At 40.2% G+C, this 202,093-nt stretch overlaps 20 protein-coding genes and 1 long non-coding RNA gene across 42 annotated transcripts in view; 14 read left to right on the top strand and 7 right to left on the bottom strand.

The window, feature by feature from the left end:
• prdx6 (peroxiredoxin 6) overlaps positions 1 to 1,015 on the bottom strand; it is a 6,842-nt gene extending 5,827 nt beyond the window's left edge. Inside the window, exon 1 of the mRNA XM_067512888.1 lies at positions 811 to 1,015. Within this exon, the coding sequence (XP_067368989.1) occupies positions 811 to 902 (92 nt within the window). The 5' untranslated portion in view covers positions 903 to 1,015. The remainder of the gene's footprint in view (positions 1 to 810) is intronic.
• A 154-nt stretch (positions 1,016 to 1,169) lies between these two features.
• On the top strand, positions 1,170 to 6,725 carry plpp6 (phospholipid phosphatase 6). Its single transcript, XM_067512887.1, has 2 exons — positions 1,170 to 2,209; positions 4,160 to 6,725. The coding sequence occupies exons 1-2, from the start codon at positions 1,726 to 1,728 to the stop codon at positions 4,525 to 4,527; spliced, it is 852 nt and encodes a 283-aa protein (XP_067368988.1). The 5' UTR covers positions 1,170 to 1,725; the 3' UTR covers positions 4,528 to 6,725.
• Positions 6,726 to 8,185: 1,460 nt separating this feature from the next.
• LOC137131512 (flavin-containing monooxygenase 5-like) lies at positions 8,186 to 13,319 on the top strand. Its single transcript, XM_067512886.1, has 11 exons — positions 8,186 to 8,336; positions 9,034 to 9,172; positions 9,303 to 9,491; positions 9,596 to 9,761; positions 10,216 to 10,358; positions 10,453 to 10,652; positions 10,762 to 10,897; positions 10,995 to 11,214; positions 11,299 to 11,371; positions 12,070 to 12,322; positions 12,420 to 13,319. Exons 2-11 carry the CDS (start codon positions 9,041 to 9,043, stop codon positions 12,567 to 12,569), a joined length of 1,662 nt encoding a protein of 553 aa, XP_067368987.1. The 5' UTR covers positions 8,186 to 8,336; positions 9,034 to 9,040; the 3' UTR covers positions 12,570 to 13,319.
• Positions 13,320 to 15,039: 1,720 nt separating this feature from the next.
• Positions 15,040 to 20,351, top strand: LOC137132142 (flavin-containing monooxygenase 5-like). 2 transcript variants are annotated; one of them, XM_067514289.1, is made up of 13 exons: positions 15,040 to 15,091; positions 15,210 to 15,266; positions 15,568 to 15,600; positions 16,502 to 16,640; positions 16,729 to 16,917; positions 17,012 to 17,177; positions 17,319 to 17,461; positions 18,091 to 18,287; positions 18,479 to 18,614; positions 18,718 to 18,937; positions 19,063 to 19,135; positions 19,330 to 19,582; positions 19,737 to 20,351. In XM_067514289.1, the coding sequence occupies exons 4-13, from the start codon at positions 16,509 to 16,511 to the stop codon at positions 19,884 to 19,886; spliced, it is 1,659 nt and encodes a 552-aa protein (XP_067370390.1). In that variant the 5' UTR covers positions 15,040 to 15,091; positions 15,210 to 15,266; positions 15,568 to 15,600; positions 16,502 to 16,508; the 3' UTR covers positions 19,887 to 20,351. The 2 variants fall into 2 exon arrangements, with proteins under 2 accessions (XP_067370390.1, XP_067370391.1); XM_067514290.1 differs by lacking the exon at positions 15,210 to 15,266 and having other exon boundaries at positions 15,073 to 15,091.
• Positions 20,352 to 22,158: 1,807 nt separating this feature from the next.
• On the top strand, positions 22,159 to 28,420 carry LOC137132140 (dimethylaniline monooxygenase [N-oxide-forming] 2-like). Of its 3 annotated transcripts, none has more exons than XM_067514287.1 (11): positions 22,159 to 22,292; positions 22,963 to 23,110; positions 23,299 to 23,487; positions 23,601 to 23,766; positions 23,870 to 24,012; positions 24,263 to 24,459; positions 25,659 to 25,892; positions 26,200 to 26,321; positions 26,402 to 26,474; positions 27,017 to 27,086; positions 27,167 to 28,419. In XM_067514287.1, exons 2-11 carry the CDS (start codon positions 22,979 to 22,981, stop codon positions 27,554 to 27,556), a joined length of 1,716 nt encoding a protein of 571 aa, XP_067370388.1. In that variant the 5' UTR covers positions 22,159 to 22,292; positions 22,963 to 22,978; the 3' UTR covers positions 27,557 to 28,419. The 3 variants fall into 3 exon arrangements, 2 of the variants coding, with proteins under 2 accessions (XP_067370388.1, XP_067370389.1); XM_067514288.1 differs by lacking the exon at positions 22,159 to 22,292 and adding an exon at positions 22,711 to 22,851 and having other exon boundaries at positions 27,167 to 28,420; XR_010915073.1 differs by lacking the exons at positions 26,402 to 26,474; positions 27,017 to 27,086; positions 27,167 to 28,419 and having other exon boundaries at positions 25,820 to 25,892; positions 26,200 to 26,260.
• Positions 28,421 to 30,413: 1,993 nt separating this feature from the next.
• LOC137131706 (flavin-containing monooxygenase 5-like) lies at positions 30,414 to 37,767 on the top strand. Its single transcript, XM_067513378.1, has 11 exons — positions 30,414 to 30,519; positions 31,829 to 31,871; positions 31,981 to 32,122; positions 32,249 to 32,437; positions 32,809 to 32,974; positions 33,116 to 33,258; positions 33,386 to 33,582; positions 33,687 to 33,822; positions 34,018 to 34,237; positions 35,292 to 35,364; positions 36,459 to 37,767. Exons 3-11 carry the CDS (start codon positions 31,991 to 31,993, stop codon positions 36,856 to 36,858), a joined length of 1,656 nt encoding a protein of 551 aa, XP_067369479.1. The 5' UTR covers positions 30,414 to 30,519; positions 31,829 to 31,871; positions 31,981 to 31,990; the 3' UTR covers positions 36,859 to 37,767.
• An 897-nt stretch (positions 37,768 to 38,664) lies between these two features.
• LOC137131341 (flavin-containing monooxygenase 5-like) lies at positions 38,665 to 43,213 on the top strand. The gene is made up of 10 exons (XM_067512454.1): positions 38,665 to 38,874; positions 39,254 to 39,417; positions 39,515 to 39,703; positions 39,911 to 40,076; positions 40,390 to 40,532; positions 40,798 to 40,994; positions 41,384 to 41,531; positions 41,651 to 41,858; positions 41,978 to 42,050; positions 42,153 to 43,213. The coding sequence occupies exons 2-10, from the start codon at positions 39,286 to 39,288 to the stop codon at positions 42,565 to 42,567; spliced, it is 1,671 nt and encodes a 556-aa protein (XP_067368555.1). The 5' UTR covers positions 38,665 to 38,874; positions 39,254 to 39,285; the 3' UTR covers positions 42,568 to 43,213.
• A 1,543-nt stretch (positions 43,214 to 44,756) lies between these two features.
• LOC137131338 (flavin-containing monooxygenase 5-like) lies at positions 44,757 to 49,929 on the top strand. Of its 2 annotated transcripts, none has more exons than XM_067512451.1 (10): positions 44,757 to 44,819; positions 45,524 to 45,664; positions 45,762 to 45,950; positions 46,195 to 46,360; positions 47,032 to 47,174; positions 47,284 to 47,480; positions 47,578 to 47,725; positions 47,850 to 48,057; positions 48,177 to 48,249; positions 48,352 to 49,929. In XM_067512451.1, the coding sequence occupies exons 2-10, from the start codon at positions 45,533 to 45,535 to the stop codon at positions 48,764 to 48,766; spliced, it is 1,671 nt and encodes a 556-aa protein (XP_067368552.1). In that variant the 5' UTR covers positions 44,757 to 44,819; positions 45,524 to 45,532; the 3' UTR covers positions 48,767 to 49,929. The 2 variants fall into 2 exon arrangements, with proteins under 2 accessions (XP_067368552.1, XP_067368553.1); XM_067512452.1 differs by lacking the exon at positions 44,757 to 44,819 and adding an exon at positions 45,383 to 45,419.
• A 196-nt stretch (positions 49,930 to 50,125) lies between these two features.
• prrc2c (proline-rich coiled-coil 2C) lies at positions 50,126 to 76,413 on the top strand. 2 transcript variants are annotated; one of them, XM_067512450.1, is made up of 34 exons: positions 50,126 to 50,526; positions 56,682 to 56,851; positions 57,482 to 57,656; positions 57,849 to 57,958; positions 58,179 to 58,298; positions 59,126 to 59,424; positions 59,526 to 59,605; positions 59,891 to 60,027; positions 60,351 to 60,438; positions 60,887 to 61,070; positions 61,166 to 61,799; positions 61,884 to 62,056; positions 62,225 to 62,480; positions 62,664 to 62,874; positions 62,959 to 65,397; positions 67,126 to 67,289; positions 67,417 to 67,571; positions 67,660 to 68,047; positions 68,133 to 68,218; positions 68,318 to 68,509; positions 68,616 to 68,870; positions 69,154 to 69,246; positions 69,380 to 69,481; positions 69,587 to 69,755; positions 70,990 to 71,211; positions 71,360 to 71,481; positions 71,574 to 71,728; positions 71,822 to 72,053; positions 72,173 to 72,283; positions 73,419 to 73,586; positions 73,676 to 73,776; positions 73,924 to 74,050; positions 74,158 to 74,400; positions 74,516 to 76,413. In XM_067512450.1, exons 2-34 carry the CDS (start codon positions 56,737 to 56,739, stop codon positions 74,774 to 74,776), a joined length of 8,367 nt encoding a protein of 2,788 aa, XP_067368551.1. In that variant the 5' UTR covers positions 50,126 to 50,526; positions 56,682 to 56,736; the 3' UTR covers positions 74,777 to 76,413. The 2 variants fall into 2 exon arrangements, with proteins under 2 accessions (XP_067368551.1, XP_067368550.1); XM_067512449.1 differs by having other exon boundaries at positions 68,592 to 68,870.
• A 1,751-nt stretch (positions 76,414 to 78,164) lies between these two features.
• myoc (myocilin) lies at positions 78,165 to 84,927 on the bottom strand. Its single transcript, XM_067512453.1, has 5 exons — positions 84,217 to 84,927; positions 81,844 to 81,909; positions 81,674 to 81,766; positions 79,315 to 79,526; positions 78,165 to 79,235 (listed from the first exon to the last, which is right to left on the bottom strand). The coding sequence occupies exons 1-5, from the start codon at positions 84,701 to 84,703 to the stop codon at positions 78,654 to 78,656; spliced, it is 1,440 nt and encodes a 479-aa protein (XP_067368554.1). The 5' UTR covers positions 84,704 to 84,927; the 3' UTR covers positions 78,165 to 78,653.
• Positions 84,928 to 87,226: 2,299 nt separating this feature from the next.
• On the bottom strand, positions 87,227 to 94,651 carry vamp4 (vesicle-associated membrane protein 4). 4 transcript variants are annotated; one of them, XM_067512447.1, is made up of 9 exons: positions 94,477 to 94,651; positions 93,744 to 93,799; positions 92,918 to 93,019; positions 91,373 to 91,419; positions 91,162 to 91,212; positions 90,024 to 90,124; positions 88,664 to 88,743; positions 88,503 to 88,554; positions 87,227 to 88,410 (listed from the first exon to the last, which is right to left on the bottom strand). In XM_067512447.1, exons 2-9 carry the CDS (start codon positions 93,744 to 93,746, stop codon positions 88,385 to 88,387), a joined length of 462 nt encoding a protein of 153 aa, XP_067368548.1. In that variant the 5' UTR covers positions 93,747 to 93,799; positions 94,477 to 94,651; the 3' UTR covers positions 87,227 to 88,384. The 4 variants fall into 4 exon arrangements, with proteins under 4 accessions (XP_067368548.1, XP_067368546.1, XP_067368547.1 ...); XM_067512445.1 differs by having other exon boundaries at positions 93,744 to 93,868; positions 94,477 to 94,650; XM_067512446.1 differs by having other exon boundaries at positions 93,744 to 93,829; positions 94,477 to 94,650.
• rangrf (RAN guanine nucleotide release factor) lies at positions 94,612 to 97,767 on the top strand. Its single transcript, XM_067512444.1, has 2 exons — positions 94,612 to 94,727; positions 95,171 to 97,767. The coding sequence occupies exon 2, from the start codon at positions 95,367 to 95,369 to the stop codon at positions 95,946 to 95,948; it is 582 nt and encodes a 193-aa protein (XP_067368545.1). The 5' UTR covers positions 94,612 to 94,727; positions 95,171 to 95,366; the 3' UTR covers positions 95,949 to 97,767.
• A 549-nt stretch (positions 97,768 to 98,316) lies between these two features.
• Positions 98,317 to 100,150, bottom strand: itpa (inosine triphosphatase (nucleoside triphosphate pyrophosphatase)). The gene is made up of 8 exons (XM_067512443.1): positions 100,014 to 100,150; positions 99,736 to 99,793; positions 99,484 to 99,548; positions 99,298 to 99,371; positions 99,156 to 99,187; positions 98,950 to 99,062; positions 98,800 to 98,876; positions 98,317 to 98,620 (listed from the first exon to the last, which is right to left on the bottom strand). Exons 1-8 carry the CDS (start codon positions 100,074 to 100,076, stop codon positions 98,488 to 98,490), a joined length of 615 nt encoding a protein of 204 aa, XP_067368544.1. The 5' UTR covers positions 100,077 to 100,150; the 3' UTR covers positions 98,317 to 98,487.
• Positions 100,151 to 100,170: 20 nt separating this feature from the next.
• Positions 100,171 to 103,842, top strand: mettl13 (methyltransferase 13, eEF1A lysine and N-terminal methyltransferase). Its single transcript, XM_067512442.1, has 9 exons — positions 100,171 to 100,493; positions 100,946 to 101,218; positions 101,309 to 101,774; positions 101,867 to 102,066; positions 102,172 to 102,361; positions 102,449 to 102,610; positions 102,788 to 103,000; positions 103,097 to 103,228; positions 103,381 to 103,842. Exons 1-9 carry the CDS (start codon positions 100,341 to 100,343, stop codon positions 103,671 to 103,673), a joined length of 2,082 nt encoding a protein of 693 aa, XP_067368543.1. The 5' UTR covers positions 100,171 to 100,340; the 3' UTR covers positions 103,674 to 103,842.
• A 122-nt stretch (positions 103,843 to 103,964) lies between these two features.
• On the top strand, positions 103,965 to 124,203 carry dnm3a (dynamin 3a). 9 transcript variants are annotated; one of them, XM_067512436.1, is made up of 22 exons: positions 103,970 to 104,449; positions 104,574 to 104,796; positions 106,528 to 106,601; positions 106,883 to 107,032; positions 107,127 to 107,330; positions 107,436 to 107,534; positions 108,398 to 108,558; positions 110,117 to 110,259; positions 110,358 to 110,493; positions 110,651 to 110,718; positions 110,811 to 110,949; positions 111,034 to 111,120; positions 111,234 to 111,304; positions 111,396 to 111,456; positions 112,140 to 112,166; positions 112,878 to 112,991; positions 117,692 to 117,801; positions 120,906 to 121,017; positions 121,679 to 121,837; positions 122,180 to 122,403; positions 122,491 to 122,652; positions 123,838 to 124,203. In XM_067512436.1, the coding sequence occupies exons 2-22, from the start codon at positions 104,636 to 104,638 to the stop codon at positions 123,869 to 123,871; spliced, it is 2,496 nt and encodes an 831-aa protein (XP_067368537.1). In that variant the 5' UTR covers positions 103,970 to 104,449; positions 104,574 to 104,635; the 3' UTR covers positions 123,872 to 124,203. The 9 variants fall into 9 exon arrangements, 7 of the variants coding, with proteins under 7 accessions (XP_067368540.1, XP_067368541.1, XP_067368542.1 ...); XM_067512437.1 differs by having other exon boundaries at positions 103,968 to 104,796; positions 120,906 to 121,011; XM_067512435.1 differs by having other exon boundaries at positions 103,971 to 104,796.
• On the bottom strand, positions 112,498 to 114,715 carry LOC137131336 (uncharacterized). Its single transcript, XR_010914984.1, has 2 exons — positions 114,588 to 114,715; positions 112,498 to 113,046 (listed from the first exon to the last, which is right to left on the bottom strand). It is a non-coding gene; the product is annotated as an uncharacterized lncRNA (long non-coding RNA).
• A 5,260-nt stretch (positions 124,204 to 129,463) lies between the features above and the next one.
• Positions 129,464 to 133,110, bottom strand: pigc (phosphatidylinositol glycan anchor biosynthesis, class C). Its single transcript, XM_067514093.1, has 3 exons — positions 132,975 to 133,110; positions 131,752 to 131,983; positions 129,464 to 131,660 (listed from the first exon to the last, which is right to left on the bottom strand). Exons 2-3 carry the CDS (start codon positions 131,977 to 131,979, stop codon positions 131,004 to 131,006), a joined length of 885 nt encoding a protein of 294 aa, XP_067370194.1. The 5' UTR covers positions 131,980 to 131,983; positions 132,975 to 133,110; the 3' UTR covers positions 129,464 to 131,003.
• A 606-nt stretch (positions 133,111 to 133,716) lies between these two features.
• On the bottom strand, positions 133,717 to 137,930 carry tmed5 (transmembrane p24 trafficking protein 5). Its single transcript, XM_067514091.1, has 4 exons — positions 137,603 to 137,930; positions 136,810 to 136,907; positions 136,551 to 136,731; positions 133,717 to 135,892 (listed from the first exon to the last, which is right to left on the bottom strand). The coding sequence occupies exons 1-4, from the start codon at positions 137,789 to 137,791 to the stop codon at positions 135,674 to 135,676; spliced, it is 687 nt and encodes a 228-aa protein (XP_067370192.1). The 5' UTR covers positions 137,792 to 137,930; the 3' UTR covers positions 133,717 to 135,673.
• An 831-nt stretch (positions 137,931 to 138,761) lies between these two features.
• Positions 138,762 to 178,920, top strand: suco (SUN domain containing ossification factor). Of its 5 annotated transcripts, none has more exons than XM_067512171.1 (24): positions 138,762 to 139,050; positions 154,554 to 154,662; positions 157,538 to 157,630; positions 157,963 to 158,285; positions 158,958 to 159,098; positions 159,430 to 159,613; positions 163,163 to 163,265; positions 163,713 to 163,840; positions 164,081 to 164,148; positions 165,696 to 165,803; positions 166,019 to 166,124; positions 167,201 to 167,221; positions 167,512 to 167,567; positions 168,460 to 168,551; positions 168,937 to 169,002; positions 169,646 to 169,729; positions 170,582 to 170,660; positions 170,861 to 172,216; positions 172,347 to 172,434; positions 172,539 to 172,643; positions 174,048 to 174,205; positions 174,479 to 174,570; positions 175,376 to 175,431; positions 175,882 to 178,920. In XM_067512171.1, the coding sequence occupies exons 1-24, from the start codon at positions 138,998 to 139,000 to the stop codon at positions 176,446 to 176,448; spliced, it is 4,236 nt and encodes a 1,411-aa protein (XP_067368272.1). In that variant the 5' UTR covers positions 138,762 to 138,997; the 3' UTR covers positions 176,449 to 178,920. The 5 variants fall into 5 exon arrangements, with proteins under 5 accessions (XP_067368272.1, XP_067368275.1, XP_067368276.1 ...); XM_067512174.1 differs by lacking the exon at positions 175,882 to 178,920 and adding an exon at positions 174,900 to 174,996; XM_067512175.1 differs by lacking the exon at positions 175,376 to 175,431 and having other exon boundaries at positions 175,882 to 176,065.
• Positions 178,921 to 179,766: 846 nt separating this feature from the next.
• On the top strand, positions 179,767 to 186,340 carry mysm1 (Myb-like, SWIRM and MPN domains 1). 2 transcript variants are annotated; one of them, XM_067512178.1, is made up of 20 exons: positions 179,767 to 180,082; positions 180,257 to 180,329; positions 180,479 to 180,549; positions 180,997 to 181,071; positions 181,169 to 181,247; positions 181,425 to 181,523; positions 181,742 to 182,291; positions 182,386 to 182,605; positions 182,702 to 182,832; positions 182,916 to 183,019; positions 183,108 to 183,185; positions 183,275 to 183,357; positions 183,452 to 183,506; positions 183,611 to 183,661; positions 184,027 to 184,092; positions 184,191 to 184,379; positions 184,464 to 184,596; positions 184,842 to 184,947; positions 185,076 to 185,133; positions 185,258 to 186,340. In XM_067512178.1, the coding sequence occupies exons 1-20, from the start codon at positions 179,916 to 179,918 to the stop codon at positions 185,573 to 185,575; spliced, it is 2,706 nt and encodes a 901-aa protein (XP_067368279.1). In that variant the 5' UTR covers positions 179,767 to 179,915; the 3' UTR covers positions 185,576 to 186,340. The 2 variants fall into 2 exon arrangements, with proteins under 2 accessions (XP_067368279.1, XP_067368277.1); XM_067512176.1 differs by having other exon boundaries at positions 179,768 to 180,082; positions 184,027 to 184,101.
• A 540-nt stretch (positions 186,341 to 186,880) lies between these two features.
• On the top strand, positions 186,881 to 196,326 carry oma1 (OMA1 zinc metallopeptidase). Its single transcript, XM_067512179.1, has 8 exons — positions 186,881 to 187,755; positions 189,097 to 189,325; positions 189,446 to 189,619; positions 189,746 to 189,853; positions 190,900 to 191,028; positions 191,147 to 191,221; positions 191,528 to 191,677; positions 193,820 to 196,326. The coding sequence occupies exons 1-8, from the start codon at positions 187,391 to 187,393 to the stop codon at positions 194,135 to 194,137; spliced, it is 1,548 nt and encodes a 515-aa protein (XP_067368280.1). The 5' UTR covers positions 186,881 to 187,390; the 3' UTR covers positions 194,138 to 196,326.
• Positions 196,327 to 202,093: the final 5,767 nt, after the last annotated feature.

Here is a 202,093-nt window from a genome sequence, read left to right as displayed (position 1 = left end):
CTAATAATAATAATAATAAAAACCTGCCACAGAATAAAAACACTACAGCACCTTTTTTTACACTAACCTACATCTATACAAAAGGATAAATATAAAAAACATGCAGACTGTTTATAAAGCCGCAGCTAAAACTGGTTCATGTTAAACCATTGCTATTGAAAACACAAAAATAAGTTTCCACGAATTGGGTAAGAGGAACTGTGGAAGGGTGGGTGTGTTTCATCACATTTCTTATCCTACGCTATCCTGATCTCTTGTGTAACCCTGTATGTGTCAGCCAGCCAGTGTTTAATGGCAGTCATGCTGTATTTAAATATTAAACTGTTTAGTTTGATAGTTGCTCTAAATTATTACTCCTGCTTGTAGAAATAGCAACTGAAACCATGAAAAGAGACAAACTAAGAGAGAATTTACTGCTGGCAAAGAACTCTGATAGTTATTATTTGAGCAATTAGTAGTTTCATTTTAAACAACTTGATCTTGTATGGTCTGATAACAAATAACAATAAAACAAACATGAACCATCATGTGGGATTTATTTAAGTTTTCACCGATGTAAAAGCTCAGTCATAGCTGGCAGGGCTCTGGTCACGTGACCGGTCCCTGTGCGTCGTAGCGGTCCTACGGTACGGACGTTAACTCTCCTCTCCTCTCTGAGCTAATGTGCTAAACAATGTGTCAGCTCTTCAGACAGTCGTCAGGCGTGTAAGCACGGAGCTCAGATGAAGCAATCACTGTGATCAAAGGGACATATGAAAGAGTGGGGGTAACACAAACGTGGTGTCTTGAACGGGAAGCATGCGCACTTACGAGCTGCCCAGGAAATCGTGGAATTTGATCCTGCCGATGGTGGTGTCGGCCTCGAAATTAGGAAACTCGTCTCCCAGTAAAAGTCCAGGCATCGTCAGTTCTTCTCTGGAACTCAGACACTGGAGAAAATGAGGATCAGGCTGTCAGAGACCAGTTGTGATCTATCCGTGGATTAGCTCCACATGGACTCTCATGTGGGCGGGCTTAAGTCAAGATCCAACCAACCATGGAGCAGATCAGTGACGAACAGTGAAGATTGTTTTTTTATTTTCCAGCTTTAGTTAGCAAAATACATTAAGAAAATGAAAACGTAAAATACATTATATAGGATTTAAAAATCAGGTCCTGTTATAATCTCTTTCACACTAGTATCTAAAATGTCTTCAAATTGTCCTTTTTTACTCATTTCAAACTGAAACCTCTCGAAAGTCGGAAGTTCAACAGGAAATGTTTAATGGAAATTGGAAATGTGACAAAAATAATGACGACAAAAATAAAAGAAACGAGAAAGGAGAAATGTTTGGACTAAAGGTGTATGAATTGTGACATAAATCCAGAGGCCCAATAAAAAGCTCATTTAAAGTTCCCCAAATTACACAAATTATAAAAAGTAAGAGTTTATGAAAAAAGTCGATTCATTTTTATTGGATTTTGTTTTATTTTTGAATACATGCGATCCGCAACACGTCGAGTGGTTTCGAGTTGTTGTCAGGGTCGCCATCTGTTTCATAAAACTCAATTTCCCAAGCGGCTTTGCGATAAGAACAACAAAGATGGCGCCTCAGCTCAGTGTAGTTGGACGTGATACGAATTGTCAAACGTACATCCGATGAGCCGCACAGCACTGCAGAAAATCCACCTTTGCGCTGCATCAACATCACGGTGAATTGTCTACGACGGTACATTTCAGACACAATGCCTTCTCCTAAAGTGAAAAACCCCGGTCGAAGCGGAGGAAGCCCGGTGCTTGGCAGCTCCAATGGCCGCTACGAGTTCCTGTCTCTAACGAAGCCGCTGAACCGGTCCTCATCACCACACCTCCAGCGCCAGGGCTCTGATCCGACCACCGCTCGGCTCCGAGTCTCGGAGAGCCCCACTCGACGCCGGGGCTCCAGCTCTTCCACTGGTTCGGCGAGCGGCCCGCCAGAAGAGGACACTTTACGGCTCAACCCCTCCTTCATCCGCGTCGCGCTCAGCTCCTTGCTCGCCATCGACCTGTGGACGTCCAAGCGGCTGGGGGTGTGCGCCTGCGAGGACTCGTCCTGGGGCAGCATGCGCCCCTTGATGAAGCTGGTAGAGATATCAGGACATGGCATCCCGTGGCTGGCTGGTACCGCATATTGTCTGTACAAGAGTGACAGTGCTGCCGGACAAGAAGTCATGCTCAACCTTCTCATGGGTAAAACCACACATCTGCTGTTTGTCTTTCTTGTGTTGTCACTTTGCGTTTTCCTCTAATGGCTTTCACACAGACAGGTTTCTACTGAGCAGCTCTATCTGTGTCACAGCCCCCGCTCTACCCCCCTGGACAGCTTTTTGCAGTGTCTCACGACTAGGCTGTCATCTGTTTGGTCTTGCTCTGATACGTTGTCTCACATCTACATTAGTTTTATCAAAAACACAAATGCTTCAGATTCAGTGTGTCGAAACTTACACAGTGTGTTGTTCACTATGTAGTAAAGATTGCACGCTCTTTAGCTTTACACCATGCAGACTCGTGTTACAGGTGGTAACTTGGGTGCACTTGGATGGAAGCTCACAGTGGTCTGCACTTTTTCTAATCAGGTTCAAAGCAAAGGCAGGTCTGTGGTCTGATTTATGAGCGACATTGCAGCTGTAAACCTACTGTATAAAGAGTTAAAACTAATAGTGCTTGCAAACAGGCTTCTGTCAGATACGTTTTCAAGGTCTGTTCTTTGCCCAGTGGTATGAGCCATCTGTGAAATCCCTCCCTTTTGTTTAATGTCATCATTATTCTTGAAGATATTTAAAATAAATTTATATCAAATTGGGCCCAAGAAGACTCTGAGAAATAGGTGTTTAGGTATTGTTTGATTTTTTCTATTTTGCAGGGTGTAGTGGGTGTAGGTTTACAAATTGTTAGAAAGCTGAGGACAGAAACGGAAATATTGTGATTTTCTTTAATGATTAGTCTTAAAAACCACGACAGCTTCTCAAAGGTCTTAAATTGTCATTGCTCATGTAGAATAGAGGCCTTACTGTTTTCTGGAAGTACTCTGCTGTTGTAGGGAGTGGGGTGCAGCATAGGTTACAGGTCATTTAATACAGAACTTATCCTCTGCATTAACAGCATTTATCTGCATTTTAATAGATGTGGCTTAATCTTTAGAAGGTTGAGGTGTTAAATTCTGCAAAGTAGGGAAGTATTGAGCATGTCCCACCTTGGTGTCCTGGAAAAAAAAGTCACTGTTACTGCAGGAACACAAACTAATGCAGTTTGATCATGATTCATCTCAGTGATATATTACATGTCTGTGTCATTATGGCCCATTTACCCTCTGTGGTTTCAAATTATGGCTTTTATTAACAAAACGTTTTTGACCATAGAGTGGTTATCAACGAAGATTAAATTGCACTGTTGCATCCTTTTGCTGAAAACCACCAAATCCATTGAACTCCCAGCAGCAGTTGGCTCAGTGCCACCAGCCATTAATTTTTCAGCACTGCAGCTTTGGAGAACATCAAGCAACTGTTAGTACAAAAGGGTTTATTGCAGTGACAAAACATAAAAAGGCGCACTGTGTCCTCAGTGAGGGACAGTATTATCCTACACGTACTGTTAGGGTTTTCTGTATCATTTATGTTTATCAGTTGTAATATCTTGCTCTTTGTGAGACAGTGACAATTATTCATGATATTTTTAGTCCCTTATTTAGCAAAGTTGTTGCTGCTACATAATTTCTTTCATTTATATAATATTGTGTAAAACTTCGTGTGTGTTGTAAAGGAAAGAAATACGGTTTTGGAAAAATAACCAGCAGATGGCGCCACAGCAAACGCATCCTGTTCTTCTCCTGATTGTTCAGGTTATAGTGCATGAAAATACAGCTGAAAACGTCAGGCAGTACCGACAGTAAAAGGATAAACTGCCACATTCACTTTTCGTAGGTGGGCATCTTCCTTTACAAAAACATCTGCTCAGAATGGATTTAAATAATCCCAAAGTCCTCTTATGTTCTTAGATTTGAATTGAAAAAAATCTATACCAGGAACAGAAGTAAACTGATATCGCTGTCCTAATATGTCCTCTGTCATTAAATTCCCTCATATGAGTTTGTTGTGTTAATGTGATCAAATCTCTCTCCTTCTGCTCCACCATTTTTTGCAGGCCTGGTGTTGGACCTGGTCCTAGTTGCCATTGTTAAGGCAGTAGTGCGTCGGCGTCGGCCGGCACACAACCGCATGGACATGTTTGCCACGTTTTCTGTTGACTGCTACTCCTTCCCGTCTGGCCATGCCACTCGTGCTGCCATGTGTGGCCGGTTCCTGCTGACTCACCTCGTGCTGGCTGCCCCACTGAGGGTCCTTGTCTTGCTTTGGAGCTGCCTTGTGGGGCTGAGCCGAGTGCTGCTGGGCAGGCACAATGTGACTGATGTGATGTTCGGGTTCTGGATGGGCTACTGTCAGTACAACCTGGTGGAGATGCTGTGGCTCTCACCTCAAACCCTGCAGACCCTGCTTGGACAATTAGCTTAACGTTAAGTACTGAAAGAGGAGAGGGCGCTGGCGGTTGCAATTGTAATTATAAGAGCCCCGGCAAACCTTTAGTCTTTTGAGTGAGAGAACTCTAAAAAACACGCTGTCTTCTTCATGACTACCTTGTCTGTAGTACAGGAATTTTATCAGAACAGTCAGAGAGGATTTATCAGCTCATTTCCTGAATCACCTCATTTACACCACAACTCACTTGATTCATATTGATATTATTAAGTCTTCCAAAGTGTGACGTTGTTTTGGACACTGGAAATTACAAACCCAATTCCCAAAAAGTTGGGAAAATGTGTAAAACTAAATAAAAACGGAATGCAATGATTTGCAAATCTCATTAACCCATATTTTATACACAACAGAACATAAACAAGATATCAGATGTTGAAACTGAGACATTTCATCATTTCATGGAAAATAGCGCATTTTGAATTTTATGGCAGCAACACACTTCCTCCCAACTTTTTTGGAATTGGAGTTGTACTTTAAAGTATATTTAAATATAGTATATATTTTGCTGCTGAATGAGTGATCTAATAGCAACTGCATTTTATAGACCTTGTCGATCGAGTGGTATTTGACACAGTTTGGATAATAAAAATTAGCCCCTCCTGTTGTTTAAGGATATTTTAGGTATTTTCTAAAGTAATCGTATTGTCCACCATCATCATACAAATGCTTAACCCAACATTGAATCTTCTCTACTCACGTTTTGTTAGTTGTCAGCCTGCAGCCTGGGGTCACTCGTTTGTTGATGCCATAGATCTCTGTTATTGTCCATAAACTATTAAAAACACAACAGCCAGACACACCACTCCACTGGGTGAAGTGTTATTTCATGTTACACTCTGCAAGCTGACAACTAACCAAACGTGAGTAGAGAAGCTTCAGTGTTGGCTTTAGGATCTGTATGGTGATTGTGGACAATGTGATTGATTTAGAAAATGACTGAAATTATCCTTTAACTTGAGGCCATTGGAACAGGGACCATATGAGCACCTGGTCCATGTGTTTTCTCCTGTTCTTTTATTCGTAATGATTTGTAGATACTGCTGCTCTGGTGTTCAAAGCTCCTCAGCTCAGCTCCATTACCTTTTGACCTTCTAAGGCACACATTCAACTTCCCCCTTCCCAGTTCTTTCCCTTGATATTTTACATTCTTCAATAATATCAGCCAAACCTTATTGCGTAATTCAGACAGATTATATACTCATAAACTTGGCGTTATCAGCTCTTCACTTGCAGAAAACTGTATCATGGACTATATATTCAGATATGTAGGCCCCCTTTAGATCTTTAATTGAATTGTAGTTTTCATCAAGGAGTTTGTATGAATGGTGGTGTAAGGACAGACATGTCATAATTTTCATTTTATTCCGAGTCAGAAGAAGAAAGTGTGTGTGGAGTCCTTTTCCCTAGGCACCAGAGTGAAATGATGCTGATGTCTTATTAAAGCTCGGACAATTGTCTGTTTGAGGAAAATAGGCTATATCGGAAGGGCTTAGGTAGTAAGTTTACCTGTTCTTTGTAAATTAATGAGCCACCCATTTGCTAATCATGACTGTATAAGCCAAAAAATAATAAGTTCAGTTGATGTAAAGCTAAAGGAGACATAGATTTGCTGTCTTATTAAAAAATTGTAACTTTACAATACACAGGTGTTTCAAGTCACTTTCACTTGCTATTAGATTTTGATTTGAGGTGTAAAAAATGGAGGTGGATGATCTAAGCATGTCCGTTCCTATCACAGCCATGGTAGATCACAGTATATGTATCCTGTGTTTCCAGTCTGAGTTGTGTCACATACAGTATTTGAGGATAGTTTGTTGTTTACTGACTATATCACATGTTGCTGTATGTTAGATAAGGTTTAAGTTTCTAGTCACAAATTTTTTGTAACATTTCTCTTTTTAATTGCCAGCTGAAGAATCACAAAGGCAATAATCTGTAAAGGAGATAAAGAGCCAATTGTTCAACTGTGGTAAATCTTACCACAGTTAATACTTGACCTACTTAACTGGTCTTGAATGTGTAGTTAGAAATGTGGGTCAGCATATACAGCACTTTCTATGTTTGGGTGTGTGTACACGTAGGGGTTAATCCTTGACCCACGGTAACCTACTGATTCTGTCTGGTACTCAAAGTGTGTTCAGGGCCACAGAGTGTTTGCCAGAAGCAGTCTGTTTGATGATTAATCCATGTCCATGCATTGACCCACTAACAAGGTTAGATGGAAGGATGAGGTCCAACATTAATATTAAGACTTTAAATGATGTTAGTGTTTACAGTGTTGTAACTTAAATGTGTGTTTGACATTAGCACTGTCACAGAGGCTGTTGACCTTTGTGTCATTTTAGTTGTTGGCTGCCACACTTTTTTGACAGATGATGTGTCCTTTAAGAAATGATTTTTTGCTTGTCTCCAGTTGTACACCAGAAGGCTGTTCTGCTGGGGGTTGGTGGGAAGATGTTACCTGATCTATTCACCCACACACCATTCTTTGTCTTTAATGGGTGACATTTGCTGTTTCTGTGTTTGGAGGGAGCAGATTATTTTAAAGGTTGTACGACAGCTGGCTTTATCTCACTCACTTTACACACACTGCCAGAATTTACGTCTTGTGGCAACTTCCATGATCTATTTTGATTTGCCTATAGTGAGGGTTTGATGTGTATTTCTCATGACTTTTTGACAGAAAGAATGTTTAACTTGCTTAGTTTTTATACATATTCTTCACTTTCTCAGACGTTTGTGACTGTGAGCCACATGTGGTTTTGCCAGTTGGGACAATACAGATTCAGATACAGTATCTGGTGAGAATCACAATTAATTGGGATGTTTTGGGGAACACTTGTAGACTTTTTCATTGCCCTCTCACATGTTGTACCCTGTTTCTATGGTAACTGACTAAGGATCTTTCCAGTGCGAGTGATAAAATGACCAGCGTGTGATTTTGCAGCTTCTAGACTTTTTTATTTCACTTATTCCTTACTGTAGCAAACCTAAATATGCTGGATCGTAACTTTGTGACCAAATAATTTTTATGATTAAGTTTTATGTTTTATATATCAATACTGAGAGGAGTTCTAGACCTAAGACAAAATGTTTATTATATATACGGGCCTGAAATTGTAGTGCCCAAAGAAATTATTTTGCATATTCTGCGTCACCTGTTTACTCCCAGGTTGAGGAACAGCACCGTGATGAAGAAAGAGTCATTTTGTTCATTTTATTCAGCAATGAAAGATTTAACAGCATATGCTACATTTTTTCTTCCACATTGTCAAACGTGAAGCTAGCTTCAATATGTTTCACTGTTCAGAGTTCGGCCCGATATATTCTATAAATGTTCTGTGTGTTTCCTGTATAGACCAATCAATGCCTGTGACTTCCTGTTATTACACTGTGTTATGTTTAATGGATTTGATTGTGCTCTTCACCATTCTGACAGGTTATTCTTGAATGATTTGATTGTAATTTAGATTTTTAAATAAACGGGTAAGAAATCTGAACCTCTTGTCTTATGTGTTTTATCAGAGATGGACGTAGTTACTCATCAACATTTTTCTACCCTCCGGCCACCTAATTTAACTTTAGGACTCAAACTGAACTTTAGTCAAAGTCATGCTCAGTGGATTTAGGTAAATACCACTCAGCTTGGTTGTCACCTTTTTTGGGCAGCATTTAAAAAAAAAAAAAAAAAATAGAAAAGAATACGTTTCTTCTGTCAGTATAAAAGTCTGTGATTTGTTGAAATGCCTTCAGTTAGAAGGCAAAACCAGCTCGCAAGTACCAAGGTAAGAAGAGTACATACATTTTTAGTTCTTGTAAATTCTTCATGTTAATAATCTTAGTGAGACATTGCCTTTCTGGGTGCGTATTATTAAACGCAGCATAGCAATTGTAACCTGAAAAAGTTTGGATTTTAAGGTTTGTGCAAAATAGTTTTTGAATGGTTACTTTGCACAGAAAGCTCAATTTAAAAGTTCTTTTCAGCCAGTAGGCCATAGTAAAGTTTCAATGCAAGATCCAGAAGATCACCTTTGTTCTTATTTTACCTTCTAAATACTAAGAGTCTTTTATGACAGAAGTAGAGATAAGAGGTCAATAACACTTGGAAAGATTAATCCATTAACAGCTTTATGCTGCATGCAATCAGAAATGTCTGCAAAGCAATTATATAAGCCACTGCAGAGGTGTTGTCATTTTTGATCTACCCTCCTTGTAGAAATTCTAAATGGAGGATTTTGAACAATATGAGCTGAAAAACAGACAGAGTTAATCATGATTGGGTTATTTATTACACTTAGTCTGATAATAGTGCAGGTCTAGCACACATTGAGACACCTTTGAGTACAGCACGACAGGACAGGCACTAAATTTATTATTAACAGTAGAATGCACACTATCCTGTAACTAAACTGTGTCATGCGTGACTCTGAAAGTTGCTTATCACCCACTGGTAACTGATTACACAAACTAATTTGATTGCAGCTGTATCATGGTGCACACAGTAGCAGTGATTGGGGCCGGTCCTGCTGGGCTGACCAGCATCAAAGCTTGTCTGGAAGAGGGTTTAGTGCCAACCTGCTTCGAAAGCAGCGATGACATGGGCGGACTGTGGAAGTTCAAAGTAGGACACCATTTTAGAAAAATTACATTTTGTGTTCATGCTACAAGCCTTTTGGTGAACGATAAGATCTAGACGGGATCAAAAAATAGTTTAAAGGTGTTTTCTGTCATTTGAAACCCTTTCTCTGCAGGAGGTGTCAGAGCCAAACAGGGCCAGTATCTACCGTTCCCTCACCATCAACATTTCTAAAGAGATGATGTGCTACAGTGACTTCCCCATTCCCGCTGATTATCCCAACTACATGCACCACTCTAAAATCCTGAAATACTTCAGGATGTACGCAGAACACTTCAAACTGCTGCAACACATTCGCTTCCAGGTAAAGCAATTCACATCAGCAGAGAGACATATTAGGAATGATGTTTAGAAGATACAACACCTGAAAGTAATTCCACTTTCTCTTCATCATGTAATATATTTCAGACTTCAGTGAAAAGTGTCCGACAGAGAAAAGACTTTTCCCACACTGGTCAGTGGCAGGTGGTGACTGAGAATAAAGACGGACAGGAGGAGAGGCATGTCTTCGATGCAGTTATCTGCTGCTCAGGTCACTACAACTACCCAAACCTGCCTCTCAAAGACTTCCCAGGTAAACATATGTTTAGCCCCAGCTAGTGATAAATGATATCAACAAGCTACGCTGAAACAATTACAGCATTGTGCAATCATGTTTTTCACAACACAATAGACAAAATAATATAATTGCAGAAGAGCAACAAGATTAATAGCATCTGGTGGTTTTAATGTTATGGTGGACAGTAGTCAACATGGGTGCTTTTACTGGTCTGTGCCTATGCAGCCCTGTGTGTTCTGACACCTGTCGATCACAGAGAGCATCAAACTTTAGTGTTGGTTGTGTTAATGTTGTAGTTGCATGGTCTACATGTAAACAGGCTACTACTGTGTTGCAGGAATAAAATACTTGTGCTATTTTCAAATGTTATAAAAATGGCACCTGGTGCATGACTCCAATATCTGTTGTCACATGCAAAAACATGGCAGAGCTAGAACACGTGCAATATAACAGTCACTCTGTGTTGCAGGAATTGAGACATTTCAGGGAAAATACTTCCACAGCTGGGACTACAAGGGCCCTGAGGACATGTACGGGAAGAGAGTGGTGGTCATTGGCATCGGTAACTCAGGAGGTGACATCGCTGTGGAGGGCAGCAGAGTGGCAGAGCAGGTCAGCAAGACAATTGATTGCATTTGTCTTTGTTTTCTGTACAGCTGCAGATTGTTTCATGCAGGTCGTGCGGTGTCTTTTCTTCTCATTGCAGGTGTATATGAGCACTCGACGTGGTGCCTGGGTCATCCGTCAGGTTTCTGTCAATGGCCTGCCAGTGGACATGAAATACAACACTCGTTTTGTCCATATCTTGTTCCAGTTGCTGCCGTTGCGCTTTCTTAACTCGCTTGGTGAGAAAAAACTCAACGCCATGTATGACCACACCATGTATGCTCTCAAACCTAAACACAGGTAGGTTTGTCGGAACCACATATCACGTCTTCCTTTCTTAGACTGTGGCATAGTTAAGAGAAGCATTTATTTGTGCGTAAATGTTCTCCATCTGTCACTCGCATCGTAGGTTATTCAGTCAGATCCCAGTCATCAACGATGACCTGCCTTTCAAGATTCTGTCTGGTGCGGTTATCGTCAAACCAAATGTGAAGGAAATCCAAGGCTCCACTGTGGTGTTTGATGATGACAGCATTGTGGAAAAAGTCAGAGCTATGTTTCCAAGTATACCCTTGAGAGTTTATCTTTGTTTTTAGAACATAACTTAGGCTTTTCCCTAATTTACTTTTTATTTTGTTACAGGTGGACCTGATTGTTTTCGCCACAGGATACAACTATGATTTTCCTTACTTGGCAAACAATGCTGTGTACAAATCTGGTCACCGTGTGGGTCTGTACAAGCACGTTTTTTCTCCCCACCTTGAGCATCCCACCCTGGCTGTCGTGGGTTTTATTCATGCCCTTGGAGCCATCATGCCTCAGGCTGAAATGCAGGCCCGCTGGGTATCACGTGTCTTTAAAGGTGAGGCTGCAGGACAAATGGCCATGATGCTAGATACTTACCAAGCATGTGACAGTTTATTTATCTTTGTCTTTTTTGCTTTAGGACATAAAAAGTTGCCTTCAAACCAGATCATGATTAAGGCTGTTGAGAATGACACCAAGGCCATTGAGAAAAAGTAAGTTTTTCAATAATCTTTTGCCTCTAATTAATTTAAAACCATTGGTGTTTGTTTTTTTCCTATAATGGCAAAGTAAATCAGTTGTCATACATTAGTAGATTTATGGGTTTGTTTAGTTTTTAGCTTGTTTTTTTTGCCTGATCTGGTGGAGCAGAATAAGCTGACATTATGTCACCATATAATGATGTTACCAAGCAATTACTAAGTCAGCAAAAACAGTCTATTGTTTAGAGCCACATGGAGAATGTAAATTATACTACCAAATGTGATTTATCCACAATTCTTTGTACTGGTTTATTGGTTTGATCTCAACTCCCAAGGGAAATATGTAACTCTTTAATTACCAAATGCACAAGTATGCTCATCATCTAGCTGCTAACTGTATATGTTTTGCAAAGGAAAAACGAAACAATGAGCATAAAAACACTAAAAGCTTTCTTGGAGCTGAGGGGAACTGCAAAATTGGGTAATAAATCTCTGTTACTCAGTCAGTCAGTCAGTACAAGCAACTTCCACAGTGCAGTACATATTTTTATAAAATTTGTCATATACCACTATAATTATTGCAGTTTTAAAGTTTCTGTATAGAATCCTCATCACCAAAACCCTTCAGTTAACATTTCTAGCAATAATTAAAAACTCAAATTACAATATTTTACACAATGCCTTTAACTTCTGATTATTCCTCTTCGTAGCTACGTTGTGTCTAAGTTGACACCTCTGCACGTGGACTTTGTTTCCTACATGGATGACATTGCTGGGGAGGTTGGTGTGCGACCAAGTCTTCTATGGCTGTTCTTCACAGACTACCCACTCTTTAAAAGGGTTTTCTGGGGACCTGTCACAGCCTACCAGTACCGTTTACTGGGACCGGGGAAATGGGAGGGAGCCCGCAAAGCAATCTTCACCCAGTTTGATCGCATGCACCGGCCCCTAAAAACCAGAGAGGTCTGAATTTTAAAGTCATGCATGTTATACTAAACAGTAAATCGCTAACATAACATGAAGTTCTCTGTACAAATGTAAACTAATTATTCTGTTCCAGATGGTGGACCAAGAAAGCTCTGCTGCCAGCCCCTTGATCAAGCTGAGCTTGACCATAATGGCTGGAGGAGCTGCCATGTACTACATCCATGTGCGCAACCCGAATGCCATCTCCATCCTCATGTCCAAAGTTTGTCCACAAACAGTGTGAACTGTAATCAGATGATAACAAGAGAACTCTGAAGCACACCAACCAAACACCATAGCTACTGTTTCTAGACCCACTAAGAAATTTTATTCAGTACACTCTTGTTTGGGCCATGAATCATTACTGGGGTCCCTGAATTTCTGATTAATGCCATGTTAATGCCAATGTATCTTTGTATTTAGTTTATCTGAACGTTTAAACATTAGAAATTCAACTAAAATGTTTTTAGGGGAAATCCTGGTTTTACCTATGATGTCAAATAACCTGTTCAGGTTGCTGCAATTGTGATGTAATGTTTAAAATTTTCTTTTCAGATCAGCAATGGTCTGTTCCAGTCATAACTGCACTATGCTAAAGATAAAGGTTCCCAAGCTCCATGTTTCTACCTGCACTTCATAAAAGTGGATTTGGTTAGCTGTTGCAGAATGGTTGCATAAGTATAGAATAAGAAGTGAGTGAACCTGTCTTTTTATTGGTCTCCAATTTCTTTTGTTTGTCTGACTTACTGGGTTGTTACAGATCAAGCAGAACCAGACTTATATCCATCAGACATATTTAACCATGTGAAATGTTAGTTGTGTGAATAAACCAGCATTTTAGAAATCTGATCTGAGCGTCTTCCTGTGTTCGGCTGTGTTGAGCCTTCAACAGAAACAAATGAAAACTCTAATGGCTGAGACCATCATATTTGAATAAATATGTATGTAACTGACCATGCCCAAAATAAAAGTTAATTTGAAGAATAACCATAAATCCAGCTATGTACAAGTGGCATCATTCATATATACTTTGTAGATTAGACAAATTGCAAGTCTTTTCTTATATTGGTGACATACAAACATTAGCTATTTTGGTTCTCAGTATAAGATCTTCTGTAAGGAAAGAGATCAACAGGTAATTGGTACAGCTAGAAATCTGGCACAGACATTTATTCAATCCTGGACACGTCACCCGTTTCACAGGATTGTGTTTTATATTGTGTTTATTCTTACTAGGAATTGTGAATGAGTAGGATAAAATTGGCACCAGTAAATGCTGTGTTAGAAGATGTGTCACCAGAAGATGTTAGCCTGAGAACACACCTTCATTCTGTCAGCTTATATTATACAGCTGGCAGACTGTTGTGGAGCAGAGGACAACACAGTCACAGGAATGACTAGTGTGGCAGAATGGGTTGTTCGAGTCTCATGCATTTCCTCATCCTCTAGATTAAGACATTGTTATCATTCCCAAAACACATTAACTTCTAACACGTGTTAACTGAGGACAGGGGGTTTTTGAACCAAATGTAAAACAATATAAATGTTTTTTCTGCATTTATTTATCTAAGGTAAAATATTATAAATCTACAGTAAAAGCTAACAATCTAACAAAAGTATGTATTAAACTTCACATTTGATTTTACTGACAGAGACAGTAGTGGACATTTCCATCAGGATGGGCAAAGTCTGCAGCACACAGTGCATGTTTTTTTCTTTTCATTACGCCCTTCCACATTCTCCCTAAATCCTCTAATGTATTTTTTGTTCTACTGCATTGACCATTCTGATGAAAAAAGCAACAATCAACCTATGCAGTGTTCACTGTGTGAACTCATTAAGAAGAGACAGCACAAAATCTGATCTAGGATCAGGGATGCTCCTTGGCACTTATATAAACAGCATCTCTGACATCCTGCACACTTTCTAGGGCATGTTTAGTGTTAACACTGTCATGCTGATACTGGGGACCTGGTGGCTCAATGGTAGGACATTGGGGACATTGGGGACATTGGGGATGCAGAAGGCCATGGGTTTCGAGCCTGGATAAAAATGGGTGGGTTCTGCCAAAAAGGGCATCCGGCATAAAAAAAAAACTCAACCAAACCAAATGAACTCATGCCAAATTCACGAGAGGAAAACATTCCACTGTGGCGGAGAAGCTGTAAGCGGTTGATCTAGCTGTCAGGCTGATACTAAGTTGTGCAGGTGCATCAGTGAACATGATGGACAGGAAATGGCATGTATGATGTATTGGAAACCGCCTTCTACCAGGGCTCTTTAAATAATTGTTAATTCATTGTTATTACACACACACAATCATGCATACAAGCATTCATCTTCATTGACTCATCTGACCCAGGGGCCACTAACTGAACTAACATCAAAGTTTAGCTCTTTGGGATTGGGTAAACACAGCTAATGCGATAACTGACGTTGGCTAGAAAGGTTCATACACATTGCATAGCACTGTGGACATGGTTTTGGAGGGTGTGTCTCCCAAATAGCTAAGGGGACTAAATCTAACCACAGAAAACCTGAAGTTAAGGCTGAAAACATTTACTGTATTATGTCTCTGCATAGCATGTTCATATCATGTAATATTGCCGCAGTCATACACCTTTACACATCTATACTGTATGTTTAAATAGGCACAGTCAGGGAGGCAATGCACTGTCAATCATTTATCTAAACAAACAGTTTCACTTACTGATAGCGGTGTACATGGAGACTCAAACTCTGAACAAAGACATTTTCTTCTGCTTGGTAAGATAAATGCTACTTCCTACATCTAGTTGCAATAATAACTGCATTTTGAACAGTATGTCAAAAGATAGGATTTGAAGTGAAACAATTGTCAAGATATCTTTACTTACATTTCAAGCTGTGACTGATGACAGCGGGGTTGAAGAGGTCACAGGCTACTGAGTGCACACAGCAGGTGATAACTGCACTTTGTTACATCATCAGAACAAACACTGACCCCACAAACAGTAATACGTGAAGCATTAGTAGTAGACTGTATTCTGTCTGTAATTCAGTCTATATATTCAATATTTAATGTTACACCAAGTTCTAACCACTAAAGTCAGTAGTATAGAGACGCAACAGATTGTTTTTGTATTGCCATGGAGAAAACATTTGATCTTCTTATCCCTGTGATGAAAAAACTGAAAGCGTGCCATCGGTCATTGTCTCAGTATAAAAGTCAGCAGTCTTGTAATTCCCGTCCCTCTCTCCAGACACATAGAGCCAACCCACACACAAGGATCAAGGTGAGAAAGAAACCTCAGTATCTTTCTTTTTCTGCATTAATTCATTATTTAACCTCATATATAAAATGTGTTATGGTGGGTTTTAAACTACCCCACTATATATTTAATTAAATGTAACATTTATTTGTTTATTTTGAAATGAGTGAGTGGTTAATTGTGTGATTCAGGCTGCCAGCAGATTGTTCGGAAGATAAACAATAAGACTGATTTCCACATATGCACAAATAATTACGACTTATTAGTAACAGTTAAAAAGAAAAGTACAGATCCATTAAGAAGAGCAGCAAGAAAATGTATATAACCCAAAAATTTAAAATATTTAAACTGATAAGAAGTGCAATGGAGAGATGCAAAACTCTAAAAGTAATGATTTAGTTTTAATGGCTGTGCACATTTGGCTGAGCAAATGTCACCTCGAAGGTTATGTCAAAGTTTCAATGTTCCTACAGCAAAAACACCTTTGGTCTTTAATCTGGTTCAAGGTTTATGACAGGAGCATGGATTAAGGGAGGACACATTAGAGTTCATTTATATAGGTGCAGTGTTCAGCAGATGCTTTGTAAAGCACCAGTGAAATGCCAAAATATTAAGCACTTCTGAAACTCTCCCTCAGTATTATCATTGTCTTTACTCTCCAGCACGATTCTTAATATTTGCCAATATTTAACACATATAAATGAGAATATAATACTCTTTATCTGATTAGACTCCTGTCATTTGTAGCTTAGATTGATGTAACTATGAGGGACCAATGTGCTGTCAGATCAGGATGTCCTCTTAAACCCAAAACGTTCTGATGTATGATATGACGGATATTAACTGATATAAAAACTCAAATAATCAGTGCAATATTTCTTTGTTAACCACTACATACTATTAACTTACTCATTTCCTGCTGCAGCTCCATCATGGTGCACACAGTAGCGGTGATTGGGGCTGGTCCCTCTGGTCTGACCAGCATCAAAGCTTGTTTAGATGAGGGCATGGTGCCAACCTGCTTCGAAAGCAGCGATGACATGGGTGGACTGTGGAAGTTCAAGGTAAGAACCTTCTCTGGATAAATAGCTGACAAAAGCGCTTTCCGTCCTATTTCTAAGCAAAAATTCTTTGAATCTTGCTCTTCTGCAGGAGGTATCAGAGCCGAACCGGGCTAGTATCTATCGTTCCCTCACCATCAACATCTGGAAGGAAATGATGTGCTACAGTGACTTCCCCATTCCCGCTGATTATCCCAACTACATGCACCACTCTAAAATCCTGAAATACTTCAGGATGTACGCAGAACACTTCAAACTGCTGCAACACATTCGCTTCCAGGTAACATGCTTCACATGAACAAGGAGAATGATTAATTTGTTGTTTTTATATTTACATTGTATGTACATTCAAAACTTTTCATTTATCAATTCAGACGTCAGTGAAACGTGTGAGACAGAGACCAGACTTCTCCCGCACTGGTCAGTGGGAAGTTGTGACTGAGAATAAAGATGGACAGGAGGAGAGGCATGTCTTTGATGCAGTTATCTGCTGCTCAGGTCACTTCAACTACCCAAACCTGCCGCTCAAAGACTTCCCGGGTAAAGATATGTTATAGTACACATGTGGTATTTTCTATTGTTATAAAAATGGCACCTGGTGCATGAGTCTAATCTGTTTTAACACACAAAAACATGGCAGACCTAGAACACGTACAATATAACCGTCACTCTGTGTTGCAGGAATTGAGACATTTGAGGGCAAATACTTCCACAGCTGGGACTACAAGGGCCCTGAGGACATGTACGGGAAGAGAGTGGTGGTCATTGGCATCGGTAACTCAGGAGGTGACATCGCAGTGGAAGGAAGCAGAGTGGCAGAGCAGGTTAGGAGTCAATCTGTCAATCTTTTTTAACAGTTCATGCTATCCATGCATTACAAAACACTCCCAAGCTGTCAATAAATTTAAAACCATCTGATGACAAGACAGTGCTGCTTTGCACTAAGACTAAGTAAAAAAAGTACAAATTAATTAATAAAGAAAATGACAAAAAACATATAAAAGACGATGAGAATCATCACCAGAAAGATCATAAAATACAAAGAGCCAGGTTTTAAGTTTTAAAAGCATTAAGTCTTTCAGCTGCTGCCATATTCTCAGGAGGATTGTCGCAAAGGTTCGGAGCAAAAGCCATTGGAAAAGAGAAAAGTAAATTGTGTGACAGGTTTCTCTCTCTGAGAAATCAAGTCATTGGGGATAACTGTACCTTGTATTATACAAACATATCCTGTGATAAAAGTCTCCTAATTTTCCTCACTTGCACCTTTTGTCATGTCCTAATATCTTGAACTAAAACAAAAGGCACAATGTGTGAGTCAGGAGGATCAAAATGAGAAATGATTCTTAATATTTACAGGTTTAAGCGTTGTGTCTCCCATAAATAAAGAAACAACGAGAACTGAAATTCTGACAATGACAATTATTCAAATGCGTTGTTCTCTCTTCTTCTGCAGGTCTACCTCAGCACACGTAGCGGTGCTTGGGTCATCCGCCAGGTGTCTGACAATGGGCTGCCAGTGGACAGGTTCAACACGCGCTTTTTCCACATCATGTTGAAACTGCTGCCAATGAGTTTTCTCAACTGGCTTGGTGAGAAAAAACTGAACTCCATGTATGATCATGCCATGTATGGCCTCAAACCCAAACACAGGTAAGAGATTTCTGTTTGTCCTAATACCAATAGTGTGGTTTGTTGAATGTAGTTTCTCACGTAGCATTTGATTTTCTTCCAGTAAGATATTACCTTTCATTTGTTCAACAATTTGTAGTAGAAGTTAAAAGGGTCAATAAAGCCACATGTGTGTCTCTCCCTTTGTCCTCTGCTGCCCTTCACTTCATCAGGTTCTTCAGTCAGATTCCAGTCATCAACGACGACCTGCCTTTCAAGATTCTGTCTGGTGCGGTCATCGTCAAACCGAATCTTAGGGAGATCCGAGGCTCCACTGTGGTGTTTGATGATGGCAGCACTGTGGAAAACGTATAAAAACCCGGCCTGCACTTATTTAAATCAACTTACATGCATTGCACACTTAACGCCTTATTGGCCTAAATGCAATTTAATCATCTTTTTTTTGTTACAGGTGGACATGATTGTTTTTGCCACAGGATATAACTATGATTTCCCTTACTTGACAAACAATGCAATATACAAGTCTGGGCACCGTGTGGGACTGTACAAGCTTGTTTTGCCCCCTAACCTGGAGCATCCAACTCTGGCTATTGTGGGTTTTATCCATTCTGATGGAGCTATCATGCCCCAGGCTGAAATGCAGGCCCGCTGGGTCGCACGTGTCTTCAAAGGTGCAACAACAATCATTGTTAAGCACTTGCAACAAATGGAGGCCTTTTCACTTGAGGACTGCAAAATGTTCCTGCTTCATAACTAAAAGTATCTATTTGTCTCAAATGTGCTCTTTGTTTTTTAGGACATAAGAAGCTTCCCTCAAACCAGGCTATGATTAAGGCTGTGGAGAAGGACACCAAGGCCATTGAGAAAAAGTAAATCTCTCAGTATTCATTTACCTCAATATTATTGTGGGTTGAGATCACTTTTTATTTTTTGTTATGTCATTTGGAGTAAATGAACAGATTTGTGTTTGTTTTTTGATTGATTGTTTGATTGATTGTTTTTGGAAGTGATGACTATATTAACTTTATCCATATGAGATTAAGTATTTTATTTTTTGCCACAGCTACGTTGTGTCAAAGTTGACACCAATTCAGGTGGACTTTGTTGAATACATGGACAGCTTGGCTAAGGACATTGGAGTGCAACCAAGTCTCCTGTGGCTCTTCCTCACTGACTTCCCATTGTTTTGGAGAGTTTTCTGGGGACCTGTCACAGCCTACCAGTACCGTTTAATGGGACCGGGGAAATGGAACGGAGCCCGCAGAGCAATCTTCACCCAGTTTGATCGCATGTTCCAGCCCCTAAAAACCAGACAGGTCTGAAATAACCGATTTTTCTTCTACATTATGTTATTCTGGCAATAAGTTATGGTAAATGTACAATACCACTGTCAGAAGCACAAATTATCTCAAGTAGGAATGAATTTTGAGCAAGAACATGCAGAGCGTGATGTTTTTTTGTTTTCTCTAGCTTGATGCACAACAGTCCTCAACCATTCGTCGCCTGATCAAGCTGAGCCTGACCATCACAGCTGGAGGAGCTGCAGTTTATTACATCCATGTTCGCAACCCAACCACCATCCCCACCCTCCTGTCCAAGCTTCATATACAAACAATCTGAACCTGCTGCACATGCTGAAGCACAAGTCCAATGTTTCATCTTCTACCTCTGTCCATACTATCTGTTTCTAGATCACTTGAGAAATGCCACTGAAATGAAAGCTTTGGACAGAGAAGAATCCTTCACATTTACAAATGTTAGATGGGGTTATCCTACGTGTGATCACACAGGGTAATTTGCTTTACAGTAACATGCTGCATGGAAAACTGTCACTGTGACTTGTGTCACAGTTACAGAGCTCTGTAATTAGTTTTACAGTTATATGCTGGTAACACTGTTTTCAATAAGCTATTGTGTTGACCTTTTCCGTGCACTTTTTTAATATATTTTGATGTTGTATACTGTTTATCAAATTACAGAAGTTTATTATATTTTCTGTTAACAGTCACTATAGTGTGATACAGATCATCTCATTAAATGATATGTTCACATTTTTAAAACGCTGCAATAAAATGGTATTTGTTCATTCTCAGACAATATTGACAGAGTTGCCATATCCATACGGGCTGTCATGGGATCCTTTCCTAATGGGAGAAATGGAGCAGAAAATACACAGACCGTTATTTGTGGGGCCCGAAGTTCAGCTGGAGATAATGTGGAGCTTTAAAAGACTGACATAGTGAAATCAAGAGAGTATTTCCCAGTACAGCCTTTGTGCTAAATTCCTGCTTTTCAATTCAAGAAGAAAGCAAAGTTCATCCACCACACTTTGATTCTTATCTGTGACATACACCAGCAGCCTGTCTATCCAACAGCTGACATATAGAGACAGACAACCTTTCACATTCACACTTACAGGCATTTTTAAATTCAAATATTATGTAATGAAACCCAGTGAAATAGATGAAGAATTTTAATGCAATATATGTGTACATACTGCAGGTCGGTGTAAACGAGTGCAATTGAAGTACGTTAGATTGCTTTGCCAAAGCTGTAACATGCAGTAGTTATCATTCCCAGGTCCATTTAGTGAAAAGCAGCCACATACAGACAGTAATCAGTGTCCACATGACATAAGTGTTTGCTGTAATGCTGTTGTGCAGGATACGGTCTCCTGAAGTAAATGATAAATGGTCTGTTTATATAGCACCGAGCAAAATTCTTCAGCACAATGATCCTGAGATGGTGGAACGAGCTACCAGACTCTGCACGCTCAGTAAAAACACTGCAAAAACTGCTGAAAACAGAACTCTTCCACACCTTCCTATGCACTTAAATCTAATTTAAAAATAAAAAATACTTTCTTTCTGCTCTTTCTTGCACTTGCATCTCATGATGCATCATGCATCAATTCTCACAGGACTTTTGTTTTGTTTTCTCCTTGACTTAGATTTTTGCTTGTACCTCATCGCCTTTGATAAAAGCGTCTGCTAAATGACTAAATATAAATCTAAATGTAGCACTTTTATCCAAAGCGCTGCACAACGTTGCTTCCCATTCACCCATTGACACACACAGCCCCCCACCAAGAACGTACACTGCCATGTAAGGTGCTCACCTGACCCACCTGGAACTTTAATAATTATAATTGATACTTTATTTATTGTCAATTTTTCTGGGGTCTCTTCTTCAACGACTGCCCAAACTTGAAAAAAGCATAAGCCAACCACAGGAGATGACGGAATGAATCAGGATCTTCTGCTTTTGCCCTGTTTACTGAAGCTTTCTTCAGTAACAAAACGGGCTCAAAACAGACTCGGAACAGGATCAAGCACGATAGAAACAGGATCGAAACAGATCAAACAGAAACGAAACAGGTTGCTAACATACCAGTGACATCCCCGTGGTTAACCACACTGATGAAGATTCAATTCAACCTACAACTCTTATCTTGCAGTCTGCACCTGCACTCTGCAGCAGCCAAATCACCTATGCTGCACATATGTTTGTTTTCAGTTTCCCCGGAAAGTAAATGAATAAATAAATAAATCATCTTTTCCAATTTTAGGTTAACATTACTTCCTTTCAAGTTCAGCCTCACATTGATTGCCATAGGGAAACTGGTGTTGGACAGCTGCAAGTGGGTAATGGTACTATTACAGGGGTTTCAGTGTCTTTTCTAAGGACACTTTGACATGTGGCCCCAAATAATTGGAGATTGAGCAACCAACCCTTGGCTTACCCACTGAAGCACAGCTGTCTTAAACAACATTTGAGTCCTCCAGCTTTTAATCACCATCTATTTCTCTGACAGACAGTATGAAGTGTACACATCTGGACTTTACTGCACTTTTGCTGTGTAGTGTGTTTGTTGCTCCTTCACATACAGCTTAACCACTCCACTCCACCTAACAGGGTCGAAGTCCTCTTTGCAGTAGCGGCGATCAGATGAAAATCAGTTCAGTTCGTGGGAACATACAGGGTGCTCACAGCTGCACAGGACCTGCAATCAGCTTCATCGATCAGGTGAGAGTGCTGGGAGTATATTTATTCAACAATAACAACAATTGCTTGTGATTCCTCTGCCAATATTGGGTCGATACACAGGGACAAGTAGACAGGTTTATTTCCTCAGAACTGAAGTAATTTAAAAAGTTTTAAAAATAGTTGATGATATGAGATACTTGACACTGCAGTTCCCAAGAAGTGACAAAGCTTTACTAAAAAAAATATATCCAGAGGTGAGATTCACTTCACTTGGATTATAACAATAAACCACAGTTGTGCTCTATCCGCTTTCTGTTTCTATTTAACCCTCCTTGGCCAACAGATGGCTTCATTCTCTCCTCAAAATGTCCCCCCTTGCCTTTCTTTCCGAGTTGCTAAGGGAGTGTGTTAGCCCCTCCCATTAGCTGTACATGTTCCTGATCTTTTCCTGGATCTTCAGCCTGCCTGCCGCTTGGATTGTTTGCTGCTCTGTTGTTTATGTCCTTTGATTACTTGCGAGCAACTGATTTTTGTGCTAATCAAAAGCTAAAACCTTCTTCTGGTCTGCTTGCTAAAGTAGTTGTGTATCCCTTTTTTGGTAATCGAAATAATGCAGGTTCCAGAAAATAAAAAATAAATAAAAATAAAAAACTAAATAAAATAACCACTACACACTAATTTCACACTAGATTTTTGGCTACTTTTTCAGATACACTAGTAACATAATGGTTCGACGTGTGGCAGTGGTTGGTGCAGGCAGTGCCGGTCTAGCCTGTATAAAGACCTGTGTCGATGAGGGCTTGGAGCCTGTTTGCTTTGAAAGCAGTGATGACATTGGCGGCCTGTGGAAATTTAAGGTGAGTGCAGGTACAGCTTGAAAGATCCTACAACGTACTCATCTCTGTGTCTGCGTCGTTCTTGCCAATATGAGACTTTATATGAACAAACAATATGTTTCTTGGGCACAAGGATTAATAACTCTTTAAATTACATTACATAAAATGTAATTTCCTTCTTACTGTCTTGTTTTCCATTGTGCCCACAGGAGACACCTGAGCCACAGCGATCCAGCATCTATCGCTCCTTGATGGCCAATACCTCCAAAGAAATGATGTGTTTCAGTGACTTTCCAATGCCTGCAGACTATCCAAACTACATGCACAATTCCCAACTCCTGCAGTACTTCAGGCTCTACGCTGAGTACTTTGATCTTCTCAGATACATTAACTTCCAGGTCTTTCCTGTTTTATCATGCTGAGTGTGTCACTGTCACAAGTTGTGTCACGACCTTCTGAAACATATGATGTAAAGTCAGACTTCTTTGTATGTGTTTGTGTGAATGCTCAGACCACAGTGAGGAGTATTACAAAAAGGCCAGATTTCCATTTGTCCGGTCAGTGGGCTATTGTCGCCATAAACAGGGATGGAGAAGAGGAGAGCCACATCTTTGATGCCGTTCTGGTGTGTTCAGGCCATTACACACAGCCGACCTTACCCCTGTCAGACTTTTCAGGTCTGTGAATGAGAATTTAAAACCACTTAAAGAAAAGCGGTCTGCTATACTCTGGGTCAGCACATTCTGTTGTTTTTTCATTGAAGCGTCTGTATCTCCCCAGGATATGAGACATTTTCTGGCAGGTGTTTCCACAGCTGGGAATATAAGGATGCAAATGCCTGCAGAGGAAAGAGAGTGGTGGTGGTTGGAATTGGCAACTCTGGAGGAGATATTGCAGTAGAGATTAGTAGATCTGCAGAAAAGGTAAGGCAAATCAAAAAAGAGCAGAAATTGTTTGTCCCTGGTTATGTGTAATTAGTTTTATCTCTGTTTGTATGCTTTCGTATTGTATATTGTGAGCTTTTTATTGTACTGCAACAGTATTAAATGTAAACTGTAAAAGTGAGACATTTTCTGTGGTTGAGTTCATCGGCACTGATTTTTATTTATGATGTGAAATATCACATTATATGCATGGATACGTTTAAATCTTATAATGACAATTCTCTGACAGACATTTCTCAGCACACGTCAGGGGGCCTGGGTGATGGGAAGGATGTCCAGCAATGGTCTTCCCCTGGACATGAAAATCACCAGGCTCAACAACCTCCTCATACAGCACCTTCCTAAGACTCTGGTCAACTGGGCAGCAGAGCGAGCCCTGAACTCCAAATATGACCACAAACTTTATGGGCTGAAGCCCAGACACAGGTGACATATTTGACGTTATGTTCTTCTTCTTCTTTTCCTTTGGGCTGTTCCCTTTCAGGGGTCGCCACAGCGAACCATCTGCCTCCATCTAACCCTGTCCTCTGCATCCTCTTCTCTCACACCAACTAACTTCATGTCCTCTCTCACTACATCCATAAATCTCCTCTTTGATCTTCCTCTAGACCCCCCATCTCTATCTCTTTGTCCGGCCAACCTGTACAAATCCACCTCTCCCTGCTTAGTGTCTAACCTAGCATACAAGTCCTCATATGCTTTTTGCTTTGCCACCTCTACCTTCACCTTACGCTGCATCTCCCTGTGCTCCTGTCTACTCTCTTCAGTCCTCTCAGTGTCCCACTACACAGAGTACCCTCCTACCGGTTTACGTGATCATATTAGCTGTAGTTGTCCAGTCATTTGAAAGCACCTCCTGACCACCCAGAGCCTGTTTCATCACCATTCTGAAAATTACACAACATTCTTCCTTTTTCAACTTCCACCACTTCTTCCTCTGCTCTGCCTTAGTCCCCTAGTCTTTCTCTCCACCAGAGTCATTTTACACACCACCATCCTGTGTTGTCTGGCAACACTCTCCCCTACCAATACTTTACAGTCACTGCTCTCTTTCAGATTACTATGTCTACACAAGATGTAGTCCAACTAAGTGTTTCTACCTCTTATTTCACTCTATGTTCCTGCCTCTTCTAGAAGAAAGTATTCACTACAGCCATTTCCATCCTCTTTGCAAAGTCTACCACCATCTGTCTTTCTGCGTTCCTGGCCTGAAGACCTAAAGACCAAACCTGCCCACATTCTCATCACCTCTGTTCCCTTCACCTGCATGTCCATTGAAATCTACACCAATCACCACTCTCTCGCCTCTGTGGATGCTCCACATCACTTCATCTAACTCACTCCAGATTTTCTCCTTCTTTTCTAACTCACATCGTACCTGTGAGTTATTAAATGCATGTCATGGGTATCATGGGGAGATCATGGGGAGAAATTAGAGTGTCTACTCAAGCGCAGGGGGAACAAGACGACACAGATACCTGGCATCGTTTATATTTCAAAGGTCAACTAATCTCTGTGCAGTTTGAAAAGATGTGTTGACAACCAGCACTGTGTCTTAATTGTCACACAATGTTCATCACAACTTAAGGCTGATTGACTTTCTCTTGACTACTCTTCTTTCCCAGACTTTTGGACAGAAAGCCTTTGATTAATGATGATCTTCCTGGTCGAATCCTTCACGGGGCACTAGTAATGAAGTCCAATCTGAAGGGATTCAAGGACTCTTGCGTTGTTTTTGATGATGGCACGGTGGAGGAGAACATTGACGTTGTGATCTTCTGTACAGGGTATAATGGACACTTCCCATTCCTGCACTCAGCTCTATCTGAGGGGCCTCATGGAGAGCTGATGTTGTATAAGTAAGTTCATAATGGATAGAGCGCTGTGTAGCGAGGGAAGGTAACTCTTAGCATTTAAAGGGGGAAAAAAGCTACATCTCTGTAAATTCTTAAAAATGTCACTGATTTACAAAAAAAATGACATTAAATTTATCACCACCAGTGACTGTTGCTCCCGTCAAAATTACAATGGTTGCTAGAGGTAGCCATATTACAAGGAATAAATAAACAATGCTTTTATGTTTTTTTGTTAATTGATTTTTCACTATCACTCGTAATATAATAATTTCAAAGGGAAACCATAGTTTTGTTCTATCCCAATTTTCAGGAGACTTTTTCCACCTTCTCTACAACGCTACACACTGGCCATCATGGGTCTTTTCCAAACAAGAGGACCAATCATGCCTATTGTGGAAATGCAGGCACGGTGGGCTGTTAAGGTCTTTTTAGGTAAAAGAATTTACATACAGCTTTACACACACATAGGAATAATGAGAAAAATGTGACTCTATTGTTGTTTCATCTTTAAGGTTTGTGTCATCTTCCATCTAAGGACAAAATGTTGGCTAACATTGAGTCTGAAAAGAAAAGGAACATGGAAAGGTACTCTATTATTTCTTATATACTTTATATAAGGTCCCACAATCTACACTGCATGTCAGGACATAAAACAAGTTCAGCACAAGTGTATAAAGCAGTTTCTAAAGCTTTGAGTGTTCCCGGGAGCACAGTGGCCTCAATGACTAAAAATGAATAAGCCTGGAACCACCAGGAAACTTCCTGGTGCTGCCTGAGCTGCCTGAACAGGTTTGCTGGTCTGGTAGGTGACCTGGAACCAGTGGCCACTCTAACAGAGCTGCAGAAGTTCTCTGCAGAGATGTGAGAACCTGAAAGAACGGTGACCATCTCAGTAAGACTTTATAATTGAGTGAATGGATGGAAGCCACAGCCTGTTTGGAATTTGACAAACAACATTTAATGGACACGTAGAGCATGAGGACAAAGATTTTCTTTGTGCAGGACTCTAAGCAGCCTCTAGAGGTAGCGTGTAGATTTCTGGAGAACACTTTATTTAAGAACAGTTAGAGTACAGTAAATGTGCAACAATTGAATGAGTGTGAATCTACTTTCTTTTATTTTCTCAGCTATCCTTGTCCACGTCAAGCTGCTCTCCAGGTAGCTTACATTCCATACCTGGATTTCATGGCTAAAGAGGTCAGTTCTGTTCTGCTTTATGTAACAAATTTCTTTCAGTGTACACATATACAAGACACAAATGTAACTTCGTAACACAGGTAGGAGTTCGACCAAACTTCCTGACACTACTTCTGAGAGATCCTGTTCTGTGGGCAAAGGTCTTCTTTGGTCCCTGCACTCCATATCAGTATCGTCTCACTGGGCCTGGACAGTGGGCTGGTGCCCGACATGCCATCCTCACTCAGTGGGAGCGGGTGGCTCAGCCTTTCAGAACTAGAGTGGTACCAGAAACAAAGACCGTGCCATCTGTCCTTTTTTCCTCTTGGCTTCTCACATTTGGGGGAACTCTGGCGATTGCTGGGATTGCTTTGCTTCTAACTAAAAGTGAGATCATCCCAGGACTCCAGGGTGTAGCTCAAATTGTGGACAAAAGCAAGGTTTGTCTAAGGGACACCTGGTTTTCTGGTCAACAAATGCTGTATATGTAATAACCTAGGTTATAATATTATACGATTGCACTTTTAGCTCAGTTCACTTCACCAAAGTGAATGCATTTCACTTTTAACTTCACTTTGCATTGATACAAATTGACAGGCTGCATTTGAAATGCCTGGGAAAATTCTGATTGTCTGTCACAGTGGCTACACTTTTCCAAAGCGGAATGTGAGTGATGAATGAATCTGTGCGCCAGTCATGTTGTATGTGCCCTATTTTGATTCTCTATGTGCTGATGGAAACACACTCTACCCCAGTGGGACCTTTAAGTTGAATTCCATCACTGCATGTTATCAACATAGTTGTTTTGAATGCTGTTTATCAGCACTATTCAAACTGTGTGCCTGTCTATCACACAAGATTATCTTCAGCTCATCTGTTTGTTTCAGTGGCTGCAACATAAATCACAACTATATTTTCACTGGTTTGTTTGTGCATGTTACAACTACAGTTTTAGTGTAATACAGTAATACTCATTTACCTCTCAGTCCTTTTATATAAAATATTTCACCAACTTTACCAAAGTTGGGACTTTTTCAATTTTAATAATTGTAGGACGTTTTTTACATTTTTACGTCATTTTACATGTCGTTTTTACCAAGAGATCAGTTTGTTTACTGATTACTTCCCCATGAAGTTGTAAATTGTAAAGATGGTTTTGTGGTGGGTTTTGTGAAAAGACAACTTTCTTTAAACAGTTTGTTACCAGAGCTTCTCTCATCAAGGCTCTGAAAACTGGTCTCAGTACTCTAAAGATCATTCATTTTCTATTTCATCTCAGATTGCTCTCTAATGTGTTTCTCAAATAAACGTACCATAGAAATCACTATTGCGTGTTTCATATCTTCTATTAGCTGGTTGTTATTTATTCCTCCTGTTCTAACAAGTTAATTAGGACAGATCTAGTTTAAGTTTATTTTAAAATCATCCCTTAATGTGGTCTTTTAATGTAAGGAAAAGCAAACTTAACCCTAAACCTAACATAATAATAAGGTACATTCATCTGGTGTACATATTCTTTCATCATTAAAAGTAAAATTAGTGCAAACATTTTTTTATTCCTCTTGATGAATTAATTTAAATTTAAATTGTATCATTCTAAGGAAACAAAATTTTTTGTCATTTCAAAGGGAGGCAAAGTCTTGCATCCAACTGTAAATGGCAGAAGTTCATTATTGTTGGTAACCATTATATTAGCTGGGTGATTTTCGCCTTTCACTCATTTCACTGATGGGTTCAGAGCCCTACAAGTTGAAACTATTCAGTACAAAAGATAAAGCAAAAAAAATTGTTCATCTCACAAAACAATTCCTTATGCACAAAATCCCCTTGGGACTCCTTGGGAGGGCTTTTGACTGCAGGATCAAAGTGGAAGTATATATAATAACACAAAGCTGTATCAACTTTATGGGGTACAGATTTTAGACAACAGTATTTAGTATTTATTTATTTATTTATGTGTGTGTGTTCAGGTAATGTAGACATCCTTTAGGAAGCTGATTCACAAAGTGATGCAGTGCCTTTTAGGAGCATCTGATGGGCAATGTGTTGCATTCCAGTCTCTGTTCCTCTTCAGGTGGAGGCCACGATGAGTCCTGTGAGAAACCACCATCCTCTGAGTTCTGTGAGTGGTTCAGAGAGAAGCAACAGCAAGGCTGCTGTCCTGCAGCTGGTCTCCTTTTGGCAGGGAAAGCGAATCCTTGTCTGTTCTCCTGAAAATGGAAATGAGTTGAAGTCATCAAATGTATTCTATAATGCATTGAAATCTTATTTTTCATTAAATTACATCAAGAGTTGGATAACAGAAGGAATTAAAGCAATTTAATCACCCACAATCCAGGGGAGATGGTGTTTTGGTGCTCTCATGCTGAAGCCAGTTTCAACCTTTAACAGAGAAGCACCTGAGGGTGAACAAACTTGCTTAAAATTGATAAAACTCAACAATAGTAATGAGATGTCTTTTCATTCAGTGTTGACTATGGATGACCCCAGGACACAGTGTGCCCCATTTGAAGCAAACAAAATTTCACAACCATTAAAAGTTTTATCTACTTTTGTTTGTGTGTTTGACCCCTATGACCCCTAATGATAAAAACTGCAGGTGAAATATGTCCAAGATGTAGACCGAGACAAAGAACAGCATCAAAAGGACAAGAAAGAACAGACCCAGGATGCGATGAGTTAAAATTTTGTCTATAAAATGTGTATTTATTTGGGTCCTGTGTTCAAGTCAGTGATACTTAAAGCTCAAGCCTTGTGTTGTTTAGTGGTTAGAAATAGAGATTTTAATTCATATGATATGAATAATGAGAGAGTTGCATGCACAAAAATGTGCACACATCAGGTAAATAGTGATTGGGACTTGATTTTGATTCTCTATTAATAAAATAAATAAATAGTAAAAATGCAGTTACACAGAAATATTGCTTCAAAGCTGTATATATCACTCTGGTGGCTTTTCAAAATGCCCCTGTGTCCTTAATAAGGTTTTAGATTTCCAAACTGTAAGATCCTGTACGTGGCTAAAAGTATTTTGTTCTGACAGTATTTTCCTTTTACCCTAAAATGGAAAGTCCCTTTTAGAGATGGACTGTTTGGAAAGAACCATTAGCATGTGGTCTTCTGTTTTGCAATTTTTGCATCATTTTAGTACTTATTCACACGAAGAAGTCATAACTTGTATCATCATGGGGAGATTTTCACAGGTCTTACTCCCAAGTGCTACAAACTACTCCCATGAGCAAATGATGATGACATTATGATTGCATTGCATTTCTTAGTAATGCTGACACTCTATGAATATATGTCTTAACTGTAAGAATGAGTCAATCATCAACCTTCTCTGTGAGTGTTTAAACCCTCCCTGAACAGATGAACACATGGAAGAGGCTTGAGGATCAGAGCAGAAAGAACAAAGAACAAAGTGCCATTATTCCTCTCTCACTTCAAAGAAAAGGTAAGGCTGGTGCATGATTTGGTTGATGAATTCCTAGAAGCACAGAAGTTTGGGAATCAATGAATGGAAGCGGTAATCGGATGAACCGTTGCCATTGTGTGACTCAGTGAAAAATGTGTTCATGCTTCTGTCTTTGTTTTTGCATACACTGAAACACAACAACTGTTTTTGTGTGTGTGTGGCTGTTTGGTGTTTCTTACATGACTTACTCTAGTAATTATGGCACCATGTATAAATAATTAGTTCAGGGGAAAACACTTTTTTGCAGTGGTTGTCTGTCCTGGTCCTCACAGACCACTGCTGTGCTTGTCTTTCAACCAACTCTGCACTAACCACTGTTGAGGACCTGGATCAGGTGTGTTCAGTCAATCAAAACCTGGAAGATACCAATTTACTTTGTGTTCTCCCACTCCACCCTTATGTGAGATGGTGTTTTCCAGCTCCGATTGCATAAAAATGCCTGCTGCAGTTAATTAGCAGTGGGTAGTTGGAAAACAAGCATATTAGGGGTCCTTGAGGACCAGGACTAAGAACCACTGGTCTACGGAACTGAATACAGGCCATTTGATATTAATTATCATGTCCTTTTAAACCCAGCAGATGGAGACACAAACAGAGAACTGATTTTGGTCAACTAGAAAAATACAAGCCCAGTCCAACAGTTGTACATTAAATTGATTTAATAATTTAACTAGACTTAACTAGAAACCACCATCTTTGATAACTAAGGCTATAGGGTTTTTTGGTCTCCATTAATAGTGTTAATCGGAGAAACTGCCGTGTTGCTGACACTGTGCTGCTTTTCCAGCGGAGGCTCTGTCTGCTTCAAGTTTTTGATACATTTACACAGTGCTGCCACTCACTAGAAGCAGCACGGAAAAGTCGAAACTGCATGCAATTGCAAAAGATAAGAAAAGCGCATGAAGTCCATCGTAACCTATGAAAGCATCCCTGTTGAACCGTGTAATGAATCATTAATATCTGCCAAGCTGGCAGGACAAATTGGGATAACATTAGCGCATTGTATTACGTCACACCTCCGTGTGCATGCGACTAATAGCCAACTATTAACCGTGTTGAGCTTCGCTTTGATTAATTTTAGCCTTTGTTGTGTGGTACAAATATAAAGAAATGTCCAAACCACCTTGTAAACCAAAGCAGAGATTGCAAAAAAAAAAAAAAAGACAAGAAAAGAAAAGAATAAAAAATTGGGGAAGTTAGTCCAGACACGGTTGATTTTGATTGCAACAGTCACGGTTGTACGTGAACCATTTTGGGTCTAATTTAGTTCTGTACTGTTTGAATTTAGGGCTCAGTTCATCTGTTTCCTAAGATGTACACATCTGGTTCAGGTAAAGACGAATGGTCTGGAAAACACTGCAAAAGGGCAGCTGTGCACATTTTATTATCAGTCAACAGAAATCTGCTTAACGTCACATTAAAAACGTACTCTGGTCCTAGCCTCTGCAGCATGGTTCACAAGGTGGCAGTGATCGGTGCCGGTCCAAGTGGTCTCACCAGCATCAAGGCCTGTTTGGATGAAGGTCTAGAGCCAACTTGCTTTGAGAGTGGCCATGACCTCGGAGGTCTATGGAGATTTAAGGTGAGGGACACAGCTTTGTAGAAGAGTAAAATGTAATGTTAATGTACTGTGTAATGTACATTTTTAGGATATATTTGTAATGATTTTGACGAGGCGTTAAAGTGGACTGATCACTGTCATTTCTAGGAGAAGCCAGAGCCTGGACGAGCCAATATTTATGAGTCTGTGGTCCTCAACAGCTCCAAAGAGATGATGGCGTTTAGTGACTTCCCTCCTCCAGCCGAGTTTCCCAACAACATGCATCACTCTGAAGTGCTGCAGTATCTGCGTCTATACTCTGAGGCTTTCAAACTGCTGCAGCACATACACTTTGAGGTTAGTGACCTTCAGCCAAAAGTTGATTCTATATTTAGCAAAAATAAGAAATATAGTCAATCAGGGAGCACAGACTTTTAGGAAGTTCGCTCAATCGTCATTACATGTGGTGATCCTATCTTTATTTTGTTGCATTTTAAAGACACAATCTAAAAGGAACACTGAGGTTTTAATGCTTTTTTTGTAATAGAATTTCATTTCCACCTGAAAATATGTCTATGTATAGGGCAATATTTTGTCAATTTTTTCTGTTATATGACAGATCAAATGTATTGGTAAGAATGTTTTACCAGACATATTTCTAAATGCTCTCACTTAAAATTTAGGCTATATGCATTGCAGGACTTTCAATGTGTCTCTGTATGTCCCAGACTAGTGTGGTCAGCGTGAGGCAAACATCAAATTTTGCAGCGACAGGCCAATGGGAGGTGGAAACTGAGAAGAGTGATGGGCAAAGGGAGATTTACATTTTTGATGCCGTTATGGTTTGTACCGGACACTACACCCAGCCTCACCTGCCCCTCAGAGACTTCCCAGGTACCAGGAACACAAAGCTACATTCATGAGAGTCACTGTTACTATTGGTCCCCCTTTTTCACATTATGTACCCAGTGCCTTTTAATTAGGATTTGCATCCAACTGCTGCCCTTTATTTCCATTTGCCTTACTTCATTTCAGGTATAGAAAGCTTTGAAGGCAGGTATTTTCACAGCTGGGACTACCGTAATGCTGAGGGTCTACAGGGGAAAAGAGTGGTGGTGATTGGGATTGGAAACTCTGGAGGTGATATTGCAGTGGATGTTAGCAGAGTTGCTGAGAGGGTACATTGTTACGCCATATTACTGTTTATAGACACTGTTTAAAACTAAATAACTGCTGCCTTCTCCTGTATGTACTGCAATGTCATGGACATGAATCTGAACCCTCTTTGTGTTTTCTGAGCTGCAGGTGTATCTCAGCACCAGGAGCGGCGCGTGGGTTGTTGGTCGTGTAGGACCGGGGGGGCTCCCAAATGATGTTGTAGGTTCTTCTCGAATGCATATGATGCTGCTGAATCTGTTCCCCTCATGGATCAACTGGACATTGGAGAAGATGGTGAACAAAGCATTTGACCACAGACTATATGGGCTGAGGCCAAAGCATGGGTAACAAGATGAAGAACACGCCAACGATTTTTGCTTTTCTACACACTTAACATTAGTGGAGTTGAAATGTAAAGTTTGTTCTGTGGCTGGGTTTCTTTTGGCAGCTTTTTTACACAGATTCCTTTAGTAAATGATGACCTGCCAGCTCGGATCATCTCAGGTCGTGTTCAGGTTAAACCAAACGTGAAGGAGTTTTGTGGATCCAGTGTGGTCTTTGTTGATGGCAGCAGAATAGACAAGGTGTGTGGTAAATATATCTCATCCATGTTGTAAAACATGGATGAGATATGGTGGCATCCATTTTTGGACTTTCTGTTTTGTTTCTTCAAGTAATGATCATGGATTGAATGCCTATATTTCATCACTAAAATTAAATAATTTGGAGAGTAATTTGGTGAACTCCTCCAACCATACGGTTTTGTCTGTGCCTTATAGGTGGATGTAGTGGTCTTTGCTACAGGATACAACTACAGCTTTCCCTTCCTGCCTGCAGCTCTGCAGGCTAAATGTGGTTACAGGCTGCGTCTCTACAACCATGCGTTTCCTCCTGCACTGACCCATCCCACACTGGGAGTAGTGGGCTTCATCCATGCATTTGGGGCCATTAACCCGCTAGCTGAGATGCAGGCTCGCTGGGTTACCAGAGTTTTTAAAGGTAAAACACCGAAAAAGAGTCTTCCACTTACCGAAGCTGACAATTCAAGTGCCTTTTTTTTGTGTTATACTAACATGACATTAAAGATTGGAAGACCTCCTTATAATGGCTGAAACAAAGCAATTTAACAAGCCCCCAAATCATGTTATGCCCCTGGTCTAGGGGAACCTAGGCACAACACAATGTGCTACCCCACTCTTCCCATTCCCAAGCAAAACCAGCAGAACCAGAAGTTTTCCAAAACCAAACGGTAGTAATTTATTTTCTCCAGATGTGAGCAGTGCCCAAAACAACAAACACAAAGCCCTAACAAAACCAAATACAAAATAAAAATAAAAGACAGATGTATAACCTAATCTCCTAATCGAAAACAGGAGAGAAATTCTGATTCTTACTGCTACCTGGTGCTCAATATTTACATTGAAATATATATGTTTATTTACAGCTATATCTACACAACAAATGATCACTCCGCTTTCTCGCAGAGTCCATAAAAAGAATGCTGGGTTGTTTGGGAGTAGCAAAGGTGTAGAGAGAGAGCTGCTGACATCTGGGGTATATGAAGAAAGTAGATCCATATTGTCCAATCAGCTGGCAATTAATTCATATGGACCAATCTGTAAACACTACCTGTGGCCCATCCCTGAGACACACCAACACAAAACACAAGCAGGAGAGAGAGAGACAAAAAAAAAAACTCCAAGCAATAATATTACAAATATTGACCCAGGTCATAACATATGACAGATAATAAATGAATGATATAGGAAGATTTTGGAATGAGCTGTGAATCCCCTTTTTGCCTTACTGTAGTAGCCCCAATATACAACATTTCATATAACATTTTATTCAATTCATTTCATACTGTTTCAGTAGTTATACGGTACATAAGGCTTAAAATTAATTGTAACATATAGTTTAACTTAAGAGAAGGTGCACATCACACACAACTGTGTCAAAATCCCCATAAATCCCAGCCAGCAGGAATGATGTTTAAGTCTATTTTCAGGTTTCCACTATATATTAAAATGTTACTATTTTTCCTCCTATACAGGTTTAATAACCCTCCCCTCAGAAGAGACCATGAAGAAGGAAATTGAGAAAGACACAGTGACAATGCATCAAAGGTAGGAAATAATGTTAAATTTAAAAGTTATTATACATTTTCACACTGCATATTAAACTGTCTTGTTGAATCACACACACGATTGGTTGCTGTTGACACACAGTATTAATATAAAACCCTTCTTCTAGTGTGCTAGGACGGACTAGACTGACAACTTTCAGAACATCTCATTAGGGAATGGAAATGAATTTAAAAAAATCTAATTAAGACATTGTAATCAAGTTTTGATAATTGTTACATTCATATAGCCCTGGATCATTATTTTTTGTTTTTTTTTGCCCAGGACAAAATTACTGGGGTTCTTGGGGTTTTAATGCTTGAAAATTTTAAATAAAGTAAAACTCCCAGCAACAGAAAAGTGCTGTAACGTAAGTGTAAGTGCTGTAAAACTGTGGCAGTGGAGCTATCGATACAAGCACAAAATAAAATAAAATGAATACACTTTTGGAATGTACTTCACTAACTCTGCACACTATTATCTGCTCTAAAATAGAATAAAATCAATTTAAGAATGCTACCACTTCTCCAGCAACAGAGTAACGTTGTATTTCTGATGCTATGCGCACTACAATTTCATAGCTGCGGAGCCTACCGTAATACTTTAACGAAATATGCTGCTTTATTCAATGAATGATCTCCACACAAATTATAGAGAAAATGCAATTGGGGTAAATCCCAACGGCGTTGTCCCCATGTGATCAATGTCAGAATGAACATATGAGACTGTGCCAAAAGGTTCTGGTGTGGCAACTAGACTTCTGCTTGTGGTTCCTGAAGACATTCAACTCTCATTCAAAAGGCTTCATCAATCATCAAGTTGCTCAGAGAGCAACATGCTTCATGTGCTGTTGAAGTTACGTACAATATGTTAGAGCTTGAATGACTATGGCACTGCAGGAGTGAACTGCATCGCTTCCATGTTGGCCCCAAACTCTAACTCTGGGCCAGTTGGTCAGAACTCAAGAAGTCCATTTGCCACTTAACAGCACCTGGGATAGCCAATACCTGGATGTCACTGACATGTGACACTTAAATGTAATTAAATTCACCAACCAGCTACCATGTTTGTTTATTTGCTTTTTCTGTCTCTGTCAGGTTTGCCTGCTCAGACCGTAACCCTCTCCAAGTGGACTACATGTTTTACCTAGACAATGTAGCAAAGCAGGTGGCGGTTAAACCGAACATACTGTGGCTCTTTTTGACAGACCCCAGACTGGCAATGCAGGTTTTTTTTGGTCCCTTTACTTCTTATCAGTACCGTCTGACTGGACCAGGCCAGTGGGCCGGAGCCCGCCAGGCCATTCTCACTCAGATGGACCGGGTGGTAGAGCCTTTCAGGACCAGAGCGGTACCAGAACCAGAGACCACAGCCTCTTGTAGATTCAGCACCATGTTGATTTTCTCCAGTGCTGCCCTGCTGTGCTGCTTCTGCTGGAATAAACAGCATTTGTCCTCTTTTTTCACTGCTCTCCCGTTCTTCAGCTCAGCTAAGTAAACTGCTTAATGTACATAAATGAATTTCTGTCTGTAATTTATTACAGTCTGTATTATTGTAGATAAAAGAAATGTATGTAGTTTAATGTGGTTTATAAATGTAAGGGTTACGTGCTAATGCAAGCTTTAAATATGCCCCACGTGGTTTGTTAGAAGACATGAGAACACAATGAGGTCAGAGTCACTTGCCTGGAACACAAGGATTTCTACGTTATAGAGAAGTCTGGTTTTTCAGTAATATTAAAACATTACTACATAACCCCATAACAATGATAAAGTAAGCAGCTCAAAAAAACATTTCTCAGTTACTGTAGAAAAAATATTAGAATTTGTTTAATTGTGTTTAAACTAATAGATTTATGATGGGTACTATAGACAATGAGGCTGTGGTATGGATAATGTAACCTTTAAGCATATACAACTTGCTAGAAAATAGTTTAATTAGAGCAGAATAATGAAAACAAAAGCAGGCAAATTAGCATGTGTGGAGAATTTTAGGCCCATGGCCCTGTCCAGCATTTCTTTTTGTGGTAGCCCTATATCTCTTTTTTTCCCCTCAGCCTGTCCACTGATGATCTGTCAGTACAGTTAAATAAATGTATTACAGGTTGTGGGGTTGGTAATTTTCTTATTAACCATCTTTATGTATGCAGATGATTTGGTGATTTGCTGTCCACATAGTGCTGGCCTTCAACAGTTACTGGGAGTTTTCTCACTACCTTTTTTTTTTTAAATCTGAACTAAAGTTTCTTTGTTTTTAAAAACATTCTTATACAATTTTTGCCAGGCTTAGTAATATACATTAACATTTTTAATAAAACCTGATGATTTAAGTCCTCTTTTTGAGGACTAAAGGCACCTTCTGTTGCATTTCAAATGAACCATTATTAATAATTGTGGTGGTACAAGGCAGATTGAGAAATAAAGTTATTTTCTACTTAAATATGTTATGTGTGTGTGTGTGTATGTGTGTGTACTGGCAAAAGTCAGTACAGTGTCATAAACATGCAGACCACTTTTCTTAAAGCCTTGTTCAAGCTAAAAATGTACAGATTTTGCAAATTACCTCAATATTTGAGTGTTATATGTGAGGAAATCAAATACATTTTACCACTTTTTACCACTTTGCAGTTTAATATGTAGTCCTGTTGACAAATTTTAGGGCTACATGATAAGTCAGAGAGCCAGACCTGCCACATTTGGCCTATAAAGAATATCTGCTGGGGTTTTGTGGAAAAACACACGGCTGGAAATTGTAGTTCTGTACCTTTTATTGTATACGTACACTGACAGTGTATTTCATAACTAACATGGAAAATAGGAGATCTAATATTTGACATCATGCCGAGTTTTTAACTTGTTATATGAAAAGATCCTGAAACCGACTTTTCATGAGCTGAAAAAATAACAAAGGGCTGATAAATGTTTTCCCTTTAAAACACACAGGGTTTTTTATAAAACACTGTTTACCCAGATCTTCATGTACTTGTCCGTTTGAAACCAGCAGATGGAGACACAGACAGAAAACTAATGTTTGCTCCTTTAAAAAAAAAAAAATTCTGGTCAAGTTATAAATGTTTAATAATTTTAATATTGAACATCATTATCTTTTAATAGAAAATGAGAACTGTATCTTTGTTGATTAATGACTAAGCCTACATAAATTTGAAACAGCAGACTTTGTGCACAGCATATGTATTTGTACAGGATAAAAAGGATAAAAACACACAGCACAAAGTTTGATGCATTGACATGTCAACCCTGGTTGCAAGTCTAAATATGATCTAAAATGGAGTAAAATAAAGGCAGATCGGTTGGGATCTGCTCATATCGTTGACATCTGGGTAAGTCGTTTTCGAGCAGGGGCGGTGTTTGTTTGTTTCACCACTAGATAAATAATAGCGCCGAGATTCAAGGGTCATTTTAAAGTTTCAGAAATATCCACAGTGTCCTCACTCCTCCCACTGTGGACTTCCGTGCAGGACGGAAAAGTCGAAACGTCTTCGGATCGCAGATGGTAAGAAAAATGCCGTAAAAACAAATGTGTTGAATCTTATAGCCTATCAAAGAGAAATGCATGGTTTACTCGGAGGTTGTTAACAACGCTCCTGCTAACTCGAGTTAACCGAACAATGTCGAAAAAGAACGTGTTTCGGCAGCAGGTTAGGTTGAGATAGAAAATTGTTTTCAAAGTAAACTCCCCGTGAAAAAAACGTGTAGCCAAACTCCTTGTCATTTTTCATTATGACATTGTTCTGGCTTCGTGGCACAAATCCAACATTTGAAGAAGTGTCCACACGAGGATGTAAACAAAGGACAAAAACATTTTCTCCTCTTTACTACTTCTCTGTACGTGGGTCCTTTTTTTAATTGAATCTATCCCCATATGTTTGCAGGTAAAGCACTTTCAATCTGATTCATCTGAAGTATGACTCGTCGTGTAGCGATCGTTGGAGCAGGCAGCTCAGGTCTGACCTGCATCAAGTCCTGTCTGGATGAAGGGCTGGAGCCTGTCTGCTTTGAAAGTAGTGATGACATTGGTGGTCTGTGGAGGTTTAAGGTGGGTCAAACTATGTGCAGGCTGGACTTCATCTCAATCGCAGCATATTTTCAAGTGAGTTTTTTTGTTTTTGTTTTTTTATTTTGGCTGATTGCAGGAGAATCCAGAGCCAGACAGGGCCAGTATCTACCACTCTGTCATCATCAACACCTCCAAGGAGATGATGTGTTTCAGTGACTTTCCCATCCCTGCACACTTCCCAAACTTTATGCACAACTCCCTCATCATGGACTACTTTCGAATGTATGCTGACCACTTCCAGCTCACCAAGCACATACGCTTCAATGTAAGGATTCCTAACTTAGTTCTTGCCTAGCATTACATTTCTTTGTGTCTGAGATGATGCAGAATTGTTACCTGAAATGACATAAAATACTGTTTAATTTAGCAAAACACTCATAAATGTATAGAAAATATGACTCCTTTAGTACCTTAAAAAAGCCTTTGTATTTTTATCAGTTGTTTTCTTTTTTTCTCTGTTTCTGCCGCCAAGACCATTGTTTTGCAGGTGAAGCAGAGATCAGATTTTTCTCACTCTGGTCAGTGGGATGTTGAAATAGAAAAGAAGAGTGGCAAAAAGGAGAAACACATTTTCGATGCTGTTATGATCTGTGTTGGACATCACTGCCACCCCAACCTGCCTCTGCATGACTTCCCAGGTACGACTTACAAACTATACAATTTAAATATGCCACAGTTTACTCGAATGCAAGCGATGCTGGTACATACATTTATGGCAGCATGAAGGGCTCAAAATGTATTTTATTAGTCAGCCTTTGACACAGTATCAACAATCTTGGGATCCTCTTTCTAATGGAAACTGTGTACAAGTGGTTACATAATTCTGTATCAGCAGAAAGAGAAAACTGTTGTCAGTATAATGTCCATGTTTTAGGTCGAAGCTGTAAAGCCTACTACAAAGAGATCAAAATCTTCTTGTCTAGTGCTTTAAGATCTGTATCTTTTTTTAAGGCATTGACACTTTCAAGGGGACGTATTTCCACAGCAGAGACTACAAGACACCTGAGGAGTGGAGAAATAAAAAAGCTGTAGTGATTGGAGTAGGAAACTCTGGAGGAGACATAGCAGTGGAGCTGAGCAGAGTCACCAAACAGGTTGGAGTGACATAGCTTAACGCTGATGCAAAATAATGTGCAAAATAAGACATATTATCATAGAATTGAATCCAGAAGGGTCAACAGCACATGTGATCAGACAAGTTGTAAACTAATGCAAGCTTGTTGTATTTTCAAGGAAGTGAAGGTAAATTGAAGATGAGCACAGACAAACTGCATCCACATATAACCACATTCAAGTTAAATGATGTTGAACCCATACAAAACTCTGGAAGATAATAACTACCCTGTCTACCCTGTGTAGGTTTACCTGAGCACTCGAAGGGGAACCTGGGTTCTGAACAGAGTGGGGGAGAATGGAATGCCCCTGGACTTGTTATATAATAGGGTGGTGAATTTTGTAAGGACCATCCTTCCCTTTGGTTTTTTCTGTAGTCTGGGAGAGAGACAACTCAACCAAAGATTTGATCACAGTCTGTACAATCTCAAGCCAAAGCACAGGTATTGTATTTACATCTGTTGTCTTTTTATAGGTTTAACCATTATAGCTGCATCATTACTTGGCCCAACAACGTTTATAGCTACAGCATGTTTCTGAATTGCTAATGGAAAATATTTTAACAATTCTTTCCAGAGTGGCTGTAAAATGTACTGTGAATATTCTCTAACCAGTTAATGATTCATAGAGGAATGTTGCCCCCTTCAACATTCACTGGGGCAAGAATTAGAACACAAATTCCTTTTGTACTGTAGAATATAAAACTAAGACTGCGATTACATTTATTTACTACATTCATGCTCACCAAATGCTGAAACCTTTTACTTTTGAACAATTAAATCAGTCATACTCTGGATGCAAAATAACTAATCCATAGTAATATCAATCTCAGACTGCTAAGCCAGCATCCCACAGTGAATGATGAACTGCCCAACCGCATCCTGTCTGGAACAATTCAGGTGAAACCCAACATCCGCAGATTTCAGGGGTCCAGTGTGGAGTTCGATGATGGAAGCGTAGTGGAAGATGTCGCCCTGGTTGTAGGTTTTTAACAGTATTTACACACCCACTGATGTCTGTTTTTCCACCCTGTTTACACTTTCTTAGACAGCAGGTCAGATGGTCAGTAGTTTGACTGACACAAGCTCCTCATTTGCAGGTATTTGCCACAGGTTATAGGTTTTCCTTTCCATTCCTGGCCTCACATGCAGTGTCAGTATCTGAGAACAAAGTATCTCTATACAAGTATGTGTTTCCTCCTGAGTTGGACCGGCCAACGCTGGCAATCATTGGTCTGGTGCAGCCCCTTGGAGCCATTATGCCCATTTCTGAGATGCAGGCTAGATGGGCAACACGTGTCTTTAAAGGTACTACTTTATACTTTATGTTAATAAATAAAATCTATTCCTCAGTATGTACTTTTCAGACAAAGTATACTGTGTTAGGGAAGCTAAATAACTTTGTAACAATATCTCGTTCCAAACAGGCTGCATCAAGCTTCCCTCAGTGCCTGCCATGCTAAAAGAAATCCAGTGTAAGCAGGAGACAATGGCTAAAAGGTACTGCAGTGGATTTAATGACCTTAGTGATAACATGTATATTTTGGATCAGTGAACGAATCTTGTTCTCTGTGAGCTATTCAGTCAGTGTTTTGTTTTCAGGTACGTCACCAGTCAGAGACACACCATCCAGGTTGACTACATCACCTACATGGATGAAGTAGCAGAACTGTTGGGGGTTAAACCCAGAATCCAAGGGATGCTGCTGACGGATCCCAGGCTGGCCCTGAATGTGATGTTTGGTCCCTGCACCCCATACCAGTATCGTCTCAGAGGTCCAGGAAAGTGGGCCGGGGCTCGTCAGGCCATCCTCACCCAGTGGGAGAGAGTGGCTCAACCCATGCAGACCAGGCCCTGCAATGAGCCCAAACCAAAGAGATCATCTAAGCTGCTTCTGGTTCTGTCAGCTGCTGCAGTGGGCTTGGCTGCATACATGTACAGGAACAACCTTCCAGCCTTCTTACAAGATCCCACTGCATTGTTGGAGAAGATCAAAGTCTACCTGCCTGCACAGTGATGTGCAAATCATACTGAATGAAATTCAGGTGTGATTAATAATTCAACGCACCATATATGTAATTTTTGCGCTACTGCTCAAACACTTAGAATGTAATGATATACTATATTTTATTATGATACTGACACATTGTGGCTTCAAATGCCAGCTGATGTTATACTTTACTAAAACCTATTGAATCAGAGTAGCTCATTGTGTTATTTGTAAAATCCTGATGTGACAATTAACACAAAATAGGTGGTAATCTATGGCTTTTGTTTTTTCATTAGTATTCATGCAGTTCAAACTTATGTATTGTCTTTGTTTCTTGCTGCAGTGTTGCAATTGTATGGTCACATCATTGCAAGGTTCCTTTCAGACAAGTCTCAAATTAATTTTGCACATTTATAATCTATACATTGTATTGAACTTACTGACCTAGAAAAAAACAAAAAAAATGGAAAGCCTTTACAATAACCACGTGAAGATAAGCATAACTGAGAACCCTGGCATAGTGTAAAGGTGAAGTGTGATCACATTGGGGTTAGATCATATGGAGCCAAATTTTTTTTTTGTTTTTGTTTTTTTGCTTTGCTATAGTAAATGGTCTAAACTATATCTATCTATCTATCTATCTATCTCTCTCTCTCTCTCTCTCTCTCTCTATATATATATATATATATATATATATATATATATATATATATATATATATATATACACACATATATGCATATGTTTAGACCAAATATATATATATATATATATATATATATATATATATATATATATATATATATATATATATATATATATATATATATATATATATACACATATATGCATATGTTTAGACCAAATATATATATATATATATATATATATATATATATTTTTTTTTTTTTTTTTTTTTTTTTTTTTTTTTCTACCTATTGCTACCCAAAGTACTTTACACTGCTTCTCATTTGCTTCTCATACACTGCACTCACAGTTACACACACACTCAAACACTAATGGGGGAGCTGCCCTACACTAACCGGGAGCAACTTATATGGGGTTCAGAGTCTTGCTAAGGACACTTTGACACATGACCGGAGGAGCTATGGATTGAACCAACTGTAGGATTTGTGGACCGCCGCTCTACCTTTTCCTCCTACCTCCACAGTCGCATTCATTATGTTGTTGTAATTGTTGAAATTTAACTTTTGTCATCATTTTATCTGTAACTTTCATCATTTCAGTGATTTTTACATTACCTAATAAAAATAGAGTGCTTCATGATCATATGGATTTTGAAAGGAGAGTGAAAAACAAATGCTGTCCCTTTATTACTTCTCTGGCAATTGAGTGGAGTAAGTAAAAACATAGTATATGATATTTCATAAAGTTAAGAGTTTTTAAATTAGTGAAAACTATTGCATTATAGCAAGAGACTGAAAGAAGTCCAGGTATTCACCTTTAAAAATCCTGTGTGTACAGTAACTGCTGTAGGTGTTTTCTAACCATTTACACTGATGGTGCTAAAGGTCATATTGCGTAACAAAGTAAATGACCATAATTTTTGTGGCCTAAATGGCAATACCTTTGTTTCATAACATCATGTAATAAATTTGCTTAGAATGATTGAAAACTTTGATTTGGTAATGGGTAATAGTCTATGGGTTAGATAATGCCCATAAACTTATTAGTTTTGCATCTCCTTAGTTTTTGGGTGAAACTGCTTTTTGTAAGCTCTTTTTCTGGTGCTATTCACTACATGCCATGAAACAGATTTGCTGGCTTCAATGAACCACCTGAATTGTTCTCTTTGGCCTACAATTTAAAAATTTGATTATGCATAATAATCTCCTTTACATGGAGATGGCAAAAAAAAAAAAAAAACATTCTTTAACCAACACTTACTTGAGTTTTTAAAAAGTCTGGTAAAACAACTAATACTGTTCATTATAAAATTCATTATTCAAGATGTACAGGCTCTGAAATATACTCCATGTCAAAGTAAGGTACATTTCTACCTTTCATTGTCTTATAATTAAGTTTATTTCGTTTTATATACATTTTTGGAGTTTCTTTGCCTTCATATTTGCCCAGAGCAACTCAGTTCAGCATGGAAATATCATTGCAACAGGCATACATTATTTTGAAGATTTATTTAATTTAAAATAATGTTCATGTAAATTTGTTACTTGGCCTCCCCCGTCCTTCCCTAGCACTGCCCCTGGTTGTAAGCAGACATCCAACTACAGGCTGAATCCGAGACACCAAGGGACCAAGTAAGTAAAGTTTACTAACGTTACACGTTTCTCTTATGAACAGAAAGAAAGCCGAGCCGTCTGTGACCGGCTTTCTGGTGGAGGTCAATCGGAAACCCAAGTCTCCAAAAACGTTAAGCAAGCATGTAAATAGCTTTTGTGGGTGTTGGCGATAGCTAAGCTAATATTGTGGGATGTGGAGAATCACATACTATAACTGCTCATCATCCTTAGCAACCGTCACTGCAAGTGCACATCAGCCACGCTCTAATGCAAAAATAAAAACTAAAATCTAAAATTACCCATAAATGTATTGAAACTAAAGTGTGTTTAGAAAATGTCAAGAGTACAAAGTAGAGATAATTGTGATCAAATGTAACGTTAGGGAGGAAAAACAAAAATGTGTCTAAAAATCAAACTTTACATAAGTACGTTAACAAAGTATTTGTACGGCATTAGTACAGACTTCTGCTCCTTAATAAACAAATACCGTTTACATAAGTTTTACTACACTAGATACATATTAACTCAGAGTCGATCTGTACGTTAGACACCGACGTAGCCAACACTGCAAAAACAGTAGACAACGGGTTGGCAGTCCAACACAGGAGACAACTAAATGTAAGCTATCTAAGTGCTGAGCACTGTCTTTAATATGTCCAGCTCCACTGAGGTTTATATTTATTTCCAGATAAAGCATTTTCAATCTGGTTCATCCTTCTCAGATCTGAAGTATGACTCGTCGTGTAGTAATCGTTGGAGCAGGCAGCTCAGGTCTGACCTGCATCAAGTCCTGTCTGGATGAAGGGCTGGAGCCTGTCTGCTTTGAAAGTAGTGATGACATTGGTGGTCTGTGGAGGTTTAAGGTGGGTCAAACTATGTGCAGGCTGGACTTTATCTCAACTACAGCTTAGTTTTAAAAAGTGAGATTGATTTATTTTTTTTTCCCCTGGTTGATTGCAGGAGAATCCAGAACCGGACAGGGCCAGTATCTACCACTCTGTCATCATCAACACCTCCAAGGAGATGATGTGTTTCAGTGACTTTCCCATCCCTGCACACTTCCCAAACTACATGCACAACTCCCTCATCGTGGACTACTTTCGAGTGTATGCTGACCACTTCCAGCTCACCAAGCACATACGTTTCAATGTAAGGATTCCTCATTAACTTTTTCTTGCAAGAATTTTACTGAAAGCTGCAAACATTTTCACACCACTCTACATTTTGCCCAATATATTGTGCTGTAGATTTAATTTTAAATGCACATAATTGCCATTTGTGCCCATTAGTCTATAGTGAACAATATAATGATAAAGTGGGCTAATACTATTTTTCGAACATCTTTACCAAATTCAATCTCTCGATGTCTGATATTGAACTTTCTGTTGCTCAGACCAAAGTCTTGCAGATGAAGCAGAGATCAGATTTTCCTCACTCAGGCCAGTGGGATGTTGAAATAGAAAACAAGAATGGCAAAAAGGAGAAACACATCTTCGATGCTGTGATGATCTGTGTTGGACATCACTGCCACCCCAACTTGCCTCTGCATGATTTCCCAGGTACGATACAGACTGTAAAAAAAACTTCATGGTGAGAACAGACAGAGAAATTAAATTGTCACAAATTATGTGAACTTATGAAAAAAACTTATTTAAAAAACACACCAATGCATATCAGCATGCGTCCTGGAAATTGGTTTATTTTTTTAAGGTTTTAGCCCATTTTATTTTTGTGTTGCACTCTACCCACAGATGAGGGTGTATTTTTTGCCTATGTGAGTAAGTTTTTACCCTCCAAGAATAACAGTGATTATGGGGGATGCCAGAAGCTCTCCTGTCTTGAATTCTTTGATCAATATAAATTATGGTCTGAAACATCACATGTTATTTGCACATATTTAAGGTGTCAGAACATTGTCCCCAACTCAGAGCAGAAATCTTATTTGACGCTGTGACATATAAAGTAGTTTAGTATACTTCTATGCTTTTTTTGTAAAGTACCGGTGATTGCTGTTGTTTGCATCTGCACAGTTGGGTCACTGGGAAAGTGAATTACTTAATTAAATTTTTTGATTGATTTTATATAAAATAACCAATGCCAAACTATAACAAAATATTATGCAATATTTTTTCATTTAATCCACGTATTTGGACAGAAAAGTGTTCTGAATCGAAATACCGTAATGTAAGAATGTGAAGCATGTTGTCTGATAGTCACACATCTGTTACAGGCATTGAAACCTTTAAAGGGAAATATTTCCATAGCCGAGACTATAAGACTCCTGAAGAATGGAGGAATAAAAAGGTTGTGGTGATTGGAATAGGAAACTCTGGAGGAGACATAGCAGTGGAGCTGAGCAGAGTCACCAAACAGGTCAAACAGCTAGATCTTGATTCACAGAGCCACACACAATGAAACATAGATCTCCTAACCCAATAAAGTGCTGACCTGATGATTTAATTATTGTATGTTATACTTGCAGGTATACTTAAGCACTAGAAGGGGAGCCTGGATCCGAAACAGAGTTTCTGACAACGGCTTTCCAAGTGATATCCTATATACCAGGGCACAGATTTCTTTGCGCCACATCCTTCCCTTTGGATTACTCTGCAGCATGATAGAGAGACGTCTCAACCAAAGATTTGATCACAGTCTGTACAACTTGAAGCCAAAGCACAGGTGTTGCACTAACATCAAAGTTTGTTCAAACACTAAGTCTGTGTGTCATGTTTGAAATTGTTGCAGTGTTACTGATCCGTCTGAATATGAATCTCAGGTTTCTAAGCCAGCATCCCACAGTGAATGATGACCTGCCCAACCGCATCCTGTCTGGAACAATTCAGGTGAAACCCAACATCCGCAGATTTCAGGGGTCCAGTGTGGAGTTTGATGATGGAAGCGTAGTGGAAGATGTCGCCCTGGTGGTAGGTTTAGTTTTTAACAGTATTTACACACCCACTGATGTCTGTTTTTCCACCCTGTTTACACTTTCTTAGACAGCATGTCAGATGGTCAGTAGTTTGACTGACACAACCTCCTCATTTGCAGGTATTTGCCACAGGTTATAGGTTTTCCTTTCCATTCCTGGCCTCACATGCAGTGTCAGTATCTGAGAACAAAGTATCTCTATACAAGTATGTGTTTCCTCCTGAGTTGGACCGGCCAACGCTGGCAATCATTGGTCTGGTGCAGCCCCTTGGAGCCATTATGCCCATTTCTGAGATGCAGGCTAGATGGGCAACACGTGTCTTTAAAGGTACTACTTAATACTTTATGTTAATAAATAAAATCTAGTCATCATTATGTCCTTTTCAGACACAGTATACTGTGTTAGGGAAGCTAAATAACTTTGTAACAATATCTCGTTCCAAACAGGCTGCATCAAGCTTCCCTCAGTGCCTGCCATGCTAAAAGAAATCCAGTGTAAGCAGGAGACAATGGCTAAAAGGTACTGCAGTGGATTTAATGACCTTAGTGATAACATGTATATTTTGGATCAGTGAACGAATCTTGTTCTCTGTGAGCTATTCAGTCAGTGTTTTGTTTTCAGGTACGTCACCAGTCAGAGACACACCATCCAGGTTGACTACATCACCTACATGGATGAAGTAGCAGAACTGTTGGGGGTTAAACCCAGAATCCAAAGGATGCTGCTGACGGATCCCAGGCTGGCCCTGAATGTGATGTTTGGTCCCTGCACCCCATACCAGTATCGTCTCAGAGGTCCAGGAAAGTGGGCCGGGGCTCGTCAGGCCATCCTCACCCAGTGGGAGAGAGTGGCTCAACCCATGCAGACCAGGCCCTGCAATGAGCCCAAACCAAAGAGATCATCTAAGCTGCTTCTGGTTCTGTCAGCTGCTGCAGTGGGCTTGGCTGCATACATGTACAGGAACAACCTTCCAGCCTTCTTACAAGATCCCACTGCATTGTTGGAGAAGATCAAAGTCTACCTGCCTGCACAGTGATGTGCAATTGATATTTGTTTGCAAGTGGCACATATTGATAAGTGTATTATACACGAATGAGTTCCTGTTAGGGATTTATGACTAATAATTATGACAATTGTTGTCATCCATATGATAACAAAATAAACAAAGGTAGAATTCTAATTTAAACGAAATTATTTGAAATAGGTGAAATGTAAATGCTTAATGAGGTGACAGTATAAACAAACAGTAAGTATTGTTACCCCACTGATCTTAACTGCCAGAAATATAAAAGAACATCAGAGATGGTATATGCAGTCTACCAGCATATAGTATAATGTACATTGGTGAATGACGCCACCTAAAGGCACCTTCAGGATAGTTTTTAATGGAATTGACTCAAATATGGGTAGAATTGATAGTACTCGTAGGGTTTCACTCTGTCATCAATAAGTTCACCATCAGGTATTTTTTAATAAAAAAAAACACTAGACAACAATAGGCTTGCTGGATTTTTAATTCATTTGTGGATATGAAGACTGCAAAAATTAGAAAAACGTGGAGTAAATTGTCATTTATTTAATCGGGATCTCTTAAAATATATACACATGTAGATTATTTCTGCTGGTTATGGAATTCAAGATGTTACGTGTTAGATAGAGATAGTTAATTTTCATTTATTAAGAATTTACCATTTAAAATAAAAGTTGCAGACCAATAATTTTATTAGACCTGCTTGTTTTTTCACTAATATGCCTGTCTAACAATGGTAGACTTAAGGGTAGACCGCCGCTCGTGAACCACCGGAAGACCCCGGAACAAGAACTGTCCACGCGTGACTCGTTAACATTTCGGGTTGCCAGGTGTAGAGCAGGGGTTCCTAAATCCGGACCTCAAGGACCCTTGGCTTCTTGTGTTCCAGCTATCTCTTTCTGGATCGGTTGCAATTAATCAGAAACTGGAAGTTAACCGTTTACTTAGTCTTTCTCCACTACAGCCTCATCTAAGATGTACTCAACATACATATTTATGTAATAATAAGCACGTCTCAGTGGATTATGTAGCCTACACCAAAGTATCCACATCCAATCACAAAGTGTGCCTCTACACTATGGCTAAGTTATTTTTTACTTTATAATGTGAGGGTATGTTATTACAACAGTAATGATGTTATTAGCTGCTATAATAATTAAAATGCAATGATGAAGATCAGTGTATAGAATTGCAATATTGTCGATATGAAATTTTAGTTAATATGTGTAAATAAAACTGAATTTGGGTAGCTGGTCTTTCTCTGGATGAATAAGTGAGTTTTTGTTAATAATTATGACTAAAGTACCTGCACGGCGTGTTGGAGGCTGTGAGAGAGGGGGATTTGAGAAGATAAATCTGGCAACTACAGTCTGCCATCTTTGATTGTCCGACAGGCCGCGGCGCGAGAGGGGCCTCACTCAACTAGAAAAACGGTCAAGCACGAGATTACGGGTGGGGGAAAACGCTCAACCACGGGGTGACTGTATACCGGTTCCCGTTGTAACGGCCCGTCAGACAAGCACGGTCTGACGCCTCCAAACGGCGCAGAGGACATAAAACACAGGCCGTGCATGTGGATAGCGGTTAGTTAGCACCCAACGAGCAGACTTGCTAACCCTTGTTAGCCGAACCTGGTTAGCAGGCTAGCCAGCTTTTGTAATCCGCCGGCCAGACTTACATTTGTCCAGCACAGACGAGGCTAAATCCATATTTCAAGTGAATCTGCAAAACAGCCGAAAGGACAAAGAAGGCACCGGCGGTGGCAGGTGGGTCTGCATATCACGCAGTTTTAAAAAATCGGAGTTTTGCCCAGGAGCTGATGTGTTGCTGTTCACACAAGGCTAGCTGGTTAGCATGCTCTGCCCACTGACGGGCTTGAATCTGGATTTGATGGCGACTAGTGAAACGAAACGGTGCAAAATGATGCAAGCGGACCCTCTTACTTTCTAGCAGCACGATGTTTCACTTTTCCCGTCAAAATCTCTAATTGGTATATTACCACCATGGAAATTTTAAGTCTAACGTTTGTACACGCAAAGAGCTATTTGAGCCCTGTCTGGATGAGTTCCGGACGAAGAGGGCCTCTACTCCCTGCCGGTGTGAGCCACCCAGCCCACCAGTAGTTTGATTCATGGATAAGAATGGCCTGGAGACTTATTAATGACCGTGATTTACAGATTCACTGCTACATTTTAAAGCCTTTACTCTGAATCACAATTTTTCTGGCGATGTGTTTTGGTACTAGCAATGCTTTTCTTGATGTGAAATCTTGTGTGCTGGCTAGCACAGCGCTTTCAGTCCCAACCATTTTATCCTGCACATTCACCAAATGTGTTTATTTTTAAGGAAACATTTTTTCTTTGTGAGAGTGCCTTTTGAGGCGTTTTGCTGGGCTCAGTGTGAAAGAATCCAAATGATTCATAAACTCCTATGTGGAGCTGAGAACCACATGGGAGATTGAGTAGACGTGGTAGGTAGATAGGCATGTATCCATGATCACAAAAGGTCCCTCATCTGACTAATTTTAAGAAGGCAATTCAGATATGTATTGATGTGCCAGCCAGTGACGTGACCTGACCGGAGATCTTAAGATAGAGGTGGAACTATATTTTAGATCCATTAATTAAAAAAAAAAAATCTTGTTTCTTATGAACCTACTTTAACAATGGTCAAATTTTAAAGGTGCAACTACATCTGTTTTTTTCCTTTTTTAATGTTTTCTTATTTATATATTAGACTGACATTTGCAGTTACAAATGCTTGGGTAAAAACAAAGCTCTGTACCTTAGCATCCAATTCATGAAAATATAGCCTCCCTTTAGTTTCTCATGCTTAACAAAATTACCAGCAATTCCCAAAGGGCACTATATCATTGGTATTGATGCGCTACTGTTGTGGAAACACAATAAACTAAAGTGTCTTTTTGTGTTTATTTGGCCATAAATTGTAAGTAGTGGTAGAGATGTCCCTTGCTATGATGCTGTTCAAAAGGGGGTGATAAAATTTAAATCTGTCTTAATCACTTCAAATGGTGAATTTGTTCTTACTATGGGCCAGATCATATATTCCAGGATTTGAGGATTGACAGACTTGCTAATCATAGTTCATGTAGGCATGAAAAGCCTTAGTCTTATTGATGAACTTTTGTCCGTTATACCCAAAGACATAACAAATTCTGCCCAGAGTTCTTCACAGTAGACGCTGCTACAACACATGCCAATAGGGACAGTGAAATATAAACCTGTTATTTCAGCACCCATTACTTTGGCCATCTGCAGAACGTTTCTGTCTGTAAGTTCACTGTTTTATTAGGCAGCTCAACAATAACATGGTAGATGTAAGTTATCTCTGTAAGTTGTTGACATTCAAGTTGAACCTGGAAGTGGGTACCTTATTATGTACACCTGCCTTTATGTCTTCTAGTGGCACCTGTTGAATGAACAAAGCTCATCTAAGCAAAAATTGTTCGGGTTTTGATGTGGGAAATAAACTTGTACAAGTCATACAGCAGGGTGGTTTTACGTTCATTCACTCTGCTTACCATTGTTTTCCTACTGGCCATTTGGTTTGATGGATACCATATTAAAAAAAAATCTTTCAGCCTTGACAGATCAAAATTGGGGAGATGGAATGCAGTTGTGTGGTCTGACAAAAAATTGATATTTATTACAATGTATTGAGCAATCTTAAAATGCTTCCCAGAGGGAGTCCAGGTCTTTGGCGTGCAGTGAATGTGTTTACACTGGATTGAGTTGTTTAGCTCCCCTCCAACTAATGTAATCGGTACTGTGATTTGTAGGGGTCTCGTACAAATACCTTTTAATAGCCAAAAGGGAACCCCTGTTGTTATGCTATTCAACAGAGTACTTGTGGTAATAGGTGTAGTGGTACTGTTTGTGCTACATTCAAGTAGTGTCTCTCCTCACTTCCTGTCAAGCATCATTGCTGCCCCTTAGTAAATGCATTCTTTGACTTATAATAAATGCAGCTGTTTCAACTACCTTTAGTACAGAGTTTGAAAACCCATTTAACCATTTTGAGAATATGCATATCATCAAGGGTTAATTCTATGCATGACATGGCGCTTCCCTCTGGTCTATATTGATTAAAACCATTGGTTGTGCATGTCATCAGAAAATAATGCTATGTGAAATGCAATCCTGTGTGTTGCTTGTGGGGCAGTATCAAGTGATCTTCTGAGCAGCTTCAGTCACAACAATATAGTGGAAAGTTTTGGGGGTGAAAACAAAGTATCTGAAACTCCACAGATACCTGCATCTGGTTATTTCTTTTTGTTGCAGTTTTTTGTGCTGTGACCTAAAAATAAACCTCAAATGTTACCTTGGCTTCCGATTATGTTTAGAAAAGTGAAAGTTTATGAGTAAAAACATGCTGAATCCTTCAGATATACATAAATTACTGAAGGAAGTACATGGACACTGATTCAGAAAATGTTGGGGTTGTCTACAAATTGGTAGTTCAGGGTACCCCACTGACGTAATTGGTCTAAGGGCACAGATGTACTTTTTCACTATCTGAAGTACCAGTGCACTCTTAGTACTTGTGATGCGTTGGAATAAAATGCTGAGATGAGACAGAAACAAATTCGTCACCTCTGCAAGTTTTACCATGGGTTGTATTGATTGCCCAACTAAAGTGTGTACCTACATTGTTTCTGGAAGAACCATTTTCAGACTGTATATGTACAGACTCATTGTATTAATTCAAGTGTCACCATCTCTCAACTGTCATTGATCAGCAACTAACTTTTAAAATGATTGTCTGTTTATAACAGTATGTGTATCCTGCACTGCCCCATTGCAGTGTCCATAATTTTAATGGACACTGTGCACAATGTGCACTGTTGGGGCACACTTGGTTCCCTACTTTGGTGCATGCTAGTGTAAAGTCTCTCTCTTGCTCTCCCTCTCTTACTCACACATACAAAGTGCTGGTGAACCAAACTAACAGGCATTCAGTTTAGATGCCCTTACCATGTCTAATTTTTATACTTATTTTCCATGTACCTGAGCAAAACTTTCAGAGCCTTCAATAATTTTAAACTTCTTTTGGTTCTAGTTTGGGCAGTATATGTACATAAATACAATTAAGCTTCCCTTTGAAATCCCTATATCAATATATTTGTCTCCTTCTAGCTGAAAAATGCCTTGGAGGAACCTTTAGTTCAGATGATGTCATCTTGTTGCTCACACTATGGAGTTTGTAGTCACAGTGAACCTGCTTCCCCAGACTACATCATAACTCCTAAGTTTTTCAGCTAGAAAAAGAGTAATCTTTTAATATAGGGAAGTTTAAAAGCATTAATGTACATTTATATCCTAAACTAAAGCATTAAAAAAAGTTCAAAATTGGTGAAGTCATCTGTCAGGTACAGTAGTTCTTAAATGTCAACAAAACTCAAATACAACACAACATCCAAAAATAATTTGTTTAAATTATGCAGTACTCACAGCTACTGTGTTTGTTCTGTTTTATAAAGGTATGTTTAATGTGGAATGGTGCAGGGGATGTGTCCTGTGACACAGAAGCCTCTTTTACACATGCACTAGAATCCTGGATTTCTCTTGTCAATGTGTGAAAAAAACATATCTGAGTGAGGTGCCCCCAAGAATATGTGGACTTTATCCTGTGAACCTCCTAGCACAGTGTCTGGGTAACGTGCTGGAGCATGTGGCTCTGTCCCGAAAAAATTTGAGTAAATGGGTGTGTTGACAAAGTGGCAGTCTGTGATGGAAATTTTTGGACTTGGACAATATCCCACTATGTGTTACATGTGTGAAACACTTTGAAGATTGGAGATTTCATTTTAAAGAGGCTAGACTTGCAGAACAGCACTGCCAATAATGTTGCAATTTTCATATTTACATAGTTTCAGCTGAGTCCCATTCTTGAGCCATTCAGAACTTAAAACTTTGAGCATTATATACTGATACAAAATTATCCCTTGCACGTATTTATAGCTCTTTAACATATGAACTTTGGCGAAAGTCAAGACCTCATTCTCCAAATATTCTTCCGAGCTTCTCCATCTTCTACACCTTCAGCATCAGAAGATGGTTTGTGTGACACATGTTCTCACTGTGGGGAAATAACCCATTTAATCTGGAAAAAGACATGTAGGGGCAGTACATGAATCAAAAAGTACACTGCTGAAATAGTGTTTTGCTTACAGCACATAGAATGTCATATCTTTGAGTGTCATGATGTTGCCGGAATTTGTTTCACAATTTTAATATCTGCCCCTGCTGACAGACCTTCATAAATTTTGTCATCTCTTAAGTTAGGCATTATTATTATCCTCTGTCTTCTGCCTTTGGCTGTTGGTACTTGCATACAGCCACATTGGATAAGCTCTTGATAAACTTGGGATTCTAGTACATGTCTGAAAGGGCCTTCTGAGAAACTACTGGCTTTTAGGCATAATTAGTATTTGACCCTCTGGGTGGCTTGATTTTGAGTTTAAGTTACAGCTAGCTTATTTGCATATTGGTTAGTTTCATCTCAATTTCAGTTTTTCTGGTGTAAAATTGGTGTGAAACATTGATCTATGCTATGTACTGTTCAGGGTACAGAAAAATATCCATTTAGCTGTTTAATCAGCTCAGCAATGTGCTAACCCTTTCATGTGCCATTGTATTCTAAATGTAATGGTATAAAAAATGTGTTTATACCATTACATTGTTACATTACATTACAATGGTATAAAAAACACTTACATTTTTCATATTGTACATATTACAAATACCCTTTTTACTTGAAATGGATGTTCTTTTACTAGTATTCCAAAACCAGATAGACTGAGCTCTGAGCCGCTTTTCTAGTCCCCATCCTATTGTCCAAAATAATGCATCATTACCCCCACCTCCCTGGTCATTGTGACTTGCTGCTTTCATTTGTCAGCATTATACTACACGCAAAATTGAAGTTGGGTCGGTTAATTCTAATCCAAGCAAATTGCTCTCATATTGCTCACTATCACACTCAATATGCATGTAACTGTGGTGTGCACATCTTACTCCGACTCCGGTATAAGAAATGCTCAGTTGGGTTTAAGTTGTTTGTTTCTGTTGACATGCTATACAGTAGGTTTGAAAGAACTCTTGTGTCAGACATTTATTGGGGACTTAAGCCTCACATATACTGGAATCCTGACTCTGTCCGGAGTTGGTGCATGTGAGAATGCAGATGTCTGAGCAAGGTCCCGACAGTATGCAGACTTTATCGTGCTTAATTTTTTTTGCTTTTGCTTATCCCGTGATTTCAGGATCATCATAGTCCACCTGTTGATTTGGCCCAGTTTTTACACCCGATGCCCTTCCTGACGCAACCCTCCCCAATTTCTACAGGGCTTGGACCGGCATTGCAGAGGGGAATGGGCTGTTAGGGGTTCAGTGTCTTGCCCAGAGAAACTTTGACATATAGCCAGGCCCGGGGATTGAACCACTGACCCTGTGGGAGACCCTGAGGTCCGTGGAAAACTGCCTTTACTAACTGAGCTACAAAGTCTGTATTATGTGCCCATGTATGTAGCACATAATTCTGAGCCCACTCAGTATGGAGCCCGCTGTTCTGCTCCCTTTACATGCTGATCCCTCACTGAAGTTCCTCACTGAAGTTCCTCCCGTGAGGCCCCTTGTGACTCAAAAGATCTCCTGTTGATTTCTCTAGATATTGTCTGAAGGGTCATATGTGGAAGAGACTTTTAATGTGCACTGACCAGCCACTATCAGAACAAAGTCTATTATAATCAATTTCTGTTGTAAATGGTAATGTTTTGTTTTCGGTTCAGGTGTCGTTAGACCAAGTATTGTTTGGCATTTAACAACAGAAAGGTTTGGATGTTGTTCTAGTGTCCAAAACCAATAACCACTGTGACGTTATGGTTTCATTTGGTCCATAGGAGGCTGGTTCTGGGGACGAGGCCAAAGGACCAGACTCAATGAGTTTCAAGCGAAATGTCAGAGAAGTCAGGGCAGAGCACCAAGGCAAAGGATGGCAAAACAAAGTATGCAACCCTTAGCCTCTTCAACACCTACAAGGGCAAATCTCTGGAAACCCAAAAAACTGCAGGTAAGCATTTCCCATAAAACTTATAGAACCTTACCTTATAGAATAATATAGTAAACGTTAACTAGGCCTGTAAGTGGATTTACTTTCTTGATTTCTTTTAAATGAATTCTCATTTTTTTTTTTTTTTTTTTATCTGATCAGAATTCTCTGTAAAGTTCAATGTAGGAGGGGACACATGATACTCCCAAGGTGAAGCTAATAAACTGACAACTGAGTGAAAATGAAAGGGCTATATGTAGTAATATTTCTGTTCATAAAGTAAAAAACTATTCTGACAACTGGGCAAGGTTTAAAATAATTATAGAAATCTATCACAATTAATCACTGGCTTGGATGAGCTGTCCCATCCTCCATTAGAGAGACAGGAGACACTGCATCAGACACAACTATAACTTCACATCCGCTATTCTAACTTCGTGCATATTTCACATACAAATAAATGCTGATTATCGGTAGTAGGTTATCTGAAGTTTGAAGCATGTCAACTGATTCAATCTGTTCTTATTCAATCAGAAGAGAAGGAAAGTAGAAAAAAATATTATCAATTTATGTGCGTGAATTGTTTGACTTAATCTGATCCTGGCAATATACTATTACTTTTCATGATGATCAAATGCTTCTCCATTTCAGTGGCTGCCAGACATGGGCTACAGAGTTTGGGCAAAGTTGCTGTCAGCCGGCGCATGCCCCCTCCGGCCAACCTGCCCAGCCTGAAAGCGGAGAACAAAGGAAACGATCCCAACGTCAACATTGTCCCCAAGGACGGTAGTGGCTGGGCATCACGACCTGAAGCAGGGGAGGAGCGGTAATTTAAATAACTTATGTGCATGTTTATACACTTACACACTGAAACTAAGCCTCATCTAGTTTGTGAAACCTCTTTTCTTAATGTGTGTGCGTTAAGGACTATAGAGGTTAGAGGAGGGGTTGTCTATATAAAACAAAACATGTTTAATATTAAGTGTTGTTTGAATATCAGTCTTGTTTTGTGTCACAGGCAACAAGAGACACCTCCACCCCAGAACAAACCAGCAGTCCCCCAGTCACAAGAGCTTCCCAGCGGGGGCAGCCGCTCCTGGGCCAATAGCAAGCAGACACAGCTAGACGGTAAGTACGCCTTCCATGACTCACTGAACATTGCACTACCTCCTAAAATATAGACTACCTATATTTTAGTGGTGTGGTCCTTCTTGGCACGAATACAGTAGATGGTAAGCAATGTTCAATAGAGACCATTAGATCTCTAAGAAATGATGGAATTGGTGCAGTCAGAGCCTTTCCAGAAATTGCAATCAGATTTTCTTTTATTTTTTATTTTTCTCTGCAGGAGCTCCTCGTGTGAGCAGCCACTTTCACCAGGAGTTTCCAAGCTTGCAGGCAGCTGGTGAGAAAGGGGACATTCAAGAGGAGGAGCCTTATGGACCTGGCCCTAGTCTTCGACCTCAAAGTATGGCCACACTCATGGAAATCATAAAATTAATCTACTGTCCACTGATTGCTAATTTTCCTTGGTCCCCATTCCCCCCTTCCAAATTCATGTTGATCTTGCTGTCCTAGAAACAGATCCACAATCTCAAACCTTTTCACAAGCAGCTTTATTCTCAGGTTTGAATTTAAACAAGAGAACCTCAGATTTGAATGACATTGGAACAGGAAACCCATCTAACTTTGGAAGCGCTTTGTTAATGCGAGCAAACCATTGATATTGGGACAGTGATAAAGAGATGTCTTACAAAGGTTAAAGTATTGTGTGATGCAACAGTGTGTCTACACTTTTAACATGTTAATATGCAACCAGTTGCAGTCACCATAAAAACGATTTTAATATAAATCAGTCATAAAAACCCTGTCTCTGCACCTGTAGCTAGTTTTGGAATTGCATAATTCACAGTGTCTCATTTAAAATTAGTTCTCCCACAATAGTCTCCACCAAAAATGTTAGTATAGGGCTAGATGTAATACACAGGCACCAGTTTTTAGAATATTTTTCTTACTTTCATATTATTCCAGGTTTTCTTCCCAGGATACTTTCATCCTTTTGTAGTTGTTTTTGCAGCATCTTTAAATTCTTCATAGCCACTCTAAAAATGCCAACTTCTTTCCCCTTGTCTCTCCCATTCACTTGCTTTCTCTTATCTACTATCCTTATTTTATCTGGGTTTTGCCATCCAGCAGTACTCATTGATCATTATTAAGCCACATAAAAAGAATACCCCCCCAGCATTCAGGAACCCTTGGCAAAGTAAAGTCTAACAAACCTCTTTGTCCTGGTAGATGTTGGCAGCTGGCGTGAGGGTGGAGGCAGGAATTTGATCACTGCACCTGGCCCACCTGAGATGGACAACAGGCCTCCAGAGGAAGGTGATACAGCCCTTGGCAACTCCACACCACCTGTAGAAGCTGATGAGTCTGGCCGAAATGTGACAACTGATGGTCATAGGGAAAAGAAGGATGGCAGGGACAGGTTGCCCCCCCCTGGCCCTCCTCAACCCAAACTTAATGGGGGACAGCAGCCTCCTGGTGGGGTGCCAACTCACTTTGACCCTGCTTTCAGGAGCATGATGCCACCTTATGTAAGTGAAGTTAAATACAGTGGGATGAGTATAGATATCACAGTTAAACTAACTGTTTCTCTCCTTCAACCTGCATGATGATTGTTGTCTTTGTGTTTTAGATGTTCCACGCCTATCCGCAAATGTCATTTGGCCAAGGGCAAGGAAACTTCAGATACCCAGTACCACAAGATGGAGCCAAGTGAGTTTATAACTTAATTTGTTTTGAACACACTCGGTATCTTTCCTTTATTTTCAAAAAGCACTTATTCTCTTGTAAAGGAGATATAAAGAGTTGTAAACATGGTATGGAATAAGCAGCTGATGTTTGAAGAATGTCTTCTGAGCTTCCTAAACAACAAGTAGGATTATATATTTTTGTTCTCGTACACAATTTTGACAAACGTCAGGTTCACTTGCATAGGTAAGTGCCTTGTGTAATAGGATGCATGGTAAGCTTACCTTTCCTTCTTATTTGTGGGTTCAGGGGTCCACGTTCAGCACGATCCCAGCAGCCTCCCCCTCAATCTTGGCTCCAGGATCCAGACAGACCCTCTATCATCAGCGCAACAGAACTAAAGGAGCTGGACAATTTGGACACGGATGCTGATGAAGGCTGGGCAGGTCAGTAGCTTTATATAATATGTGAGGTCCTTTTTTTTTCTTTTTTTTTCCTTCTCCAGCAGTCTTTGAGTGTGACCTGTCCACTTTTTTGAAGGGCTTCAGTTGTGTCTCTTATTATTTGGAGGATTTTACTGTCCAATCATACTAGATGTAACCGCTCTTTGTCGGCAAGTGCTCAAATGTAAATACTTGTACATAGTCTAGCTCACTGTAGGAATGTACAGATACCACTTTTTCCCAGTCAACATGTCTTTTCTTTGAGGAAAAATTAAAATGTTTTAGAGTAGTTCTGGCCTCTTTCAACTGTCTCTTCTGAAATCCAGGAGCTCAGATGGAGGTGGACTACACTGAGAAACTAAATTTTAGTGACGATGAGGAGAACCAAGCTTCTAAAGACAAAGGAGAAAACTGGTAAGTGTTCTGATTTTTAAACTTCACCATTAAAAATTTACTAATCATAACAGTATTTTTATCTGATGGGGTTGTCATCTCAAGCAAAATTTTTTTCTCAAGCAAGTTTTTGAAAATTTATGTAAATTTCATACTGTACACAAATGGAGAGACGTAGCCATGTAAGGAGAATTCAACATGTATGGAAAAAATCTCCATCACTATAGATTAAATTGAAATGCGGATTACAGTAATATGAAATGTGAGTTGTTGCAAATAGACAGAAATATGTAGGAAACTTTTAATGGTATAGGTGAAATATTAATTGAGTTTTAAATAAGTGCCCTTACAAAACAGCCACAGTAGGTGGAGGTGAGGACTTAAGAAGAGCTTGCTCAATGGGGTGACTGGCAGTAAGAACAACCTGTTTCTTTTTTTTTTTTTTTAAACTCCTTGACATAATTTTCAGGGAGTGGATGGGTAAAGTGGAGCGCATAAGATCTCGGGCATCAGACAGTCAGGAAGGCTGGAAGGAGGGGTCTGAGGACCGCGGGGTCAATAAAACCTCATGGGCCGACACTGTAGACCCCAGGGCACCATCACCTGGCAGTATGGGCCCAAACAATAAATCAGCTGCTCTAACAGACTACCAGGTATGGTGGAATATACATTACTCCCATTATGTGTGCATAGACTCCTGTAATAGAAAGGTCATCGCACTGTAACTGCAAATTTCTCTATTCTCTAGGGTGGTAGTCGTTCTGTTGGTGGCACAGCTACGCGTGGGATCAAACCTCAGGCTACAGCAGCATCTGGTGCTGATGAGGATTCTGAGGCCTGGCGACAGAAGCGCAAGAAGCCTTCAGAAGTTTCTGAAGCTGTAGAACGAGCTAGACGAAGGAGAGAGGAAGAAGAACGCAGAATGGAGGAACAACGGCTTGCTGCTTGTGCTGAAAAGCTTAAACGTCTCAATGAAAAACATCGCCAGTCAACTGAGGGGAAATCTGCCACTGCTCAGACCCCCAGTGATGATGCTCCCTGTGAGGAAGCCTCCTTATCAGCTCCTGCAGCAAGTCCTGTTCCATCAGTCACGGTTTTACAATCGCAGACCCCAATTATGCAAGTTTCAATACCTGAGAGGGTGGATCAAGATAGGGAACGGATGGAGCGAGAACGAGAGAGGGTAGAACCAAATCCAGAGGAGGAGGTTCCATTGATTCGTCAGCCCAGCCCTCCCATTCAGAGAGCTGTGGCTGTGGTTCCAGAACCACAGAGTGAGGGAGAGAGTTCCTTGCCTGAAGTCAGTCCTGTCATAGAGGAGAACCAGATGGACAGGACAGCGGTGCCTATCCGGGATTATTTCAACATAGAGGATAACAGAGGTGAAGCCAGCTCAGTGACTTCTTTTTAAATTTTCTCTTAAAATATCTTCAATTCCTACATACTAATAACTATGGATTTTGCAGGTGATGATCCCCACTTGTCTCTGCCTCACATGGACCCTCCCAGTGGTGAGGAAGCCCCAGTGGCTCCTCCACAGCTGGAAGGAGAAGCAGCAACAGCTATGCGTCCCTCTCTTTCCTCAGGCTACTCCAAACAGTTTCAGAAGTCTTTGCCACCTCGTTTCCTCAGACAACAGGTAATGGTTTTCACATCTACCTGAAGGCTGTGGATGTTACTGGTTAAATTATAATGAAGATGCACCACCAACTAGTATCAACACTAAACCACCACAGGTCTTTTTTTTTTTTTTCCAAGGACCTATGTTTACTTTGAAAGTTGTGACTGTTTTATTGCTCGTTTTTAGGAGCAGATAAAGCAGCAACAGTGGCAACAACAGCAACAGCAGAGCGGGGGCTCTGTGTCCCCATCGGGTAGTGGCGGAGTTCCAGCAACCCAGCAGCAGCAACAGCACCGCTCAATGTATCCGCCTATGGGCCCCCACCACCAGCACCTGGCCTCCATGGGGTTTGACCCCCGCTGGCTCATGATGCAGTCCTACATGGACCCTCGCATGATGTCAGGACGTCCTCCTATAGATATGCCAAGTAACGTCCATCCTGGTATGGAGATATGTAAAATAAAAATGACTATTTATATATCAATTTTTTGAATTGGAAGGATTTCAGAAAACCAGTTAGTTAGATCTTGGAAACCTGATATGCATTTATTATTACTGTCAGTATATTCATATACTGACAGCTGTTAGTGCTGGGGAGTCTGCTTACTCAAGCTTTTGTCCACAGGGAGGATTCCTCCTAAGCAGGTTGTGCGCAGGGAGCCTGGTGACAACTCCAGCTCCAGCTCTGACTCCTTTGATCACTTGACCCGACCAATTCGTGACCATGGCCTGCCCTCAGACTCACGGATTGTATGGGGATCTGACCCATACCCGCAGCCAGAGCCATTACCTTCTGTAACACCTCCAAAAGGTCGAGATGATAAGAAAGAGCCAAGGTATTGAATGCATGAACAAATTATTAAATAACAGCACGACAAATTTCTGCATAGGATACATATAAAAAAAATTTTTCTTTACAGGATGGACTCTGGTTTGGATCTGGAAAGGGGCCTCATAGCTATGTATCCGCCGGACCACAGTGCATTGGACTCCCGTAAAAATAACTTTTTCCGAGACACTACAGAGTCCTTATCTGCATTTACTCAAGGATCAGAGGATGTGTCTGGCTCTTTAGACAGGGTCCCTGTAGGTTCAGCCTTTGATTCTGAAGAGGCAGGGCTACCGACTGGGGAAGAGGTAGAGGCTCTTGGTCAGGCTATGCTCCAAAGGAGTGTCTCCCAGGGCTCCAGTCACTCCCTCAAGCTAGATGAGCCCAGGTTTGATGGTATAGCTCTGGGATCAAAATCACTAGATTTACAGGACACAGTGGAAAGGGTTGACGATAAACCCCAGAATGAACTGTACTCCCAAACTGCAGTGACCAGCAACAGGGCTACTCCTCCTGCTGATGGATTACACAAACAAGAGAAGCTGCCTTTGCCAGCTCCTAGCAAACAGAAAACTGAACTGCGCTGGGCTGGAAGATCTGGAGCTGGACGCAGGGAAGGACAAGGGAGCGAGAGACCACTTCGCAGGTCTGGGCCAATAAAGAAGCCTGTTCTAAGGGACATGAAGGAAGAGAGGGAGCAAAGAGAAGAAAAAGATAAGCGTCATGAGAAGGGGGAAAGAGGAGACAGGTCCAAGAAGGATCAGTCATCCAAAGCTCCTTCTGCAGCTGCTGCTGTGTCTGAGGGCTCCAGACCTCAAGGGGAGGGAAAAAGAGAATCTACAGAGGTTGAGGAAACACCTGTTGGCCATCAGAGAGCCAGAGACTCTCAGCCTTCATCTGGGGTTCCAACCTCCTCTTCTCAGGAGGAGAAAGCAGACAAATTGGCAACTAATGACAAACATCAAGAACCCAAACTGCCAATCAGGAAAGAGTCCAATCTTCCTCCTCGTGTCTACAGACGAGAGGAAAGAGAAAGGGAACGTGAGAGAGATAAAGAAATGGACAAGGACAGAGAGCGGGAGTGGCCTACTGACTCGAGTTTTAAAGGACGTGGTCGAGGAGAGTATTACTCCAGAGGACGTAGCTATCGGGGGACTTACAGTGGGCGAGGCAGGGGGAGTCGTGGTCGAAGCCGAGCAGAGTACCTTTACAGAGAGCCTTGGTCACGCTCAAATTTGCCCTCTGGTGGGGGTCCTGCTCCTTTTCGTAACAGGGAGGAAAGCGAGACACGCAGTGAGAGCTCAGACTTTGAAGTTATACCAAAACGCAGACGCCGCCGTGGTTCAGACACAGATTCTGAAAGTGAGGGTGGGAGGGAGTCTGCCAGTGATACTGGACCCTCTGACCGTGAGCCTAGTACCAAACCTAGCCGTCCACTTAGGCGAGACCTCCCAGGGGAAAGTCGGTCTGGGCCCCACAAGCCAGGCTTTGGGCCTCCTCACATGGGGGAGAAGATTGGATCAAGAGGGGATGATGAAGGCAGACCCAAACCAGGATTCCTTCCTAAGGGAGAGCCTTCAAGGCGAGGAAGAGGAGGATTATACAGTAGACGAGGTGGAGCAAGAGAACGTGGAGGACCTCGCTCAGCACCTCTTCGACGACCAGCAGGCAGAGAGTCCTCTCAGTGGCCCTCTAAACCCATGGAGACATTCAGGCCTGAGGAAACTGAGTCTACACAAAGATATGACAATCCCCCTGCTGAACGACGGCATCCTAATTGTGAGGGCAAGAAATTTGGAGATGGGGCTCCTCAAAGTAGCAGAGAAAGGCCTCGTAGATCCCGACCAGCACGGCCCCCCAGGCAAGATAAACCACCCCGTTTCAGGCGCTTGAAGGAACGGGAGGCTGCCGTGTTGGCTAGTGGAGAGACGGCTCCAAACTCCTCTGTCCCCTTACCCCCAGTGCCTGTTGCTGCTACCCCTAGTTCTGGCTCTGTCCCAGTCTCCCTGTCCCCAACCCTGTCTCGAGCTCCAGGAACCCCTTTAAATGTGCCTGCAGAAGTGTCGACCAATATACCTGCACCTGACCTGCCCTCTCCTATGGAAGCACCTTTAACTGACACCAGCAGCCCCACCATCACTGCAGTTGGTACAAAGTCCCCAGACTTGTCCAATCAGAACTCTTCAGATCAGGCCAATGAAGAATGGGAAACTGCCTCTGAGAGCAGTGACTTTAATGAAAGGAGAGAGCGAGAAGAGAGGAAAGGAGCACTGGAAGCTGCTAATGAAACGGGGGTTGTCTCTGCCCAGGCATCTGCACCCCCTCAAGGCTCTTTGACCCCCAGTAGAAGCCCTCCTGATGGAGGAGTGACTCAAAAACGTGAAGGAGCTTTGGCAGCCAAGAGGAGTTTCTCAAGTCAACGACCTACAGAGAGACAAAATCGTAGGGGCAACAGTGGAGCCAAACCCACCCGGAGCTATACAGGGGGCAAGGGGGAGAGGAGAGGAGGGGGCAAACCTGGCCGCAAAGGGTGAGTTTGAAATAATCAAACATTTACATGATTAAATTTCTGAAACATGTAGTACATGTACTTTTAAGCATTGATGGTGTCTTTCCAGATGTGTAAGCTGCACATGCTATAGGCACTAATGTACCCCCATACCATCAGAGATGCAGGCTTTTGAACTGTCCACTGATAACAATGTGGATGATCTATCTCCTCTTTTGTCCACAGGACATGGTGTTCATGGTTAAAAATTTTGACTAATCTTGCCACAGAACAGTTTCCCATTTTGCCTCAGACCATTTTAAATGAGCTTTGGCCCAGAGAACCTGGTGATGTCTTTACATCTTTACATTCGAGGCTCTGCCTCTCTGAAATGCCCCCTTTTTATACCTAGTCGTGTTACTGACCTGTTGCCAATTAGCCTAATTAGGTATTCCAACATTTGCTTCTATCAAATTCAAAATGAATGTATTCAAAAATGCAGTGTCACTATGGGAAACAATTTTTTTGTTTTCTCAATATTTTTATTTTACTTTTATTGCTTGTGAATAATGAAATGTATATAAATGCATAACATTTTGAAAAGCCAAGGTGGCAGGATTAAAGTAGTGCCCATGCAGAATATCTTTAAAACCTGTTCCTCACACCCTATAACAGTGGTCCTGAAGTTGCTTCTTAGTAATAATAGTTGTCTCTCTGAAACAATTAGTTGAAAACACCCGTGCTAAAAAAACACTAGGGTTAACTATAGATGGTGAACAAGAAGTGTTTTTTTGTTTTTGTTTTTAAACAGCAATTTCAATCTAAATGTAACTATTAGAACCTGCCATAAAATAACTTATAGATAAAATCGGGATAAGCTATAAAAACTATGTATGTAGTAATACTCACAGCTGCTAACATTTGCCTAGTTTTAAATATAGCTTTTTGACTTCTCCCTTTTTACACACATTTAATACTGTTCTGATAAAATGTTTTAATGTAGACGTATGTTGCAGGGATTTCTAGAATCTTACTTGTAAGATTGTTCTTCAAAGGATTTGAAGTGCTATAGAGAACCTTTCAAATTAAGTGCCTTCATTGTAATTACCAATCAGCCAACAAGCTTGCTGCAATTAATGTGATGCGTGGAAGATAACGGCAGAGCTGATATTACTGTTAGTTTTACTTGAACATTGCTGATAAATAATTTTTATCGCCGTTCTACTTGCTTCTTGCTCTGATGCACATACAGTTACAAGAGCAGTGACAGTTATGACTTGTGAAGTCTGACCTCTTGTGGGTTTCCTCTGTTCTTCCATCTCTCCTTTATATAGCGGAACTATACGTTCAGTTATCCGAATGTTACTTTCTGCTCTAATTAAATGCCAATAAAATGTAATTGTTTAAGTCATTGGAGTCTGTGTCCAAGCAGTTACACAAAAACATGGTCTATCAAAGAAGCGTAGGCTGCAAATGTATCTACAGACCTTTTTATTAAATGATTGGTATGTGTGTAGACATTGGCCAATGCTGATTAATTAAATGTAAAAGAAAATGTAGTTTGTATTGCATTATATTTTTTTTTCGGGGGTTGGCAGACTGGGGAGCACACTCAAAATACAGTAGCAAGTAATTATTTAAAAGGTTTTAAACTTGTATTTAAAAACCTTTAGAGAAATGATGGTGTACATTAATGGGCTACTACTATAGTCCCAGGTACCATTTCCCATTACACTCAACAATATTAAAATGTCATGTTGTCTCACACAGCCCTACATCCCAGCAGAACTCTGAGGTTACAGCAACAACATCTGGAGGAGCAGCCCAGAGGCCTACAAAAGAGCCACCTGCCCGGCGCAGAGATGAGGCCAAACAGGCTGCCAAGAAGCCAAAGGAGAATGCTCTTTCTCAATTTGATCTCAACAATTATGCTAGTAAATAAACACATTTTTTTTAAATGCTTTTTCTCATGAGTCAATAATTCCTGCACCATGCCTTACCTGCCCATCACTTTAAAAGTGAATGTAAACACCTAGATCACTTTTTGTGTTGTGGCTGTAGGTGTTGTGATCATTGATGACCACCCAGAGGTCACAACTACTGAAGACCCACAGTCTAGCACCAATGATGACGGCTTCACGGAAGTTGTTTCCCGTAAACAACAAAAACGCCTACAAGATGAGGAGAAACGGAAAAAGGAAGAGCAGACTACTCAGGTAGGATAGATTGCACCATTTATTCACTTTAATGAGAATTCATCCATAATTCTTTAACATCACTTATATATTGATATTGTTCCTACAGAACTGGGGTAAAAAGGGTTCTGGCGAAAAGAGTAGAGGGGGCGGAGGAAAGCTGCCACCAAGATTTGCTAAAAAACAGTCATCACAACAGCAGCAGCAGCAACAGGCCTCAACACAGCCTCTGCCTCCTGTTGCCTCCACCCCACAGGCACAACAGCAGCCCTCCATTTCAGCCCCTCAGCATCCCCACCTTGCCCCATCTCAACCTGCTGCATCTCCTCAGACCCTTGAAGGAGCAGTGGCTCCTCTGTCCTCCATAGCACCTGCTACTGTGGACTTGACCTCAAAGAGCCTCACCCTCATGCCCACACAGACACACAGCACTCTGGGTACAGAGTTGTGGGAGAACAAGGTGGCAGGCCCCACTGTCCTTCCTGATGTCAAGAAGCGTGAGTGGTCAATTCTTGTCTAAAAATGTCTTAATTGTATTAACTAAATACAGTCTTACACATTTGACTCTACTCTATATTCCAGTCGGTCCTATCAGTCCTCCCCAGCCACCTTCTGTGAGTGCCTGGAACAAACCTCTTACCTCCTTTACTGGCACGGTCTCTTCTGAGGTACACTCTCATTTTTTTTGTTTTGTTTAGGGTTTTTTTTGTGATGTTTTGTGATCCTTTTGGCACAAGATGAACCACTAAAATGTTGCTTTATTTCAGGGTGTGAAACCAGGATCAGAGGGCAACGTAGAGTTGGGAATAGACAGTATTCAGTTTGGAGCACCATCATCTGCAGGCAGCACTGACAGTGATGGAGTTCCAGCATTACTAGAAACAGGCTCTGACAATAAACTACCTGCTCCCAAAGAACAGAGGCAGAAACATCGAGCTGGCCCTATCAAAACACAGAAGGTAACTGATCTGGAGAAATCTCAACATTTTACACTAAACCATATTGACTCATAAATGCTCTAAGACACTAACTAAAGAGCAGTGTTTTATCCCTCCTTATTCTCAGCTTCCTGAAATGGAACCAGTGGAAACAAAGGAGTACAAGCCAGGTCCCATTGGCAAAGAGAGATCTCTTAAAAACCGGAAAGCCAAAGATGCTCGTGGAGAAGGTGAGGGTATGGAGGGAGGAGTACCAGGAGGAGGCGGCAGCAGAGCCACAGATTCCAGCCCTCCCACCAGTGACAGTGCAGTACCAGAGCTGGGAGGAGACATCGAGGGCATGATAACAGTCCCCTCAGCAGAGTACAATAGTAACTCAAAGGTACATCACTGTCACACAGCCAGTATGGATGTAACTTTTTTTAATGATATATTCATGATAAATGGCATGAAGTAAGCAAGCATCATTTTGGTAGTGTTAGTGATTATTCTGTCCAGGCATTAATTACGGAGTATTTACAAGTAACTACCTGGAAATATAACACAATCTGTCACATCAGCGATCCTCAAATGTATTTTTCTCTTATTTATAGAGTGGAACATTAAAAAGTTTTATTGCTACAGTATGTTTGTGTGTATTCTAAATTTATGACTTTGCCTTTCAGGAGTCTGTTACGGACTACACCGCTCCCTCCTCCTCATTGGCTGACAGTGTTCCAACAGGAGGAAACAAAATGGAAGAGAGTTTGGTGGCCAACGTGAGTACACACCTCTTCATTGGTGCAAATGTAATGGCTTTCATTTCTATTTGGAGAAACACATGCTCGGGCTGTTGTTTCTTTAATTGATGTTAGAATTGAAACTATTTAAAGCATTTATTTTTCGTTTCAGGTGGCACTACCCCACTCATTGCCCCTTCCTCGCAGGGAGACCCTGCAGCAGAGCTCCAGTCTCAGCACGGTCTCCCCTGCTACTGTCGACCTAACGCTAAAGGTACGCAAACCTATAGCACATGCCAGGCAACAGTAATTTCTCTAAGTCAGTCCTGTAGAGTTTCACTGAAACATTATCTAACTATATGGTTTCTTGCTGCCTTAGATGGAATCTGCCCGTAAAGCATGGGAAAACTCCCCCAGTCTGGAGAAGAGTTCTCCTGTCACTTCCTCTTCCTCTCCCATAACCTCCTGTGCATCTTCGTATTCCTTCTCCTCAGCCTCTATGCCACAGATCCCTGTGGCTTCTGTTACCCCCAGCACCTCACTGTCAGGTAACATGGCTCCCAGTTTCATCTTTCATACAGTACATCTTGTTGACACCCTGTTTACCTCAACACTTGTTCTACACTACACTTACTGTGTTTGTTTGTTTGTTATAAGGGCTGCTGTAGATATTTAATCCGTATTATTAGACAAAAAGAAAATGTAGCCTAAATAATTTATGCAAAATTAGATATTTTTATAAAGATCACTGTATTCAAACAGACTTGGAGACCTCTACACAACCATATAACCAGTTCTGTCCTATAAATACAGCAAAAATTGATTACAGAACAAAACAAAATTGATTACAGAATAATTGTCAAATTTTTAGATTTAGCTTTCATCAAAAGAAAAATGCCCTTTGCAGCAATACCGTCTGATAAATCTGTGGCATTCTACTGAACACGCGTTTCTTGCTTTGATCCAAATGCCTCCAATGCTGACTTGGACTACAAGACTTAATTCCAGTCATATTCAAGTTAACTGTTTTTCTTAGTCTGCCAACCTTTGGTAGAGACGTATTCTTCGCAACCCTTTCCATGAGGCCAGCTTACTTTTGAGGTTCCTATGTATCTGTGCACAGTGTTCTGGTGTTTAATTAAGGATACAGCCAATCCAGGAGCATTGAGGTGCCCGTTTTTGTTTTTAAGGCGGACACTGGTATGCACTTGTCATCTTGGGCAAATGTGCCTTCCGCTGCATCTTCTGTCCTGATTGAATCCAGCAACAGCGTATCTCTGTAATCGACAGTTTACACTTGTTTCTTTTTTTTTCTTTTTTTTTTTTTTTTTTTTAATTCTGACAGTTTGTGCTGTGGATCCACAGTGTCCCTCTCTCTGTACCCACATGAACACAGTGAAAGAAAGTAAAAAAAAAAGCAGCAATGTCTGTCACTATATAGTTAAATTCTGTGCACTTCCAAAATAAACCAGGGGTGGAGGAGAAATCTGATTAATCTGCTGCTGCATGCATATGTTGGTTTTTAGTAACCAGGTTACTTAAGTGCATGTAAACTCTGTTCCCCATTTACCCAAGAAAGTCGGTTTCTCTGAGTAACATGGATGCAGAAAAGCCTGTTAATGCAGTTATTAACTATAATTTTTCAGGCTACATTAAACGCTTCATTTTCATTGATTATTTTTTGCAATGTTGGAAAGTTCTGGAATTTCCTGTTGTCTTCATCCATAGTATCCAATCAATTGTGATTCCATGTATTCATTTGTAAATTTGTGCACCTTGCAGGTTCTGGTACCTACACAACGTCATCTCTCAGCACCAAGACCACCACAGCTTCTGACCCCCCTAATATCTGTAAAGTGAAGCCCCAGCAGCTACAGGGTGGAAGTCTTTCATCCTCCAGCAGTAGCAGCAGCAGTAGCAGCTTTTCTCAACTGAGCTGTGTCCCTCCCCTCCTGCCCCAACAGCAGCAGACCCCACAGGTGTATGTCTCTCAGTCTGCAGCAGGTGAGAGAAACGTGGCACTGATGTGATCCAAGAGCCATGTGACACATTTGAACACAACTTTGTTTTTGTTATTTTTAGTAGCCCAATAATTAAATCTTCAATTTGAGAAACCTTTCATGTCTGGTGCTAATCATGTTCGTATTTTCAGGTTCTGCGGCTCAGATTTCCGCATTCTACATGGACACGAGCCACATCTTCAGCGCTCCCCACCCTCGCTTAGCTCCTCCCTCCCTGGCCCAACAACAAGGATTCCAGCCTGGACTCTCGCAGGTAAGATGTTCTGCTTGAGGTTGGAAACACGCTGCAGTTATTTATTTATTTTTTAAAAATCTTGGAAGTAAATCCACCTGTCTGTCTCTTAGCCAACAGCGGTGCAGCAGATTCCCATTCCCATCTATGCTCCACTGCAAGGTCAGCCGCAGCACCAACATACACACCAGGCTCAGCTCGGACTCAGCACTGGTCCTCCAGTTTCCCAGCCACAGGACCTCTTCAGCTCCTCACTGCAGCCTTATAGGTAACAGCAGCTATCCAGTTCTCTGCTTAAAGCACAGCTGAAATATATGTGAGCAGTCTCCAGTAATGACTGATATGTTCTGTGTCCCTTCAGGTCACAGCAGGCGTTCATGCAGGGCAGCCTGTCGCAGCCCTCTATGATGTTGTCAGGACCATCCCTGCATAGCTATCCCGGTGTGCAGGCACCTGAGCTGGGAAAGCCACAGTCCAACTTGGCTTATCAACAGCCTTCTTCCACCCAGCACATTCCCATTCTGTTTGAGCCGCAGCTCAACCAGCCTTCTGGAATGGGAGGCTCCCAGCTTATTGATACACACCTGCTGCAGGTAACTTGCTCCAAGGAAATGTTTCACTTTAACTTACAATATTCACTGACTTTTGTCATTTAATATGGTTTAATCACTCTTCACCTTTGCATTCCATCGGACTTTTGATTTTTCATCAGGCTCGACAAGGAATGAATCAGCATTCAAGCATGTACTCAGGGCAGGTGCAACAACATGGCCAGAGTAGCTATTACAGCAACACTCAGTCGCCCAGCTCAGCAATGCAGCAGGTAAGCTACATGCACACATAATGGACTAATAATGTTTAAAATAGGACTGTCAACGTTAAAGCAATATTACATTGTTGTGAATACCTTTTTAGTGCTGCTAATTTTTTTTAGGCTGTCAACACAGGTTCAGTTAGGATAACCTGTTACCTTAACCTGTGTAGAGCACAACAGTGCCAGTGACTGGGTAGTCATGCTGAGGATCCTCAGCATTTTACTTGCACTGGAGGAGTGCACCGAGCGAGATGAGCAGAGCTGAAGTTATAGTTGTGCTGTTTTGGATGCAGTAACTTTGCCATCTGCCTTTCTGTCTAATGAATGGCAGGACAGCACCTGTATACATATACGTGCAGGCACACACACACACACAAACAGGAGGTGAGACACTCAGGTGGGCAACTCTTGTAGTGTATAGTTACAAGTTGGTGAGTAAAAAGCCAATAAAGGTACTTATAAATCACCCATAAAACGAACACAATGTGAAACGGTATTATCAGCTCGGCCCACAGTAATCGCATATATATGTTACACATAGTGAGTTTGTCTAACCTGTGATTGCTTGATTATGGTAAAACAATAGTTGTCTGTGTGCTGTGCTAACCATTTAGCCTGATTGTCACTCAACTTAATAACTGAGCAAGGCCCCTCCCCCTACCAGCTTTTACCCGTGAACCATAAATGTTGAGTGGGGGGGGGGAAAGAATCCGTAGTAAATAGTTTAAACTGTTCTATTGTATGTTGAATAAAACGATAAGGGATATTATGTGACTTTGCCATTGGAGAAATGATTTTCACTCTGTTCTGTTTAAAACTTAAAAATCTTCATTTAGGCAAGTTATGAGTGGATATGTGATTTTATTTATTTTTTAAATTATTATTTGTGGGGAGTTTTTGTGAGAATTTTTGTGATTAATTGTAAATTAACTGCAATTAATTGCAATTTATAAATTCAATCAACAGTCCTAGTTTTAAAACATCTAAAACAGAATATTTTGACCACATACTAAACTCCTTAACTGATTTCCAATATAATAAAACAAAAAAGCATAATTTTTTCCTATTGATTAATTGACAAATCAATGAAGTGGTTGTTTTTGGGTCATTTATTTTATTTTTTATTTTTTAATTCTCTCTTCAGGTGACAGTCCCCCTGCCTGGTTCCCAGCTGTCCCTGCCAAATTTTGGCTCTGGTGGAGGCCAGCCCCTCCTGGCGCTGCCTCCCAACGCTCCCCAGGCCCCAGTCTCACAGCCATACCGAGGAATCATGGGCCCCAACCATAACATGATGCAGCCACCCACCAGCAAGGTACTGTAGCACGTGACTTTCCTTTTCGTTTCTGTACTTTTTATATTTAGATTACTTTAAGTTGAGAATGTTTTATTGATACATTGCAGATGGACATGGATTTGAAACTATTTGGCAGTGGGATGGATGTGAAGCCTGGAACTCCTCCAATCAGCGCCAGGAGCACTACACCCACCTCCAGCCCTTACAGGTACTACCCCGACATCCCCACTGGCTTCTACAAACACACTTGCAAGCCTCAACAAGTTTAGCAAAGTTTAGCAGCAGTAGCAAAAGCTTAGCCTGTCATTTTAACGCTTAACACAAGGGATTTGAATGTTCTCTCTGTTGCCTGCAGGGCCAGCTCCACCTCTCCTAGCAGCCAGTCCAGTAAGATGAACAGCATGCTGTACCAGAAGCAGTTTCAGCCCAACTCTGCTGGTATGAGAATGACTCAGCATTTTCCCGGCCAGTTCAACCCACAGGTACAATAAATACAAAATGTTCTTTCTGATTATTTATGTAATGCACTGGGTATTAACATAAACAACTTGCAGATACATTTATCTTCCTCGGTTTGCTCTTCCTTCAGATTCTGTCAAAGCCCAACATAGTCTCTCCTCTGGTTCGACCTCCTCACACTAACTCATTTGCTGGAGGTGTCCAGCGCTCTCCAATGGGCCCCCAGATGTCACCCAATGTAGGTGGTGGTCTAATGCCTCATCCCCGACCCCAGCACGTGCAGCATAGCCAGCACCCTTCACGAGGACCCTCTGGTCCATCCCTTGGTCCAAGAGGCACACAGGCAGCTCTGAAGGCTGAACAGGACCTAAAGGTCTGATGATTTTAATCTTGTATTTGGTGAATCTGTGAATCTTTTTGGTAACTGGCTATTTTGGTGCTGAGATTACTTTTGAGTAATTAGTTTGTACCTGTAAAATCCCCTGCAGGCAAAGCAACGGGCTGAGGTGCTCCAGTCCACTCATAAGTTCTTCTCAGAGCAGCAGCAACAGCAGCAACTCAAGGCCCCACTAGTTAGTAAAGCCTCTCGACTCGATCAGGGAGGAAAGCCCCCACATGACTCCTCAACCCCAAACCACCAGACAGGAGGTGACCGCCCAGATTCTGACAAAACCCCCATCTCCTCGGCCAAACCTATACGAACTGGCCCCATAAAACCACAGGCAATCAAACCAGAAGAGGGCAAGTAAAGAGCTGCTAACCCTCCTCAACTGATGATATGAATGGATGGAAGAGAGTCCAGCTCCCTTCACTCAGTCACCACCTCATATCAGCCTTGGAGGACAGGACGGTGTGGGAGAGGAAGACGATTTGGAGAAATCTGGATGGTAGTGGTTACTGAGAGTAGGTGCTGTACTGCGTACACATAATCCTCTTCCTCAGCTTTCTTCCCCCGTCTTGTCCCACTGTAGGTGGGGATGTTTGAGTTGGATTCTTCCATCATATTTAGATGCAGAAAAATGGCTGCAAACTTATCTACCATCACAGTAGAGTTCTATGGAATAAGATTTGAAGAAAGAAAATTGAAATGGGATTTGCTGCGGTTTGCCATTTTATAACTATTGATTTGTTCCTAATTTTTTTTTCCCCAAAATAAGATCACACAACAGGAGAAACCTGTTTTGTTAATGAAAGAATGACTTGGTTTTGTTTTTGTAGTCAAAGCAATGTTAAGACGATGTCATGTAGTGAAGCATACTTTTTGTTGCCCAGTCTACCATAACTAACTACAAGATGCATATGCACACACTCAACGGTTTAATCCGCAGTTAACACATGACATCAGAAATTCTGTTGTCGCGTTTTTGTTTTTGTTTTTTTTTTTGGTCTGTTTTTGTATGTTTTTACCAGAATGGAAATGTGAAAATTGCAGAATTTGATTGACTTTAATTATTGAGTTATTGATTAGTCTGCCTGTGAGCCTTTGCTCCTGCCTTCTGCTCTCATGTCTCACATTGCCTGAGTTTTACTGATGTGTGTTTGTTGTATAAACAGGGGGGAAAGCTTGCAGCTGGACTCTTCCTGTATATTTAACCAAAGGTTAAAGCAACACAGAGATGATGTCACAGCCTTTTCAGCTTGCTGTTGCCATGGCAGCAGAGTTTTGAGTGGACTTACAAGATTACAGAGACAACATATGATCACTACTTAAAGCAGTTTGTTTTGAGGCAACAGTCTCCTACCCTATCGCTGCTTTCACACCCATGCTTGCTCTCACACAAACACATGTACACACTTCACTGTAAAGCACCCAGACCTGCTGCTATTGACTGATTCCAGTGCCCTTAGCTAGAGTCTAGAAGGACAGGGCTATTTAGAGGAATAGAAACAATGAGGAGTTGATTGTTGAACAGTAGAAAACTTCTGAGTGTATGTCAACCCTCATAAAAAGGGGGAACAAGAACAGGACAGAATGATTTAAAAATAAATGAAAGACTCAAGTTCTGAAGTTGGGCAGAAGGACACGTATTGTTTTGTCTTTACTGATGAGAGCAATCAGTGCTGTTTTGTCTCTGCCCCCCTCAGCTGGCTATCCCACCCACAGTGCTCTCATCTCTGGGTTGTGGTGACAAGATTCCCTCAGAAATGTACATTAGTATGCACCCTGAGGTGGGGAGGGGGTCCTCCTCACCTTTAACCTAGTCAGGGAAGAGTCCTTGCTTTAAAGCATGGATGGATGGATGGATGGCTCAGGAGGGAGGGTATTTTTTTTTTTTTTTTTTAAGTTGTACTTGTACAGGGGTTTCATCGCTGTATTAAAAGATGTACGGTCTTATTTACATTCTCTTGGTTTGGTTACAGAAACTAATAAAAATAATATACTGTTGATTTTTTTATTTTTTTTTCAGGAAGGTTTGGTTTTTACCCTTTCACAATTTCCCACATAGATTTTATAACTATTAGGTATAACATTATGACCACCTGTGCAATTTATTGCAATCCAATACAGTGGCTCTCCCATGAATTATTTTACAAGGTTATAATTACTAAGTTTTTAGGTGGAAATGTAGTGATGGGTAGATGACGCCTCATGGAGTGTATAGCACAGTTCCCTAACTGTGCTGAGTGTGTATCGCTGGATTATTAAAAAAAACATTGCAGGCAAAGGGTAAAGTGTGTGGAGATTTAACTTGGTTCATCCCTTCTGACATATGGGTGAATGGTTCAGTTTACATAACCAGCGGATAACAAAGTGCTAACTGAATGATGAAAGAAGTCTGACTAATATTATGACATTCAGAATGTAGCAAAATCTTAGTGAAAGTGGGAGTGCTTATGAACTCGGAAAAGGCAGGGTTTACACATTTTTATTACGTTTTTTAGCGATTTTTGTCTCTTTTGGAGACCAGTTCTCCTTCTTTCGAACAAACTTTTTTACACAAAGTACGGATGAGGCGGGAGCCCATAAGTTTTAAAGCAACTTTGGAGCGATGCATTGATGAAGTGCTCCTGTTTATATAAGGCAGAACGCGAAATTTCACTGCAAATAAAATAAGTTAATTAATGTGAATAAAAATTAAATGAGTCCTTCAGATAGAAATGTAAACATAAATAATGCGGTTGAAAACGGAGCAAAAGTGGAAACGAAAACATTTACCTTATTTGCCGTTAAGATTAAAGAGTTCTTAGACTGGAGAAAATTATTTTTTTTTCGGTGGTTCAATAATATCGGTGAATGATGAAGAAACAAAAACCAATACAAACGGCACCAAACAAAGTCTCCCCTCCTCCTTTCACCATGAAAACCGTCAAGTAGCGCTTCACTTCCTTACGACGCAGCAGCTGTATCGGTCACGTGATTTTTCTCAAACCCGTACACACATGGACACGGTGTTTAGTCCGTTGTGGTTGATACAGGCACCGATGGGTTTTTATTGTTTGACCCGTCATTACTTGTTACAGTAAAATTCATGGCAGAGCCGTGGATGATCGTACTGTTATGCCTGATCAGTATGTTGCTGTGCATAAGTAACATTCAGCATAATGCCTGAACACTAGGTGTCACTATAACTGTTTGCTACTTAAATTAATTTTTCAAAATGTTTGGATAAAATTGTTGCTGCCACAATCTTCGTTGATCTTCATTCAAAGAGGTTATGATTTAGAGATTGCATTTTTTTCTAGTAAAGTTAATTTATTTTATACTTGAGGAGCCCTTTCATAAGAAATCTCTTGCAATTCACATTTAGCAAATGTTTATCTTTTAATTATCTATTAATTTGTCTTTAAGTTACTCAGTTATTCAATATGAACCTTAAGCCAGGCCTTAAGTGTACAGGTAAACTATAGAAATTGATCCTTGCAGACTTAATTAATAAAACATTAATTAATCAATATTACGATTAGAAGTTGCTGACCCTAACAAATCTACCCTACATTTCTTTTAAGATATTCCTATGGGTTTTTCTATTGCCTACTTCAATAGTTGGCAATTGTCAGTCAGAAAAAATATCAAAACCACCACATCAGATTTGTCAGCAAACAGTGTAGTAAATGATAATCATTAAAAAGTTGATCTTTGACAGCTTTATGTAATAGAGATTTAGTGTATATAATACCATAGTAATTATGTAGACATTTAATTTTAAAATGTATTTATTGATAAATTTGAATATTATTGTTGTTGAATACAGTGTAAAGCACATGCAATTACAATACACGGTGAGACTGGTTTTATGAAAGTTGTTGACTGGTGAAATGCTGTATTGAATTCTCACTCAGCTTCTAATGTTAGTGCTTCTTTCAGACAACAAAAATACTTTATATAGCTTAACATCAAACAAAAGTTTACATCTGAATTGAAGGCGGTACAAAAATAATTCCTCTAAAAACATATCTGTGGACCATGCCACAGTAAAAGCCCTCCCACTGAGGAGAAAACGCACATCTGGAGGGGGCGCTGTTCCTCAAACATCACATTTAGATTTGGTACTTAGGTTCCGCATGTGGATACTGATGATATTGGCTTTCCAACTACTGTTACCACACATATTATTCTCTAAAGCTCTGAGTCTTTGAAGCAGGAACAGGTGAACAGTCACGTTTCAACAGTCACTCGAGCTGGCCTCAGTTGGCCTGCGTGCGACCCAGCTTCAGGTCATAGGACACTAGGTGATAGTTGTCCCAGGCGAACAGCTTCCTCTGAGGAAGGTTATAGTCGACCATGCAGGTGTACAAGTACTGGTTTTTGAAAGGGACGGCTATGGCCTTGCCCTGGCTGGTTGCAGTGTCGTACATGTAGTTGATGGTGGCGTTGGCTGCAGAATAGCTGGACAAGGTGTACAACCTGCCACAAATAATGAAGGAGTTGGCCACAGAGGTCTTCCTGATGTTAGTTTCCCAGCTCTTCTTCACCGCCAGGCTGTGTGGGTCCAGCTGCGAGATCACAATGGCTCCTTTGGCTTTACTTGTGGAGTAGACTGCCCACAGGCCCTGCTCATCCACAGACAGATCGATGTCTGTGTAGCCTCCCCAGGAGTAGGGATACTGGCCATGGAAGCCGGCATGTGGGAGGTCACGACGGGCTGCTATGCTCTCAGAGGAAAGGTCATAGCGGATAAGGGTGCGGCTCCGACGTCTCTGGTAGTAGAGGGAACCACGGTACATAGTGGCACCAGTGCTCTCCATCAGCTCCGGCAACAGCAGGACCTGTCACAGGAAATGATGAGACAATAACTAAACATGAAATAGAAAAAGAAAACTTAACAAATATCCATGAAACACATACCTTGGATGGAAAGCCTTTAGAGAGTTGTTCCATGTCCTCGTACCCAAACAGTTGTCTGACCTCAGTTCCAATGGTGTCGATGCGCCAAACCATGTCGGGTCCATATGGGGAGACAGCCTCAGGGTCTTGCATCCAAACGCCATATTTACCGGCTATGTTGTCAGCTTTCCTGTGAGTGACAGGATTGGCAACGGAAATCAACTCCCCACAACCTGTGAGTAGGAAGGAGAGTAAAAATGAACATACTGTGTAAGATACTGAGAACATGCCAGTGTCAAGGGAATTTTTATTGGCAGTGCAACAGTATAGAAATCCAGTGGGAAGACTTGCTTGAATGCAAATTTGCCCACCATGGCCCATCCCAGTGAACTGAGACACGCATGCATTAGCACGAGTCCAAAATGTTTCAGCTTTAGCATTAAAAGAAAACTTGATAATGTGATGTATGAATCTAATGTACAAATAGCCACATACAAGTGGAAAAGGGAGAGTGAGTGGAGTTTAACAAGCTGCTAATGTACAGTTGGTATAATGGCTCTTTGTCCAGTGGGACACAGGCCGTAAAGTCTATTTGCTATCGGTCTGAAGACACTTTGAACATGCAGCTTATAACGGAAATGTACTAGAATAATATTAATTTAAGCCTCCCATTCAAACTTCCTCACATCAATCAAAATCAAATGTTTGATATGATCGTGACCGTAGCCAGTAATCAGATCAGCCTGTGGCTTGTGGCTGAGGCATGATGATTGTAATCTGAGAGCTGATCGTGGGTGTGATCGGGTCATCATTTCTCATCATGGAGGCAGACAGCAGGTCTAGAGATGCTGCCTGACATCTCTGTTTGCCTTAACGCCAGTGTCATGACCATCAGAGCAGCAGCTGTGACTCATCTTGCACAGGAACTCCTCTCTACTTGTCTTACTCGGAAAACGATAAGGCAGGCTGTATATTTACCACTTCCTAAAATACACATTTGCTCTCGGTCCAGGATGTGGGAATGGATTTAGGGCTAGATATGAATATGTTTTATAAATACACCTATTGCCATGAAGCTTCGATGTGGCATGGCTTGATCAGAGATTATACGACTATACGTGGTGACCACATGTGTCCTTTAATAGACAATAAAAACCGCAGAGAGAAAGTTGCAACAGTTGTGCTTTTTTCAAACCCTTCAGAGGAAGCTTCAACGGTTTGCATTAAACGCCGCTTTATCTTAACATTTACAAGCCTAAAATAATTCTCAGGTTGGCCCTCATTCCTACTGACTGGCATGACTGTGGTATTCAGTGTCATGGGGAGTCAGTGTCATGTTTGCCAGGTTAGATGGGCAAAGAGAGAGAAGGGTGGAGGGAGAAGGGGACTGGACCAGTTTTAAACGTCCATCCCAATGTGTCCGCAAGTTGTAGCGACTTCAAAATTGCAAGTCATCACCACCACCTGTTGCTGAGTAATGTCGCGGGTTGAGTTTGTTGCAGTGTTGTGCATCCCGTTGCTGGAGTGATCAGACGTGAGCAGGCTTCTAACAAAACAGGGATTAGCTGATGTACAAACATTGCTCCACAGCACCACTAGTGGTTAAAACGTCAGCTTTGTACCTCCAATGCGTGTGCACAAACAATTTCTTAGTATTTTTTAAATTAAAAATAGTTGGCAGGCAAGAAAACACAGTCACTGACACACACATCAGTATTACATGTTCTGGCAAGTTCTAGAGCAACACATAGAAACTGACCTGAACCCCCACCACATCCTGTCTTTAAATTTCCAGAGAGGTTTAAAAGTGAAAATGTAGCATAGTTCTGTATAAAATGATCAGTCATCGACTTGAAAATCTCTGAATCACTGAAATGTGAAAAGTACACTTATTTATGTACTTACAGTAAGTATAGTTTTTAGGTGCTTGTATACTTATACTGTATCACTGTACTCGACTACATTTCAGAGGTAAATATTGTACTTTCTATTACCCTGCATTTATCTGACAAAGGTTTACATACAGGAGATACAGTATGTACTCAAACAGCAAAAAAATATTTTAATATTTGAAACTGTTTTCATAACTGATTGACCAAATCAAGTCAGATGATTTACTTTGTGTTCTTAATAACTTCAAACGTGTATAATGTTTTAGGTTTTTGTGAAAGTGGAGCTTTCAGTCTACAATGATGTTAGTTATGTTGGTTGCAGCCTTATATAAAATACATAAACTGTGCTGTTCACAACATGATGCATCAGTAAGGATGTAATGAGATATCACATAGATTTAGAACAATCATAGGAAACAGAGTATTTTAACAATGTGGTATTAGTACTTTAGCACCGAAATAAATATTTATTAAAATTAGAGAGAGACCTATGTTTTCGTCAGAGCCAACAGGAGCAGGAATCTCCGTCACTGCAGCCTTTAGCTCCTGGTAGCCTGGACGTCCGTACTGCCACTCTGAGTCTGAGACGGAAGGAAGAGATGATGGGGGTCAAATAAGAAACAGCAAGGTGCAGGTCATTCTGCAGAAAACTACTCACCTCTCAAATTCCTGCTGTCTCCTTGTCTGTTAGGCCTGTTCACCAGGGGAGACATGGGACTGGATCCTACACACACACACACACACACACACACACACACACACACACACACACACACACACACACACACACACACACACACACACACACTCACAGAATTTAGTGATAACTCCTTAAGCGTTTGCTGCATTAAAAAGACAGTTTGTACCCAAAGTGGCTACAGCACTATGTGACTATGCACCTTTGACAGCAGAGAATGCGACAGCAGGAAACAAGCACCCCTGAATGGATTCCCAGCTGCTCTGGAGTCAGACAGTCGGTGGACTCTCAGGGCAACAACACACACATGCAACATATTGGACACCCCATCCCACTCCAGAACTGTCATTTTAACCCGTTCTCGTTACTGTGGCATCATATTTAAGAACAGGCTGGTCATCTGCACATCGTCAGAAATTCTCCTGGATCAAAGTCAGATATCAGCTTTCTCTTCTCTCCTCTTCTCTTCTCATGTCCATAAAGTGTGTACTTCCTCAGAAGCTTAAACATATAATGTTTACAACAGTCTTCAGGACAGTTGATGTGTGTTTGTGTGATTGTTGGTGTGTGAACACGTGCCAGCTCTGCCCTTGCATGTGCACTGTTCAGGGATTTCAGGCACATTATCAACCCAAATGATGCAGAGAACATTAAATGCCTGCATGTGCAGGGTGATTTCGATTCTTGCCTCTAATGCAGACGGGTAAGTGTTTCGTAAATGGAAAGATGTTTTTCTTTTTTTTAAGCTGAGGGAAGGGATTTAGTTTAATCTTTAATGCTCTTTAAAAAAGGGAGTTTAATAGTTCACTCTCAGCTATGAGGCCATTCCCTGAGAACACAGCTATTTATCATCATAAAGGTGAACAAACACATTCTCCTTGAGTATGAAATATGTGGGAAATCCTGCTGCTTTGTTTGGGATGAGGAGACTCACACAGCAGATGGGTCTTCATTTCGCAGAGGAGGGTCAGTCTGAAGAGATAGAGGATTACTCAACCCCTGCTCCCAGATTTCAGTGAGTTCATCAGAACACATTTATTTCAACATGAATTGACGTGTAGCTTACTACTTACTGCACGATAAACAGAGAGAATGCAACTTTGTAAGAGTTCAGTAAACATTGTTCAGGCTTCAGGAAAATATCAGACACCATATGAAATACTTGGTGAAAGTGACTTGTAGTAATGGCCAAAGAAAACTACAAGTGACAACCTGATAATGAAATTCATATAGACACATTGATGTTTTTCATCTTCAAAATAACAAATAATAATGTGAATGTGATGTTAAAATAACGTCCTTCGTGTGTATTTAAATATCATGAGCCCACAGCTCTCCCTTTAAAAATACTGCTGCCATTTTTAGTGTACACGCTTGCTGGCTTGTGTTGTCACCTCCACAGCAAATTTTATGTTATGATCTATTTTTAAAGTCATAAAATAACACAATAGATTAGCAGCTTGTAATTTAAGTGTTACTGAATGTCATAATTATAGCCTGAGTTGTAAATGCTAAAAATCTTTCTCTTAAAGTTGAAACAGCATGTTTTAAATTTTATCCCCTCTCTCTCCTCCTTCTCTGTGTTTCTCTCTATGATTTGTTCAGCATCTGCCTCTTACCCTGAGGGGGCCGTTCTGTGTATTTCAGTGCACAGGTAAAAACATGAGGAGCTCAGCAGATAACCTGTAGTATGCAGGAGAATGAGTTTATAAGCTCTTGTGCTGGAGAGGGACTAAGGATGTTCAGCAAGCATTTACAAGCAATAACAGACGGACAGTTTTGCTGAGGAAAGAAAGGGAGATGGTGACCAACAGGGGATGGTGGGTTGCCAGCAGCAATAAATCCTTCCTTGCTTCACAGACGTGCATCACATTTCAGCCACCCCCTCCTTTCTCCAACCGGGCTATTCGCGCCCTGCTCACTATGCAGAGGGAAACACCAGTTATAAAGAAAGCAGGATCTGCTCATAAATACTATGCAGACCCTCTGTGGCCTGCCACCATCACCCCTAAATGTAGGCAGGAAGCAAGAGCAGTGAAACCCGACACAAGTTTCTGCACAGACTAATAGGGCAACCAAAACATTAACCACACAATCCCATCTCTCTGTAAGGGGATTTGCCCACTTATGCCAAAAATATTGTATGACTTATATGCAGGATATACGTGAAAGGTTTTTTGCACAAAACACAACAGTTGCACAGTTATGTAAAAGCAGGAAAGCTATGCAACAATATTCAAAGTAAAAACATTTTTTTATTCATGAAAGCCATGACGCTTTGCACATTTTTCTAATAGCTCCTAAAGTGTGTGGTGGTTCCAGAGTCTCTCTTACCCCCAGCAGGTCTCACGACACCACTGTTCTGCAGAGGGGGACTGGGTGGCACCATTGGGGTCTGTGGAGGACAGGGTTTGTTCCTCAGCCTCTCCGTCTCCCTCCTCATCTCATCCATCCTACGCTGAAGTGCTCCCAACTCCCTCTCCAGACGCTCTTTCTCCTCCTGGAGTAGGTTCCTCTCTCCCACAGCCCGATTCAGCGCATCCTGAAGGTCAGCCTGAGCTCTGGCTACGCCCACCCGGGGTCTCTCAGTGTCCTTTCCAGTCACCTGGTAAACCAGGACCTCCAGCAGGTTGAGTCTGGCTTTGAGGTCCTCCATCTCGGGGCCTCCGGTCTGCGGACAGCTAGACTCAACAGGGCTGGGTATGGTGAAGGTGTACTGGCATCTTCCACTTCGGTCGTTTCCCCTCCACAGAGCAGCCTGGTCCTGTGCGTCACCTCGCAGCAGAAGACCACACACATACAACGAGAGCAGAAGGAACATGCTGGAAACAGTTCTTCCAAACAGACAGACCAGAAATTACTTCAAAATCTCTCTCTGAAGAAATTATTTTATCTGTATTTTATAATTCCCAGTTCCTGCCAAAGCCTTATTTTAGTCTGATTGTTTTCTTAGGTATCCCTTCTGCTTCCTACTGTTGTCAGTGCTCTGTCTCTCCTCCCTCTCTTGTTCTTCACTCCTCTGTCTCTCCTCAGTGGACACTGAGCTTTCCCCAACAGCTCATGGATATTTATACAATCTGGAGTAGAAGGAAGGAGGGAAATAGGAAGAGAGGAGAGGTAAAGGGGGGGGGGAGACAGGGGGGGTTGGGGGGGGGGGGAGACAGGGGGGGTTGGGGGGGGGGGTCAGAGGCCTTGCAGGAGGGACAGATGGATGAAGAAATAGGAAAGTAATGGGATGCTGGTTGTTCTGGGGACAAAACATCATACTTCCACACGTTTGAGAGTCTGAGCAGTATTTTAGACGTGAGTGTGTTTAACCTGTTCTCAACACTCAGCAACAACGTCTCAGTATGTTCATGTCTTATTTGTAAAAACATCCTATGATCTGCCCTTCAGATGCCGTCCCATGTGTTCATGGCAGGGGACGCCTGGCCTCGATGGATACCATTACCCCCTCAAAGAGCTGGTGTCTGCTTTCATGGGGGTAGAAGGCCACAGAGTGACACGAGCAGCCAATAATGGTTGTCATTATGAAAGGTCGGGGTTACATGTCAATCGATGATCGAATACCTGACGCTAACTCCGACACCGATTTGTCTTTTCAGCTAAGCTTTAAGTTTGTTGTGTTTGTGTTTTCATGCTGCTGGCTCCACTCACTTGCTGTAAAAAAATGCAAAACTTTAAAATAAAAACTTTTATTTTAAAGTTTTACATTTTTTTAATTTACAGCTCACTTTCAGACACTGGCTCTGAGGATTTGCTGCAGTCTGTCTCTTGTCCATCCTCTAGTGTCCCTTTGCTTTAAGACAATATCTGACACATGTTGAACTGCTGCCTGCGAACCTCACTTTTGCAGTCCTGAAAAACATGTCAGATTTGTTTTCAAAGAAGGTGGAATGAGAGGTTTGAAAGTGAGACATTGAGAGTTACATACAACCATGCAGGTGTGCAGACACCCCGGCTCTCCAACTCTCACCTTACACTAAGATCCTGTCCATCCATCTCTGCTGACCAGGCCACCCCTAATCCTAACACATTACCTGACACGCATTATTGTCTCTGAAGAGGCCAGAGGGCAAAAGAAAGACAGCCAGTATCTGAGCAGTATCTTCATTTTGACTGAAGATGCAAACCTACGATTGGACTTAGGGTGTAAAAAGCACTAAAGATGGCATGCACGGATAAAAGGATCCAAGAGAGCAGTGAATGAGGTAGAGCTGAGTAAAAACACCTGAAAACATACGTGCAGATAAAGAGGAAATATGACTAACAGCTACACTACAAAGAAAAAGATGGTGGCGGTCATAGAATACTTTATGAGTAAAATATCAAAAACAGATGGATTTTAATTCATCGTCTACTTCCCCCAGCTGCTGAAACATCCATCTCTAACTGATTCATCTCTAATGGAAACACTGAGCATGTGTGTGTGACTAATGCTGCTGGCGTATTGTCCACTGTTGTGCTTTATTCACTTGTATGTGACTCAAAATACCCCTGCTATGCCCGGAATCTGAAGTCATCTACTATGAGCCCTTAACGGACAACCAAAACATCTTGTGCTGCCAGCATGGGTGTGTCTGCAAAGGCAGAATGGATAAAAATATCCCCAATGCTCAAAAATAGTTATGGTTTTCTCCTTTGCATATAGATCTACAAAGTTATGACTGGATACAAATGTCTCGCGCATGTTTGCAATTAAAGCAGATAAGTATAGTGTCTGCCAACAACATCTGTGTGTGAGAACTGAGCAGAGCTGTAATGTTTTACACCCATTTGTCCAACCAGAACTTTACTACCTTTGAGTTTACTGCAATTGAGCAGGACACATAGACCAGGATTTTCCAGCACAACTGTATTAAAAGTTAAAAAGGAGTATATGACATGAAATGCCTTTGTTTTGTTTGTTCTTTATCTTCAAAGCTTAAATAAAGCCATCAAACCTGCCAGTGTGCACTAGCTACGGCTGTGAGCTGGGAGGAAATCTATACTCTATGAGAAGGGTTAGGGCACTTTTTGTCTATTGACCTGAGAGGATGAGAATAACGACTCCTTCAGAACAATAACACTTCAAAGGCTCCACTCCCTCCTACTTCAGAGGCATCTTGGGATTCAACGCTGCCAGTAAAGTCACCGGCCAATGTAATAGTCGGGTAATGAGAGGAGAGTGTGAGGAAATCCAATGTGGAAGCATGGCATTACAATTAGTTTTCTTCATCTTTCTTTCTGTCAGCCCCTCACCTTCACCCCCAAATTCTCTGTCCCGACAAGTTTTCCTGCTTATTTCATTCTTTCTTTTTTTTTGATTTGGCCAACCAGATTACACCAGATCGAACCAGACAAGTGCGCTTTAAAATCACTTTATTACAGAGCAAAAAGGATCAGTATTCCAGTCTTCCAATGCAATGCCGGCATATATTACATCATTACACAATCTATATTTACAACTAAAATAAATATTAAAAATAATAAAATGACATTGTTTCATTGTATTATACAGTTAATTAATCATAATGACACCTATGTTTGTTTCACAGCTCAGCTTTTATCTTGCATTACCAAAATGACCCAGCCTTATATCTAACAGTACAGAGGGATGAACTGTCCCTTTGGTGGTGATGAGAATGCCAGCTTTCATGTAAAGCGTCACATTTAGTGACCAGCATTAATTAGAACTTGAAAATAAAAAGCTGTATTAAAACAAAACAGAACCATCTGCAGAGATGGTTTAATGTCACAGGCAGGAAAGTAGGACATCCAGGACTAAACCAGCCCAGAACTCATCACAACCAATGAGGAAGGTGAGGGGTTTAGAGAGAAGTGGTGAGGAGACATTCATAATCTGAACGTTATAGTTTGACATGGTCCAGTGTACAGTGTAACAAGCTATGAAGATGCAGGCAGAGATTTATGAAGTAGAATCATGATAGAAAGCAGGATGTTTTCTGAACTGATGCCATCCCTATATACTGAACCTCAGATGTTCCCTTGCCTCGTGTGAGTTAGAGAAATTTGCTCGGGTTTACAAAATGTTCCCATCCTGTATGCTCCATTTTGAGAGCATCTGAGGTTCATTCTGGATCATGGATGCTGCAGCATCTTTAAATGAGTTTCCCTGTTATTGAGGCAAGGCCAGGGCCCTATACATGATATGTATCATGGAATGATTCTTCACTTTGACTAGAGGGCTGAGAGTCAGCATTTTCTCCCAAACTGGATGTAATTATCTCCCCAGTTCTTTTTTGCCTGTGTTGCCTTTCTGTAGCTCAGTTTCAAGCCAGGGATCAAATCGAGCTTTGGTACTGATCTCACAGCAGATTTTTCGCAGAAAAACCAACAATAAGAACCGTACTAAGGTCAAGTTGAGGTCAGATCCTCAAGGATACACAGGCTGACACTGAGAAGGGTGTGGAAGGCTGGCTGGCTGGCGCCCCCTAGCTGGAGTGGAGGACTGTGTACACAGGACAGAAAGAGAGGATATAACTTGTGTCCTCCTCAGACACTAGCGATATCGCAGAATCACTGGAACTGAAAGAGAGAACGGAAACAGAATATTAAATGAGAAGTTTTACAAATTATATATATCTGAACAGTGCTGTAATGTTTAGTTCGGTACTCACTGATGATAATGAGCAGAAGTGCAACCACAACCAAGGCAATGATCATCTTCATCTGTGGAAGAAATAATATGCATTAGAAGCATTCTTATTATTTCTTATGAATATTAAAACATTAATATTAAACATCTCTGAGTGTGAATAGAACGCAGAACATAGCCCACCTTCATGTCTCTCCACCACATCCGCCTGTGCAGCTGTTTGGCTCGGCTACTGAAGGCAGATGCGTTGTCTGATAGGCTCTCTGAAGCATCACATGATTGCAGAGCAGAAGGGGAAGCATGAAGAGAAAAAGAAATCTGTTAACTGCACAGAAATAATAATCTGGTGAGTGTTCTCACTATGATGTTGGATAACTGCCTGGCTCTGTGTTGTGCATGTGCAGTTATGATGTGTTAAGCGTTATGCAAGATCAATTTCATTAACTTTTTTAAATTTAAACTAAACTTTAAATTGGCATGACATGTTTAACAATGAGTGGACGTATGAATACACAACAGAGCAGAAACACATTTCCTCCAGCTTCCTCCCTCCTTGTCCCTGTTGTGTTATCTCTCTCTCCAAACTGATTCTTGGATACTGTTGTTAACCTAATGCTTATGCATATTAACAGGTTTCAGCTCCCAACTGTGCAGAGCTGTACTTGTCCAAGCCCCCGTTCGCCAGGACAGAGACAAGCAGATTGAATGTGTGTAAAATTGTGTAATGGCGGAAGCTAAACATGTTCTCCACATGTGCGTAAAATGCACGGCATGAAGATTGAGGTGTAGCCGTGAGTAAATACAGATGTGAGACTTACAAATTTTAAAATGCACACATTGTAATACACTTCAACTGGATCTAGAGCAATCATTTACTCCTTTAAAGAGTGTGTTTACATCACCTACTACTAGATGCTGAAAGTCCTACTGCACCAAAGCTGTTTAAATGTTTCACTAACCATGGAAGAATCTGTGGTTTTATTTTTTATTTTACTAATATATGTTGTATAGAACATATTTTGGGGTCAACATTTTTGGAGTTGTTAGTTGTGGCCATGTTAAATGCACATGATGTTTTATGTATGAGTAAGAGACAAAAAACTTTATATCCACACTGACTCAGCTAGAACTAACTGGTCCCTTTTTGGGGCAAAGGCTCTGAATGTATTAAGCTGATGGCTGATTGTTTGTTCTTGGATTTAGAAATTCACATGTCGCTGTACCATTTATGACCTGAATATTTTAATGATTACTAGCTGTGAAGACTTGGAAGTAGACATGATCTATGATAACAGCGGTAATGATAATTAGATAATGATAATAAGCAGAGATTAAAAAGCCCTATCAGTCGGGCACGATTAGGAGGCTTAGTGGTGTCATGGTGTGACACAAGTTGGTAGGAGAACACAAAAATGGCAACTTGTAGATAAGACTCTTCATCCTTCCTCCCGTGGGTCCTTCATCCTTCCTTCCGAATCAGCGAAACACACATGCTTTGCACACGAGGAAAAACACAAACCCTCGCTGTCCCTGTGTGACCCACCTGACTTGTCCTGCAGGTCGTCCAGACGTTCGCCCCTCTCTATCACCTTGGAGATGTTCTCCTGCATCACATCAATTACCTCATCCACCTGCGACTGCACCCTGTGGACACAAGTTGATGTGAGACTCAGAATCATAACTAGAGCACATGAATCATATACAATGAAAAGGCAGAATTTGTCAAGGATTCCTGCTGTTTTTCGTTGGTAACCCAGCACAGCAAAAAGCACCTGTTTTTTCCACTAATATCCACTTCTCTATATTGAGCCGTGTCCAGTTGGCAGGCAATAAAAGCCTGTCAGATGGGTTTAGCCTCACTGTGATCTGTCTGCAGCTGCTCAAATCCTTGCTTTGTTCATGCTGCTCATACCTGAACATGGCATGACTGAACCAAATTAGCCTTCAGTCGCTCTTATTTTGAAGTAATTTTCAGCAATGCCCGTTTCAGAGACACAGGGTCAGCAGAAATGACTATGGCAATGAAACAAAAAAGGCGCAGAGGCTCAAAAGGGAGATTAAAGACAAAAGGTTTAGATTTGGCTATGCAATGGCCAAGTTTACCAGCACCATTACACTGATTGTCTCAGCCACGGGGATAAAGGAACTGATTAGTCTTAAAGTTGTGTTTGATTGCATGTTGGAGGCAGCAAGATTAAACATGCAAAGCCACAGCAGCGATTGTGGAAGAAGCATGAGCTGCCACAAACATAAATAAACACGCTGGGAGGAGCTGACCTCAGACAGACAGCGGTAGGGTAAACTGAGCGCTGTTAACATTGCACACCTGGAATCTGTAATGATGCATCCAGTTTCGTGTGCTCACAACAATGACAATGTGGGGTATAGAAGGAGTGAGGAGAAACAACTCCTGTTCCCAAACGGTCTCAGGAATGAGCTCTTCTGTTGTCTGGCTGTCTCTGATAGGGGCTTAATGTGGAAACAGACTTCAGAGACATCCTGAGAAAATTACACAACAACCTGCACACGACAGGTTCTCTTATATAATCCAATAACAACTGCAGCTTCTGGTAAACACACCGGGTCCCAGTTACATAACACTAACACCAAAGCTAAGAGTGCTGGTAGTACAGCTTGGACTTCTGGCTGTTAGCCATAATGAGGCATGTGTTAGTACTTACTGCTTGAGTTTGTCATTCTGAGGTCCAAACCTGGGTCCCGAGGGCCCTCTCCTGAAAAACAGACTTTAATGAATCCAAGTTGAAGCAGTTGAACTTTTGTTTTTGACTTTGTTTACTGTTCTCACAATCCATGTTAGTATTACTGGTCCAACCATTTAAGCAATCAATGCTGTCTTTATTTTTTTCATGTGCTGTTGTGTTACAAACTTACAGAAAAAAGTCTTCCTCCTCATCAGAGTCCTCTTCCAGCAGGTTCCTCTGTAAGTGAGGAAAGGGTCAGAGGTGTGATAAGGATAAGTTCTCATGCTGGACTGACAATTGTCTCCTAATCATTAAAAATCCCATGAGAAGAGCTGGAAACAGTGTTTGAGGGTGGTTAGAAATACTGACTACACACAGGAAGCTTTTCTGATGTTATGGAAAGAATACTGTGCTCAGTGCCAGCATCAGGACTCTGAGCAGCCAAACTTATTTTTAAACCAGTAGACATTTCCACTGATTTGTTTGGCAACAGAGAATGTAAAGTTACATCATGCAGAGTAAACTGTTACATGACAAGGTGCTGTCTTGCGAGGCATGTGCTCAGCCTGCTATTATGGTTACAATGGGTCACCTGAATACATGTTGCTGTGTTTGACTGAAAACTCGTTGAATAGTTCAAATTTATTGGAGATGACGCAAACGTCGGGCAACTCTCCTACTGACCTACAATGGCAGCCTGACTGACCGCGGTGACAGAAAGTCAAATCACAGCCTCCAACTCACCAGCAGACAGGTAGGGGAATCCTTACATTATGGTGCACAGAAACAAAAATTCTACATGGTGGGATGTCAACTTCAGTCTCTATTCTGGTTGCCTGGTCACAACAACTTCCTGACAGCCAATGTACGCTACTGCTTATGGACAAAGAGCAAGTTTAAAAAAGTCAAAAATGTGAGGACACTGGCAGCGGACTAGTTATGAAACTGGTTACAGCAATATCATAATCACAACATGTTTAATTTCCAACCTTTCAGTCATGGTACTAAACCAGTTGGTAAGCAGCACATTTGTTTTCTTGTAAATACACAGTAATTTACAAAAGAACAGAGGGGATGATGCCCGCACCAGCATAAACAACTTAATAAGTTCAGGCAGTTCTTTCCACTGTCTTGAATTGGAGGCATGAAGGAACCTGTTAGCTATTATAAGAGGGCAGACGGTAAGGAACTAACTGAGATGTTTGGTAGGTGGAAAGGAGACTTTTGTTATGCAAGACTGCCCGTAAGCTTAGCTTTGATCTCAGTTAAACACAAAAGCAAATAAGATCACTCAGAGGACTAACAAAAATACAGAGTTACAGACAGGGCAGGAGAGCTGGAGGTGGGTGGAGGGGGGAGTATTACTTTGATGAGGTCCAGACATTTGGTCACAGGAGTTTCTTATTCCATTTATATTTGAAGGATCACATTTATTGTGCACTCTCCTTGACCGATCATCGGTTTAATAAAGTACCTACATACAAAGTCCACATTTTATATCCACATGTTATTGTCTACAATGGATTTCTAAACAAAATGTGAAAGTAATTTCAATGTGCCTAACCACTATGATCCCTGTGTGAAAGAAGTCAACACAAAAAAAAAACACTGAGAGCTTTCTACTTCATCTATTATCTGTAGTGGTTTTTAATTTGCACATTACATTCTCTTACACTGTATGTCATTTCAGACATCACCGCCCAAAACCACCCCTCCCTGATTCTACGTATCTTACCCTCTCACTGCGAATGGATCCTGTAACCTCATCATCATTGAGATGTCGTTTAAACTTGGGGGGCATGTTGTCTTCAGGCTGCTCCTCCCGATCTGGTTCCCTCTGGATGACAGGAAGAGAAGACGATGGCTCAGTAAAGCTCTGTGACATTGTAGGACAGCTTAAACACTTACAGACAAGACACTTGCACCGAGCCACGGTGGTCCTGCCACTCTGCACACATGTAACGCATGGCTGCATCAAAACATACTTTAATAGTAGTAGGTGGAAAGTAAGTAATCTGGACTGCGGGCAGATACTGAGTTGGAGCAGAACAAGGAAAGCAAAAGACAAAGTGGTACAGAGTCAGCCTCAAAATTTTATGCTTACATTTACACTGACTGTAAAATTAACTCGCTCTGTAATGATTAGATAAATAAAACAAGTCACGATCGAACAGAGACGGACTCTAGCGCCAACACTTTCATGTTAAACAGACAGCGTCTTATTTGTATATTATTCGAACCCGTATTATCACATGAAACATAGTAAACACATGATACTGTCTTTATGCCGGCTGTCTATAAAATAAAATGTGAGGAAAAACACCAATCATATGAAGATATCCTATTAAGATATCTTTTTAATAATTTTCGTGAAAAGTCAGTAGCTATGAAAGGAAATTTTGTTCTGATAGCAGATGTGGAAAGCGTGCACAAGAGCAACTCAAAACACAAGAGCAACTCAACAGATTGCCTCTATAACACTAAACAACATGTGAACCTCAAGCCCTACTCTAAGCACAGCACACAAACCACCTGTTTTATTCCAACAATACAACTTGTACCATTGAATCCAGCTCCGTCTGACACTGGGTTTCTCAACAGCGTCCTTTTTTTGGCACTGCAGTCAAAAGAGGAGAGGAAGTTTCCCCTAAACCAAAGTGAAGAGAAGCAGTGGACAGCACTGTATCTGAAGCAGCAACAGCAGGAAAGAGACAGAAAGAGAAAAAGGAGAAGCCAAGTCTAACATCTTAGGGTTGCAGAAGGAACAGTCTATCGTAAATCAGGAATTTTCAAAGTTACAATCCATAAATAAATATATGCACTATATTCATATCAAAGCTGTGATTACAGATGAAACTGTTATTTTAGAAGGGGGAAAAAAACATTTGCATAATGGAATTGGAATATTGGACCACAACCATTTTGTAAATTGCAAATGAAAGTAAGTAGAAGGTTTCTTAAGGTCAACATAAGGTCTCTTTATGGGGAAAGCATTCACATTAAAGCGAACATCTGGCGCACAGCTGTAACTATCACAGCCTTTGATAACTAGCTAGTTAAGCTGTGTGTTAGCCTAAAATGAAGCAAGTAAGACACGGGGGAATATCGGTGTCTAAGACACATAGTGTTAACCACTATTACAGAAAAAGTGAATCAGGACCAATGTAAACGCGAATAGAGCAACCTAAAAGCTAATCTGGCTCCTTCAGACAGGCCTCCTACTTCACCGACAAACTTAGCTACACCGCTAAGCTAAGCTAAGCTAAAATTGCTTACGTTAATAGCGAGCGTTACCTGCTAATTCAGACAAGATCTGACTCTCGATGCTAGCGATTACAAACACAACTAGACCTAAGTGTGAAAACTGGGTGTTCAAGGTTTAACGTGGCTTTACGAAGATGTGTGATTCATTTCAGTCGCTGTCCGGACGATGAGACGAGACTATCATTGTGGATGCTAGCGGTGCTTCTCAGTCTGAATCAGCTGACCAGGAAATGAACACAAACAGCTGGAGGACGGAGACACTGGTGCAGATGTTTCACAGCGTAGGGAAACATTTACTTTATTGGCATTTTCATTCTTTATGGAAATATATTTCATAATTTACTTGGTAGCTATAGTTACTGTTAATTAAGATTTTACATATTTAATCGTTTGTTTTTATTGTATTTCGCAATTAAAATAAATTGAAAAGCAAATTTAACAAGTATTTTAAATTTTAAAATGTGTACATTAAAATCAGATTATTTACAATCAATCACTGTAATATCTACTGACCAAGGAGGACACATTTTTGATATATTAAGCACATTTAACTGGTAGGCTAATACGTCTGTTGTTTTACTGTTGTATATTTTAAATTGTATGACTTTTAATCTGGCATGTTCATACTTTACGTAAATAAAATAGCAATTATTACTATGATTCATACTGATTAATACTCTCAAACCACTGCCCGTATCATGGTGTATGCTTTCCTCGCCTATAGGTGGCAGCACTTCCTCGACGTTCGTCTAGCGTGGCCGAAATTGAACTAAAGAAGAAAAGGAAACCTCACGTCAAGAATAGAAACGGGAAGTTGGCAAGCCAGTTGCTCATCCCCCAGATTTTACTTTTCACGCATTTATTATTTCGTTTTCTTACGCACACGGGGTTTCTGTGAAGACAGAGCTGCTGGCGAAGAGATGCAGAGTGCAGCAGGAATCGCTGACCAGGCTCGTCCTCTGTTCGGAGGAGCGCTGTCCGCTGTCGTCCCCCACAGCGCCACAGACATCAGTGATCTGAGGGAGATCCCAGACAATCAGGAGGTGTTTGCCCATGCCCACACCGACCAGAGCCTCATAGTGGAGCTGGTGGAGTACCAGGGTAGGGTGGCAGACCAGGACGCTGCCAGATACCACTTTGAGGACATTGCAGGTAGCAACAAAGCTTTAGAACCTGGTGCTTTTGAAGTTACCAGCCTGACGGCGCTACCCAAATCTGAAGTTTGCCTGTCGGAGTGCAGCTCAGCCTGGATGCTGATAGGCACACAGCGCGTGTCCAAGTTCAATGAAGAGGCGAGGAACACAGTGACCCTTCACCTGGGTCTGCTCCGCCTGCCTCAGTTCTCCACAGATGTCCTGATCACCTTCAATGACCCGCAGAGCATCAGCCCTGACAGTAGCAGTGCTGCTGCCTTGGGGACACTCAAGGAGCCGTGGACGGTGCAGGACTTCCAGCGCATGTTGCAGACTCTGACTCTGCACAACCCAGGGCTGTTTGGGTAGAGTAATGGTCACTAAATACATGCGTCTTTGTATTAGTGCCTCTCTTTTACATAGACTCATTTACAATTGTTTTGCTGTTAGACTGAAAGAAGTGGGCCTGCAGTGTGCTTTGGATCCCAAGCCAAAAGATTTGGACGTTGTTACTTTTAAGCAGCGGTCCTACTCCAGCCTCGATGAATAGGATATTATCTACTCTGCTTTAGATGTTTTGAACCGTGTTCTGGCAATTACAATAAACCGAAAAGCAAAATTCAAATAATTCCGTCATAATAAATGTTTTGGAGGAAAACACATTGGGGGGGGGTCACGTTATTAAGATGCACAGGTTATAGATCAGTCCTAGGTTCAGTGCGTTTTTGAAAGCAACAAAGAGTGGGGTTCCAACAGATCACAGTAATTGTATGTTGCAACGGATTTCTGTGTTCTAGAAACGTATGCATCTGAGAAAAATGTAAGATTTGAGAATAATAATAGCCATGAAAATCTTCCACTTTCCATCACATTCTTATTGGCACAGCCTTCCCAAACTCTCTCAAGCGATTCCTCCTTTCTCACCTATAACTCATTTTTTACTCCAAAGTATTAACTCCACCCTTAAAGGTGTCTTTATGCTTACACATCTAGACACAAACCGCTAACAGGACAGTAGAACCCTGCTACTAAATCTAAGCCTATGCTTACATTAAATATTTGCTTTCTAACACTCAGCTTCTGCTACACAGTCCAAATCCCCATGTTTTGTGACAGTATGCTGGTGATCAAAACATGAAACTAAAGGCAAATTTCAAAGATGTGTGAAGGATAAAAGTGACATCATACATATAACTTCCCCCTGGAGTGGTTAAAATGAAGGTAATGGTCATGGAGCCTTTAACGTTCTTAGATAGAACAAAGTTTTCACAGTTGAGTCCTCTCAATAGTGACAATTGAAAAGACGAGTACCAGCAGGGTCAGCGGCTTCAGTCATTCACTGAAGTGGCCTCCTGGTGGAATAAGTCATTAGAATTAACCTAAAAAACTCTTGAAAAGACTTCATTCAAGGGTGGCTTTGGTGACATACAAAATTGACCCTCGTTAACTTTGAAGTTAAAACCAGAACTTTAACATTTGTAAGTCTTACGAAAAGTAATGGAAGCTACTTTTTCTCAGTTACACATTTGAAGAAAGAAACATATGAAGGTTCAACACACTGTGCTGTTAAATAAAACTCATCACAGCAGGAAATGCAGGTATTTCTTCCATAACAAATGAGAGGATAAACAATCTGTCTCCCCAAAGCCACATCAAACCCTCTTAATCGTCTTGTGAAATCATGACAGATTAGGATCTCATAAAGTTGAGCGTTCTTTCATCGTAATGATCCCAGTGTAGCACATTCCTTAATTAACCATGACATCCACTGCGTCCCCAGCAGCCAAGATGCCTTCTGAGTACCTAGGACAAACATGTTCTGTTTCTAATAAAGTCTGAAAACATCCTGTCTTTTAGACCTGATTAGGGTTTGGGCAAAAGGCATTTGACTTTCAGGGCACAAGAGGAGGAGACAGGAGACAATTTTCCTAACACCGTGAACTAAAAGCTTTTCCAGGTCCTGAAGACAAACAATTACAGAACTCCGGGGGTACTAATAGTGCAGTGGTCCCAACCTTTTAGCTTGCTATGCTTTATAGGCACGTGTATATGCAGAGTCATAAAGAGTTTCACAAAAGAATTATTCAGTAGTAAAAAAATCAATAAACTGGAGGCCCAGGTTTGCACTGAGTGGCACAACCGGTATGACTTCAAGCAGTTTTCTTAAATAAAATGTAAAAAAAAAACACATTTCAAGTAAAAGTGCTATTCAATGTTAAATCAAATAAGTCAAATATTTGGTATAACACACAATGAGGTGTGAGTAGAAACATCATGTACGTAGGTGTTTTCTACAGGTCTCAGTCAAAGAATGTGTGTATCTGTGCATGTGTGATATTTTCAGTAAATATGAGAGGCACCACTCCAGTGTATGCAAAGTTCCAGCTCAGAGACATAGTAATTTATTACCCAAACTCCCCTGTTAGGACTGTTCCCCTCCCTACTTTAGAGAACCTCCCCTCCCATACCCCCCCTCTTTTTGATCGTAATCCTCCGCTTGTATCGGCAACTTCAGGAGCCATTCTCCAGCCAGAACAGAGTCTGCTGCTCTCATCAGGACCCTGGAGCTCCCCCTTTTTTATATAAAATTAATGTTGTTCTCCAGGACTATGTTTGTCCTTGGAAGTCCGGGTATGGAACAATAAAACAGAGATTTCAACTTTCATATGACGTAGATATATTAACATGCTCAATAGAAACAGAAAAATGTGCAATTAACATTAAAGAGCAAGTCAGAAATTGTTTACAAATGTACTGTTGATTTAATAAAGTTTAGGTAAATACAAGTACACAATTTTCATTGGTAAACGTGCCATACTCCTTCACCTCAGTAATAAAACGTCTTAAGAAGGAGCATCATAATACAGAACTTAAACTTGGACTCAGAGTTCAGGGTCACCACAAATAATTAATCAAATTGTTTCTTCTTCTTGCTCTTCGGTGAGGTATTGTTAGTTTGACAGAAGTGCTCAGACATGGCAGCCAGTGCTCGGTAGCGGTGAGAGATGGAATTTTTCACTTCCTTTGGCAGTTCTGCATAGCTGCAGAATGTGAAGAATATTAAGTATTTAGATGCACTGGACAGGTTTAAAAGAACCAACAAGATAATGTGTTTTGATGAAACTATTTCTGAACTGCAGATCAATTCATTTGCACAGACGGTTTTAAATTGTCCTCCTTGTGGTATGAAGAGGGAACTTCAAGCATCATCTTTACTTACGTTTTGTCATATCCATCAGGCTGGAAACATGGATCCCATCCAAAGTCTCGAGGTCCACGTGGTTCCACAATCTGGCCCTAAAAATACAGGGGAAAAGAGTGAATAAAGGATAAAACGAACCGGGAGACAATGAGAGAGACAAACTCCGACCTCTGTTTTCCCTCTGAAGAGCTGCACCGGTTCATCTTTCCCAGCAGAAAAAGCAAAAGTGCAGAGAGCCCATGCTGATTTATCTTCAAACCCAGCTAGGAGTTTATAGAGACCTACCAGAACAGATTTGAGATGCTGCATAGGTTACTTTACTTTTTCTATCTAGTTTTAGTAGTAGTAGTTTAGTCTAGTATTACCAAATTTACCTTCTGGCTTGAGCTTGTCCAGGAACCACTTTCTATTAAAAAAAAAAAAGAAAGAAGAAAGAAAGTTTAACTGTAATAGTTAATGTTCCATGCCCACCATAAAAAAATCATAAATAGATTTTTTTTTTAAAGTTATACAAACATGTAAGGGCCAGGGAGGCCACCTAAAGCCTTAAAACACAAGCAGGTATCTTCCACTATGACTGGCCCATCAATCTGAAGGTAATAAAAAAATATATAATTAGTTTCAGTGAAACAATAATGAGTTTCAGTCATTTAACACGCATGTAAATGCAGAATATTTTGAATGGTGGTACAGCTACTGTACCTGGCGTGCAGCTTCCTTACACTTTTGTATGGAAATCTCATCTGGCTCCCCCTGGTACTCAGGCACTAGATACAAATGTGGTCATTTTGCCCTTCAATTTACACTTGCTATGACTTTATGGGTAACTGAATATGCAATGAAGCAGAACGGGCAGTTGTATTAATTACAATTACACCGTCAACACAAAAAAATGAATACAAGTGTAGGGGTCCGAACACTTTGCGGGACCTCCTTTATGTCTTTGATACTTACAGTCAATCTTTTTAGACGTTAGTTTGTATGGAAACTTGTCTCCCAGGATCTGAATGACCTGATGGACGTTAAAACAAAGGAAAAAAGGATCAAGCAGGAGCTTTAAGCTGATAACGGCTTATAACGTTAACTTATGAGGGTATTTAGGTAGCAGCAACGTCTAGAAAAGCATAAAAGCATAAACAATAAATGTAGAAGACGTAACCTCCCTTAAAATATATATATAAAAAAGTACAAACGCAGACATAAACTATATCATAGTCAATGATTCCACTTACCTCTTCAAGCTTTTTTGAGTTTCCAGTGACGAAGACCAAGGACCTTCCTGCAGGTACAGCCATGATTACCGACAGATCCCGGAGAACTCAAACCGGACCAACCACTTCCGGCTCAGCAGCGGCCAATAAAATTAGTCCTGTAAGCACCAGCGAATCAGAGAGCAAAGTGTAGCTCCGCCTACAGAAAATCTACTAATCAGAAAGCGGTGCTGCTAGTAATACTGTCCGGGATGAAACATTAGTGCGAAGTGCCATGTGGAGTAGTGGCTGTAAACAGATCCTGTCCCGGTGAAACGTTTTGGATTCTTAAAGTAGCTATAGCTGACTATGAGTCTACTACCTCGCACTGCCGAGGAGTTCAGCTCTGCAGAGTACTGGGAGAGATTTTTTAAGAAGCGCGGAGAGAAGGCTTTTGAGTGGTATGGAGACTACAATAAACTCTGCGGGGTTCTGCATAAATACATCAAAGTGCAAGATAAGGTAACGTTAAAGCTGTTGAGCAAGACATGTAGGATAGCCATATAAAAGTCGAAGTATTAAGGATAAATTAACGACAATTGTTAAAAGATTTGCCTATTATGCATGATTGCGTTTTTTGGGTCACTTTATTAAGTGACAGGCAAACGTAAGGAAATACGTTTATTTTCTTGCCCAGTTAGGGTCGATTAGGTCACTTCTCTGATCCGTGCCAATGAGGAGTGACTGATGAAGCAGTAATACATACTTTTAAAAAATCAAACGCTCCAAAAAAGTGCAGGAATTCAGAATGAATGTACTTTTACTCATCAACTGCAAAAGTACGCATTATGCAAAATAACCAAATGAACAAATACTTCAAATTGTACTTAATTACATAAAAATGTAATTGAATGTGTTTGGTTACATTTTACCATTATCAATGAAAATGAATATTGATTATTTCTGCCTTTCAGGTGTTGGTGGTTGGTTGTGGTAACTCTGAGCTAAGTGAACAGATGTACGATGTTGGCTACAAGCATCTGACTAACATTGACATCAGTGAAACAGTGGTGACCCATATGAACCAGCGAAATGCAGAGCGCCGGCCAGGCCTGACCTTCCACCAGGTAGATGCTACACAAACTCCATATGAGGATGCTAGTTACCAGGCTGCTCTGGACAAAGGCACCCTGGATGCCATGGCATCTGAGGAGAAAGGACGTCTAGCCAGGAACATGCTCACTGAGGTAGTAAATCAGTTAGTCGCAATCAGTTTAGATATTTATCAATATACGTCTTTACATTCTCTTCTCACAGCATATCATTTGTATCTGCAGGTTGGTCGTGTGCTTAGTGTTGGTGGGCGGTACGTCTGTGTGACATTGGCTCAGGAGAGCGTGATCAAGATGGCTGTGGAGCAGTTTGTACAGCTGGGGTGGGCGGTGAGGCTCCACTGTCTGCAAGAGGAATGTGGGAAAGAGGACACCTTTGCTCTGCCTGTCTTTGTTTTGGTCTGTACCAAGTTTCGTCAGCCGATGCCCGTGCCTATTCTAGAAATGTGTCTTGGGGAGGATGGAGCCCCCACACGTCTCACACAGGTCTCAGAGTTGTTGTCGGCTGTGAGGGAGCATCAAGCCTACTCTGTATTGAGAAAGAAGCTCCGCACAGGCACAGATGCCACCTCGAACCTATCACTCACACTCTGCCACACCAAGACTGGTCTTCCCAGATACACTGTCACAGTCCAAGATTGTCCCCCAGGTGCCAAGCTGCCACGATCAAACCAGTTTGCTATATTTATTGGTAAGAATTTCTGTTGTCTCATTCTGTTTTTGTCTTTCTATGCAAGTCACACTTGATGATTTTTCTCACGTGCCCTCTGATTACCCTGTCAGTGCCTCAAGGCAGTGAGACAGCTTGGCTTTACAGCTCCAGTGAGGGCAGAAGGCAGCTGGCCGCCAGTGCTAACTTTAGGCGCCTGCTAATTGTGACAATGCACAGGAATCAGGAGTACGTTGACATGCAGGCTGTCCAGTCTGAACTCTCACCACTTGTAATGGACCTGGCTCCACCTGGTATGCCAGCCAACCAGCAGGTAAACACACATACATGCAGTATTAATTTCTCTTTTATACAGCTAAATGATTTATGTCACTAATATAGGTGCAGCAGTGCATTCATTTGACCTCTCCCTATTCAGGTGCCATTCCTGTCAGTTGGAGGTGACCTGGGTTGGAGAGAGGAGGTCAGCAGGGGTGTGAGTGAGCTCAGTGGAGAATACTGTGTGGAAAATGTAAAAGGAGAAGACGGTGAACTGTATCGCAGACTTGTATTCCTGTCTAATGCTGCGGTTGTTCAATCAGAGAGCCGCCTTGTCTTATCAAATACCAGTAAGTAAAAGGACAATATGATCAATAATATTAGTATAGAATATATAGAATATTATTAATAAATGTGTAAAATCTGTTTTCCTGCAGCATCAAGTCAGAAGAAGAAGAACAAGAAGAAACCCAAGTCAACAGCTCCTCCAGCATCTTCAACCCCTGTGTCAGTGGATAGTGGCTTCCTCTGCTGCGCTCACCATGAAGTTATGGTGGCTGGCCTCGCCATACTTGGTGTGGGAACGGAACAGATGAAAGGTGTGTGTCAGCTTTGTACAGTCTTGTGGTAGACAGGATGGCACAAGGAAGAACGTACTAAGCACCCAAAGCTTCCCATTCCCTTGCATTAGATATACAGTACTTGACTGGTCATTATACTGTGTTATTTATTTTGTTATTTGTTTTTTTTCTCCATCCCATCACCTTCCTTCTTAGATGCTCCAGTGTCGGTGCTCCTGGTTGGACTTGGTGGAGGAGGCCTTCCACAGTTTCTGCGGGACTTTGTTCCTAATATTACTGTTGAGGTTGTAGAGCTTGACCCTGTTGTGCTGGAAGTGGCAAAGAAATGGTTTGGGTTAAGACCAGATGATCATTTGACCATCACCCTTGGGGACGGCCTTGAACGCATCTGTGCTCTCAAGAAAGAAGGTCAGTGAAAGAGGAGTGGGACAGAGAGCAGTAATATATCATTAGGGATATTTACAATACCAATACTGAGTTCCTTTTTTTTTTTTTGGTTTGTAGGTGGACGTTTGTTTGATGTCATCATGTTCGATGTAGACAATAAAGATAGCAGTGTGGGTATGAGCTGTCCTCCTGCAGGCTTTGTTGAAATCTCAATCCTGCAGAAAGTCTGCAGTCTGCTAACTCCTAGAGGTGCTGTATGCTTTACAATCTTTGTCTTTATCTTCAAGTATCTAGAATATAAATATTAATATATAATTCTAAATTAAAAATGTTTAAAAATGCCTGTCGATAAATGACGCTCCATTTTATTTGTTTGTTATCTCTCCCTGCCACTCAACCAGGTATATTCATGCTGAACCTTGTGTGTCGTGACTCAGCCTTGAGGAAAACGGTTCTGGAGCACGTGAGTGGAGTGTTTCCCACCATCCTCTCTCGAAAGATTGAAGGGGAGGTCAACGAGGTCCTTCTGTGCTTTCGCGGAGAAAATGGAAAATCAAATGCCGTTCATATCCTTCCATCCTTGAACGAAGCAGCCAAGAGTCTGCAGAGTGCACTGAGCTCTAAAAGGACTGGGACCAACTGCAGCCCACACATAGATATTGCTGAGTTGTTAAAAGACTTAAAAGTAGAGTAAGTTTTATTAGCCTTTAATCATGCACCAACAGTCAAATGTGACTTTTTGCGATAATATGTTGATTAACTTTACCATATAGTGCAATGTAATGAAAACATGGTGTATATCATATACAATAACAGGTAAAGAATGTTTATCTTTGTGGTGCTTATAAAAAAACTGAAAGACCTGTGCTGTGGAGTATTTGATTATTTTGGAATTACATGTAGCCTCTTTAGTTTCCCTTTCCCTTGCATGTAATCTCCTGTTTACTACAGTGTTCCCTCCCTTCTTCCTAGCTAAAGAATGCAGCAGCGTTATTTACAGTAGATGAATCGTACACTCTGGTTCTAGTTACATTGGAGCCCTACCCACACTGCATGTGTAGGATTTTAAATAGCTATTAGCTGAGGAGAGAGTGTGTGGTAATTTAGGGTACTTTCATAACTGGCTATGAAGTTTGTCTATCTTCTATCTGATGAGGGGAGTTACCGAGTGAAACTTGCTGATTACAGCGCATGCGCTTAAACCGGATTCCGTTAGCTGTCAAAGTAGAAAGTTTTCCACCCTTTACATGGAGAAAACTCAGCGCAGCGGCCCGCCACTATCTCCTTAAGTGTACCCGAGAGTTGTGGAGCTTTTGACGTTTTTAGACAACAAAAATGTCTTTGGCGAGATGTTTTCGGAGACGTGAACTTTATGAGTGTAAACTTGGACAGTATCTTCGTTACCAGACGAACTAACGGTAACGTAACGTTAGGCTAGAAAACGGCTGCTGAGATTCCAGATTTGTAAAGGTTGGCCCTCACCTTCAGAAGTGTTCTATGCTCTATTATTTTAATATTAATATTACAACACATAGTAATTATAGTACTCGTAATTAAGTAATGGAAATTTTAGTTACTCCTTTCACGAGTTTAGCCTAGAACCGGACTGAAGCAGGACTCCAAGGAGCTGAGCAGGTAAAGCGCTGTGCCGTTGCGATGGGCAACCGCGGCATGGAGGATCTGATCCCGCTGGTCAACCGTCTTCAAGATGCCCTGAGCAGCGTGGGACAGAGCTGCAACCTCATGCTGCCGCAGATCGCTGTGGTAGGCGGCCAGAGCGCAGGAAAAAGCTCCGTCCTAGAAAACTTTGTGGGCAGGTAAGTCAACAAACTGTGAACTTTACAGCCTGAGACCGGGAGAAAACAAATCGTGGGTTGATCAAAGTCTGACTCTTTACTAATGCACATTTTAATACACATCTAATTTGTATTTTATGACTTGCCAACAGTACTGTTTATAACTTCCTCCTGTGCCCAAAATTGTTTTTAATAGAAAGTATTGTCTTGCTAAAGCTTAAATAGAAGCCATGTGTACCCGGGAGACCTAGCCTAACTCTAAAAGTTTAGGATTTATTGGGGAGTAATTTTTTGTGTGGTGTTTAAACAAAGTTTGGGCATCACCATGTGACAAAATACATGTACACACAAATAAACCCACTTACTTCCCTGTCCACTCACTACATCATCTTTATATTTTGAAGGTAACACCGTCGACATATAAGTCGTATTTAGAGCATCCACCGTCGTCTATCAATCATATCTTGAAGTATCCCTCCCTCATTACCAGTACTTTCTGGATATTAACAGAGATGCAAGACAGTTCAGGTAGTACCATGAAATATTTTGACTGCAGAAATGCCAAGTGTATATCAGTAGTCCTAAAATGCAATACAGTGATGTTATAGGCGGTGCTTATTTTCTTTGTGCCCTAATTCTGATAAAATTGTTGAAAATACATTAATGATTACTAGTGAAAATGGGATTTTTATTTCTAATCCTAAAGGTTAATCGACTGCTGCTGTGATTCAGTGACTAGGACACATTCAAAACACAACGATCTGTGTCCCAATGTATTGAAACCAGGACTTCTAGCAACTACTTTAACCTATTACAGTGTACTGTTCAAATCACCATTTTGACTTGATATAAATAGGTGTCTATTTAGCACCAATGATATGGCTTTATTTGCTAATCTGAAGTGGTGGATGCCAGAGTTGGCAATGTCTGTATCATAGTACCCAGTACAGCAGCTTATCTCCTGGAGGGCCTGTGTAGGTGTTTTTCACATGGCTCTTTAAAATTAATAGAAGCTACATGATAAAAAAAGCAGTTCAGCTAACCAAGAACGAGGACAAACAGTCTCAAATGACCTTTAACATGAATGACAATGTGGTTTGCAAGAGAAACTCACCATGTGAGTATGTGAGTCAGTACTCTCTTTGCTTTCCTCCAGACATGGACATGACAGTGAAGCTTTGTTTACTGAAGGACGTACAGGCTAATATCCACAGTAGACCGATCAGGCTGTAATGTAGAGATTTGACAGTATCAGTTAAAGGCTATCCATGTTTGTTTTATTAGACTGTGTACCTTAGTTCCTTGTCTTAGCCTTAATTGTACTATAATAGCGCCTTTGTTGAGGACTGTGCCAGCTGTTTCATCTCGAACAGGATGTATTCAAACAAACTTCCTGAATACTCTTTGAAAAGGAAGAGGAGGATTGTTTTTGGCCTGTGCATTTTGATTCTCTATCTTTACCACTATGTGTCTATATATCTTGTAGATTTGATTATATGGCAGATGTTGGTGATATTTTGGATAGTGTGATGCCTAAAAGAGCAGCTAACAAATACACATCTGATTGTTAGTTCCTACAATGCTTTTTTATACCAATTTGCAACAGAAATTATATTGTTTTAGTGTTATATTGCTATCAGTGTATGTACACTATGTCAATAATTAAAATGGAAGATGTGAAGCTACTGTTTCAGGCCAAGAAACAGTATGTGGTGGCATCTTTTCCTCAGTTTGCTCCTTGCTCTCCAACAGAGACTTCCTTCCACGTGGTTCAGGAATTGTCACTCGCAGACCTTTAATCCTCCAGCTGCTTAGTGCTAACACAGGTACATATAACAGTTATATTCACTAATGGTTAAATTTATAAATGGTATTCGTGGAATATAAAGGTGCCACCAGATGGCAGTATAATATTTATATTACTAAGCCTGACATTTTGAGGTGCTGGAATTGTCATTTGCTGTGTCACTTGCATCTTTGAAGGCGAGTGTTAATATGATTAAATACTATATTAGCACTTTTTTTATACTCCACTATCATAATGCTTGTAGAAATATTCCAAAACTTTATGACAACAGTAAAAATAAATCACTGTGTGTATTTCTAGAGTATGGCGAATTTCTTCATTGTAAGGGAAAGAAGTTCACACATTTTGATGAGATCTGCAAGGAGGTCGAGTCAGAGACATACAGACTTACAGGGTCAAATAAGGGCATCTCTCCTGTCCCCATCAACCTACGGATCTATTCCCAACATGGTATTAGTATTCATTTGTGCGTTCCACATGACAGACACATAGTCTATGCCTTTGAAATATACGTACTCTTATGCATGTGAATATGTGTTTGCAGTGTTGAACCTGACTCTTGTAGACCTGCCTGGCATAACCAAAGTTCCTGTCGGTGACCAGCCAGCAGACATAGAATACCAAATACGAGATATGATCATGCAGTACATTTGTAATGAAAACTGTCTCATCCTGGCTGTAACACCAGCCAATACTGACCTGGCCAACTCTGATGCACTAAAGCTGGCCAAAGATGTTGACCCACAGGGTAAGTGGTTGGTGTGTGCTTATGTGTCTGTGCGTGTGCTCACTCAGGTTTTGACTTTACATGTATTGATTAAAACATTTTTTATTTTATTCGTGTCCCCATTAGGCCAGCGTACGATAGGTGTGATCACTAAGCTGGACTTGATGGATGATGGAACAGATGCCCGGGAAATACTAGAGAACAGGTTGCTTCCTCTACGCAGAGGTGTGCTGCTGTTTTGTGTGTTTGCATGTGTGTATATTTGCACGTGTTGAGCCATCTCACTGAAAAGTAGTCACACTTGTGACTTCTTAGAGAGGATCGACATTATGATTGTGTCCGTTGTCACCAGGCAGAAGCTTGCTGTAACTTAGAGGTTAAAGAGGTGTGTACATTATATGCATAAGACTGCACCATGGAGAGTGTGTGCATTTTGTTGTGTCTACGTTCCTCTTTATATATGCAAGCGAATGGAGAGAAAAAGAGGATGTTATGGCATGAAGTTCTCACAGCCCTTCGGATGGCAGTTTAAGACTTAGTATCGCGATTAGCAATTGGCATTAAATTGTGATGTTAGGGTCAGGGGTTAGGGAATGCATTATGTCTAGTAAGACATGACAGAGTGTGTGTGTGTCTCTGTGTGAGTGTGTGTGTTTCTGAGAGAGAGAGAAGAGAGAAAAGCAGAAAAAAATGCAAGAAGGCAGTCACCTCCCTGGATACTGTATAGAATAGGTGAAGCACCAATAGGTGCTGGTTTCTTCATGCTTTTCTTGCTGTAGCTGCCATTACACTTCTAATGGATTAGTCATGGAAGCCCATTGGAAGAACTGCCCTAGTAGCAGCTTAGAGCTGAAGCATTATAGATGGAGTCTGGTGGTATTACAGCAATTGCTGTACTAAATAAGGGATTTGGCTTTCTTTATACCACATGATCTGCTGTTGCACAATAACTTCCTGCTTGTTTGCCACAGTCCTAAAGGAACCTGACTAAAATCAGAATCCTTGATTATTCTTTTCTCTTGTAAAACATTGTCTTCCTTACATTGATCACATGCCATTGAGTTCTCCTTCCATCTCTTCCTTCCCAGGTTACATAGGGGTAGTAAACCGGAGTCAGAAGGACATTGACGGAAAAAAGGATATTAAGTCAGCTCTGCTTGCTGAGAGGAAGTTCTTTCTGTCTCATCCGGCTTACAAACACATGGCTGAACGCATGGGCACCCCATATTTACAAAGAATACTAAATCAGGTTACAAATTCACACAGACACAGAGAAGTAAATGTAGTGTCTGTATACATTGCATTCAGAAAGTTTTCAGACCCCTTACTTTTTTCAGTTTTCTTATGTTGCTTGCTGGTACTACAATTGTTTTGAATTCTTTTTTTTTTTTTCGCATTAATCTACACTCTCTACCCCATAATGACAAAGTGAAAACAGAATATTAGAAATGGCTGTAAATTGATTAAAAGGTAACAACTAAAATATCACATTGGCCTAAATATTCAGAGCCTTTTGCCATAACACTTTTTTCATTCAGGTGCCTCCCATTTCTCTTGATTGTTGCTGAGGTGTTAGTACACTTTGACTCGTTCTTGGTTTGGGTTCACCTGTGCTAAATTAAATTGATTAGACAGGATTTGGAAAGGCACATACCTCTCTATAGATGGCCTCACAGATTACAGTGCCTACTGTATGAGAGCAAAAGTCTTGAAGTCAAAGAAGTTGCCTGCAGGGCCCAGAAAGACGATTATTGCAAGGCACACATCTGGGGAAGGCTACAAAAGCATTCTACTGCACTGTAGGTTCCAAGAGCCCAGTAGCCTCCACAATTCTCAAGTGGAACACGTTTGGCACAGCCATTAGTGTGGTCACCTGGCCTTAGTAATAGAGACGATCAAGAACCTGGTCACTCTGACTGAGCTCTAGAGATCCTCTGTGGAGATGGGACAAGGTTCCAGAAAGACAACCATCACTGCACCCCTCCACCTATCTGGCTGCAATGGCAGTACGGATAGACAGAAGCCTCCCCTTAGTTCAAATACATAAAAGCACGCTCGGAATTTGCAAAAAAAAAGCACATGAAGCACTCCCACCTGAACTGTTTGGCCTAAATTCTGAATGTTATGTCTGGAGTAAACCAGGCAAAACTAATCAACTTCCCAATAGAATCACTACAGTGAACCATGGTGATGGCAGCAATATGCTGTGGGGGTGTTTTACAGCAGCAGAGACTGCTGGTCAGGGTTGAGGAAAAGCTAAATGAAGTAAATTGTAGAGATATCCTCAATAAAAACCTGTTCCACGGTGCTCAGGACCTCATAGTGGGATGAAGGTTCACATTCAAAGATGACAACAAGCACACAGCCAAGACAATAAAAATTTGGCTTAGGGACAACTCTGTGAATGTCCTAGAGTGGCCCAGCCAGAGCCCTGACTTAAAACATACTGGACATCCCTGAAGAGACCTAAAAATGGCTGTCTACTAACAGTCCCCATCCAACCTGACTAAGCATTTGAGGACTTGCAAAGAAGAATGGCAAAAACTCCCCCAATCCAGGTGTGCAAAGCTTGTAGTGTTGTACACAAAAAGATTCTCAGCTGTAATTGCTGGCAAAGGTGCTTCAGCAAAGTACGGAGTGAAAGGCCTAAATACTTATGTACATTATGGGATACGGAGTGTAGATTAATGAAAAAGAATTATTTCAATTATTGTAGTATCAGGCTGCAACATTACAAAATTGAAAAAAAGGTGTCTGAAATGTTTCTGAATGCACTTTACTCTGCTGTTGGTAATGTTTTTTTCCAGCAACTGACAAACCACATCCGGGACACTTTGCCAGCCTTCTGTAGTCATTTACAGAGCCAACTCCTGGCCTTAAACAAAGAGGCTGAAGAGTACAGAAGCTATAGTCCTGATGACCCTGCGCGGAGGACCAAGACATTGCTACAGTCAGTCACTTATTCTATGTGTGTGCTTATGCCCATTTATTCTTTTCCAAGATATTTATGTCAGTGTTTCTCAGAGTGTGTCTGCTTTTATTTTCCAGGTTGGTTCAGCGCTTGTCTGTTGACTTCGAGAAGCTAATAGAGGGCTCAGGTGACAAAGTAGACACAGTTCATTTGTCAGGAGGTGCAAAGATCAACAGAATCTTCCATGAGCGCTTTCCCTATGAACTAGTCAAGGTGTGTGTGATTCTGTGTAAGATGTTGTCTTTGCAAACCACTTGTTACGAGTAGCTTTATGAATCCTGGGTGAACATTAATAACTGTATTGCTAAACTGTAGTACTCCTCCACCAAGTATTCAGCCCTGTCTGACAGTATACTGTGCTTGTCCTCAGATTGAGTCTGATGAGGGGAAGTTGCGGCGGGAAATCAATTTTGCTATCAGAAACATCCATGGTGTCAGGTGTAATAGAGTGTTCTAAGCATTAATTTTAAATGTTTTTACATAATTTCCCTGTTTTTTTTTATTGTCGTTGTTAATTTTTTGCCCCACAGGACAGGTCTGTTCACTCCTGACATGGCCTTTGAAGCAATAGTGAAGAAACAGATATCAATACTAAAGGGGCCATGTATTAAATTTATTGAAATGGTCAGTCAAGAACTGATCAGCACTGTGTACCACTGTATTAACAAGGTATAAATGGCTCAGTTTGTTGTGCACTTGTACTTTACATTTAACGGTGTCAAGTGTTCACATCTGGTCTGTTTTTATCTGTAGCTCAGTTCTTTTCCCAAACTGCAAAATGAGACAGAGAGAATTATAACCTCTGAAATCCGAGAAAAGGAGAGTAAATGCAGAGATCAGGTAATTCACACATTTGTACATTGCGTTCACAGATCAGTTTCACTTATCTATACAGATTCATTTTGTTGTGGAGGTTCTATTCTCTCCACTTAATGAATGTCTGCCCTGTTTAGGTGTTATTACATATTGACATACAGCTTGCCTACATAAATACCAAACACGAAGATTTCATTGGCTTCACTGAGTGAGTAACCCCAAAAGCCTTGAACTATAAAATTAAAACTTAATTTAATATATTAAGAGAATAAATAATATCACCTCTTCCTCTCTCTCAGTGGCCAGAAGACATACAGTCAAATCAAAAAGAAAGTTTTTGCAAGGATCACAGGAAACAAGGTGAGACTTGTATTTGCACTGAAAGTGGTAAGAGAATGGAGCATGAAGCAGCAAAATATTATATTTTTAACCATGTTAACAAAGGGCTGATTGAGATATGGATATGAAGCACTAACAACCATGGTTGATAACATCAACACTTTGATCTGACTTAAAGATCTGGACAACTATTCAATAATTTGTCATTACATTGTGCAAAGACATTCATGATTCCCAGAAGATGCACCTGAATGACTTTTCATTTATAGTAATATCATCAAAGTTTATTTGCCAGTTTAATAAGCTCATAATATCCCAAAGGTAACATCAGAAACACTTTACCTTTAGCACCATCAACTTTAGACAAGAAAGCAAAGCTGGATAAACACATTTAGTCACCTTTAGCTTCCATCTTATTCAGAATCCCTTTTGACGCATATTTGAACAAAAACTGAATGGACATATTTGTTCATGTGTTCAGTAATCTTGATGTATGGTGATCATACTAGTAGAGAAGCTAATAATTAAATTTTATTTACAGTTTCAGATGTTTGAAAGTATTTAATTATTAAATGATCAATATCATGGTCAAGCCCCCAAAACAGTTCAACACAACACAACACAACACAACACAACACAACACAATACAATAAGAAATGTTGCACCATATTAATTTTGTGCCTTCATCTCCTGTTTTTCTCCAGGGTGTGGCACCTCCCTCAAGTCTAATAGTAGGAGACCAATCTCTTTAATAAGTCTTCTCACTCACTGCTGCCTCTACTGGGAATATGTCTGTGCTGGAGTCAAGCTTTAGGGTTGTGGGTTGGCATGCAACTGATGGCAGCAAACATGCACTCATGGCTCATTGTAGCTTTATTAATCATGTTTCATTATTTGCCACTAAAACACTTTTCCTCTCAATTACAGTTTACAGTATTTATTGTATGTCTCAGCCTAATCTTCTTTATTCTGCAGGATGTACGTGTCATGTCTTCGGATCATTATGGCATTTAATACTTTGTTTTCTTAATTAATACAAATTTTATTCAATCTTTTTCAATATATTTTGGTTTCCAGATATGTTTTATTAAATTTTTTATGGCTCAGTGTGTACATATACTTCTACTCATCGTTCTGGTCAGTTATGTCCCCATGTGGTCAGTCAACTCTATTGTCATGATGCTGGATAATCTTTGTGAGACATCCATAAGATAACAAACATCTAACTTTAAAAAAAATATTTTCCACCCTGTGTCAGTAATTTCTGACTTTTACTTTTATATTCATCAGGAAGGCCACAACTCATTGTTTATACAGCTTTGCACACCTTCACAGGAGTTATAATTGTGATCTGATTTTCCGTAAACCTGTCTTCTCAATACCAATTTGATGGTTCTGTCAGTCCTTCCATTTCAGTCCCTTACCCTTGGCTTTTTGTACAGGTCATACGCAAGGGCTGGCTGACCATCAGCAACATCAGCATCATGAAGGGTGGAGCTAAGGAGTACTGGTTCATCCTCACGGCAGAGAGCTTATCGTGGTTCAGAGATGATGAGGTGAGTCAGTTGCATTGTTCTAATTATCTTCTGAGTTCCCTTTTCTCTCATCATGCTGAAAACATATTGGTTATTTCAAGTCAAGTTATAGTTTGGGCTGACATTTTAGTTAAATATGTTCAACAGGAAAACAATTAAATCAAATTACAGCAGAGCACTTTGGTGATTTCAAGTTTATTAACAACATATTTGAGCTGGAAATTTGCATGTTCATTTTGAAATTATTCAGTAGAAAATAAATATTTTCCTTTCTTGATAGTCTCTCATTCTCTGTAAAGGCCCTGTCATTTTAGGTAAATGGAATAGGTAGTGACTCTCTTTTTTTGGTGTCAGTGGGGCTGCCATCTGTCTGCCTGTCTGTGCCTGCTGTACAGGAGCAGAAGGTCTGCACAGCAAGTGTAGACAGGCAGACACACCACAACAGTCTTATCCTGTCACACAGTTGAAGTCATGGGAAAAGGGAAGTGACATCAGAAGAGGAAAGTGCGTTGCAGCATTTGCATATGGATTAAGACGAGAACTGTTGTCAAAACTGTTGTGAATGAGTCGAATGGAGTTGTGTATTATCCAGACGGACATAGTTTAGTGGTTGGTATTCTAGATTCAACAGTATGTAGAATGGTTTTTGCAAATAAGTTATTGTTCTTGTTCACCACACTGAAATGGCTCGGAGGCCATGTTGTGGTTAAACTAAACAGACTGTCTTTATAGAAACGTCCGGACACACAACACCAATAAATGCATAACTGAAGAGTTTAAAGAGCATCTATAATCATGTCTTTCTATAATTGTATTCCATCTTTGCTTTTTCCCTTGCCACCTGGACCTGCAACTGAGCCCCTACATTTCCCCTATTCATTCCCCTGACACCCCCTCCCTATTCGTCCTGCTCTCTGTTCACTCTTCCCCTTATACTCCCCCTTTTCTGCCTCTTCTGGGAGTTCAGGCATTTGGAGCGTCTCACTCTGACACAGCTGGAGCTGCCCCAAGCCAAACTAAGACACACACCCACACATACATACACAGGCACGCACAAACACACACAGTGGACAGACTTGTATATACAGTATACAGTACACATGCGGACTCTGTTGTAAACAACCTGGCATTCAAACTGTGGAGAAAAATATACGCTTGCTCACACACACGGTCATTTTTCAGATAAACAATGGCTCATTTGAACACACTGTTCCCAGACACAGCCCTAGGCATGCATATTGTACACACAAAGTGTTATAGATTTCCTCTTGCTGTCATCCCTTGACTAAGCATTTACAAATCATCTCACACTTATACAAAGTGGTAGCACATCTGCAACAAAAAATACAGACAGGCAAGCGAACATCTTGACCACATCAGAGCAACAGATTTTGTCTCCAGATCACAAGTTAAAGGTTTCATTACATGGATTAAAGCTTAAAAAAAGATTAAAGTGCATCAAAGTAAATAAAGTGTTAATTTTGAGTGAATTTTGGATCAGTTGGACAAGGGTCACAACCTGACACAATCTGAAACAGTGTAACTGCATAATCCTTCCAGTGCGATACATTAGCTGTTTATGTGTTTAATTATAGGCTTGATTGCGTTATTACTCACCCATATTATCACAAAAGATCACATCTCCTGCTTTTCCACATGCATCAGTGTGTGCAAATACCCACACAATCAACATAGTCATAAAAGCCAAACTTCTGCTTCTTCTCTCTTGCGTTTCCCGCTCCCCGTCTCCCCGCCCACACTACCTCTGCAGACATTTCTTTTTCTTCAACTGCTGCCCCCCACCCTCCCTTTATTTTCTTTTTCTGTACCTCTGTTGTCCTTCTCTTCTCTTTTCTTCCCCCCTCTGTCTGTTTCTCTATTTCTCTCTCTCTCTCTGTCTCACCTCTTTCTCTCTCTCTCTTTCTCTCTTTCTCTCTCTCTCTCTCTCTCTCTCTCTCTCTCTCTCTCTCTCTCTCTCTCTCTCTCTCTCTCTCTTTGTGGTTGGCAGTCTCCCTGGGACTGTGCACATTCCTGGCTGGAAAATCTGAAGCTTTGTCCAAACACCAGCTTCCAAGATCTGCCCAGAGAAATCCCACATGGCTGCTTCTACACTGCAGACCTCCTCTTTTGACTCCCCCTCTCTCCTCTCAACTCCTCCACACTCTTTCTCAAAAATACCCCCCTCAACCCCATCAATGCCTCTTCTAAAATCCTTTCTCCATCTTTGTGTGGATTGCATCCATACACTCAAATTTTTTTTACATCTTTAAGGCAGTACATCTTCTCTAAGTTTACTACAACAGTTGACCTCACTGCATTGGCCTTATACTGAGAGTGCAGGAAAACAGTTCAGAGCTTTAATCTCTGCAGCACACTGAACAGACGTACATTCCTTCACCCCTTGACTGCCAGGGCTCCACCAGGCACCCTGAAGAAAAACAGATGGCTCAGGCCTATACACTTAATCTACATGCTCCAATCTGCTATGTGTGTGAGGCCTGTTCTATATCTCAAATCTATTAGTCTGTATAAAGAGGGGCACAGCTTCAGCCACAGCAGCTCTATGATGATGTATGATGCTTCATGACCACCCTCACACTACTGGGAATATGACACACATGCATGCATATACAGAGCAGATGTCTGTGAAGAGTCATCCTATTGCCACACAGATAAACATGCAGAAACTCAAAATACCCAATGCATCAGGCTCACTGTGAAAAAAAAGTTAGTTTAAAACTTCGTTGCGATGAATGTATGTAACATTAGCTCAGTAAATTACCTAGTTTGGGCTTTTTCTCACTTGAATTTTAGTAAAATAACAGATGCTCACAAGTTATACGTTGTCTTGCTTGGATGTAAACTTCTCTGCTTTGAACATATGTATTATTTGCCATTAACAGAGACTCTTACAACATTGATCACATACTGAGTGACCTGGTATAGAGAGTAAATTTTAGGAGAGCAGGCCAAAACGTGCTACAGAGACAAAAACTGATACTGCGTGCAAAGATGTTAGCACGCGAATATTAGACTCTGGATTTGCCTGGATTTTCATGAGCATTGCTGTGGAAGCACTTCCTTGCACAGTCTAACCAATGTGCAGACTACTGTACACCAGTAAGATCCTGAACAGGTAGTCTGAACACTGGGATGACGGAGCAGGACCCTTTCTCACTTTATCTTCAGTCTCGCCTCTTCAGTCTCTGGGTTGTTTGCTAGCAGTCCTACCCATGGCGGAGGGGAGTCTACAAAAGTTCCTCTGGTCTTTCTTATCCTGTTTTGGTGATGTGTCGCAGGCTGACAGACAGATCAGACATCCAAATCTTGGGGTGTCCCTCCTCCAGAGCTGATCGTGTATTAGTAGTCAGACGTTTGCAGGGCTGCGTCCCGGTGTAGTATCCAGTCTTGACGTGGCACATTCACTCATTGAGCTAGGGATCTGCCTGTTCACTCGGGGAAGGCATAAGGAAATAAGGGGAGTGAAAGAAGAAGAGAGAGTTAGGGAGGAACTTAGCAGCCATATATGGGTTGATGGGACCCATGGGGCATCAACTTTGGAGTGGTCTGCAATTTCTCCCCACTTCTCTTGCACACTCTGTCCTGCTGTCTATGTTCGTCAAGTCTTACACATGTACCCTAGCTAAATTCCACTCCCTCTATCCCTCTATCTATCTCTATCCCTCCTCTTCCTCTCTTCATCATCGCTACATTCTATTTCTACTCCATCAGTGCAGCCTATACTCTGTCCAGTCTCCTCCCATTCTGTCTAAAGCGATCCCAGATGTTGCTGTATGAGCGCCAATCGCGTTCTGTCATTTTTTTTCAGTCTGTGTTACAGGAAGTGGGCCCCTTTGGAAAAAAGGAAAGAGGAACGAAGGAAGAGAGTCGTAGGGTTCAGGGGAGCACTGAGAGAGGAAAGACCAAAAAGTTGTACCAGCACACTCTCATCTCATACCACATGTGTGCATGTGTTCATACGGTCTAATGCAGGCGCATACACACACGCACACTGAGAGACAACTTCCAGGACTATCTTATAGCCATTCTTCCTGAAAGCCCCCATCTCAAAGGTTAGAAAGAAGGAGCAGGCCAGAGGAGAGAGATGAGGGGGAAGGGCTTCACTTTAGGAGAAATGTTGTGTTAGAGCTTGAGTCTGAGTAATGACTTTCACATGTGAGCCCAGCCTGTCTCCCTCTCTTTTTCATACTTCTCTCATTCTCTCCCTCCCTTTCAGTTTTCTGTACCCATGCCTCCATACTGTCTGGTTCTCCTCACTCTGGCCATTCCACTGCTCCAACTGTTCCCTATCATTCATAGGTCCCCGTGGTGATGACAGACTATAGTCTTATGGCTTCTCTTTTCACTTCTCTGTCTCTGTCTCTTTCATTAGTTAGTTGTTAATGCCAGTCAGTCTGATAGGCAGAGGCATCAGACATCAGTTGATATGAACTTAAACGCTCTGCCAAAATGGGGTTCCACATCTTGTTGACTCACCTTCTAACACTTCCTACTACAGTTTAAGTCTCTTGGCCCCTCTTATTCTCTAGACGCATGCTGAAAAATAATCACTACCAGACCTGTAACATTTTTAGATAACGCTCCCAAATTAACTAGTGGGTTTTTTTTGCCATTAGCACCTGTGCTACCTTTCTGTGTTATCATATTTTACTCTGCATACCCCTGTCAGACTTTATCCCTCTGTCTTCTTTCTCTTCCAGGAGAAAGAGAAGAAGTATATGCTTCCCCTGGACAACTTAAAGCTCAGAGATGTGGAGAAAGGCTTGATGTCCAGCAAATGTGTCTTTGCTCTCGTCAACACCGAGTTCAGGTTTGTGTGTGAGGCATATGTTTGTCTATGCACATGTTGGCTGAGTGATTGTGTGACTCAGAAAAGGGAGTTCTGTTCTTTTCACCTGCTTGCTGAAGTTGTAGTGATATTTTACAAGGGTGGATATGTTGGAAGAGGGAAGAGGGGAATTTTAAGACTGGTCTTTAGGCCTTTCTTTGACCTTTTCCATTCAACTTTGCTACAGGAAATACAAGGATATCCAGTGTATACTGGAGTGGATGTAGTGTTTCATCTCTGGGTATATGCCAAACTGTTGAGGGCAGAGCTTGTGTTTGCTGGCTTTAAGTGTGTGAAGGAGATTGAGGAAGACAGAGATATGAAGAGAAAGCATAGGAGAGAATGGGTGTTTAGGAGCTGGAGAAGACCCAAAGCCTGGCTGATTGTACGAGAGCATGTGGGCTTTGTTTATAATTCTGTGCTATGTTGCATTCAGACACACAAGATAGATTTGTGCATGCATGTGCATACGTGTATGTTTATCTGGCTTTGCGTGTGTGTGCACGTATAGACCACAGCATACCGATGGCAGGCTCATTAAGCAGCTAATCAAAGCCAGAGAGCTTGGATCAGAGATGAGGCTGCTCTTGTTTGGAAAGAATTGCTCGACTCACCACAAAAAGGAGGGAGAGAGAAGAACTGGAAGGGTTGAGAGGAGAAAGAAAACAGGAGAGAGAGTATCAGAGCCATCAGCCAGGAATGTGTCAAAGTCTGTCCTATGGCGCCCCCCCCCCCCCCCCCCTTCTCTGCACTCTCTTTCTGTTTCTCTTTTTGTGTTTGCGCGCGTGTGTGTGTCAGACATTGCAGTTTTTTTGTCCCAGTCTCACAGTAATCGAAAACTTCAGCAATCTCTTCAAATCTTAAGCAGTCAGAAATCCAAAGATAACTGAAAAAAATCACATTGCATGAGCTGAACGGAGGATAGCAAATAGGCCGAGAAAAAAAGAGTTGATGTAAATGATAAATAAGCATCAAGAACAATTTAACTGTGTGCTTGCGGGGGTATATGAACATTATTGTCCTAATTCTAGTGTAATAGCACTGCAATATTGTCATTGTTGGCTTGGCTCAGTGTCTGTTAGCCACCACACCCTGACTTATTAGCCTCGCCCATTCTAGCCACGGACATAAGTGCACACACTGACAGACTATTTCTTGATCTTCCTTACAGCTCTCAGTTCCTGCAATCTATGCTGTTTTTCTCTCTCCTTTTCTGTTGTCTCTCGTTCACTCTCTCTCACACACACTCGCACACAAAGACACAAAGGTTTCACATATTTGAGGTTAATTGCTATGTGTTCTGGATGTAAGAAGGGAACAACAAAAAGAAGAAAGAAACAACAAAATGATTAAAGAAAAATGTTGAACAGATGGACAACAGTGTGTTCCAGATCCTTTACTTGTTTCATACTTTACTGTGTTGCCTCCACACACGAAGCACTGACATGGTTTTACAGTTTGGTGTGAAGAGGAAAAGTGACAGAAAAGAAGAAACAAGAGCAGGGGGGAAAATAGATGATGAATATGGGGAGCTAAGTTGCAGTAGGAGGGCCATGTAAAGCACAGCCGTTGAGTTGCAATAAATGAATCTTTATTTTTTATGTATGTGTATATATAGCAAGTTGTGTGAATTATTTTGTCTTTGAATTATTTTGGATCATGCCCCATGCTCCTTACGAGTAACACAGTACATTTTGGGGAAACTGACCCAACCCATTAATGCATTTTTCCTCATAAATGACCTGTTTTTAATCTTTGAGTTAACATAATGATCTGGGTCACTTCTGAATGAAATCACAAGATATGTGAAAGGGACATGGATCAAATTAACCACTTCAATAAGTTAAGAAGGCAGTACAGTACAATTTTACGGAATTTTTGTCTTTCTTTTGATAAATTATAATGGCCTAAATCACACAAAGAGAAACATGTTTATTTTCGCAAAGGCATTTTTGGACATTAAAATGAAATAAATTGAAGCTCTGATATAAGCAGTGGTCATCAACTCCTGTACCTGGGAGCCCCTATTCTGTTCTAAAGCCATCCCTGCTATATCCACTGCTTCCAGTTACTGATTAGCTGACCACACCTGCTCCCAGTTCGAAGTAGTTGGAAACAAGCAGGACTGGAGTTGAGGGCCACTTATTTATAGCTCTGTGTAGCATTTACGATATGAATGTAAAATAGAAAGTGTCACAACTAAATATTGTTTTATGCGAAAACCACTTTTACAAATTAAATTTTGTTACTATCACGAATGAAAGAAAAGGAGAGACGGATCAATTTCAGAAACTTTAATTTGACTTCATCATTGATACTGTTCAGCAGCTGAGGTGAGTTTGGTTTTCTCTGTCAGGAAGTTATTGTTTAATTACATCTCATTGTTTAGTCAGTTTAATGGAAATGAACACTTTTAGAAGACTTGTGTACAAAGTGGGTCAAGAGCTGAGGAGCGACGAAGGGCTATTACGAAATTTGAACACAACAATACCAAAAACATTTATGTGGTCTTGGCTTTGTTTTTTTGTTTTTTTTATTTGATGTTTTTTTAATATACACTACTACTTGACATAATTTTTAATGTAACAGCTCTTGAGATATTTAATGATTAAAAGGTTATTGCCTGTGACTAGTCTGAGAACAGTTTCCATGAGATGCTCTTTAAATAACTAGGAAGTCTCTCTTCCTGTAATAGGTTTGAGACAATATCCGGCAAATAAAAAAAATTTAAAAAAAAATGACTCAGCACATTGTTGATCACAGAAATTACTATCCCACCCATTGTGCCTTAAACTCTGGCTGCATCACCTATTGAACGTTCACAGGAAAACTCAGTAATAACATGTTATTACCAAAAAGGGTGGACTTCCTACTTTGTTAATCATTTATAGATATAAATGATTCATTGGAACTATGTCCACTAGTTTTATTTACTGTATGTTCTCACGGCATCAGTAAGGGAACTATTTGGCCAGTCTCCCCGGCTCTTGATGAATTTGTTTAGTGTACGTAAAGCTATGTGTCTTTGGAAAGAATGTTTTTACTGGCTAGAAAGGGTAGAATGACAATGTTGCACTGAATTGCAGGAACGTGTATAAGGACTACAAATGCCTGGAGTTGGGCTGTAATTCCCAGGAGGAGGTGGACAGCTGGAAGGCCTCTCTGCTACGGGCCGGAGTCTACCCTGAGAAAGTCACTGTTAGTGCTCTGACTTCTTATTCAAGCCAATTAAACCAAAGTCTGACCTTGGTTGTGGGCAGCTGCACCTGTCTGCACCTTACCTTTGTGTCATCTGCACTTATTGCCTCTGCTAACCTTACTGTAAATCCTGACCATAACCCCTTACCCCGCTCACTCCATGTTCCCCCTCCTCTTTCCCGCCAAAGCAAAAAGCGAAAAGTCCCCCACCCCTTCCATCTTGCTCTGTCGTTGGCTGTTCAGCACAGCATTCTTGGCCCATGATGTCACTACAGTGTGTGTGTGTGTGTGTGTGTGTGTGTGTGTGTGTGTGTGTTCTAGTCTGTTTCTAATCAGCGGTTCTGCGTCCCTCACCCAATCCCCCCTTTCTTTCTCCTGCCCGCTCCTCCTTACCTCCCTCTTTTATATTCCCTTCAGTGTGCTCTCTATGTTCCTATCCCAGTGATTTTGTACTTGTTCTTGTCACTAGTATGAAATAAATGACAAGATATGGGAAGGCTGATCTTTATTGCTTCACACATCTGTAGTAGCATGAAATTAGCAGCTGTGTTACTTCAGCAGTCCCCGTAGCAACATAAACTAGATCATACATCAGTTGTTAAAAGCAATTGCACAATCTGAACACTGAACTGTCTCCCGCTCTACCTTGTCTGTCACCCAGGTGGATGAACATGGAAATGGAGCCCGTGACTTAACAGACCCACAGCTTGAACGTCAAGTGGAGACCATTCGTAGCCTGGTTGACTCCTACATGAGTATCATCCATAAGACAATCCGAGACATTATGCCAAAGACCGTTATGCACATCATGGTCAACAGTGTAAGCAACCGAGAGCTTACACCATTACCACAGCGTGATCATTTCTTTTTTCTTTTTTAGTCTTTTCAATCTTTGTGTTTTAGTGTAGTTCCAGCCAAAGACTCCTTGATGTGTTTGTCTTAAAAACATTTGGAACTGACTTTGTTTGGCTATTATTTTCATCATTTCACCTAACAAGTGTTCTCTATTTAAAACACTACTTGAGCATTTTCCAATGAAATAAAAAAAAAAAGAAACCAAACAAACAATATATGATTTTCAATGTTCCTTAAAAAGTTTGAGCCATGATCCCAAAATCTAACATTTTCACTTGTCACAGCTGTTTACAATCCCTCTCCATAGGTGAAGGAGTTCATTAGCTCGGAGCTCCTGGCTCAGCTCTACGCGCTGGGGGAATGCTCAGTGCTGATGGATGAGTCACCAGAGCAGCAGCAGCACCGGGAGGAAGTGCTACGCAAACACGCTGCCCTGAAGGAGGCACTCGCTGTCATTGGAGAGATCTCCACCTCTACCTGCACTACACCTCTGCCTCCACCCGTAGACTTATCATGGATACAGCCCTCCAGGTAGAAATTCACAGACACGTTTAGGCTACGGTGCCATGTACAGTAACAGTACTGTTGATTCCAGTTAAGGTTCTCTTCTCTACTCAGCCCAACACTTTCTAAAAACGTGACCAGCATCAAGTCAGGGGTTCGCGGCCCTGCTCCACCTGTTCCCCGGGTGCCTACTCACACTGGGCACACTGCTTCCCAAAGTAGCAATGGCTTTCTGCAGCTCGCTGGCAACCCAAAACATGCTCCGAGTGTTCCAAGGTGACTCTGAAACTACACAATTAGATCCAGAAATTTGACCTTTTACATTATCACGACATCCAGTCACTCAACCATGAACTGGCATATATGTATGTGCACACACAATCAAGACTTGCACTAAAAAGGCTCATGGCTTAAGAAATGTTATTTGAGCTGGGTGGGGGTCGCCTGGAAAATGTGTTTCTCATGTTCTCTTTCCCATCAGCCACAGTAGACAGGACTTCTCTCTGTGCAGCTTTCTACTGGAGCCAGAGACAACAGGCTGAGCACTCTGTCAAGTTTTCATCTTTCTCTCTGTCCTTCATCTCCTCTTTTCCCCTTCTCCCATCATGTATTTTTTATTGCCTTCCCCATTTTCCCTCCTGCTATAACCGTTATTTTCCCTTTCCCCCATACTTTTCTTTTTCTAGACTTCTCTTTCATTGGTTCCTCCCCTGCTTTTGGCCTGTCTCTCATTTTTCTCTTTGCCTCATTTCCTCTGTGCTCTCCAATGGTTCTTTAGGTTCTTTCCTGCATACAGTCTCCCTCTTTCATTTCTTGACTCTTTCCATCCAACCTTATGCCTCCTTTCTCTCTCCCCTATAGATATAAAATGCATGGTTCACAAGGATACTTCTTTAACTCCACTATACTCTACTACATGTTAACCTTCGAAAATATAGAAAAAATAATAAAACATAAAAATTGGACAGAATAAAAGTACAATAAATGTACTGTATACTTATGTATATTGTTCATACAATATTTCGGATAAGTTCTCTTTAGTTACCCATCTCTCTAATTTGTCATGTCCTCTTGTGTATCCTGTAGTAATCTAATAGTAATATTTCCTCACCCTACTTCACCAGTTCTTTCTTTCTTTATTCAGACACTGCCAAACCCATAATGTTCTCCATGTAACCACGTAATAGTTTCCTTTTTATTTTTCATGACAAACAGGGTTCAATTCAGCATTCAGCACTGTTCTCTTAAGGACCAGTAACATTTATAGATGCACTGGAGTCATATATGTATTTGGAGTATTTGCTTGAATTTGTATTTATCCATTTAGGATGTGTATAAACAGATCATATGTTATCCATTTAAAGCGTCACTAACTAACTTTTGTAAAAGTATGTTTCTAGATGAACATTCTGTTAAAATTGTTATAGTATATTTAACCATCAGATTGGATCTTCTTTACAGGAGACAACCTCCAGCTGTCCCAAATGTTAAATGAGTCCATTCTGCTCAGAACTCCATTACCCATCTGCCCCAGTGATCCTTCCAGCTGGGGCTGGCTGTTACCTACATCACCCATGACCTCTGTGATGTGTAATCCAGCTGAAGCACTGTGCTTGGCTTCTCTGTCTTCTCTGGGGAACTGCTGTCTGCAAATTTCTCAGTGTCTTGCACCTGTTTTGTACATAATAGCATTGGCCATAAATGCAGGAATGTGCTTGAATGTCTGCTTTCTTCTTTCAACTGCATGAATGCTGTGTAAAAGAATATGGATATGCACTATTTTTTACCGTTTTTGAATAAACAGGTATTTAATTTTTTCAACATAGATCCTAATTAAGTCATTATTTGAAGATATGAGATGCAATGGACAGTTTTGTCTTGCAGCAGTTTCCTTTGTGTCTTCACTCTCTGTAGCCAGTAATAGTTATTTATAACGAACTTTGCTCAATGTCAGTTTTGTGCTGACTATAATTTTGCAGATAGTAATTGATTATTAATGATGACTTATTAATATATATAATTGTTGTATATTTTGCATTTGTAGATAACAAAATATGATTTCTGCTGAGTGGCCAAAACACAAAATAATCATCACGTCTCTTACCAATATTAAGTAATTTCTTCTACATTTTAAAAAATATCCAACAGCATAGGAGAAAACATTGTTCATACAGTGTGTGGTGCACTGTTACTACATTGCACTCCATGTTTGAAGAAGTGAGTTTCTCTGAGCATAAAGGAGGCTGCACATCTACAGACTGCTCTATGCTGCTGGTAAAACCATGGCGCCAGAGCAGCATAAGCTGTCGCAACCAACTTAAAAGCCCTCGTTCACATTTTGTACCAAGACAGGAGGAGGGAAGTGAAGGGATGACACCTAGCGTCCACTGCTGCTGGCTTTAGCTGTATACGTAGTTGCTGGTATCAACACCTTTACACTGCAAGTCTTTGTGTTGAAAATCTGGTCATACTGTGGCCCTTTAACAATTCTGCTGTGTTTACAAAGGTATTTCCAGTGTAGTTCGTGATTAACAAACGGGAAAGTCAGTAGCATACTGTTTAAACAAAGTTGCATTAATGAATAACACTGCTACATTACTTCCCCTTATGGGGTTAAAACCCAGGGTTAAGGCTAAAAAAGGTTGCATGGACATTGCTTGTTTTTTTTAAAAGTGCTACATGTCATTTTTCCAGCATAATTCAACTTTCAATGTATGCCACTTTAATGTTCTGTATCATAGAAGAAGCAATGTGTTCTTTCTTTTCACATTATTATTACACATAAAAATAAATCACACAAATTAAAGAAATCAAACAAACACAAATATGTTTCTAATGTCAAGTCTCAGGGAGTCTGCTGCTGTGTATAGTTTTCATTCTGTTACCTTCATTTTTTCAGCATATTCAATGCGTTTATCTGAATATTCAGTGCTGGAAACTACCAAAACAGCAGTTCTTGTCCGTGGCACTTTTGACTTTCCGTGGAATGTTATGTGGGATACTATCAATAGTATTTGGATTTTTAAAGTTAAATTTGAAACATAAATTCCATCCTAGTTAACAGGCTAGATAGTGGTAGCTGGCTATCAGGAATCAGACAACAACTTGGTTCTTGGCAAACAACTTAGAACATCGAAAATGTTGTAAAATTAGGTCATACAGAGGGAGGCACAAGGTTTTATTTTTGAACTGTACAAATAACACCAACAGGATTTGCTGAAACTAATCTCTCAGCTCAAACTAATGTCTCTGAACATGTGAACCTTGTCACAGGAGTGAAATGGTCATGTCATCAAACATGTGCAGGCAGGGGTAAGAAGATGTATTTATTTACAGTGGTGAGCATCAGTGCAACCGTCCACACATCCCCTTTACTGTCAGTTATGAAAGAAAGATGGATCATCTAAACTTTATGAAATTTCATCTGTGAACTAACATCTGTTGGTACAACACCTCCTTCTTGTGGACACAAACAGGCAGTACAAGACCATCATTTGTGTCAAACTCCAAGTACCTCACTTCCTGTTGCATTCTGAGATCAATAATCAGCATGTATAATGTTGGGAAAGTGCAGTATTATTAAAATCCAAGTCAAGAACTTACAGAATTTAGCAATTTTCTCCAGGAATTCCTCGCAGTGTGGGCGTAGCCATGTGTGGTGCATATGATTGCCTCTGAAATTGGTATAATAATACCAGGGTTGATTAACAGTGCATTTATTGGTAAATGAAGAGAAAACCTGTTGTATACGGATACCCAAAGCACAGAGACTGTGCAACTATAAGACAACAGGTTGTACAGTGCACCATATATACGTTTGCAAAATGAAAAACAACAAATTTTTAACTATATTTGAACACAAAATGGTCCAGTTAATAGTGCATGCTAAACTTCCTCTGCAAAAACTTATGAGTAGAATGTTGGAGGTATTTACAACCATTTGATTCAATAAAACTTATAAAAGAAAGTAAAAAATACAAATGTGTGCAGGTGTTTCCAAACCTTTTCTTGCCATTGTAAATACATAAGCATAAAATCTGTCAATAATTAGTGTTGGAGTTCATTGTGTTTTCTTGGCTGCATCTTATGTTGCTCCATACAGTCTAATTTTATTCTGTTTATACAGTTTAGATTCCCATCCTTGTTACTCACTGTCACAGACACCTGCAGAAATGCATAATACAAACCTAATTTCCAGATCTGGAAATAAGGTAGGAATCTGTTAAAAATCTCGTACATTTTGTAAAATGCAAAAAATGTAATCAGCTTTGTCCAATCACTTGAACCTTTATCTCTTATGGGTTTCTGCTGTTGGCTTTACGCACTTAGATTTCCCTGGCGTCCCTGAAGCGTTTCACATTGCACTGTAGACTGTGAAACACTGAAATTCAAATACGTGGATGAGTGAAAACAAAGAATTTTTTTGTTGTATATTTGTCAGGTAGCAGTTAACACAAATTGTCAATTACACAATTTAGTTTATATTGCATTTTCTGGAAATTAGGTGCGTACTCGCTAAGGCATTTGAATTACAATATTTTCCCTTTTCTCACATTGTTGGGCCCTCCCGCTCTATGGCAAGACAAAAAAACAAGGAATATCAATTTTCTGTCATACCTCAAGTCTCCGTTAAAGTTCTATGATTTGCACAGACATTGCTTCATCGATTTTAGACCGTTCATTTTGACCATTCACACATGTCTGTGTTACTGACTTTTGTGTTATCACCACAAGATGGTTGTGTGTCATGGATAGTATTATTGGATCTTTTTCACGTACCAGAGTGAGATTTATGTTGTGCCATCACACTGGACTAAATGGAACAGTTCTTTTTTATTACAGAGTTAACCTTGAATCTCATGCTCAGTTTATTTTTTCAAAACATGGATGTGGATACTGTCTGAGCCAATAAATGGAAAGTTGTTAAAGTCTTTAAAAATGTGAGAAGTCTTCAAATAACTAAACCAGAGCTAGAGATAAATTCAGCTAATTATACCCACATTGAAAGTGATATCAATTGTTGTCCAGGACATGAAAACAAAAGTGGATTTACAAAACAGATGTACAGGTACATGATTGTTATTCAGCGTCTGGTTTTAAAGGAGCACTCCACTTATTTTACAAGAGAAAATCCATTTGCTAGTCGGAGAGTGTTTCTCATCCTGTGGGTGTAAAGACAGATTTATTCTGATTAATCTCAGTTTGACCTAGAGATCACAGCTTTCTATTTAAAGATATGTGCCATTCAAATAGAGGAAAAGCACGTTCAGGATGAGCTGGCAGAAATGAAGTGTAACCATAGCATTGACATATTTTCCTTTTTAATGCTGTGAATGGAATGTTTAATGATCCACTATTTGCCCTCCTTTTAGCTCAGTCTAGTTTCTACCAGCTGGCGAGTTACATATCTTGATCTTCAGCGACCAGACTAGGTGCTAACTCTGACATCATGGTGCTGGGCAGGTAGACAAGGATGAAAGCAGTACAGCTGTGTGCTGCCTGTGGGCTTTTTGTGTAAACCCCCTATTTTACTCCATACAAGCAGAATGTCAACAGAGTGCAAAACATAGAAAAAGAATGTGGGAATGCATCAGTGTTCTCAGCTGTAAGGCCCAGCTCTAGTTTAAAAATCAATGTACATAAACAGTTGTGACAATTATGATATATTTATTTGGTTACAACCAGTCGCTCAGAGACCAGATCTGCAGGATCAATAGATTCAGTAAAGAGAGAAAAATTACCAGCTTTACAGGATTTTATGAATAAATAGCTCTTGAGCATCAGTCCCAGTGAAGTCACTCATGACATGCCTCTGCATTAGTCAATGCCTCTTCAGATCCTTTTCATTGTTTCTGTAAGGTGAAGAGAAAACCACTACATCGACAGTTTTTCCTGTGCTCTGTCTGTAGAGTGTAACCAACCAGCTGGCTAACCCTAAACCCATCTCTGGCTCTGTTTGTTTTTCCCGATGCACTCAGTCAGAACTGAAATGGTTCGATCATTAGGTGCTATTGTCTTCGGTGTAATGCAAATAAGTGTGGAGTGTGCAAATGATAAATCTCTGGACTGTAAATATCACAAGTCATTGATAAGTAGACTATAATTGTTTAGCTCAGACAAGATGGGAGCGGAGCTGCCTGTGCATCATGCATATATCTCATTAAGGTGACTGTAAAATAAAAACAATGAACTTTATTGTGATGAAGGATGTCTGTTAGTAAAGCAGATCTGTGACAAGTGGAGCCTTCAGCAGGACTGACTTCATGTTCACTTGCACAAACACTCCAATCATCCTGGAGCATTCACAGTAATAATATCCTAATTTTTATTATTATTATTTTGCAACGGAAAATAGTTGACAGGCCTGTGGAAAATTACCTCACCCCTATTCTTCCTGTAGCTTTAGTGCAGTGTTATTTTGACTCCTTTGGGTCATACGTGAAATGTCTAGATATTAAATTTCTAACAGGGTTATAAATAAAGACTTATCTAAATTTAAATAAGTACCACTTTCAAAATTAAAATAAAAACAGCATGTGGTTATTTAACTATTTTACATTTATCTCAGACTAATACATTTTTGCAACAAGAGGTAGTGTGAAGAATGTTATTCCTTTTAGATTTAAGAGTACATAAAAGACAGCAGGCCACCAAGAGGGTTTTTAATTCTTGCTGGATAAATGGTTGCTGACCACCTGAATTGGGTGCTTTGGTAAAGAGTTTGTTGTCTAACCTTTAATGGTCATGAAGACGCTAAAACTAAAGGTCACCTTATGCTCGATGGTTCATAATTTACCATAATATCCTAAAACTGAACAGGTTCTGGAGGATTGTCTTTTAAACAGCAGCTCGCACACTCCAGGCTGGTCCAGCAGTAAATCACATTACTCCTAATGTCTGTGGAGTAATGAGAGAAGGATCGAAAAAGTAATAGTGACTGATTTCTATTCTATTATTGTCCTTTTTAAACTTTACCCAGGGATTAACGACACAACCATTTTCTATTTTATTTTAGTAATTTGAAATTATTTAGGGTCTGTGTTAGCAATGTATGTATAAAACCAGAAAAGCTTTGGAACTGTTGAAGTAGGATGCACTATTCAAAATGAGTGTATTTATTGCAAGTCATACTGTCATCGCAATATTGTTATTACACATTTCAATTCAAATCACACAATTGAAATCATGAATTGAGTCTATATTTCTCATTTATTAATAATTAGTACAAGCCATTCCCTGCTCTCGCAATAACAAGATTCTGAAAGAATTGAGTCACTTACCAAACCCAGGGGGCTTTGGGGATTAAGTCTTATTTGTTTAATTATTACAAGCAAGAATCTGGAGAAGGAGGGGGCATGTGTGTGCAAGTGTGGAATGGCAAGTCAGTGATCAGCTTTATATTTTATATATTGTTATAAAAGGGGTTCACCCACCTCCCCGGCTAAAGTGTGCCCCCACCCACAAGATCTTGATATTATAAAAGAATCATGAGGCAACAGCTGCGGTAGCTTTTCTCAACATTTAGATGAACTGCAATCATTAAAAGTTCCTGCACATACAGCAGGAAAACTTTCAACAGGTGTTTTTTTTAAAATCCCGTTGGGGTATGACCGTGAATGTAACAAAGATCCTGATCCTGGGAGAGCAGCACCTGCCCTGTCTAATTATTAAGGGCTGTGTATGCTGGAGTTTTTCCAGGTCTAATACTATATTATTAGAGTTCATAGAGGTAAAATCCAACAAGTGAGGCAATCCTGCAAGTGAACTGACTCAACAAAATACATGTTAAAAACTAAAGCCCTTGTTGTTATAATCAGGCCACACACCCATTCATCAGTGCACAATAACATGTTGGACACAACCATAAAAACGCAAATCATCTACCACAGATTATTAAAACATCACTGATATCAAATTAATGGACAGCAAATAATGTGCACTCACTGGCCAATTTATTATATACACTTGTACAGCAGTCCTGCCATGAATCCTACTTTTAAAAGGTTATAATTTCTCAGTTTTTAAGTTGAAACAGTCAGAAAGATAATAATTCTACTGTTTATCATTGAGATCTTGCTGGGTGGTGGAGTGTTACTGGAGTGCATAATATTAAGAGATGGTTCTAATGTTTTGGCCACCCTATTTAAAATGAATGAGTGGGCCAAAACCATCTAATCTTATAATGCGCTCCAGTACGTCTCCATGACCCATGATTTCAATAGTAAACAGAGTAGAATTATTACCTTTCTGCCAGTTTCAACTTAAAAACTGAGAAATTATAACATTGTAAAAGTAGAATGTATGGCAGGGCTGCTGTGTTGGATTGCATTAGATTGTACAGGTGTACCTAAAAAAGTGGCCAGTAAGTGTAAGTCATCATAGTACATTAGCTGATCCCTTCCATACAACACAGTATTTTTTATTTTTTTTTTACATTAAAAATGTTCGTAAAGAGTAACAATTTGTCACGGCTGCTTAAAACAGAGGTGGAAAAATGATAAAATAGTTAGCATTTGTTTACACCACCAACTTAACACTTCAGGTTGTGATTAAAATAAATCATAGAAGGTCCCTAATTTGGCTCAGCTATTAAATGTCCGTTTGGTCAGAGGCACTGCTCTGTTTTACTACTGAAGGAAGCGGCTGATGTCCTCATGAATCTCTGCCTCATCCCAGGGCCCATGGATGTTGTCCTTGTGCCTCTGAAGCCTGACTAGTAGTAAGGGACAGAGTAATGTAACACCTCCTAGGGCTAGGGCCAAAAGCACAGCACCAGCAGGTGACTGGGACCCCAGACCACCGACCCCTCCCAGACACACTCCCACACACACCCCAGTAAATTGTCTAGGGGCATTCGCTCTTAACCTTTTTAGAAGGCAGGGCCACAGAGCAAACACCAGGAGGGCACAGCTGAGCATGGTGAAGGTGTGCAGAGCCCCAGGCAACCTCGAGGCTAAACACACAGAGGCAAACAGGGCTGCATTTAAGGAGAGGCTGCCCGGAGGCGAGGGCTGGGCATAAGGGAATGCCACCAGGTGGGCCAGCAGCATCACAGCGGACATGGCGTACACTGTGTCCGTACTCACAGACTCCGTCAGTGTCTTTAGAACTGGTGAGAAGCCAAATGTGAAGGACAGAAAAATGGAAGCACTCTGTAAATCAGCCATATAGGTCCGGGGCTCACAGCTTGATTCAACCTGAGACTTTAAAGCTTGATGCAGTCCATAACCCAGCAGGGCGCAGACGAGACTGGTTAATAACAGCAACTCAGGGGGCAGAAGACCCTGCGGAGTAAGCAGAAAAGAAAACTAATTATGCATTTCATGTACAGTATTGTATTCAGAAAAGGCAAAGCATGTAGCACACAGATATTACCTGCTCCATGTAAAGCCAGAGGGTGATGAAAATGGCCACACAGGACAGCTGCTGTCCCACAAACCCTGCTTCTTTCACTACAGCCCAGTACTGGTACTGCCGAATTCCCACATTTCTACGCAATTCCTCCAGGAACCGTTCGTCCACATAGTTATCGGGGAACGGCTGGTGCTCCCACAGCACCTTCTGCCAGGGTACAGCTGGACCTGGGGCACTATCTGGCCCCATAACCCTGACCATAAACACACATACAGTATACACAGACGTGAGTAACATACTGTCTACACTAGATTATGAAGATATCCCTTATGTTTCTGCTGCTGTTACAACACCACTGTCATTATTATGGGTTATATGATAAGTTTGGATGGTCACCAATGACATCTAGAAGACATCAGCAGAGCTCTGTCTTCATAGATACCTAAACATTCTAAATATTTCACTTCCATAATTAATTTCATAGCTCATCATTCTTATGCCTTAGACAGGAGAGACAGGCCTCAAAAGTTCTTCATACTAGCTCTGAACTGAGGAAGACTGGTTTCCAGTTCTTTGTACTTTACTACCGGAATAAGCTGCCAAACACAGAGACAATAAATATTCTGGGACATTTTAAAATGTTTTTGCTAATATTTATTTTTATTATTTTTTTAAATTGTATCTATTTATGATTTAATTACTGTTGCAGTGTATATCGGTGATGGCTGTTTGGTTGAAATAAAAATGTGTGTAAGTAATGTATAACCGTCTTTATAAACTGTGTATTGATCTGTTTTTTTAATATTCCAATCCTAATAATATATCCTGTTTAAATAATGTTTAAGTGATTATTTGATAAAAGGTTTCACGTTTATGAGCTTTTTACCTTGAATAGTAGACTGAATTAGCTTAAAGCTTTGGTTAGCATGAAGCTAATGATTCACCTATAAGGTTACAAGTGAATTATCGCATTAATAATTCAATCAACAACCCTAAACAAGCCAAATCAAATGCTGGACTTTATTCACACCCGTGGCATCGTGTGCTCGCTGTCAGCTGAAACTCAACCGGATTCGCAACGTTTTGACGCCTGACCGAGACTACTACAATGAAACTACCGGTACTTTCACTTTTGTTTTCAATAAAAACAAACATGATATGTGACCACATGTGTACTTCAACGTTAATATGCAGACCATCGGCTCAGCTTTGCCTACAAATATCTCAAAAGGTGTTATACATACCTGGAATCATGGATAGCAAGACTTTGTCCGGCGCCAGTGGATCCTACATTCTCATTACGTCATTATCGCGGAAGTGAAGCACTGTGCCGGAGCTCACAGCGCCTCCTGTTGTCTCATAAAAGCACATTGCCAGATTCTAGCTGACTATCCTTTTTCTTTGACATGAGCTTACGCAGTCCCGTCTTTGCTCACGTAAGGTCAACGCCGCTGTTGATATTGATTACTTGGTCAAACATATTTCAAAAAGTGTCAGTGATCAGACCACAACCTCTTGTTTCCCATGTGTCAAACCAGGCAGCAAGCAAACCGGTCAGCCATTAATCGTGTTCGGGAAATAATCCAAAAATAGCTTTATTGTTTCACTGGAGTAAGGATGTTGTCGTAACAGTGTCTCCCTAAAGATTGGAATCCTACACACAGGGTCTACTGGGCGAGCAACTATCATGAATTAGTATGCAAAACTGTAAAGATGAATGATGGTGATCAAAAGCAACCCAATAACATTTACTTTAAGCTCTCAGGGTCTGCATCCACTGTGATTAGATGAAGCACTAAATCTCTGCACCACAAAATTGGCAGTAACACAGCAGACACAAGCAGCCGTATGGTATTCTCTACGCTTTAGTCTTCGCTGCTGCATGCTTAACGAATCCCTCCCTTTCTTGCAGGTACATGCTTAACTCATTTAGGTTTGTTTGAAAAGGTTTTTAGTAGGAATACAAAACAACACAGAGGTCATAAAAATGTATGATTGTTTAATTTATACACAGTCACAACTACAAGATAATAAATATATGGAATCGCATTGTCAACTTATAGTAAAACACTTTTTCAAACACAGTGTGCTTTTCGTGTTAAAAAGTTAAACATTCATCCACTCAGTAACAAAGTACTTTAAAAATGTTTGTAGTCTTTTATTTGAAGCACTTAAAATTTTAACAGAATCTCATCATTCAGTATTTAATTTAAATACTGGATACCACAATGAGATTAGTGAGGCAGAGGAGTAAAGGATGTTAATAAGCTGTGAAAGTGAGGAAGAGGATGACCACATCATGTATTACGTCAGGCATCTACAAAACTCAAATGTGATGTAAGAAGCTACTGTAATGCTGACATATTTCAATTTAAAACCATTAGACTAATCAAAGCTTAGTTTTACAGAAATTTCAACAAAAGGCGGTTAAATTATGAAGTCATTAACCCACCGTATGACATTTATCTTCCAGCACAGGACAAATTCAGGAGAAATGAATGCGAAGCCTCCTGTCAAAGTTTGTGAGCAACCAGGTTTCACATGTGGAGTTCCATAAATACAAATAAAGGAAATCCTGCAAGCAGCATAGTATAGTCAACAGTGTATTAATAAGATAATAACCTCTTTAACAAAGCTTCTTCATACATACAAATACAAATAGCAGAATCGATTCTGATGGGCCCCAATAATCAGAATACACATTAGTGACCAATTATAACAAGTTGACATAAAGAATTTAGCCCACCCCACCCCCCATTCATAATGTTGTTCTGTTGCAGTGCAATGATCAGATGATGTTTTGTAGTGTTGGTTAAAAAAAATTTGCGTATCAATCTAAATACACAGAATAAAATGAATGCTGATGTGGCCCAGGCAGTGCATGGCTTGGTCATATTATACTGAGCGTGGCACCCATGTAATAAGTGGTAATAGCCTTCTAGGTATCAGTAAGACAGAAATAGACATCTGTCACTGGAGAGAAAGTCAGGCTCAACATCTTCACACAGTAGTTGGCTGTAAGCAGACACCTACCAGCAGTCATTGAGGCTTCACAGTAGTGAAGTAGTGGAGCAAACTGCCATTTAGGTCACGTGTTCTCGGCAGAGAAGAGAAGGGCTCCTGCTTGACTTTCCGTTAGGTGCTAAAGAGCAGCATAATTAAAGTGGCCCTACCTAAAGGCCTGACCTATCAGTACTAGCATATAGGGAAAAGTGTGATAAATTTTTTTCTTCATGACATAAATAAGAATGGAATGGGAGAAATATCTGAAGGCATCAAAGACTGACAAAAGGCTTGCACCTTAATAGAAAACAACAGAGGCATTGTAGTAATATAAAAAGGTACATTTTTGAAAGCTATATATGGGAAGACATACTGACAGACTGGTTGCACTCTACACTCCTGTTTGGCAGAAATAAATGTAATACTTCAGACACCATACCATTTTCTTCATTTAGTTTAGCTTAATTAAAAAAAAAAAAAAAAAACCCAATAGATTTTTTTTCCCTCAATTAGCCACTAGCCTTGTAACTTGTAAGGTTTTGTTTAGAAAAATAGTCATGTTGTTAACATCGGTGTTTTACCACTTTCTTTGAAGATTTACAGCAGATAGGGAGGACTATAAAACAATATACAAACTTTAAAGTGAGACAAAGATATTTTTTTTCCTGAAGCAAAGATACTGAGGATACAAAGTACAGTGGGCAGACAATTACAGTATTAGTTCCTCTTCTAAACCACAGACTCCCGATGGCCTCCAAAGTCCTGAGGACCGAAGACCAGAATAACACTTGTGGCATATTTGTAATTGAGAATGTCTGTCAAAAGGTCCATATGTGTGTGGTCATATGGTATTGTAAAGAAAACACTTTGTGTTAAGAGTCACGAGCCAGGAAAAAAAATCCCCAAAGGTATTTGTTGGCAAGTACTGTATGAGAGAATGCTATGTACGAATTTTCTTTTTATCTTCAAACAGTGAGCGGACTAGGTAGACCTGAACTGCTGATACAAACACCATAACAACGAGATTGACCACTGACCAAAAGTTCACCCTGTCAAAGTTACTCTCCTGGAGGTTTCGATCACGAGCCTCAAATGCCCGCAGCACCGTCTGGATCTGCACACTTTTGCCCAGTCGAGCCTTCACACTGTTGATGGTGTCCTGAAAGAGCGGAGAGAGACACACAGCCAAGGCTAACTAGATTTGAATGCAAGAACTTTTATGTATCTGACACTAAACTGACCAGAAGCATTAATTATGTAGTTAAGTGATCAAGATCACAGGAGAATCAGTGTTCTCTAGTGATACTTTAGAATCAAGCTGCTCAATTGGTAATGTTCATTCCTCTATGAGGAAACAACTTCCTCCACATCTGGAACAAACATTTCCTGCCTCTGACTGAGTTATTCTTATGTGACTTCTAACACAAATTAAGGCTGTTTATGGTGAAGGGGTGGTACAGACTACTGTGGTGCAAGTTGAAACAATTGTGGAACTCCTGCAATAGGTGAAAGTTCATGACATCTATTCTTGTGACACTCTCTTCATAACTTTGCTGTATGTTGCAGATTGCATGCAATTTTGTTGGCAGTTCATTTGCTGGATCACTGTTTGCCCGGAGTGTTATCCCGTAACTGTAGGTGTCACAAAGTCTAAAATAAGGATTAGAAAGCCGACGATAGCATTTCTGTTTTAACTTTTCTCTATTACATAGAAGTTGCCACAAATTTCAACCCATTAAAACTGTTCTGGGATGTGTTGTGTCAAATGTAATCTTTCCTCAATAGCATGATATGAGTTCTAGCTTAGGCTGGCTCACCATGATATCTTCCAACTTCATGTCCAGCATGTCTGTTCCATGTACATACTCCTTCCAATCATCAGGATCTTCATCTGTATCCATGTTGTCGAGGATCAACTCGAAGAAGATCAGCTTCTCAGAGACAGTACTGAATGTGTTGTCAAAGCAGAACATGTAGTCCCCATCCTCAGTTTCGACCCTGTAGGAAAGCACAGGTAAGAGTGAGCTTGTGTCTGTGTCACTAATATCTCTCATTGAGATGATTTATGGTATTTACGTGTGCACTCCATCCGACTTGCGGTAGTCACTGAACAGCACTTGCCCAGATGGAGAGGAGATGTAGAAATCTACATCGAGACCTGCACCATCTAATACCTGTGGACAATGGAGGAAACAAGAGATAGAGGAAAGAAATATCATAAAAGTGACAGATATACTTGAAGTTTGTGTGGGCTGACAAATTCTCCGGAGCATGAATGAATTATTTCTTACATTATCAGTGAGAAATTCTAGTTTTCCCCCTCAAGGTCTCCCTCAAGCTCCAATGGAGGTTATAATCTTGGATACCATGTCCTCCATGGTAGACACTACAACAGATAGGCTATGACATGCTTGGGATGTTTCCCACAAGGAAAATAAATGGCAACTCCCTGACACTGCCTCAGTTCTAGACACACAAGAAAGTCCAAGTCATTCAGATTCATCCAGTAATGTATCCTGAAAAACTGACCGGCATAACAGGTTTCCAACAATATCCAAACTGATATGTGACCCAAACAACCTGCTTGTTCTCTTGTACAATAACAATTTCAACAACAATTTCAATAACAATTTAATCAATTTTACCTAGTAATATAATATACCAGTGTAGTTCTTAACAACATTATTATGAAGAAATGCCTTCTTGTAAAAAGTAGTCAATATAGTTAAAGCATCTGATCAACAGGTCTAACAAGTGTGGGCTTATGCAAATGTCTGGGTTACCATTGGTTTGAAGTAGCTAGGTTTAGGTCTTCTAAACTATCATTACATCTTTATACAAGTTTATCTTAGTCAGCAGTCTTTATGACCTGATATTCAATTTCCAGTGAGGCATCTGTTTTCATGGTCTGGTAGAAACACTCCTTTCGACCGGCTGGTAGGGTGAATGTGAAGTCGCTGTCCAGAGACTGCGAGAAAGAAGCCAGCGCCACAAATCTCTGCGGGACATGAGCAAAAATCACGTACAGCACATACAAATATATCCGGACTAACGCCATGGTCAGATCAACTTGTTTAAAAGCCCAAAAGAGCCGAAAGAGTGGCACAGAGCCCCGCCAGTTTGCGACTGAGTGAGCAAAGAAGCAGCTAACATCCACGACACTCGCCCAAACTTCTCTTCAGTTAAAATCTTCTAGTTCTCACGGCACTGACAATTATTCAGGACCCCGCCAGTTTGAAACAGAAACTCATTTAAATTATTCACTGAAAAAAATGGCATATAAATGTGCTGTTGTATTTTACATTATGCTAATTGAGGAGTTTTGTAATTATAACTAATTATCAGTTACAAACAAATAACTAATTATAAGCACAGGCGCCTTGAGTGCCCTTTTAGATCTACTTTCTGGGATATGTAGTTTCTTCACTCCATGTGGTAAATACATAGGGAAATCCATAACGTACATTTAAAAGTTATTTCTCTTAGTAAAAAAAGAGCAATTGATCAATACAAACACCTTAACTAAGTTTAAAAAGGAAAACATAATTAACAATATATGAACTTGTGGCGAGCATTATTTTCTGTAATTGTATGTGAATTTGAGTAACCACTGGAATAAAGTGTCTACAAAATTACGTGAAAGCTATAAAAATGGCAAAATCTTTGCTGAACGATATAATAATAACATTTTCAGACATGATCTCTGTTAAATAGGTGTATTAGTATATGCATTGATAGCGCTGTGTGTAGTGACCCCAACTGCCTCTATAAAAATTATGTATCAACGATCATCATCTCAGCTTAAACGTCCGACATCAAACCGTTGTGCAACTGCTGTAACTATTGCATTGCTTTAATGACTTTCTTATCAAAAGGTGACGCGTCCTGCTCCACAGTCTCCAGCTCATCCTATGGGGGCGGGGCTAATCGCCAACACTACTTGCTACTTCTATTGTGATTGGCCGTCATGTTCCCGAGTTTTATTTGATTGGTGGAACGTGGGCAGAGGTCGAATTTACCGAGAGCCTGCTAAGCTTCCACAGCAGTAGCTGCTAACGCCGAAAAAGAGGCGTACAACTGGTCTGTACAATGAAAATCACCACGACACGAGTGTAGGATTAACCTACAGATGACAGTCATATGTTAATTTATAATTAACGCAGGACGTCAGCCAACAGAAAATCTTGTCTTCGGTGTTTTTGCGTAGCCGTGAGAGATTAGAAAGACCCAAAAGAGCGAGGATGTTGGTCCCCGCGGGAAGATAATGAAGAGGCTGCGCGTTTTGTTGGTGTGCCTCATTGTAGCTCTCCTGTGCTGGTAAGCTTATCCCGATATATACATTCACCATATTAATGACATGTACGACATGTACACTAATGACAGTATGTGAAGCACGTTTTATGTTATTGTTATCTGTCATGTCGCTTTGCTCAATGTATTATACAGGTCTCAACAGTGTTGAGTGTCATGAACCATTTCTGCTACAGAGCTAACGTTATCAGCTATCCTCACTGTAACATTGTGACATTACGTTTAGTTGGACTATAACTCAGAAGAGGCTTGGATGGTTGTGTTGTTTATTTTTGTAATGGGTGATAAAGTTTGATCTTTGAATTGTTTTTGAGGGATTTGTCCTTAAGCTATGGAGTAGCAGTGCAGCTAGCTAATCTAACCACTGCTGTGTTGCTTGGATGGCAAACGTTTCATGCCTGGTGTCTCATAATGTTAATTTCAAACAAGAAACTCTGAAAGTGACTATGTCAAACTGCTCCCACAATTGTAATCTTCTCTCCATGTATGCTACCATTATTTCGTTAGTTTTTTTTTAATAATGGAATTATCAAGCTCGAAAAATGCATCAAAGTCATGTCAGTAGCCACAAACATCTCGTGACGTCTTCAGATATAGCAACTCTAAACACACAGCATGCGTCGATTTCTAATAACATGAACTAGCAATTAGCAAGAACTAGAAAATGTGGAAAAATGTTAGCATAGTCCACTTATAAATTATTCAAACCAATAAAAATTGTTGGTAGCTAGACATCAGAAGCAACATAAGAACCCTTGAAAAGCACTAAAGACCTATAGTTTTAAGTTTGTTTAAAAGTGAAGGGGTGTTAAAAAATTACATTCAGTTTTACTACATATGTAACAGATATATTTTATTACACTCTACAGAATGAATAAGTTGCCGTGTTAAAAATTACCGGTGTATATGGACAGTGATGTGACATATATTGAGGTAACTACTCATAAATAAATTTAATCCCAGATGCACGGGGCAGGTAACAATAGACAGGGTTTGTTAAATAGGATTAAATGGCCTGCTAACATGCTACCTTTATCCAGATTGGTAACTCAGGAGCAGCCAGCTATCCAGTATGAATCTGCTAACTGTTATCAAATGTGTGACAGCTATTATCTAGAAGAAAATACTTTTTTCCTTGGAAGACTAAATAAATAACCTTCAGCCTGCTTTTCACAAGAATCTCCATATAATAATTGTAAAAATTGAAAAGATTTTTAATTGTAGAAAGTATAGCTCCAACCATTGAGCTTTTCCAGGTAAAATTATGCTCAAACTTCAGAAGAGGAGTCACTTTTTTGTAATATTCATAGAAAATTATACCACTGATGCTACTCAGTGTTTGTGTTACCAGCACACAACCAACAGTGGTTTTGTCTAAGCAACATAGGGAGTAATTAAATGTATTAACTCTTGAGGTCACTGATCATTTTCTATAACCAGTGGTGTTTTTATTTCCCCATCCCTGCCTTTTCATAGAACAGGAAATAAATAGTGCTCATACTGTATCAATTATAACCAAAACATTATGCAAAATTATTATCAATAATTCAACTGTCCATAGTAGTCGCAAATTGATAAAACCAATTATAAAATAAGTATAAATATTTGGTCAGGCTGTAAAGAGAAACACCAAAACTCACTGGTTGTTGAATAATGTTGACTATTTAAATCCACTTAGTATCTGTTACCCATGTAGCTTTTATTTTCTGAGGAATCAAATTCCCAATAGGTTAATATTTCACACCATTGAGGTTCAGGTAGTCCTCAATTAAATTTAGCATAACATTTTGTCTTGATTGCAAACAAAGAGAAAAAAGAACAGGATGCGCCAGTAAAACATCAAAACTGACTGAGCAATTAAGATATTCATAGTTAGTCATTTAAATTCAAGAAGACTGCAAAGGACTAGTTAATTATAAATTAAATAGATGAATGAGGCAGCCATCAAGTTTTGGTAAAAGTTAGATTGGATTGCACCTCACATGTTTGAGTGCTTTAAACACTGGTGCACTTTTTCACTTTTCTACAAACAGACTAATGACCATGCAACCACACGCATAGGCTTCATTACTAATTCAGACCCTTTTTAGCTTGCTGCTGTTGGCTACTCGCTCTTCCGTGCCAACTCTCACACATCCCAGTGGGAAAAGAGAAATGGGGTATGCAATACTTGCAGTAATCAAAGGCTTCCAAGACAGCAGTGGTTTTAGGCACAGAAAGGTGCCCTGTACAAACACAAGTTGTAAAAGACAATGGGTCATTAGTGTGTTGCTGTATTTCACCTGCTGTTTTAATAACCCTGCTCTGCCTTAAAATTCAGTGCTAACATTGTGATTTCCAAATAAATATTCTATTAGGTTGGTATTTGTTATGTGAAGTCTTGCCCTCTGTATTTTACTGTGAGATTGTTCTAACTGCTTGTCTAGGGGTCTCTGTGTTTCAGTGCTGGGAGAAGCACAGCTGAATGGATTTGTGTGCGTCATGCTGCCCCTTTACTCCCGTTGTCAGCAACAGGGATCTTACAGTGTGTATGCTATGCTGGCTCAGGCTGTTGACATCAGCATCAGTGTAGAATGTGTGCTGGACAGTTTGTGAAAGGGTGCTCTTTTTAGCCAGGCTGATATTCAGTTATGATAACTTACCATAGACGTATATTACACGAGCTGCAGTATAACCATTTCAGTTGTGACAAGTGCATTCCTACGGGAGCATGCAAGAGAAATAGCTGTACTTTTCATCATTATCTCATTCTGTCCCTATGTCATAGGCTTATTTGTTTCATAGCCATTTGATGATTATTATAATGCCACATGGTTACCACTCATGAGATAACTCTGCAGCCAAATGACCAAAGGGGATTTTATATTTGACTAGACTGCAGATACTTTCTAATCATTCACAGGGTAATGGAATATTGCATGTAAAATGAATGACTTATATTGTTAATTAATGTTAATGTAATAAAGCAAATTTGACACTGTTTACATCTGTAAATATGTTTAGTACTCTGGAGTGTTTTTGTGACTGCTTGCTATAAGCCAAGAGGTGTATTAATATTTGTGCTCTATGTTTTCACACAAACCCAGAGCAAACAACAGTTTTGCTTGTCTAACCCGTTTGCTCTCCTAAAGCACCTATATGATGACATGGTATCTCATGCTGACATTCACTTGTCTTCTGCTGTCAGGTCAGAAATGGGTTTATTGGTAGGTTTTCACATACAATAAACTTTTATTGAATTTCAAATAGTAGTTGCAATGTACAAATTGGAAAAAAGACACAAATTCATAAATATAGGCATACATTGATATGCTGTGGTTTTTTAACAGCTCTTGAGCAATCTTGTGTATAAATTGCTATTCAGTAGTTTCATATTTTGGTTATTAAAGTTCTCAAAAGAAAGGTCACAATGAGTTAGCATGCAAATGTAGTATATCAAATAAATGTAAATTTACCCATTAGTTGTTTTTTGTGAATTAATAGTTGTTTTAAATATTTCTTAACTGTGTGCTCCTTTATTTTGTATAAATTGCTTGTGGGCATTGTGAACACTGGAATGTGAACTATAGCTAAAGGTGCCTCTCGCTGAAGGAGCTATGTGTTCAGACCACATCGTAAAAGTTGCCGTTTGGGGGCAGTTGTTACAAAAGTACAACATCCTTGTCTTGCCTATGTTCATCAGTCGCAAGCAGCCTGTTGTCACTTTTAGAGCTGCTTGTATTTCTCTGCAGTAGATTTGCACTATCACCTGTATTGGGCATGGAAACTTGATGACAGCGTAACAGAGAAAGCTCTGTTTAAACTTTTTTCTTTTTTTTCGGGGGTGGGGGGTTGTTGCAGCAGTGTAAGGACAGGGATGCCTAGGCCTTGTGGCCTTGTGAATTTTTCCAGATCTAACAGCAAAAGAATAATTAAAATGTGTCAGCTATTTTAACAGGACTTAAAGTTGTGTCATGGTTGGAGGAATGTGTCAGAGGAGTGTGTCAAAAAGTGATGTGCAATACACCACTCAGTCATCCATGGTACAAACTTTTTGTAGTCTGAATGACATTTTTGGTGTTAATTTATAAGTAGGGGATGTCTGTCACTCTGTATGTGCCTTTTGTTTCATCTTGCAGTTTAAGTGATGCTTTAGATTAGATCTTATGGAGAAAAATTAGAGTAAATTAGACATTCATACATTCAGTGAAGACATTGTAGGATATCTGTGTACTAGTTTGTTACTGGAAGGTTACTTTAGTCACCTGTGTCTTGTATCTAAGGTAAACTCAAATCGAATAAACTATTGATTAACTTGCAAAGAATGGAGTCGAATATTTTTCTTAAGCCAACAAAGCCAGAAGGTCATCTGTCAGAGCAAGGATGATAATTAACATACATCCCAAATAACTGCAGTCATCTGCTTGTCTTGTTGTTATATCCTGACATTTTACCAGATAATACGTGTCTTGTTTCTGTCGGCATTTTCAAAATGTGGATGTCACTCTAGATTTTAGGTACTTAATTACAGTTGTTAGATTTTGCTTTATATAAGTGATATAACACTTGATTACATAGAAATAAAAAAAAAAAGTAAAAGCCTAACTCAGATTAGTTTTTTCTTATGAGATTGGTTGCCAACTATAGCTATGAATATTATTATTTGTTTCTGGGTCTAATCAGATGCCAGTAGGTGCAGTATTCCTTGTAAATCCCTAACTTAAAATGTAGCAATAAAACATTCCCTTTCTTAACTGTTGGCTTAGAGACTAAAGGCTTAGTAATTGCGATTTCATCATTCTGTGTTGTAGTAGACCAGGGTTTTAGCTCTGCAGTCTGGCAGGTCTAGACTTAATGTTAGGAGACAGAGCTGGACTGGCAGTCCTCAGCACGGTATTGTTCATGCCCACTTGCCATGAAGACTGATGAGCACACTAGGCTCGCTTTTCTGTTGTACTTATTGTCTCCCAGCTACATGAATCATTTTCTAACATAAGTAATGGGGAATACTCAGAGGAGCCACCATCAAGCATTGGGTGAAGAGAGGGTATCTGAGCTGAGTACTATGCTGTAGGGTTGGATGATGAAAACGATCTCAAATCCAGATTTCAATAAAATTTCCCAATGTAATCATAATGATCATTGGATTCTTGTAGTTGCTCTGGTATGTGCAAAACATTACAATGTAATGTACTCGGTCTGCAGTTTCTATAACTAGTTAGTTGAGCTGCAGTTTCATTGCAGGTCTCACAGCCTTGTTAAACATTAGGAGGGAACAATGGGAAGAAATCCAAGTTTAGTTGTACACTAAACCAAATTCCTGAAAACCAATTTCTTTTTTTCTAAATTCAGGAACAATGAAAAGTCTGATTTGTCAATATACTTAAATATTTATTTGAAAAAAGTGTTTTTATTGACCAGCTTAATTTTGTATTTTTAAATTTAAACAACAACAACACATTTAAAGGTTAAAGACGCGACTTGAAACTTGATTGACCAATTAATGTTATCAGGTGAGGGCATCAAGATTGATTGGGATTTTATAGACATATCTTTTCATCAAGCCAATCTCTTGATTTGTACAAATTAAGGATTTATTACATATTTGAAAAAGTCCCATTGTTTCTTCTTGTGGAGTTACTTGTCTGTATTGGAACATATTCTAGCTGCACTCTCGAGAGATTAGTTAGCATGGTTATATTTTAGACCAGTGTCAGTTAAAAGTTTGGGGGGAACATTAGTTAAACATTGGCTATAAAATGTGTCTCTATCAGGTGAATTTGTTTGCTTAAACAAAACCAAGCAAAATACTAAAATTAACAGAACAGTTGTCTCAGTTTCAGTTTTGGGCTTGTCCACCTTGTCTCTCACTTCCGTTACTCAACAGTAGTTTTAGAAGGCTCCTTTTAAATATTCATGTGCCAGGCTAAATTGTGAGAGTCTTTCATCCTGCACCTGTGCTAGAAATTGTTTTTTCACTTGTGTAGCACAGATCAACAAGTTTTGGTGTTGTAAATTTTATGTAATAAACTTTTAATACGTTATTGTTGGTTTATCTCTAGAAGAGCAAAATGTGTACTGTTACAACCTTGCTGTTGTCTGTGATGAGCCATATAACAGAACGCTTGCAAAAAGACACTGTGATTGTCTTTTCTTTAATTCTGGCAGCAGGAACTTCTGTGTAGGATCCTGTTGCTCACATAATATTTTTCCAGGAATAGGTAGGCTTACAGTGTGATTTGAATGCAGGCCAGGGCCTGAAGCTCTGTCAGTGGTTAGGAGAAAATATCAATGTGTACTGTGTTAGTAAATAGTACTCTAAGGGTGGAGATTGTTGAGTCTTAAGGTGGAGATTTGCGTCACTCTACTGTTGTTTTATTGTATTTACTGTGTATGTAGAAGATATAGTAGATGGTATAGCAAAGGGAAAGAGTTAATCATTGTGACACAACTCAGTTTTGAGTTGAAACCTTTTTTTGTGTGTGAGTGTTTCGTGGTTATATGGTAAACATCTTTATAGTAATCCAAGGCATAAATAATTACATAAATAACATATCTCAACGTGAGTTGAGGTTGAATACTGTTGTGACTGTGTTCTACTCCACTTGAACTACACCAAAACGAGGAGTAGCTTTGGTTTTTCCTGCTCTTTTAAAGGCATCACCCCACCCCCAACACATTTAGGCTTTTTACGCTTTCCCTCCCCCTCTCTAGCTCCATGTTCATTACTGTTTACTTGCAGCTACAAACTCGCTAAAAAGCTAAATTATTTGTTGTCTTTTATTTGAGGATGGTTTAGTCTTCTGTAACTTACTGTGTGTGTAGACATGCTTTCAAATAGTTTCAGTGACGGCAGTGTACAGTTGTTTGAAAAAGCTTGCAGGTAAAGAGATACCAGTTTTTTACAACGTACAGTCAGAATCAAATGGGCACTGTGCATTACTATACATTCAGATGCACTTTAAGTGCTACTGTATAAAACTGATATATTGTTCAAAACCACATCATCACAGGATACTTATCTCAGGGTTGCATTTTTGAAAAACAACATTTTATTCCTCATTTAAAAGGCCACAGTTTTCAGTGAAGTACACTGGTAAATGGTAAAGTGGTAAGTGGTAAATGTTTTATTAGGCTACAGCACATCCGTACACGTACTGTTTTTTTTTCTCTTGCTGTGCCTGCTGATGCATACATACTGATTAAAAATACTTGTGTATTGTATCCACAACCAACCACGCAAATCCTCACTGACAAAGTGGCTTTTCCTATCCAATCACATTATATCACATGGCTGCTTCTCTCTGTCCATTGTCCTGCCAGCTTTCCTGATGTTACATTCCCAAGCGTCTCTGATCTCTTTCTGACTGGGGCTAATGTGACGCTTCACTGTTACCACCATGCCGTGATCAGAGATCTTACAACTCATAATACTGACTACACTAATTTATTACGGTTCCTTATATTAAATGAAAATTAACTGTCAGTTTTAAGAAATTATGCACAGGCATAATTATCAATTATGAATCCTTAATGTCATAAAAATGAACTCTCACTTATTTGGCTGTATTGCCCCACACTCTACTCACTAGATGGAACATAAACCTTCGTTTCTTTGCTTAAAAAGTATGACTCACACATAAAAAGAACTTCAACTGTGTGTGTGTGTACACACACACACACACACACACACACACACACACACACACACACACACACACACACACACACACACACACACACACACACATACATTTTTTTTTTTGTTTAACTATGAATAACCAGCTACCTGTAGGTGTTTGCTATTTACTGATATATGTAACCATGAAAAGCAATATAAAAATTACCAAATTGTTTTAAGTAAGTTGTATTTTCTTTTTCTTGGTAAAGATGCCTCTTTATATGTATGTCAGTTTTGGGCTTCATTTAATTAGATGTAATAAAAGGGTGGAATAAAACGCCTACCTGCATATATGCTATTATGCATTATTCAGAGGCTCCTTGTTCTCATTGATGATTTTTGAATCAGGACATTCAGTATTTGGATTGACTAGCTTGTAAGATAAAATGTAAATCCAGATTCATTATCAACTGAATAAGCTTAATGTCAAGCCCTGTGAATTGTTGTTAGTAATTAGTCAAAAACCACACTGGTCTTTATAACTGTTAAGTTTTGGTTCTGGACAATAATACACTATATTTCAGTGTAGCAGACATGTTAATCTTAGTAAGCTTCCAACTAGAGACTTCGTCTATTCAGTGCCACAGGCTAGTGTCCAAACAGAGGTGTGTCTGTTCATTCAGACTGTATCCTAGAAAAAGGCACCTGTGTACATTTTTAAGTATTTATGTGCGTCACAGAGCTGGTGTAATCACAGGGATCCTTCCAGATCGGAAAGACAAACACAGCAGCCAAAATGGACTGCATTTACATGCCCGTAAGTAACCCCCGTACTTGGAGAAATCAGCTTTCTCTGGTAATTGTGAATAGTGTTGCACTTATGAAAAGTGGTTACTGGAAATCCGCGTGTAGATTCAGCAGGAGAGTAACCTGATTTTCCTCCATCTCAAACCGGTCACACATTTTAACTGTAAATGCTGCTTCTGACTCTTCTTTTTCTGTGTGTGTGTGTGTTGCAGCAGAGTGACAGTGCAGAGGGAGAGAAGTTCCACAATAGGAACTGTCTGAATTAAAATAAAAAACAAATCTGGGGGAAAGCGACTTATTCAACTTATTTACACTTTTAAGAGGCACTTTAGGTGGACTTTGTTTTAAAAAGAAGGCAGCATAGCCCCATTGACAATCTATCCTTTCATCCAGCCTTTCACTCAGCTGCAAGTTCCGGTCTGCAGCCTTCTGTTATGCACAAGTGCAGAGAAAGCCAAACAGAAACCTGGTACATGGCACAGAAATACTCCTTATCTGACAGAATTCTACTTGAAGAAACCAGGTTTCCCGTACCTCTATACTGTCTATAGTGGTATTTTTTATTTTATTTTTTTTACAATATTTACAAATTGGAAATGCTAGATGATTTTCTTATGTGGATAATGCATATATAGCCATACTTACTGGAAATTGACATGGTTTTAATGAAGCAACTCAATTTGTTAGCATTGAGACCGGAAAAAAACTACTTAACAAATCCATAACAGTGAGTGACTTTAATTAAGATTAAATCATTTTTCCATATTGATAGAGCTCCGTAGTGAAGTTGGTTTGTCTTATCACCTGTCACCTACTGGGATCTCCAGCAGAAATGTTGGCATGGTGTGTTCATTGCTTGTACCAATGTAGAGGAAACAAGGAAACATGCCATGTCTTACAAACATCCTAGTAGATTATGACAGTTCTGGAATTCTTTGGTGAATGTCCTGCTTATATAATGTTTTTATCCAAATAGTTTACAATGTTGCTTTTTATTCACCCATTCACGCATCAATGACAGTGGCTGCCATGAAAGGTGCTCACCTGACCCACTGGGAGCAACTAGTTTTATTTACTTTCCCAAGGACACTTTGACATATAGTCAGGAGGGACCACTGACCCTTTGGTCCATCATGAGAAAGTTAGCATTTACTCCTAAGCCTAATATGCAGGACAATCACAATGATCATTTTGGACCAGTTATAGCCAATTTCCTGCTTTGAAATTCTTATTTACTGACCCAGATTTTGCTGCAGGCTGCATGCCTGGGTGATAATTCCTGGGAAGGGAAGCTGTATACGGGTTATGCCGCTGCTCCAGCAATACAGCATGTCAGCACAGAACATTAAAGCACTTAGGAAAGTGAGCCCACTAATGCAACCACTTAGAGAGGGGAAAAAAACTGTGTAATGTAATAATTTTCTCGAACCCATCGATATTCTGCTGGTAAAGTTTCATTTTCACTCCTTTCTGTGCCCTTTGAGATATGGTTTGTCTGAGTTTTGAAGTTGTCTTAATATAGTAAAGATATATTTGTTCAGTAAGGATAATGGGTTGGGTAAAAAAAGCATAAATTGGTGCTTCATATAAATCACATTTCAACTGTCCAAAGTAAATAGATTTTAGTAAATGAACTTTTCCAATGCTTGGTTTAAGTTTGACAGGGGTACATCAGAAGCATTTCAATTCTAGATAGTCGTCAGAGTGTTTGTTCGTCCTGATAAAGTTTGTTATGCCTGTTCTGTGAGAAAACTTTTCACCAGTTTAGCCAGTGTGTCCTGGCTGCTCAGAGGATGCACCAGAGAGGATTTTGGCAGATCAGCAGGCTTTACAACAAACCACAGCTCTGCATTATTCAATGCTTAAATGTTAAGGGAAATTAGGACGCACACGCAAACATCGACACGCAAACATGCTCAGTCTTCTAAGGGTGGGCTTTGAGGGTTTGCCCCTCCCACTTTTTGTTCAACCAGTTACAGTATGTTTTTATCTGCCTGGCAGATGCACTGGCCTACATTTGCTGGTGAGCTGAGCCCTGGCACATCTCCCTGTCCCACAATCCACCTCTGCCCACGTGGATCCTAAATTCTTTCTCCTTAGCTCTTTTTTCTCGCTATCTGTTTTTCTTTTGGTCTGCTTTTTTGAGGGGAAGCACAGAGTTGGAATTGAATATACAGCAGTCCCCTGCCTGCTTGAATCATCTCTTCTAAGGAAATGTTGTTCTGGGTGAAACTTAGTCTTACTTGCATCATCACAATGTTTTCCACCAGCCTTTCAGCCACTATCACATATTTAACGAATCATTACATAAAGTAAAACATTACAAGAGTCTTTTCTGTCTGAAGACAGACAGTGGACAGAAAACTGTACTATCCATGTACTTAAATTCCTAATCAGGTCAATAATGGCATGGGCTCAGTAACTTAAGTATGTTAACCAGGTTGTCTAATTCACTCCTTTGACAGTGACTTAACCCTCTTTTTTAAATGTTTATTTCCCTTTCCTCTCTCTCTGTTTTCAGAATAGTTGGTGCAGTGACACAGGATTTAAAAAAAAATTAAAAAAAAGGCAATTAAGGAAGTAAACCACTTGATGTATTTCACGTGCTATGGGTGAGAAAACCCCTTTGTCTGCAACCCATCAGAGATTTAGAGCAGGAGAGGGAAAGGCAGTATCCTATCAGCCCTGGCTGAGGTTATGTGCTGTACATGGTGTATTAGTGTCGTGTTGTGACATGAAAGGGCAGAATGACACAGTCAAAGCTCTTCTGATTCAGGATAACACAAACAAAATGCTGTAACCTACAACTCTAAAACTTTCACAAGACAAACATCTTCCCTAAGAGATGCGGCTCATTAATATTTAAGTTTCTGCCAAATAAAGTTATCCTCAGCCTGTTTTTGTGTCAAGCCAGTCATTTGGTACAGTACAGTTGATTTAGTTGAGTTACAGCATGTCCACTGAATCTGAATGGCCCTAAAGCCAACAGGAAATATCAGAGGATTTGGCTTCTCGAAACCAGCACAGACAGCATATAGGAACTCATATCCAGTATGTCTGTGTATGTTTGCAGTGTTCTGTAGCTTTTCATTATATTACACCCCACATTTCTCAATTTAATCTGAGGTAGGCATCACAGTGTTATAAGGATAAAAATGTCTTCAAATGTCACGGCCCGGATGCAATTTTATACTCGGGCAAGACACAGATGCTCTCTGAGATTAAGAGGTGCCTGACCATGCATTGTCATAGTCATTGTCTAGGGGTGATAAGCAAGCTGATAATTTCCTCTTAAGGACTTGCAGCAATGTGATTATGTGAGTTCCCTTTTACAGTACACTAAGCTTTCCACTCAACAAAACATATATTACAAAAATATTTGGCAGTTTTTGTTTGTTTTCTTTTTAGATTTCTTTAAAACCCCCAGGTGCTACTGAACTACAACAGGAAGAAGGGATAAAGAATGACGTAAACTGTATTTGCAGGCTGCTGAGTCATTAGTTTACCCTCAGGCTCTTCCTTCATGGCTGTGGCATTGACACACTACTGATAAGGAATCTACATACCACAATAAAATACTTATGCTTTTGTTGTTCTAAGTGTCGCTTTCTCCATGTGGGTCATAAGTTAACATTCCTACTGGTGCGTAACCATTTCAATAAAAAGGAGGTAAAATTCAGCCCTCTTCACATTTTGTATTTCCTTTTTTTTGTCACAGTCGGACTTGAAATAACACGCAACTCAGTCATTACACGGTATCTGGTGTCAAATTCTGCCTCATATTTTTATCTTTGTATTTGAATATTGATCATCAGAATAAAGACTTGGCACGTTGCAGTTCGTATTGTCATATTGCGGAAGTCAGTCTATTTGCATTCTTCGTCATGGAAGTTTATTCAGGATTGTTTACTCTGTGATGTGTTCACTTAAACTTACACTTAGCCATGCAATCACTTTTTCACCCACATATCATTACACATTTAATTTTTTTGAATTGAAGGCTTTTTAAAAATGATAGAAAACAAAGTCATGCAGCCATAAAGGGGTTATTAATAACATCAATCAGTTTGAACAATTTATTAATACCAGCAACTGTAAATACAAATTTTTTTAACAACATTTGCTAAGTTCTAGTAACTAGCATTCATTATATGAAACTAGACTGTGCAGCTAGACAATAAAGCATCCCAGGTTTTTTTCAAAGACTACGCAGCGAATTGTACCCTGATCTAAATAATCATATCACCAATTCACCTGTGCAGAAATTTGATAAGAAATTCTATGGCTTTGAGTCATCCTGCACAAAGACTTCGGTAGTGATATTTGGAAGGCTTGAGTTTGAAATTATTACATTAAATTCAGTAGGTTATAAAATGTTTTCAATTTGACATTTAAATTTCAGAGTTTGAAAAAAGTAATTTTTACAGCACTATGTTACATAACGATATTGCACCTACAGTGAAATCTGTGAAAGATGTCTTTGTGCCTCTGTGTGTGCTGGTGTAGTTTAGAATGGTGGGGGACACAGGAGACATTTGAAACGCAGCACAATATAGTTTCAGGCTATGGATCTAAGTTTAGCCAGGAACCTATATTAGCTCACGGTTCATCTTTACTGCTTATTGCTGTAGACTGCAGAGTTCTTAGGTTTCCCTCCCTGGCTTTGTGGCCATTTCTAGCGCTTTAGGGTTAAGTGTATATTAGGAGGTGTTAATTTATAGTAACAAGCATACTTTGCATCATCAGCAGGGGTACAAAATGGCAGCAGTAAAACTCATATCTGTGTCAGAGATGGCTGTCTCTCGGATTTGTTAGAGTACTCTTAGAAACCATGACTTTTTGTTAATTAGCTCAACATTTAGGCAAGAACCAGTCAATCAAGAGACAATAATTATATAACTATTACCATTTAGCTTCCATCACCTTTATTACAACACAGACAAAATACATGTTGTATTCAATAAAGGATGACAGCACTTCTGTAAAAACTAAATGGCAGACCAACCTGAGTAGGAATTGCTCCAATATTTGGATTAACACCCTATCTTATTAAATTTTCATTTGCATAAATGTGGTGTATTATAACTTTCAGAAGGTACTTTTATGTAGCCTGGTGTTCTTGTCATCTTTTATCTCTTCTTTCAAACATCTCAGAAGTATATAGATAGAATACTGAATGAGAGTAGAGTGTAGAGTGTATGTAGCGTATGAGTGAATGTAGAATGATTTACATAGATGGTTGTCTCTCTGTGAAGGTGTGTCTGACCTTAGTCATCTCCCACTGACAGTCTGGCTGACAGGGTGCTAATATGACTCTTCATGGGTCCTACTCTCCACATGGTATTTGTTTCTAAGCTGTGTGTTTCCATGTCACTGATGTGAGGTGTTGGCATGCCCTCTTTGCACTTTGAACTCAGGCTTTGAGGATTTCTGGTTTCAGGATACGTTCAATACACTTGTCAAACCAGGTCCCCATATATAAAACATTTATAGAACATGGCAACATTTTTTACCAATATTTTTGAGCTACATTTCACTTATTACACTTATTAAGTAGTTTACCATAATTTTAGTATCCAGTTTTAGTGGTTTTGCTCAATAGAGGCCATTTTGAAAAAGTCTGTTTGATGCGGATGCATTTTGAGTTTAACTTAACTAACCTAAATGGAAAAACATGTTTGCATCTAAGCAGAAGGAACATGTTCAGACAGATTTCTTTTGTCAGGTTGGTTTAGTCTCAACCTGCTTTATTCCTTATTTCATTTCAGTTCCAACGATAAGCTAACCAACTAAGAATCAGAACTATCTCTGTGGCTTTATCTCTCCCCCTCCCATGCTCCCTTTTTCTTTGTATTACTGAATCTCTTATAGTGCAGAGCATTGTCATTCAAATGCGGTTCATTTATCTAACTTCTATAATAACATAGATAGAGAAGCAGTGGGTCCTGTGTTTTTAAAGTGGCCCAGTTGTCTGGCACGTTTTCTGGCACAGATAATGTAGGTTAGTCTGGGCTCCAGCTTCTTCTCACTGTTGGCCCAGTTACTAAAAAGTAGCTGTTTTTTTTCTGAGACCTGTCACAATCCAGCTTTCTGTTGTATAAAAAAATTTGCCCAAACAATTTTGGTCTAAGCTCTAATCTGTCCCTAAACCACCTGGATCCCTTACATAGAGTTATTTTCCAAGGAAAGACAGATGACATACACTTTGTAGTGTACGCACCTCGCTTTAAACACAGCAAACCTGCCGTCATTGACAAAGCAGACTTTACAGTCTGGTTACAAGAAGATAGGAAATGTCCACTCCAAGGTACAGTTATTTATTTATTTATTTTTTAAAGGCACAGCGAAATATTCAGCTTTTTCCAATCTATCACACAGCATTCAACTGAGGGCACCCACCAAAAACAATGGCAAGTTCAGCAAAAATTATCAAAGCCATGTCTGTATATTGTCAAGTAAGTCGATAAATTAAAATAGTCACAAGCCTAGATTTTTTTTTTGCTATTTTGTTCTCTACATTATGACTGTCATTAGAAACATCATCAAGTGGCATGAAGCCGAACACTCATGCAAAATATGGAGACTAAAACTAAACCTGAGATTTGCATTAGTTATCTTGGGTTCGTGTATACCTTGTGGGCAGAAGGAAACGGAAGAGAAATAAGGAAGAGAAGGCAGAGAAGACTGAATGGCTAAAAGATTGTTCTACAACTAAAGAGCCAGAATGTATTAACTACATCTGCTGTGTGTCTCTAATACCTGAAATGACCTCATCAAAAAAAGACACAAGACCCACCTAGCATTGGACACTTTAATTTGACAGCGGAACTGGACTCCTGTACTGCAGTGCCAGGTTAACACAAGTCAAATCTGTCACCTGGCTCTTTATTGTTGTTTATTCAGTATTTTCTGTCAGTCTTCTGCTATCTGCCACTCCTTGTGGAACTAATATTACTAACTCCAGTTTTAGTTAGATTTCACCCCATTGGTCTCTGCTTTTCCACATGCACATACAGACTCTTTGGTGCTACTATACTCAGAGCTTGCCTTGTCAGGGCCCAAAGAGCCTCTATTCTCTAACAAATTTTCCTGTGTGTTTTAGGTATCCCAGTCAACATGTGTATTGTTCAGAGCCGAGCTCGTCTGGCCCAGGTCTATCTGCAGAGGACAAAAACCTTGAGGGTCAGGAGCAGGTCTCCACAAAGCACGAGGTTTGTGGAAATTGACTGGTTTTTAAAACATGTTAACAAAAGCTCAGTGATAACAAGCATTACTTGTTATCAATAACTACCAAATAAAATAAAAAAATCACTTTTTCTTGGTGTCTAAAAATTCTAGACAAATTATAGAAAGACTTTTCTAACCATCAAGGCCATAATAAAATGTTGTTTAATTTTATAGTAGATACATTTTTATGGATGTCTGAAAGGGTGGGGGACATTGATACATCTTTTTTGAAATGCGCATTGTCACAAGTTAGGCTAGAAATTAACGGTACACGAAGATTTGGTACCTTGGACAATAAATAAAATTACCTCACAGTGTGTGGATTTAGTTGCTCAAAGGTTAACTAGAGCACAAAAATATAAATATTTGTGTTTTGAAATCCCCGGATATGAATTCTTCAAGACACCACTGAGATTAGCGATAAGAAAATAAACTTGTTGAGCTGTTTCTTCTCTCTGAGTCAAGTGTCCCTGTCTGCAGCAGAGAGGGAGAAGACACCTCAGGTAAAGTCCAAGTTGCTCCTTAACTTGACCAGACAACATCAGTACTCTGTCGGGTACTGGGGTAAAAACGCTCCATAATAGCATCCGCTGTGCCCTTAGTTCTCCATCTACTGTCATGTGTTCACCACAAAAAGCTTGTTGGCTTATCGCTAACTGCTACAAACACATTAGCTTACGTCTACCTAAAGCTGGAAGTCCTAAAAGGACGCTGAGACAGTCACAGTCCCAAACCAGACAGGACCCTGTAGCTGTCAGCAGAGTCCCCATCAGCAGCAGACAGAGGAGGACAGGGATCAGTAATAGTGCCTGCTTTCATGATCATTCTAAAATTCTGTATCAGTATTTTAACTAAAGCAAACTGTTTACTGAGGAAATGTAGATTGCACCACATTCCTTTAACTTAAATGGAACAAGCTCTTGCTTTAATTATATTTTGGAGAGACTTCATATCAATCTGTAAAACACAGATTACCAGTTAAGACTGGCCTATTTTTGGGGGGAGGAATAATGCCCTGCAGTGCATACTTGGAAATATTATATTGAAATATAAATGACTGATGGGTTTATTTCTTTATTTTTAATACATTAATTATGTTATGTTATTATATTATTATATATTAATTGACAAATAAAGACAATAATAGGAATTTAATAAATAGAAATAATCGACAAAAAAAAATAATCGTTAGGTGCAGCCCTAGACGTCTGTACAATGGAGACTGTTGTTGTTATTAGAGTCAGTGTATGAGTTATCAAAATACAAAAAGTGACTGGAGCTGGATTATGCACTTGATAACCAACTAAACCCTGGTGAGAAGTAGGAGGCTTAGAGAAAGGAGGAGTAGTGATTGGCATGAATGGTCACAGAAACCAGCCCATAAATGGTGGGAGTGTGAGAGTGTTACATAAGCAATGGAACTCTCACTGCTTCATCTTAACCTCTCCAAGTTTACCTCTGACAATGCTGTGTAATAGTGGGACATAGTTGGAAATGTGTCCGGAAATATTTAGTTGTATGTGCATTAACCCACGTGTGTAAATGCATACAGAAAAATGTCAACACCACGGACTGAAAATACAGGGCCATATGAACCAGCTTAGAACCTGATGAGTGCATATGTTGGTTGACCTGACACACTTTCATGCATAGATGTAAGTAGCTATTCATACAAGTTCAAAATACACTATTCTCCATTCAGAGGGGGCCTGTTGGATCAGTGGTAGAGCATTGGGTTGGGATGCAGAAGGCAGCGGGTTTGAATCTCACCCCCACCCAGCCACCAAGGGCCACCTTGGTGCCAAGCCTGCTTAAAATGGGAGGGTTGTAGCAGGAAGGGCATCTGCGTAAAAACGCATGCCAAATCAACGTGCGGCACATGTTTCGACAAGCCCAAAGCCGTTGATCTTTGAAGAGCTTGTTCCAGTCAAGTTAAAGGAATGTGGTGCAATCTACATTTCCTCAGTAAACGGTTCAGTATCACATCCCAGGGATCACTTACTAATGCCTGCCCTCCTCTGTCTGCTGCTAATGGGGAGTCTGCTCACATCTACAGGGTCCTGTCTGGTTTGGGAGTGTGACTGTCTCAGTGTTCACCAGAATCTGTGGCACATTAGTTTGAACAGTTAGCGCAGCACATACAGCTTTTTTGACTTCCAGCTTTAGGTGTATATAAGCGTGTTCGTAGCAGTTACCGATTAGCCAGGAAGCTTGTTGTGGTGTAATCTGTTACGTCTCCCCAACCCTATTTGAAAGCAGCCCAGCTAAAATAGGGGGTCCAGAGAATACCAAGTTTTCCCTATTCTTAGCTGTTTTGTTCTCTCTGTAACCTTAGGATGGATTAGTATTTGATCTTACTCAGCTACTTTGTCAGCTGGATGCATGTCATTGCCTACATTCACACCAGAGAGAAAATGGTTTTGTAAGAAACTCATATTCATAATCTTATAAATGGATTCTCATAGTTCTCTATGTGCATGGGGATCAGAATAAATGATAATTTGGGGATGTGAGTGTGTTTTGGTATGCATGTGAGAGCAGAGAAGAAGAGAATCATTGTTTGTGGTCCAGCAACAAACAGACATGCCAGGGGAGGTCAACAGGCCTGGCAGTTTCTTATAATACAGTCTTTGTCCAGCAAAAAAGTTTTTTCACAACCAGTGATTCAAAGATATTATACATCTGACTTGTTTTTTTGTTGTTGTTGTTTTTTTAAACTCAGTGCATTTGTTAAATTTAACATTATCCAGTCAAAATGTTTTTCTGCATTTGTTAAGTGATTCATTATTTAAAATAAAGTAAAAAAAATTCCTCCTTATATCTGTGTTTTTTTTTCCTGTTTTCTTTTTTCTCTCCTAGGTGGAAGAGTGGCCGACACACACATCATACAATATGGGACTAGAGACAGACAGAGCAGAATTAGAGAAGGAAGCTCATAAAGAAATATACCAGGTAAAACTATGAGTCTATCAGTCCTTAAAACTTGTTAAATACTGATGAAAATATGTTTGCCACACCAGGTTAAGGTAGTGAATTATTGTGAAAATTAAATGACCTTCAAAAAATGTAATAGCTACAATATAATGTGCCAAGTATTGAATAATTATAGTTTATTATTGTTTAAAACAATACATAATAGTAATAAAGGGATACTCTGTTAATGGAACTAACAAACACATGAAAGCCGAGTTATAGAAAGTTGAGTTATATACATATATATTAGTAATAGGGCAATGTTTTGTAAATGTTTTGTTATTTTATTTGCAACTTGCTTTGTCTTCCAGACTGTGAATCCTCAGGCAGCTGAGGTGGAAGAGACCAAGTCGGACTCAGAATCTGATATTGTACCTGATGCTCCTGAGCCAGAACCCACCCCAGACCCCCAAGCTAATTTAGATCTGCATACTGACACTGAGGACCATGAAGAGAGAGCCCAAGTATCCTCGACTCCAGAACCAGTTCCACTGTTCACAGATTCTTCATCCCAAGCAGAAGATTCCAGTGACACCCCTGCTGCACATCCCAGCCTGGACCCAAGCCCAGCCACATCCCCTGATGAAGCTGTAAACACACCTACCTCACAGAGCACCGACCCAACTCTTACAGGGTAAGCTCACATTCACTTGCTTATGTCAGGGACTCTTGGATTAGAACTTGGCATGTTAAAGCCAATTTCATATTAATTCAGATGTTTTTGGTAATTGTTTTGTCATATTGTACATACACATTTCTTTTCAACTGGCTGTTAAATCTACCTGTCTTTTACATTTTGTTAATTAGTTTGCTTTATTTCACTTTTTAATTTTTACTTTAGCCACCGAAAAGCTAAAAGGACAGATGCATATTTTAGAGTCGATTTTCATGACAGTGGTAGCCACTGTTGTGAAGTTGCACTCGTGTGCAAATTTGTTTTCTGACTGGACTTTGTAATGGAAGTCTGTAGAACTCTTCAATGTGGACATGAAACTGCAACCCAGATGATTCTGGATATGTTGGGGAGGAACTTTCAAGAAGAAAATGTCGTTTGCCAACGTTTGTTTTAAGGGATCACTCCAAAATCCCGACCAGCGAGTGACCTCTCCATCCCTTTTGTTCATCCGTCTCTCTCTTTACAGTTCTTACTTTTTTTTTCTTCCCCCCGCTCCTGCTTTCCTTCCATTCTGTGTTAATTATCTACTCTGCCTTTCCCCTTTTATTCCTTTCTACCTTATTACCTTCCTATCTCTACCTCCCAAATATAAGGAGATGTGGTAAACACCATGTCCTTTCTTTCCCCCAGTGCAGTGTGGGTTGCCAGTGCAGGAGATGAACTCCCAGTAGACAACTTTGTCTTTGCTGAGCACTCTGTTTCACAGTACAGGGTCATTCCCCCCGAACTGGCAACCTGTGAAAATTCTCCTTTTGGCAGCCCTCCCCTCAGGTGAGTTTCTAACCCCCAGAGGCCAATCAAAGCACAGAGACAGGTAATGAAGGTACAAGCTATACCTCTCTGTTGTGCACAGCCGTCGCCCACTGACCTTGCTCTCCAATTTTTTTTTTATTTTTTTTTTTTTGCTGCTGATGACAAAGACCTGGCCATATTGTCAAATACACTGAATCTATTTTGTTAGCACCATGTTTCCAACATTACTTTGCACTTAATTGTGTTTTCCACCCTCTTTATCCTTATCCCTTATCCCTTGTCTGTTTCTCTCTTCCCTTTAACTCAATCTCAATCCCGCTGACCTCTGTCCGAACTGTCTGTGTTGTAGTGTCGATGAGGCTTGCACAGAGGACCTGCAGTCAGACCAGAGCCACAGTTTTGGTTCTGAAGCAGATGTCCAGTCCACACCAAGTCACGTGGGCTTTGAGCAGCAGCAACAACAGGAGCTGGAGAATGAGTCATCAGATTTGGACCGTGAAGGCAACACCTCCCGCCACCACCAAAAACAGCAGGTCAGGAGAACACTGTTCCCAAGTTTTCAGACTAAACAATCAGTTCACTTCCTAATAATTAGTAGCTTAAAAGCAGAACATTATGGAAGTCTCTATGCCTTCTTCTATGCACCTTAATTGTGTGGTGTGCCACAAGGTTCTGTTCTTGGTCCCATCTTGTTCTGGGTTGCATTTTGTTTTGGACGTAATTCAGGTACATAATAAGGAGTTTTAAAGGTATATCTTAATACTGCAAATCAGACTATGTACCTATACATCTGTTGGACATCAAAATATTTATATACACGTTTTTGTAATTGCAATTAAATATTAAATGGTTGATAATTCTCCACAGCCTAATAAAGATAAACCTTTTTGTTTTTTTTGTTTTTTTTGTGCGCCTGTCGGTGTTGTCCCATAGATGCAGATAAGTTGTGGTTCTTTATTTATGAAATGCTCAGTCAGAATCTTGGTGTCAATTTTGACCAAGTGCTGACTCTGGATCAGCATTTGTGAATTGTTTGAGTCATTTCTGCTAATGTCAAATGTAAGATTCATATTGACAGGATGAGAAATGTACTTAATGTAGGTAATGGTAGAATGCTATTGTTCATAATTAATTGAAGTGATCTAGAGAAATGGCCTTTAAATCAACTTACTATCAAAAACTTGTTATTAGTTTCTTAGAAGACAATTGTTATGGTTGTTGTATATTTGTAATAAACCCAAAATCAGGTCCTTATTTATTTTATTTTTTTTTTCATCAAAAATTGGGTAGGTACCAGAGGAAACAGCTTTTCTCGATTCAAAAGGACAAAAGTGGCAAAAGTTGAACAGGATGTTGTGCCCCTTTAAGATCTGAAAACAGGCTTTCTTAGACAGCAGGAAAGACTGTTCAGATTTGCCTTTGATTAAGGACTCTATCTATCCTACTGTCGTTTTATCCATATGTACAGTACAGTATTTCTTCTTTTTGCCATCGAGTTATATTTTAATTAATTTTTTATGTGAAGCAAATTGTTATGTCAAAAAAGTGCTATATAAATAAACTCAACTTGTTGGTTTAGTATTACTAGCCATAGGCATAAACATTAGTGTTGCAGGTATAGTATCATGATGGAAAATTTGACTCTTGGATAAGACATAAATGCAGGGTGGAAAATGTTGCTGTCAGTTTTCAGAATGTCTTTCTAGTCTTTTAGAAAGACTCAGATTTCCATAAACTTTTCAAATATTCAGTGCCCACAGCTGTTGTAGCAGCTTTTGAATGTTTTATATAATGACTCAGCTTTCTTTCATTTGCATTTGTCATGGTTGAAGGATAATGAAAGAAGAGTATTCCGGGGGAAATGTAACCGGTTTGTAAAGGAGGCCTTCACTGATTTTAAACTTGCTTCTTTTGGTTCTAGCTTAGGTAGTACATTTACAGTGTATATACATTTCATTAAACTTCCCTCTGACTTCACTATATCAAAATATCTCTTTAATTGTAGCTAAAAAATGCCTCCAGATGACATCACTTGGAGGAACCTTAAGTTCATTATGTTATATTGTTGCTTACACTATAACGTTTGTAATCATGGTTAACCTGGTTTTCCAGAGCTCCCCCAAAGTTTAAATGAATAATGCTCATTTACACCGTAAGCTAAGGCCATGGAAAGCAAGGTGAAAATTGGTGAAGTCGCCCTTTTTAAGGGGATTTTGTGCATTGTGTATTTGTTTTTTGTTTTGCTGTTTTTAAGCCAGGATCTGCTGACTAATCTTTATGTGGCTGGTAATGACTCCCGTGAGCCTCTGGGTGTGTTTACATAAGAGCTCGTAGAGTTGGTAGATTTTTAGGATCAGACTCTGAGGTCCACAAGGGCACTTGTATGATCCATATTATTATTCACAGCTCACTGCATGTTTTAATTCCCATGGGCTAGCTGATTACCCATTAGCTGTGGATAGAAGTCTCTTAACTGTTAATCAGTGCCTATAGCATGTAGCTTATATAAAGGCTCAGTGATGTTATCCAGTTCTTAAAATTATTTTATGAAAATCTTTGTGTTTTTTTCTCTCCTATTATGGACTTGTCACATATATAAAATGTTTTTGTATGTGATTTCAGGCATGTAAGAAGACTTTATTTTCCAATGAACTAAAAGATCTGTTGTGATACTGTGTTGTTCATAAAGGAGGCTTTTAAAATACAACTTTGGTCATTTTTTAAAAAATTAACCGAATTATTCGATCAATCATATTCAATCATCATACGCATGCTAAAACTAACATGGAATCTACACTACTCATGTTAAAAATAGATAAGCCAGACATAAAGCTCTACTGGGTAACATGATTCTTCATTCCATGAGATGTAGTCAACATATTTTTAATAAATGTCACCCTACATGCTTCAAATTGGCATTTCCTTGTACAGCCCCTGGTCAACTGAACAAGCATGATATCTTTTATGGAGCATTCACATTAGTTTGAACAATATTTCTGTTAATCACACTGTATGAATTAAAGAAATGTTCTTTGGTGGAGCGGTGTGTCTGGAGTATAGACATACTGTATAAACCTAGAAGCTCTTCTGTCCTCTAGAACATACATTAGCATTCCACCATATTGGACTGGGCATGTTTTTTTAAACATGATCTATGAAAAGATAGGGATATTCCACTTTCAGGTGACTTATGGAAAATTTTAAAAACTTCATGCTACAGTGATATTATATCATGAAAGTAGTGCATTTAAGTAGAAACATACAGTGGTAATTTCTTCATCTCAAACAATTTATTGAAACAAAAGCTAACAACAGTGGTGGGTATACCACAACAAAAAAGGACAATGTCTCAATAACTTTTCAATTGTTAAGTTTCATCTTGGTCTCATTATGGTAAAATGAGAACAGCATGATGAAGAGGACTGTTTGAATACAAATTGTCATGGAACCAGAGCATTTAGTCGTCAATTAATGGATCAGACACGATCCTAGAATAAAGTTTTTCCGGTTAATCATCTTGTTAGACAACAGCATGTTATGCAGTAAGTACTGAAACATTGAACAGTTGTGTATGTGCATTCAAAAGTCTAGTGGTAAAATTGTAAAGGAGTTCTTGAGCTACATTTAGTACAAAAAATTTTTTTTCAGCAGTCACTCAGAATCTTGATTTTTACATACACCTCAAGTACTTAGCAGCCTAACAAAGTCAATTGCATGTAGGAAATTACTATAATTGTCATAAACAATTTGTTTATTAAAATTTGTGTTTGTCAAGCATGGATTTGGCACAATTTGCAGCAACTACTCAGAGGAAACAAATGCAAGCATGGGAGAACATTCAAAATCCACAGTAAGGTCGCAGCCGGCAGGTAAATTCCATTCGTAAACCACCTAGCTGTGGCAGCGCTATCCACCCCACCCCCATGCTGCCCTTTCTTGTCTACTGTGAATGCTCCAGTAGACAGTAGATACATTTTCTCTGTGCCTTGCTTGTATTAGGATATTAGGGTGACATTGGTTGTCTAACACTTCTACTTTCTTTATGGGCATGTGTATATGATGTACCTTTCTTTGTGTTTTAGCCAGGGGATATCAAAGAGACCGATCCCTCAGTGCCCAGCAAAGAAGACATCCCCACCTTCGATGAGTGGAAGAAACAAGTCATGGAGGTGGAGAAAGAGAAAAGTAGGTGCATTCGAATTAAAAAAATAAATAAATATTAAAGCGCATTCATATAAAAAGTGTACATTTCCTTGAAGTCCAAAGGCCTATTTTAGTCTGAGGATAACACCACGATAGTTTGATGATGACACACCCAAGCACAGTTTGCAGCACAGCTTGTGTAGACAAATGAGGCTTTCACTTTTCAGTTTTATTCTCCATCTTATCTTATTTCTTTGTTGTCCTTCTTACTAAGGTTTTTTAGCCTTGCCTCTCCTCTTTGTGTTCTATTCCTGTCTATCTTTCCCGTCATCTCCCTCTCAGTTCTCCTTCTCCCTTTGCATGCAATGTGCAGTGGTCAGTGGAGCGTGTGTTTGTATGTTGCGTAACCTGTCTCTACTTGTTCCTCTCAGACAAGACTTTTTTTTTTAGTGTCTCCAATGGACCTAATGTAACACTCTCTCCATCAAGGTCAGTCTCTCCATGCCTCTATGAGCGGCAGCTCCCATTCAGCTAAGAAGGGCCCGAAAAACTTCAAGAATAACTATGCCTCTGTGGAGTGTGGTGCCAAGATACTCTCTGCCAACAATGAGGCCAAGGTTAAACACACATCACCCATGTTCCCTGTCACCTACACACAAAATAATGTGCTTAGACAGCTAAGCATAGAGGTACTGTCATGCTCCATCACCAGTTGAAACATACCCACCTTTACTTTTAGGATCAGCTAATTTGAGACTTTTAATAGAAGTTATATTTTTATAAATTACTGAATAAGTGAATATAAATTGCATGGTTGTCCAGAGCAACTCACTTGACTTCTTTTGTCTCTCTTTCAGAGCACTTCTGCCATTCTCATGGAGAATATGGATCTTTACATGTTAAATCCTTGCAGCAACAAAATCTGGTTAGTGTACTGGTGTTATACAGTTTATATATGTCACATCCAAATTTGAGATGATGTACAACTCAATTTCCAAAAAAGTTGGGACAATGTGAAAACGTAAATAAAAATAGAATGCAATGATTTGCAAATCTTATCAGCACATATTTTATTCACAGTAGAACATAAACAAAATATCCGATGTTGAAACTGAGACTTTTTACCTTTTTATAGAAAATTAGCTCATTTTGAATTTGAAGGCGGCTACACATCTCAAAAAAAGTTGGAAGAGGGCCAACAGAAGGCTGGAAAAGTAAATGCCCCAAAAAGAAATGCAGGAGCATCGCAAAACTTATTAGGTTATTAGGTTAACAGGTCAGTAACATGGGTATAAAAGGAGCATTTCAGAGAGGCAGAACCTCTGGAATGTAAAGATGGACAGAGGTTCACCAATCTGTGACATACTGAGTCTAACAATTGTGGAACAATTTCAGAAAAATATTCCTCAGGGTAAAATTGCATGGACTTTGAAGATCCCACCTTCTACATTATATAATGTCATCAAAAGATTCAGAGAATCAGGAGGAATCTTTGTGTGCAGGGGACAAGGCTGAACGTCAAATCTGAATAAGCGTGATCTTCGAGCCCTCAGGCAGCACTGCATTAAAAACAGACATGATTCTCTACTTGACATCACTGCATGAGCTCAGGAACACTTCCAGAAATCCCTGTCTGTGAACACAGTTCCCTGTGCAATCCACAAACGTTAGTTAAAGCTGTATCATTCAAAGAAGAAGCCATATGTGAACACGATCCAGAAATGCTGCAGTGTTCACTGGGCCAAAGCTCATTTAAAACGGTTTTGAGGTAAAATAGAAAACTGCTCTTTGGTCAGATTAATAAAAAGATGAAATTATGTTTGGAAACGATGGACACCCTTTCCTGCAGACTAAAGAGGAGAAGGACCATGTAGCTTGTTATCAGTGGACAGTTCAAAAGCCTGCATCTCTGATGGTATGGGGCTGCATTAGTGCCTAAGTCATGGGCATGGTTTTGAGGAGAATGGTCCGGGCATGGAACTGGCCTGCCTGCCTGCTGTCCAGACCTCTCACCAATAAAAAACATTTGGCACCTCATAAAACAAAAAAATCCATGAACAAAGGCACATGACGTTGAGCAGCTGGAATCCTGCAATCCTGCATCAGACAAGAATCGAAAACATTCCTCTCCTAAACCTCCAGCACCTGGTCTCCTCACGTCCCAAATGTTAGAAGAAGTTGTTAGAAGAAGTAAACACAATGGTAAACATCACCCTGCTCCAGTTTTTTTGAGATGTGTTGCTGTTGCAAAATGAGCTAATATTTTCCATGAAATGGTAAAATTTCTCAGTTTCAACATCTGATAAGTTGTTTGGCTTCTATTATGAATAAAATAAGGGTTGATGAGATTTGCAAATCATACCATTCTATTTTTATTTACTTTTTACACATCTTTCTAAGTTATTCGGAATTGGGGTTGTACATTTTATGTGCGTTTATCTTTGGATAAAAATTCTGTTTACATCTCTTCAGGTTTGTGATAGAGCTCTGTGAGCCTATCCAAGTCAAGCAGCTGGACATTGCTAACTTCGAGCTCTTCTCATCAACACCAAAAGATTTTTTAGTTTCCATCAGTGACAGGTATACTGCACTAGTTTTCTGCATGTGCACACAATCACTTATAAGCTTGCAGCAAAATTGAGATAAAAGTGACCCTGCAGAGAAAAGGTTTCCCTTAATTTGGGTGAGGGACAGCCCTGTAGTCACAGGAGCATTTACATCCAGCTTTTGATAACCTGCCAAATTTCATTTAAAGTACAAATATTATGCTTACTTTTCCATTGCTCTGTTTTTAGATATCCTACCAATAAGTGGGTCAAGCTGGGTACTTTCCACGCCCGTGATGAGCGCATAGTCCAGAGTTTTCCACTGGATGAACAACTTTACGCTAAATATGTGAAGGTATGGCCTTTCACACCTTACTGCTAGAACAGTACATTTATATCAAAATAAGAGGAATTCAAAAAATAATTATTCTCAGCCGTGTGTTACACTTTAGTAAAATAATGTGCCCAGGCTGTAGTTTCAGCGTAAGGAAGGCAGTTAGGATTTCATGTTAAGTTAGTTGTGCCATCAGTGCTGCCTGTAGCTTCTCCTTTGACTCAAGAAAGAAATTCGACTGTAAAACACACAGTGCACCCTTAAGAACAGTAGATGTGCATAACTATTAGTATAACTATGACTTGGATGTCGTGACCAATTGGACCCTTGGCAAACAATTACAGTTGAGATTAAGTGTTTTTTTTTTTGTTTGTTTTTAACAAAAAAGTTATTTTATGTAGATCCAATCCTTTTTGGTTCAGTCACACAGTTTCCCTGTTGCTGAGTTTGTTCCCTGTATCTATTCACTCACTCAGTCTGTGTTTCATTGTGACACACTAAACATAAAAAGTGTTTGTTATTGGAAATAGGTCTTGCATGTCTGTTATTTTTAGGTCTCGGTTGTTGTCAAATCCACTCTTGGGTTTTTATGAGTTGTGTTTAAACAGGCTCTTACATCACCCTTCTACCCTCATTGTTGCAGACTGAATATTCATTGTGTATAGTTGTTAGTAGATTCATGCTCTGTGCTCTCCTTTATATGTGGTAAGTGTGGGTGTGATGTGTGGATGCATGCTGATTCAAAATTATAGCATTTTTATAACAAACAGAGTTTGGTTTTGAAAGTTTCAGGATTACATACTTTAATCTGATATAAGCAGCTTGAATCTGTTCTGTCTTTCTAATTTCCTCAATCTGTCCTGGTTTGTCTGTCTGTCCTTTTGTCTTGCTTGTGCTTTTTCCTAACCGCTTGTTAAAAACATCTCTCTGGTATCCGATCTGTTAGAGAACAATGATCCGACATTCAGAATAACAGCAGGATGTATGAGAGAGCCAAACTGTAAAAGAATGCTTGACTTGCTTTTAGCTTGACTCAGTCTTATTTTTTTCTTTTTCCTGTTTTATTTCTCTCTCCTCCTGTCTTTCTCTTGCATCAGATGTTCATCAAGTACATAAAGGTTAGCACTCTTCTCTCTCTGCCCAATGTTATGATGCACTTTAAAACACGTGGTTTTTTTTTAATGGTCGCACACTAATGGGTGAGCTTTGGCAGAGCACTCAGTCTTAATGCATGTGAAACATACAGTATTTATCAACTAGAAAATGCAAGCAATGTCTTTTGTCAGTGTTTGTTCACTTTAGTATGCATTTGCACATGTTTATGGGATACACTTAAATATGTATACCTTAAACTGACAGTGTTGTTAAAAGGTGGATGATGTTTAAGTGTTTTTCATGTTCCTTGCAGGTTGAACTGCTCTCGCACTTTGGTTCAGAACACTTCTGTCCCCTCAGCCTCATCAGGTGAGACAGAAATTCCTCTTCCCAGTTACAGTTCTAGACCTTTTCTTCAAGGAGAAAAAATCTGGAGGGGAGAAGGAAATTGGATCTGTATTTTAAACAACACAGTGTTTTATTCAGCCAGAAACTGCTTTTTACAAGTAATCTGAGTTTGACTTTACACTGGTAAAAAATAACTCAGAGGTAAAGGAGCAGCCAAATTGACTTATGTAGATGTATTTATTTTATTGGGTTATTGTTTTGTTTTGTAGTTTACAGTTTATTGTGCCAAATTTGATACATACAGAATTTATTCTTGTTTGATGTAAACCCACATGTGCCTGCATGCTTGTCCCTGATATTTAGGGTCATGTCATTTGGGGTCTGCTCTTGTTATGCTGTTGAAATTCGAAGGCCTGTAAAAACCACTCTTACGAGTATGAACACAATTTTCTGATCTCACAAATACTCTGAGAAAGAAAACATAACCTGTTAAGCCCCTGGTGGGAGGTAGATGCAGCTTGCCTAAACAGACAAAATACACCTGGCATGTTTTTTGATGGCGTCTTTTTGAAATACAGGAAAAAATACGTGCAAAGCATTTTATACATTTTTCACATACAATTATTTGTTGTACTTTACTGTTTACCTCGGAACAGGGTCAGTAGGGTTTAGGAGATTAAATTTGCCTCTCTAGAAGCTTGAAGAACACCATATTAATTACATCAACATACACAGGAGTGATGCAGATGCATAATAATACTACCTATACCATGCATAGGTTAGATTCTTTAAACAGTCTGCTGAGATCAGACATTCATCAGGAAACCACCACTACCTCTTATTGCTCCCAACTTGTTTTTTTTTTCTCCTGTATGTACATTTGTACCTAATGCATTCTGTATGTTTTGTATAGAGTGTTTGGTACTAGCATGGTCGAGGAGTATGAGGAGATAGCAGATTCACAGTATCCTTCAGAGAGACTAGAGTACTTGGAAGAAGATTATGGTGAGATGGTGACATAACTTATCTTAATATGATTGTAAATGTACCGTTTTTACTTAATTAACAGAATAATAATTAACAGAATAATAATTAACATAACTATTCAAATATTTTAATGCTGCCTTATCTTGGAGATAAATACATTCACTGCAAATCAGACTTCCAAATATCTTAGGCCAGACTTAACTGGTAATCCGTTGAAATGCTGCTGCTGAGTTTCCTTCATTAATTCCTCCAATCTATCAACATTGTTATGTATAATATTGTTAGGTTCTGCAGCAGTATAAAATTTAGGTAGTGTTGAATAGGATGAAATAAGAATGTGTTAATGTTAAACTGGAAGTTTGTATTTTAGCAGAAATAACCCAACGTATGTTTTTCTCTTCAGACTTTCCCCCTGGTTACCAACATTCAGAAGACAAGGCTTCTAAAAATCTGCTTGGCTCAGCAACCAGTATGTGTACACACACACTTGTGTGTAATTATAGACACCTTAGTAAAAACATTGTGGGTTTTGGAAATGTGTAAAGTGTAGAGACTTCATACCCCACAATTTTAACTGGCGTTTTAATCTGATACTTTATCCAAAAGAAAATATTTACCCTATTACAGTCATTTGTGCAGCAGCCCAAACATAAATCAACATCTTTTACAAGTTTTTTGACAATTTAACCACTTGAAATCACAAATACTTGTACACTAAGAATATTTGTGTTTGCAAATACTTTGAAATATTTAAAATATTTCTGTTTGCACTAGACACTGGACTTTTTTTTAAATCACAATCATAAAAATACTGGTGCCCTTCTGTCTCCCAAATTACCAGAGATTCCCTCTCTCCCACCCACCGAAGAATAAACCACAAGAAACAGCAGTGTGAACAAAAGAAAAACCTGTAGGAAAAGTTTCATTGCAGAAAAGTACAGAAAAGAAAATCATCTTAAAGTAGCTAAGAAATTCAGCAACAGAGAGGAGAGTAAAGAAAGAAGAAATGCCAAAGCCTATGGGTTCATATAAATGTCTGCCTTCAATTTGCATGTCAGCCTTTTTTTCTTTTTACCATATATAACTGGTGTGTCTGTTTTCTTTTCCTTTAGACGCTATCTTAAATATGGTAAACAACATTGCTGCTAACGTTTTAGGTGCTACGCCAGAGCTGGAGGGTGGAGCAGAAACAGGAGGTACTCATCCACTTATTTCCTTTATCAATCCTGTTTAACCTTTATGTCTGCAAGGGGGAGCTGCAGTGGGAGTTTTTCTTATAAATATTGCAGAACTTTAATTGGTGGAAACATATCTCTTGTAAATTCCCATACATAATTAAAAAATTCAATACTCTTCCATTTTGCCTACCCTCAACTTATACTCAAACTATTCAACTGCTTTTTATATACTTTTATTCTCCATTTTATGTATGTCTAGCCACTGGCCAGCCTGTCTGTCCACATATTGTTTAGATTAACTGCTCATGAAGCAGAGTCATTTTATTTTTCTCTCTTAAGTGCAAGCATATGCATAGCTTGAATGGCCATGTGTTTATATGTGCGGGCCACATGTTTGTTTGGTTGTTGGCAGGAGGTCAGAAGTATTACAGCAGAAGTTTGTCAATCTGTTTTACTTTTTGACAGAGAGCTCGAATGATTTGCCATTGAAGGGGGAGCCTGTGACGCCAAGCTTACTTCTTGCTCTTTTTTACCACACAGAGTTGTTAACTCTACAAAGTGTCTCTTTTAGTGCTGTCCCTGTGCAGTTACATTTCTGATTCCCATTAACTACCACAGAGTAAGGGGGAGAGTGTAGGAGTGAGATCAGCTCTAAGTGGACTAGACTGGTTCACAGTATTTCTCACTTAACCAAACATGGGCCTATGAGTCACACTGTGCAGGGGATACAGTCTCCATTATGCACTGTGCATTTTAGACCCACATTGGTTTGGAAAGAAACCTGCTTCAACACATTACACGGGTCTGTGCCTTTTAAACAGTGGTAAAGTGTCTTGTGAGTTAATTGTTGTGTTTGTCTCCAAATGATAGATAATATAACAGGAGAGGGGACTGAAAAGAAGGGAAAGACAGAAGTTGCATCTATGCTGGCTGAAACCCTTCCTGCAGAGTAAGAACAAAGACAATTAAACCAACCATGATGTAAATAGGTTTTTTTTGTAAATCAGTACTGTATGCGCCATAAAAGGATGAGTAAAGTTGGAATTCACATAGGTTTTTTTTATTTTACATCACTGTTCTTCTGTAACTATCCAAAGCAAAATTAATTGCAGTCTCTGTGCTAAATTTGTGTCTATATCTTACCTTCAGATTGGAGTCTGCAGAATCAGAACAGCCTGCAACTCAGGAGGACTCTTCAGCACCTTCCCCCACATCATCTGATTTGCATGAAGACAGGCAAATTGTCACTTTGGTTGAGGAGGAGGACGATGAAGAGCCCAGACAGTCTACTGTTACCCTGTTGGAGGAGGAGGGAGAGGAGGAGGAAGGAAAGACGGAGCAGGAGATTAGGAGGGAGCCAAACACAAACCAGTTGGAGAGTGAGACATACTGCCTTTTCTCTGCCTTCTCTTCCCTTTCTCTGTCCTGCATGGCCACCCTGCCGGAGCTGCTCCATGGCTGGTGTTCTGCCCAGTTGGCCAAGGAGAGACTCCGCAGCCTCAGGCAGAGGCAGTTGAGCTCTCAAACACGGACACACCCTGATGCAAACACCTTTGTCCAAACAAATACACCACAACAAATTTCTGTCCCTGTACCCACACCAGTACAAGAACCTCTTCCACTCACAGAGACCACTTCAGAGCCTGAGGTTCCCGCTATTGGACAAAGTGAGGGGGAACCTCTGGGTGAGTTGCCCAGCACTCAAACACATCTGACCCACGATCCTGAAGCACACACTTCAGAGCTCAACATCCTTCTGGAACCTAGTAGAACCTCCACCATCCCTCCTCACAGTTTCTCAGACATACCAAGTTCTGTGAACCGGCTGACCCCCACCCAGGAGGAGAAGCTGCTACCTCCCTTTAAAGATGTGGCCCTGGACCCCATCCTCACGCCTCCCCTCGAGACCATTTTAATCCCAGAGACACAGCAGGCCAACAGTGCCTCCCCCCCCCTTACTGTCAGCTCTTCCCCACAACCCTTGTCATCTGAGACAGATGACCTGTTTGTGATCCCTCCTGTCAGAGAGAAGCTGGTTCAGCCTCTTCCCACTGCATCAAGGCCCGAGGACCTTATCCCCCCTCCCACTGAACTGCCAACCGCTGTCCTAGCGATGGGCACTCACACAGACACAGTAAAATCAGGTACAGACAGTGGAGACCCACAGAGACATATTGGCCACATTTCTCAGCCCCATGTGGAGCAGGGAGACACTGTCACTCAGACTGGAGAGCCCCAGCGGACAGGGGACACGGTGGATGAGGACTTGCTAAGCAGTAATGGAAATGCTAACATCCACAGGACAGCTAATGACTTCTACGCAGAGCTACAAAATGGGGGAGATTATAATGGTGGAGCAGTGAATGGGAACAGTTTGTCGAATGGGGGAGCAGTGCATGGCTCCAGCCAGAAGGAAAGTGTGTTCATGAGGCTGAATAACAGGATCAAAGCTCTGGAAATGAACATGAGCCTGTCCAGCAGATATCTGGAGGAGCTCAGCCAGAGGTATAAACAATGGGCACTGAGAATTGTGTAGCAATAACTGTATGTCACTTTCAAGTACATACATATACATACATATTTCTTGTTATTTGCGTGATTTATTCCAAACGTTTGAAATGTGTGTTTTATTCAGATATCGTAAACAGATGGAAGAGATGCAGAGAGCCTTCAATAAAACAATCATCAAATTGCAGAACACCTCCCGCATCGCTGAGGAGCAGGTACTTTTTTGCAGTAACATAATCAGACCAAAGAAGCTACCCCACAGCCAGCAAGTACTTTAATATATAATTGTATTGTCTAAATATTCTGTGTATATTTTCAGGACCAGAAGCAGACAGACTCCATTCAGGTTCTGCAGAGTCAGCTGGAGAACATCACTAAACTAATGTTAAATCTCACCACTACAGTCAGCCAGCTGCAGAGAGAGGTAACCTACCTGCTATTGGTGATCACTACTACTTTGTGTACTGCTCAATGATTTCAGCTTTATGCCGCTGCTCTTCGGCCAGTCACAGTTAAGTCTATAAATGGTATTTGTGCACAAAATTTGCCTGCTTGGTGGCCATTCCCATTTTCTAAGAACATTTTAATGCCCCAGTAATTATTTAGAGCAAACAGACTCTTCAATATGTCTATAGAATTTCGTGCCAGACACAGAGTGAGACAGTTGTTGGTTTTACTCAAACATATTTGACAACTTACTCAGATTAAACAGACCATTGAAATGAGGTCAACCAGTCCTCCAGCAATCGCAGGGTTAGCGATTCAATTCCCAGCTCTTTCTGTCCATATTTCAAAGAGTCCTTGTGCAAAATGCTGAATCCCAAGTTGCTCCGGGTGGGTCAAGCCAGTGCTTTGCATGGTAGCTCTTCTGTCATTGGTGTGTGAATGGGTACATGAGAAGCAAAACAGTTACTTGACTAAACTGATTTTAAATCTTTTTTAAGACCATAATAGACAGCAGTGAACTTGTTATCATAGTAGTTGATTGAAGTGCAACATTAAAAATCAAACCATGCCAAACACAAACCAGAAGTTGATAAGATGATTTGATTTAGTGCTTGGAATGCAAAGAGGAACAAGGTATCTCAAGAAATTCATCTGAACATACAGAAATTACTTAGTTGTAAAGTAAAATAGAGAAATACAGAAAGATAATAACTGAAAAGTTACCAAATTATTTTGAATTTGTAAACCATTTCTAAATTTTGATGCACTTCAAGAGAGCTGTTGGAGAAGGTACATGACAAAATATGTTAAGATGGAATTAAGTTTAGCAAATTTAGAGTTTAGTGATACAGGAGAGACACAAAGAGATTTTTAGGTCATGTACAAATAGGACACGGGTGATAACATTCAAGTGTTCTTTCCACAACATTTGGATTTCCAGGTTATAAAAATGTTGACCAAGCAAATCATGGCCTTCAGGAATCCCACATTTTTGTCTGTTATTATTCCCACAATTTGTGCTTTTTATCTAAAATTTGTTAATTAGCTGATTTCAAAAGAAAACAATCTACTGACCTTTACTAAAAGCAAATAGTTTGTTTAGCTGAGGAAGTCTTCATTTTCACCTAAAGCCCCCAAGGAACGAACACACTATTTTATAAAAGGAAAAGAGTTTTATTTTGCATTTTGAATATTTTGTAGAAACGAGTGCCAAATAAAGGGGTACAGTTGTAAAATAGGCTTATATGGTACAGTGTGGTAACACTACAGGGCAAAAGCTGCTCCTAAAAAATGTATACTTTGTTTAATACAAATTTGAGATGTTATAAATGTACATAACTTTCAGAGTTTTCACTTTGGCTGTTTATGTTTTTCTTGGCAGGTGTCTGATCGTCAGAGCTATCTGGTGGTCTCTCTGGTTCTGTGTCTATCTCTGGGCCTCCTGCTGTGTCTCCAGTGCTGCCGCAGCTCCTCTCCCAGCCCCACCACCATTGCTGCTGCTACACTTCCCAAGAGCAATCACTACCCCAGTCCCAAGAGGTTTGTCCGACTCGTGCGCACAGACACGCACACGCTCACACCCTGTTCTGCTGTGTAAACGGGTGCTAATTCTGTCATTCTCACATCTGTCAATATGAACGATTACCCACAGTTTTATTTTTTATTTATTTATTTACTTCCTGTTTGAATAGAACATCTTAGATCTGGTCCGTACCTAGATTGTTGCTTTTATCCTGTTCTTGCACAAAATGTAGGAAGCTGGATCAGTGACAGCACAAACACTCAACATCGTTTTATTCCCCCCCTTGTTAGATGCTTCTCATCCTATGACGATATGAACCTGAAGCGCAGGGTTACCTGTCCCCTGGTTCGGTCCAAGTCATTCCATCTGTCGCCTACAGAAGGTAAGGGCCTAATAAACACACACACTATAACCAAAGTCTGTCTTTAAACCTGCCTTCTCTGTTTTAATGTTTCTTTCTCCCTCTGCTTTTGTCACTGAAACAATAGCAACATTAAAATGTAAATTAATAATTGTTCTTTAAAAAGATCATATTATTGCTGCTGTGGCCTTTCTCATGCTACTTGTGCCAGATTACTGTTCCTCTTAAAAGTCCCCAATCCAATTTTTTCTTTCTTCACTCTTTCCTTGTCGTTTCTTATATATTCCACTGTTTCCTTTCACACATGTTGCCATGGTTAATGGCAAATTTCCCTGTTGTTGCCTATGCAGGGAGCAACTCAAGCCTACAGGGAGAGGCTGGTGCAAGGAAAAAAGAATGTTTGACTCGTGAAACCCGAAACTCCCCCTGCTGTTCATCATCCCTTGTGTATGTGTGTGTGTGTGTTGGTGTGTGAGTGAGTGAGAGAGAGTTTGCCCTTGAGGCTGAGAGGCCTGTCATTGCCAGCTTGTGTCCACATGCAGGCTTTAATGAGAGAAATTCTAGAGCACAATGCTTTGCTGGCTCATGGTAGACATTTGCAAGTAGTTATAAATATTAAAATGCTTTTCTGTGTTTTTAGCTAAATCATAATTACTTTGATCAAATTATTTTTGCCATCTTCTGTTCCGATATTGGGCCCAGTCACATGGATTTCCGCAGATGCCTTTTAATTAAAACTACTTGCAAGGTCATTTCATGCTTGTTACATGTATGTTCTCCTGTTTCCCATTCCATCATTAACCTGGCCCCTCTCTCCCCTCCTCAGTAGGTCCAGATGACTTGTACATTGTAGAACCTCTAAGGTTTTCTCCAGAGAAAAAGGTACAGTGTCTGTTCTGACTGCTGCTGTTGGCTGTGACAGCCACCTTAATTTAAGTCCTGTGTGTTTTCTACTGTCCGTCAGTCTGTTCATTAAGTGTGTCGATGAGCTGAGGGGTGTTCACCAAGCTCCACATAACCGATATGTATGTTAGTCTCATTTTCTGACTTTGATCAATGTGAGCTGACTCAGTTCTAATACATTCAAAAACATGTAAACACCATTTTTCCTGTACACCAAAGCTTGTTGAGTTGAACAAAGCATGATGTATTTTGCAGTGCAGCACTGGGGTCAGTTTTTAACACTTTGTTTGGATAAGTAGTTTCAGTAATGTTTATTTCAAACCCTGGTTTCCACTATTCCCACTCTGTTCTAATTCTTTTTGGTGACCTCAGTGTTGAGCACAAGAAGTTGAAATGATAATCTTTTTGTCCGTTTTGTTGTTTCTGTAGAAAAAGCGCTACAAGACAAAGTCGTTGGATAAGTTTGAGTCTCTAAAGTCATCGGATTTTTGTGCTCCCCTCACAAACGGGGATCCCATGTGCAACGGCTTGCACCCATGCCTACCTGCACCAACAACAGTCCTTCCCCTTCCTCCTCCTCCTCCTCCTCTTCCTCCTCCCCAGCCACCACCTCCTCTTCCTCACTCTATGAAAGAGGTGCCGTCATTGCCCATTTGCAGCTCCAAGGAGTTCCCCTCAGAGACCAGCAGCTGCAGCTCATCGACCCACTCTGAGGACTCTTTTACGAGCCACCTCCCTCCTCCCTCTCCCCTCTTCTCCTCCACTGGCCTCTGCAATGGACACAGCCTGAATTTCCCTCTCCAGCAGCCTCTTGCCAAAACCCGTCAGGAGAAGCGCTCCATGAAGCGCAGGAAGTCACGGCAGACAGAGCTACAGTTCACCCACATGCCGGGAAGAAGTGTTGGTTCTCTGACCAGCCTGCAGCAGCTTATGAAAGGAAACAAGAAGATCAGTGTTGGGACCATTGGCGTGACTGCCGTCACTGGACATGTCTGACTTTGCCACACTTCACCTGTGTACAACCATACGCACACTATATGGTAGCAGACTTGTGAGAAGATGGGGTCTTACTGCATCCCAAAGAACCAAATTTTTCCATGAGTACCCAGGCGCACCGTGAAACTGAAGTGGCTATGGCAGCAGTAACTTGACATCATCCAGTCCTTCTCCACTCCTGTCAAAGACCTGTTTACGGTTATGTGCCTTTATATCTGTCCTAGACCTTTTGATGCTAAAAACCTGGAAAAAATAGACTGCTGATGAGAGACACAGTGGTGGGGAGAGAAACAAGTTAAATCTATTGAATTGATACTGGAAAAGCACATTGCATAATGATAGTTGAGTACCTGTTAGTTTTTCTCTGAGCACAGTCAGAAGAGACTGCTGCTCTTATTCTTATTTCTTTCTGTCTTTCTTTGCCATCATTTTATCTCATCTATTCTGTCTTAGTATTGCATGCTAACATGACTGCAGGGGTTTGTATGGGACCAGAGTGTTAAACTTTCATGCACAGCAGACTGTCGCAGTTCCTCGCACTGTCTCTGTCATTCTGTTCCAAACCAACCACCAGAGCTGAATGATGAAAATGGGGTACACCAGCATGAGTGTGTTTGTCCTCTCAGTTTAGTGTTCTGATTAACTTGGTGTTACAAATACAACAACAGCAGTCTTTAGGTCCTAAAAGTTCACAATGCATCTTTGCCTTACTCAGTCAGTTTGGGCTGGGCCCAAAACACATTGCTCTCACACCTCATGAGGAGAGGTTGTGCTCTTACATTGGATTTTGTAACTTTAAAGGTAAAAAGATTTCAAAAAGGCTGCAGCCTGGCTGTGTTTTTATTTTTCTGTCCTAGCTTTTTATTTATTTCATCCATAACAGCCATGCTCCCCTTGTATCATTGCTGGTTTAGATTGTTTGAATTATTCTCGCAACCAGAAAATGGGGTTTTTGTGAGGTTTACTGTTGAGGGCACAGTGTACTGTAGGGGATATTAGGTAACAAAGCTGAATATTTACATTTGCAACACACACACCCACCCATCCTCATCCACCCTACTGGGACCCTGAAGTCAAATTTGACAAGCCAGATTTATTTATTTATTTATTTATTTATTTAAATGTCTACAGATTTTACTTACGTAGGCACTGGCTTGCCAGTCTCCCTGTGCTGCTGTGTCACAGAGGTTTAGCCATGCACAGAAACTACACTGAGCATACTGTGTAGTCATTGTGTGAGGCTCAACCATGGACAGGTTTTTGTTATTACATTTTATTTTTGATTCTGACATTATTACCTAAAATCTCAAGACAACTATGAAAGCACATGTCCTGCTGTAGTCTATGTATCCAGCTATTTTAGTATTGAATTATAAGACTCCATGTTTATTAGGATCATGACACTGCTGCTATTGTATACTTTGTGTGGAGCTACTGGATTGTTGGAAGTCATGGAAAATGCTAAACTGTGTGTGTGTGTGTGTGTTGTCTTTACGTCTGCATGCTTTGTTCAGCATTTTTGTCTGTTTAACTCACCTTGTTCATGATTTTGTGACTAAATGACAGACATTCATTTCTATGTTGAAACACTGGTGAGTACAGATGTTATGGGTACTTTTTTGTTTTTTTTTTATTAATAAAATATAAATGTTTTTCTATATGTTGGCACTTTCTGATTGGTTCTGTGTGGTTGGACATTTTGACAGAGACAGAACTTTTTCCAAAGAACTATTAGACTTTCATTACCTCCTTTGACCAGCTTCTACAGCGCCAGTTTGTCTTGACTTATCCTCATAAACCAGGGTCACCTCTGACCTGATTGCACGACTGTCTTTGTGACTGTGAAAACTCATTTTAATATGCCTGCTTTTATTAATGATTCTATCATCTTCCCATCCGAAGCTTTGTCAGTCTACATGCCTGCTTCTTTGACTAGCTGATCGTCACTCTTACTCTGCATTTGCCCAGTATTTTCTTCACATGCTCTTTGACTTTGTGTTTAATCCACCTTCAGTGATGGATGTTGATGTTTTTTAAAAGGATGTGAACTTTTGTTGGATAAAGGGAACACAGCGAGGATGATTTAGAACACTACTCATGTGATTCTTTCTTTTACAAACAAATATTTGTGTGTGTGTGTGTGTGTGTTTAAACCTGTGTGCATGTATTTTGTTGTTGTGTATGACTGTTATAAGAGTACTTTGAATTTATATATTCCCACATCACCGTGAATAGGGAGAAAGCCCTCTGGGAGAAATTGTAGGAGCTCAGTGTAGGTTTTGTACAACTCTTTATGCCTTTTTAGTTTTCTGTCTTCATTGTCAAGTGCTATCTTTTCTTTCTCTCTCCCCCTCTCTTTCTCTCTGAGTTCTCTGAAGAGTTGCACAGTATTTTTGAGCAAGAGTGAGTTACTACAAGAACTGTAGTGCCATTAGAAACTGTGAATTTCTAAATAAAACCTTTTTTGTTGTGTTTGGTTGTTGTTGTGTGGTTTATATTCATCCAGACTGTAGACTGATGCTCACTATGAGAATATCAGAAGACTTGTAATTAATTGTGGGCATATCAGAATGTTGCTGCAGTTGATTACATGCTCTTATGTTGGTAAATAAACATGTCAAATAAGTTGCAGATCTCACCACTCCATTTCTATTAAGAGCAGGACACAAACTATTCAGCCCTGTGGTTCAAAAACTATTCTTATTTTTTATTTTTTTGACATGTACCTCTACAACTGAGTGAAATATCTGGTATTTATTAGTAAAATATATGGAAATCCTAAAATCAAGATAGAGGTTGCTACTTGTTTTAAAATGTAATAATTCTGAAGCATATGCACAAAAAGCTATTAGACATCTGGGACAAAATGTCTGACTGATCAACTGGAGGTACATTAGATTCACAGCATGTTCTGGGTTCAGACTAGTAAATGCTTCATAATTCAAAACAAAGAATCTTTAAATTTAGTGTAGTTAAATTATTAAATAGGTAGCCAAAAAAGGGTTAAACCCAAAACACCACACATTACCACAAAACAATATTTAGAAGGTTTAATGTTCCTGCTTCTGCTGTGAAATAAAAATCAGGGACAGTCTGTGTCTCTAAAACTTCTTTATTACACTTAAACATATAGCAAAGCATGAATGGATTACAAAACCATGGGTCCCACATCTCTTGTATAAGACCAAGACTCCCAGACTTGCTGTTTTGTGTCCCTGGTTTTTGTGCATTTATGTATCTTTATGATAGTTTTGTATTGATATGTAGCCAGTTTGTAATTCTTTAAATTCTTGCATCTGTTTTTGTTCATCACTTTTTCATAGTTTTTACAATAGTTTGGCAACTCTTTTGTAAGTTTCTTTTGTAAGAAACTCTTTTGTAAGTTTCAAGATCCCCCCTTGAAACACTTGGACCCTTAGGCAAACAAACATGCAAGCGCCAGCAACAAAACATCTCAGATAACAGACATGGGAGTGAAAAAGGCCTCGGAGAACATCCAACCACAGGGCGTCGCTGTGAGAAAACACTTTTCACCGAGCGGCCGCTCTGCTCTCCTTTGTTTACGTCTGTCCAACAACATGGAGGACGAGCTAGATGTTGACATCGAGGGAGACGAGTTTGGAAGCAGTGTAAAGTAAGACTGCTCTGTTCTCATAGTCTGGTGACAATAATGTTTCCACTGCGCGCCGTGGGCAAGGAGCCACGGTGCGGGCTAATAGCTGGACTCCTGTCAGTCAGGTGGACGGTGTCCTCTTCTGTTTACATGTTGCCTTCATGACAGCTCCTGTGTTTTTGTTTTCTGCTGCAGTGAGCCGGACCGAACAGCTTTAGTCCAGGAGCAGTTCATGCAGTCTGGGTGGAAGAGCAGCGCCGAGATACTGGTATATAAGTTCATGATGCTCAGGTTTTCAGCTGTGTCTCTGAGTGTGTGTGTGTGTGTGTGTGTGTGTGTGTGTGTGTGTGTGTGTGTGTGTGTGTGTGTGTCTGTCCGTCCGTCCCGTGACGCTGTTTCCGTCTCTGTGTTGAGCAGCCGTGGGAGCTGGACAGTTCCATCAGCCCAGAGAACAGAGAGGTGATAGAGAGGATGCTGCTGGAGGAACAGTATCCTTTTACTGAGACCCGATGCATCACACATTCTGGTCATGGTGTGTGTGTGTGTGTTAAGTGTTAAGTGGCTCTAATGCAAACTGCAGACCTGAATGGCTGCAGGAAACTCCTGATGGACCAGATCTGTGATTCATGTGAATCATTCATCAGGATGAAGAGACTCCAGATATTACAAAACAAATACAATATTTACATAATTTTTAATTTGAGGCATGTTAAATGCTTTTTTAGATTAGGCTGGTTTACAATTTACTATTTTCTCACATTCAAGTCACTGTAGATTATATTGAGGATCATTAGGATAATATTTACTGTCTAAATTGAAGAATCAAATTAAATTCATTAATCGATTCCTCATTGTTTCTCTACAAACTAGGAGTCAGAGACTTAGTTTCAGTAATTTTAACAGTTAAAGCTGTTGGTCCTAAACTGCTCTTATAGATACTATCTGACCGGTAAGGAGATTCCCGATCATATTTGGGAAGGTGGTGCTAACGACAAGCCCAAAGTGAAGAAGTAAGTCAGTCCTTCCTCCAGCATTCACACCAGCACATTGCACCCATTCGTCATGTTGCTGGCATTTGTGTCATGCTTTTGTCTGTTGGACGTTCAGGTCTCCAGCAAAGCCTTCAGCTTCTGGTTCATCTTCTCGCTGGTCGAAACAAGAGAAAGAGCTGTTTGAGGAAGGCCTGGTAAGCTTCCCCTGTCAATATTCTGCCCTTTGCTGTTGTCTCTGGAGTGCAGCTGCGATTTGCATGTACAGTCTAAAAACTGAAAGTGCTTCACATACAGGTGTTAAACCTGAATGTGAGGCACTTTCCTTTTGTGTTGTCCAAACGTCTTGGTGAATATGGTTTGTTTTTCTGCAGGCTCAGTTTGGTCGAAGGTGGACTAAGGTTGCCAAGTTGGTGGGCAGCCGTACTGTTCTCCAGGTCAAGAGCTATGCCAGGCAGTATTTCAAACATAAGGTGAGACTTAACTTTACTTTCTGTGTTGAGGTGCACACAGCTTGCATAAGTCTCTGCTTGCAAGTACTTAGGCTCTATTCCCAAGTATGTTTCATCACAGTTAAACTTGTGACTTTCAAGTATCTCTTTCACAACCACAGTGCATTTATTGGGAAGGCTTGGGAAATCGCAATGAGCAGTAATCACACTTCTCTTTAATCATCCGAACATTGTTTCAGACTAAATCAAAGCCCAGAGCTGCAGCTCCCTCTGCAGATCCTGTGCTGCACATGCAGACTACTCAGACCAACACTGTCCGTATAGAGAAGCATTCAGATGATGAGGACGAAGATGTAGACATTACAGATGACCTGAGTGATGATGGAGATGCTGATGACAAACCAGAGGCAAAAACGGAAAGTGACAAAACGGAGTTGTGTGAAGAGGAGAAGCTAATATTCACAGAGGTCCATGCAGAGAATCCCACGAATGAGCAGAAAGATGGGGGTCCGATTGTGACAAATGTCCAACTGGCTGGCCAGGAGTGGCACATCTTGCCACCTCATGAAAATTCTCAACTCTCATCTTTACATCCCTGCTTAGAGGATTGTGATGCACCTGGAATAGAAAAGAAAAGCAGAGAGAAAGAATCATCTCCTCTAAAAACCCTTCAGACTGGAGCACAGATAGACTCAAATCAAATGACTAATGAGAACGAGGGACATTTTTCCCAGTCTGACAGCTCAGTGGAGACTGGTCAACTGGAAGAGGCCTCTTGTGATGGCACAGGTAGACCTCACTATTGCTGTATGTTGTTTTAACACATAACAATTACCAAGTTTTTTCTTGTGAAGCTCCACTTTTCTCTACGTTTGTCTCCTAGATTTTGCTGATAAGACTGAGCGGAGTTTGACTAATAGACCAGAAGAAGACCAGGAGGACGAGGAAGAGGAAGAGCTTAAGGCACCTGAGCAGGAAATTGAAATGAACATGGAGACCATCAGTGAGGATGAGAAACAAGCTATACCAGAGTTCTTTGAGGGAAGACCATCCAAGACCCCTGAAAGATATCTGAAGATCCGAAACTACATCCTGGATCAGTGGTATGGTTTCAATGGCTTTACTTCTCAATTACACTTCATGCAACTGTAAAGGAGCAAACATGCTGTAAAAATATGTGGTTTTTCGTGGTTTGACAGGCTAAAGCACAAGCCTAGGTACCTGAACAAGACCTCAGTGCGCCCTGGCCTGAAGAACTGCGGAGATGTCAACTGCATTGGTAGAATTCACACCTACCTGGAACTGATTGGAGCCATCAACTTCAATTGTGGTGACTACTGAACTCATGGCAGCATATTTCAAATGTCCTTCTTTAAGACCTTTTCACTTGAGACTTATGTCTTTCCTCTACAGAGCAAGCAGTCTATAACCGCCCAAAGATAGTGGACCGCTCCAAGCATAAGGAGGGCAAAGATGTGCTTGAGGCCTATCAGCTAGCTCAGAGACTCCAGAGCATGGTAGGTAGTGAAAAACTCAGACACCGGATACCCCAAGTTTTTAAATGTGAGTGTTCTGAGCCTTTAACTAACTGTTAATGGGTTGTAGCGGACCAGAAAGCGCCGTGTCAGGGACATATGGGGAAACTGGTGTGATGCTAAAGATTTGGAGGGACAGACATATGAGGTTTGGACAGATACACACCCACTGTTACTTACTGTTAATTATGCACTCATTCATATCAGTATATTAACTGTTGATGGTGTTTTCATCAGCATTTTACTGCAGAGGAACGCGCTCAGCAGAGAGAGGAGATGAAGAAGCAGCCTAAACCCTGCAAGATGTCCAGATACAGAGGGTGAGTGTGACCGACTGATGCGACACATGCTGAATTCCCTTACAACTTTGTATTTATCCTTAAGAAATGCTCATGATCTAATTTCTTCTACTAGGTCTTTTGATCCCTTCCAGCTGATTCCCTGCAGGTCTTTTGGAGAGGATGTGCAGGTCAGCAAATGATAATCTCCATAATGTTCATGAAAAGTTAAAAATAGGAGTCAGTTATTTATTAATTCTACTTGTATGCTGAGGTCATCATTTGCTTTCCACAGGAGCCGTTCCAGGTTATTGTTTGTGCTGAGACTCTTCTAATCATGGACATGGTATGCTATACACACAAGTATGGAATTATGGAGTATGGAACTGACAAGTGCACAGTTTATGGGCTGTGTCTTGTAATTGCTTAAATACTGTAGGTACTCATTTGTTAATTGATTGATTGAAAGTATTTTTTTTAATCATGTGTTGAACAGTGTATCTGTTTATACTGTATAATATACTGTAGACATTTTCATGCTATGTTTTCTGTGTTCCAGTTGAAATATAATATTGTTGAAGAGTGTTTAAAACAAATTCAGCTGGAATGCACCATGAGTTAATTAACTTGTCTTTCCTTCTTTTGTTTTCCCTATCTAATATATTCTGTTAAATTTAATTTTAAAACAATTGTCTTACCTTTGCTCCTCAGCACGCCCACGTGTCGCACGGTGAGGTAATTGGGCTGCTTGGTGGAACTTTCATCGAGGAAGAGAAGGTACTGAAGGTAAGAAACAAAAGTAAAAGCTATTTATTTATTATGTATTTGGAAATTAGTAATTTGATATACACAATTCTGTGTGTTCTTGTGTGTAGATCAGTGCAGCTGAGCCATGTAACAGTGTAAGTACAGGTTTGCAGTGTGAGATGGACCCAGTGTCTCAGACGCAGGCCTGTGATGTGCTGTCGTCTCTGGGCTTCAGTGTGGTGGGCTGGTACCACTCCCATCCCTCTTTTCACCCCAACCCATCAGTACGGGACATAAACACTCAGGACCAGTTCCAGGTAAAACAAATGGAGGAGAGACGCCACGCAGGATTCACTGTATTTGAACATATAAGCCGATTCTCTGTGACCTTATTGTTCCAGAGTTACTTCTCGCGTGGTGGAGCCCCCTTCATTGGGATGATCGTAAGCCCATATGACCCAGCCAATGCCTCCCCCCATTCCCAAACCACCTGCTTGTTGGTGAAGGAAAGTCAGGACTTTTCCGGCTCTCAGAGTGTGTATAACTGACACACACACACACACGCAATCAGTGCATTTACGTGCACTTAAGTAACCTGGTTAATGGAAATCCACCTATACATGCAGAAGAAGAGTAACCTGATTTCTCCTGCATCTCCCACCTTTTTTTCACCCCACAAATGAGCTCTCCTTTCATGCAGCCTTTTGTTACACACATGCGCAGTTGGAGAAGGCTGATTAGAAACCTCTGGCTGAGTGTGTATCTCTGTCTCTTCTCAGAGCTGCCATACAGATTCGACTTCCTGCCATCACAAGACATTCCGGACTGGGAACAGATGATGAGGAGAGCTCAGTGGATCATTCACAAATACTCTCAAACACCCGGGTAAAACATAAGACTGTAGTGACTGCTACATTTACATTTACATTGACTGCTCTGACAAACGTCGTCTAAAGCTGGTCTCATCTTTTTTTGTGATACTGAACATCATTATTTACTACTGTTTGGGTCAGGAGTGTGCGGATGAACAGATTTTTCCGGAAGGACTCTCATCTCACCTGTCTGGAGAAGGTCAGTCTAGTCCATCTGTATTGCTAATTTGCACTTCTCAGTGGCTGATTTTCCTGAACTGATTTACCTCTGTTTTAATTATCTAATCGTGTCTGCCTCATTTTACTTATGCTCCTCCATTTAGATGCTGTCTTCTCTGGCCAGATACTTGGAGCCCCTGCCAGATGAGGAGGGAGACCACTTTCTCACCCAAATCCAGGCCCTGTTCTTTTCAGACTTTATTGCCAAGCAGCAACAGGAAGAGGGACAATCTTTAAATACCTTTTCGAAACCGGAGAACACAGTTGACTTTCCTTTAGATCAGCTGATAAGTGAGGAGATGCCGCAGACTGGAGACTCTGATCAGGATTCTGGACTACCTTCTGACATCAGGGTGCAGCCCACCAACACAGTCTTACATCTAGGCTCAGTGTTATCACCTGAACATGACTATTTACTGTGATGGAACATACACTGAACAGCCACAACTTTAAAACCATCTGCCAAAACAGCTCTGATACTGTTGCCATAAAGAGGGATTGATTGGTCAACAGCAATGTTTATGTAGTTGGTAGGTGTGAAAGAAATGTCCACATCAACCTTGACACATGATTTCCAAGTTGAACTTTACCCAGTGTCACCGTGCCTCTGCCAGCTTGCCTTCATCCAATAGTGCATTCTGGAGCTCTTCCCTAGGTAAATGATGCAAACATGAAAAAATATTATTCATCAGACCAGGCCACTTTCTACCATTGCATCAATTGTCCTTCATTGGATTACTCTTGTTGAGTACTGACCACTGCATATTGAGAAGACCTGCGGCCAAGTCATCAAGCCATCACCTTGTGGCTGTCAAAGTCACTCAGATCTTAATGCTGTCTATTTCTACCGTGTTCAACGCGTCATATTCAAATACTGACTGGTTACCCCTTACCTAATATATCCCACTTGTTGACAAGAAGCAGTGTAGTAACAAGATAATGAATGTTATACACTTCAACTGGCAATGGTTTCAATGTTTTGGCTTTTCAGTGCACATCTTCACTTCTGCTGTACTATACTATTATTAATCTCAGTAGTGTTACCAGCTTTTACAGTATGTTAATATTTTAAAGCTTTGTATCAGTATTACCAACTTTGTGATTTAATATTTTAACAATATTTTATTATATTCAAACCAGAAAGTGTTAGGGGAATCCTTATTAAAGAACTTTGGCCAGAAACCACATTGATGCCCCAAAAGAAGCCGTGTTTGAGTTTGTGGATTATAGTGGAAGTTATGTGGTAAATAGTTTCTTATTCTACAGCCTGACTCGCTCTATTTGCTGTCAAACATATAGTGCTATAGTCCATTTATTTTGGTAGGGCAAAACCCCCCCTCATCTCGAGATAAAATTTGGAAATCTCATTTCCAAACAGACTGTTTTTTTTAAATAAAAGTTATTGTATGTCTTTTAAGATTAAAGATCCCCTGAATTGGCAAGTTACCGAGTTATAGGTTGATGTCCCATAATATCCCTAGCAAGTAATCCATATTATTGGGTGGAGCGTTCTGAAAAGTTTTTTGTTTTTTTGTCCTTTCGGCTTATCCCGTGAGTTCAGGGTCGCCACAGCGGATCAATGGGAATTGACCAGCTGAGCCCCTCACTACCTACTACTTTTCTATTGTTCAACGGCTTCCGTATTTACGTGCAATGTTCAAACTGCGAACCGGTGATGATTGTAACGTGTATTTACACATAACAAGTATTTTGGTAAAGTAATGAACAACATAACATGGGACGGCTGCTGTAACCACGAGCAACCACCGACGCATTCGGAAGTCGGTCACCGGCCAACGTGGTCACGGGTAAATTTGAAACACCGGAAATGCCAACATTCTAACCGATTTCCGGGTTTGAAGACCTTCGGCACCGGAGCTTTCGCGTCGCATTGGCGTTGAGCTTAAAGGTTTAACTGTTTGTGTTACTGTGTATAAAGAAATTTGAGGACACGTACAAATATTTCCGTCTACGGCTGCTGAACTGTGGTAACCAAGATGGCTTTGCGCTAGCTTCCACTGGCAGTGACATTGACTGCTGAGTTATGAGCCTTGTGGACATTATAAAAGTAAAAAACGATCAGGTGCCCTTTATTTTTAATATCATTAACTATATCAGGCTGTAATTTCTGTAATGAGAAATAACATTTGTCCCAGATAACAGGCAGCTGTGTCAGCGGCGCGTGCAGAGCGACTACTGTTGTTCCCAGGGAAAGATAACTTTCTTATCCAGCAAAAATGCTTCTGCCTTGTATTAATCTTTTAGGGAACCGTCGTTTATTTTCACTTTATAAACCTCTGACACGAAATGTCACGCTCAGTCCAAAGGCTCGAGCTCAGCTGAAGCAGCCATACCATGTGTCCTCCCGGATCAGCTGTCAAAGAACAACAAACTCTGTCCCCTTCATTCAGACTGGACCACGTGTCTGCAGCAGTGCAGGGACGCTGTGTTTCACAACCACTTCAACCCTGCATCCCGGTGCCTTCCTGACACAGTGCGGGCACCACATCCACACCTCAACCCCTCTGAGAGCCCTGCCCGCTCCTCTCATATGGATGGTGCTCAAACCTCTGCAGAAGTTAGCGGCTATAATCCTGGGCAGGTAGGAGACCCGTTGGTACTGGTGGAGGAAATGCTGAAAAAGTATCAGTGTAGCAGTACAGAAAGAGTCAGTTACTAGTGAAGGTACAAGTACTGTTTATGTAGAATGGCTCAGTTCACATTAATGAATATGATATTTTTATTACTGATGCATTTACGTTTACATCACTGGTAATGATGGAGCTGTTTTTAAACAACCTTTTATTCTGTTTTGATGATTAGAAATTTGAAATTAATTTCAAGAATTTGACTTACTTCACATACTGCTGGGTAGCTTTCATATTTCATCCTTACCAAAAGTTCTAATACTGTTTTGTTTTATTAATCAGATTCTAGCAACTATATCGTTTTCAAATTAAATGCAATGCAGTAAAAGTCTATTTGTCTGAAACAAAGTGATGAATTAGTGGAACATGCAAATAATCAAAGCAGAAATACCTCAAAATAGTACTTAAGTACATTACCTAAGGAACTGTACCTTGTTAGTGTTAAACAGAGCACACTAGAGCTGTTATTATTAAAGACTTAAGTGCCTGATTCATTAAAATCATTTAGCTCCAAAACTCATAAGGTCTTTCATTACACAAATGTTAATAAAATATAATTAATCAGAATATAATTATAAGCAGCATAAGAGCAAATAAAAAGCAGGCATATTAATTTAATACAATGCATATACATTTGCAATATGTGAAAGCAATTAAGCTTTAAAGAACAATTTTATTTAATTATACTTCTAATATATTGTATTCAATAAATAATAGGCACATTGGAAATTGTTTTATCAGCAACTGCAGTAATTGCATTTTTAATATCATAATAAATTAATTACAACTTGTTGCCACGTTTGTATTAATTTAATGGTTTTAATTAACTAGTAAAACTTAACAATTTAAACAAACTGACTATGGTATTGTCATTTGGCAAACATTATCACAGGAGGCTCCATAACAACACACCACCAGTGAAGAATCATTAATTAAGTTAGTGTTACTTGGGGTCAGACAAATGAATTCAGCCTTCTGTTACACAGATCTCCGAAAGTCATAGACTTGTTTTTTTAATCACAAAAAGTCTTGGCCCACTCTTCTGCTTTAATATTTGACTGTCCCCTCTGAAAAAACACAATCATTGTGAACATATTTTATGAATGTTTTGATGCTAAAGGCATTATTTATCTCAGAGGGGCTGTCTGGGTACCTACATTTCTAACTGGACCTTTTGTTGCAGAAGTTTACCTTTTAGTACATTCTTTCTGTAGTACTGTAGGGCAGTATGTGATTTTAGCATGAGGCTGTGTGAGCTACATACACAGACCTCACAGGTCTCCCTCTACGTACAGGAGTATAAGGAAGTGGTGGGCAGCTCTACCTGACAATCGGCGACAGCTCATGCGAGAATGGGCCTGGCAGCGCCGCTGGTATCTAGCAGCAGGGACAGGCATTGCTATGGTGATTTTAGCCCTCCTCCTCCTGACCCACCTGGATGAGACCCCAGTGACAGGACGGGCACGGCTCCTGGTGTTTAGCAGGGAGAACTACATGGAGCTGGCAGCTGTAATTTCAGAGGCAGTGAGTAAATGAATGGAGACAAACATTTTGTTAATAGGGGTTACAGGATGTCCGTGAATAGAAAATTACAAATAAACTTTTTCACACACATTTTTCACCCGATCGGTCTGTGTGTTACAGTACATGGAGGAGTTTGCAGACATGCTGCTCCCTGTCACTGACAGTCGTCACCAGGTGGTAGAGCTACTGGTGCAGCACCTGGCAGAAAAGAACAAGGACATCCCTGAAATGTCTGAGGTCACCTGGAGCGTCCAAGTGGTGCAAAGTCCTATTATTAATGCCTTTGTCCTACCGGTCAGTAAGAATTAAACATTTCTGTGTATTTTCACTGTATTATTATTGTCGTCACTGTATTGCACTGTAAAGAAAATTTACAAACCACATACGTCTCAGAATTGGATTTAATTTTCCTTTACAAAGAATGGGAAGGTTTTCATGTTCACTGGGATGCTGGAAGCTGTGGAAGATGTACACCAGCTCAGTATTGTCCTGGGACACGAGATGGCTCATGCATTATTGGGACACACTGTAAGTACACAACCCTTTGCAGGCTGTTTGTGACTCTGGGAGTGTTTATATCCCCGATTGTATGGCCTATCCTGTCATTTACTCTAGTACTTGACCCGGCATTTGGAGTCAGTCCCTTTGTTTTCCAATGACCTGTGTCTCAATAACATACTGTTGGCGTTTTATTTCTGCTGCTAAAGTACGGTAATGTATAGCATACTGATATTTGAAAGGGTTGGCTGATGGTAAAAGACCTGACAGTGCAAGAGGATGAGTCACTGAAAACACTTAAAGTACAAATAACCTTCAAAAACAAAGTTTAGTCATTTAGAAACCCTTGGCACAAAGAGATGAAGTTACAGCTGTAAGTTTTTCAGGTCTCTCCGCACAAGGTTGTAAAATATGCATGCAGACCTCCTATAGGTAGATACATTCTACACAGAGAGACCTGACTACTACTCATCAGCCCTACACTCTGTCTCAGAAGTATAGTACTGGCTGAAGTGGCATCAGTTGCACTGATGTTGCATCAGCCACTGATGAAGACTCACTGACAATAACCTCCAAACACTCACTTATCCTGTCTGTGCAATGATGACCAGGGTCCTGTTGACCTAGGGAACCATCGTGTTTTATTAATTCTCCACAGATGGCTGTTTTTACTCCGGCTATAAAAGCCCATTCTTCTTGTTCTAGAAAAATGTCTAATGAAGTTGTAGGTATTTCGAGACTTTAAACGTCCTCAGAGGAAATGCTTGAAGGAGATTTTAATTAGACGAAGGGAATCAGCATTGATGGGGCTCAGTATTACCCAGTAGGTGCGTGCTATTGGATTGGCTGTTAAAACCTCTAAATCTGTTACAAAGTAAAAGTTCCACTAAAATAGATGGGAACGATCAATATGTTGCTGCTGCCTCGTTCACCTCCCCAAAACTTTTTAGCTCTATTTTTTCTCTCCCTGTTCCAGTTTTCTTTCTTTTGTGACCCAAACCTTTACTTTCCTCTTTCTTTCTTCTTTTCCCTTCTTGTCATCCAACTTCCCCTCTGCTCTGTTGTCCCCCCCGCAGGCAGAACAGGCCAGTCTGTCCCATGTCGTGGACTTCCTGTCCCTTATTCTGCTGACAGCCATCTGGGCCCTGTGTCCTCGAGACAGTGTGGCCCTGCTCGGACAGTGGGTGCAGAACAAACTTACACAGGTCTGACCCATTTTAGGATGCCGCACGTATAAACTGTATGATACTGTTTCAATTTCCATTTTTCATAAGAAATGTTATGAATTTTATACATACAAACATACATTTGTCTCTCTGTCAGTTGATTTTCAGCCATCCCTACAGCAGGAAACTGGAGGCTGAAGCAGACCAAGTTGGAATACTGTTGGCTGCTAAGGTACCAGCATCTTTGATTTGTTAGTTATCAAAGAGATTGATTTTATACATAACAGTTAATTTCAAAAAGAAGTTACACTGTACCGAATTGTTGAAAATCAGTATTTTACTTCACAGAAGAATAAAATTTCTCTTTTGTGAATGTTATTTCAGGTTCTGTAATCTGTCTGCAGGGCACTAGGGGGCACTGTTGTCAAGCCTAACCAAATTCAGATGATTTCTCGATTTACATCTCACAGCAAGACAGACTGACGGCAAATTGTGTCTGTATTTCTCATTCCATGGGGTATGAATGTGTACTTCCCAGGGCTGTGCAGATGTGCGAGCGGGCCCCGTGTTCTGGCAGCAAATGGAAATCCGAGAACAGTTGACTGGTGAGACCACCGTTCCCGAGTGGCTGTCCACACACCCCTCACACAGGAACAGAAGTACTCAGCTGGACCGCCTTATACCACAGGTACCGACACCCACTGTCCTGATCCCCCTCTCATTTCAAGTAACAGCATGGATTAACAGAGCTCTTACCTCCAGCCTGGAGTCATCTGTGTGTTTAAAGTAAAGACACTTTGATCCCTGTGTGATGAGATAGACCTACACCTGTCTGTTGTTTAGAGGAAAAAGAAATAGCTTTAGGAGCTGTTAGAAGAAGTCTTAATAGAACTAATGAAGCATCTGGAGAGATACATACCCGTCTGAAGACATGAGGAAAGGAGGGCAGAGAGGAAGGAGAAGCTCGGGGAGAAAAGGAAAGATGCAGGGTTTTAGGAAGACAGGAAAAACAGTTTGCCACATAGGGGTGTGGATATCTGCTAAACTCAAACTTTTGGAGGCTTTGAGTTGAGGACCCGAAAAAAAACAACAACAAAAAAAAAACAGCCCCACAGCCTAATATTACACACTCTGTGCTCACACTGTGGTGAGACAATCAATGATATCTGAAGGCTAAAAGGAAATCAAAAAGTGGTTAAGCAAAGCGGCAACTTTTATGGAAAGCGTCAGCATCTGCAATGATTATGCCTCACATCTGCACGTGTGTTTGTGTCTGAAGCACAGAGAGGAGAAGAGAGATACAGATTAACAGTGTATTACGCAGCAGCCAATTTAACCTTGAACATGAGATGCACTTTCGTAACACTGTCAAATGCTCCAAGCACGAAAGACGAACAGATGGATAAATCACTAATTGTCCATCCGGTGCCTGTGTTGTTGAGTGTGTATATGTTCTGTGGCTGTGTGTTATATGTATGTCCTCATGCATCTCCAAACCCCTGTGTGGTACATTGACCTCTAGCAACTGTTTTGAGACCAGTCTGCAGCCACAGGCAGTGAAGTGATGAAGACTGTTGTTTGGAGGATTCATTGGCCTGCATTGTGTGTGTTTGTGTGTGTGCTCTCCTCACCTCAAAGTGCTCGTTCCAGCATCATAGCGCTTATGAGCCTATGAACTGAGCTTAGTCCAAGAGAAAATGGTGCAGAATGTGCTGTTTTTAACCTTGTAACAGGTGACAGCATCAAGCTACTTAACTTGACTCATCCGAGGACACTCCGCCTCCACTAGTGCGCTCATCAACCTTAAGCAAAGAGCATTAAGTGCACTGCTGGCCTGAGATGGAGAGCATGTTGAGTGGGAAGCTGAATGCATGTATGTGTCCAAAGTCTTGTAGGTGATTCTAAGGGAGATATTATTGAGTTGTGTGTGGGTGTGTGTGAGAACAGACACAGGGATGTGCATGTGGCCACTTCCTACCACTTATTCAACCTATATGCACTATTTAAAAGTAAAGAAGCCATGCGCTAATGTCAGTCTGTTGGTCAGTTTTTCCACTGTGTCAACACTGCTGGTTGGTCCAGACTACTATCAGCAACTACTGTCTAATTAATTAGACTCAATTATTGAATGGGATCCAATTGGATCTACTTGATCTTCATTGTCACCTTCTCAGCACACCAGAGGTTTTCTTTTAAAAATGATACACCCTTTTTTGAAACTGTTAACACACATGTCATCCAAAGAACCAAAACCTTATTAGATCAGATACGTGGAAAATACCTATGTACAGCTAATAAAGATCTTAGATTTAAATGTGCAACCCCCTGCACAAAATCTAAGCAGTTGGGCTAAAAAAAAGTAAAAAAAAAGTATTTCAACTCTTCACTTTAAATCGTGAATATTTAAACTGACAGGTTTCTTTTGGTTTGTTTCTCTTTTCCTTTATTTTTACAGTAGCATGAACAGTGCGTTTGAACAGTAGTGTTAAAAACTAAATTTGATGCAGTAGAATAAAGTAAAAATAATTTCTGACTTTGTGTAAAATTAGTTAGCTAGTTTGTCACTGGTTAAACAAATGTATTTAGCCACAAGTTGTGTTGTTTAAGAGGTTTTAATGTTTTGTTAGTGAGAACATTTAAAAAAAACATGCGTCATTTTGCACAGCAATCTTCTGTTTCACACTATGTGTTACCTGTTTTGAAAATGTGATGCGGATAATAGGGTCTTTATAGTTACTGCAATAACACATACTTATAATTATGTTACTGGATACCAGGAACATTTTAAGATATAGTAGTAAGTAACTTTGTTCTTTTTTTGTCTGTCCAGGCTCTGGATTTGAGGGAAAGCTGTCTCTGCCCTGCTCTACCTGCTTCTGACCCTCGTGTTATGTTTTCCAAGAGTGTCCGCACATTGTTGGACCAAGAGAAAAGAGGGCCAGAGAGGGCAAGCAAGCCCCACCTCTCCCCGATCCTCAGTTCACTCCCCAATGCAGCTTTCATTCCCTCAACCCTATTTACTGCTTCCCAAAATTTGGATGAAAAAAGAAGAGGTTTAGTCCCAGTCATAGAGGCAGATGAAGCAGCCCCTGTCCCCACACTTACTGAGCAAAACAAAGCACAACACAGTGTGCACATCACCAGCTGACAGGGGTTTTAATTCCTCACAAGCCTCTGAAAATCGACTGAATTATATTTACTGCTGATATTAGATTTTAGTGCCTGGGTGTAATTATTGTGCAGCGAATATCTATCATAGACACCTGGTTAGTCCTTGTTGCTGCCCCAGCAAGCCCTAATGATGGTAGTGTGGAAATATCCCAAATTAGGAGAACATTTGTGGGAAAACGTAAAGATTAAGGACAAAAAAGATCAGTGCTCCTTCGACACCCTGCGGATTGAACTTCAGAGAATGTTACCTATGCCTAGTGACTACAAAGATGCCACATTAATTAGATAACCTTGAACAGGGAAATGCTGAATTAATTAGCAAAGCTTCCATACATTGCAACATTAGTATGTGCATTATTCATTGGCACAGAGCAACAGATGAGAGTAAGCACATTATATGTGCATGTTGAAGGCTGTGTCCATGGCAGACTGAGGACATCTACATTACTGTTACCACTGCTATATTCATATGCCATGCACATTTTCTAGTCTGAGGGACCTAGTGGTGTAAATTTATGCTGGGTTGTTTGTAGGTTTTCTGCACACCACCGTCAAGCGTTGAGAAATATTTCATGGGATTTTGTAAAATCTTATTTAACAAGGCAAGATGACTGAGAAAACATGTTTTATGCACAGCAACAGCCTGGGGGAGCAGTTGCACAATGGAGAGAGGTGGCCAGTTTTGGTTTATATCTTGATAATGTTTTGTGCAGCAACAGAATAGCAAACATTGTTATACTGTGAAATCAAAGTGGTGATACTGCAATGTGTTTTAATGTGGGGATGATGTTTTTTTATTTTTATTTGTATCATGCTTTTTAGGTGCTGAGACTCACAGCTAACAGCTATCAGCAGTTTAACACTCACTGTGAAAGCTTTGTTTTCCTGCAGCATTTGAGTGTGTGTCTTTATTAGAGTAAGTGGCCAGTGATTAGTTTTGTGCAAAACAATGCATGAAAAGCCAAGGGAATAATTTTTACACAGCAGTATCTTAGCAGAAAGGTGTTGTTTTTTTTTTCCCCAAATGCAAGATGCACTCAATTTCAAATTGATAGAAGATGTACATTTATCAATAGAACGATCAGTCTGTGACATTGTGAATCGTTAAAAACGTCCCATCGTCACACAAAGCAGAGATTTAGACCCATGCACCAGACAGTTCCTTCTCAAGCGTTTGTGTGTGCAAGGTGGGGGGGGGGGGGGGGGGGGGGTTTCTTCACTAAGAGTTTTTCACTGACTCATACCAAGCTCCCAGACAAATTCCTTGCTGGCCTCTTACAGCTGATCAGACAAATGTAAAGTTTTAAAATCTCATAGAGAAGTTTACACCAAGCCAGTCACAATAACATGAAAGCTGCTAGAAGTCCCATCAGTCGGCCTCGTTGTTGTGCGTGTGTAATGTCTGCGAAATGTTACAAACAAAGTTCTTGTTGAATGCAAAATCAATCATGTGATATCTTAATGTATTGAAGAGAATTTGGGTAACATCCAAGTTATTTTTTAAAACTCCCTGCATTTGCTGCAGAACACGAGTAAACTTACTGCATCTTGATGTTTTGCTCCTTCTGGGGACACAGGACACCGGCCTTTTACAGGAAGACAGGATAGGCCAATTTTATTCATTGTAATGACAACTTTCCATTTCCTGGCCACATTGTTGTGTGAATGCTGAAGCATCTGCATGCAGCTCCCTCACCGCTCAGACAGAATTTGGAACATGAGCAGGCAACAGATGACACACTCACACCCAGAGGTAATTGTAATGAGCGTGATACAATACACACACACTGCGTTGAGTAATTGTAGCCTACTGCTGGAGTCTAAACAATAATGCGACAGAGGGCTTAATCAAGGAAAACAATGAGACAGCAGTCAGATGGATTGAAAGGACAGAAATAGAAAAGAGACAAAGTGGAACCGTGGGGATTGATGGGAGAAAAGAAAAGATTCCGTTTCAAGTGAAAGAGAACATCTTTTTGGTGTGATTTCCATTTAAATCAAACATTTGATTTTTAATATATTTTAGCTCAAATGCTGAATGGAAAAGTCTTCCTCTGTGTGGTTTCTCTGTTCACATATGTAGCCTTGGGCAGATAAGATCTGTTCTGCTAAGTGATTTAGAAATCAGATGCCTACTTTGTGTCAGTAAATTCACCTCAAGTCTCACGTTGTCTTGTGTTTGTGTATTCTTCCACCCACTGGAGACGTCAGACTGCTTCTGATACCTCTGACAAACTGCTTGCAGGTATTTCAAGGTATCGACAAGCAGAGCAGCATTGAAGAGTAGAAGAAGGAGCAGGCAGAACACCCACAACAGAGCATCCAGTGCACAATAGGCAGCAAACTCAAGATGCTGTTTCCCCAACAAAAACACTCCCAGAGAGAGTCAGGGCAGTAAGGGTGCAACTCAACACATCTGTTGTGTAGGTGGCTGAATGATGTCCCAGAATGGAGTCTGGCTGCCCTCTGACCTCCCTGTGGAGTGTTGCTGGAACTGGCTCATCCACACTTCCATTTCTCGGGTTCTGCCTCGACAAACACACACACACACACGCATACATAGGCAGCAGCTGGCTGCAGCGTGTAGAGGGAATATGGTGATGGAAATGTGTGTGTGGTTGTGGTAAAAGTTACTGTGTCCTTCCGCTGTGCATTAATTATACATGTGGCATGTGGGTGTCTGATTGAAATGAATATTTTACTGCTTTTAATCACTGCCATTGCTGGAGTGATGGAGCATCTGGCTGTGTTACCTGGGTAATTAAAGATGCTGTCTCACACACAGACATGCAAGTCTCAGAGGTTGTGTCTGCAGTGTGAGACAGAAGTACTCCAGAGGTTTACTAATGAGTCAAAATTAGATTTGGAATGCTTTAAAGTAATGGGGCCCACAGAATAATAAAGATGGCTCTTTCTTTCTTGCTTTAGGCCGATTTAGATTTGCAAAAAGCTTTTCAAACGAGGAGACATAATGGAAAGTCTCTTGTAGGTCATGTGGCTTGCGTGTTGAGATATTTTAATAATACCAAAGTACATTTGCTGTAGTTATGTTTGACAGCATATTGTTAGTGTCTTTCTGCTCATGTGGAGCCACAAGTCTTAATGAAAAGATTTGTACATTTAGAACCTTGAATGGCAGCAAGAATTATGAGCCTCATTTCTCAGTGTTAGGCTCATCTTTTTTTGGAAAAGCGTTTCATTCTGCTGTCTAAAAGCAAATTTGTTTCACTCCTCACTGTCCCTAATTTTGCCCCAGCGAACATACCTGTGATCCAAATTTTATTTTTAGCAAATAGGGCAAAACTGTAGCTGTTCATTGCAGGTCTATAGTGTGATCTGAAGTTGATAACACAATATTCCTCACATAAGGAAGAAGAACAGAATTCTCCTGAAATTGAATGCTTCACTCATTAAAGCACAGAATTGAATGCAGGGGGTTGATAAACAAACACAACCACGATTTACACTTGACTTCCACTTTCTAAGTACAAAAATGCTGATAGCTTTTAATAAATTGCCTTTTTTTTTAACACAGTCTTTAGCTAGTGGTTGTCCAGATAGTGGAGCTACTGTTGTGTGAACAGTCCTGCATGGGGTCATTGAGGCTATCTTGGTATTCTCTTTCAACACACAATGCAGGTCTTCCTCTAATGGCTCCTGTCTGTCTTATCATCTTGATCTCAGCTTGTGTGTGTGTGTGTGTGTGTGTTCATGGTTGAACTGGTAGAGGTTTTTTATAGTCTGGCTGCTCTGATGCTATTAGAGATTAGGATGTTAACACAGTCCCTCATCTGACTGCATCGATCCCAACCCTTGCCGTGGAATCGCATTAATACTAACAATGTCAGGTACAAGCTTTGTAGGTCTCTTTACCCCTCTCTCTCTTTTTACATCTGCTTCCTTGTCAGAGCTGATTTAAATTTGAGTAACCAGCTTTCATCCCAGTCTTTCAACAAGGAGAAGGTGCAGTCTAATGAAGGGAATGAGGGAAGCAGGATTTCAGAAGCAGAGCAGGACTAGAGGATGTAGAAATAAGATGAAATGAATTGGTTTAAATCAGTCTTCCTCAGCTGCTTTGACACCGGTAGCTTTCAGTGTATGAGCGGATACATAAAGTTACAGGATATTAGGATAGTGAACAAGTAACACCATAGTTTGCTCAAGGGCAAGTAGTGATAAAGTGAAGTTAAAACTTGCAATGAAAATTAAATTATATCATACATGCTGTGAGTCTGGACGACTTCATTAGTGTCTTAGTATTAATCACATACTGTTATACAATTGGTTTAAACCATTAACTTTAACAACCATTAACACTCAGTGGGCATCTGTGAGTTGAGAAACTTGTGTGTCTACCGGTGTAAACAAAACTCTGAACACAGACCCCCCCCCCCCCCCCCCCCCCCCCCCCCCCCACACACACACACACACACACACACACACACACACACACACTTTTCTGTCCAGCAGTGCAGCAGTGCATTATATTCTGTCTCTCACCTCCTCTGTGATCCCCATGAATCCATCAAGACAGCATATGAGAGAAGAATTCAGAACCAAACACTGTCAGTCATTGTCAGGTGAATTCATCTAACTGTGACGGACCTGATTCTGCATTTAAACATAAAAGTACTCTACACCTGTAAACAGGGCAGGTGGGTTTCTATGGCTTCCACTTCAAAAGAACATGAACTTTAAACACATATTTATGAAGTTAGTTTAGGGTATGATTTTATACAGATTATGGCCACCTAATAGTAGTATTAAAATACTATTTGTAATGATTGTATATCTATTTAATTTAAGATTTACTAGCATTTTTAAAGCCTAGTATCATTTTAACTTTATCATGTGTCTTTGTTGTTTGATATAAACAGCAAATCGTATGTCAGAATTCTCACACCACAAGAACCTCCACTATGATCTGCATCACCTGCTTTTTTCATGCTGTAATTATGTTTTGGCTAAGATTAAGAGTTTCACACTCTAATACTGTTAGTCTAACTAAAATGTGTTTAGAGAGCTCAAACTGAACCTCAGGCTGGACAATGTTTTTGCTGCCAGTAAGGAAATTAAAACAGTTTTGTTTAAGAAGGAGGTCATCTAACAACTTATCCAGGAGCAGTGGAGGCTGCAAGCTTTGGCACTGAAAGCAGGCAAATTGTGATGTTTTAAAAAACATCCAAAGTATTTTGATATCTGAGACATGGGAATTGTAGCCTACTATTCTGCGCATTGAAATCAAAGACTCTTGTTTTCTAAACAATGATATGCAATTTTTGAAAAGCTAAAAACTTAATTGTGATTGTGATATGAACAACAAATAAAACAATTAAATTGTCCCATACTAACAGGAGGAGGGAGGTGTCAATCAAGCAGGAAGATGTTACACAGCTGCAGTTTCATCACAAAAAATACTTCTCCGTTTACTGCTGTTTATGCTTCTACAGGCCACCTTATTAGGTTTAATACTAATAATGTTATTATTAATGTTTAAGAAACAACAATGAGCCCACCAGACTTTTCTTCCAGCTTGATGCACAACGGCGCTGGAAAACTGACGTAACATTACCAGAAACTCGCCAAAGTTGAGTTTTTAAGCATATGCTATATTAGTTAGAAAAATCCAAGAAATCACATTGTAGGATTTTTAAAGAATTTATTCATAAATATTTATAAAATAAGTATTTGGTCACCTACAAACAAGCAAGATTTCTGGTTCTCACAAACCTGTAACTTCTTCCTTATGAAGCTCTTCTGTCCTCCACTTGTTACCTGTATTAATGGCACCTGTTTGAACTTGTTATCTGTATAAAAGACAACGGACCACAGCCTCAAACAGTCAGACTCTAAACTCCACCATGGCCAAGACCAAAAAGCTGTCGAAGGACACCAGGAGCAAAGTTGTAGACCTGCACACGACTGGGAAGAGTGAACCTTCAATAGGCAAACAGCTTGGTGTGAATAAATCAGCTGTGGGAGCAAATATTAGAAAATGGAAGACATACAAGGTCACTGATAATCTCCCTCGATCTGGGGCTCCACGCAAGATCTCATCCCGTGGGGTCAAAATGATCATGAGAACGGTGAGCAAAAATCCCAGAACTACACGGGGGCACCTGGTGAATGACCTGCAGAGAGCTGGGAGCAAAGTAACAAAGGTTACCATCAGTAACACACTACGCCAACAGGGAATCAAATCCTGCAGTGCCAGATGTGTCCCCCTGCTTAAGCCAGCAAATGTCCAGGCCCGTCTAAAGTTTGCCTGTGACCATGTGGATGATCCAGAGGAAGATTGGGAGAATGTCATGTGGTCAGATGAGACCAAAATAGAAATTTTTGGTAACAACTCAACTTGTTGTGTTTGGAGGAAGAAGAATGGTGAATTGCATCCCAAGAACACCATACCCACTGTGAAGCATGGGGGAGGAACATCATGCTTTGGGGCTGTTTTTCTGCAAAGGGGACAGGACGACTGATCCGTGTTAAGGAAAGAATGAATGCGGCCTTGTATCGTGCAATTTTGAGCAAAAACCTCCTTCCATCAGCGAGAGCATTGACGATGAGACGTGGCTGGGTCTTCAGCATGACAATGATCCCAAACACACTGCCCCGGCAATGAAGGAGTGGCTCTATAAGAAGCATTTCAAGGTCCTGGAGTGGCCTAGCCAGTCTCCTGACCTCAACCCCATAGAAAATCTGTGGAGGGAGTTGAAAGCTGTGTCGCCCAGCGAGAGCCCCTAAACATCCCTGCTCTAGAGGAGATCTGCATAGAAGAATGGGCCAAAATACCAACTAGAGTGACAACCTGGTGAAGACCTACAGGAAACGTTTGACCTCTGTCATTGTCAACAAAGGTTGTATTACAAAGTATTGAGTTGAACTTTGTTTATTGACCAAATACTTATTTTACGCAGGAATTGATAAATAAATTTCTCAAAAATCCTACAATGTGATTTCTTGGATTTTTTTTCCACATTTTCTCTCTGGCAGTTGAAGTTTACCTATGATGACCATTACAGACCTCTGTCATCATTTTAAGTAGGAGAGCTTGCACAATTGGTGACTAAATACTTTTGCCCCATTTTTTTTATATATATATATATATATATATATATATATATATATATACACATACGTATATATATACACACATATATACACATATATATATATATACACATACGTATATATATACACACACACACACACACACACACACACACACACACACACATATATATATATATATATATATATATATATATATATAGCATAAATTGTAATGCATAAAAACCAAGCATAAATTACTCGTGACAACTATTAAGCGCAAGTAGCTTTTAAAAAAATTATGATGTTAATGTATTTTTGTTGTTATTATGATTTTACAAATATTATTCTAAAATTATAATTTATTATATTATCCAGAGATAGTGGGCTGCTATTTTTTTCCACCCTTAAGAAACAAAAAAAATCTACTTGTGGCAGTTCCTTGGGGAGAGGGGACTCTCTCTACGCTTTACTGTATGTGTGTTTGGATGAGTGTGGATGTGCTTACAGCTACTTACCAGGGGTATTATGAGGGATTAGGCCTAGAATACATTTGAATATTTTCACATTAGCCCTTGTATGTTTTTTTTTTTTTTTTTGTGGCGTTTGTTTCAAATTTGACATTCTAATTCCAACATACTTCCTGGGGAAGCACCATAATATCTGAGGAAACCTGAATGTCAGCCACCATCTGCTGTTAGGTAACTTGGTATGTGGCAAAATAGACTAGTGCCAAAACTTTGGTGACTGGGTAAGTGTGCACGCTTTCCATTGGTGTGGGTCTAGATGAATATGTGCTGTAAATGGGTAATGGTTATGAGATATGTGAATTGTAAAAAAACAAACAAAAAACAAAACCATAGAGCAACAGTTTGGCTAAGAA

This window comes from Channa argus, chromosome 8 (assembly GCF_033026475.1).
Source record: "Channa argus isolate prfri chromosome 8, Channa argus male v1.0, whole genome shotgun sequence".
Taxonomy (NCBI): Eukaryota; Metazoa; Chordata; class Actinopteri; order Anabantiformes; family Channidae; genus Channa; species Channa argus.
Note: the sequence above shows the minus strand (reverse complement) of the source record. Positions and strands in the feature narration are given on the sequence as shown.

What these genes read in the sequence shown, in the direction of transcription:
- plpp6 (XM_067512887.1), top strand. Translation starts at nt 1,726, where the DNA reads ATGCCTTCTCCTAAAGTGAAAAACCCCGGTCGAAGCGGAGGAAGCCCG. An exon ending in CATGCTCAACCTTCTCATGG is followed by an intron (nt 2,210 to 4,159) that starts GTAAAACCACAC and finishes CATTTTTTGCAG; the next exon opens with GCCTGGTGTTGGACCTGGTC.
- LOC137131512 (XM_067512886.1), top strand. Translation starts at nt 9,041, where the DNA reads ATGGTGCACACAGTAGCAGTGATTGGGGCCGGTCCTGCTGGGCTGACC. An exon ending in GCGGACTGTGGAAGTTCAAA is followed by an intron (nt 9,173 to 9,302) that starts GTAGGACACCAT and finishes CTTTCTCTGCAG; the next exon opens with GAGGTGTCAGAGCCAAACAG. An exon ending in ACCAAGGCCATTGAGAAAAA is followed by an intron (nt 11,372 to 12,069) that starts GTAAGTTTTTCA and finishes TCCTCTTCGTAG; the next exon opens with CTACGTTGTGTCTAAGTTGA.
- LOC137132142 (XM_067514289.1), top strand. Translation starts at nt 16,509, where the DNA reads ATGGTGCACACAGTAGCGGTGATTGGGGCTGGTCCCTCTGGTCTGACC. An exon ending in GAAGCAGAGTGGCAGAGCAG is followed by an intron (nt 17,462 to 18,090) that starts GTTAGGAGTCAA and finishes CTTCTTCTGCAG; the next exon opens with GTCTACCTCAGCACACGTAG. An exon ending in GGTCGCACGTGTCTTCAAAG is followed by an intron (nt 18,938 to 19,062) that starts GTGCAACAACAA and finishes TTTGTTTTTTAG; the next exon opens with GACATAAGAAGCTTCCCTCA.
- LOC137132140 (XM_067514288.1), top strand. Translation starts at nt 22,979, where the DNA reads ATGGTTCGACGTGTGGCAGTGGTTGGTGCAGGCAGTGCCGGTCTAGCC. An exon ending in TCAGATACATTAACTTCCAG is followed by an intron (nt 23,488 to 23,600) that starts GTCTTTCCTGTT and finishes GTGAATGCTCAG; the next exon opens with ACCACAGTGAGGAGTATTAC. An exon ending in GGAGAGCTGATGTTGTATAA is followed by an intron (nt 25,893 to 26,199) that starts GTAAGTTCATAA and finishes CCCAATTTTCAG; the next exon opens with GAGACTTTTTCCACCTTCTC.
- LOC137131706 (XM_067513378.1), top strand. Translation starts at nt 31,991, where the DNA reads ATGGTTCACAAGGTGGCAGTGATCGGTGCCGGTCCAAGTGGTCTCACC. An exon ending in GCCCCTCAGAGACTTCCCAG is followed by an intron (nt 32,975 to 33,115) that starts GTACCAGGAACA and finishes ACTTCATTTCAG; the next exon opens with GTATAGAAAGCTTTGAAGGC. An exon ending in ATGGCAGCAGAATAGACAAG is followed by an intron (nt 33,823 to 34,017) that starts GTGTGTGGTAAA and finishes TGTGCCTTATAG; the next exon opens with GTGGATGTAGTGGTCTTTGC.
- LOC137131341 (XM_067512454.1), top strand. Translation starts at nt 39,286, where the DNA reads ATGACTCGTCGTGTAGCGATCGTTGGAGCAGGCAGCTCAGGTCTGACC. An exon ending in CCAAGCACATACGCTTCAAT is followed by an intron (nt 39,704 to 39,910) that starts GTAAGGATTCCT and finishes TCTGCCGCCAAG; the next exon opens with ACCATTGTTTTGCAGGTGAA. An exon ending in CAGGAGACAATGGCTAAAAG is followed by an intron (nt 42,051 to 42,152) that starts GTACTGCAGTGG and finishes TTTTGTTTTCAG; the next exon opens with GTACGTCACCAGTCAGAGAC.
- LOC137131338 (XM_067512451.1), top strand. Translation starts at nt 45,533, where the DNA reads ATGACTCGTCGTGTAGTAATCGTTGGAGCAGGCAGCTCAGGTCTGACC. An exon ending in GTGGTCTGTGGAGGTTTAAG is followed by an intron (nt 45,665 to 45,761) that starts GTGGGTCAAACT and finishes GGTTGATTGCAG; the next exon opens with GAGAATCCAGAACCGGACAG. An exon ending in TGGAAGATGTCGCCCTGGTG is followed by an intron (nt 47,726 to 47,849) that starts GTAGGTTTAGTT and finishes CCTCATTTGCAG; the next exon opens with GTATTTGCCACAGGTTATAG.
- prrc2c (XM_067512449.1), top strand. Translation starts at nt 56,737, where the DNA reads ATGTCAGAGAAGTCAGGGCAGAGCACCAAGGCAAAGGATGGCAAAACA. An exon ending in CTCGTTTCCTCAGACAACAG is followed by an intron (nt 62,057 to 62,224) that starts GTAATGGTTTTC and finishes GCTCGTTTTTAG; the next exon opens with GAGCAGATAAAGCAGCAACA. An exon ending in CTGGCACGGTCTCTTCTGAG is followed by an intron (nt 68,219 to 68,317) that starts GTACACTCTCAT and finishes GCTTTATTTCAG; the next exon opens with GGTGTGAAACCAGGATCAGA.
- myoc (XM_067512453.1), bottom strand. Translation starts at nt 84,703, where the DNA reads ATGTTCCTTCTGCTCTCGTTGTATGTGTGTGGTCTTCTGCTGCGAGGT. An exon ending in AGACAGCAGGAATTTGAGAG is followed by an intron (nt 81,767 to 81,843) that starts GTGAGTAGTTTT and finishes CTTCCGTCTCAG; the next exon opens with ACTCAGAGTGGCAGTACGGA. An exon ending in TGGCTCTGACGAAAACATAG is followed by an intron (nt 79,527 to 81,673) that starts GTCTCTCTCTAA and finishes TCCTACTCACAG; the next exon opens with GTTGTGGGGAGTTGATTTCC.
- vamp4 (XM_067512447.1), bottom strand. An exon ending in GATCCATTCGCAGTGAGAGG is followed by an intron (nt 91,420 to 92,917) that starts GTAAGATACGTA and finishes CCTCACTTACAG; the next exon opens with AGGAACCTGCTGGAAGAGGA. An exon ending in TGTGGTGGAGAGACATGAAG is followed by an intron (nt 88,555 to 88,663) that starts GTGGGCTATGTT and finishes TTTCTTCCACAG; the next exon opens with ATGAAGATGATCATTGCCTT.
- rangrf (XM_067512444.1), top strand. Translation starts at nt 95,367, where the DNA reads ATGCAGAGTGCAGCAGGAATCGCTGACCAGGCTCGTCCTCTGTTCGGA.
- itpa (XM_067512443.1), bottom strand. Translation starts at nt 100,076, where the DNA reads ATGGCTGTACCTGCAGGAAGGTCCTTGGTCTTCGTCACTGGAAACTCA. An exon ending in ACTCAAAAAAGCTTGAAGAG is followed by an intron (nt 99,794 to 100,013) that starts GTAAGTGGAATC and finishes AACGTCCATCAG; the next exon opens with GTCATTCAGATCCTGGGAGA. An exon ending in CCTGATGGATATGACAAAAC is followed by an intron (nt 98,621 to 98,799) that starts GTAAGTAAAGAT and finishes CACATTCTGCAG; the next exon opens with CTATGCAGAACTGCCAAAGG.
- mettl13 (XM_067512442.1), top strand. Translation starts at nt 100,341, where the DNA reads ATGAGTCTACTACCTCGCACTGCCGAGGAGTTCAGCTCTGCAGAGTAC. An exon ending in CCAGGAACATGCTCACTGAG is followed by an intron (nt 101,219 to 101,308) that starts GTAGTAAATCAG and finishes TTGTATCTGCAG; the next exon opens with GTTGGTCGTGTGCTTAGTGT. An exon ending in CCTTGTCTTATCAAATACCA is followed by an intron (nt 102,362 to 102,448) that starts GTAAGTAAAAGG and finishes GTTTTCCTGCAG; the next exon opens with CATCAAGTCAGAAGAAGAAG.
- dnm3a (XM_067512436.1), top strand. Translation starts at nt 104,636, where the DNA reads ATGGGCAACCGCGGCATGGAGGATCTGATCCCGCTGGTCAACCGTCTT. An exon ending in ACGGATCTATTCCCAACATG is followed by an intron (nt 107,033 to 107,126) that starts GTATTAGTATTC and finishes ATGTGTTTGCAG; the next exon opens with TGTTGAACCTGACTCTTGTA. An exon ending in CAAGGATCACAGGAAACAAG is followed by an intron (nt 111,457 to 112,139) that starts GTGAGACTTGTA and finishes GTTTTTCTCCAG; the next exon opens with GGTGTGGCACCTCCCTCAAG.
- pigc (XM_067514093.1), bottom strand. Translation starts at nt 131,979, where the DNA reads ATGGGGCCAGATAGTGCCCCAGGTCCAGCTGTACCCTGGCAGAAGGTG. An exon ending in TCTGGCTTTACATGGAGCAG is followed by an intron (nt 131,661 to 131,751) that starts GTAATATCTGTG and finishes CTTACTCCGCAG; the next exon opens with GGTCTTCTGCCCCCTGAGTT.
- tmed5 (XM_067514091.1), bottom strand. Translation starts at nt 137,791, where the DNA reads ATGGCGTTAGTCCGGATATATTTGTATGTGCTGTACGTGATTTTTGCT. An exon ending in CACTGGAAATTGAATATCAG is followed by an intron (nt 136,908 to 137,602) that starts GTCATAAAGACT and finishes CATTGTCCACAG; the next exon opens with GTATTAGATGGTGCAGGTCT. An exon ending in AAGTCGGATGGAGTGCACAC is followed by an intron (nt 136,732 to 136,809) that starts GTAAATACCATA and finishes GCTTTCCTACAG; the next exon opens with GGTCGAAACTGAGGATGGGG.
- suco (XM_067512171.1), top strand. Translation starts at nt 138,998, where the DNA reads ATGAAGAGGCTGCGCGTTTTGTTGGTGTGCCTCATTGTAGCTCTCCTG. An exon ending in AGGTCTCCACAAAGCACGAG is followed by an intron (nt 154,663 to 157,537) that starts GTTTGTGGAAAT and finishes TTTCTCTCCTAG; the next exon opens with GTGGAAGAGTGGCCGACACA. An exon ending in CTGGAGGAGCTCAGCCAGAG is followed by an intron (nt 172,217 to 172,346) that starts GTATAAACAATG and finishes TGTTTTATTCAG; the next exon opens with ATATCGTAAACAGATGGAAG.
- mysm1 (XM_067512176.1), top strand. Translation starts at nt 179,916, where the DNA reads ATGGGAGTGAAAAAGGCCTCGGAGAACATCCAACCACAGGGCGTCGCT. An exon ending in TGGAGGGACAGACATATGAG is followed by an intron (nt 183,186 to 183,274) that starts GTTTGGACAGAT and finishes TGTTTTCATCAG; the next exon opens with CATTTTACTGCAGAGGAACG. An exon ending in AGGAAGAGAAGGTACTGAAG is followed by an intron (nt 184,102 to 184,190) that starts GTAAGAAACAAA and finishes TCTTGTGTGTAG; the next exon opens with ATCAGTGCAGCTGAGCCATG.
- oma1 (XM_067512179.1), top strand. Translation starts at nt 187,391, where the DNA reads ATGCTTCTGCCTTGTATTAATCTTTTAGGGAACCGTCGTTTATTTTCA. An exon ending in GCGGCTATAATCCTGGGCAG is followed by an intron (nt 187,756 to 189,096) that starts GTAGGAGACCCG and finishes CTCTACGTACAG; the next exon opens with GAGTATAAGGAAGTGGTGGG. An exon ending in GAATACTGTTGGCTGCTAAG is followed by an intron (nt 191,222 to 191,527) that starts GTACCAGCATCT and finishes TGTACTTCCCAG; the next exon opens with GGCTGTGCAGATGTGCGAGC.